This window comes from Prinia subflava (assembly GCF_021018805.1).
Source record: "Prinia subflava isolate CZ2003 ecotype Zambia chromosome W unlocalized genomic scaffold, Cam_Psub_1.2 scaffold_55_NEW, whole genome shotgun sequence".
Lineage (NCBI taxonomy): Eukaryota > Metazoa > Chordata > Aves > Passeriformes > Cisticolidae > Prinia > Prinia subflava.
The window spans coordinates 27,844-266,783 of record NW_026960620.1 but is presented as its reverse complement, the minus strand read 5'-3'; the positions used below and the strand labels follow the sequence as shown (position 1 = coordinate 266,783).

Genomic DNA, 238,940 nt, shown 5'->3' with positions numbered 1-238,940 from the left:
AAAACATCTTTAAGATCATGAAGCCCAACCATCAACCCAGCATCACCACCATGTTCACCAGTGAATCCTGTCCTCAAGTGCCACATCCACAGGGATGAAACAGGATGTTGAATGCAAACTTCATCTTTCAGCAGAGCTTACAGCTGAGTCTATGCTATAGTACAAAATATAAATGTGAAATGTTTCAATTGTTTAGACATTAAAATATTTTAAGTTTTCAAACAGGTCCACAGGTTCACACTGAGGGGGGCCAGTTCTAAAGTAGAATGAGAGATAAGTCATATCCCAAAATCTATTGAGACCTCAGTAAATAATCACCCAGCATGTCACAAGCCTCAATGCTCCTTTAGGAGCATTTAAAAGCAAAATCATGTGCATAATCAGTCCAACCACTAAGTCATAGCAATGCTAATGGTAAAAACAGCTCTTGTACTTTGACTTTTGCATGCAGCTGAGAAAACTGTCTATTTCAGGGGAGTCCCAGCTCTATGATGTATTGTGACTGTACAACTGTAACTTTGTCCCTCAGTGATATGCATACTCATGTTTATTGATTGCCTGGGGTGAATTTGTGTCTCATAAATCACACCAGCATGGCAGGAAGGCTGATTCTGCCAGGGATGTTTACAAATTCCACTTCAGGCAAGGTGCGAGGGTGCAGACATTTCACCAGGGAGGCTGGAAACGGTGATGCAGCAATTCTACCCCATTATTCAGATCCTGCCCCAGAGTCAGGAATTACATGTCTCTTGCAAAATATCTCTCTTGAGCACATAAAAATCTGAAATAGGCAGCAACATTAGTTGGATAACTTAAATCCTTTTCTGGCCAAACCCGTCTCTTCTGTCTGAGGCTGCCATTTCCCATCTCCCTGAAAGGAAAAAATTTGGTGAACCACAGGGGGCTGTCACAGCACCCAAACAAGGAGCAATGACTGATTTTATCTGGTTGAAAGCCCATGAAATCTACTCTAAGTAGACGTTGACCTCTTTTACAATAACTGGTATTTTTAAACATCCATATTTATCAAGACCTTTCTGAACTGATGAAATATTCATCCAACTCCCTCTGTATGGGGAAATGAACTCGATACCTGTGCTGAGACCCTTCTCCTGCCCTGGTTCATCAGCTTGCACAGCCCACGCTGAGGGGCAGGATCACAATTCTAAATTCTGTTTCCAGTTATGCACACTTTGGTTCATATCTCAGCTCATGTTAGGCTTGACACCCAGCATGAAAAATGTTACCAATATGTACAGAATTTGCTTTTATTAAACCTAGGTCAATATATTATGCTTGATTAATATAAATTTAGGAAAGGTTATTAGTTTAATAGGAGGCAGAACTCTGTTCCAGGCTTTGTCACCGACCTGGGAAAATCTTTCTGTTGGTCTCTAATCTCCAGTTCATGACCTTTCCTGTGCCTGAGTGCCAGCTCTTCTGGATAGATGCTGTCTGCAGGTACAGTGCCTGGGGAGGGCTGACCTGGGTGAGGCTCTCCTCAAAGACTAACACAACACATTGCTCAGTGCCACTCTGTGCTGCAGTCTCCTATGTTCTGGTACATGGTGAAGGGAGGAAAAACCCTACCCACAGTTTCTTTGCAACTGCTCAGGGAAGGAGTGACTTGGGATTTCTAAGATAGCCACTGCCCTGACTATCTTGGTAGCAGGGATTGTCCCCAGTGGTTGACATGCTTATATTCAAAGCAGAAAAATCTTTCTTGTCAACCACACTGCTAAACTATTCAGAAGTTCCTGTTTTCCCTGTAAAAAGCTGAGAGAAGATGCTAAATAAGGTACAAATTTCAAAGGTCCTTTCTCCTCAACACCCCATTTGGGTGCAGCAGTTGCTTTATGATCCCTCCATTCCCACAAGAGAATTCAGAAAGCAGAAACCTTGTCTAAATAAAGACAACCTTGGCAAAGCACATCATTACAGATAGAGATTTCTGTCAAGGCAACTCGCCGTCACCACAAGGCCATGAGGCAGGAAGGGGGAACGAAGGAACAAGAGAGATTTTTTTGTGGAAATAAACAAGAGAAAGATCCAATGGTGAGAGATGCATGTGAGTGCAGGGGGTGCCTCAGTACTGCCCAGGGGAACACTCCAAGAATGGTTATTTCTTGACAGGCTCTCTCCAGAGCAGGGTTTCCAGCCTTTACATCCTTCCTAAAACCCAACAGCCAATGTCAGCAGGAGAAAAGCAGCATAAGTTCTTGTAAAAATACTACACACATCACAGAGCTCAATATGTCACCTGTATGTGTTAACCCTAACCCTATCTATATGTTAATTTTCTTATAGGATCTGAATTTCCCTTGAAAAGATGGTGTTCCTTCAGGAACTCAAAAGAAGTGGGATTTCAGCTTTTTATCTTATCTTATATTTTTCATAAAACTTATTTACATTCTACATACACCAAAAAGATGAATTAATATACAATACTTATTACAATTCCCCCCTTTCTAATTTCATAAAATAATTCATGTTTCAATCCCAAATACCTTCCCGCCTGGAGGTATTAAGATTTCTTTCGGTTCATGCTTGAGCCTCGAACCTTGCCAAGGCTTGTTCAGCTCTGTTTTCCTGTTTCCTCTTTAAAGCCAATAATTTCAGGACCTGTACTCCATGTGCTATCCAACATAAAGAACTCACACACTTGAGTACCAGCTGCGGGACAGTTAGGACTCCCACTACAGATCCTAATATAAGGAGTCCAATTAGCCCCCCCTCTTTTCCCTTCTCAAGTATCCACCCCTACCACGGGTCGTTTGGGAGTCTATTTTCCTTTTGGATTGGTATTTGTTCCCTTTTACATTCACTTCTTTCCTTTCCCCCATTAGAATATTACTGACCGTGATTAGTTGTTTATTTACGAGATCCCTGATTTTTGGTCTACTTTTTTCTATTAATTTTTCCATAGTACAGTTTCCAATTATTTCTATGGCTATCAGCAGTCTTATGAGCTTATTATGTATGTATGTTAGGGATTCACACTTCCCTTTTTCCTCCCAGACTGCAGGATCATGGGATTGTAATAACTCTAATACATCATTTACCTTTTCTAAGAAATCCTTTTCACACACCCCTTCCTGGGAATTGTCCTTCCGTGGAGGTAGCAAATCTGACCGGCGGTCCTTAGGCATTGCCTGTTTGCTTGTTTGTCCTTTAGCTGATGTAAATCCCTGGCCCTGAGTGCTTTTAAAGGGACAGCTTGCTATTTCTCGAATAGAAAGAGCTTGGGTTTTGGGTTTGTCCACAGTGAGTGGCCTCAGGCTAAGCCAGGTCTCATTGAGCTGGCCCATTATCGTGCACACGGCTTTGCTCAGGACCACTAGATCAATCCAAAGATGCATCCCTCTGCCTCTGCCATCGCCCGTTGAGTTGCTGCCAACAGCGTGTTAGACCATCTTCTCGACAGCAAGGGTTCTCTTCCCGGATCCTTTGTGTGGTCCGAGCTGCATATCTCCTTTTAGAAGCACCCCACCTGGATAGTTTCACTGGCTCTGCTATACAAGGCACCTTATTGGTCCACCTGCACTTGGTAGCCAAAACCTGTGCCTTTGAATTCAGCTTTCCCCTTAACCCACTTTGGTACAGCGAATACCACTCAGAGGAATCTGATTCTGTCAACCCCAGGCAAGTGGTGTTTTCTAAGAATCGCATGGTCAGGACTTGCTCTTCCTCAAAGCACTTACGACACAATCCCGACAGCCTCCACCCCCCCCTTGCAATGAACCACCCAAATCCCCTGGCAATATTCACACTTGAAGTGGATATAAGGATTGCAGGGGCACCCCGATTCTGAGCAGCGAATCGAGGTTCCTTCCATCATCTGCTGCCTTGATGAAGCTTGATCTTCAAGTCTCCAGGGGAGGAAGTAACTCTCCACTCTGGCCTTCCTTCTGGTACTTCCACCTTTTTGACCCTGGAGGCGTGTGTCCACCACTTCTCGGAAGTCCTCACTGCTGTATCTGTGGTCAGCAGAACGAGAAAAGGACCCTCCCAATGAGGGGTTAAAGATACCTCCTTCCATGTTTTAACCAGTACTTTATCTCCAGGTTGTATCTTGTGAATGGTGAACCCCAAGGGGGTGTTCTGCATAATGATTCCTTTCTTCCTCAATTCCTGTAGATTTTGGTTAATTGCTATCAGGTAGGGCTGAATTTGGGTGTCTTCTAATCTAGAGTGCCCCACAGGCATCCCATGCTTGTATGGCATACCGTATAATAACTCAAAGGGGGATAGCCCACTTTCTGAATTGGGCATGGTCCTTATGTTTAACAAAGCTAGGGGCAGGCACTTAACCCAGGACATTTTAGTTTCTAACATTAATTTAGAAAATTGGGTTTTGAGGGTTTGATTCATCCTCTCAACCCTCCCTGAACTCTGAGGGTGCTACAGGGTATGGTAATCCCAGCAGATCCCTAGGGTGTCGGCTAATTGTTTTATGATTTTTAATGTAAAACGAGCCCCCCTGATCTGAGTCAATGTGATCTATAGTACCGTAGCGGGGGATAATTTCTTCTAATAAAATCCTTGCTACAGTTCGGGCTGTTGCCCAGGGACTCGGGAAAGCCTCGACCCAATGTGTTAGCTGGTCTACTATTACCAATAAGTACCTATATCTCCCCACCTTGGGGAGTTCGGTATAGTCTATCTGCACCCTCCGAAAGGGGCGATATGCCAGAGGTCACCTGTCACAGTGGACACGGAAAGAACCACACGAGGACACACTGGTGAGCAAAGCAGGAAAAAGGGACGAGTTTATTTACAAAACTCAGTTTTATACATTTCCTATGGGGCCTGTGGATTGGAGGATGGAATTCCACCTCTCAATCCACATTGGTCAAGCCAACTGTCAGTCACCTTTCTCCTCCCACCTAGAAATATGTAAACAATGAAAGACAGTTAGTAAAACATGGCCATTGTTTATAGTAGAAAGTGTGATAAGGTAAAATTTCTGACTCCAATATGAAGAACACTACAGAAGGCTTAGAAAAGGCTTCAAAACCAGGGTCACATCTCACCCTTTTTATCTTTAAAAAAAAGAAAAAACAGAAAAATAAAAATGAACAATTTTTACAATGGAAAAAAACTGTACAGAATTCAGTGATTATCATCAGAGCAATCATTCGCGTCATCTGCGTCTGAGTCATCGCCCGAAGATTCATCCATTTGATGACCTTCAGTCTGGTCACAGCCTCCACCTCGCCTGTCTGCCAGATTCTGACTCTGCTGTCCCAGGTCAGGGCGGACACACTTCGAAGGTACCCAGCGTGCCCCAGTATCTGTGGACACACATGCATACCCACGCCCCATAACAATCAGGTCATAGGGTCTTTCCCATTGTTTGGTAACTAAATTCCGGACTCGAACCTTCGCTTGAGGCTGATGCATGTCGTCTGAAGCCTGCAACGAGAGGAGGTGGTTTACAATCACAGGGTTACTTGAGTTCTGCGGAACCGTAAGGTAGTTGATGGTGTACAATGCCTTGGCCAAGCGACTGTGTGGTGTTTCACCTTGCATTCCCCATTTTTGCTTCTGGAGAACATGCTTGAGTGTACCATGAGCATGCTCTACAATTGCTTGTCCTGTTGGAGAATGAGGGATGCCAAAGGTGTGGTTCATACCCCACGACTGTAGGAACTGCCGTACCTGTTGAGAGGCATAAGCAGGACCATTGTCGGTTTTCAAAAAGGAAGGTATGCCTAGTACAGCAAAAGCCTGCCTCCAGTGGGCAATGACATCGCGGGCTTTCTCTCCAGTGTGAGCCAAAGCCCACACCGCAGAGGAGAATGTGTCCACCGTGACATGGACATACTTGAGCCGGCCAAACTCGGCGACCTGGGTGACATCGGTCTGCCAAAGCTCCAAGGCCTTAAGGCCCCTGGGGTTAACCCCTGCCGGCAACGGCGCACCAAGGGCATGACAGTTGTCACAAGAGTCAACAATGTCATGAGCCTCAGTGGCTGTCAGGTGGAACTGCTTCTGCAGCGTATGCGCATTTTGGTGGAAAAACCCATGCGATGCCTTGGCCTGCGCGAGTGTGTCAGGCTGAGGAGCAACCCATGCTGGGTTAGCCAACTTGTCGGCCCTCACCTTACCTTCCGCTACAAAGCCTGGCAAATTAGTGTGACTTCGAACGTGCAGAACGTAATAGGGATGAACCCTGGACTGAATTGCACACCACAAGGTGTTCAGCAAATGAAACAAGGCAGGGTTACTGACTTCCTTCAAAACTGAATACCCTAATCGCTGTGCAATGTCGGCAACATAAGCTGAGTCCGTGACCAGATTGAAGGGTGTCTGAGAAAATTTTTCGAATGCCATGACGGCAGCCCTTAGTTCAACCAGTTGGGCTGACCCATCCTCATGGCCTTCCAAAACCTGCCATTCGGACCCATCCTGCCAGATAACAACGGCTTTTCCTGTTTTGCCTGAACTGTCAGTGAAGACGGTGGGTCCTTGCACTGGCTCTTGGCTGTTTTTGGGTCATAATGAAAATTGAGTATTTTTTGCCACTTGCAATAGCTTGTGGCTGGGCAGATGATAAGTGATCTGCTATTAAAAACCCTCTAGAGCACTTTGCAGAGAAATGTTGTTCGCATAGCTCCAATCAAATTCCTCCCTCTGAACCGGGAGAACGATCTTTGAGAGATCTGCACCCATCAGTTGCAAGAAGGGTTGTCGGCACTTGATTATCAAGCGCGCAATCAATTCAAACAACGCAGTTGCCGTCTTATGCGGCTGATGAGGCAAGAAGACCCATTCCAAGACATGCAAAGGATATGTCCAATCATCATTCCATTGGCCAATGATACCTCTAGGATGTAAATCAGGAGTGGTGATGAACACAGTGACATCAGTGGAAGGTTCAATGCGGTATACCTGGTGAGCTGAAACAGCTTGCTGCACCTCCTCCAGCACTTTTTGTGCCTCAGGGGTCAATTGACGAAGTGACTTTAAATCAGTGTCCCCTTTCAACAATTCAAACAAGGGAGACAGTTGTGTGGTGGTTAGTCCTAAGTAAGGACATAACCAAGTGATGACACCTACCAGCTTCTGAGAATCATTCACTGTCTTCACCGGTTGCACAAATTGCACCTCCTGGTTACGGATAGTCCGTTCCAGAATTTTGACACCCAAATATTTCCAGGGAGGTTGCTGTTGTACCTTTTCTGGAGCCACCTGCAGTCCATGTGAATGCAGAGCATTCAACAACTGAGGCTGTATCCTCAGCAGCTCATCCTTGGTGGGCACAACCACCAACATGTCGTCCATATAATGATAGACGTGAGAGTCAGGAAACTGCTTGCGAACTCCAGACAAGGCACGGGCCACATACCATTGGCATAATACGGGGGAATTTCACATGCCTTGAGGCAAAAATTTCCATTGATATCTCTGCTGGTTCGGCATTGTTTATTATGGGTACTGTGAAGGCAAATTTTGGTCTGTCATCAGGATGCAGAGGGATCGTAAAAAAACAATCCTTCAGATCCACAATGAGGACCGGCCAGTCCGCGGGAAGCATGGTAGGCCATGGCATGCCCGCCTGTAATGTCCCCATGCCTTCCATCACGGCATTGAATTTTCGGAGGTCTTGTAGCAACCTCCATTTCCCAGACTTCTTCTTAATGCAAAACACAGGAGTGTTCCAGGGACTGGTAGATGGTTCCAGATGCCCCTGGTCCAACTGCTCCTGAACAAGTTCACGAAGGGCGACTAGCTTGTCATGAGAGAGGGGCCACTGATTCTCCCAGATGGGTTTGTCCACCAGCCACCGTAAAGGAGGCGTGGGACACTCTGCGCCCTTCATCACAGTGGCCCCCATTAAAAATCCGCGCTAATTCGCACCCCCCATGCGGCCAAAACATCCCTCCCCCAGAGGTTCTTAGCAGTCTCCGTAACATGAGGCCAAATCATGGTCGTCTGTCCCTCCAGGTTGGTGACGACCACAGGATTCTGGCTCACGTAGCATTGCTTCGTTCCTCCTAAGCCCGCGACAGGTGTCTGTACCAGGCTCAAAGGCCACTGCAGGAGCCAAGCCACCAAGGAGAGAATGGTAACATCTGCCCCGGTATCTGGGAGGCAGCAAAGTTGAATCTCTGGCGGCGTTGCACCAGCCATGGACACAGTACACACCATCTCAGGATGGTGTTTGGTCAGGAGAGCAGTCCAGTGGACTTGAGGAGACCCAGTAGAGCCAAAGCCGCCGTCACCTCCTGACTGGTCCTCCATCCTGGAAACAGAAGACTTAAAAGGAACAAGTTGAGCAATACGGGTGCCTTTTGGAATAGTCAAAGGGGGGGGGGGGGGTGGGTGTGGAGACCATCGCGTGAATCTGCCCTGAGAAATCGGCATCGATGAGTCCTGTGTGCACAATGATACCCTGGATGATAGCACTAGGCCTCCCCATGAGGAAAGCACTCATGCCATCACCCAAAGGACCAAACGCATCCAAGAGGACCCTGTGTATCTTGTCCGAATTTATGAGGATAGATTCTGCTCTGCAGACATCAACACCCGCTGAACCGCGGGTGCTGGCTGCAAGCCTGCTAAGCAGACCTCCATCGGTTTGGGCAGGGGCAGAGACACTTGTGTCTGAGCGCGTCTCTGCTTCATGCTGTGTTTCACGTTTCCCGACGCCAGAAGGGGATGGCCATTGGCATGCACCGTCGCCTTGCAATTATTTGCGTAGTGATTTGGTTTTCCGCATCGGGTGCACAGAAACAAGGGGGCCATGGTTTTCTGCACTTTTTTTCCCTGTTTTTTCCCGGTTTGGGCATTGCCCTGCTGTTGCAGCCTGCCCTAAGGGACTATCCAAGCAGGCTGCATCACAGTAGCTACAGCTGGTTGTACAGCTGTAGCCACAGGCGACTGCACAGCCGCCGCCAAGGCAACCGACTTTCAGCTAAGTGTGTTTATCTTTGCACAGGCTTCTGCCATCTGAGGGATGGACGGATCACCAGGAAGTGCATCGATGATCCTCCTGCAATCAGTATTGCACTTGCCTTGGGCCAGGTGCTTATGTAATAGCTTCCTAGACTCGGGATCACCGACCTGCTTTTCCACTGCAGCAGTCAGCCTTCCTGCAAAATGCAGGAAAGGCTCATCAGCTCCTTGGACAATAATCGCAAACTATTCCTCTGGAGCAGCCATTGCTATGGTCTGAACCAGAGTTGCCATGCCTATCTGCTGGCACTGCTCAAGCACCAAGGGCTCAAACCCAACTTGTCCATTGGCATCGGCATAATTTCCAATGCCCCGCAGCTTATTGGTATTAACCGTGCGCCTGACATCAGTTGGGCCTAATGTGGCATTTTGCTCCACTGTTCTGATTGATAGCTGATTTCATTTTGACTCAAAAATGTCATATTTGACAGGTGGAAACAGAGCACGAGCTAGACTCCGGATGTAGTAAGGCATTAAGAAATGACCGTTGAAAAACCGGAGCATCTGCATTACTTCACCAGACCCCAGGCCATATTTCCCCACCCTATCATGAAGCTCCATCAGGGCTTTCCAAGACAAAGGATGGTGGGTGTTATGGGTAGCACCTGTTAGAACAGGGAAAGCCTGGAGACGTCCTGGTAGGGTGGCAGGACCTGCCACATCCTGTCCCATGGGCTCCACAGGGACAGAGGCAGACACTTGGCTGGGGGCCAGCTGAACTCCAGACACCGGAGGTCCAGCAGCGTCAGCATCAACATCAGTAGAGCTAAAGAGCCTCTTTTCAGACTCCGGAGGAGGATGTGTACACATGCATTCCTCCACTTCCTCCATCTTGACTCTAACTTCCCCCCAAAATCGCTCCTGGTCCTTCGGCCGCACTGTGACATTACAGGGAGGGAATGTCCAGGTGGAGGATCCCAGAGCACTGGGTCTCTTGGCCCTGGGAAGGGCCGGCCGTTCCCCAGCTGCATCCCCACCCGAGCTGAAATTAAAAACTGTAGCGCCTGCTCCCATCGCAGGCGCAGCGCCGGTGGGAGGCTGCAGGAGCGGGCCACTGGCACTGCTGCAGCCATGGTGGTGCTTGCGCCGGCCGGCAGGCCAGTAGCAGTGGCCACCACAGCACGGGTATAGGGCTCTTCAGTAGGCGTACGTTCAGACAGAGGCCCCAAGCCCCATGCAGGCGGATTGCAATGTGCTGGGACAGGTGCTGCTGGTGGAGCTATCGCTCCGCTGTGCACTGTGGTCAAGGGTGCCTGTGCACTCAGCACGGGAGGGGAATGGGGGGCGGGCACTGGTGGTGCCCGAGGGCTGAGTCCCCGTGGTGCCCCGCTATCAACAGCGCAGGGGCAGTCCGTGCCGGGGGAGAGCGCAGAGCCGGCTGTGGCATGGCTCGAGGGACCGCATCCCCGTCTCGCGCCATGATCAACGGCGCAGGCGCGGTCCACGCTGGGGGAGAGCGAGGAGCCGGCACTGGCGGGGTTTGCAGGACTGCACCCTCGCCGCGTGCCGTGGTCAGCACCACAGGCACTGCCGGTGCAGTGGGAGGGGAACCCAGGAAGGGAGCGGGGATCGGCGCCGCTCCGCCCTTGCCCGAGCCAGCCGCCTCTCAGTCCAGGATCCCACCGAGTAAAGTTTCACTGAGGCCCCGCCGGCCAATAGCAGGCGGCAGCCCCCCTGAAAGGGAATGCACGGACTGCCCACCCAAAGGACAGGGGCTGGCGAAAAGCAGACACAGACCCCGCCTCCAGCGGCGTCCGCCCCCTGCACCCTCGGCACCCAAGTGGGGCGGCGCGGAGGGCGGCTCCACTCTTGACGTATCCAGAGGATACGTCATGGAAGTTCCGCAGTTCGGGCAGAACATGGTAATGGAATCATGCTCTACAAGGGGCAGGGGCCGCGCCACAGGTTGCTCCCCGCCCGTCAATGCTGGGAAGGCTTGAATGGAAGGCTCTCCCACCCCCACTCGCCAGCGCCATGGCACAGGAGTGGGTGGGGCCAGCCGTGATGACTGCGGGGCCCCGCCCCCTTGCTGTTCGAGAGGCCGGGGGGGGCTCAGGCTTCCCTTGTTCCCCAAAAATTCGAAATCCGAATTGGAGAGGGAGAAATCTTCCAGCGCAGCAGCCGGAGGGGGAGGAAAAGAATCCTCCTACCTTGGAGACGAGGCCCCCCCCCCTGCCACCGGGGAGGGGGGGTGGCTCAGAATCTGCCGAGATCTTGGAGCTGGAAGGATCCATTTCCCGGAAAAGGAGATCAACCTTTCGCCACACAACTAACAACCTGGCTGCCTCCAGCGTGAGGGCAGAGGAGAGAGAGTCCATGAGGCACTCCCCCAAACTGCACCACACCTCCCTGTTGGTGGAGGGTTAAAAAATATAATTTCTGTATAAATTAACCACAGGGTTAAGTTGAGGTATGTGTGGGGGGGGAAGGTAGGGAACATACAGCTAGAACTTGACGCAACTCAGCTTTGGAACGAGCGTCAGCTTCTGCAACCAGCTCCATGCTATTGTAATGACCGAATCAAGTGTGACTGCAACTCAGGGGATAATTGAGAAGCATTGTTTTAACCAAATCAAGTGTGGATCAGGGTAGAAGCGTAGGTATGATTTAAGATAGTAACTAAGGAATAGGATAATCAGTATCTAGGGGTGGGGGTTAGTTAACATGTGTATAATTTAAACTATAAAATCACAAATCGACTCTGTATTCCTCGGACACTAGATTTGGGCGTATCATCGCCCCTGTGTCCCCGCGCGCTTGAATAAAGAACCGCATATGATCGCCTTCGTGTGGTTATATGTTTTCCTACGCTAACATCCCCAGAAAATGCATCCGCCGGATCGCTAAAGAAGCCACGCCCCCAGGCCCATTCAAACAAACCCTGAAGTTCTGCCCAGGAAACAGGAACGTGCTTTCGTTCCATAATAGAATTCCAGACATCCAGAGTGTTATAAATGCTAATACAATATTCTAATTAAAATAATAATTTAGTTTATTAACAAAAGATCGAATTACAGAATTTCGGTAAACCCACCAACAGCGGAGATACTTGACAGTCTTTTTCCCGGGAAAATGCCAAGGGTGAACCTTGAGACACAGAACCTGGCCGTCTGCTGTCTCCCCCTAGGTTCACAAATTTGCCCGGTTCGGGGCTTGGTTTTTATGCAGTTTATTCTGCCCTTGGCAATATTTCCTCATTTTTCCCCTTTGTGTCCAAGCTAGCTATTCAAATTCATGGGTGTCTCTGGCTCAGCTGAAAAGAGTCCCCTCTCTCTGGTAAGGTGTTAATTTCTGGTTTCGGCAGATTTTCTGGCTGATTAATGGTCTGAGATATGGATGATGATGCTTGATGTTCGGTGAGGGTGTCGGCTGGTGGTGTTGATGGCCCTGCCGCCTTATCTTGATGGGTCTCCTCCCGGTGCTTAAGGAGACTGCCGGTTTTTCCGTAAACCTTTTGTCTATTTCTGAATGTGAGCTTCTGGGGTGGTGCCTGCCTTTTCATAATTTGGTTTAACAAAATGTTACAAGGTGTCCTGAAACTTATACTTTCATACAACATATATATATATATATATATACAGTTTTATAGGTTTCAATAATTTTCATTAACTATAAGAACATGAATTAACATTCTACATTTTTCACACAAAGCTATGGAGTCCTCTTTCAAGACCACAACGAAAGGCACTGTGCAGCAGAAAAAGGGGGTAAACCCGCCAAACGACAGAGCCACAGAGCCTAGGGAAGGAGTGAAAGGCACGACAGTGCTCACCCAGACAGTCCTACCACACATGTCGGGGTCACCAGATGTCACAGTGGACATGGAAAGAACCACACGAGGACATGCTGGTGAGCAAAGCAGGAAAAAGGGACGAGTTTATTTACAAAACTCAGTTTTATACATTTCCTATGGGGCCTGTGGATTGGAGGATGGAATTCCACCTCTCAATCCACATTGGTCAAGCCAACTGTCAATCACCTTTCTCCTCCCACCTAGAAATATGTAAACAATGAAAGACAGTTAGTAAAACATGGCCATTGTTTATAGTAGAAAGTGTGATAAGGTAAAATTTCTGACTCCAATATGAAGAACACTACAGAAGGCTTAGAAAAGGCTTCAAAACCAGTTGACAGTCGCCCTCCTAAGGGGTTTTGTCTTGATCTCGTTTTGTTTATCTTTTGGGATGTCATGCAGCCCAGCACCTCCTGCTTAGCCAATTCATAAATTCCCTTACACCCAAAGAACTTTAAGAAATGCTCAGCCAATGCCTGAGCTCCCCAGTGGGTTTGTAGGTGTAATCTCCTGAGGATCTTTCTGGTTTGTTCCTTAGATATTAATTCTCTGCCATCTGGCAATTTCCATTTCCCTTCCAGCTTTTTGTACTTCTCTCTTTCTTGAGGGGACAGTCAGGATGGGTACTCCTTGGGGTTTTCTTCCCTTATCTCCAGGCTATTTATGGTTAAGAGGGCTGCCTTTTTCGCTTCTTGGTCTGCAAGATTGTTTCCCCTCGGGTCCTCTCACAGCTTCCAAGATTTGTTTGATTAACTCCTGATGAACCAGTTCCTTTCCACGGGTACTGACCAGTCCCCTTTCTTCCCAGATTTTCCCAAAGGTATGGACTACCTCGAAGGCATATTTGAAGTCTGTGAAGACTGTCCCCTGCTTCCCTTTTAACCTTTTCAATGCTTGCAGAACAGCATAGAACTCACAAGCCTGTGTTGACCAGCTGGCGCTCAGTCGCCCTGATTCTATTACCTTCCTGGAAGTTCCATCTATGATAGCATATCCTGTTTTCCTTCTACCTTCTACTACCCTTGCAGACCCATCCACAAACCACTTCTCGCCCTCTCCCAGCTCCTCTTCCTCTAAATCCAGTCTAATTTTAGTTTGCAGCTCCACCACCTCAGAGCAGTTGTGGCTATACTCCTCTGATTTGTCTCCAAACAGGAACTGGGCTGGGTTTCGAGCTGCTGCAGTCCATAATCCCAGCTTGGGAGAATGTACTAGGATTGCCTCATATTTTAACAGCCTTGAGTCCATGAGCCATTTATCCGCTTCTTGCTGTAAAATACTTCTAACATTATGGGGGGTGTATATCACTAGCGGGGCCCCAAAAGTAACCTTTTTGGCTTCTTCAACCATTAAAGCCACCGCTACTATCGCCTGTAGGCAGGTTGGCCACCCTCGGCTCACGGGGTCTAAAAGCTTTGAGACATATCCCACAGGTTTTCTGATCTCTGCCCAGTCCTGCGTTAATATTCCATATGCTGTGTGATTGCTGACACTCACAAACAGCTGGAACTGCCGCTTTACATCTGGGAGACTCAAAACCGGGGCGGTTACCAGGGTCCCTTTCAGCTCTTCAAACCTCTTTTCATCTTGCTCACTTCATTTTACCCTATCTGTGGTGAGTTTCTCATAGAGAAACTTCACTTTCTCACTATAACCCTCAATCCACTGTCTGCAATACCCAAGAAGTCCTAATAGTTGCCTAACTTCCTGTTTGGAACGTGGGGGCGGTAGGTCCACAATTCCTGATATTTGATTGAGGTCTAACTTCTTTTTCCCTTTTGTCACCCAGTGTCCCAAATACTTCACCTCCTGCTCTGCAAACTGCAACTTGGATTTAGACACCTTTAGTCCCTTCTCCCCCAGGAAATTCAACAATTCTATAGTGCTATTCTTTACTTCATCCTCCCTGGGTCCAGCAATTAACAAGTTGTCCATGTATTGCAGAAGTTTTGTTCCCTCTGTTGGGACAAACTGACTTAACAATTGCCCTAAGGCCTGACCGAACAAATTTGGGGAATCCGTGAAGCCCTGGGGCAGAGATGTCCACCTAAATTGCTGTTTCCTATTAGTGTTGGGATCCTCCCACTGAAACGGGAAAAAATCCCGACTATCTTCTGCTAGGGGGCAAGTCCAGAAAGCGTCCTTTAAATCTATCACACTGTACCATACATCCTCTGGGGAGATCTGATTCAAAAGGGTGTAAGGGTTGGCTACTACAGGAAAGCTGGTTTTTGTCCTGAGATTTACAGCCCTTAGGTCCTGAACCAATCTGAAACTCCCGTCCGGCTTCTTTACTGCCAGGATCGGGGTATTGTGTCTGGACAGACATGGCTCTAGGATCCCCTGCTTTACCAAGTCCTCAATAATTGGTTTTAGTCCTTTCCTCCCTTCCAGGGAGATGGGGTACTGTTTTACTCTAATTGGTTCTTCGGGCCTCTGAATTTCAATGGAAATAGGACTCATCTCTATTCTATCCCCTTCCCCCAGGGTATGCCATACAGCTGGGTTAACCTTTTTCTCATCCTCTTCAGTCAATCGGTACAGATTCACTACAATGTCCAGTCCTTTGATAATTAGGTTTATCCCCAGAGCCACTATTAAGTCCCTTCTGAGCAGATTGTAATCAGCCTCTTCCACCAACAACACGTTCCCCACGCACACCTTATTCTCTGATTCGATAACCATGTTTTTAATAACTGGCACCCTGAAAGGCTCTCCTTTAGCCCCTATCATCATCATCGTATACCGACTTTTAAGGCAGCCTCTAGGCAATTTCTGGACAGTGGATCATTCTGCTCCCGTGTCCACCAGAAATGACACCTCTTCCTTGTGGGGTCCTCTTTTTAATTTTATCTTAGGCTCATTAGATGGATGAGACCCCAGAAAAAAGAGCCCAAGACATTCCTAGTCCTCCTTAAATATGTTTTCATCCTTAATTCGCTTATAACAATCCTTTTTCATATGTCCCTTATTCCCACAGTAATAGCATCTCAGCTGCTCCTTGGGTTTTCCTGAATCCTTTCTTTCGGGAGGAGACTGCCCTCTCCTGGCGCTACCCCGTCCAGCTTTCCCTTGTCTGGGAGATGGTTCCCTCCTTTGCATCTCTCTGACAGCAGCCACCAACACTCTTGCCTGTGCCTTATGTTGCGTCTCCTCCCGCCACATATACACCTTTTGCGCCTCTCTGAGCAATTCCTGCAGCCCCCTCCCCTGCCAATCATCTATCTTTTCCAATTTCCTTCTTATGTCCTCCCAGGATTTGGCTACAAATTGTGTCTTGAGCAATACCTCTCCTACTGGGGAATTTGGGTCCGTGCCTGAGTACATTTGTAGGTTCTTCCTCAGCCTATCCAACCATTCTGATGGGGTTTCATCTTTTCCTTGGCACATATTAAAAGCCTTACTAATATTCTGGCCCCTGGGTACCACTTCTCTGATACCTTGGATTACTATGTTTCTCAGATCTATCATGCTCTTTTGACTGTCCTCAGACTGTGGCTTCCATTCCGGGTTTTGGCTGGGCCACTTTACGTTTCCTGGCGACCCTTGGGGATTCCTACATTCCCACTCCCTCATCCCCACCTGCCTGATCAATTCTCTTTCCTCATGGTTGAATAGGGACCTCAGAATTGCCATTATATCATCATAGCTATAAATGCTAGTTCCCAGGAACTCATCAATTCTTTCTGCCACTCCAAGCAGATCATCAATTAATTTCCCCATTTCTCACTTGAAGGCCCTCACATCCGCGGTGTTAATGGGCACGTTCATGTACCCAATAACGCCGGGAGCCGTGGGCACTTCCCGTAAGGGGAACAAGTTGTGACCATCCTCCTCGGTCTCGCTCTCCCCCTCACTAGCCTTCCTCCCCTTCCATCTTGTTCTTCTGACTGGGGTCATGGGGGCTGGCTTAGATGCATCACCTCAGGTGCACTGACTGGGACCGGGGAGAGGAGCTGCATCCCTCTCTGGAGGTGGTGCTGCGGGGGATGGGAGAGTTTGGGGCAGTGGAGGGGGCATCAGTGGGGCTTGAGCCTCCGCTTGGGAAATCTGGCTCTCTAGCGGTGGCGCTGATGCCACCACCGTGGGAGCCTGGGCTGGTTGCGGAGACTGAGTCAGGTCTTGTGCCAACCCTGAGGGAGGAGCAGGGGCTTGTGCCGATGGGGGCACAAGTATCGAGTAGGAAGGTGGAGGTTATCTAGGAGTTCCCATTCTTCTCCCCTTGCTGTTTGCACCGGGTATAAACTAATGCTTGATTTCTCCCGCAGCTGTGCATACTCGTATTTATCGAATTCCCTCCTCTTCTTGTTCCTTATGTATGTGCACAGAGCCTGGCAAGTTTGAACATACCAAACACTAGCCAAACTACGTGCTTCCTGATCTCTTTTCCTCCCCAAACCTCCATACAGAAATAGATCATCCTCTCCTTAGACCGCCTTCTCACTGGACAATCCGGCCAGCATTCTAGCGGCCATCCCAAGGGGCTTCCCCATGGGATTTCAAGGACACACTCCCTGGAGATTCCTTCTGAAGGGTCTTCCTGAACCTTGCTAAAATACCGTCCCATCCTTAGCAAAGAAAAAAATTCCTGGACCTTATCCTGTTTGGTAATCTAATCCCCAAGCCCAGACTTGGTATCGTCAGACTACTAGCCAGCAGAGGACCGTCCTGTGGGGTTTCGTCTGGCAATGGGCTCCCTATTTCCTAAAAATTAAACAGACCTTCCCTGGTTGCGCGCTAGGTTTACCAGTCCCCAAACTCAAAAGGACATACCCTTCCCTTCTAGCCCCCTGTGACCAATTTCCCCCCAGTCCACTGAGGCTCAGGGTATCACACAAACAGCACTCGCTTCCCCTGTGGCTGACCACGTTCCTCACGGAACAATGGAACTGCGACCTTGGGGTCCCCACTCGCTCTGTGATAATATCACATCTCACTCATACACTCACACCCCGTCACTACCACTCAACCACGCAATACTTACAGTCTCCCGTTCTTGCATGGATTCTTCGTGCATGCCGAATTTTATGAGTGAAAAAAATTACCACGGTTCCGGAGACCCCTTCCCTGGGTCTCTGCGGAGTTCCTGAGAGCCCCTCCCAAGCTAGCTTTTATGCCTGCCCTTCAGATTGCGGCTTTAAAATTTTTGTTGGTTTGGTGGCCAGATTGGTTCCGCAAGATCCCTATTCCGCCAAGCCACTAAATTAGCGGGGTACCTCGGGGATGAAAAAGGGGGACTGCAGACACCCCAGAACTGGCCCCACATTGGGCGACAAAATTGTTATAAATGCCAAGCCAATTCCAATTAATAAAATAGAATTTTATTATTTAAAGAATTACAGGACAAAAATTTTGGGCAAACCAACAATCGGAAGCACAGTGCTGATGCCCAGGATTGACACTGGGTGAACCTCAGTTACGGCCTCTATCGCACTGTAACTCCCCTCGTTCACAAATTGGCCCTTTTCGGGGTCCCGTTTTTATACAGTTTATTTGGCCGGCGGCAGAGGATTTCCCCACAGTTCTTTGTCTTTGGGTTGGTTTTTTCATATTCATCTCTGGCGTCCGGTCTGCTGAATGGGGTTTCCCTGCGGAAAGATGGGTGTTAATTTCATTCCTCCGGTGTATGAATGGGAAGCAAAGTTCTGAATGAGAGGCGTTCTCCTGATTGTATCTTTCACGATGGCTGGGGGTTTCACAGTTCTGCTTCCCCTGGAGGACTGATTTCAATCTCCATTTGCCCTTTGTTCTGGTGTCAATAGTGGGCTCCCGATTCCCGGCAAGGTATTGTCCTTTCTGGAATAGCAGCCCCTGGGTGCTGCCCATCCTGAAATTAGTTGGTTTCATGCCCGACTTGCTTGTATTTTATTTCATAAAACTTATTTACATTCTACATACACCAAAACCACAAATTAATATACAATATTTATTACAATAAATTTAGTCTTAGATCAACTATAACTGCCATTCAATCAGCTGTGGAACTCATGATGGTATGAAAATGGGATTGGCAGATGTCTTGGTTTGATAGACAGGTATCTACTAGGAAGGGGCAGGACCTCCCTAGGGATGGAGAATTCAAATCCCCTCCCTCCAAATTACTATGATTTAGAAAATTAAAGGGGGCTTTCAGGCAGAGGTATGGGGATAGGAATAACAGTTCTTTACTAGTATATATGACGAAGCAAACAAACAACAACAACTACAGCATTAATAATAAACAGAACCAGGAACCTCAAGGTCTTTCTTTCACAAAGCCCGGGGCAGTTTGATCTTGGTGCCCCTGCGGGACTCCAAGGGACCAAGCTGGAACGGTGGAAAATCCCGGGCTGGTGGATGAGATCAGAAGCTCTGCACTGGTAGCTGGAACTGCAGGGATGTCCTAGCAGGGCAGGGCAGTGCAGCACTACAGCATAGCAGAAAGCCTCAAAAGCAGCGCCGAAGAAGCAGCAGCGGTGGGGCAGGACCAGACCAGCAGGGCAGGAGGAGGTGAGCTCAGAGTTCCTGGGCACCTGAGCAGATGATGGTAGATTTCCCAGGACGAGACAGAGTGATGACCGTGAACTCTTCCCGCTGCAAGCAGCAGCTCGACTGCCCTCTCCAATGCCAAAAGCAAGAGAGCCAAACTGCCCCCAGCTCTGTCCTTTACCTCCCCCAAACCTTGTGTTATTCCCCCCCCTCTGAGGGAAACTCCCAGAGACCCAAAAACAAGAGGTGTAGCCCGGTGCTGCTATTTCCTTTGGCCACTTCTTTGTTTTAATCAAGCACCCACAAGCACCCAGTCGTTAGTCTCCTAGCAACTTATGGGGGAAAAAAAACTATAAGTAAAAAGAAAAAAAACCCCCAAACAAATCTAACACCCAACAGCAGAGAAATGTTCTGAGATACCCTCAGCAGAAACTAGAAATAAAAGAGTGAAGAGTTGAGCACCTCTTTTCACTCTTTGACAGGAGCTGACGGGTGCCAGGAGTAAGCAGAAAAGTTTATCAGATACTTGGATGTTCATTCTTCTCCAGACACATGGTTTCTCCTACCTACATCAAGGAAAGAGAAGTGAGGTGGTCCCAACTGACCCCACCAGTCCCTGAAGGAGACAGAACCCTGTGAGAACTCCTATCCTGTCTTGCAGCTCCCTAAGTACCCAGAGGGCCTCCAGCCTGCTCCAGGCACTTGCTTCCCTCTCCAGCTATGCACAGGCTTCTGCAAATGCAGTTGTCCACCTGTGTTGCTATGGTTTTCGGATGGCACAGAAATAACAACATGACTCTCCATGATTGTAAAAATGAGAGCAAACTTTATTCTTCTAAATTCTACTTTTATAGAGTAGTTCGGTACAAAGAACATGATTGGTTATTCAGCGTCTACACCCTTTTGTAAACATTTCTTTCCAGTAAACATGTTAGGAAAACACCACCTGCGGATGGTTTCTCACTTCCCAAGGTTTGTTTGAATTCCTCCTTTAGATTTCTCAGGCTAACATGAGAAAGTTGCTCGCCTGCCTTTCACACAGACACTGGCAGAGCCTGAAGCCTAAATTCAGACCAATGTCAGGCCCACACACCTGCAAGAAACAAGAAAGTGCTAATATTGAGTTAAGTAATGTGAAATATTGGGGACTCAGAATTTTCTGCTCTCATAATGATAAACCATAAATTCCTAATCTTTAAGGGATATTCTGTATATCCTATTGAGATCAACAAATCATATTTGAGGAAAGACCTTACATTATCAAGTTTAACCCATGGTCCAGAAAGAAACCTAGTGAGAATGTAACAACAAGAATGAAAGATTGGTTCTTTGTTGGGGTGTCTGTTCCAGGGTTTAACCACCTTGCTGTTTAAAATGAGCCCATGTTTCCCATTTCAGACTCTCTGACTCTGGAGTGAATTCTAGCCAATGCCTTTTTTTGCCCCTGTCAAACCAGGCAGGGACGGGCCACATATGCTATACAAAAAATGTGATTATGGAATGTTTTTCTCCTTCCTCTGTTATCTTTTTGCTTAAGAAATTAAGTTAATGCAACTTTAAGGCTATGTTCCTTTGCAAAGATTGTATGTTGCAAAATCCTTATGACTTTGGAGCAGTTCTAAAACTCTCTGCTGTCCAGCAGTTTTGCTTATCTCAGAGCTGGTGACACACTCATGAATTCTTTTGGAAGCCACATGTGACAAACCAACAGTAGGAATGAGACCTTGGACAATACAGTGTGTATCAAACAGGCCTTCTACTCCCTCCACCAGTGCAGCACCATTACTTCTGTATCACACAGATGCTCTGAAGACAAAACTGTCAGGTTTTTGATCCTCAGATGCCTGACCCGGCACTGGAATTAAAATGCTGACCGAAAAAAGCAAGGTACCAAGGTCATGTACTCCATGCTCCCCTGTCAGGAGTCAGAACACAGTTCCCCAGGTCCTGTGAGGTACATGCAATTATAGAGGCAAACAAAAGCCCTTTCTGGTCAGACAGGGTTTGTGGCTATTGTCCTTAAATGAAAAATACTAGTGTGGTCAGGGAAATGACGTACATGGAATCCAGTTTCTAATTTTGTACTGGATTCCCACTTAAACTTCTGAAAGAAACAGCAGAAAATATCCATACCAAGGTCAGGAATGAAGACAAATAAATAAATTTGTAAATACAATAATTTGTCTGGGCTGTAGTCACTGCAAAATGGCCACTAAATTCAACAGGGTGAGTAAAACTTCAGTTTGGTTGATATTTTGGAACACTGACAACAAATATCATCTTGCAAAGACGAGTGATTCATCCAAGTGCTTAGAGGATGGGAACCCTGGACAGGTTCTGAGGCTGATGACCAACATAAAAAGGCTGTAAATTCAGTAGGTAATAGTGCAAGTCAAAGGAAAAGAGAGAGAGAAAGGAAAACATATGGCCAGAGTCAGAGAGGTAGATCAAAGTTTGAAAAGTGAAAACAAATCCAGAAATTCAGACAGGGAAATATATGCTCCTGCCTAAGCACATACAGCAAATCCTCTTGAGGAGATTGCGTGGGACATCGTTCACAGAGGCTCAAATGGAAACTGAACTCAGACACCTCTGAACTAATGGAATCTACAACCCCTCATCCATACTGAGGACCAAGGAGGCCCTTGACTTGAACTCTAAAGGAGTACAATTTGAAATTCTATGGCTCTGATCCTCTCTAACAAACACCTCCTCCAGGCTGTGCTGCAGCAGCTCCACTGTCTGGTGACGGCTGACACAGCTCAGTAATTACACGCAGATTTTAAAATGTGAACTGAAGGATTTTGTTCAAGAGCTTGACCAACACTGAGGCATAAAAGAGGTTGTGAGGCAATGTAGAGGCATGAGTGGTGTTCCCCTAGAGCTGACAGTGGCTGATACTGTGTACAGGTGGCTTGGTGGCTTCATCTCTGCCAGGTAGGCAGCAGGTTACAGAAACCATTTTATTGTTTGCATGTTACATGGTGAGCTGCGACTTCCCTGCAGAGGAGTTTCTACATCAATATAATTTATTTTTGGCCTTGACAACTCCTAACTTCTCTGGTGCGTGAGAGTACTTGTCAAAACCCACTCAGATGTAGGTGAAGAGATCTCTCTTAATGGCTGAACATATCCAGCACTGGTAACTTGTCACTATTGCATTAGGAACGGCTGAATGAGCGACACACAGGCTCTGATCTTCTTGGAAGGCTTATAGCAAAGTTTATTTAGAAATCGAGTCTTTTATAGACTGTCGCCCCAGTTTTGAAGACTTTTCTAAGCCTTCTGAATTGTCCTTCATATTGGAGTCAGAATTTTTACTTTATCACACTTTATACTATAAACAATAGCTGTGTTTTGCTAACTGTCCTTCATTGTTTACATATTTTAGGTAGGAGGAGAAAGTTGATTGACAGTTGGCTTGACCAATGTGGTTTGAGAGGTGGGATTCCATCCTCCAATCCAGGGGCACCATAGGAAATGTATAAAATTGAGTTTTGTAAATAAACTCGTCCCTTTTTTCTGCTTTGCTCACCAGCGTGTCCTTGTGCAGTTCTTTTTGTGTCGTCAGTGACAATAGACTGTACAGGCACAGCTAGATATAACTGGTCATTCACTCAACACCCCTCATCATCACTGGCTAATTAGGAATGACACCCCTTTTGCAAACATCTTGCAAAAAAACAAGTGCAAAACATCAGGTGCAGGATTGTTTTGGAATCTTACTGAGCTTTCTCACAGCTCCTCAGACCAATGTATGGGAAAGTTATTTGACTTTCTCAAAGGCCTTGTAGCTGTCTGATGCTTGAAAATCTCTCTCAGACCAGGCTGTCAGCATCCACAGTAACTAATCTCGGTTTTCTTTGAGATCTCATGACAAAAATAATTATGTGCAAAAGTGTGTTATTGCCACAGACCTCAAAAACACAGGGCAGGTTGTGCACAATGACACAGATTTCCCTGTGCAAAATGACACAGCATTATGAACTGTTTCTTCTCAGGGAAGAAGTTAGCGAAGAAATTGAAATGGACTGAGGTGGAGTATTGATCCTGCACAACAAGGACATATGCATCATCACACCTCCAGTTTGTGTCCCTTGCCTTTCAGGAGAGGGATATTAGAGACTCTCTCTCCAACCAGCCCATGCCCAGTTCTGAGCACTCATTGCAAACAAGGAGGGGCTGGGGCTGCTGTGACCAGAAGCAAGAGATGTGCTGCATTCCTTCACATACTGTCCCAGCTCTGGCTCCTCAGGCAGCACAGTGAAACCTCTCAGTGAGGCTGAAAAGAAGGAACCAGTCTGGATCTGCAAACCCAGTCTGGACTTGGAGGTAAAGGGTTGAATGCACCACAGGGATGTACAAAGAGCTAAACCCCAGGTAGGCAGAGGGGCAGTTGAGATAGGAATTTAAGACAGAACTGATGCTAGCAGAAGATGAGAAGGTGTCAGAGCAGTGAATTCAGCTTGGAGTAAGTTTTTCTTGGGAAGAACTATCTGTGTTTGCCAGCATAGTGCGTATTGACGGTCTGCAGCTGTGGACAACAGCTGAGTGTGGATCTACCTCCTGCTTGAGTGTCTTGGGTTGAAAAATGTAACCAAAAATGTGTATTCTATTTTCATCTGTTGAAACTAGTTGAGAGATATTGTTTTTCTAACTTCTTCCACCCTTTTTCCTCTGAAGGACATCACCTGTGAATGGGCCATTTAAGGCCTCTCACATGACTGAAAACATTACTTCATTCCATTGTGAGATGCTCCACTCAGAGGGAGGAGCCAAAGCCTTTCCACCAGCATAAAACCTGCAATCCCAAACACTAATGCAGCTGGTTTTTCTACTGAATTCTCGGAAGAAGACTAGACCCATCTCACCAGCATGGGACCCTTTGTTCTACAAGATCATCTCTACTCCACAGAACAACATCTGTTACTCCAGGAAGACTTATTTGGACTTGCAACACCCTGACAACAGGGTGTCAGGTCGTATCTCTGACTCTGTCAGGGTTTTCTAGGACTTTTGTTTGTTTGCTTGTTTGGTTTTTTGTACTACTGTATTTGTATTTTTTTTTAATATTCCTAGTAAAGAACTGTTATTCCTATTCCCATATTTTTGCCTGAAAGCTCCTAATTGCAAAATTGTAATAATTTAGAGGGAGGGAAGTTTTTTTTTTTTACATTCTCTATTCCAAGGGAAACTTCAGTTTTCCCTGACAGATACCTCTCTTTTCAAACCAAGACACTGAGCAGAAATCATGGGCTTGGAAAGTACTTGTTCTGGCAAGCAAGTATAGAGAGCTTACGTTAGAGATCTGGGTGACACAGGCACAAACACAACCCAGAATCCATAGTTAATTGTTGGTGAAGATTTACACTTTGTCCTTATTAGCTTGCCTATAAACAGATGTGATAAATGCTGTTCATTACTCAAATGTATTCTGAAGGAGTATAGACTTCCCCAGCTCACTCTTTAATCATGTTTGTATTTCCTTCCAAGATGCTGATAATAAATAAAGCTGTTGAAATGGTCACAGTGCGGTGGCAAGCCTGCAAGCCCATACATCTTGTTGTTGGGTTGTTGGTGTTTTTGAACTGCCTCTATATTTCTTCATTCAAAGACTTGAGAAGTTCAGTACTTGTTTTCTGCCTCAAGATGTCTGGTGAAATGTCTGCTGACATCTTGTCTCCAGTAATAGTGGCAATGGCAGGTGAATAAGTATCACCGTGGAGGCCCAACCAGGAAAAACAGACTGGGGACACAGATCTGGGTGCAACAACAGCAGCAGGGCAGAAGCCTGGTTACAAAAACCTACTTTTATACTTTTACTATGAGGCCTGTGGATTGGAGGAAGGAATTCCCACCTCCACATCACATTGGTGAAGGGGACTGTCACACAGTCTTGTTTGTCCCGGCAAGAAATGTAAAAACAATGGCTATGTTTATAGAACATAGCTGATGTTTACATTAAAAGAGCGTGAGAAGGTACGAACTTCTCCTTTAATATGAGCGCTCAGCAAAACCGGGAAAAACTCATGGCAACAAATAAGTGTCTTGGTTTAGGAAGACAGGTGTCTGCCTGGGAAAGCCGGAGCTTCCCTTGGAATGGAGAATGTAAATACCCCTCCCTCCGAATTATTATAATTTTGAAATTAAGGGGCTTTCAGGGAAAGACATGGGAATCAGAATAACAGTTCTTTACTAGGAATAGTAAAATAAAAATGCAGTAGTAAAAAACAAAATAAAACAAAAAAAACCCCCAAAAAAACCCAATCAAAAAAAACAAAGGAAACACTGACAGAGTCAGAATACAACCTGACACCCTGTTGGTTAGTGTGCTGGTAGCAGTCCAATTAAGTCCTCCTGGCATGACAGATGTGGTTCTATTGGAGCAGAGATGATCCTGTAGAAGGGTGAGTTTCCCTCTGAAGGTCCAGTGGTGGTGAGATGGGTCCAGTCTTCCTCTGGGAGTCCAGTGGAAACAGGCTGTCCTGGTATTCTGAATCTCAGGTTTTATCCAGGTTGGAATGCTTGGCTCTTCCCACTGGGTGGAGCATCTCACAATGGGATGATGTAATTTTATCAGTCATGCAGTGAGCCTTAATGGCCCATTAACAGAAGATATCTCCCTGGAGGGAGGATGGGTCATGGAAGAGATAAAGAACACTGCCCCACTTGGTTTTAATAGATGGCCCATTAACAGAAAACATCGCCCCTCCCCCAGAGTCATAGATGGGTCATAGATGAGAAAAACACCTCCCAAACCGCTTTCAACAGATGGGAATAGAATACATACTTTTGGTTACATCTTGCATTGCAACCCAGGACAATAAGAAAAACGAGAGCAGCTGCCTGGTGCCTGGGCCACAGCACAGCGATAAGGGAGAAGTGCTGCTCATTTGTCTCCTTCTTGTCTTCCAGGACTGGACATGAAGAGAAGGTGTGAGCTGGATTCTGAGTGCATTTATACCTAAGTAAAAGCTTTTTTACTCTAAGGATGACCAAGCACTGGAACAACTTGACATGAGAGGCTGTGGAGGCTCCATCCTTGGAGATATTATGGCCTTTATAATATAAACAGAATGAACAAGACTGAATATTCTCTCTGCTGCAAAGCAAGAAACAGTGCTGTGTTGGAGTCTAGAACATCCCTCTGGCCACCCTGGAGGGTTTGGAGACCGGACAGGGGGGTCTGGGATCTGTACAAGGGGGTCAACCAGCCTCACACAGAGCCCAGGAGGACACTGCCTCTGATCCCTGTCCATGGGAGTGAATGCCCACATTGTATGAAGAATCACAAGCTGAGAAAATTCAAAATAAGTAGTAGTTAGTTTATCATAGAATGTAAATGTAGAATCTAGGATTCTCAGTATATGGGGTTGAAGAGGCAAGATGGAGGAATTGGGGAGTGGTCCTGTCCTCCTTGCTCTTGTTCTCATTCCCCATTTTCTGCTGAGTTGGATCACAAAGACTGGTTTAGAGTAGAAATGACATGTTAACATAGGTAGTAAGTATTGGTATGATTCTGTAAATAAAAAGTACATTTTGGACTGTGGTTGGATCAGGGGAATGGTACAAAAGGCCCGGGACGCTCTGATCCACCAGTCCGCCACGTGTCCTGCTCTGCTGGGGGTGTCTCACAGAGCTGAGAAAGAACTAAGATAATGTACCCTGCCAGGGAGGCCTGGCAGAGCTGAAAAAGAAGAGATAATGAAGAATAAACAACCTTGGAAACATGCACTGGCGGACTCAGCTTGTCTTCTCTACCTTCAGTGTGAAACAAGGCAAAGAGAAGACGAAAAACCTTATTACCTCGGGGAACAGCAACCCCGAGGAGAATCTCAAGGAAGAGCAACCCTGAGAGTGCTGGAATCAAAACCATATCAATGTTGGAATGAGAGGAGCTGATGTCTCGGCAGCAACAGGAGATAACACCCATCTATCTCCAAGATTTTTGTCAGTTTGGAAAACTGGAGGCTGGAAAGATGGCCAGAATCACCTAGGATAATCTCAGGCAAAGTACAGAACAAATTAATTAATAACCTCCTTCTTGAACTGCTGCATTTTGTAAAAATGGTATGCTCTGTTTCACCCCTCAAAAATTTACTTTCTTTTCCAAGCTTGTAACCCTCCCCTGAAGAATCATGTATCTGTAATCCCATTGACCCAAGTCTTTTTCCATGCCCATTTTGAATCTCCCTGCTAAGCTGTGCAGGGAGATGAGAAGCTCTCTTGCTCTCTCTCTTGGTCCCTTGGTCCCTCTCTCCCCCTCCCTCCCCCTTCCCCTCCGCCCTTCCCTCAGAAACCTGGGACACAGGCAGGAGGAGGGTGCAGCTTGCTCTGGCAATTGTGAGGTGATTGAGAGGCTGATTGTAAGAGGCCTCTAGGGAGCGTGGCGACCCAGAGCATGGTGAATAGGAGCAGGCAAACAGGGGCGTGGCATTACTCTGAGGGCGTGGCAGTTCACGCAGGCAGGGCAAGCAGGCAGGGTTGCAGGTTTCCCTGATTGTAAGGTTTGCTGTTGGTTGATTCTGGTGTTTCTGTTAGTTGGGTAGTTTTGGGCTTTCTGTATGTAATGGTTTCTACACGGTCCAAAAGTGTAGTTAGTACAAGTGAATGTAACCAAACGGGACCCTTCAAAAAGGATGTGTCTGTACAGACCCATTCCTGTGCGGAGTGTTTCAGCTTATCAGTGTTTTGAAGTTACTTAGGAACAAAAAGAGGATGTATCATCTTTGGAAGGAAGGTCAGGTCTCTTGGGAAATATGTAAGGGGGCTACTAGAACATGTAGGAAAAGAATTAGGGAAGCCAAAGCTCAGTTTGAACTTAGAATGGCAACTTCTGTAAAAAATAATAAGAAATGTTTTTACAAATATATTAATGATAAAAGGAGGGGTAAGTCCAACCTTTGTCCTTTATTAGATGCAGGAGGGAACTTAGTAACTGCAGATAAGGAGAAGGCAGAGGTGCTTAACGCCTTCTTTGCCTCAGTTTTTAGTGAGAAGACTAGCCTTCAGGACAGTTGTCCTCTTGAGTTGGTAAATGGTGTCAGGGAGCTGAATGGTCCCCCTGTTATCCAGGAGGAGGCAGTCAGAGAACTGTTGAGATTTCTGGATATTCATAAATCTATGGGCCCAGATGGGATCCATCCCATGGTGATGAGGGAGCTGGCAGATGAGCTTGAAAAGCCACTCTCCATCATTTACCAACAGTCCTGGTTCACTGGTGAGGTTCCAGATGACTGGAAGCTGGCCAATGTGACACCCATCCACAAAGAGGGTAGGAAGGAGGATCCTGGTAATTATAGGCCAGTTAGCCTGACCTCAGTCCCTGGTAAGGTTATGGAGCAGTTTGTATTATCGTGCAGCACTTACAGGATGGCCAGGGTATCAGACCCAGCCAGCATGGGTTTAGGAGGGGTAGGTGGTGTTTGACCAACCTGATCTCCTTTTATGACCAAGTGACCTGCCTGGTGGATGCAGGAAATGCTGTGGATGTTGTCTATTTGGACTTCAGCAAGGCCTTTGACACTGTCTCCCACAGCATACTCCTAGATAAGCTGGCAGCCCACGGCTTGGACAGGAGCACTCTTTGCTGGGTTAGGAACTGGCTGGATGGCCGAGCCCAGAGAGTGGTGGTGAACGGTGCTGCATCCAGCTGGAGCCCAGTGACCAGTGGTGTCCCTCAGGGATCTGTGCTGGGGCCTGTTTTATTCAATATCTTCATTAATGACATGGATAAGGGGATTGAGTCTTTCATTAGTAAATTTGCAGATGACACTAAGCTGGGAGCGTGTGTCGATCTGTTGGAAGGTAGGAGGGCTCTGCAGAGAGACCTGGAACAGCTGGATGGATGGGTGGAGTCCAGTGGGATGAAGTTTAATAAGTCTAAGTGCTGAGTCCTGCATTTTGGCCACAAAAACCCCCTGCAGCGCTATAGGCTGGGGACAGTGTGGCTGGAAGGTGCCCAGGCAGAGAAGGACCTGGGGGTACTGGTCGACAGCCAGCTGAACATGAGCCAGCAGTGTGCGCTGGTGGCCAAGAAGGCCAATAGCCTCCTGGCCTGTATCAGGAACAGTGTGACCAGCAGGAGCAGGGAGGTCATTCTTCCCTTGTACACAGCACTGGTGAGGCTGCACCTTGAGTACTGTGTCCAGTTCTGGGCTCCTCAGTTTAAGAAGGACATTGAGGCACTTGAGCGCATCCAGAGGAGGGCAATGAGGCTGGTGAGGGGCTTGGAACACAAGCCTTATGAGGAACAGATGAGGGAGCTGGGGTTGTTTAGCCTGGAGAAAAGGAGACTCAGAGGTGACCTTATCGCTCTCTACAACTTCCTGAAAGGTGGTTGTAGTCAGGTGGGGGTTGGTCTCTTTCTCAGGGCAACAACTGACAGAACGAGAGGACACAGTCTCAAGCTGTGTCAGGGAAAATCTAAGTTGGATATTAGGAAGAAGTTTTTCACAGCAAGAGTAATTAAGTACTGGAATAGCCTGCCTGGGGAGGTGGTGGAGTTGCCATCCCTGGATGTGTTTAAAAAAAGACTGGATGTGGCACTCAGTGCTATAGTTTAGTTGAGGTGTTAGGGCATGGGTTGGACTCGATGATCTTGAAGGACTCTTCCAACCTACTAATTCTGTGATTCTGTGAAACCATGCTGCTCCCTGGAGTAGGACCCCCAATAAATCCTCATCTAACTAGCACCTTCAGAAGTCGTGTGGAGTCTCCTTGCCTGCCGTCTGCTACCTATGAACCTACAGCATAGGGGGCCCCCCGAGGACTCCCCCGGGGGAACCCGTAACGCACTGCAAAAAAAAGGCTCTCTCAATGTGGGGCTCAAGCACCAACAACCCTGAGCCAAATCTAGACCGCCACCCCCCGCCGGCACAGTGCAGAACCCTGGGGAAGACCGCTTAAGCGCCTTCTCCGGCACTGCGGAGTGGCAGCCCCGGGCCCCACCACCACCGCGCTGAGACCCCACGAGACACCGCGCCACTGTCCCACCACCACCACCCAGTGTATCACCGGCCTGGTGCCCTGGCCCGCCGTGGCGTGGCCCCAGCCCGGCGTGGCCCTGACCCTGCCGCTCCCCACGCACGCCCCGGAACCCATAGAGGCCGCGCGAAGCACACATGGCCTGTCGCCCGTGGCACTGTCACCGCCGGGCGGGGGGGCCAAGCCCACCTCCCTCCTGCCTGGCGGCGGCAGGGGGAAGCCGCACAGAACCAGCAGACCATGCAGATTGCCGAGTCCGAGCAGCCAATGCCCTGGACAGTGACGAAAGAAAGAATTGAATGTGGTGTGTTTCTGCAAGAGAGCCACCAGACAAGCAAAAAAGCAGTCTTCAACCTTGCCCAAGCTCCGCACCCCCCAAAACTGTTTTCGTAATTTCGGTGACCTCCTCCCTCAGTCTTACTCTCCCCCTCCCTCGCTTCTGCTTCTCCCTAACTTCATCCCTAACCTGCCTTCCCCTAAAAAAAAAACCCAGAAGTCCTCTTCATCCTGCTAGGCCTGGCACAGCAGACACATGGCTAAGCCTCAACATAGCTGCCGCCATGTGCGCTGTGGCCACATGGCCTAAAGATCCAACATGGCTGTGCTCCTTCCCAAAAAATCCCTTCCCACTTTTTCTCCCAGGTGCTCTGCCCCTTCTCTGTCTCTCATGAACCAGCCCCCCCCCCCCTTCAGCTCCTAGTTACCACTTTCAGTCTTCCAAGTTCCACAGGGTAAGAGCTAGAATTAAGGAAGAAGCTATAAGAAACCAAAACCCAAAGCTAAAGTAATTTTTTAATACCAGTTTTAACAGCCTTGTATATTTCACTGAATTGTGAATTCTACTTTATGATCTCCTTCCCCTGGTATTCCAAGAGCAGGATAATATCCTTCTCTGCAATCCATACGCCTTTTTTCCTTATGTTGGGTAGTTTACTGGGAGCAAACTGCCCAAGGGCGCAGGGTACCCCGAAAAGGCTTTTCTTTTGCAGAGTCCCTGGCTCCCCGTAACCTCCCCAGTTCCCAATCCCTATCCACTTATTCTAGCTGAAAGGAGCTCATCAGCTAGAGCTTTTATCCTAAAACCCTCCAACCTTTTTGTCATTTTTATCCAATACCTGTTTTCTTTCCATCTCCCTCCCATCCCCATGAAGTATTTACAATTATGCTTTTCTAGTTTAAGTGTGTGTTCATATTGCAGATTGTCCTGTTTTCAGTTTTAGAAAGCAGGGGCCTGTCAGGTCACAAGGGTAGATCCAACTAGAAGCAGTTTTTGATTGTTTCTTGAATAGTGAGGGTTCAGATAGTATTTGACTGCTGAATCAAAATCACTGTTGGGTTTATGCTGTCCTCAGTAGGTTCTGAGGGTGACTGATAACCTAAAATGGTGTCTGAGAAAGTATTTTGATGGTTTTTGTGGTGAATGCTCCCTGAGTATAGGTGGTAGCTGAAGCCAAATTTCTTTTTTTCTTTTTTGTTTTTCTTTAAACGACCTAAAACCAGGGGTCTTCTGGGTTAAACCAGTTGGAAGGTGAAAGCAGCAGTAAAGCTCAGATCCAAGGGTAAGAATCTGAGGATGCAGACCGGCCTGGAGTCCAGGGGGCTCCAGGTGATTCCCTGTCCCTGAGAGGGGGAGCAGAAGTCAGCGCCATAGCCTAGAACTGGGGGCTGTGGTGGTCTGAAAAAGCCAGTTGGAAAAGGTTAGACACCACTGGGCCAGTCACGCTGAAAAAGGCCAATCCCAAAATTCTCATATGAGCTTAGTGCTTATGGAATTGCATTCTATGGAAATGGTTTGCTCTGGCTCACCCCTGGAAAGTGTATGGTTTATCTCAAGTCTGTAACCTCCCTGCAGTATCGTGTATCTGTAACTCTATTGGCTAAAGAATCTTACCACGCCCACTTTGAACCTCTGTGTTAAGGGTGCAAACGGACAAGGGCTTGCTCTCTTTTGCCCTGGCGGTCTCCAGAGACTGCTCTCTCCCCTTCCCTCTCTCCCCTTCCCTCTCTTCCCTTCTCTCTCTCCCCTTCCCTTCCCCCTCTCCCTCAGTGACCATGCTGCCTTCCTGGGGTAAGACCCCGAATAAACCCTCATCTCATCAGCACCTCACCAGTGTCTAGGGTCTCCTTGCTTACCAGCATGCGAACACCCATGACCCTAGAGCCTGGGGGGCTCTTGGGGAACCTTCCCCGGGGACCCCCCCATAAATCTAAATCACAACAGTGCTGAAGCACTGGCCCATGCTTTAAATTCATCTAAAATCTGCAATATGAACTCACATAACCCATTTATTACAACTAAATGCTCTTTTTATAACCAGAAGTCAAATAGACTGTTCACAGTTATTCAATTTAAAACAATCCTCACTGTAATTATATTTATTTTTGTGATGCAAAACTGTGTAATTACTGCTTCATTTTTAAATTGTTAATTGTCATATTTCTCTTCATCTTTTCTTTCTAACAAAAAAAGGGTGAAGTGTTACATTTTGTAAAAATGGTATGCTCTGTGTCACCCCTCGAAAATTTATGGTTTATTCCAAGCCTGTAACCCTCCCCTGAAGTAACATGTATCTGTAATCCCATTGGCCCAAGTCTTTTTCCGTGCCCATTTTGAATCTCCCTGCTAAGCTGTGCAGGGAAATGAGAAGCTCTCTTGCTCTCTCTCTTGGTCCCTTGGTCCCTCTCTCCCCCTCCCTCTCCCTTCCCCCTCCCGCCCCCTCCCCTCTTCCCTCAGAAACCATGCTGCTCCCTGGAGTGGGACCCCCAATAAATCCTCATCTAACTTAGCACCCTCAGAAGTCGTGTGGAGTCTCGTTGCCTGCCTGCTGCTACCAATGAACCTACAGCATAGGGGGCCCCTGGGGACCTCTCCGGGGGACCCCCTGATGCACTGCAACACTGAACCTCTGGAATTATGGATCTGTGACTGATTAATTGTGGCGGTATGTTCTCCGGGACTGATCACGTCAACTGTACTGCTTTCCATGGTGGGAGTTCAATCATTGGCTTGGGAAAATGTTGGTAGAGAAGTTCTATGATGAAAGGGAATTTGAGCTTTTAAGATATTTGGATCATTAAGAAAGAGTTAAGTGTAGCATTGATTCATCAAATTGTGCTTTTAAGTTAACAAGCTCAAGTTACAAGAACACAAAGTAAATAAACCACTAATGGTGTCTGTACCAAATTAAAACCTCTCTAACCTTTGTACTTCTATCTTTATTTATTCTACTAATTTCATGGCTGGAACAAGTCTAAATATAAACAAAGCGTTCTCCACTATCCATCCACACAAGCCCAGAGTCATGGCTCCAGGGAAATGTTAAAGGAAACCCACAGTAGCAAAATCCAGCAGTTTTCAACCTTTCCTAAATGACCACTCAAATGTTGTGAACTGGGAAGAAATCAGGAATCTTCAGCCCATTAAATAACATAGAAAATGGAGCATGGTCATCATGAGGGACTCGATCTTGGGGCTGGAGACCGAGCAACCGAGGTTGAACCAATATGGTTATAACATACGTTCTCCTCTTTATTCACGAGATGGCTGGTTATATACAGTAAGAATAGTTTACAGTAGCAGGTGCGTTTCTTTTGGCAGGGAAGCGTGAGGAAATATGTAAACATTCACAGTTTAAGGCAGCTACCGTGTCCTTACAGTAATTGCCCTATTCTATTGATACTCATACCTTAACCCAAATTCTAACTGCGCCACAAGCTTATCTAGTTCTACGCAGGCTAAACGCTGAGGCCTAGCAGGCCCAAATCTGAGGCCCAGTTTGGGATAGCTCAACCTTTATTCTATAAGTCATCCTGCTCCTGCTACAATTGCCCGTTTTTTGGGTTTTTTTTTCTTTTGAGCTATGCAAACTGGGTCTGTGGCATGGCTGGCTACTTTTGCATACACTGTTACAAGCAAGCACCACTTGATTCGCCCAGAAAAACCCCAAGATCCCAGCCATTAAAAGCAAAAAGATAAAAGCACAGTGTTCAGTCCTTGCCATTCATTCATACACAGGTTCTGAATATAAAGTCCCGAAATCATCTGCAGTCTCTTCTTCTTCCTCACTGCCTGGTGATGTATCACGACTGCAGGCTTCTCTGTTGTTACTGGGATAGTTGATGTTGCTTTCTGTCAACACAGCTGCAATGATTTGTCCCTGTTGCTCCATGGCATCTTGCATAACTGCGGCAAATGCTGCTGTCTCGTTGTCTTGTTCAGCTCTGGCAGCTTTTACTAGCATCTCATCGACTCCATAGCTTTGAAGAAGGGAAGTTAGAACAATCTTGGTATGTGAGTTGGTATTTTCAAAGGCAAGGGAACGAAATAGAAGTTCTTGCATATCAATGAAAGTGAAATGTGATTATCAAATCATTTTGCCATCACCTCAGAGACTGCAAACTGCTGAAACACTTTCCTTCAGTGAAGATCCTGATATCTTTTCCCAGGCAAGGATACCAGGTTTCACCTCAAAGTTGATTCAGCTGTTATGTTAATAGAATCAAATTGCTAAATCAAAATAACTTGCATATTATTTTTTGGAGCAGAAACCTCTGGGCTTTGTTGGCAAACAACATCTGTCCAAGTTAAAATCAGAGTCTGGCCAGGACTCAAGCTTTAAGTTGGAGTGATACTGTCTAGGATATCTTTTAAATATAACTTCTAATAACAATAGACATAAAATGCTTAAAATACAGCAAACTGTTATATCTTTACATAAAAAAAGGTACTTAAAATGAAGCTTTAAAAGTTCTGACTTGCACTTAACAATACAGCTACATTTTTTAACAACAGCATTTACGAAATGCTTAAATGGCTAAAAAATAAATAGAAACATTCAAAATGACAAATGCTTGTTGAAAAACCCTATAAACAAATGACAAAGCATAAAAACTGCAATATCAACTTAAAAGTGCTATCAATTTATATGTATTTTCATACTATATAATCAATATATCAACACTTAACATGTCAACAAATTGTATTTCAAGACCCTCACACACTTATGAATTCAAAATGAAACACAGAAGACTAAAACAATTCACAACCAACAATAAAATCAAGGATTTAACAAATTGTATCTTCTCTTTAAATCTTATTTATCTGTCGGGGTGCTCACTCATAGCCGACGGCTCTATCACCGACCAGCCCGTTTGCCGTGACAGATGTCGTAGGGGGGTCAGACCGCGAGCAGCGCAAGCAGTACTGACTCCTGTGGGTTCTTGTCTTATCAGGGGCTCGTGTGAGGGATGGTAATTCGACAGGCAGTGGAACGAAAGGAGGAAACAAATTCCAGACGAACAGAGGGTTTATTAGAAACACCTCCTCAGCCCGGGACTGTTCGGGGGGAGGAGGGTACAGTGGGTTTTTGTCAGGGGCGAGTCAGGGGAGGGCAAAGGGAGTGGTCAGTCACTGCTGGCCAACCAGGGCAAGTTACTAGGGGACCCGGGGGTGGGAGAAAATAACTTGAACTAATCAGGAGAGGGTGGGAGGGATTTCACCAAGGCGGGAAAAAATAACAGACAGCTAACCATGTGCCGCAAAACAGGTGCAGGTGCAGACATGAGTCATGTGAGTTAAACAAAGGAACCATCGGGGGAAGGGTACAGAGAACTAAACGAGTACAAAAATATACAAAGCATAACCGATTAAATTAATACACTGCCACATTTATCAATGTTCTATCATCATCATTTCAAATGAAACTGTTTCCTTTCTAAAGAAAAATAACGAAACCTTACAAATTAACCAAACATACCTTTTATAAATTATAAATCACCTTTTAAATCAACTAACACTTAAATCCAACACAAACAAATCTTAATAAAAATCTACAACTTGCAGTAACCTTATAAAATCCATATATAGTAAATCAATAAAACATAAATTCATTACTAATTAAACTTCTTGAAACTTAAATATGAACTTAAACTTATTAGGACCTAACCTTAAAAATAAACTTTAAAATTATATGTTTAACAATATGTAACTCAAACTCAAACTAAACCACACAAAAATCAATTCTCAGCACATTAAAATGTGGAAACATAACTCAAACTTACACACAATGAATAACTCTGGCTAAAAACTCATTTCTATTTCATTTTCTATTTTATCTTCTTTATGATAGAATGTCCCTTTCTCACATTGCATTTCCCACATAATGATGGATTGCTTCACAACAGAGGGACGAATGACTGCATTTTCTTCTTCTGGTCTTTTCTTGCAATGTCCACCTGCTGTACGCTTTCACCATCTCTGCCTAACAATCCGGGAAGCTCCTCGGGCATTGGTATGACATAGGATTGAGTCACCATAACCTGATTGTCTTCAAAGACGATACTGACAGGTTCTGTGCTCATTGAAGGGACACTCATGCTGCCCACTGTGGTAGATAAGGACAGGCACCACAGAAGATTTCGGGATGTAACGGAAAGGCAGCCAGACCCTTTCCCCTCCTCATCCACAGAGATAAGCAAATAACCCCTCTGTGGTATGCGACCCCTCCTAACTCCAGTAGTTTTCCATTCCTTTACTAACTCTAACTAGACCCACCGTCCACCTTTATGACGTAGTGAAACCTCTTCGAGTATTTAACTCCAAGATGTAAGGTAATAAACGCCATTTTGACTCTTCCACCACATTGGTGTCAGCGTTTGTCTATGGCCCGAGGGGCTGGGGTGAGGCCGAGCCGCCTTGCTGTCCTTTGAAACCAGGTCGCCCGCCTTCTAGCAGAAGGCAACAGCCCACCCTCACCGCGGGGGGGTAGGGAGATCTCAGAGACCAATCCGACGGCCTGTACAGTTGATTTATAGTGGAAGTGCTCACGCCCGTATCGAGAAGTAGTGATAGGGTGACAAATTGCATTGATGCAGACTGCGAGAGCACAGGAGCTTTAATTCGAGCTGGGTCTGATTTCTCAGAAGCTGACATGGGCGCAGCCATGTTTGTTTTGATCACATGTGCTGATGACGTCAGCTCCTTTTCCGGCGAGGCGCAATCTAACACTGCCCCGCTCTCAGCACCGCCCTGAGGTCTGCCTCTTTGCTGCATCACTTGTTCCCGCTCTGCTCCGCCTTCGGCCCTGCCTGCCTCCTCGTCTTTCACCATGCCCCCTGAGTCTGGCGGCTGAGACACTTCCTGGTTACTTTCATTGTCTCTGGACAGTGGTGAAAGGAGTTCTTGCTTTTGATCCACATGGCTTGTCGCTGTATCCACTATTTTATGCAGAGGGGGCAAAGAGGAGCTGCATTCTCACTTACGGAATGCGTGAAATGCATGGAATTTATATCAAAGAACCTGGCTGTTTTAGATGGTTTTTTTTGTTCTTTTATCTCCGAGAGGGAGATTCCTGAGTCATAGGGACCTGGAGTTGTTTTTCCTAAGACTAAGATTGCTGCTCTGCATTTTGCAGCTACTGTTTGCAAGGTATTTATCACCTTTTTTCAAATCACGCCTAATTTTGAGCAAATCTTTGCTTCTTTCCCTTGCGAAATAACAGAGTCCCACAATAATTTACCTTTTTCCTTCCATTCTGCTTTGCTAAAGAGAAGCGATGGTTGATTTAACTTTCCTTTTTTCTGAGCCCATAGGGTTAACTGGTCTATATCAGTGTCCTTTATTTTTTCACCCCTCTTGGAAGCAATTGTAGCTAAAAGCTGCAGAGCAGCACGATAATCTTTTTCCATCCTTTTAGAGCCTTTTGTTTCAATCTGCGGTTGTTGCTTACCTTCCTCACAGTGTGTCGCTGTCGTCCTTCAAGTGAAACGAGGCAGCAAATGTTCTCCAGCCCTCAGCCCTGTAAGTTGAGGAATGTCCGTGTATTCAGTTCAAACCGAATCCAGATGAGACACTAATTCTGAAGCTTTGAGAAAAGCTAAGGTTACAGTTAACAATAGATGTTGCTGATTTAGCTGAAATGAATAGATAAGCTTTGCTGAAATCACTTAAAAGTTAGAGGGTGGTCACAAGAAACCGGATTTAAGATAAGCTACCCCGGATTTAAGAACTCATTGCTTGTCAAACAGAGAAACTAATCAATACAACACCAGACCTCCTGTTTCCAGAAACCCACTGAAATAGTCCTGGAAAACAGGAAACAGGGAGTTCTACCAGCCATTAATCACATCTGCATTGAAAAGGTTGAAAGTTTAGAACGAGGAAGACTCGTCTTACTTCCTCCTTTTGGTGACCACTCCTCACAAAAGGACCACCGACCCATTTCAGGGAACAAACTATGCATGCTTAATAGCCTTTTTGTCAATTAGCATACGAAGTGGAGAAGAGGAAGTGACAGGGGTATGAATATGCATTTGTATTTTGTGTATTTAACATTTTTGTAAATAAAAGGCTTTGTAATTATCTGTGATCTTTGCAGTGCGCATTAGGGAGCGATCCCACGCCCTGCCTGGCTTCGCAAAAAACATACACTTTCTAACTTTAACTGTTAGAGAGTCTTTTGTCAGCCACAGTCAGATATTGATATTAGATCGATATTCATATTTTAATAAATCACAGATACACAAAACAGTTTCCAAAACGGCAGGGGCTTACTCCGCGTTTAGGCGAAATCCGTGTTTAGACCAACAGTTTCAGCATTTAAGCTCCCCATTTAAGTGTCCAAGTATCTGCATCGAAGCAAAAAATAAGAAAGAAAAACAAGTCCCAGTTCACAGGCCAGATGAAAGCTGGAGCTCGATCTTGGGGCTGGAGACAGAGCAATGCAGGTCGAACCAATATGGTTATAACATACGTTCTCCTCTTTATTCACGAGATGGCTGGTTATATACAGTAACAATAGTTTACAGTAACAGGCGCACTTCTATTGGCAGTGAAGCGTGGACAAATATGTAAACAATCACAGTTTAAGGCAGCTACCGTGTCCTTACAGTAATTGCCCTATTCTATTGATACTCATACCTTAACCCAATTTCTAGCTGCGCCACAAGCTTAGCTACTTCTACACAGGCCACAAGCTGAGGCCTAGCAGGCCCAAATCTGAGGCCCAGTTTGGGATAGCTCAACCTTTATTCTGTAAGTCATCCCGCTCTTGCTATAGTTCCCCCTCCCCCAGGACTGTCTTCTTGCCTTTTCCAAAGCTCGTCATCTCTCCCCTCTGAGGGACACTCCCAGGGACTCAAAAACAATAGGTGTAGCCTTGTGCTGCCATGTCCCTCAAGTGCTCCCTTTTGTTCTGACTAAGTAGTCATCAAGGCCTCTTGGAAATTTATGGGAAAAAATTCTGTAAGTGAAAAAAAACCAAAAATCAAAAAACCGAAAAACCAAAAAAACCAAATCTAACCCCCAACAGAGGCACAAGGCACATTTCTGAAAAAAGGGGTTTCTTTCTTTCAGCCCTCGAGCTACTGAGTTTAAAGATAACTCAGTGTCCTGGGGTGACAGGACATTTTCATGCTTTGTATCCCAATCGTGTGTTTCTGTTCCCATGTTCTCAAATTGTTTTGTCTATAGCCGAGCCCCTCCCCCGGCTGCTTGCTTTTGGCTTGCTTGCTGCTAGCTTTAGGCTGCTTTGCTGGCTTTGCTCTCTTGCTTTCTGCTTTTTTTGCTTGCTTTTTGCCATTTTTCTGCTTTTGTTTTTTCCCCTTCTTTCCTTCCTCCCCTTCCCTGAAGACATCGGACCTGCTTCGGGCCCTGATTCGGGAACGTCAAGGGACCCCCCCCCGGAGTCTGCACCTGAGAGAAGCTTTGGCACCCTCCCCAGCAGAGACTGCTCACCCTCTCTTGGACTGGTGATAACATTTGTTGTCATCTCAGACTGTTTTTCTTGTGTTGGGGAGTGTTTTTTTTGTTGTTTCTTAATAAACAAGTTTTTTCCACTTTTCCTCTGAGGAAATTCCTCCCGAACCTGGTGGTGGGGGAGGGAGTTGTGGGTATTTTCCCCTAATTTTGTCCTAAACCAGGACAAACATTTCTTGGTGGCCCGTTTGGGGAGTCGACCATACAAAGTGGAAAAAACTTTATTCTAATAATATTTTGGTCTCAGTTGTTTTGTGGGTATATTGGTATGTCTCTTTTTGAAGGTATAATGTCATTTGGAGTGAAAGCCTGCCTCTATTTCTGGTCATTAGGGTTCTTTGAAGTTTTAATACCTTTGTGGTCCCTAGGTTTATTTTCTTACCCAGAAATAGCTCCTGTATTGTCCCTAATGCGTAGCTTTTGTAGCAGTGGGACACTAACCAGAATATTTATCAGGCTGGGCTTGGTTGTGATGATTTGCAAGAGGTTTATAAAAATGTTGTTATCGGTTCCAGGAATGTATAGCTCGTGGTTGTGGCTGTGTACTCAGTTTGTTAGGGGAGAAGCAGGGGAGGAGGCTTTTCAGCCTTTGCTTTCCTTCTTCTCCTCCAAATTGTTTACATCTCTATTAGAAAATGTTTGGTTCTCCCTGACTGCCAAGGACACCATCTTTCTGGCATTTAATTTAGTAAGCTTTCTTTGTACTGTCTGCAGTTTATATAAGATGAAGGCTGAGATTTCTAGAGGGGCTGGTGAGACTCCTGATTTAGGAGTAAAACCAAGGGTGAAGGATTCTGAGTGGTGTGGGAAATGGGAGGATATGGGCCAAATTTTAAAGGAGTTTTCTGATCCTGTAGTCTGGGACTTTCCATCTGAACAAATTCAGAACCCAGCTGAGGTGGTAAAGTATCTGAAAGAGAGGTGCCATGGTAACACTAAGGAGGAAAGGATCATTGCAGTGAGCTGGGCCCTGGCACATGCTTATCGCACCCTGCTAGACACTGTAGGGCAGCAGATAGAGGAAAGGGAACAGGGAGATAAATTAGTTACTATCCCAGTCACTCAGGCTGCAGCAAACATCCCAGGCTCCAGGCCAGTAGTTAAACCAGAGAGTAAGCCCCAACCAATGGCTGTTGCTGCAAATACAAAAGGTGGAAAGTGCAAAAGCAAGACCGACTGAAGGGTGGAGGATGATGATGATCCAAGAGAAGGACCATCACCAACATCAGAGACCACACCAAGTGGCACAGATTCCGGAGCCAATATTGATTCCTTCTCCCTGAAGGACCTTCGAGGCCTAAGGAAGGATTATAGGCGACAGCCCGATGAGTCTATAATTAGTTGGCTAGTCCGCCTTTGGGATGCGGCAGAGGAGGCTACCATTCTGGATGGCACTGAAGCGAGGCATTTAGGATCCCTGTCACATGATCCTGTCATCGACCAAGGCACGATGAGGAGGGCTAGCCCTCACAGCCTCTGGGAACGGGTCCTGGGCAGCATAGCACAAAGATACCTGTGTGCAGATGACCTCTGTATTCAGCAGACACGGTGGAAGACCATAGAACAGGGGATCCAACGCCTGAGGGAGATGGCAGTGGTAGAGATCATTTTTTCAGGTGACATAACAACTAGGAATCCGGACTTCGTACCGTGCACACCTGTAATGTGGAGGAAACTTGTGCGCCTTGGGCCATCTGAATACGCTTCTGCTCTAGCAATAATGAAGCGGGATGAGATATATGAGACTGTGCTCGATATGGCAAAGAAGCTTCGGGCATATGCGGATGCTGTACATGGCCCGACTCATGCCAGAATTGCAGCTGTGGAAACACGACTGCAGAAATTAGAAGACAAAATAGAGGAAAGTCGTAAGAAACTCAGGGAAGAGATTAAGGAGGACCTCCTCCAAATCTCAGCTGTACAAATTAGAGGCCCTGGTATCCAACGCAGACGTTCCCTTGTTGGGGAGAGAAGGTACACCCCACGAGCTGAGTTGTGGTTCTTCCTACGTGAGTCTGGAGAAAACATGAGGAGATGGGATGGGAAGCCTACTGCTGCTCTGGCACAACGGGTGTGTGAATTGAAGGAAGGTAAGAAAAGGGAAGCAGCTCCAGTTGCCCGTAGTCGAACTGTCAGGCATAATGATGACGACGACTTGTCCGATCCCCTTGAAGGAACCTCCAAGACATATGTCTCAGGAAAGAAGGATAACCAGGCTTAGAGGGGCCCTGCCTCTAGCCAGGTAGAGGTTAGGGAAAACCGAGTCTTTTGGACAGTATGGGTTCTATGGCCTGGCACATCAGAGCCACAGAAATATAGAGCTTTGGTTGATACTGGTTCGCAGTGTACCCTAATGCCATCGGAACATGTGGGAACAGAACCTATTTCCATTGCTGGTGTGACAGAGGGATCACAAGAATTGACCCTGTTGGAAGCCAAGGTGAGCCTGACCGGGAAGGAGTGGCAGGAACATCCGATTGTGACCGGCCCAGAGGCTCCGAGTATTCTGGGCATAGACTTTCTCAGGAACGGCTATTACAAAGACCCTAAGGGACTCAGGTGGGCTTTTGGAATAGCTGCCGTGGAGGCAGAGGGCATTAAGAAATTGAACACCTTGCCTGGACTGTCAGAGAACTTATCTGCAGTAGGACTCCTGAAGGTAGAAGAGCAAAAAATACCTGTTGCCACCTCGACAGTGCATCGCCGGCAGTATCGAATGAATCAAGATGCTGTGATCCCCATTCACAAGATGATTCAAGAGTTAGAGAGCCAAGGGGTGGTTAGTAAAACCCACTCACCCTTCAACAGTCCCATCTGGCCTGTGCGTAAATCTGACGGAGAATGGAGATTGACCGTGGATTACCGTGCTTTGAATGAAGTGACTCCACCACTGAGCGCCGCTGTGCCGGACATGCTGGAACTCCAGTATGAGCTGGAGTCCAAGGCAGCAAAGTGGTATGCCACAATCGACATCGCTAACGCATTTTTCTCCATTCCTCTGGCTGCAGAATGCAGGCCTCAGTTTGCTTTCACCTGGAGGGGCTTGCAGTACACCTGGAATCGACTGCCCCAGGGGTGGAAGCGCAGTCCTACCATCTGCCGTGGACTGATCCAGACTACGCTAGAAAAGGGTGAGGCTCCAGAACATTTACAATACATTGATGATATCATTGTGTGGGGAAACACAGCAGCAGAAGTGTTTGAGAAAGGAGAGAAAATCACCCAAATTCTCCTGGAAGCTGGCTTTGCCATTAAGAAAAGTAAAGTTAAGGGACCTGCTCGGGAGATCCAGTTCCTGGGAGTGAAGTGGCAAGATGGACGGCGCCAGATTCCTACTGATGTCATCAACAAAATCACCGCTATGTCCCCACCAACCAACAAGAAGGAAACACAAGCTTTCTTAGGTGCTATAGGTTTCTGGAGGATGCACATTCCTGAGTACAGCCAGATTGTGAGCCCTCTTTACTTGGTTACCCGTAAGAAGAATGATTTCTATTGGGGCCCTGAACAGCAGCAAGCCTTTGCCCAGATCAAGCAGGAGATTGCTCATGCAGTAGCCCTTGGCCCAGTCAGGACAGGACCAGAGGTGAAGAACGTGCTCTACTCTGCAGCCGGGAACCATGGCCTGACCTGGAGCCTTTGGCAGAAGGTGCCTGGTGAGACCCGAGGCCGACCACTGGGATTCTGGAGTCGGAGCTACAGAGGGTCTGAAGCCAACTACACCCCAACAGAGAAAGAAATCTTGGTCGCGTATGAAGAAGTCCAAGCTGCTTCAGAAGTGATTGGTACCGAGGTACAACTCTTCCTGGCACCTCGACTACCCGTGCTGGGGTGGATGTTTAGAGGAAAGGTTCCCTCCACTCACCATGCCACCAATGCTACATGGAGCAAGTGGATTGCCCTCATTTCACAGCGTGCCCAAATTGGGAAACTAAATCGTCCTGGGATTTTGGAGGTAATTACAAATTGGCCTGAGGGTGAAAGCTTCAGTCTCACTGGTGAAGAGGGAGAAGAGCAAGTGACCCGTGCTGAAGAAGCTCCACCATATAACCAACTGCCGGCAGAAGACACAAGCTACGCTCTTTTTACTGATGGTTCCTGTCGCCTTGTGGGGATGAACCGGAAGTGGAAAGCAGCCGTATGGAGCCCCACACGACAAGTTGCACAAGCTATCGAAGGAGAAGGTGGATCGAGTCAACTCGCGGAGCTCAAAGGCGTTCAGTTGGCACTGGACATTGCTGAAGCAGAGAAGTGGCCAAAACTTTACCTTTATACTGATTCCTGGATGGTAGCTTATGCTCTGTGGGGATGGCTGAAGAGATGGAAGGAGACGAACTGGCAGCGCAGAGGAAAACCAATTTGGGCTGCTGAAGAATGGAAAGACATCGCTACCGGGTTAGAGAAACTACCTGTGAAGGTTCGCCATGTAGATGCCCATGTCCCTAGAAGCAGAGCTAATGAGGAGCAGCAGAACAATCAGCAGGTAGATCAGGCTGCAAAGATAGGGGAGTTGGAGATAGATCTTGACTGGGAGCACAAAGGAGAGCTGTTCCTAGCACAATGGGCCCATGATGCCTCAGGCCACCAGGGTAGAGATGCCACCTATAAGTGGGCACGAGACCGAGGGGTGGATCTAACCATGGATAGCATTTCTCAGGTTATTCATGACTGTGAGACATGTGCTGCCATTAAACAGGCTAAGCGGGTGAAGCCCCTCTGGTATGGGGGGCGGTGGTCCAAGTACAAGTATGGGGAGGCCTGGCAGATTGATTACATCACACTGCCTCAAACCCGCCAAGGCAAGCACCATGTACTAACCGTGGTAGAAGCCACTACAGGATGGTTGGAAACCTACCCTGTGTCTCATGCTACAGCCCGCAACACCATCCTGGGCCTTGAAAAGCAGGTCCTTTGGAGGCATGGTACTCCTGAGAGGATTGAGTCAGACAATGGGACTCATTTTAAAAATAATCTTATTAACAACTGGGCTAGGGAACATGGCAACGAGTGGGTGTACCACATCCCCTACCATGCACCAGCTGCAGGTAAAGTGGAGAGGTACAATGGATTGTTAAAAACCACTTTGAAAGCACTGGGTGGGGGGTCTTTCAAGAACTGGGAGCAGCATTTAGCAAGAGCCACCTGGTTAGTTAACACTCGAGGTTCCACCAACCGAGCAGGTCCTGCCCAGTCTGAGCCCCTTAATATAGTAGATGGAGATAAAGTCCCAGTGGCCCATGTCAGAGGTTTGTTGGGGAAGACAGTATGGATTAATCCTGCCTTGAGTACAGGCAAACCCATTCGTGGGATTGTCTTTGCTCAAGGACCAGGTTATACCTGGTGGATAATGCAGAAAGATGGGACAACCCGTTGTGTACCTCAGGGAGATCTGATTTTGGGATGATATTGTTTGCTGAGTGTTACCACCATTGTCTGTACGTTAGATCATACAGATATGAGACAGAAGGAAACGTGAAAGTGTCAAAGGTCTGAGCAAGTAAGATGGAAGGAAATGTGTATGTGTGGAAGGTTTGAGCAAGTGAGAAGAAAGTTTTTTCATTGTGTTCAGTAACATGTTCATGATATGGGATAAGGGGTGGAATGTCCTGGGGTGACAGGACATTTTCATGCTTTGTATCCCAAATCGTGTGTTTCTGTTCCCATGTTCTCAGTTTGTTTTGTCTATAGCTGAGCCCCTCCCCCGGCTGCTTGCTTTTGGCTTGCTGCTAGCTTTAGGCTGCTTTGCTGGCTTTGCTCTCTTGCTTTCCGCTTTTTTTGATTGCTTTTTGCCATTTTTCTGCTTTTGTTTTTTCCCCTTCTTTCCTTCCTCCCCTTCCCTGAAGACATCGGACCTGCTTCGGGCCCTGATTCGGGAACGTCAAGGGAAAACCCCCCGGAGTCTGCACCTGAGAGAAGCTTTGGCACTCTCCCCAGCAGAGACTGCTCACCCTCTCTTGGACTGGTGAAAACACTTGTTGTCATCTCAGACTGTTTTTCTTGTGTTGGGGAGTGTTTTTTTTGTTGTTTCTTAATAAACAAGTTTTTTCCACTTTTCCTTTGAGGAAATTCCTCCCGAACCCAGTGGTGGGGGAGGGAGTTGTGGGGATTTTCCCCTAATTTTGTCCTAAACCAGGACACTATATTAATACAACAAAGTTTTCCAGCATAATACATATAGTATTCATTTTAATATTTGCAAAAAGCCACTAATGTAATATGTACTTATAACAATATCCACCGTCTTTCTTTTTATAAATCATTTGGCTTGAGCAATATTACTTGTTTTCTAGCCTCCGATATTCGCTCATGTTTTTCACAAATCAATCTTGCTTCCTCAAAGGGGTCTTCTATATTATTTTGTTTCTTTAACACCATGATCCTTTGCACTGTTCCAGATGTAGTAAACTTTTGGTCCATGGGCATTGTTACCACTTGCATGCCTTGAACTACACTAGTGATTAGCCGAATAAAACGGGATCAAACAAGGAAGAAATATCCGACCAGCTGTAGCACATAAAAGGAAGAAGCCTAGCTTTTTCTGCCATTCTATTCCTAATACGTTATCCCTCCATCTAGTTTTTAATATTGATTCCCATTTCTGAACTGGTACATGGGCTATTTTTCTGATATCATTGACTATATCCAGAACAGCATCCCCATTGTCATCTTTTTTCAAAAAACAATCTGATGTATTAAATTTCCCACAAACACCTCCTTCTTCAGCTAGTAAATAGTCTAAAGCTAACCTATTTTGATATACTGCAGCCCTTGTTTGGCGCTGTTGACTTGATATTAATTTCAGTGCCTGACTAGTTTTGTTTGTTATTATCTCTACAGTATCCTGGAGTCTTATAATGTGATTCAGAATATAAATTGGGGTCATATATCCCCAACTCCCATCTTGTGCCCAAGTGGCTGGCTGTTGGTGGTTAGATTTGCCTCTTTTTTCACTTACAGAATTTTTTTCCCATAAGTTTCCAAGAAACCTTAATGATACTTAGAAAAAAAGGGAATAGTTGAAGGACATGGCAACATAAGGCTAAACCTATTGTTCTTAAGTCTCTGGGAGTGTCCCTCAGAGGGGAGAGATAATGAGCTTTGGGAAAGGTAAAAAGACAGACCTGGGGGAGAGGGACTCACTCTTGCTCTCAGCGCCGAGGAGGACAGTCAAGCTGCCCCTCGCTGCAGGAAGAGTTCACGGCCATCACTCTGCCTCGTCCTGGGAAATCTACTGTCATCTGCTCGTGTACCCGGGAATCCTGAGCTCGCTTTCTCCAGCCCTCCCCCCCACTGCCGCTGCTTCTTCGGAGCTTTGAGGTTCCCCTGCTACTCTGTAGCCCTGCACTGCCCAGCCCTGCCGGGACACCCCCTGACGTTCCAGCTACCAGCGCAGAGCTCCTCATCTCATCCACCAGCCTGGAAGTTTCCACCCTTCCAGCTCAGCCTCTTGGAGTCCTGCAGGGGCACTGAGATCAAACTGCCCCGGGCTTTTTGTGAAAGAAAGCCCTCGAGGTTCTTGGTTCTGTTTATTACTGATGCTGTAGTTGTTGTTTGTTTGTTGTTTTGTCACATATACTAGTAAAGAACTGTTATTCCTATCCCCATACCTCTGTCTGAAATCCCCTTTAATTTTCTAAATTACAATAACTTGGAGGGAGGGGATTCGAATTCTCCATCTCTAGGGAGGTCCTTCCCCCTTCCTAGCAGATACCTGTCTTTCAAACCAAGACAGATTTTTTGGCGCCATTGGGGGGCTTTAGGGCATCGAGAGGAAAAGGAATAACAGTTCTTAAGTGACCTTGTGCACTGGATATAGAAACCTCCCTAAATAGCATCATGTGGTCTAGCTTACCTTGGTTTGGGTGGCATGTGGTTGTGGCAGTGATTCTGCCATTTGCAGGCCCTTATCTAAACATGGGCCCTATAACTAAGGCTACTGTGGCTGTTATCCAGTTTGCACTATGGGTTAATAAGGTGAGGAATTCATGGATTTTAACTTCCTCTGGAAGGCAGGCACATGGATACATGGCTGTCACACTCTAAGTGTTTGTTTGTGGGGTTACTTTAACAATGGTACCTACTGTGAGGAAATGACACCAGGGGAAATTTTTTCCCAACCCTTCACTCAGCTGTTTGGGTCTATTCCACCAGTTTTTGAAGGGTTTAAATCTCTGAATGCTAATTATATTATACAATGGCTAGTATTGCTCACAGGCCTATTCTATTTAGTATTCCAAGATAAGGGGAGATTGACCTGGATAACCACCCTGATACCTACCCCAGAGAATAAGGGTACTGCCCTAGAGACTAGGGATGCTGCCATGGAGCCTGACACTGCCCCACAGACTAAGGATGCTGCCCCACCACCTGACACTTCCATGAAGCCCACCTCAGAAATGAACCACCCAGATGGGGTGGGAGTTCTGGTGAAGGAGATGGGCCAGATGCTGAAGGAGCACACTTCCATAGTGGTGGCCTCATTTGCCTCATTAGCCCCAGCTGGTGGCAAACCCTCCCCCTGCCCTGAAGAGGCAGAGTCTGAAGGTGCAGCAGTGGAACCCACAGACGTTACAACCATCCAGGTTCCAGCTGAACCACAGGGGCAGTCACAGCCAGCAGCAGTGGCCCCTGTGGAAAGGAAGAAATATAAGATGAAATCAGAGCACCCAGGTGATAAGGATAAAAAAGGAAGGCACTCACAACCCACAGGGGAGCCAGGGGTTGAGATCATCACTGAGTCCCTGTCATATGAAAATCTCCGTAGTCTGCAAAAAGATGTTGCACGACGGGGACGTGAGCCTTATACAGCCTGGTTACTTAGGGTCTGGGACCTTATGGGTAGAGGTGTGCAACTGGATGGTGGTGAGGCAAGGAATTTGGGACCTTTGACCCAAGACTCAGGTGTGAATCAGGTATTTGTAAGGGAGCAAGGACCCCTCTCAGGGTTGTAGTTTTCCTGAGATTCTCCTTGGGGTTGGTGTTCCCCAAGGTAATAAAGGTCTCCCAAGGTTGCTGTTCCCTAGGAGTTTCCCCTGGGTTGCTGTTCCCAGAGGTAATAAGGTTTTCAGTCTTCTCTTTGCCCTAAGTGTTACACACCAGAGGTAGAGACGACAAACTGAGTCCGCCGGTGCACATTTCCAAGGTTGTTTATTCTTCATTATCTCAGTCCTTTTTCAACTCTGCCAGGCACTTCCCTGGCAGAGTACCTTATCTTAGTTCTTTCTCAGCTCTGCAAGGTGTCTCCGCAGAGCAGGACACGCGGCAGACTGGGCGGATCAGAGAGCCCCGTACCTTATGTACAGTCCCCTTGACCCAACCACTGTCCGAGACGTATTTTTTATTTACAAAATTTTACCAATACCTACTACCTATACTAACATGTCAGTTCTACTCTAAGCCAATCTCTAAAACCCAACTCAGCACAAGATGGGGGACGAGAACAAGAACAAGGAAGACAAGGGCCACTCCCCAATTCCTCCATCTTGTCTCTTCAGCCCCATATGCTAAGAATCCTAATTTCTATATTTATATTCTATAATAAACCATCCACTACTTATTTCAAATTCTTAGGATTTGTGATTCTTCCTGCATGTGAGTGTTCACTCCCATGGACAGGGATCAGAGGCAGTGTCCTCCTGGGACCTGTGTGGGTCTAACTGACCCCCCTGTACAGATCCCAGACCCCCCTGTACAGATCCCAGACCCCCCTGTCCGGTCTCCAAACCCTCCAGGGTGGCCAGAGGGATGTTCTAGACTCCGACAGACCCCTTCACCTTTGGGAGCAGCTTTTGATGAGTGTAAGGGAGAAGTTTGTCCACAGAGACAGAATGCAGGAGCACCACCATAGAATGCACTGGAAGACTTTTGAGGAAGGGATCCAACAGCTGAGAGAAGTGGCAATAGTGGAGGTACTTTTCAGGAGGGGTGGACAGCATGACAATGACCCAGACAAAGTCAGGTGCACAGGGCAAATGTTTGTGGAATCGAGCAAATAAAGGGCCATCTGAATACACCACATTGATGTCAACGATTAATACTGATACCTACCGAGAGACTGTAGGTTCTGTAGCCAGCAAGCTTAGAAATTTTGACAGTATGATCAGTGGCCCAATGCAGGCTCAGGTCTCTGCCGTGGTTAAAGAACTCCAAGAGGAGATACTAGAGGTAAGGGAGGAGATGAGGAGGAACAGTTCCAATGTGGCACCGGTGCGAGTCACAGGCCCCAGAGCCAGAGCCCAACATCCCTCAGCTAGAGAGAGAGGGTACACCTCACGAGCTGACCTGTGGTCCTTCCTGCGTGACCATGGGGAAGACATGGGAAGGTGGGATGGGAAACCCACCTCTGTTCTAGCAGCATGGGTGCGTGAGCTCAAAGAGAGAAACACTAACCGAGAGGGTTCCACTAGAATGAAGGTAGCCTCAGCCTCCCATGACCAGGCTGTCAGGTATTACAGAAATGAGGATGCTCTGTCAGATCCCCTTGAAAGAACCTCTACTATGTATGCACAGGAAGAGAGTAGTAACCGGTGCTAGAGGGGACCTGCCTCTAGCCAGGAAGAGGCACAGGAAAACCGAGTCTTTTGGACTGTGTGGGTTCTATGGCCTGGCACATCAGAGCCACAGAAATATAAAGTTTTGGTCGATACCGGTTCTCAGTGTACCCTAATGCCATCAGAACATGAGGGAGCAGAACCTATTTCCATTGCCAGGATGACGGGGGGATCACAAGAACTGACTCTGTTGGAAGCCAAGATGAGCCTAACTGGGAAGGAGTGGCAGAAACATCCAATTGTGACTGGCCCAGAGACTCTGTGTATCCTGGGCATAGACTATCTCAGGAATGGCTATTACAAAGACCCTAAGGGACTCAGATGGGCTTTTAGAATAGCTGCTGTGGAGGCAGAGGGCATTAAGAAATTGAACACCTTGCCTGGACTATCAGAGAACCCATCTGCAGTAGGACTCCTGAAGGTAGAAGAGCAATGAGTACCTGTTGCCACCTCGACGGTGCATCGCCGGCAGTATTGGAAGAATCGAGATGCTGTGATCCCCATCCACAAGATGATCCGAGAGCTGGAGAGCCAAGGGGTGGTCAGCAAAACCCACTCACCCTTCAGCAGCCCCATTTGGCCTGTGCGCAAGTCTGACGGAGAATGGAGACTGACTGCGGACTATTGTGCCTTGAATGAAGTGACTCCACCGCTGAGCACCGCTGTGCCAGACATGCTGGAACTCCAGTATGAGCTGGAGTCCAAGGCAGCAAAGTGGTATGCCACAATCGACATCGCTAATGCATTTTTCTCCATTCCTCTGGCTGCAGAATGCAGGCCTCAGTTTGCTTTCACCTGGAGGAGCGTGTAGTACACCTGGAACCGACTGCCCCAGGGGTGGAAGCACAGTCCCACCATCTGCCATGGACTGATCCAGGCTGCACTGGAAAAGGGTGAGGCTACGGAGCATCTACAGTACATTGATGATATCATTGTGTGGGGGAACACGTCAAGGGAAGTGTTTGAGAAAGAAGAGAAGATCATCCAGATTCTCCTGGAAGCTGGTTTTGCCATCAAAAAGAGCAAAGTCAAGGGACCTGCCAAGGACATCCAGTTCCTGGGAGTAAAGTGGCAAGATGGGTGGCGTCAGATTCCCACTGAGGTCATCAATAAAATCATTGCGATGTCTCCACCGACCCGCAAGAAGGAATCACAAGCTTTCCTAGGTGCCATAGGCTTTGAGAGAATGCACATTCCTGAGTACAGCCAGATTGTGAGCCCTCTCTACCGGGTTACCCGCAAGAAGAACGATTTCCACTCGGGCCATGAACAGCAGCAAGCCTTTGCCCAGATCAAGCAGGAGATTGCTCATGCGGTAGCCCTTGGCCCAGTCAGGACAGGACCAGAGGTGAAGAATGTGCTCTACTCTGCAGCTGGGAACCATGGCCTGACCTGGAGCCTTTGGCAGAAAGTGCCTGGTGAGACTCGGTGTTGACCACTGGGATTCTGGAGTCGGAGCTACAGAGGTTCCGAAGCCAACTACACTCCAACAGAGAAAGAAATCATGGCTGCCCATGAAGGAGTTCAAGCTGCCTAAGAAGTGATTGGCACAGAAGCACAACTCCTCCTGGCACCCTGACTACCGGTGTTGGGGTGGATGTTCAAAGGAAAGGTTCCCTCTACCCACCACACCACCAACGCCACATGGAGCAAATGGACTGTCCTCATCACTCAGCGCACCTGTATCAGAAACCCAAATTGCCCTGGGATTTTGGAGATAATCACAAACTGGCCAGAAGGTGAAAACTTTGGTCTCACGGACAAAGAGGAACAAGAGCAAGTGACACGTGCCGAAGAAGCTCCATCCTATAATCAGCTGCCAGCAGAAGAAACGCACTATGCTCTTTTCACTGACGGTTCCTGTCGCATCGTAGGGATGAACCGCAAGTGGAAAGCAGCCGTATGGAGGCCCACATGACAGGTTGCACAATCCACTGAAGGAGAAGGTGGATCAAGTTAACTTGCAGAACTCAAGGCTGTTCAATTGGCCCTTGACATTGCTGAGGGAGAGAAGTGGCCAAAGCTCTACCTCTACACCGATTCATGAATGGTAGCCAATGCTCTGTGGGGTTGGCTGGAAAGGTGGAAAAAGGCCAACTGGCAGTGTGGGGGAAAACCAATCTGGGCTGCTGATGAGTGGAAAGACATTGCCACTCGGGTAGAGAAGCTACCTGTAAAAGTCCGCCATGTAGGTGCCCACGTCCCCAAGAGTTGGGCTAATGAGGAGCACCGAAACAATGAGCAAGTAGATCAAGCTGCAAAGATAGAAGTGTCAAAGATAGACCTAGATTGGCAACATAAGGGAGAGTTGTTCCTAGCTCGATGGGCCCACGACGCCTCAGGTCATCAGGGCAGAGATGCCACCTATAAGTGGGCACGAGACCGAGGGGTGGATCTAACCATGGACAGCATTTCTCAGGTTATCCATGACTGTGAGACGTGTGCTGCAATCAAGCAGGCCAAGTGGGTGAAGCCCCTCTGGTATGCTGGGCAGTGGTCCAAATATAAGTATGGGGAGGCCTGGCAGATTGATTATATTATACTACCCCAGACACATCAAGGCAAGCGCTATGTGCTGACCATGGTGGAAGCCACAACAGGGTGGCTGGAGACCTACCCTGTACAGCGCGCTACTGCTCGGAACACCATCCTAGGCCTTGAGATGCAAGTCCTGTGGAGACATGGCACCCCTGAGAGAATCGAGTCAGACAATGGAACCCATTTCAAGAACAGCCTTATCAACACCTGGGCTAGGGAACATGGCGTTGAGTGGATGTACCATATTCCTTATCACGCACCAGCAGCCGGGTAAGTTGAACGGTGCAATGGCCTGCTTAAAACCACCTTGAAGGCACTGGGTGGGGGGACTTTCAAGAACTGGGAGATTAATTTAGCAAAGGCCACATGGTTAGTGAACACTCAAGGTTCTACCAACCGAGCAGGCCCTGCCCAATCTGAGCCCCTGAGAACAACAGATGGAGATAAGGTTCCAGTAGTACACATGAGAGGTATGCTGGGAAAAACTGTTTGGATTAATTCTGCCTCGAGCAAAGACAATCCCATCTGTGGGGTTGTCTTCGCTCAGGGACCAGGATGCACCTGGTGGGTGATGCAAAAGGATGGAGAGACCCGATGCATACCTCAAGGAGACCTTGTTTTAGGATGAACTACCCACATCACTGTGTCTGTACCCATATCTGTATGTATATATGTATATAATTTAAGTAGTGCATGTGTGTATATATTTTTAAAGGTTTAAATTCAATGTAATAGGTTGGTATGGAAAAAAAATCAGGGTGGATAATGTTGGGGGTTAGATTTGCCTCTTTTTCATATAAAGATTTTTTTCCCATAAGTTGTTAAGAAACGTTAATGACAGTACTTAGCCAGAACAAAGGGAGTAGTTGAAGGACATGGCAGCACAAAGCTACACCTGTTGTTTTTAAGTCTCTGGGAGTGTCCCTCAGAGGGGAGAGATAACTCGAGCTTTGGGAAAGGTAAAAAGAGCTGGGGGGGGGGGGGGGGGCTCACTCTTGCTCTCAGCGCCGAGGAGGACAGTCAAGCTGCCCCCTCGCTGCAGAAAGAGTTCACGGCCATCACTCTGTCTCGTCCTGGGAAATCTACTGTCATCTGCTCGTGTACCCGGGAATCCTGAGCTCTCTTTCCCCGGCCCTCCCCCCACTGCCACTGCTTCTTCGGAGCTTTGAGACTTTCCTGCTACTCTGTAGCCCTGCACTGCCCAGCCCTGCCGGGACACCCCCTGCCATTCCAGCTACCAGCGCAGACCTCCTCATCTCATCCACCAGCCTGGGACTTTCCACCCTTCCAGCTTGGCCTCTCGGAGTCCTGCAGGGGCACCGAGATCAAACTGCCTCTGGGCTTTTTGTGAAAGAAAGCCCTCGATGTTCTTGGTTCTGTTTATTATTAATGCTGTAGTTGTTGTTTGTTTGTTGTTTTGTCATACATACCAGTAAAGAACTGTTATTCCTATCCCCATACCTCTATCTGAAAGCCCCTTTAATTTTCTAAATTAGAATAATTTGGAGGGAGGGGATTCGAATTCTCCATCTCTAGGGAGGTCCTGCCCCCTTCCTAGCAGATACCTGTCTTTCAAACCAAGACAGTCTGTTATTGCATTTTCCTCACTTCTTCGCTTAAAGCAAGTTTCTACATCTGCAGTAAGGCAGGCTCCCAGAACTGAGCAGAGTATGGTTTTATTTTTGCTCAGTTTAAATTTTGTTTCATGTTGTGAAGAACATACTCTATCAACCACACTCCAGATTAAACCAGTTATTATTAGCCCAAAGTTCCACTTCTGGAGACGGTCTGGCGTTGTGTTTAGCTAGTAGGGCATAAAATGCAGTTTTATGTGTAAGATCATCAGTCATTTTGTGAAGGGGATCAAAAACCACTACAGGGAGGTAATGCTTGGTTGTACACACACACAACTACGCTCCGCCTCCCCTCTTTCCCTGCGGTGAGTGAAGGGACAAAATCCTGACTGCTGAGGCATTGTTTAGTTACTACAAGTTGTCCCTTCACTTCAACAAGACAGTTTACACACACAAAACAGTTTCTCTTTTTGCACTAGATCTTTTGTGAAATCTTGAAGACAGATACACCTCAATAGAGTATAGGGATGCTTTTTACCTAGGTGTCTACAGTGTGCGAGAATTCAGAAAGCCCCCCTTGCTTTCTAGCATCATTCACCGTGGTGACGAGCTAGGTGCGGCTGGAGCATCTCCTCCTCCTGTTACAGACTATAGACAACCTGCAAACCCCTCTGTCTATCAGGATCCTGTCACGGTGATGCCAATTCTAATGTCACTATCTGATGGACGGTTGTGATGGTTCGTGTTGATTTCAAAGTGCAAAAAGAGGCAAAGAGAACTTAGTTCAAGTAAAATCAATGTATCTTTTATTGATACCCACAATATGCGATAGAGGAAAATGGAAAGAAAAAGACAAAGAGAGAGAAAAGAGGAAAAAGGGGGTTATAGTTACCGACAGCAGATGGGAATCCTCGTGGCATGGAGCCAATAGATCACCTTCGCAGTCCTTGTGGCGTGCCAATAGATCCATCTTCTCTGTCGGGGAGGCCTCAGAGGCTCTCTTTTTGGGGTGCTTATTATAGTCCTTTCTCGAGGCGAGAGGCAACAGGCCAGGAAGTGGGGGAGATCTTGTGAGTGTTGCAGAATGAAGGAGCAGGGCAGGCTGGACTTGGTCCGTGCAGTCAGTCCGGGGCAAACACAGCCTTCGCAAACACGGCCCTGATACTGTGACAGTCCCCATTGTTTCTGCACGGGTCTCTGAGGGGGGGCGTCTTGGTCCAGTGAGTGTGTTAGCGTAGGAAAACATATAACCACACGAAGGCGATCATATGCGGTTCTTTATTCCAGCGCGCGGGACACAGGGGTGATAATACACCCAAATCTGATGTCCAAAGGATACAGAGTCGATTCGTGATTTTTATAGTTTAAATTATACACATGATAACTAACCCCCACCCCTAGATACTGATTATCCTATTCCTTAGTTACTATCTTAAATCATACCTACGCTTCTACCCTGATCCACACTTGATTTGGTTAAAACAATAGCATGGAGCTGTTTACAGAAGCTGACGCTTGTTCCAAGCTAGCTGCGTCAAGTTCCAGTTGTACGTTCTCTACTTTCCTCCCCCTACACATTACTCAATCCAGAAATTATATTTTTTAACCCTCCACCAACATTCTCCCCTTTGAAAGTATTTTTACTCTAATATACTAAGTGTAAATGCTTTCACTTAATACAGTCTATTAGGCTTCAGAGTTCATACTGGATGTTCATCTTCAAATCTTCTGTTGTCATAGGCTTTGTCCGGGATGTTGTTGCGGATTGAAGGTGCTGGGTTCCGTGCCAATGCCTTCATTATGGTCCTGTTCCAAGATGCCTTTTTCTGTATCTCTCTCTTCAGGATTCTGTAAACTAACCAAATTACTAAAAATATAATCAGTAAAATTATCAGATTTTCAAGGACAGACTTTATCCATGAACTCACATTCTATCTTAATTTTTCAAAGATTTTACTTAACTAGCTAGTAGCTAAATCTTTTTGTTCTTTTTGTGCCTCATGCTCTATTTGTTTTAACTGACTGATGTCATGTTCTACATCTGCAGTTACATTTGGGATGTGGATGCAGCAATGGTTGATTTGTCTCTTTAAATATCTACACACTCCGTGTTCTTTCAAAAGTAACATATCTAAAGCTAAACGATTTTGCAGGGTCATTTTGGTGGTGGCCTGTAATTGCACATTGAGTTCTTTAAATCTCTCTCGTGTGATTCTTGCTAATCTGTCTACCTGACCTGTGAGTCTATATAGCATTTCTCTATTTCGATAATTTGCAATGGGACTAAACAAGGATTCTAGGGCTCACCTAATCTTTACTCCACTAGAGGGTTCCTTCTAAGTGTCATCTGGGTTCTTGTCTTCTGAGACATCTCGCTTTGCTTTTATTTGCAAGGCTTCACTGCTCCTGTTAAATGGGGATTTCTTCTAAATTGGACATAAAGTGGGAAGGCCCAGGGTGATTTCTCTTACCTCCCCGTCCATAGGCAAGTGTGTTGTCCATGTGCCATCACTCATTGCCCATACAAATGGTCCTGGACTTCGAATTGTACTCTTGCTACATCTTACTATCATCTTAGAATCTATTTTGCCTTGTTTGTGTTTAATTTTCTTGCAGGCACAACTAATTCGTAAGGCTATTGCCAATGGTGACCACTGTTTCATTTTTAGATTGTCAGAGGTGCAATCATAAATTTTTTTACATACTCACCAACTTACCTTATTTGCCTCTTTCTGACTGCTAGTATCAGTATTCGTCACTGTGGGATCTGTCTCATTTTCAGAGCCTTTCTATTTAATGCACCAGGGTGTGCTTTCTATATATTGGAATTTCTGGAGGATGCTCACAGACCATGCACTGTCCCAAGGTTCTAGTCTTTTTCAATCTTTTTCTTCACATTTCTACACTACAACACTTTCTGTAGCGTTGTCCCTGATCTTTTGATAGTGTAGAAACTAACATTGCTATTTTGCAAGGTCTTGGTCTTTAACCTACTACTCTATGATTTGTCCTAATTTGCCATTACTAAGAATGCACTCTGACTTTCTCATGGGTTGCATATAAGAATCTTCTGTTATCTTCTAGTATTCTCTGACTACTACTCTTGACTCTGGTACTTGCTTACAGTTAATTGTTTTGTTCCTTCTTATTTCAGGTAATTTTGACGTTATTATTCTCCAGCTTACTGGGTCTCCTGCTGCTTTTGGTATTGGCAGACAGGCCGTTATTCTGCTGGTATTATGCATTTTGGCAAAGTCTCTGACTAATCCAATCATTACATTCTCAGCCCGAATTTCATTAGAAATTTCTATTACTTGTGTTTTTGCCTGTATCTCTCTCTTCATTCTAGAATGAAGAGTTGTTAGTTGACCCTTCTGTATCTCATATCTCAAAGTAACAGCAATCTCTACAGGTGACATTAGTATCCATGAAATTAACATTACCCACAGGAGGAGCATGAGCACAGTTACTAATACCATTTGAACAGTTACAGACGTTTTAGCTTCAGCTTTGTTGGTCTAAAAGTTTCTACAGCCTACGACTGGACTCTACGAGGGACCTTCTTCACACGCGTGTAGTGTATCTAGGGTTCTACTCCAGCTACTTTGACTGCTGTAAAGGTGGTTAGCAGTACCTGATGGGGACTAGTCCACTTCTCTTTTAGTGGTTCTTCGTTCTAGGTTTTGATGTATACCTCATCTCCTGGTTCGATATTGTGGACTGGATTCTCTAGGGCTAGTGGTCTGTTCCACACGAGAACACTTCGAAGCCGAGCTAGAGTTTTCCCGAGGGACAGAACATAATTATACACATTTTGTTTCCTTGTGACATGAACATTTGGATTGGGGTTAGGAGATTCATATGGTTTCTTATATAATATTTCATAAGGACTAACTGACATCTCACTCCTAGGCTTTATCCGAACTCTCAGCAATGCGATCGGCAAAGCCTGTGGCCACTGCAGTTTGGCTTCCTGGCATATTTTACTGATCTGCCTCTTCAGTGTCTGGTTTATTCTTTCTACTTGCCCACTTGACTGGGGTCTCCATGGTGTGTGGAGGTCTTAAGATAATCCCAATAACTTGCTTACCTCTTGTACCACCATGGCTATGAAGTGTGGGCCTCTGTCTGATGATATTTCTAGGGGCACCCCAAACCTGGGAATGATTTCCTGTAATAACCACTTAACTGTTTCCTTTGCTTGGTTTGTGCGACAGGGAAGGGCTTCTGGCCATCCAGAAAACGTGTCAACTCTTACTAACAGGTATTTGTATCCTCGAGTTTTTGGCAGTTCTGCAAAATCTACTTGCCAATAGTCTCCTGGTTCTATTCCTATCCGAATTCTGCCTAACTGTGCCTGTCGTCTAGCTACGGGATTGTTTTTCAGACAGATTTCACATTTAGACATTACTGACTTGGCTATTGTTTGCATCTGTACTGAGATTAGGTATTGTCTTAACCACTTTAATAACGCTTCTGTACCCCAGTGACACTCATTATGTTTTACCTGTAAAATTTCTCTCATTACCAAAGGAGGTACCACTATTTGCCCTTGTGCGGTTACATACTACCCTTCTGCGTTCTTCTGTGCCTTCAGCAGTTGTGCTAGTCTGTCATCTTCGATTGTATAGTTTGGCTTCGGAGGCAAATTAAATTGAGAGATATTAAGTCTTGATGGTATCAACGCTATTGTTTTCTGCACCTCTCGCGCTACCTGACGGGCTGTTCAATCTGTTTTTCGATTTCCTTCACAAATTTTGGAGTTGCCTGATTGATGTGCCTTGCAGTGCATGATTGCTACTTGTTCAGGTTTTTGTACTGCATCTATCAATTGTAGGACTGCATCTTGATGTTTAATATTTGTCCCTTGGGAGGACAGCAGTCTTCTTTCTTTCTATAAAGCTCCGTGTACATGCACTACTCCGAAGGCATATTTGGAGTTAGTCTAAATATTCACTGTCTTCCCTTCACTCAGCTCGAGTGCTCTGGTTAATGCGATTAGTTCTGCCCTTTGTGCAGACGTGTTAGGTGGTAGTGATTTTGCCTCTATTACTACATCAATTGTAGTTACCGCATATCCTGCAAATCTGGCTCTGTTCTTCATGAAGCTGCTTCTATCTGTAAAGAGTTCCTACTCTGGTTGCTCCAGGGGGACATCTTTCAGATCTGTTCTTGCTGAATAAGTGTGCTCGATGACTTCTAGACAGTCATGCTCTAATGGACCTTCCTCAGCTGTAACACCTAGAAATAGAGCTGGATTCAAGAGGTTAGTTGTTTTTAGTGCAACATCATCCTGCTCAGTCAGGGTTACCTGAAACTTCATCATCCGGCTTGGAGAGAGCTAATGGCCCCCCTTTTGTTCCAGGACTGTAGTTACCATGTGTGGCACATAGACATCTATGTGTCTTCTCATTGTGAGCTTCCTGGCTTGTATTAGCAGCACGGTAGCTGCCACTGCCCGCAGACATGAAGGCCATCCGGCACTTACGTTGTCGAGTTGTTTGGAAAAGTAACCCACCGGCTTTTTCCAGCTTCCCAGTCGTTGGGTCAGGACTCCCAGTGCCAGTCGCTGCCTTTCATGCACGTACAGCTGAAAGTCTTTAGACAGATCAGGTAACCCCAAAGCAGGAGCAGTTGTCAGTGCTTCCTTTAACTTCTGGAAGGCCTCTTTCTGTGGTTTGCTCCAGGTGAACGGCTGCGTCTTCTGAGCCTCGTACAAAGGTTTTGCAATCAGTCCATAGTCTATGATCTACAGGCGACACCACCCTGTCATTCCGAGGAAGATCTGCAGCTCGTGTAGATTCTGGGGCTCTGGAATAGCACAGATAGCTTGAATACGATTGGTACCTAGTTTTTTCTGCCCTTGTGAGATTTCACATCTCAGGTAAATCACAGTCTGTTGGGCAATTTGTGCTTTTTCTCTGGATACCTTATACTCTCCCATTCCTAATGAATTTAAGATCTCAATGGTTACCTTTATGCAGGTCATTTCTTCCTCTGTTGCAATCAAAATGTCATCTACATACTGGAGTAATAAATATTGGTCTCTTGGTACTTGCCCTTCTCTGGTCCAGATTTCCAGTTCTTTTGCCAGTTGACTTCTAAATAGAGTGGGGGACCCTTTGTACTCCATCGGTAATCGAGTCCAGGTGAGCTGAGTTTTTTTTCTACTTTCTGGATGTTCCTACTCAAAGGCAAATAGTTTCTTACTTTCTTGGTCAAGGGGTATATAGAAGAAAGCATCTTTTAAGTCAATTACAGTAAACTATTTATATATCTCTTTTACGGATGCTAACAATGTATAGGGATTGGCAACCACTGGATGAATGTCTTTTGTTATTTCATTTATACCTCTTAAATCTTGTACAAGTCTATACTCACCATTGGGTTTCTTCACTGGGAAAATTGGGGTGTTGTATTCCGATTTACATTCTTCTAGAATTCGATATTTTAAAAATTTATCAATGGTCTTTGCTATTCTCTGTCGTGCTTCTGGTTTTATAGGGTATTGTTTAATTTGTACAGCCTTTGCTCTTTCTTTTAACTCTACATGTACCGGTTGTGCCAATTTAGATTTTCCAGGTACATCTGTTTCTCAGACAGAGGGAATTACTGCATCTTCTACTTCTTTAGGAATATTAGAAATTGTTTTTTTTTTTTATCATCAAAATCTTTCTTGTCTTAGACTCCGGAATTTTCATTACGAGTTCACCATTCTCAAAAGTAATTACTGCCTCCAGTGCTGCCAGTAGATTGTGCTCTAAGAGCGGAGTTGGGCAGTCTGGCATGTATAAGAATTCATGGGTCAAGATCTTATCTTCAAAGCTCAATTCTAGGGGTTGCAAGAATGGCCGTACCTCCTCCTTCCCTGTGGCTCCAATGACTGCTGCTGACTTGTTCCCGATTTGCCCCTCAAGATAATTTAGTACAGAATGTGTGGCCCCCGTGTCAATGAGAAAATCTACGTCTTTTCCTTCTAAATGCAAAGTCACCATGGGCTCCCTTGATCCTGGCTCTCTCTCATGTAAAACCATGACCCTGGCTACACCATCTAGCTGATGCTCACTACTTTGATTAAACATACTGTCTAACTGAGGCTGACCATTCTGGCTAAACCGGTTTGGACACTCCCTTTTCCAGTGTCCCTCTATCCGACAATATGCACACTGATTCAGACTTAATCTACCATGACTAGAACCTCTGCCAAAGCCACCTCTATTAATGCTACGACCACCTCTACCACGTCCTCGCCCCTGTCTCTGTAAGACTGCCAAAAGGCTTTGCCCCTGTTTCTTGACAATTTCTCTGTCCCTGTTATTATAAACTTTCTAGGCAACCTCTAGGAGTTTATCTAAGTTTCTTAACTCTTCACTTTCCAGTTTCTGTAGCTTTTTCCTAATATCTTCTTGTGCCTGACCCAGAAAAATAAAGGCAAGCTGAGTTCTTCCTTGCTCACTGTCTACTTGAAGATCAGTATATCTTCTAGCTGCTTCCTTAAGTCTTTCTAGAAAGGCTGTGGGAGATTCTTTCTTTTCCTGTCGAATTTCATACAACTTAGACTAGTTCCTACTCTTAGGTACTGCCTGTTGAACACCAACTGAAATCTACTCCTGATATCTCTTTAGCCTTAACATATCCACTCCAGAGGGGTCATTAGCATCCCACTCTGGGTCTGCAGTGGGAAAATTATAATCCAGTGTCCTTGTCACTAAACCATTTCGTATGTCTTCTCTAGCTCTTTCTCTTGCTGCTCGAAGAACCATATCTCTCTCTGTCTCATCCATCAGAGTGTCTAATATGACATGAATATCTTCCCAATCAGGGTTCTGAGTTTTTATTATCATCTTAACTACACAAGCTACTTTATCTGGGTTTTCTCTATATGTTCCGGCTGATTGTTTCTATATAACTAAATCAGCAGGTGAAAAGGGTACCTTTACAAAGACAGGTCCATTAGTTCCCACCCCTTGCCTTAGTGGTGCAATAATCGTTCTCTTTTGTTTGCCTGATTTTAATATACTCTTTCTTGCCTGAGGTTACTCCAGGGCCAGTTTTCCTCGTGTTCGGTGAGCTACTGGGGCGTCTAGTTCATTTGCTTCACTGTCTCTACTTTCCATTCTATCTGTCTTCTTCACATTCCCCCTTTGCTTCTGCCTCACAATCACATCCTGGACAGGTGAATCTGGGAGGGGGGGATACAGGGGGGCAGACGGGACAGAAGCTGGTGAAGGAGGTGTAGGTGGGAGCGGAGGGTACCCTTGAGCTGGTGTTAGAGGGGGGATAAATCTTTCAGCGGGTGTGGGCGGGGGAGCAGGATAGCTTTGGGCAGGTGTATGTGGAGAAGGGGGGGTTCTCTGAGCAGGCGGAGGAGGGACAGGCACCTGGGCAGGCGGAGGAGGGGCAAGCGGAGGAGCGGCTGGCACAGGCAGAGGAGGATAATTACCTTCAGCAGACAAAGGTGGGGGTGAAACATATTGTGCTGGCGCGAGCGAGGGGGGTGTAAGAGAATCAGGTGGGGTCAGGGTGAGCGGGGTAGAACTTGGTGTTGAGGGGGCCGTGGTGGTTCCGGGAGCCATGGGAGATACCAATAATTCCGATTCCAGTTCATCTCTTTTTTCCCCTAAAATTTCACTTAAAACTGCATGTTCCATACAATGCTTATTTTGGACGCAAGCCAGACACTTATTATTCTCAAGCTTCATTGCTTTCATTTTGTCAAGCCACAAAACCGGTTTCTCAAGCAAGCACAGAAATAAGTCAATATATGGTAATTGTTCTACCCTTCCATCTTGTGTACAAAGCGATCTAAGTTGCATAATAACTTTCACATCAAAAGACCCGTTTTTCGGCCACCTCTGATTTTCAGGCAAAGCGTATTTTGGCCAGTGAACATTACAATATTCAATCAACTTATCTTTTCGTAATTCCTGACCGAAGTTCCCCTCTTTCCAATGTGCCAACAAACAACCCAACGGAGAAGAACTTGGTATAGAGGCATTATTGCTGCCCAAAACCTCTTTTAACCCTTTTAGTTTCTCCATATTACAGATACATAAAAACCACAGATGCCGAACCTGCAACGCTTTCGCGATGTCTGACGGACGGCTGCCTAGGCAATACCACCAGGAATTCCTTTTGCCCAACCAAGCGTAGCTTTCGCTGCGTCTTAATGGCAGGCCCCCAGACCAGAGAATAAAGAACCTTACCTCTCACCAGGGGTCGTTGTGAGCGGCGAGGGTCGCGGCTCCGATGGGCTCCCCGAGAAATCACCCGGTGCCGGCTGGAGCGTGATCGGGTCGCGGGGTCCTGGCTGCGCCCACAAGGTCCCATCTGGGTCGCCAAAAATGTTAGCGTAGGAAAACATATAACCACACGAAGGCGATCATATGCGGTTCTTTATTCCAGCGCGCGGGACACCGGGGTGATAATACACCCAAATCTGATGTCCAAAGGATACAGAGTCGATTCGTGATTTTTATAGTTTAAATTATACACATGTTAACTAACCCCCACCCCTAGATACTGATTATCCTATTCCTTAGTTACTATCTTAAATCATACCTACGCTTCTACCCTGATCCACACTTGATTTGGTTAAAACAATAGCATGGAGCTGTTTACAGAAGCTGACGCTTGTTCCAAGCTAGCTGCGTCAAGTTCCAGTTGTACGTTCTCTACTTTCCTCCCCCTACACATTACTCAGTCCAGAAATTATATTTTTTAACCCTCCACCAACAAGTGCACCTGCAGGGAGAAACCTGGGCCCCACCTCAGTCAGGCCAGAACTCCTGTGTTGTGGTTTAAGGTTCCTGGGGTCTCAGCCTCTGACAATTGTGAGACAGATGAGGGATCTTCGGACCAACTCTTACAATAGGGAAGGGCTTTGTACTTGACCTACAGGACGATGAGACTGTGGGATGTGTGGGCACACACAGGATGTTATGGTGATATGTGTGGTCATAGCTGATGCTGGAAGATGGTTACCACAGCTCACAGGTGAGCTACAGAACTCTGGTCCCACCACCCACTCCCAGTTTGGCCCTCAGCAAAGAGCAAAAGGATGTGTCACAGCAAGGCTGACAGTGAGGCACAGCTTGTCATGGTCCTTGATGGGGTTGTTACAGTGGTATGCAGTGCCCTGAATTACTGTCTGCCCACTTACTCATCAAAAACAGCAATCCAACTCTAAATTAACAATCTTTTTTCTGTATTCTTCATTGATTCACAAACCTGAAAATATTATCTTCCTCACCTTCAAATTAATTACATTAATAGTTCACAGTTTCTTGGGAGACAATTCCCAACTCGGTTCTGGCAATGGAGCAAGACTGAAATCTGGCCTAAGCTATTCTGCTAGGAAAGACCAAGGAGCTGTTCTGGAGAGAAGAAAATGTCCCCTCTCTTTTTTGGGGAAGGAGAGTATTCCAGAAGGACCTTTTTTAACCATTACTTGTCTTCAGTCAGTTCAAAGGGTCCTTGGATCTCTCCAGGATTTTCTTTACAGAGGGCTGAGGAGAATATATGAAGAGGTCAGGGCTCCAGCTTTCCCTCCTCAACTTCTAGAAGTACAGTGTACAATTGAAATGATGCCCCAAAATCTTTGCTGTGGACAAGGATCCAGTCCTTGCTCCAAGCACACAGCTCAAAATGTTTGTACATGGCTTTCAGAGACCAGAATTCTTTTGAGACATGAGTTTGAATCCATCATCCATGATGGATCTCCAATTGCGTCATAACCCCCTTTGCCTCTTGAGATGGATGACTGCTCCCAGGAGGACACCAGCAGCCAGGAGCAGCAGGACTCCTACAACAGCCAGAGAGATGACTGTGGCCTCTATCTGCTCTTGGGTCACCTTACATCCAAAAAACATCAGCTTCTGGAACTCATCCTCATCCTCAAGCAGCAACCCTGAGAGACAAACAGAAAGGTATTTTCAACAAGAGCCAGCAATACCAGAACTGAAAGGTTGCAAGAAATGCAACAAAGGAGCATTAAGAAAAAACTGATGTAAAGTAGTGGAATCACCATCTCTGGAAATGTTCAAAAGATGTGTAGATATGGAGCTTAGAGACATGTTTCAGTGCTAGACACGACAGTGCTGAGTTAATGGTTGGACTTAATGATCTTAGGTGTCTTTTCTAACCTTAATGATTCAATGATTCAAAGGAGGCCCCAGTGCCATCCATCTGTCAGCCCTTCATCCCTGAGCCCACACAGAGATTTGAGATGGATAGTTCCTTCCCTAACCTGCTCCAACCCAGAACTTGACAGTGTCTCATAGGTGTCCAGCTCAGTCAGCCACTGCTGTCCCCAGCCCAGAGATGAGAACATGTGTCCAGGCTGGGGCTGCTGCAAGTTCCCCCAGTCCATGCTCCCTGTGCCCATGACTGCTTTCCTACACACCACTGAGTGCACTCACTCAGCCATGCCCATGGAGAGTCACCAAGATCCTGAGCTTGCTTGTGCCTCCACACAGAGGCAGCAGCCACCTCCTGAGAAAAGAGGCTGTCTGCTCAGGCAACAACTGCTGGCCAAGGTTTCTGCCTGGTGAGCACACACAAGCCGATATCTGCACATGGTATAAAACCAAATTATTAAATATTGCCACTACTGCTCTCACATATTTCCTACTCCTCTTCTGGTTTGTCAATTTTGAGTGAGGAAAATGTTGGGGAGAAAATGACTGAAATACCAGTGGAGAAAGCCTGCTGAGTTGCAGGTAGGTAGCTGCATTTGTAACTGGCCTGAACTGGCTCTCAAATCAGCTCAATTTCCTCGCAGCAGCTGAAAAATGGAGTTGTGAAGAAATGTGGAATTGCATTTTATTGAAATGGTATGCTCTGGCTCACCCCTGGAAAGTGTGTGGTTTGTCCCAAGTCTGTAACCTCCCTGCAGTATCGTGTCTATGTAACCCCATTGGCTGAAGAATCTTACCGTGCCCACTTCGAAGCTCCCTGTTAAGGGTGCAAGCAGAGGGCTCGCTCGTTTTGCCTTGGAGGCCTCCAGAGGCTCTGCTCCTCTCCCCTTCCCTCTCCCCTTCCCTCTCCCCCTCCTTCCCCCTCTCCTTCAGTGACCATGCTGCCTTCCTGGAGTCGAACTCCAAATAAATCCTCATCTCATCAGCACCTCACCAGCCGTCTAGAGTCTCCTTGCCTGCCTGCATGCTAACACCCATGACCCTAGGACCCGGGGGGCTCCCGGGGAACCCTCCCCAGGGACACCCCCGAAATCTAAATTACAACAAAGAAAGATGAAAAATCAGGAAAATAAACCACCAGTGTACTCTACTCAGACTTCTACCACAGAAAATTTCAAAGGGATCATATCTACTACTCCCCTTCTCCCTGTGCTGCTCAACCAAATGTCTTCTCACATCTGTTCTTTACAATGCCCAAAAAACTCCAGGCACATGCTCCAGGCTCTTTTCTCGGGAGAACATCAGAGCAGAAGGCAGATGTGCTTGTTTGCATGCTGACTCCATCCCTTCAGCTTGTAGAGATGATTGTGAAACTTCCCTAAACCACAGGGTCATTGACAGTCTCCATTGACTCCTCCAAATCTCTGCCAGTACTTAAGCTCATACTCTGAATCTGAATCCATACATAGCAGGCACAACAGAGTGTGAAGTCACTAACCTTTTCCACCTAACACAGGCAAACAAGCCTAACCAGCCCAACTTCTTTATTTCTATCACCAGAGGACAGACTAGTGCTCTCCCTGTTATCTACTGAAGCAAGGCCTCGCACTGAGGCACTGCCAGGCTGGCAGAGTAGAGGCTGTGGGTGCTGTGTGTGTTCCTCCCTCCCCTTACACAGATCCAAACCTCTGTATTGCTCAGGGATCTGCCCTCTCCCCTTCCCACAGACAGGGTTTGGCAGTGCTGTACACACCATACCTGGGGTGGCAGTCAAGTCTTCCAGCTCTGACTCTGAAAGGAAACAAAAGGAGGGTGAGAAGGTGTTGGGCTAAGCAGGCAAAGCCCAGAACAAGGCAAGGATCAGATCCAGAGGCAACATGGTTTTCCAGGACTAGCAGGCTGTCCTTTGTCCTGTCCATGTTTTCTCTCTCTACGTGAGATGAGAATTTTTGTCACCTGCTTCAGAGGCAGCCCCAGTTCCAGTGCACAACCCTTTCCAGCCTTCTAAAGGAAAGTGCTGAGGGAGAAACAGAGATGGCCCTGACACTGGGCAGGCACTGGTCACTCACAGCTGAAACACTGGGGCATTCACTGTTTTGGTAATACATCTAAAACCAAATAATCGTGTGGGCTCCATTGCAGCCAAACCCAGTACTGAGAGTCACTCACCTCTGAGCACCTTCTGGTTCTCAGTAAAAACAATTACTGGCTGAGAGCTGAACATGTCAATTCAGACACGAGCTAAAATTCAAACTCAGAATAACAACATAAGTAATGTAAACTCCAGAAAGCAATTTGTTTTTAACTCCAGCTCCAGGTATTACCATATTTAAAAGGAACATCATCATTTAATAACAACTAGTTATCTGCTCCATTAACTGGCTTTTTGTATTATGTAAGAGTTGAGATACAAACACTCAGAATTTCACAGCAGTAGCAGGAAGTGCTGCTGGATGTTTTAGTGACAGCTCCCTACCTCCTCTAGGCAGGACAGTGAAGAGGATCTCCATCGCAGCATGGATATGGTCAGACACGTGACAGTGAAGCAGCCATGTCCCAGGGTTGCCAACCAGCATCTCCACCATTTCAAAGGTCCCAGGGAACAGATCCATAACATCTGCTCTGTAGCTTTTGCCATTCTGTCAGAAAAGGGAGGCCATTATCTGCAGTGCTCAATGCATCTTCTCAGGAACAGAATTCTGCCAGTGTTGCTGGGGACCACTTCAGCTTTTTAATGCTCAAAAAACCCCAAAGCTTTCAAAAAGCAGCTGCAGGGGCTGTAGCTTGGAAAACAAACAATTTGGTAATGCTTAACCCTAACAAGGATTAAGCCGGACATCTCAGCACAACACAGAGGCTCAGGCAATCAGATGGGGATATGTAAAACTACATCCTTTTCCTAGCTGGGTGAAGCTTCTTCAGTCATTAAAAAACATTCAAATACAGAGTCAAGTAAAAGTGCTGATATCAGTGGTCAGTATCTGCTTTACCATCAGCAGATATTCTTACCTTGTATATGAAGGTCTCAGCATGAAAATGGACTGTGTGGATATCAACCTCGTGACCCATTCCCAGCAGGTACCAGTTCACTCTCTCTCCCTGGTACATGGTGAGCCCAGGAAAGGTGGCATAGAGCCTGCCATTGATTGCTGTGCAGGGAATAACACAGAAGGGAAAAGGCTGTTAGTGAAATTGAATGGGTGCTGCACCTCCTCAGAGGAAGGTGGCAAATTAAAGGCTGCAAAGCTCATCCAGCATCCAGTGTATCAGCAGTTAGTGTCCCCCACAGGACAGTCCCCCCAACTCAGCTACTTATCCATTCTGCTCACAGCCAGGACAAGTGACTTGCACTCCAGGCCTCAAATAAATCTCAAAAACTACCTTTGCTGAAAACCTGCAGTAAGCCAGCAGAAGTGGTTGCTTCTAGAAGTCAAAATGCATAAAAATGGCATTTTCAGCCCAATGAAAAGTTCTATCATAAAGTTCTATCATAAAGTTCTATCTTGTTATGTAGAAAACTTCTATCTTAGCATATATGAAAAACTCTGTCTTCCCTACATAAAGTTCATACAAATTACAAACAGCACTCTACCCTATTTTTGTTATGTCTATACTCTATCACTAGGCCTGAAGCTGTCCCCTTCTATACTAACAACTAGGACTTAAGGCATGTAAAACTTAAGGCTGAGGGTTAGATTTCTACTTTATGCAGCTAAAGCTTTATATATTCTAATTTTTCTAAAGGTTTTAATTCTATCTCTGTACTTTTCACTCTCTGCGGAGGATCCATGGAAACATGGACTCCATCATCTCCCCCTCTTTGTTTCCACATGTAGACTTTCTCAATAGCTTTATTAATCATCTATATTAGTTTTAGGTTTGGCTAACTGGTAAATCTGTGCTACTAAAAGCAAGCAAAGCAAAAGGGAAAAAGGATAACATACAATTGTTCCCCACATCTACTAACAGAAATTCTACATTACTACAGATTCTCACATTAAAATCTCCAAAGTCCAAAGTCTTTTGTGACTGAAGCACACGATGGCAGGTGCAAATTGGAATCTCTGCGCAGTTTACGTCTGCGTGCTTGCTCATCTTTTCATGGAGTGGTCAACGTGTTTCTGTGCTCGATGTCTTCTTCACATTCTATGCTAGAATTCCCCTGGGCTCAAATCTGCAGAAACACAAGCAAGCCCTTTGCCCCAAGTTAATAGAGAAAGTGTACTTCAATTTGTCCTGTTTCTGGATTTCTAAACTAAAAAAAACCCTTTTCCTTGTGTGTTCCGGTGTAAAATTGCACTTAAAGAACATCCACTGACTGAGGGATATTTTGTACTTCTCCATTCTAATGAGTTAGCTCCTGTAAATACAGGAAATTGCACCAGCTGGTAGACTGGGCAATATTTATGATTGATGCAAATATTACATAAGTGCACAGGTACTCTAAACAAATGCATAACTCTGTTAAGAACTGACAGAAAACAGGAAAATTCAGGTACAACAATGAAGAACAGGCATAATTGATGACTTTTAACAATTACATATGTGAAATAAGATAATTATTAATTACTAAAACACCGTGCTTTCATCTCAGAGTCTGCAGACAGCTTTTGGAACCTTTTTTCAGTGAGGACTCAGACCACCTTTCCCAGGCAAGATGCTTGGTTCCACTCTAAAAATCGGTTCAGCTGTCATTTTACAGGGTCAAATTGCCAAGTCAAAATGACTTGAATTTGTTTTTTGAAGCAGAAACCATCTGAGCTTTTGGCAGAACATCTATCCAGATAGAGTCAGGGCTTGGCCAAGGCTCAGGCTCTAAACTGGAGTGAGGTCCCTTAATACATTTCTAAAACAAAGATCTTAACAATAGCAGTTATGAAATACTTAAACAAAAAATAAAGGAAAAATCTTGAAATGACACGTGTCCCTAGATAGTTAGAAGGATACTAAAGCACATTAGAAATCCACTGCAAATGAGGAAAATTAACAAATTCACATCAAATAATTAATATATCAACACTAATCATCTTAGAAAATTGAAATGACACCTTTCTAAACTATCATATACTTATAACTTACAAAAAGGGAAACTTCACTAAAACAGCTCACAACTAACAACAATCCTAACGTGGATTTTTGAAATGCAGCTAATGATAAAACCTTTCAAACCTTTCAAACCTTTCATCTTCTTCCATCTACTAATAAAGGTATGAATATGCATTTGTAACATATGGATAAAAAGCCTCTGGGTTGGAAGTGACGGTATCGATCGATCAATCCGATCTATCAATCCAACCTCTACCTTCTGCAACCTGAGGAACGAGCCCTGCCAGGGAGCCAAAATGGGATTCTAAAGGTACCATCTATTGTAGTCTTTGTCACTCGGGATCAGGGCCCTGGAGTCCCTTTCCCTTTCCCCCCTGTGGCGCTTGCCACTGTAGCTCTGGTCGGGGCTGCTGGAGACTCTGTGAGGGTTCGGGACCTCAGGACCCCTTCCTGCCATTGTGACTCTATGGCCGGGAACCCTGTTTGGGATTTGTGATCCTGGGACCCCTCCCTGCCACTGCGACCCTGTGGCCGGGAACCCTGTTTGGGATTCGTGCTTGATTTTATTTCCTTTTGAGTCACTCAGACACATGAGAGATTACCCTCTGGCCAGGATGTTGCTATTCCTCCTTACAGGGACAGCCACAATGATCAGCCTTCTCTGCAAGATCAAAGATTTGGACTGTAGGTGTGCTGTAATATTGAGAACAGACAGTTTAATTCTGTTTGTGCCACTGATAATGGAAAAGGATGAGGACATTCACCACAAGTAAGGTTCCCTACTGAGAGAGGTTGCAGAATCAACACCAACATTATCGTGCATTTTGTTGCTTTCCACAAATTTCTCATCCAGCAGGTTGATCTCCTTGTGGTTTCCCTTACTGAAATGTTCCACATCTCCTCCAAGTACCAGGACTGATTTTCATCAAAAACTAGGAAGAGCAGAGAAAACTTCCTCTTTACATCCTTCCTGGTCCCACTGGACTGCAGGGCCCCTCTCTGGCAGACCTTCAGGGGCCCAATCAGCCCACTGTACATATCCTAATGAGAAGGAAAAAGAGTTCTGAGGCAAGGACCTTCTCACCCTCTTCTATGCACAGTTCTTTGCCTTTCAGCAATCATTTTCTATTCCTGCATCACTCCACTTAAAACAACCAATGCTGTCATACAAGTATTCTTGTTGGAGAGCATCAGTCCCTGAAGCACAGGAACTGTATTTGCTCTTATAAATTGTCTTGGGTTGAAAATGTAACCAAAAATGTGTATTCTATTTTCATCTGTTGAAGTCGGTTGGGAGGTATTGTTCTTTATCTCTTGTAAATCTAGGGGTGGAACGAGGGCAGATGCTTTCTGTTAATGGGACACCTGATAACACCAGATAAGGCAGTGTTTTCTTATCTCTTCCTCCACCCATCCTCCTCCGAGGGACATCACCTGTGAATGGGCAATTTAAGGCCTCTCACATGACTGATAACATTACTTCATTCCATTGTGAGATGCTCTGTTGCCATGAGATTCTCCTAGCTAGCTGAGCGTTTCATATAAAGTAGAAGTTTGTACCTTCTCACGCTCTTTTCATGTAAACACCAGCTATGTTCTATAAACATAGCCATTGTTTTCATATTCCATGCTGGGACAAACAAGACTGTGTGACAGTCCCCTTGACCAATGTGGTGAGAGGTGGGAATGCTCACTCTCCAATCCATGGGCACCTTGCTAGAAGTATATAATAGGAAGTAATAAACAAGGGGCAGTGTTCTTCTGCCCTGCTGCTCTGATCAACCCAGAACTCCGGCTCCAGTGTGTCTTTCTGGCTAGGCTCGCGGTGATATCTGGTGCCCCCACGTGGTCAAGTTGCAATCTTGTGAGACAAGAAAAAAGAAGAAAAACCCTGTCTTCCACGGCTGCATAAGAAACCCACGATGTTCTCAGAAGACAGACTCCTAATGGAATTTATTTGATCATTTCTGATGTCCCGTGAAGCCAACACAACCATTGAACAAGTAAGAGAACTGTACACTTGGGGAAGGACACATGGAATTTTTTATAGTGCTCAGAAAGCACTCTCAATCTCCCCATGGAAAACCCTAGGGAAAAGCCTTTTTTCATCCGTCCTTGACGGAGATTCTAATGCAGGCATTCTCTTAGGGACTTGGGCAACAGTCTTTTTGCTTCTAAAAGAGACTGGGGAAGATTCCAAAACAGATTCTGGGCTTATGACAGAAAGCAGAGTGGGTTCTCCTGTCAGCTCCGTCGCTTTTGACGATGAATGCTTTGACACAGGGATCGAACCAATGCAGGAGATCCCAGCACCCACGTCGGGGGTTGGGCGTCGCCAGCAAGAGTTTTGGAAGGGCTGCGAGGCTTTTTTGGGTCTTTTTGCTGGGTCACTGTGCGCGGGGGGCGCCGGTGGGCCATGGGGGTAGGGCGCGCCACGTCGGCCCCCGCCGCACCAAATGGGGGGGGCTGGCGGCCGCTGTCGCCGCACCGCCGGTCCGCCCGATCCCGCCCCGTTCCGCCCCGGCCCGCCCCTCCGCAGCCCGGCCGTTCCCCGCGCAGCCCGCGGAGAACGGGCTGGGCGCCGCGCTATCGGCCCCCCTCCCTCCCACGCGGCGAATGCCCCCCCATGCCAAACGGGAGGGGCTGGCGGCCATTGCCTCCGTTCTGCCGCCGTTCCACCGCCGCCCCCCCCCCCCCCCCCCGCCGCGGTGGCCCCGCCCTGCCCTGCTCTGCGCGGGCTTCGGTGGAAGAGCCCAGCGGGGACAGCCCTTCCCTGCCCCCTCCCCGCACGGCCTGCGGAGGGTGGGCTGGCTGCCACGCCGCCGGTCTGCCTGGCCCCCGCCGTGGCCGCCCCGTCGCCGCCGCCGCATGCCATGGAGTGGCCGCTGCCGCCGCACGGCACCACCGCCCGCCTTGTCCCTGCGCCGCACTGGTTGCTGAGCGCGGGGTCGCCGCCGCCGCCAGCGGTCCGCCCGGCCCCCACCGTGGCCGACCCCCCCCGCTCCGCACGGCCCCTCCCCGAGCGGCCCGCGCCGCAGAGGAGAGCTGGGCTCACCGCACCGCCGGCTGGCCCGGTCCCCGCCGCGCCGCGGCCCCCTCAGTCCCCTGCCGACCGAGCAGGGGCCGAATGCTGTGGCCAATCTGCCAGGCCCCTCTGCCCAGCGCAACGTACACGCCCCTGCTTGGAGCGGAGGCTGAGTGAGGCGGGGTCTCTGGCACCCCCTCACTGCCCCAGCCGGCCCGAGCCGGCTGTGGGGGGGGAGGAAATGAGGCTGGAGCGCTGTTATCTGTGCACGTTCGCCCTGTCCTGGGATGTAAGTTCTGGTCCTGCATTGCAGCTGATTATGGCTGCTGAGCTCACGGAGCCGCTGTCTGAATATGCAGCAGTGCTCCAGCTGGTCCCAAGAGCTGTGGGCGTGGTTCCACAGCCTCACGGCCACGATGCCCTGCCCTGGGCAGTCCCGTTTCCCTTCCGAAGGGACGGGGCAAAAAGTGATGTAGGTTTTTCTGAAGTAATTCAATGGATCAGTGCTGAATTTGAGAATCTGATCCTTCCATATGAAATTAGACGCCTGGCCTTGGCGTTATTTGGACCTGTTCAGGTTTCTACTTTTGAAGACAATTGGGAACAACTGGCCGCAGAAGTGGCTGTCCAAAATAGTCAATTGTCTCAAGAAGATCCCTTGTTTGAGGTCAGAGCTGATTTGCTTACCGGGAGAAGCGAATATATGCTTATCCTGATGTGCAATTTGGCCTTCCTTGGACTGTCCTGAATCTGTGCAGATGCATAGGTATATCTGCACTGATAAAAACTATGTTATCCTCCTCTCTAAAGCAGGACTTCTTGGATATAGCCCAGAATACAGGTGAAGCCTTTGTTCAATTTCTAGGGTGTCTCGTGCATTCTTTAGAGAAGCAAGTTGAGGATAACACTTTGAAAATAATAGTGCTAGAACAATTTGCAAGGAACAACGCTAATTCTGCTTGCCAGAGGCTCCTGGGAACCATTCCTGGGACTTCTAATGTCCCGGATATGGTCCAGGCCTGTGCGGTTCTGGACACTTCTGATTTTAGTGTCTGCCCCGGCTGCTGCCCCACAGCCGTCTGATAAGGGGCTGAAAAGTGAACATAAGACACAGGCGAATGTTCAGGCCAGAGGAAAACAGGGAAAAGAGGCACAGAAAGTGACTCCCTTGTTTTTCTGCGCACAATGTGGCGGGCCAGACCATACTGCAGAGATATGTGAAGCAGTGGTTCATGATGGCGAGCCCTTGCCAAGCCGGAAAAGTCGGAAGCGGAGAAAGCGCCGAAGATGTCTGGGGAATGAAACAGTTTCCCAAGCTCTGGAGCAAGAGCAAAATTCTTTGGCTGGTTTGCAGCCAGAATCTGAAGTTCAGGAAGTGCTGATGTTGCCACAGTAGCAACAGTCAAATTTTTTTCTTTGGACTTTTGCAAAGTGCACACTTGTGCAGTTTTCCCACATCCACCTCCTATGTCGCATTCTTTAAAAAAAATTCAATTGCTCAATTTGTGTTTCCTAAGTTTTCTGTCCACAGGTTCGGGGATCTATGCCATGAAGGCGGCCGCTGCAAGTCTGCTGAGCTGCCTCAGGTGCACTGGACTGATCCTGTCTGATCCTGAAACCTTGTGTACTCTGTGCCACCCTGGTGCCACCCATCAGAGAAGCCTCTTCGAGATCTGATTGACATGGACACGGACTGGCCATCCTCTCCTTTCCTGTATGGCCTCCATAGTGGTTTTGGATCCTGTGGAACTGCCTGTTGCAGGACTGGGTGGAACAGTGCGATGCTGTGTGAGCCAGCAGGCTGTGTTAATCGTGGACTCAGAGGAACTGTTTGCGATGGTTCAGTTTTATGTACTGCAGCCATTGTGACCTTTGTGGGGAATGTGCATGTGGTTTGGGGTTGTGGTTTGGGACAGAACTTTGATTTGAGTGATTTTTTTTTTCTTGGAATGCTCCTGCCTTTGCATCATATTGCCTTTGCATCATATAGAAATTTGAAAAATGAGGGTTGTTTGGTCAAACCATTGTAGAATATGCTCGAGGTATTTTGAGCAGGTTACTGCAAGGGGATTCAGGGTAAAACCCTGCACAGCAAAGGCAGAATCAGGCCAACAAGCAATCCTCACACCATGACCAAAATGAAGGTCGGTGAACTCTGTACAGGTTTTTTTCTTTCTTTTTTCCGGTTGTACAATTGTTCATTTTTCTTTTTTTGTTTTCTTTTTGTAATAGTTAAAAGGGTGAGATGTTGCCATGAGATTCTCCTAGCTAGCTGAGCGTTTCATATAAAGCAGAAGTTTGTACCTTCTCATGCTCTTTTCATGTAAACACCAGCTATGTTCTATAAACATAGCCATTGTTTTCACATTCCATGCTGGGACAAACAAGACTGTGTGACAGTCCCCTTGACCAATGTGGTGAGAGGTGGGACTGTTAACACTCCAATCCATGGTCACCTTGTTGGAAGTATATAATAGGAAAATAAACAAGGGGCAGTGTTCTTCTGCCCTGCTGCTCTGATCAACTCAGAACTCTGCCTCCGAGTGTCCTTCTGGATAGGCTCGTGGTGATAATGCTCCACTCAGTGGGAGGAGCCAAAGCCTTTCCACCAGGATAAAACCAGAAATCTCAAACACCAACATAGCCTGTTTCCACTGGATTCCCAGAGGAAGACTGGACCCTTTTCTTGAGGATCATCTCTACTCCAACGGAGCCACAACTGTCACTTTGGGAGGACTTACTTCAGAGTGCTTCCAACACCCTGACCAACAGGGTGTCAGGTTTGCATTCTGACTGTCAGTGGTCCTTTGTACTATTGCATTTATCTTATTTTATTGTATTTTTACCTTTCTTGTTGTTTGTTCTTCTCTCTCTATTAAATTGTATTTCTGACTTGGAGTCTCACTGGTTTTGCTTTCAAACCAGTACATAAATGCAAATCCAAAAGTCATAAATATGGATGGTATCAAAGTATTTTTCACTCAGTGACTGTAAAAACATCTGCAACTTGAGATAAAAAAGCCATTATTTCTGGGTTGAATGTGATGGTTTATTGCAGAATCCTCCAGGTTGTTGCCCTGTGAAATCAGTGCTATGACACTTCTAGCAATGGTCAAATCTGCCTGCTTTATTCATGAGGTTTATTTCGGACAATTTCTGCCTTTTGTAGATTAGCCCTATGGCTCTCACCAGTAGAAACCATGACCAACTGCGAGATGTTCTAATAGCCTACAAATAACTGGAGGAAGGTTAGTAGCAAGGAGAGATGGTAGATTTTTTTTTTTATGAAGGTTTGTTAGGAAAAAAATAGGGACAGACATCAGGACAAATTTAGATTATTTCCTCTTCAAGGAGAAGACTGGACATGTTACCAGGTCATTCTTCCACCTCTTGGCTGGGCCAATCTCTAAATTGTACCCAACTCACATTGTTTTCTAAACAGGGTAAAAAATTGGTCTAATTAGGCTTTTCTGGTTATAACTTTTATTTTACCTTTACTGGGTCCACTGCAGAGTAGTAGATCCAAGGAATACAGGCTGAATCATTTGGCCCTGGACCAGATCTCTCAGGAACTTCCCATCAGTATGTCACAATGTCACCTGAGGGACAGAACAGCACCATACACCAGGTGACATACCCACTCACTAAGCAGCAGCAAAACCAAATGGAAAAAGAAGATGCTGTCTCCAAAGCCCAAATTGAATTCTGTATTTGCCAGATGTTGCATCTGCCTTCCCCAAACACAAAGCAGGGTGGAAGCTCCCCTCTCAGAGCAAGACAGCGCTCACAGGATGTAAACACTGCCTGGTACCAGCACATTGCAGGTTTATCTGCTGCTTTCAAAACTGGATCTGATCATGGAATGACCATGGAAGCTCATTCAAATGGAGCTTAAGATAATCTTTCTTCTCTTTGAAGTGAATTTCTGATGCTAATTCAAATTGATTAAAATCACCCTTTTCTCATATTAGCAGCCCATCTCACAAAGGATCTGTCTGACAGCCTGATTGTGGCTTGGACAGTCTGGGCAAGCTGGAGGGGACCAAAACTTAAATACATTGGCATCTGGATCATAAGACAAAGTGGCCATTTCAGTCAGATCCTAGCAAGCAATTGTGCATTTCTCCTATTTCATACTATTTTCATACTATTGTGCTCATTCATCCCAAAGAAGAGGCTCCCCCCATCCTAGGACTGACTGAGCTGTCACCTGCCATCACCTTCCCCTTCCCACAGAGAGACCACACTCAGTGTGGGAGGGGATAAGGCTGCACACAGAAGAATGTTCTACATATGTCCCAGATGGGCTGCCATCCCCACACAAATGGTATCACTAAAACTGTGCTGGACCTCAAAGACCAGTTACTGTCCAGTTAGAGCACTCTACTGTAACAAAACCAGGACATCTAAGGCTGCTTAAGGAAATCAGTCTGGCTCTGGGATAAAATCAGCTGTGTGAGCCCACACAGGAATGCAGCTAGAGACAGGGACCTACCAGGGTTTGCCACTTGGGGATGTCCAGTCTGCTGCTCCAGCACCCCATGTACATGGATAGAGTAGGGTCACGAGGTGTTGTTCTTGAACACGATGTTGAGAATATCACCCACTTACCCCCACAGAAAAGGGCCTTGAGACAGGAAGAGTGTACTCTGAGACCAGCAAAATCCATCAGCACATCTCCTGGGATATACTCACCCCTCTCTCAACATCTTCTCCCCAGAAATATTGCCTTATAATATTTATGGTGTTCTCCTTCCTCTTCTCTACCTCCCAAAAAGAGAATTGGATGTCAGTCCCAATCCAAGTCTTAGGAAACTGGGCTGATTTTCACAATGAGGACAATGAAGGTGGTTACACATCTTAACTAGGCCCAGCACAGCTAAGGCTTGATTTCTGAATACTGTTATGCTAAATGTCACATGTTGATCACCCCTTGCTATTGGTTTCAAAAAATGTGGTACTATTCTCTCAGGGTTGTTTTTCCCTGAGATTTTCCTCGGGGTTGCTGTTCCCAGAGGTAATAAGGTTTTTCGTCTTCTCTTTGCCCTAAGTATTTCACACTGGAGCCAGAGACGACAAGCTGAGTCCACCAGTGCATGTTTCCAAGGTTGTTTATTCTTCATTATCTTAGTTCTTTCTCAGCTCTGCCAGGCCTCCCTGGCAGGGTACATTATCTTAGTTCTTTCTCAGCTCTGTGAGGCATCCCCAGCAGAGCAGGACATGCGGCAGACTGGGCGGATCAGAGAGCCCCGCACCTTATGTACGGTACCCCTGACCCAACCACCGTCCAACACGTACTTTTTATTTACAAAATTTTACCAATGCCTACTACCTATGCTAACATGTCGTTTCTACTCTAAACCAGTCTCTAAAATCCAACTCAGCAAAAGATGGGAGACGAGAGCAAGAACAAGGAGCACAGGGGCCTCTCCCCAATTCCTCCATCTTGTCTCTTCAACCCCATATACTAAAAATCCTAGATTCTACATTTACATTCTATGAAAAACTAAATACTACTTATTTTGAATTCTCCCAGCTTGTGATTCTTCATACAATGTGGGCATTCACTCCCTTGGCCAGGGATCAAAAGCAGTGTCCTCCTGGGCTCTGTGTGAGGCTGGTTGATCCCCTTGTACAGATCCCAGACCCCCCCGTCTGGTCTCCAAACCCTCCAGGGTGGTCAGAGGGATGTTCTAGACTCCAACACTATTCAACTGAGCCTGGCAGTGTTACAAATCAGAGCTGCGGCCTATTTTGAGTGGCAGATGCTGCCTCAGCCTGGCTGCCCTGACACCACTTACAGCCTTAGGTTCATAACACAGAGTTCTGTCTCCACAGACCTCCACTAGTCAGTGCAAAATGCTCCTCCACTTCCCAAGGCTGCCTGCTTTTGCCCCAGAAGCATTTCTCACAGCTACAGATTTTCCCCTCTATTTCTCAGACCCTTCTGAAGTCAGTGGTTGTTTCTGTCCCATAGTCAGAGAAATGCAGCTGTGAAACATGCTTGGCCCAAGTCATGACAGAACACTGGTGCAAAGACCAGTGGAAAAGCCCAGGCTTTCCTACAAGCTGTGCACAGGACTCTTCTAACTGCTCTCTCCAAGGTGGCAGATGAGAGTAGGAGACAGTCCCAATTTCTCTGCACTTACTTACACAGCAGATGCCTAAATATCCAGTGAGCCTTCAGATTACAGCTGTGAGCCACTGCAGCTTTAGAGCCCCAGTCCCATTGCTGTGTGTGAGAGGAAGGTGAACCCTCTGCACACATCCTTACCCAGTATCCCTAGGTGTTCATCACCACTTATCCTGGCCTTGGGAGTTTGGAAAGTGCCATTGGTGTACTCCCTGTAAACTGCTTTCTTGTACCTGGAGCCGAGCAGTCCCTTCTCATTGTTCAGAAACACGTCAGAATAGCTGAGAAATGCAGAATGAGTACTGACATAACCAAAACCTCATGGGGAACAAACAACTAACTTGTGCCAGGGGGTTCATAAGCTGAAGGGGGTTCCCAGAGCCAGCTTGGGCTGCAAAGGAGAGCATAGTGATGTGGAGGGCTGAGCTCCCGTCAGCAGCACCATCAGCATATGCACCAGGTCACAGGGTGGTCAAGACACCCAACAGGCTCCACCAGGGTCTGCTGGGACACTGCCACAGGTTTCCCCAGAAGGTGGGCTCTACCTCTCTGCAGAGTGGTTGTGCCATTCCCTCTCCCAGGTGCAGTCAGGTGCGTAGTCCCACACCAGCTCCTCTGCCACGATGTAGAACGTCCGCACTCCCGTGTAGCGATGGGCAGAGGCAGTGCCTGTCCTTCCACACTTGGAAAGATTGTACTGTTGCCTCATCCCAGACTGGTAGTGATTGCTCGTCTCGCAGTAGATCTCAAAAGTCCCTGAGGGAGGCAGGTTGAACAAGGAAATCAGTTGCTTCCCCGACTGGTGTCAGTATGTGCTTGGTGTATCTCTGTGGTGCTTAGGGAACTTGGTTGCCACAGGCCAAGGTTAAAAGGAGTCATTGGAGAAATCAAGCAGGAATGGCACAACAAAGTCCTACACATAAATCATTTCAGGAAGTTTTCTTACACAATAAGCACCTGTAGTACAGCTCACCCTGTAAGAGTTCATACCACACTAGAGAATCTGCCACAGGAGCAAATACCACAATGGGAGACTTCTCCATCTGCCCAGTCAGCTGTGCAGGCACTCACCACTGTTATCAGGCTGCATGAAAGCAGTGGCAAATGTGTGGGGGAACAGATTGGCTGAATCTCTCTGCATCCCATTCATCTGCATGGTGTTTCCCTGAAACACAGCTCTGTGTACATCCGCTTTGCTGCCCAAGCCCAGGAGGTGCCAGGACACTTTGTCTCCTTCACACATGTCCAGCCCAGGCTAGTTACCAAACATAAGTCCATTGATGGCTGGAAAGGAGAAAGCAATTAACTCTCTGCAGGCAGGTGTCAGCCAGGAGATTTTGAGCATACACTTTGTAGGACAGGCCTGCCAGTCAGAAAAAGGGTAACTTGTTTGTAATTCACCCCTGAATACACTGAGAACACACTTCTCCAGAGAGCTGTGCTGCTTGTCCATGTCTCACCTGGTGCCTCCAGCCTGGCTTGATTCCAGGCCAACACCACACAGCCCTTCCAGCCCCCAGCTCAGCCTTTAGGTGAACATCAGCCTGTACTTTGCAGGTTCATCCCTGTTGTCATAGAGCAGCATCCAACCATACCATGCATCCTGTTGGATTCTTCAAAGCCATCATCCTTTTTCACAGATGTTTCTTCCATCCTCAAGTAGTACTTTATGTTGGCATTTAAATACCAGCGAGGTTCTTGTCAAACATGTTGAAGAGAAGATAAAATTCTTTGTCGATCCCTTTCTATAATTACAGTGATGGCTGTTAACTTTTAAAATACAACAATTAACTATCCTTAGTGTTAAAGCTGTTTTGCTTGGCTCTTATATTCCCCTTTATTTTAAAACATGGCTCATTGAGGGACAGGACTCTGACCCTTTACTCATGTTGAACATTCCTCTTTTATTTCACAAAAGGCACCACTATTTTCCATATTTCCCATGAATAAAATTAACAAAACTCAGCTAAGGCCATGAAGTCAGTGCCCCCTTCCTTCCCTACACCTAAGGTGTCTGTCCAAACCAGACCCACGACCAGAGCCCAGACACAAGGCAGGCTGATGACCACACCACATCCCTCCTGCCTCCTATCACAGGCCTGGATTGGGGATTTTTTAATTACCCTAAATCCTTTAGAGTGTTAATTCTTCCAAGAAATGCATGGTGTTTCCTCACTAAAAGAACACTGTGATGGTGTCCAGACTCTCCCACTGGTGTCAACTGTCCCCAGCAGCACACAGGCAGCCAGCCTGCTGAGAAGGTGAGCAATTCCCAGGCTGCAGCTCACGAGTACAGCAGTGGCCATGCACATTCCACAATTAAGCACTCATTAAAGGCTCGCTTGAGATTGTGGAGCCAGAGTTGCCACCCCAGGTGATTTTTCCGTGTCTTACATTTACAAAGGTCTGTCTCTTTTGTTTACACCCTTCCAATACCTGCCCATGTTTATCATTATCACAGCTCCTTCACCTCGAGGGCTGTATGTATTCCCAATCCTCTTTGCTCAGCAGATCCACATTTCCACCCTGGGTAGCATGTTGATTTCTTCTGCACTCCTGAGTCACATGGTGCCCCCACTGAATGTGAGCTCCCCCAGGAAGGCTCTGAGGGCAGCAGTCCCCAGATCTGTCACTGCTCCCTGAGCCACGCTGCAGGACAGCAGTGAGGGTTTGATTTGTCATCTGCTGTCTTTCACAACAAGGCTCTGCTCCTCTGTCTGGTACCTCCCCAGGGATATCAATTTACTGTCTTCCCTAGATTTACTGCCAAGAATAGACTACTCCTGAGTGAAATTCCAAGAGGAAGTTCTGGCTGCCCTTCAGGTTTCACCTCTCTATCAAAAGCGTAAGACTGTCATGGATTTCCATAAGCTTTTTTTGCAGCCAGCTCTGCTTGAAAACTAACTTCTCTGACAGAATAAATGAAGCTCACTCAAACTTCAAAGCATTGTATCACCCAAGCAGAACACCTGTAAGCAAAGATGTCTTTTCAGTGTTTCTGGGACTGCAAGGACTATTCCACATGCCTCTCTGAAAGCAGCCTGCTACACAAGCCTCAGGACAAGAGTTACCTATAAGGTAACTGTTCTAAGGTACAGTTGTTCAGCCAAGTTTGTCTGTAAATTAAAAGCAGAGCTCAGGAACTGTTTTGAGGGCAGCTCTTGAGATCCCAGAACAGTACTGGCCTTTCCCAGGCGAGACCTGGGCACCAGCTGTACCAGCAGTAACTTGGTAAAGAACAAGGCTTTGATTTGACTCTCCTGGACTTACAGTACTGCACATTTGTTTTTAATATGCTCCCTAATGTTTTGCTGATGCTTCCTTTCTCTACATGAAAGCAAAAACCTGGTAGGAATGGGGCAGGAAAACCCCTTTACCTGCTTGTTGTTGTTATCCAAAGTGCCCGACTTGCAGATGAGCAGAGGCCCCACTAAGCCTGAGCTGGAGTCTTTGACAGGATTAGCAGCTGAGCTGTACATCCAGGTGAGGCAGGGAGGGTCGCTGGACGTGGGCCCCCACATGCCTTGGAACAGTCCAGCGATACGTGAAGTTGTGCAGTGGCACCACAGAAACCCCACTCTGGGACAGGCCTTTAAAACAGGGATTACAGGGTTATTCCCAAGTCCCTGCACAAACTCGGATACACCTTCTCACCAGCTACTTTCAGAGCAGACTTTACTTAATTTGTGTCAACCAAATACCCAGCACCTCTGATGGGGGTGTACTCAAGAAAAGGGATCCACCAACCATCATGGTACCATATCCCTTCTGATGCCTTCCCATAGGACACTCCATGTGGCTGGATGCTGAGGGGCCAGGAGGCTTTGTTAAAAAATGTCACCAGGATGGTGTCTCCGACTTCAGCTTTGATCACTGGACCTAGAATATAGCAGAGAGAGCACATCAGCAACAGAGCATTTCCCCAGGCCATCAGGCAAACCAAAGCAGACAGGGCACCTTCCTCCAAGCTGCAGGGCCAAAGATGAGAGCCAGCAGATGGCCTTGCCTTGCTGCTGCTGAAGGGAGCTCAGTAGGAGCAGGGGCTGGCAAGGATTGTCTGAAAGTAGTTTGGGTCCACAGGAGAACTCAGAGAGGCATCACGCCTTCACACAAGGAAGTAACAGAACAGCCAGATGTGCTGGAATGCCCTCAGGATAGGCCCACACCTCTCCCCCACCTATGTAAGGTCCCCTCAGCCACCCAAAACATGTGCCTCAGAGGTGTGAGATGCTCCAAGCCCACCAGAGTCTGTAAGTCCATGACGCAGCTAGCCAGAGAGGAGCTATAAGCCTTTACCATGCCTGTCCCCAAGCACCCACTCAGGAGAGAAAGCTCTCTGTGAGAACATGGGGTTTGCAGCATGCCTTGAAGGGGCTCAGACAAAAACACATAACCAGGAGCTATTGCTGTGACCTGTTTAGCTCTAGTCACACATACTATACTGTGTCCCTCAGCCCTTACCTCTGGAATACCTTCGGAATGATCCCTGAAGTGATTCTGTCCATTCTACCACCCTGCACCTTGGCCTGTTCACTTTGCTCTCAGATGTGACTGTTGTGAAGCACCTCTTGTGCCCCACCCTGCCCTTCAAAATGAGCAGGCAGGTACAGCCACCTGGCACTCCTAGCATCAGCATCCTTCTCACAGACACTGACAGAGGATTTGTGTTCTTGGATGATTCTCACCAAGTATTCCAAGGTGTTTCTCTTCTTCTGATTGCTGCTTTTCCTCATGGAAGCTCTCATCAGTATATTCCACATACTTTGCCTTCCAATAGACACCCCCAATTCGGTAGAGGCTACACTTGAAATACTGCTCAGCAGGACTAAATGCAAATCAGCCCTGTTCCCCTGCTCCCACTGGGAAGGCCATCAGCATCTCCAAATCAAGCAATATTTCAGACAAGGACAGCACTTCTAGTTTGGAACAAGCACAGCTTTGACTCTACAAAGCTTTTTTGCCCTTACAGACTCATCCACCTGTGTGTTCAGGGAGCACCTGTAGCACACAGCCCTCTCCCAGGTGAACCTGCCAGGTGTGATCAGCATCACTACACAAGATGTGCGAAGGAATGAATAAAACTGCAGTGCAGTCAGTGGGAAGGCAGTGCTAGAACTCAAACCTCTTCAGAAGCTGGGGACAGCCCCAATCGTGACTAAAATAAACAGCTGTAAAAGTATTTATTTCCTCCACTACCACCCTCACCAAATATAAGTAACAAGCCTTGCAGGAGAGGCAGTGCAGTTACAAGGCCAGCTCACAGGTCTAAGGTCTACAAGGCTTGCTGCATGGCATTGGGTAAATAATTAACCACTCTACATTTCCTCTTCTCCATCTGAATAAGGTATATCCCCTCCAACAGATTACTAGGGAAGGGAAGTAATCTCTGTGAAAGGAGAAGAATCTCTCTTTCAGTTAGCCAAAGACTGAATGGGAAGTCTCTCAACTGCTACCCCAGTCACCTGACCATGGGATGGAGGGCTGCCATCCAAGTCCTTGCATCTGATTTCCTAGAAATTGCTTCCTACAGCAACACCAGCCTGAGGCCCATCTGCAGGCCAGCTCTGCCACCCTGTGCTGCATCAGGGGCTTTTTGAATCATTTCTCAAACAGATCAATCTGTTCCTAGGTTAGGCAAAAATGTTCTCAGATCAATCTGTTCCTAGGTTAGGCTTGCTAGGTTAGTGTGAAAAATGCATATTATATGGCTCTACACAGATATTTATTATATGTATTATGCTAGGTTGGAAAGTTATGCTGTATTAACATTTCAATAATATAGTAAATGTAGTAGTGTAATTAAAATCAAGCTTCAGTGGTTAAAATAGAAACTATGTGTGTGAGATATTTTTTTTAGCTCAAGAAAAGGAGAAGATAATCAAGAAATTCTTTGCACAGCGATAACAATTACAGAGACCCCTAAATTTTCCGGTGGAGAAGAATTTATGGCTCTCCTTATCAACAGAAACGAACTTTTCCAAGCCTGACTTAGACTCAAAGGTGCCTGGGGATTAACAGAAAGTTTTTGACAAGCACCAGGCGAATTTCTTGTTTTAAATAATATATGCATAATCATGAGGTGACTCCTCTTAAGGAGTAAATTCTCTTTTAATGGGGTCCTTTTCCTGGCTCACTTTGGTCCAGGAAGAGGTACCCATCCCGGGCTGTAATTTTTTTGCTGGTATTGTCTCATTAATTGTCCTAATTCTAAATTGTTTAACCTTTATTATTATTATATTTGTATTACTATTTTTTTATAACCATTTTATTTTTATTAAACTTTCATAAATTTCAAAAACAAGCGATTGGCATTTATTACAGTTAGCAAGCAGAAATGAAGCCCAGAGACAAATGTGGCAGCTCACGTTGTACATCTGCTGGGACTTTTGCTGCTTGTGGGTACAGCTGTGCCACACAGCATTCTCATGGGAAGGCTCCAAGGTACCTGTACTGCTCTTGGTGCAGTCCAGCTACAGCAGCCTCCCTTTCTAGATGGGGTGATCAGCCTTCCCAGGAAATGTACCCCATGTGAACAGCAGGTATATATTTTGAAAATAAAGAAATTCCACATTTTCCTGAGCAGCCTTCCTGATACAGGCCAGAGTCCCCAAACACTGCCCAAGCCCAGCAGCCTCTCACTTACTGTTAGGGGTTAGATTTGCCTCTTTTTCACTTACAGAATTTCTTCCCATAAGTTGCTAGGAATCTTTAACGGCAGTGCTTAACCAGAACAAAGGGAGTAGTCAAAAGAGATGGCAGCACAAGGCTACACTTATTGTTTCGAGTTTCCGGGAGTTTCCCTCAGAGGGGGGAGATAACTGTGAGCTTTGAGAAAGGTAAAAGACAGAGCTGGGGGGGAGCTGTTGCTCACTCTTGCTCTCAGCATCGAGGAGGACAGTCAAGCTGCCCCTCGCTGCAGAGTTCATAGCCATCATTCTACCTCGTCCTGGGAAATCTACTGTCATCTGCTCGTGTACCCGGGAATCCTGAGCTCGCTTTCTCCGGCCCTCCCCCCACCGCCGCTGCTTTTTCGGAGTTTTGAGGTTTTTCCTGCTACTCTGTAGCCCTGCACTGCCCAGCTCTGCCGGGACACCCCTGCTGCTCCAGCTACCAGCGCAGTGCATCTGATCTCATCCACCAGCCTGGGACTTTCCACCCTTCCAGCTTGGCCTCTCAGAGTCCTGCAAGGGCACCGAGATCAAACTGCTCTGGGCTTTTGTGAAAGAAAGCCCTCAAGGTTCCTGGTTCTGTTAATTATTAATGCTGTAGTTGTTGTTTGTTTGTTGTTTTGTCATATATACCTGTAAAGAACTGTTATTCCTATCCCCATACCTCTGCCTGAAAGCCCCTTTAATTTCTTAAATTAGAATAATCTGGAGGGAGGGGATTTGAATTCTCCATCTCTAGGGAGGTCCTGCCCCCTTCCTAGCAGATACCTGTCTTTCAAACCAAGAAACTTACCTGTCTGTCACTGAGCTGCTTCGTACTGATCCAGTCAAGCCCTGAGGGTCCGTAGTCCCACTGCACTTCCTTGGCAGCTATGTAGTATTTCCAAACTCTCCCATCCAGGCTGGGTGCCGCAGCTTGCTGAGAACAAGGCTGGACTTCATAGAGTGCCCCCATCCCATCTGTCCAAGACACAAAGGTGGACATTCACTTAGCCCCTCCAACCAACCTAATGGGCAGTCCCACCTTCCCTCTGCTGTCCCAAAAGGCACATGGATGGGGCAAGTGACTCCACAGCAAGGAGTTTTGTGTCAGTGAACAGAACTTCCATCCTTAGATACTGGATGCTATGGAAGTATGGACAAAGAGTGACTAGAGTCTTCTGCTGTCCTCAGATCTATCATGCAAGTGCCTCTTACAGGGATCAGAGCTCTTAAGGCACTGCCTCATCTCAGCTTTCAGCTGTACCAAACATCAAACATCACACCATGGTACAAGTCAGCCCCACCAAAGCTGCCCCGCACATTAGTAACCAGCCCACTCCAAGTTGCACAAGACAAGGCATCACCCACTCATCTGGGGACATTTTTCATGCCCAAGGCACTGTTCCCTACCACACTGTACATCAGAAACAGAGGACACAGAGTCCAGGACATATTCCACCCTCTGTCTTACCTTGTATGTGATCATTGACCTGGCAGCTGAGCAGCCATCTCTCAGGGTTCCTGGGGATCATATCTGCTGTAACAAAAGTGGATGGGAAGAGGCTGGCCACATCTGTCCCATGGCCCCAGATTTTGAGTGTGTCTCCATGGAAGTAGGCTGTGTGAACATCAATTTCATTGCCCATCCCAAAGAGGTACCATGAAACAGAATCCCCAGCACACATCTTCAGCTCAGGGAGGTTGCCAAACACATAACCATTAATAGCTGCAAAACCAAGCAAGCAAAAATTAGAGAGCAGAAAAGGGGCCTTCAGAGCTCCTGCCAGCAGCTGACAGCACAGACACGATTGGATGGACCTAACCAGAACTCCTCCTCCTATTCTGCTTTGGAGAGCCCAGCTCCACAGCTCATTCCTAAAACAAAGGGTATAAAAGCTCACTCAAGCCAAAGATAAAACCAAAACAATACTTCCATTTTATGGAGTCGTTGCCCTGTCCCTGAGATATTATTTCCTAAGCACATGATCTCAGAGCAGATCCTGGAGCACTGACACTCCTGAGTGTCTCAGCAGACACAGTGGCCTCACAGAGGTGACACTGACTATGCATTTTGTTTCTCTCCTGAAATTCCTCATCTTCTTTGTCTACAGAGCCAGGATCTGTGCAGAATGATGCAATGTTCTCATCCAGGTACCAGCTTAGGTTCTCATCCACCACACTGAACATCAGAAAGAAATCAACATCCATATGCCAGTGTCTTTAAGAGCTACCAGTCAGCATTCCTGAGATGAAAGGAGAGGAATAAATGCAGAAAAACACTCATGCAGAAAATCATACATCAGGCAAGAGATTAAAACAGCAGTAGCAGAGTAAGTCTTGTCACAGGAGTTGGAGACATGCTTTCCCACCATCCTCACAGCTCACTACAGAGCGGCGAACTCACCCTTTTCCAATATACCCCTACCCGTACAGTTCTCTCTCCCAAGCAGCTCTGCCACTGCAGGCCTCAACTACACCACCTTCAGTCTTCTCACTCCTGCTGAAACCAGTCACCATATTTTAAATACACAAACTCGATCTTGCACAAGATTCTTGCTTTTAACATGGATTCAAGCAACTCTCTCAGATCAAGAGGCCTGCAAGCTCACCTGCCCAACCACTAAGGGATAATGACAATGCAATGACCAGAATCCAGCTAGAACCCAGGTACTGTCCTCTCTAACCAAGTTGCATTTCCCCCTGAAGCTGGGAGCTGCACACCAGAGTACCTTCACATCCTATCCTTATTCATGTTACCACAAGATCTTTACATTATGGAACTGCAGGCCTCAGCTGCTTTCTCTTAGTGTTTTTACCTGTTTTACATGTAAGTAAAGGCCAAATTAATCCAGATGCAATGTCCCTTGGTGCATCAATATGAGAGTGGTAGATCCAGGTCAAGCAGTTTGGGTCATCAACAGTTGGACTGTGATCTTCAGGGACAGTCCAAGTATAGGTGTAATTCCTTTGTGGGAAAACAGCATCATCCTTCTTCTGATCCTGGGGGGACATCAGGATACAGGGATCCTAGAACAACTGAGCAATCACAACATCCATTCAAGAAGAGCCAAGATGCCCACATATGTAACCTTATACTGAACTGAGACTCACTATCCCAAGACTGAAATAGTGTCTAATCATCACTTCCTCAAAGAGGCACTGAGGCAAAGAGCCACTGTGAGGCAACTTGCCCAGTTAAACAGGTCAGCACAGAGTCAGCAGGATTATTTCCATTCTGCCTGGTGCTGCCTTGCCTTCAATTCTGCACCGTGCTCCCATAGTCAGTCTCTCTACAATCTCTAGAGTTGATCAGTGTTTTAGAGGTTCTAAAATCGAGAAACCTGGGCCCAGGTGAGGACTCCAGTCCCATGAGCCTGCTAACTCAACACCTGGTGTGTTCACCAAACACCTAAATGAAGTTGCTTTCCAGCTGGGGCTTTATGGACAGTTCTCCTCCATGCATACTCCTAAGTTCCCAGTGAGAAAAATCTGTCTCCATGATGGCAGTAGCTCATTTACCTTCAGAGTCCTTTTTGTAGAAAATACCATGAGGATGGATTGTATACGGTCAAGTAGCAAAATTTTTTAGGTGTACTTGAGTGGTATCCCCTACTTCTGCTTGGATGACAGGCCCGAGGAACCCTGGCCAGACAGGTTTGGGGATCTCAGTGGTGTATGTGGAGTCCGTGTATTGCTTATAGACAGATTTTTTGTACGTGCTTCCCACCCCGTCTTTCCCAGACTGCAGGAATGCTGAGGCCTGGCTGTTGAATTCACAGGGAAAGGCACTATGAGTCATCATTATACACAACAGCTGGTCAATACTGCAGCACAGTGATGGTGACACTCCACTTTCTGGGGTACAGCTGAAAGCTTTGGCATTAGAGGACCCTGGGATGCTCTAAGCCACCTGTGCATGGCCACAACCTCAACTCCAGCTTTCAGCAACAGACACAAAATGCACCCTGAACTGTGCCCTGCAAAAAAGAAATGGGAAGGACAATGCTTCCCAGACAATCCCATGTGGGTGTGTCCTGGTTTGAAAGACAGGTATCTGCTAGGAAGGGGGCAGGACCTCCCTAGAGATGGAGAATTCGAATCCCCTCCCTCCAAATTATTCTAATTTAAGAAATTAAAGGGGCTTTCAGATAGAGGTATGGGGATAGGAATAACAGTTCTTTACTGGTATGTATGACAAAACAACAAACAAACAACAACTACAGCATGAATAATAAACAGAACCAGGAACCTTGAGGGCTTTCTTTCACAAAAGCCCGGGGCAGTTTGATCTCGGTGCCCTTGCAGAACTCTGAGAGGCCAAGCTGGAAGGGTGGAAAGTCCCAGGCTGGTGGATGAGATCAGATGCACTGCGCTGGTAGCTGGAGCAGCAGGGGTGTCCCGGCAGAGCTGGGCAGTGCAGGGCTACAGAGTAGCAGGAAAAACCTCAAAACTCCGAAGAAGCAGCGGCGGTGGGGGGAGGGCCGGAGAAAGAGAGCTCAGGATTCCCGGGTACACAAGCAGATGACAGTAGATTTCCCAGGATGAGGCAGAGGCAGAGTGATGGCCATGAACTCTCCCTGCAGCAAGGGGCAGCTTGACTGTCTTCCTCAGTGCTGAGAGCAAGAGTGAGCCCCCCTCCCCCAGCTCTTTTTACCTTTCCCAAAGCTCACCCCTCTGAGGGACACTCCCAGAGACTTAAAAACAATAGGTGTAGCTTTGTGCTGCCATGTCCTTCAACTACTCTCTTTGTTCTGGCTAAGTACTGTCATCAAGGTTTCTCAGAAACTTATGGGAAAAAATTCTGTAAGTGAAAAAAAAAATAAAGGCAAATCTAACCCCCAACAGGGTGTCACAGGGAGAACTTTTCTTATGCCTCCTTCAGCCTTCACTGGGCTCTTCAAATCTCACTTCAATTCGTTTGTGGCATTTCCAGGTAAATCACAAGACAGGTAGAATGGAGTCCTGAGCTCTCTGACCAAAATTTGAAGTCTGAAAGATGATTTTCTACTTAACAATTTCCAAATTTCTTCCAGAGTGGCAGACAAGTCAGGCAGGTACATATCCAGCACATAACCAGCTCCTAGAGTTAAAACCTCATACAGGTCCTAAAGTTTAACTCACGAGCATATTTGCTCTTGATGGGTAATTCTTAATAGATAAGAGATGAATCACAGTCCAGGCATTAGTGGAACCAGCCTAAATGAGAGCCAAGGTCACTCCCCTCATTTCCCCCTTCGCATTGATCACCCACAGCAATAGAGCAGCCCTGGAAGGGAGGTAAACTGTAATGCATATCTCAGAGAATGAACAGTGGAGACCCATATATTAAGCATTGGGCTCATCATTCAAAAACAGGCAGGGCTTGGCCCTGGCTATACAATCCAGAGTTCAGCCCTTTGCCAAGTCATCCCTGCAGCCATTATCAGTAAAGAGTTTAAGATAATTCACACTTTGTTATACAAATGTGCCTCTTTTTCCCCACACAGTCCATTTCTTCCCAACAAAAAAAACCTCCTTGAAATAATTTGCTACCTCTATCAATCATATCAATATCTCATCCCTTTTTAATGGCCAACAGTTTCATTTCTGCAGTCATTGTACATATAGGTCCCATTAACTAATTGTGTGCAGTGACAACATGTAGTCGTGCATTTCTGTACCCGAGCAGGTGTTTCTCTATAAGGAAGTTAAACTAGAATTTTCTATAGCCTGCTCGTTGCAATTGGCTCAGTACCAGCACAGACACAGTGATAGGGCTTTGGAAGTGCATCTCAAGGCCTAGTGTCAATCTCATTGGGCAAAGAGCCAAATAAGCCCAGCTAGACCATAGAGTATTAAAGAGCCAGTACAAGAGGTGCACGGGGCTTTTTGGGAATGCCTTAGCCAGTGTAACTGTGCTTGGTACAGTGCTCGGCTTATCTCTTTTCATTTTGTAATGTTTGTTATTTTTGCTGTTATAAAAACCTTTATTTTACAAAGCATATCCTTAGAAGCCGTCTCGCTATTTTATTAAGCCATTTCTCCGCTGGCTGGACCCTCGGAGGTATTGAGAGAAAACTCAATACATGGTGCTCTGAACTGGGACCTGATATTAAGATCTCTAGTTGGAGTTTTGCTGACAGAGCCCTCACGTCAGCTAGGCCGTTTTGCTCTTGGTTTTCGTTTTTTTAAAAGCGAGCTCGTGGTGGTTTTTTTGGTCGTGAAAATAAAACCACATTTTTTGGGTCAAAAAGGCTTAGAGGGAGCCTTTTGACTGAACCCCTATACCGATGAGAAGGGGTCATTGCCGGGACACCAATTCTGGTACGAGGTGGATTACTCTTCAGAAGAGAGAAGCTGCAGTCTAGCAGAGCTGGAGACAGAACAGCTAATCACCGAGTGACTTCAGAGAGTTGGGGACAAACCAAGAGCGCTGGGTGATCACAAGAGCCATTCTGGTGAGTGAAATGGGGACCTGGCAACCAGTAGAACAGCGAGACACCTTTTGTTATTTTAATTATAAACTGATTATTCAAGACTATAAGTTTGAGAGGAAAGAGCTTAAAAAACTTGTGAAATGGGTCTATAAAAATTTTCCGGACACTACCACAGCTGAAACATTAACCGTAGAATTTTGGGACAAAATAGGATTAAAGTTGTATAATTCAAAGAAAAAATCTGCTTTAAAATTAAGACCCATCTTTGAAACTGTGTTAGACTTTGTAACAGAAGACGGTGAAAGGCTCGGCAGTGCAAAAACACCTGAAACTGCAGAGAGAAAAACCTGGCAAAACGCTTCTAAAAGCGACCATATAAAAGGAGCCCAGAAAGTAAAATGCAAAAAGGCTCCTGCTCACCTTAGATGTGAAGATAAAAATCCATGTTCTGATCCCCCAAGTCCCAGAAAAATTTGGTTTGATACATTCCCGAGAAGCAGGCACGGGAGGGTTCAAAGCCCCCCCTCCCCGCGCCCTCCTTAGTCCCCCGGAGTGGGACCCATGCCAGCACTGGCCATGCGGGGTAGGGTTCCATTCCAAACGCCCTCCCCACCCCCTCAGTCTCCTGGTACGAGACACGGGCGATCCTGGTCCGTTAATTTTGAGCGTGGGAGTTTTGAACAAAGCCCTGAAAGCGCGGGCTCAGAGAACAAAGAAACACATGGCACTCTCCATATCTCTGAGGCAGAGGCTGAAGCTGCACGTGGGCGGGCTCGGTACAGCCCAACCCGGCGGCACGCCCAGTCCGATGTGTCACTCAACTCCTCCCACTCCAGCACGGGAAGCTCCCCCTCCATGGGCAGTCCCAAGTCTCAGGCACCGCCCCGGGTTGCCACCCACAGCCTGGACAGACACGCCCTGGCTGTGAGGAGCGTGAGAACCGGATGTGACATCCCGGAACTAGCCCCCCCCAAGATGGCGGCGCCCATGCCGGAGGAATGTAAACAAACTCCGATGATAAATCAGAAGGTTTCCCACACGTCCTGCAGCTTCTCTGATGATTTGGAGGATTCATCAGTCAGCATAGATCCCTGGCACAGATTAAGGAAGGAAGCAGCACGAGATGGGGAGTGGGAAATCCTTTCAAAACTTAAAGTCTTTCCAGTCCGATATAATAGAGCAGGGTTAAATCCCCAGTGAGAACAAATAAGTTTCTCTGAAATAAAAGAACTTTGCAAAACTGCAAAGTTATATGGAAGAGACTACCTTTTTTAGAGGTCTATTGCAAGCCACCTTTGCTGCCAATGTACTAACACCTCATGATCTAAAACAAATAATCACATCTCTCCTGTCTCCTACTGAATATTCTTTATGGGAATTGGCATGGAAGCATGCTTTAAATCAGCTTTTAAGAGACTATGCCACAAATCCAGCCACTGCAGCCTTAACACTTGAGCAGCTTGTAGGAGAAGGAGTGAATGTAGATCCACAAAGACAAGTGCAAACCCTCACAAGGCCAGTTCTAAATGATATCAAAGAAATGGCCAAGACAGCATTGTTACAAGTACCTGATGGCAATAAGCCTGACTTAGATTTTTCTGAAGTAAAGCAAGGTCCTGATGAACCCTATATCAAGTTCCTAGATTGTTTTAAATTAGCTCTGGGCAAGCAAGTAGCTTTAGAGTGGGCACGAGAAGAACTATTAAAATGCTTAGCGATTTCTAATGCAAATGCAAGCTGCAAAAAAATACTACGTGCTCTTCCCCAAGACCCGGAGCCAACAATAGCCCAGCTAGTTGAAGCATGTAACCGCTTAAATACCCCTGAACATGCAGCAGCACTACAAGCTGAAGTTCTAGCCAATGCTATCACCACAGCACAAGAAAACACCCTAAAACAACAAGAAAAGGTTGCAGAGCTTCAAGCACAGACTCTTGCAGAAGCCTTTGCTGCATTTAAAGGAGTTGTAGATAATCAGCAGAGTCAAAAGGGGGTTTGCCACTTTTGTGGGAGAAAAAGACACTTCAGAAACAGTTGCCCACGGCTTCAGAGGAAGCCACCCTTAAAACACTGTAATTGTAAGAATCATTTGCAAAATGCTAACAGTTCTCGTCCAGCACAGGATTTCAAATGGCAGAGTTCGGGAAACGGGCAGAGGAGCGCGAGACAGTGGAGCGCTCAGACACAAGAAACCCTGTACAGCATGCCAGAAAACACCTCAGACCGCCAGGTCCACAGCTGCAGCAACTCATATCCGAGTTACCAGCCACAATGCCCCCAGGTACCCGATTGGAGCTGTGCACAGCCTACCCAGTAATGCTAACAAACTGTATTCACCATACAATTTCTACAGGACAGTTAGGACCTCTACCACAATCCCGTGAATTTTTAATAATGGGAGTAGGTAAAAATAATGCTGACGGTTTTTATGTATTACCAACCGTACTGTCTGTAACATCCTCACAGGAAATCACTGTTTTAGTTATCTGTCCTGACCCCCCATGTTTCTTACCCAAAGGACTAATCATAGCGCAAGCTTTTCTCCTACCAGAATCCCTCAACAACACATCCTTCATCGCTTGTAGGAGAGAGATCAGCCGCGGGTGGCCATATCTCAACTGCACCCTCAAGCACCTCGGGAAGACCATCACCCTTACAGGTCTGATTGACACGGGCGCAGATGTTTCGCTGATTTCATGAGACCTCTGGCCGCAAGACTGGATCATTGTACCTACGCTGGATCAGCTGGCAGGTATTGGAGGTTACTGTGACAGCTTTCGCAGCTTGCACCCAGTGACATTTGAGGGCCCCGAGGGTCGCATTGCAACCACAAAACCATTCATTGTAAGAGCAGATATAGTGCTGTGGGGAAGAGACATCCTGTCACAATGGGGTCTGAGGATAGAGACAAATTTCTAAAATGGGCTGTAGATGAAAAGGACACTTTAAAACTAACATGGACTTCTGACACACCTATCTGGGAAAACCAATGGCCTTTGCCAGCAAACTTACAGTTCTAGAACAGTTAGTACAAGAACAATTAGAAAAAGGACACCTAGTCCCAACTACTAGTCCATGGAACACCCCCGTTTTTGTAATCAGAAAGCCAAACAGTGAAAAATGGAGGTTGTTACACGATCTTCAAAAGACTAATGAAATTATTGTTGAAATGGGGTCGTTGCAACCAGGTTTACCATCACCTGTTATGATCCTTAAGGACTGGACTTTAACTGTTATTAATTTAAAAGGCTGGTTTTTTAGTATTCGTTTGCATCCTGATGACGCACAACAGTTTGCTTTCTCCGTTCCATCTATCAATCAACAAGCTCCGTTAAAGAGATATCATTGGGAGGTCTTGCCACAAGGAATGCGCAACTCTCCCAGCATACGTCAATGGTTTGTTGCAAAAATACTCTCTCCAGTTCATGGACATCCACATTCCCTCATACTGCACTACATGGATGACATTTTGATAGCAGCTGAAGAAGAAACATCAGATCATGTCATCTCGGCAGTGCAGAAAGCAGGATTTACTATAGTCCAAGAAAAAACACAACAACTCCCTCCATGGAGGTATTTAGGTTACAGAATTAGAGAACAGACCATTACACCACAAAGACTCCAGCTACTTTGCAATCCAAAAACTCTTAATGAGATGCAGCAACTCATAGGAACTATCAACTGGATCAGACCTCTGTTAGGTATCACAAATCGAGACTTAAACCCTTTATTTGATTTATTAAAAGGAGACACAGCATTAAACTCCGCACGAGAACTCACCAAAGAAGCTCAGAATGCTTTAGAAAAAGTGTTTGAGGCCATTCAGTCGCGTCAAGCACACCGTTATAATCCTAACCTCTCTTTTTTATTTGCAGTTTTAGGAGAAAGCCCCCAACTTCATGGATTAATGTTCCAATGGGATTTGGCAAGGAAAGACCACCTGGTAATACTAGAATGGGTCTTTTTGTCCCGACAGATGAGTAAAACCATAACAACATGCCCTGAAATTATGTCTCAACTCATAATGAAAGCCCAATCTCGAATGTTTTCTCTTTCAGGCAAAGATTTTTCAGAAATATTTTTGCCAGTCAAATCCATATACTTGGAATGGTTGATTTAAAACTCAGAAGTCTTGCAAATTGCGCTTGCAGACTTTGCAGGAAAAATTTCAAGTCACTACCCAAAGCACAAACTGTTACATCCCCCTGGGGAAATGGTTTCTTCTCCCTCAGGGACCCCTGGAACTCCTGTCATGTAGTCTGACCCTTCCTTCCCCTTCTGACCCCATTGGCTGTGTGCCAGCTTGCCCCTCCCTCAGAAATCCTGAGAAAAGACCCCTGTCCCCCGGGATCTCTCTCTCTCCTGGGACACCAACCTGGAATAAAGCAGCAGAAAGGGTGAGAGCCTCTTTTGAATCCTTATCCTGTCTTTCTTGATATAATCCTCCTAGGCCTGAGAAGGGCTGAGCTAGCTGAGACCCTTGAGGGGAATAAGGAGAGGAAATATCAATTGGCGCCCAAGTGGGTTTAAATATAGAAACCCATGCGGAGCTGGAGACCTTTCAGGGTCTTATAAGCTTTTTGGGAAGTTCAATTACCCTAGCCACTTTGGCCACATGTTGTTGCTATAGGTGGGTAGGGATAAGCTCGTAGCTTGTGGTTGCCCAGCCACGAGTGAGCTAAAGACAGGGCCTTCAGTTGCTTCTGACTCAGCATATGATACCACGGACCAGGTAAAGACCTCCGTTTGATCGGTACCGCAAACTGGGAGGGCGTAATTTTACCTTTGCTAGTAGCAGCGGGTGGATTTTAGGACCCTGCGGCTGGGATTTTTTTTCTTTTTTTTTTCTTTCGTTTCTGATTGCCGCAGCCCGCGGGCCCGTGGAGTGGCTCCGCATATGAAGCCCTGCTTTTCGGGGAAACCCCGGCCCGGGCACGTATCCCATCGGCCAAGCAAGGCTGCGGGGACCCCCCGGTGCCACCGGGGCTGGAGAAACGGCGCGAATACGCGACCGCAGCCCCCGAGTTTTCCCCGCCTGTTCTCTCTGGTTATAGGAGACACAGGAGTTACATACAGCTGACTGTAGCAGCTGAAGGCTGGATTTTGAGCTAATAGCTTTCAATAATATCGAATCATGGGCATATAGCTATCGGCTCCTCAAAAGAGTGTATTAAAACAACTCCAGGACCTTTTAATTAACGTTAAAATTTCCAAAAGGCTGCAAAAACGATTTGTTCGTTGGTTAGAACATGAATTTACTGAAGCTGAATTGGTACAGATAGATACTGTTCCCTTTTGGGATCACGTGGGTACTGTGATCACAGATAAAGTCCAAAATAATGATCACGCCGCTTCTGTATTTATCCCAATATTTTTGCAAGCTCGTAAACATCTTTTAGAGTCAAGCAAACCCAGCCAGGAGCAAAAACTTACCCCATGTAATCCCCCCTCTGATCCACCTTTATACCTGGGTTTACCTTTGTCCCGGGATCCTTTTAACAAAGCCAGTTTCTCTCCCCATGATCTCGGCGGGGGGGCAGGGGCGGCCCGGGACTTCTGCCAGGCGGCAGAGCCCCTGGGAGTCACATTCCACGTGGCAGATAATAATGGCGGCTGCCATGTGCCCCGACCTTCCCCCCACGACCCCTTCCCCCCCCAACCCCCTCCCCCTGCCCCCGCCCCCACCCCATACCCCTGGGCCAACCCCTGCTGGCCTCTGGCAGCCCCACCCCACCCCTCCTCCCCCTGCCTCCTTCCCGGCTGTTGCGGCGGCTCAGAGGGGGCCGGCCCCTCCTCCCCCTGCCTCCTTCCCGGCTCCCCCGGCAGCAGGGAGAGGGCCGCCCCCCCCACCCTGCACGGCCACGGCGGGGGGTATGATTGCCACACGGCGGGGGGAGGGGGACAGCCTGGGTTGCCCAGCCAGCACGGAGAGAGCATGCCTTCCCTCCCCAGCACACAAGGGACTGCAAACGCAGTAACTTCAGCGTCCCCGGGCACAGGGATAGCAGCAACAGTTTCCAGACCCTTGGCACATGCAGATGAACACATTTTCTCTGTTGCTCCTGTTACATATGTAGGTAGAAGGCAAGGTTCTAGGCAATACCAGCCACTCTCTTACCAAGACAAGAAAGAACTATGCAAAGTACAACGTGAGTTTGGCAGGGACACCCCCATCTTTAAAGGGATGTTTAGAGCCACATTTGATTCTAATGAAATGGTTCCTAGTGATATTAAGGACTTATTCAGATGTCTGTTATCTCCCTCAGAGTATGATCTGTGGGACAATATGTGGAAAAGAGCTTTAAGAACACTTTTACAGGAGATTCAGCAAAACCCTAATATGGCTAAGGACACTGAAAATAATGATATTACATTTGAACATCTGTGTGGTGAAGGTGCCTGGGCTTGCCCCGAAAAACAAACCCGAGTATTATCCAAACAAATTTTACTTAGGATTAGCAATGTTGCAGAGAAAATGTTTTATCAGCTACCATCAAGGGAAGGGAAAGGAAGTTATGTCAATGTTAAACAATTTGCTACGGAGAATTTCTTACAGTTTGTTGATCGTCTGAGGACACAGGTGGAACACCAAATACCAGATCCCGTGGTGCAGGCAGAGCTGATCAAAGAGATGGCTCAAAGAAATGCTAATGAGACCTGTCGTAGAATTATCCTCACTCTACCCTTGGACCCTCCACCTACTCTGTCCCAGATGATAGAAGCTTGTTCCAGACGGGCAGAAATGTTCTGCACATCTGAAAGACATCCTGGAACAACACACCCACAGCATACAGCCCCTGCTGGACCACACCCCAGCAGGCAACAGATGCCACCAGACCAGCTGCAGCGCATCATCTGCCTCCGCTGCAAGAAACCAGGACACTTCGCCAGATCCTGCCCTCAGACCCAGAAGCAGAAGAAATTCAACAAACAAAAAAACTGAATTTACAGCGCGTGCCCGCGGTTGATACTACAACGCGCAAAGATATAAATATAGCGGGACTCACATTGGCAAAAGCTTCTCTCTTAAAGAAAAAGGGGGGGGAGGGCAGGTCACGGGGTGTGGAGGTGCAGAAAAATGTAAATGTTAAATGCTCAACTAACAAGGTTTGGCAGCCACTTGGCCGTTTTAGACTTGTAACTACCAAAGGTTTCCATTTCAGATCTACTGAGTGGATGGTTATAACAGTTGACCTGTCTAACATCTCACAGGACCTGACGGTTTACCACATGGGATTGGACAGTGAGTATTTTGTTATTGGGGACACGGCACACACACCCTTGGAAATTGAGATAGCTCCCATGACCATAAAGGGAAAAATAATAGGCCTCATGTTGTTGGCTCGTTGTATGCACCCACCCTTCTATCTGGTAGCGGGGCAAATTCTTGCCCAAGCCATACCGGTTCCAGCAGAGATCACAGCAGACGGTAAATCACCAGAGGTCTACTGGACAGAGGTGGTGGGGGAACCTAAACCCTCTATGATGTGCAACATTATTTGTGGACAAGAGCGCCTCCTAGTGGCGGGGCTGCTCGACACGGGAGCAGACATTACTCTTCTGCCACAAAGCATGTGGCCTTCGAACTGGGAATTAGAGCCGGTGGCAGGCAAACTTCAGGGCATAGGAGGAATCTCAATGGCAAGGATTTCGAAAAACGTGGTGCAAATTGAGGGACCTGAGGGAAAGGTGGCGAATGTCCGTCCTTTCGTAGCAGATTATAAGGCCCCACTGTGGGAGAGGGACACCATGTCTCAGTGGGGAGTCCAATTGGTCATTCCTAAAACACCCCAGGATTTTTGCAAGTAGCCACTGTGGAGCGCCCTACCCAGAAGTTAAAGTGGTTGGAAAACACCCCCAGATGGGTAGCACAGTGGCCTTTGAGCAAAGAAAAGCTCAAGGCGCTGGAAAAACTCGTGGAAGAGCAATTGGCTCAGGGACATATTGTGGAGACAACAAGCCCCTGGAATTTCCCGATCTTCGTGATAAAGAAACCGGGAAAGGACAAGTGGAGGTTGCTCCATGATCTACGAGAAATTAATAAAATAGTAGAAGACATGGGACCCCTCCAACCAGGGATGCCCACTCCAACAATGCTCCCCCGAGATTGGAAATTGGCTGTCTTAGACATCAAGGACTGTTTTTTCCAAATTCCATTGCACCCTGAAGATGCCCCTAGGTTTGCCTTCTCAGTTCCCACTGTCAATAGACAGGCCCCAATGAAGCGTTATCACTGGAGGGTCCTTCCCCAGGGTCTCAAATCGAGTCCTTTCATATGCCAACAATATGTAGCCTCATTACTGTCTCCAATACGCACACAGAGAAAAGAAGCCATCATCCTTCACTACATGGATGATGTGCTAGTGTGTGGCCCCAATGACTCTATACTCCAACACACGCTTGACCTAGTGGTTAAAGTTTTAACCTCTGCTGGATTTCAATTACAGGAGGACAAGGTTCAAAGGATGCCACCTTGGAAATACCTGGGCTTGCAAATCAGTGCAAGGACTGTTGTTCCACAGAGCTTAGAAATTGGTTGCAATCCAAAAACTCTAGCAGATCTCCACTCCCTGTGTGGGTCTTTGAATTGGGTAAGACCCTGGCTAGGCCTCACAAATCAAGATCTAGAACCCCTCTTCAATTTATTGAAGGGGGAGAAGGAGCTGACGTCTCCCAGGGAGCTGACCCCAGAGGCAAAGACAGCAATCGAAAAGGTACAAAAAGCCTTGTCAGAGAGACAGGCTCACCGGTGTGAGCCAAAGGTGCCTTTCCAGTTCATTGTTCTAGGAAAACTGCCACACCTGCATGGTTTGATCTTTCAATGGATCGAGGAAGAGAAAGATTCACTGTTGATAATAGAGTGGGTTTTCCTCTCCCACCAAAGATCCAAGACCATCACAGAGCCACAGGAGCTGATAGCACAGCTGATTCGGAAGGCCAGGGTAAGATTGTGTGAATTGGCAGGTTCTGACTTTGCATGCATTCACCTCCCGGTCAGACTTTCAGAGGAGGGAAAGAACTCTCCTGAGAGATTGACCAAAGAGATGTTTGAGCATTTGCTGCAGAGTAATGCCAGTCTCCAATTATCTCTGGACAGCTACAGGGGACAAATATCAGTCCATGCCCCGTCCCACAAGTTGTTCAATGAGGAATTCCACCTCATTCCTCATGAGAAAAGGAGTCGGAGACCACTCAAAGCTCTCACAGTCTTCACAGACGCATCGGGGGCTTCAAACAAGTCCGTGGTGACTTGGAGGAACCCACGGACTCAGCATTGGGAAGCTGATGTTGAGTTTGTGGAGGGATCCCCCCAAGTGGCTGAACTGGCCGCAGTGGTAAGAGCTTTTGAGAAGTTCTCAGAACCAATCAATTTGGTAACTGACTCTGCCTATGTGGCGGGAGTAGTGTCCAGAGCGGAGCAGGCTGTGCTCAAAGAAATAGAGAATGAACATCTCTTCAGGTTGCTTTCAAAGCTAATCTATTTGGTTTCTCATCGACAGCACCCGTTTTACATGATGCATGTGAGGTCACACACTGATTTGCCAGGTGAGATCGCAGAGGGGAATCGCCAGGCAGACTCCCTTGCTGCCCCAGTTGAAAAGGCACATCTCCCTGATGTCTTCCAGCAGGCAAAACTGAGTCACCAACATTACCATCAAAATGTGCCAGCCCTGATCCGACAATTCCAGCTAACACGGAGCCAGGCTCGAGCCATTGTAGGTACCTGTCCGAACTGCCAGCTCCAGGTCATGCCATCGATGGGCATGGGGGTTAACCCCAGAGGCCTGGGCAGCTGTGAGGTATGGCAAACAGACATCACACACATTCCTAGTTTTGGTCGCCTCAAATATGTTCATGTGAGCATTGACACATATTCAGGTGCAGTGTATGCCTCTGCCCACGCAGGAGAAAAATCCATACATGCCAAGCAGCACCTAGTGCAAGCCTTTGCAGTGTTGGGAATTCCAAAAACAATCAAAACTGATAACGGCCCAGGGTATGTGTCCAAGGAGTTCCTAGAATTTGTCCAGCAGTGGGGAGTGGAGCATAAAACTGGCATCCCTCACTCCCCCACAGGTCAAGCTGTGATCGAGCGTGCACACCAGACGCTCAAACAGGTTCTGGCTAGGCAGAACTCCTCGGTTTCGTGGATGACACCACAGCAGAAGCTCTGCAAAGCCATGTTCACCATCAATTTTCTGAACTGTTCATTTGAAAACATGAGTCCACCTGTGGTACGTCATTTTAATAGTGGTGATCAGTTTAAATTGTCTCAGCGTCCACCGGTTTTGATTAGGGATCCTGAAACTTGGGAAACCAGAGGTCCCTATGAGCTGGTGACCTGGGGTCGTGGCTATGCATGTGTGGCTACTCCCTCAGGCCCTCGGTGGATTCCCCAGAAGTGGGTGAAACCTTTTGTCTCCAAAAATCCAGCTCCAGCAGAAGGGGACGAGAAGCAAGTGACTGATGCTTCGAAGAGAAGACGCCGCCGGATGGAAGAGAAAGAACCTCCTTAGAGGTGGATTCCTTCTGGCAGAAACAGGAACCTTTTTAACATGTTTTAAAAAATGTTTATTTTTCCCTTCCAGAGAAAACCTACCTCCCACTCAACCCTATGATGAACCCCATCCAAGTTGTCATCTTACTAATGCTGAACAGTCTGGCAGCTGCATGGATCATCCCTCAACCACGTCAGAACGTCTGGGTAACCCTGGCACAGACACTTCAGCAAGAAAACATATGTTTGTCCACTGCAGCAGCTAAGAATCCTATGTCTACCTGTCTGGTAGGAATTCCTTTGCAGGCTGGAGAATTTCCAGCAGGCTTGGACAAATACAAGTCCAACGAAATTCCAGAGGCACACACCCCACAACCAGACAAAGATCATCAAAAGCAAGGTGTGTTCGCCATGAACCCCTTAGCAGAATGGGTGCAGGGTTTGCCCAGGGTAGCTCATGAACCCCAGGAGTTAGAACTATTGGGTTCCTCCCCTGCCACATACTGCATCCAGTTCTCTATCATCCCAATACCCCGTAACACTGACGAGTACCACCTTATAAAGCAGTTCCGGGGAGAATTTACTGCAAAGAGGTGGTGTCATAATATAAGCCACATTGCACCAGACAACCCATCTCACTCCAAACCCAGAAGCCTCCCTAGAGGATTGTTCTTGGTTTGTGGGGATCGGGCATGGGCAGGAATTCCATCCCGGCTTTTCGGAGGGCCATGTACCATAGGGCGATTGTCCGTGTTGACACCCAACCAAACTTTAATTCATGAATGGACACACAAAAACAAATCGGCTGACAAAATTCAAAAAAGGAGTGCTGACAATTTGGACCCAAATTGTAATTCAGACATTTTTCATTGGGCAAAGTCAAAAAGAGTTGCTGTATCCCTGTTTCTTCCGTGGGTAGCAGCAGCCAAAGCTCTAGGTGAATTGGGCCACCTAGAGTGCTGGGTGGTCAAGCAAGCTAATTTAACATCCATTGCCATCAGCTCCCTCCTAGAAGACGAGGAGATTACCAGACAGGCTACCATCCAGAACCGTGCTGCGATCGATTATCTTTTGCTATTGCATGGACATGAATGCCAGGAATTTGAAGGACTCTGTTGCATGAATTTGTCCTCTAAGGCTCCAAACATCCATGCTGCCCTCCGAAGCATGAACAACATGATCGGACAAGTGAAGCAAGAATCAGAAGATTGGATCAAGGAACTGTTCAAGGGCTGGGGATTCACTGGGTGGTGGACTTCTGTAGTCAAAACAATTTTGTTACTTTTTGTTATCCTTTTCCTTGTAACCATAGCATTCGGGATCCTACGCTGTTTGATTTTCAAGGCTATTAATGGCCTCATATCTTCTACCTCAGAAGTCAACCATATAGAGTTGGCAAACCTAAAGCGATCTGGTCTCCCTACCAACCATAAGTGGTGGGAAAACCCACACTCTGTGTCAAACAGAATTTGAGAATTTCTCTCTGTATCTTTTTAAACAAAAAAAGGAGGAGATGTTACATCCCCCTGGGGAAATGGTTTCTTCTCCCTCAGGGACCCCTGGAACTCCTGTCATGTAGTCTGACCCTTCCTTCCCCTTCTGACCCCATTGGCTGTGTGCCAGCTTGCCCCTCCCTCAGAAATCCTGAGAAAAGACCCCTGTCCCCCGGGATCTCTCTCTCTCCTGGGACACCAACCTGGAATAAAGCAGCAGAAAGGGTGAGAGCCTCTTTTGAATCCTTATCCTGTCTTTCTTGATATAATCCTCCTAGGCCTGAGAAGGGCTGAGCTAGCTGAGACCCTTGAGGGGAATAAGGAGAGGAAATATCAACAAACTATTGAATTCACCTTTAAAATTAATCAAAAAACCTCTAAGGAGTTACACACCCTTAGAGGCAATCACCTTTTTTACAGATGGCTCAGGGAAATCTCAAAAATCTGTAATTACCAGGCAAGATCCTAACACCAAAGAATGGGAATCGGACATTGAGAAAATAGAAGGCTCCACCCAGATAGTGGAGCTAGCAGCTGTTGTGCGTGTGTTTTCTAAGTTTATGTTTCCATTTAACTTAGTAACTGACTCTTTCTATGTTGCAGGTGTGGTAGAAAGAGCAGAGGGATCTCTGCTCAAAGAAGTTCCAAATGATCAGTTATACTGTTTACTTAAGAAACTAATCTTTCTTCTTTCATCCCGACAGCAGCCGTATTTTATCACACATATTAGATCACACACTATCCTCCCAGGTTTTATGGCAGAAGGTAATGCAGTCGCAGACCATCTAGCAATGACAATACAGAACACATTGCCTAATGTTATTGAACAAGCCCGAATAAGCCACATGTTCTTTCATCAGAACGCATCCGCACTGACAAAGATGTTTGGTATCTCACAAAACCAAGCAAAAGCAATGGTTCAGACATGTTCAGACTGTCAAAAATTAGACATCCCAGCCATAGCAACAGGAGTAAATCCCAGAGGCTTGAATAGCCTCCAACTATGGCAAACTGATGTAACACAGTATCAGTCTTTTGGCAAATTCAAACATATACATTTATCCATAGACACCTTTTCTGGAGCAATTTATGCTTCAGCACATAATGGTGAAAAGACCAGAGATACAATCAAACACTTTCTTCAAGCATTTGCTACACTAGGCATCCCACAAGAAATTAAGACAGATAATGGACCAGCATATATATCCCAGAAACTACACCAGTTTCTCAACATTTGGGGAGTCAAACATACTAGAGGAATACCTCACTCATCAACAGGTCAGTCTATAGTAGAAAGAGCAAACAGGTCACTGAAAACACTTTTAGAAAAACAAAGGGGAGGAGTAGAAGTGCTCTCTACTGTAGAAAGGCTAAATAAAGCTGTATATGTATTGAATTTTTAAAATAACTCATTTATGGAACAGATGCCCCCAATTTTCAGACACTTTAGTAACACTACACAAGCAAAATTTAAGGAGTGGCCACCGGTGTTCATCAAAGACCCTGAAACAGGAAACGTTTCAGGACCTCATCCCCTCATAACTTGGGGGAGAGGCTTTGCGTGTGTTTCCACAGATGCTGGCCCCAAATGGATCCCTGCAAAGAATGTGAAGCCGCAATTGCAGCAGATAAAAGAGCAGCAGAGCACACCTGAAGAAGAACACACCAAAGACGCTAGAGGACCGCGGATGGTAGCTTCAAGAGGACTTCTGCATTTTGACACAGCCCAGCACTATAGACACTGAAATACGTTTGAAGCAGAGACTTAAGTTTTATAAAAGTTGCACTGTTAAAATTTTTGAAGTTATTAATGTCATGTCAAAATTGTTTGTTGTTGTATGTTAAAAGTTATTACCAAATCCTTATGCAGAAGAAAAAGAAAATATAGTTCACTTGAAAAAATGTCCCCAAACAAAAAAGTAAAATAAGATTCATATGTAATTTGAGACTAAATATTAATTTTAAAATACTAATAATTGAAATATTGGCTAACAAAAAAGAAAGTACCAAATTTAAAATTTTGTAATCCATAAAACTACAGCTTAACTATAAACCAAATTGTTAAATAACAATAAGTTATTGACACAATCACAATTATCCACGAAAGTGAGAATTTTTTCAAAGTAACTCTCGGGGTTGATGTTCCCCGAGATTCCCCTCGGGGCGGCCGTTCCCCGGGGTGGTGAAATCTTCCCCCAGGGTTGCTGTTCCCTGGGTATTTTCCTGGGGTTGCTGTTCCCCAAGATAATAAGGTTTTCTGTCTTCTCGTTGCCCTGAGCGTTTCACACCAAAGGCAGAGACGACACTGTGAGTCCAGCAGCTCAAGTTATCAAGGTTGTTTATTTCATATTATCTAACAGTTCTTGTTCGGCTTTGCAAGGCGTCCCCAGCAAAGCAAGACACGCCGTTGGACTGGCGCTGGGCTGCCGCTGGACTGGGCTGCCGCTGGACTGGGGCGGATCAGAGAGCCCCGTACCTTATGTACCGTATCCCCGACCCAACCACAGTCCAAGACGTATTTATTGTTTACAGAACATTACCAATACTAACTTGCTACGCTAACATGTCAGTTCTATTCTAAACCAATCTCTAAAGTCCAAATCAGCAAAAGATGGGGGATGAGAACAAGAACAAGGAAACTAGGGGCCACTCCCCAATTCCTCCATCTTGTCCTCTCAGCCCCGTATACTATGAATCCTAATCTCTATATTTATACTCTATGACAAACTACTATCTACTTCTAAATTCTTAGGATCTGTGGTTCTTCCTTCATGTGAGCATTCACTTCCATGGATAGAAGCCAGAATCAGAGTCCTTCTGGGCTCTGTGGGAGGCTGGCTGACCCCCTTGTACAGATCCCAGACCCCCCTGTACAGCCCCCTTGCTCTCCAGGGCTGTCAGAGGGATCCCCTGGACTCCAACAAGTAACTATTTCTCTTTTTTTTCTTTTTTTAAATATGATTTTACAGGGTGAGATGTAGTCGTGCATTTCTGTACCCGAGCAGGTGTTTCTATATAAGGAAGTTAAACTAGAATTTTCTATAGCCTGCTCGTTGCAATTGGCTCAGTACCAGCACAGACACAGTGATAGGGCTTTGGAAGTGCATCTCAAGGCCTAGTGTCAATCTCATTGGGCAAAGAGCCAAATAAGCCCACCTAGACCATAGAGTATTAAAGAGCCAGTACAAGAGGTGCACGGGGCTTTTTGGGAATGCCTTAGCCAGTGTAACTGTGCTTGGTACACTGTGCTCGGCTTATCTCTTTTCATTTTGTAATGTTTGTTATTTTTGCTGTTATTAAAACCTTTATTTTACAAAGCATATCCTGAGAAGCCGTCTCGCTATTTTATTAAGCCATTTCTCCGCTGGCTGGACCCTCGGAGGTATTGAGAGAAAACTCAATAACAACAGTTTTTAAATTGCTTTTAAGTTCAATGGCCCTGAATTTCACTTCCTTCTCTTCATGTATTATGAGAGAAACCAAACAAAATCCACTGCATTATCACTTTAGGAGTCAGTGGTAACATCTTTATTAATCTTGAATTTTGGGGTGATTCCTGTGAACTTATTTACATCTACACAGCATCTCCAGAGAACAGAGACTTTTCTATGCTAAACTGACAGACCTTAATGTTTCTGCACACCCTTCCTATTCCCGCTATGCTGTTTCCGAAGGAGGTGTCTGAACCTGAGTGTTAGTTATTATGGAGGGGTAAAGGACTGAGAGAAGGTCAAAAAATACCAGCTATTTGCCACAGAAAATGAGGGCAAGGAAAAAAAGAACAAATGCCTTTTGTCCTGGGTTGCAATGCAAGATGTAACCAAAAGTATGTATTCTATTACCATCTGTTAAAAACAGGTGGGGCAGTGTTCTTTATCTCTTCCACGACCCATCCTCTGCCCAGGGAGATATCTTCTGTTAATGGGCCATTGAGTCTCACTGTATGACTGATAAAATTGCATCATCCCATTGTGAGATGCTCCACTCAGTGGGAGGAGCCAAGCATTCATACCTGGATAAAATCTGAGAGTCAGAACACCAAGGCAGGCTGTTTCCACTGGATTCCCAGAGGAAGAACAGACTCATCTCACCACCACTGGACCTTCAGAGTAAAATTACACCCTTCTACAGGATCATCTCTGCTTCAACAGAACCATATCTGTCATGACAGGAAGACTTAATTGGACTGCTACCAACACCCTGACCAATAGGGTGTCAGGTTGTATTCTGACTCTGTCAGTGTTTTCTTTTTTGTTTGTTTGTGCTTTTTTTTTGTACTACTACATTTTTATTTTAATTTTACTAGTAAAGAACTGGTATTCCTATTCCCATATCTGCCTGAGAGCCTCTTAATTTCAAAATTATAATAATTCGGATGGAGAGGGTTTACATTCTCCATTTCAAGGGAGGCTCCTGCCTTCCTTAGCAGACAACTGTCTTTCCAAACCAGAACACTTTTAAAATGCTATGGAAACCTTTTTAAAAAGCAAAAACAAACCACACACACACACAAAAAACCTACCAAAAAAAAAAGGCTTGATATTTTGAAAGCTAAACCCAAACCACTGTTTGTGTAGTAACTCAAACCAATTATTGCAGTTTCCAGGTTTACTTTTGCAGAAAAAACAAAAATGTTTTTCAAACAGCCACTAAAATCCCATGCAGGAAATGCCATTAAGTCTAAGGCTTGAAATTCCACTGAAATGAAAACAAGCCGGCTCTGTGAAGTCATTTATATAAAGATGAAAAGTCATCATGCTTCAGGATAAACAAGCTGATCACCAGCTGGAACTAAGCAAAATAAAACTCCAGGGTAGAGCATTGCAAAATCTGGGTGATTTTAGAACAATCTGTTCTGTATCTCCTCTATTTTCTCTTCCATGTTTGTTTTCCATACACTTCTCTCTAGTCTGTGGGCTCTGAACTCTCCAGACTAACCATTCCTTTTCCCACTGACACAGCTTTTACCACAGGAGCATAAAACAAGTTAAACACTAAGCTCATAAAGATCAGAATCTATGGGAGTGTCTCTTGCTTGCTGAGATGCCCCAAAATACTTGCATTAAATTACACATCAAATGACAGCTTACAGTCAGCCCCAGACTAAATTCTGTTAGAAGCGACCATACCGGTTATGTGCAATACTCTGGTTAGCAAGCACATTCCTCTCCGTTGGAGCATAGTTCCAGTCCACCTCATGGATCCCCAGGTAATAGACTCGGATGACACCACCAGCAAATGTGGGTGACAGCATGGGGATGCAGAGCAGCAACCACCAGATTGATTCCATCGCAGCTTGAAGGGAAGGTGTTTTTTGAAGCTACACCTATTTAGGAAACACAAAAAGAATGAAACAGAATATGACAATTTAGTTAGAAGGTCCTGGACATTTTGAGAGGGTATGAAGAAATCAGGTATAAATACTATTGGGATCATTACTCAAATATTGAAGAAGGAAATCACTCTGTAACAAAATTGACACATAAGGTGGGTGGAGATCATGCCTTGGTAATGAGTCTCGAATACCAAATATGCTGCTCTCATAATAGTTTAATTAACCCTTTTTTTACTACTCACATTCCAAATCATCTTACAGGTCCACATACAAAGCTCAAGGAAATAGCCCTGAGAAAGTATCTGTATATTTTAAACTATCACCAAGATTTCTCTATTCTAAATCACCTGAAGAAGTACAGTTTAGTCACTATGAAGTAATTTTAAATTTTAACTTCTTTAAAGATAGCTCTTAGGGAGCAGCTATCTGTAATCCAGGAGTACATCTCAAACAGGCTGCACAAGGTTTTTCCTTTCTGTTCCATTATTTTCCCCATGATTTTGATCAATAAATAGCTTACTCATAAGACTTCCAATTGACACCAAGCTTGTTGGCAATAAGCATCAGAAATACTCTAAAGAGAGTCAGGAAAAAGTTGAGGAAACTGTCTGAAATCAAAATACAGTTGTGTGAATACAGGCTCAAAGAGCTGCCTGTACGAAGGAGAAGCTAATGCAATATGGGGCAGTAGAATTACACCAAAAGACAAGGAAGGATTAAACTGCATTTAAAAATCACATGAAAATGACCACAAAAGCTCTCACACCATATCACCGTGGAGGCCTAGCCAGAAAACAGACTGGGGACACAGATCTGGGTGCAACAGAGCAGCAGGGCAGAAGACCCTGCCCCTTAGTTTATTTGCCATTATATACCTGTGGCAAGGTGACCATGGATTGGAGAAGGGTATCGCCACCTCTCCTGCCACATTGGCCCAGGAGGCTGTCATTCAACCTCCCCTTCTCTTGGAGAAGGAATTCATAACATTGCCGATATTTACAAAACATGGTCCTGTGTTTACAATTCACCAGCGTGAGAAACTGCACATTTCTCCTTTAATATGAACGCTCAGCAAACCAGGAAAAATCATGGCAACAACACAATGATACTCTTAACAAAGCTAGATGCAGCCAACAAACCGCGCCTAAATGAGATGCTGAGATACAGCTCTTGAGACATGTAACAGCAACTCAGAATAGCAGAGAGAAACAGAAAGCAAGAGGATGAGAAGCATGACCTAGCAAGAAAACTCAGAAGAATCAGTTTTCCTTTTCATACAGAAAGGGATGGAGACACAGCACCATGGCAAAGGTTTTTCATAAAGAGACTATCATTATGTATTCTTACTGTCTTTGTAACAGCAAGATGAATGTATAAGGTCTGTCTGCAGCAAAGCTGGATATTCTTTAAGCTTTCAGTCAGCACAGCGTCACACAGAGCTGCTTTGAAACCTCTTCTAACATGATATCCAACACCCATGATTCAGTCCCAGCACACGGCAATTGACTAAACACCTTCCAAAGCTTCACTTCTTGATTTCCAAATATGCTGTGCTATTCTCAGAAGCTAATGATAATCAAGTATTGCTGTTTCCAAATAGTCATTAAACTGGACAAAGTTTGGAGACACCTTCTTTCCCTCCTTTCTCAGAAGGGAGCTGTAGGGATCTTTGAGTTTTGGATCCATCAACACAGTATAGCTCTGCTCCAGTGGCTCCATCAGCCAGTCCTCTTCAGAAGCTCCTGGTCATACACCTCACCTGACAAAACTCGGATACAGAACAGCCCCTTCAAAGCAGCTTCAGCAGAGTGGGAACAACAGCAGCACTCTGGCTCATGCCCAGCCCTACACTCCACTCAGCCACTGACTTACTCCCTGCTGCTGTTCACAGGGAGGTAAAATACCTTTTTTAACTCACTCTATGCCAACATGGACTCAAAAGAAGGAGTTTGGAAAGCCATACCTGTGCTGTTTCACACAGCAGATCAGCAAAAGGCAGTGGTGACAGTAACGTGGAAAGAAACAGCAGCACCAGTCGTCAGCCTGAAACCTGCCACCCTGCCAACACACCCCAAGGGAAGGGCAGCGGTGTTAGCGCAGGAAAACATATAACCACACAGAGGCGATCATATGCGGTTCTTTATTCCAGCGCGCGGGACACCGGGGTGATAATACACCCAAATCTGATGTCCAAAGGATACAGAGTCGATTCGTGATTTTTATAGTTTAAATTATACACATGTTAACTAACCCCCACCCCTAGATACTGATTATCCTATTCCTTAGTTACTATCTTACATCATACCTACGCTTCTACCCTGATCCACACTTGATTTGGTTAAAACAATAGCATGGAGCTGTTTACAGAAGCTGACGCTTGTTCCCAGCTAGCTGCGTCAAGTTCCAGTTGTACGTTCTCTACTTTCCTCCCCCTACACATTACTCAATCCAGAAACTACATTTTTTAACCCTCCACCAACATTCCCCCCTTTGAAAGTATTTTCACTCTAATATACTAAGTGTAAATGCTTTCACTTAATACAGTCCATTAGGCTTCAGAGTTCATACTGGATGTTCATCTTCAAATCCTCTGTTGTCATAGGCTTTGTCCGGGATGTTGTTGCGGATTGAAGGTGCTGGGTTCCGTGCCAATGCCTTCATTATGGTCCTGTTCCAAGATGCCTTTTTCTGTATTTCTCTCTTCAGGATTCTGTAAACTAACCAAATTACTAAAAATATAATCAGTAAAATTATCAGATTTTCAAGGATAGACTTTATCCATGAACTCACATTCCATCCTAATCCTTCAAAGATTTTACCCAACCAGCTAGTAGCTAAATCCTTTTGTTCCTTTTGTGCCTCATGCTCTATTTGTTTTAACTGACTGATGTCATGCTCTACATCTGCAGTTACATTTGGGATGTGGATGCAGCAATGGTCGATTTGTCCCTTTTTGCCATTACTAAGAATGCACTCTGACTTTCTCATGGGTTGCATATAGGAATCCTCTGTTATCTTCCAGTATTCTCTGACCACCACCCTTGACTCTGGTACTTGTTTACAGTTAATTGTTTTGTTCCCTCCTATTTCAGGTAATTTTGATGTTATTATTCCCCAGCTTACTGGGTCCCCTGCTGCCTTTGGTATTGGCAGGCAGGCCGTTATTCTGCTGGTATTATGCATTTTGGCAAAGTCTCTGACCAATCCAATCATTACATTCTCAGCCCGAATTTCATTAGAAATTTCTATTACTTGTGTTTTTGCCTGTATCTCTCTCTTCATTCTAGAATGAAGAGTTGTTAGTTGACCCTTCTGTATCCCATATCCCAAAGTAACAGCAATCCCTACTGGTGACATTAGTATCCATGAAATTAACATTACCCACAGGAAGAGCATGAGCACAGTTACCAATACCATTTGAACAGTTACAGACGTTTCAGCCTCAGCTTTGTTGGTCCAAAAGTTTCTACAGCCCACGACTGGACTCCACGAGGGACCTTCTTCACACGCGTGTAGTGTATCCAGGGTTCCACTCCAGCCACTTTGACTGCTGTAAAGGTGGTTAGCAGTACCTGATGGGGACCAGTCCACTTCTCTTTTAGTGGTTCTTCGTTCCAGGTTTTGATGTATACCTCATCTCCTGGTTCGATATTGTGGACTGGATTCTCCAGGGCCAGTGGTCTGTTCCACACGAGAACACTTCGGAGCCGAGCTAGAGTTTTCCCGAGGGACAGAACATAATTATACACATCTTGTTTCCCTGTGACATGAACATTTGGATTGGGGTTAGGAGATTCATATGGTTTCCCATACAATATTTCATAAGGACTAACTGACATCCCACTCCTAGGCTTTATCCGAACCCTCAGCAATGCGATCGGCAAAGCCTGTGGCCACTGCAGTTTGGCTTCCTGGCATATTTTACTGATCTGCCTCTTCAGTGTCTGGTTCATTCTTTCTACTTGCCCACTTGACTGGGGTCTCCATGGTGTGTGGAGGTCCCAAGATAATCCCAATAACTTGCTTACCTCTTGTACCACCGTGGCTATGAAGTATGGGCCTCTGTCTGATGATATCCCTAGGGGAACCCCAAACCTGGGAATGATCTCCTGTAATAACCACTTAACTGCTTCCTTTGCTTGGTTTGTGCGACAGGGAAGGGCTTCTGGCCATCCAGAAAACGTGTCAACCCCTACTAACAGGTATTTGTATCCCCGAGTTTTTGGCAGTTCTGCAAAATCCACTTGCCAATAGTCTCCTGGTTCTATTCCTATCCGAATTCTGCCTAACTGTGCCTGTCGTCTAGCTACGGGATTGTTTTTCAGACAGATTTCACATTTAGACATTACTGACTTGGCCATTGTTTGCATCCGTACTGAGATTAGGTATTGTCTTAACCACTTTACCAACGCCTCTGCACCCCAGTGACACTCATTATGTTTTACCTGTAAAATTTCTCTCATTACCAAAGGAGGTACCACTATTTGCCCTTGTGCGGTTACATACCACCCTTCTGCGTTCTTCTGTGCCTTCAGCAGTTGTGCTAGTCTGTCATCTTCGATTGTATAGTTTGGCTTCGGAGGCAAATTAAATTGAGAGATATTAAGTCTTGATGGTATCAACGCCATTGTTTTCTGCACCTCTCGCGCTACCTGACGGGCTGCCCAAACTGCTTTTCGATTTCCTTCACAAATTTTGGAGTTGCCTGATTGATGTGCCTTGCAGTGCATGATTGCTACTTGTTCAGGTTTTTGTACTGCATCTATCAATTGTAGGACTGCATCTTGATGTTTAATATTTGTCCCTTGGGAGGACAGCAGTCTTCTTTCTTTCCATAAAGCTCCGTGTACATGCACTACTCCAAAGGCAAATTTGGAGTCAGTCCAAATATTCACTGTCTTCCCTTCACTCAGCTCGAGTGCTCTGGTTAATGCGATTAGTTCTGCCCTTTGTGCAGACGTGTTAGGTGGTAGTGATTTTGCCTCTATTACTACATCAATTGTAGTTACCGCATATCCCGCGTATCTGGCTCCGTTCTCCATGAAGCTGCTTCCATCTGTAAAGAGTTCCCACTCTGGTTGCTCCAGGGGGACATCCTTCAGATCTGTTCTTGCTGAATAAGTGTGCTCGATGACTTCTAGACAGTCATGCTCTAATGGACCTTCCTCAGCTGTGGCACCTAGAAATAGAGCTGGATTCAAGAGGTTAGTTGTTTTTAGTGCAACATCATCCTGCTCAGTCAGGGTTACCTGAAACTTCATCATCCGGCTTGGAGAGAGCCAATGGCCCCCCTTTTGTTCCAGGACTGTAGTTACCATGTGTGGCACATAGACATCTATGTGTCTTCCCATTGTGAGCTTCCTGGCTTCTTGTATCAGCAGCACGGTAGCTGCCACTGCCCGCAGACATGAAGGCCATCCGGCACTTACGTTGTCGAGTTGTTTGGAAAAGTAACCCACCGGCCTTTTCCAGCTTCCCAGTCGTTGGGTCAGGACTCCCAGTGCCAGTCGCTGCCTTTCATGCACGTACAGCTGAAAGTCTTTAGACAGATCAGGTAACCCCAAAGCAGGAGCAGTTGTCAGTGCTTCCTTTAACTTCTGGAAGGCCTCTTTCTGTGGTTTGCCCCAGGTGAACGGCTGCGTCTTCTGAGCCTCGTACAAGGGTTTTGCAATCAGTCCATAGTCCATGATCCACAGGCGACACCACCCTGTCATTCCGAGGAAGATCTGCAGCTCGTGTAGATTCTGGGGCTCTGGAATAGCACAGATAGCTTGATTACGATTAGTACCCAGTTTTCTCTGCCCTTGTGAGATTTCACATCCCAGGTAAATCACAGTCTGTTGGGCAATTTGTGCTTTTTCTCTGGATACCTTATACCCTCCCTTTCCTAATGAATTTAAGATCTCAGTGGTTACCTTTATGCAGGTCATTTCTTCCTCTGTTGCAATCAAAATGTCATCTACATACTGGAGTAATAAATATTGGTCTCTTGGTACTTGCCCTTCTCTGGTCCAGATTTCCAGTTCTTTTGCCAGTTGACTTCCAAAGAGAGTGGGGGACCCCTTGTACCCCATCGGTAATCGAGTCCAGGTGAGCTGAGTTTTTCTTCCACTTTCTGGATGTTCTCACTCAAAGGCAAATAGTTTCCTACTTTCTTGGTCAAGGGGTATACAGAAGAAAGCATCTTTTAAGTCAATTACAGTAAACCATTTATATATCTCCTTTACGGATGCTAACAATGTATAGGGATTGGCAACCACTGTATGAATGTCTTTTGTTATTTCATTTATACCTCTTAAATCCTGTACAAGTCTATACTCACCATTGGGTTTCTTCACTGGGAAAATTGGGGTGTTGTATTCCGATTTACATTCCTCTAGAATTCGATATTTTAAAAATTTATCAATGGTCTTTGCTATTCTCTGTCGTGCTTCTGGTTTTATAGGGTATTGTTTGATTCGTACAGCCTTTGCTCCTTCTTTTAACTCTACATGTACCGGTTGTGCCAATTTAGATTTTCCAGGTACATCTGTTTCCCAGACAGAGGGAATTACTGCATCTTCTACTTCTTTAGGAATATTAAAAATTGGTTTTTCTTTTATCATCAAAATCTTTCCTGTCTTAGACTCCGGAATTTTCATTACGAGTTCACCATTCTCAAAAGTAATTACTGCCTCCAGTGCTGCCAGTAGATCACGCCCTAAGAGCGGAGTTGGGCAGTCTGGCATGTATAAGAATTCATGGGTCAAGATCTTATCTTCAAAGCTCAATTCTAGGGGTTGCAAGAATGGCCGTACCTCCTCCTTCCCTGTGGCTCCAATGACTGCTGCTGACTTGTTCCCGATTTGCCCCTCAAGATAATTTAGTACAGAATGTGTGGCCCCCGTGTCAATGAGAAAATCTACGTCTTTTCCTTCTAAATGCAAAGTCACCATGGGCTCCCTTGATCCTGGCTCTCTCTCATGTAAAACCATGACCCTGGCTACACCATCCAGCTGATGCTCACTACTTTGATTAAACATACTGTCTAACTGAGGCTGACCATTCTGGCTAAACCGGTTTGGACACTCCCTTTTCCAGTGTCCCTCCATCCGACAATATGCACACTGATTCAGACCTAATCTACCATGACCAGAACCTCTGCCAAAGCCACCTCTATTAACGCCACGACCACCTCTACCACGTCCCCGCCCCTGTCTCTGTAAGACTGCCAAAAGGCTTTGCCCCTGTTTCTTGATAATTTCTCTGTCCCTGTTATTATAAACTTTCCAGGCAACCTCTAGGAGTTTATCCAAGTTTCTTAACTCTTCACCTTCCAGTTTCTGTAGCTTTTTCCTAATATCTTCCTGTGCCTGACCCAGAAAAATAAAGGCAAGCTGAGTCCTTCCTTGCTCACTGTCTACTTGAAGATCAGTATATCTTCTAGCTGCTTCCTTAAGTCTTTCTAGAAAGGCAGTGGGAGATTCTTTCTTTTCCTGTCGAATTTCATACAACTTAGACCAGTTCATACTCTTAGGTATTGCCTGTTGAACACCAACTGAAATCCACTCCTGATATCTCTTTAGCCTTAACATATCCACTCCAGAGGGGTCATTAGCATCCCACTCTGGGTCTGCAGTGGGAAAATTATAATCCAGTGTCCCTGTCACCAAACCATTTCGTATGTCTTCTCTAGCTCTTTCTCTTGCTGCTCGAAGAACCATATCTCTCTCTGTCTCATCCATCAGAGTGTCTAATATGACATGAATATCTTCCCAATCAGGGTTCTGAGTTTTCATTATCATCTTAACCACACGAGCTACCTTATCTGGGTTTTCTCTGCCCTTGAGCCGGTGTTGGAGGGGGGGGATAAATCTTTCAGCGGGTGTGGGCGGGGGAGCAGGATAGCTTTGAGCAGGTGTATGTGGAGAAGGGGGGGTTCTCTGAGCAGGCGGAGGAGGGACAGGCACCTGGGCAGGCGGAGGAGGGGCAAGCGGAGGAGCGGCTGGCACAGGCAGAGGAGGATAATTACCTTCAGCAGACAAAGGTGGGGGTGAAACATATTGTGCTGGCGCGAGCGAGGGGGGTGTAAGAGAATCAGGTGGGGTCAGGGTGAGCGGGGTAGAACTTGGTGTTGAGGGGGCCGTGGTGGTTCCGGGAGCCATGGGAGATACCAATAATTCCGATTCCAGTTCATCTCTTTTTTCCCCTAAAATTTCACTTAAAACTGCATGTTCCATACAATGCTTATTTTGGACGCAAGCCAGACACTTATTATTCTCAAGCTTCATTGCTTTCATTTTGTCAAGCCACAAAACCGGTTTCTCAAGCAAGCACAGAAATAAGTCAATATATGGTAATTGTTCTACCCTTCCATCTTGTGTACAAAGCGATCTAAGTTGCATAACAACCTTCACATCAAAAGACCCGTTTTTCGGCCACCTCTGATTTTCAGGCAAAGCGTATTTTGGCCAGTGAACATTACAATATTCAATCAACTTATCTTTTCGTAATTCCTGACCGAAGTTCCCCTCTTTCCAATGTGCCAACAAACAACCCAACGGAGAAGAACTTGGTATAGAGGCATTATTGCTGCCCAAAACCTCTTTTAACCCTTTTAGTTTCTCCATATTACAGATACATAAAAACCACAGATGCCGAACCTGCAACGCTTTCGCGATGTCTGACGGACGGCTGCCTAGGCAATACCACCAGGAATTCCTTTTGCCCAACCAAGCGTAGCTTTCGCTGCGTCTTAATGGCAGGCCCCCAGACCAGAGAATAAAGAACCTTACCTCTCACCAGGGGTCGTTGTGAGCGGCGAGGGTCGCGGCTCCGATGGGCTCCCCGAGAAATCACCCGGTGCCGGCTGGAGCGTGATCGGGTCGTGGGGTCCTGGCTGCGCCCACAAGGTCCCATCTGGGTCGCCAAAAATGTTAGCGTAGGAAAACATATAACCACACAGAGGCGATCATATGCGGTTCTTTATTCCAGCGCGCGGGACACCGGGGTGATAATACACCCAAATCTGATGTCCAAAGGATACAGAGTCGATTCGTGATTTTTATAGTTTAAATTATACACATGTTAACTAACCCCCACCCCTAGATACTGATTATCCTATTCCTTAGTTACTATCTTAAATCATACCTACGCTTCTACCCTGATCCACACTTGATTTGGTTAAAACAATAGCATGGAGCTGTTTACAGAAGCTGACGCTTGTTCCCAGCTAGCTGCGTCAAGTTCCAGTTGTACGTTCTCTACTTTCCTCCCCCTACACATTACTCAATCCAGAAATTACATTTTTTAACCCTCCACCAACAGCGGGATGCTCCTGAGTCAGCCCAAACTATGGCCCTCGCGTCAACTGAGAGCAAAGTTCGCGGGAGCTTCCTGCACATAGGGTGGCCTCCTCAAGCCTCGGGAGCCACTGAGCCCAGGCAGCCGGGGCAGGCTGGTCTTTGTGTACTCTCATCCCGATGGCTTGTGCAGGCAGTACTACACTACGGGAGAACAGCGGCTCTCAAAGCTGGGTGTGAAAACTGCCTATCGTGACAAACCCGCCATGCCAGAGCCCCTGCTCACCACACCGAACCTCCGCACGGTGCCCATCAGGATGTTATGAACAAGTTTCCCGGTAAAAAAATAAAAAAAGAAAAAAAGGCTGGGCTGTCCCTGTCCTAGGGGTTTTTTCCTGTTTAACCCTCCCCACACTCCAGCCAGTCTGAGAAGGGAGAGCTGCCCTGAAGGAAAGTGTCCTGGCAACTTTTCCCTACCTAATTGAAATGTGAAAAGAAGCTGCCCACACCTAGATAGCCCTATTGTCCTTTGTAACTACCTCATCAGCAGGAGTAACCTCAGCTAGGACCAGGACAAATGCATATGCATGTGTATATGCGAATAAAACAACCCTGGTGGATCCTGGGAGGATTTTTTGGGGAAACTGCACCCCAAGACAAGAAGCTAGATGTGTCAGAGGAGAATTAGATAGTGCCCTGGCCGAGCACGAAGTGGATGCACCCCCTGACCTGGTTTGAAGATTCACCATGACCTATGAGGAGTTTGGATGGAATGGGAACCAGCCAGCTGAAATGATTTGGCCAGAAATGGGAAACTCTTGAAACTTTTCCCTGAGGGCAAAGAGTTGACTGCCACTGCTCTGTCTTCTGATGGTTGACTAGAGAGAACTGCCAGGTGTTTCTATGGGAACAAGGACTCAGCATCGGCTGGGACAGCACCTGCTCCTTCAGATGGCTGCAGCAGCGTGGAAAAGTCTGAATGGACTCTGCAATCCTGCTGATGACTTTAATAATGAGCTGATCACTTTAATAGAGAGCTGACTATTAATAAAGGCATATGCCCTGTTCATTTCAAGGCGAGTCACACACAGCCATGAGTCATGGCATTCTAAGTGCTCTGTACTGTGCTCTGCCATTGAAGAGTCAAGGACAAGTATTAAGGACACCCTTCTCAAGGCTTTACAATAGTCCCACCTGGATTCTCCTTGGAGTTTGACCACAACATCGCACACACCTCTGGGGTAATTCTAGGGAACAGCAAAAAACATCCCTGAATGGAGATGTAGCAGATGACAAAGTCTGTGCTCACATACCCTTCACAGGAGCTAATCACCATTTAGTTGCTGGACTAGTGCAAGGTGAAAGTAGTTAAATTAGTTTCAAAAGGTTTTGGTTTTAATTCTTTATTGATATTAATATTTGCCTTGATTAACAAAAAAAAAAAAAAAAAAAAAAGAAAACCAAAATTAACCCAAGTTTTATATTACATCCATCCCTGAAGCTTGTACTTTACAGCAGAATCCTCCCCCAGGACTGCCCTTTACCGGGTCCCCGACAGAATAGGAATCGCGAACGAACGGAAATCAGATTTCAGGCGGGTTGGTGGGATCCAACTCTCATCTGGACGGCGGACGATGTAGGGACATTCCCCGACACTCGACTACAGGGAAACCACAGCCCGAGAGCGAGGGGAAAGCACAGAAGGCAGAAAGACGGACGGCTCATCCCTTACTGCCTCCGCGGGCTGACCGAGCCCGAGCCGGGCCCGGCCCCGCTCCCGCCCACAGGGCGGGCAGAGCTGCTCCGCCCCGCACCTGCGGAAGCGCCTCGGCCCGGCCACCCCTCAGCCGAGCCACGCCCCGGCCGCGCACGCGGAGCCTGATCCACGGTGTGCACCTGCCCGCTCCACTCAGGGCTCGGCCCCCGGTGCGGGGAGCCCCGGGAAGGTGGGCGGAGGCGCAGACAGAGCTGCCGTACGCGGCCAGCAGCACCCACCTGCTGGGCAGGACTGACGGCGGGACCGGACGAATACTCCATGGGAGCTACCGGGGCAAGGGCTGCGGCCCCTTTAAATGCGTGCGGTGACGTCACGTGGCCGCGCACTCCCCCGGGAGCACAAGAGTCACGCTCGCGGCCGCTGGGGGGAGGGGTGGGGTTTGGTGGCTCTCGCCAATCAGCGGGTGCTCCGCGAGGCGGCCTCGTCCCCCGCTGCGTTGCGCGGCCTCGTCCCCGCTCGCGTGGCCCGTCGCGTTCCGAAGATGCGAGAAGTGCCCGCGCTGCCCCGCGGCCCCGCTGTCCCCGTGCCCGTGCCCGTGCCCGGCTTCCTCGCCAAGCTCTGGGCCTTGCTGGAGGATCCGGACAGCGACGACGTCATCTGTTGGAGCAGGGTGAGGTGGCCGCTCGGGCCCGGCTCGGGGAGGCCCGCGCGAAGGACTCGAGGGTGGTGGGGACGCCGAACCGGGGTTGCGGAGGGTCCCCGGCTGCCCGCAGTGTGCCGAGCCCGCTTTCCCGCCCCGCTTGCGATGGTGCTGGCGTACTGGCGTGCGCGGGGCTGCGCCTGCCCCCCCTCCCCCCCCTACCCCCCCGCGTGCGGCCCGGGGTGGCAGTGCTGGCGCAGCAGGACATTCCCGGGGGACAGTTCCGAATTCCCGGTCAGCAGCTCCGAGTGGTGAAAGGACGCTGTCAGGAGCCATTAACTGTCCATTTTCTTTCCGGAGCGGAGACGTGCCCCGCGGGCATAGGGCACGGACGCACTGTGTTTTTTTTGTTCCCTGTAATTTTTAAATCCGTAGGATTTTTCTCCACTTTTTTTCCAGCCATTTGCCCTTTACAAAGGCAAAGATTAAAAGAAACACAATATTTTTGTTCTCTTCATGAACAACATAAAAGTGATGCAAAAAGCTCTTCCTGTTTCCAGGAAGTTTGTTCTTCAGCATATGATAAATCTGGCGCTGCTGGTATCACACTTACCCCTGGTCACCGCCGGATTGTGTTGTCTGAACTTTCGGTAACTCAGCAACATTATGGGGTTATTTTTAGTGATGACATAGCACGTACAATGGAAGAATCTTGTCAGGAGCTGGGCAGACTGATGAAGGGAGATGAAATCTCTAGTGGCATGAATTCTATTTGGCTTGTACAATGCTTATGTTTCCTGGGGACAATAGGGGCAGGTTTTTAGAACAATTTTGCTTTGGATTAAGATCTGTGTGTCAGGGCTTTAAGAAAATTCTCTGTTCAGTAGAAGTGTTCCATGTAATTGTGTCTTTGAATTCAAACTTTTTAGTCCAATCCCAAGTACTCAGAAGTGTTCCCACAGACCATTCACTTGGTGAAGTCTTTTGCCCTTCTCTGCTGTCAGAACAGTCTCTGCTGATTTATGATCTTCACTTAAGAGCAACATCTTAGAAAAGCTGTGCTTATTCGCTAACTGTTACTTCTGCTTTATTTCCTAGAATGGTGAGAACTTTTGCATTCTGGATGAGCAGAGGTTTGCCAAGGAGCTGCTCCCCAAGTACTTCAAACACAACAATATCTCCAGCTTCATACGGCAGCTCAACATGTGTAAGCATCAGCAGTTCCTACATACTCTGCCAAATTCATAGCTACTTGGCTTTGGTTTGGATTTCTTTAAACAAGCAAACAGACTTGGCAACTTTCATTCCTGAAAACCTGAGCCCTGGCCTTAAGTTTGCTTTGCAAAAGAAAAGACTGATGGTAGAGCTTGGTTTAGTGTTTGGTTTTTGTGTTTTAGCTCCAAGTCCTTTTGAGTAACAGCTGTAAGAATATATGTGCTGATGCCTAAAGGTAGACTGAGGTTCCCTGAACTCCAGCGTTACTCTTGCAGCAAACGCGTATGCCCAGGGGAGCAGAGGCTGTGTGTACAACCATACACCTAGAATGTGAAAAAAAATTGCCTGGATTTTGGGGCTACCACTGCTCTTGCCTGCTTTGCTGTGTTGGAACCAGATCAGTCTCGCTGATGGGCCAAGCTGGACTACATTTCTCATTATGTTTTTTCTGCTCAACTTGTGTGAGCATCATTTGGCAGCGTTGCATAGCACATGTACAACGTAGTCAGGCAGAGGGGTGCGGTGAGGGTGGCTCAGGGGCACAGTGCAGCATGCAGGGCTGCAGCAACCAACAGGAATAACTACAGAAGCTTCTGGGACCAGTGGAGGGACAAGCAGCACAGGAGGTGCTGCCTTAGAATTTCAGACTGATGGGGAGGAGCTCTCTGTCCTTGCTCAGTAGGTTTGCCTGATCTCTCTAGATCATTCCTGTATAGATTTTGTAACCTATAGCACAGATAGCACATCTGTTTAGTCTCTGGACAGATACTTCTGTTCGTGTCGTGTGCTTGTGTTTGTAAGATCCATCACTTGAGTGACAGGATAATCCAAAGAAACAATTATCTCTTCCCTCGTAGCCAGGATAAATGAAAAAAGAGCAAATATTCCTGTGTAGATATACAATGTAGTGGCAGTCTCCTTTTCCTGCTGGATCTATCCTGGCTTTCTAATAGTAGTTGGACTGCATTAATTGTGTTAAAACCTTGAGTGAGGAGAGATGTGGATTGGCCTGTCAGCTGAATCATGCATCTACCCTGTGGTGTTTGAGCAGTGATGGAAATAGAACTGTGAATGTCTTACTTTGTGCAGGCAGTCTAGTATGAAGAAGGTGCTCTGCTGCAGGTGTTTGCATAGGCAGGCAAGGAACTAACTTCTCTGCCTTGCTTTATTCTGTAGACCATGGTGGTACATGACAGCATTTGATGTGTAGTTGTCAGGGATAAAAGGGAAAGTGTACCATTACTCTGCATCCACTGGGACATAATTCTATTCAAGATGTCATAATAAATCTCATTTCTGACTAACTGTTGTGAAGGTTTGTATGTGGTTGTGATGGTTTGGCTATGGCTGTCTTGCCCACGGACACACACTGGTCTCTGCTGTGCAGCTGCGTGTGCAGCCTGCCCAGGGCCGGCAGTGGTACTATGGATATATTCTCTAGCTGTGAAGATCAGAGCAATGAAATCATGGAGCACCAAGAAAGGCTACCTTGGCTGTTTTTCGTAGTTTCTACTCCCAGTAACTGAAGTGCAGTGGGTATTTCGGTAGCATTGGACTTTTCTTAAGCTGTATGTATTCGAGTCAGCTTTCAACTGGAAGAAATGCCTTTGTTGATTTCCTCTCCACAGATGGTTTCAGGAAGGTGATTGCTCCGGAGAATGGTATCATTACAGCAGAGAAAAGTTCAGTCATTGAGTTCCAGCACCCTTTCTTCAAGCAAGGGAAGGCACATTTACTGGAAAACATCAAGCGCAAGGTATAGTCTAAGCACATATTTACTTCACTTAGTTACAAAAAGTGGCTTATCAGGAGCACGTATGGGTGTTTCAAACACAGCCAGCAAATACCATGGGAACTAAGGTAACTCCCTCACAATGCCAGGCTGGTGCTTGACTGGGCCTCCTTGTGCCAGTGCTTAGACAAAACCTGCTCTGCTCTTGGTCATGAACTGGAGTAGGACCATATTCTGCATCATCATCAAACCACAGTCCTTCTCCACAGAGTTCATATCCCTGAATGCAGCTTAGCATGGTCTGCAGTTCTGTCAGCATCTCCAACTCTGAGAAAGGCACAAAGTGAAAGAAGCAAAAGAAAATACATTCCCATTTGGCACTCATTAAAAATTAGCAAGGTCACCCGTAACCAGTTCATTTGGATGAGTTTGCGTAAATTATATTGCTCCTCCAAAACTGTGTTGCCTCTAAACTACATGCTTATGAGCATTTTCTGCTTTTCTTTTGTACATTCAGGCCTTGTCAGACCTGTTTCTGCACAGATATTTATCCTCTACTGGCACATTACAGCCCATAATATCCTAAGGAAGAGAGTATCATGATCCATCACACTGACATTTGAACAGCAGAATCTTTTCTTTAGACTGTCGTCAGGTGTGGCTGCATGGCCCAGGGTAATAAAAGCCCAGGGTAGGCTGGAGAGTCACAATTATGTTTGGATTGATTCTTCACTGAGCTGCCCCTGCTTGGAGCCAGAATCGAGTGGCTCTGGCTTGGGCCTGTGCTCCCTCCATTGCTGTGACCAGTGTGTCCCAGCATGCATGCCTGGCAGGGCAGGTGCACGGTGATATCAGGTGTAGCACCGTGTGTCCCAGTGGTGGTGCACTGGGTGGAGTGTTCTAGATGGAAAGACAAAAGCTCTGCTCAGTGCCAAGGACATTTATATGAAGTGTTGAATAGGTTGGTGAAAGATACTCTTTGTTGCACAGGAAATGTTAGTGATTTTTTTGCAAAACAGTCATTAATTTTCTTGCTCTTTTACTGCCTGGAATGGGGTTATATTCCAGTATTGGCTGTAAACTGTATTTCAAGCCTCTGTCAGGACTGCAGGTTTGAATGCAGGACTTGCCTTACTTACCCCCTTTCACTTTTAGCTCTGCTGGTGTGCAAATACCCTGTGTGTCTTCACAGAATACCAGAATGGTTTGAGTTGGAAGGCACCTTAGAGCTCATCTCATTCCACCCACTGCCATGGGCAGGGACACCTCCCACTAGACCAGGTTGCTTCAAGCCCCATCCAACCAGGGATGGGACAGCCAAGTTTCCCTGGGCAGCCTGTGCCAGTGCCTCAGCACTCAAGGACTGGACACCCGGATTAGCCAATTGGGGACTCTGAAGAGCAGTTCCTTGTACTTGGGCAGAATTTATATTCTCCCTTGATTTTTTAGAGGCTAGCTAGCTGCATTTGGAATTTCCACCCACTTCCTGCAACTTTTGGTTGTCTTCCCACAGGGAGGTGGTGTGCTGAAAAGAAATCAGACAGCCTTGAATTCCATTTGGGATGCACCCTGTGTACATTAGCATGAGTTATTAACTGCAGCAAACAGCAAAGCATCTAGACTACAGACAGAGAGGAGAACTGTCAGACCCTTCAATCCATCCTTTGCATCATGGGATTGTGTCAAGAAAGTAGTTAGTCATGTCTGAGAAGTGATTGCACAACAGCTATGGTCTGTTCCAGCACAAAGGGATGGGAATGTTTGTTTATGACACCATAGGTTAATTTCTGACCATTCCACTCCCCTTTGGAAGACAAGATGTGTGAACCAACCTGCACAGAAATTATCTCACACCTCAGCAGGCCAATCCCACATTGGTGCTTTCACCTCCCCCTGGGAATCCACATGAGGTGCTTTCACACCCTCCTTGGAATTTAGCAGAGTAACAAGAAAACTCTCAGCAGGCTGTAGGTTGGGAGAGAAACTGGTATGACTCCATGTGGTTCAATTACAGTCAGTATTTGGCAAAATGATGTTCAAATTATGCCCACAAACCCTGGATGTGTCATTCAGATGTGCATGTGATGTCTTTTTCAAAATCCTGAATTGTGTTGCAGCCAACAATACTTGTGCTGCAGAGAGAGTTGCTGAAGGAACTAGAAAATGTTTAATATAGAAGTGCAAGAAGGAGATGGTGAACCTTTTGCTCTCTGATGGCTCTTCCACCATCGTTTGAAGTAGCAGCATTCACGACTTGTGCTGTGAGCAGAAGAGCAGTTTGGACTCTTCTTTCTGCAGACAAGTCTCCATAACTTTGGATTGTCACTGAGCAGAGAGGTGGTAGAGGAAACACCAATAGGAGAATCTGCAATTCAACTACTGTGGGATAAATTTTCAGATTGAGTAGGATGCGTCTAACTAGATGCTTTAATCTCCCAGTAACTTGCTGGCAGATTTACCCACACCTAGAAGGAATATGATCATCTTGTTCTTCCACTATCAGCTGTGGGGTTTTTATGGCTGGTGTTAGCTCTGTGACACTAGAGGGCAAGCTGTCACCAGGCCTGGCAGAGAAATCTCCAGGGAAAACCCTTTGCAATCAGTGGTTTTTATTATGAATTGCAGGCATGAATCTACTGTCTCCAGGTACAAAGTGCTTATCTCATGCTTTCATTGGTATCTTGTTTTTTTCATACAGTGCAGCCTGTCCTAAGGATTATCACCTGTAGCAGTTGTGGTGTTTTGTGCCATGTAAGAATTGCAATCTTACCTGGTCTTTTAATGGGACTTGGTCCTGCCCTGCAGGCTGACTGCACTCTCCCTGCAGCAAGGAGTATGTACTGGTTGTAGTAAAGTGTGTGTACCTATTCTAGGTGTCTGCAGTGAGAACTGAGGATCTCAAGGTCTGCACAGAGGATTTGCACAAAGTCCTGTCTGAGGTGCAGGAGATGAGAGAGCAGCAGAACAACATGGATGTCAGGCTGGCTAACATGAAGAGGTAGACTCGGCTGTTTTGGGGTGCTTATGCATTGAATGTTTCTTGTATCTGATGGAGATTGGCTAAATATAGGTTTTATTTGAACTGGAAACAGGTGAAGCTATTTTTTTTCCTAAGAATGCCCATTCCACCCCACAAAGCATGCTGAATCTTGTTTGGTTTTGTAATTCAGCTACAGACTGGGGATTTAGACTGGGAGTTTGTTGGCTGGCTTGAGATTTCACTCTGGTTGCCAGCACCTGTAGTAGTTTTTTAGGTCAATAAGAACATTTAATTTTTTGAATGCAAACAGGGTTAGATGCAGTGAGGGACAATTGGTATTTTGTTTTCTTTGTAACTGGAAGTGGACTTCGCACATCCCCATCTCTGTTCTCTCAGATCCTCTTCATATAGGCACTGGTAATGCATTCAGGTCATTGGTATGCCAGCAGATATCAACCAGAGTTCAAAAGACACCTTACTCTCTCTGTTCCTTAAAAAAACCCCAACCAAGTCCCTTGAACACCACCTTTAGATCTGTCCCAAGGCTGTCAGTGTTTGGAAACAGGCTGAGTGTAACACAAAGTCATTATTCAACAGCTTTGAGGCTTTGAAGGAATACCTCAGATCAAGATTATTGGTGGAGCAGCAGAGGATGACGGTGTCCTTATTGAGTGTTTGTTGCTGCTGATGGAAAATGGAGTTAACCTAGAGTTTATGCTAGTGGATTGAATTAACTGAGGGTTAGTTATCCACAGAGGAAATGTTGCCATTGGTTCTGCAAGGTACTCTAAAAGTTTGAAAGCTGTAAAACTAGAGCATATAAAGTAAACTCTGTTCATCCTGTCTTCTGATTTATTCTGCATTGCAGAGAAAATAAGGCTCTGTGGAAAGAAGTGGCAGTTCTAAGGCAGAAGCACAGTCAACAACAGAAGCTGCTGTCTAAGGTACCATTGCAGCATCTTCAGTGCTACCATCCTTATTCCTGCCTCTGTGATACTTCATGGCATTCTTTGCTTATGTAGAATGACAAATGACACAGAGCTGAACAGGCTGTATTAATACAGCATAAAGAAAACGTTCACAGTTCCTGAGTATCCCAGAAGTAGCACAGTAAAGAATCACAAGCAAAGCACTAAGGAAAAGTCATAGTAGGATGTCAGTGTGTGGAGACAGTGCATGGTAACAGGTGCCCAGAACTTGAGAGATTGCAGGCATATGGAACAGAGTCTGGTCACTTAGACCACTTGAGAAGTGAACTTCGAACGCAGAAACTGTAGGAGCTTGCACACTGGAAAAAATTTTCTCTGGTTTATTCCTCAGCTGTTTCTGGTCTGGAATCCTCTAGTGACTTGTGCTGTTACATTGCATTTCAAAAAAAAAGCCAACTGTGCAAGTGAGCTTAATTTTTCTCTGCAGTCTGTAACTCTTGCTTTGTTCTTTAAGATACAATTGCAAATGGATTTTTAAAATACCTGGTAATTTCTGTCATGTAACTATATAATTTTATAGTAAAATCTGAATTAAGAATTTAATGTTAGGATTGCTATGCTGACCACTTGGTTTTGGTTTTCTTTTGTTTTTCCTTTTTAGATTCTTCAATTTATACTAAGTCTGATGCAAGGAAATTATATTGTTGGGGTCAAAAGAAAAAGGTAATTACTTGATAGGTCCCAGATCAGTGTCAGATGTGAATTGTAGGGATAAATCAGTTTCTATTGTGTGACAGGTATTTTTATCACTTGTATATTCAGACTTGAGAAAGCTGATGGAAGTTCAGTCAAGCACAAAAATAAGTATTTCCTCATCACTAAAACAGGTGGGAAGAGAATATTCTATACGTTTTCAATTCCAAAGGGCACAGTTATCAGAAATGGTAAATCTCAAAATGTGTACACGTGACTGACTTCTTCCAAACCACAGTATGTGTGTAGTACAGGCTGCCTGCAGTACCCTTCCTGACACGCGTTCCCAAAAGCCAGGCTTCTTGGGAGGGCAAGAATGATTGCCATTACTGCCTGTCTTTGGCACTGCTGCAGCTCTTCCCTCTGGCAGTCAGGATGTACTAAAGCTGTGCTTTGTCTCAGGTCTCTCACAGATGCTGCGGGTGCTTCACCCTCCAAGTATAGTCATCAGTATGTCCGCATCCCTGTGGAGAGTGGCCAAACTGTAAGTCTCCCTAGGGACAGTGGGTTGGACAGGATGATACACAGTGATACCAGTCTTCCTTATAGCTACAAATACCCTAACCTGGTAATCAAATGATCTCCCTTTTGTAATGGGCAGCTTTAGAGCAAGACTCTGGCTGTAAAATCATACAAATCAGTGCAACTGGTCACAGATAAAATGTGAACAGGAAAGAGAAGCTGCAAGGACAATGGGGCTTCAGTATGAAAAAGAAAAGGTCAGAGTCTGTGGTTTACTCATTCTGTGCTGTATCTGCAGATGGCTTTTTCTGAACATAGTGCAGATGAAGAGGATGGAAATGGTACAGGTCTGATAATCCGAGATATCACTGACACCCTGGAAAATGCCACCAATGGCCTCCTTGCTGTGGCACACACGAGTGGCAGAGCTAGGTATGTCCAAAGTATATGAAGTATTTATGCCTAGGTTGTCAGATGAGTAGTTATGTTAATGTTGGCAATCCATCTGGATTCTGGGAAACAGAATGTCTCTGAATGTCCATTTGTGCATGACAGGGCTGTTGTAGGCTCCTTCTACAGCATATAGCATTGGTCATTGTCAGAGCTCATGTCTCTTCAGGAGTCCCTGGAGGCCTGTCAGGCTGATGGGCATTGCAGGTTTAATTTGCTAAGGCTTTTCTGTCTGTTCAACAAATGAACACATACTTGACTTTTTACTGAACAGGGACATGAATGCATATATGGGTTTCTAATAATCCAAAATGTATATAGATTGCTAACAAGTCAAGATGTATAGTTTTATCTCCAGTTGCAATACTGCTCTCACTAAGGATATCCTAGGGAAGGCATTCTCTGTGTGATTTTACTGAAAACCCATTTAGTTGTTAATACCCAGAGGGAAATATGGACTGATTTGGAATCTTTTCTTTCCAGAGTCTGTCTGTTAGGAGTTTCCCTCCTGCCTAATTCCTATATACTATATTGCTGCTTTTTGCCTGGGAAAAAGAGGTGTTTTGCTCTATTACATGGTCTCTGTATAAGCTGTAGTAAGAGATTCTTCATCTGCCACTTTGCTGCTTTTTCTAAAGACCAGTTTGTTGCTTGAATCCTTGACTGGCCTAATCTTATTAAGATTTGGGATACTAAACCTGAAGTGAATAGTAATGCAGTTGATAAATTCTCCTGTGTGTTGTTTCTGTTTGGGTCACATTTTAGAGAGCCACAGGCAGCTCTGGATCCTGGCTTACCTCTTTGTCAAGTATCACAGCCAAGTGAGTTAAATTGTGCAGAACCTGTCCCATCAGTTCCTATAAATGATGTCAGCAAATCCGGCAAAATAGGCACGGCTGCTGTGGAGCTCCACACTGCACAGCCAAATGCTCCAGAGGACCCCGTGTCAGTAATTGACTCCATCTTAAACGAGAGCAGCTCTGGAAACCAAAATGATCCTTTGCTGGACAGGTATTAACTTGTTTCTGAAAAGTGTTATGCTGTTGTCACCTTGTGGGAACCTGTCAGAGTTTTGGAGGATGCATTGTTTGGCAGAACATAGGGAATTAGCTTTTGAATTGTCATTGACAAAGTGAATTCTCTGCACCTTTGTTACCAGGGCTTGAAAAAGCCAAGTGTTGGCATCACACATTGAAAAAGGGCAAATGTCCCTCCCACCTTTATGGTAACGCATGTGCCTGACTGCTGGTGCATCCATCAGTGTGTCCCATCAGCCCACTGCTGTTACTGCCAGGTGCTGCCAAGCAGCAGGTGCAGGGCACTGATCTTGGACAGGCACTGTGGGCCCTTTGTTCCTGGGACCTGGATGTGAATTGTCCTGGTGGTCATCTCACTGTTTTTTCCTTCTCTGCCCCTCTTTTGTACAAAGCTGTTTCCCGTGTGCCCTGTCAGATCACACAGCCCTGCATCAGGGGGGTTCCCACCCCACTGGCTGCAGGAGAGCTGTATCGAGGACAAAGCTTTAACCCTTGCTCCTGCAGCTCTTTTGCTGTGGTCAGCAGCAAGTAGGAGGGTCTGGGATGGTGTCCCAGCACTCATATGGTCTGAAGGCCCTGCTGTATCTTCCTTCCTGGGAACTGCAGGATGTAGGGCAGTGCCTTGGAACTACCCGTTCCTCAGTGCTGGGAATTCAGTACAGGAGCACCTCATGGCATAGCAAGACATGCAATGTGGGCATTGTGCCTGCAGCTGCCTTCTCAGGTTCTTCACTGTCCCTCATGTCTTACCCACTGTCCCTGGAAACATGTCTAGTTTGGCAACAAGCCGATGTTTCAAAGTAGGTAGTTGTCCTGGTTTAGGGCAAATCTGGGAGAAAACCTCCAAATGGGGTCCCTTCAGAATAGCAAATTCAAGTGGCCCCTCCCCCAACTGGTTCAGGAAAAGATTTCCTTGGAGAAAAGTGGAAAAAACTATTTAACACTCAAAGTATCCACAAGCACAAAAAAAAAAAAAAGAATAATATGAAACAATAAAACCTCTCACTGTCCAAAGAGATGGCAAACCCAGAAAGTCCCTGTTGTAGAGTGTAGCTTAGCTCGCTCAGTCTCTTATCAGTCCCTTCGGTGCTGGAAAATGCTGTCCTGGGCCCTGGTGGGCCACCTGTGTGACCTCCTGGTGCTCTTCTGGGTTTTCAGTCCAGAGTAGGTTTAAACAGTCCTGAGAAAAAGGAAAAAAAAGAACAATCCAGGGAACTTCTCTGCCTCAGCTAGCTAAAAACTAACTAAAAGCAAAGGAGATCTCTGTCCTGCTGTCTGTCCGTACTGCAGACAACACAGTACAGGAGCAGAATGTGGAGGAGTGCGTGCAGTTTCTGAAAACAAACTCAGCGCTTCTCTTTCTCCCCCTTTGCTCTTGGAACCAGTCTTAAAGGTACAGAAAACAATATTCAACATAAACAGAACAGACGATGGGGGATACAAGCATCATTAAGTCGCCCTAGGACAAGTTCCTTCAGGCCCAGATTATTTCCAGCCCTTTGCTTATCATTTATTGTCCCAAGGCAAAACCATCAGACCTTTGTTTAAACAGATATTGATGTACAGGCTGAGATATGAGAACATTCACCAGATACTAAAATGAGGGACGAAGTAGTTATGGAAGGAGGAACTGCTTTTTGACCTCATAGCTGTAGTTGTGCTTGCTGTTCAGGTAGTCTTGCTTGTTCCTGTACCTCAAAGAGCTGGAGTGAAAGGTGATAGAGGAATGTGGATTCATCCATTTGGCTATTCTGGATTGTAGGCAGCCTACCCTGTGGGGCAAGAGAAGGCCCTGCCTGCCACCTGTGCCTTACAGTGCTATGTAATTTTGTCTTTTTAGAGAGGAAATTCAGGATTTTCTGAACTGCATCGATGTCAGCCTTGAAGAGCTCCAAGCAATGCTGTCAGGGAAACAGTACAACTTCGGTGCCGAAGCATTCAGCGACGTGAGTGTCTTCTCACTATTTCTCATTTCTGAGAAATACTCAGAATTTGTCCTCAGGTTGTGTCATGAAATGCTGCTAGTTTATTCCATGTTGTAATGGGTAAGAGTTGGGAACATCTCGAAAAGCAAATAGTTCCAAATTGATTTGTAGGTATTCACAGTGTACAGGGTAATACTGGGAGCCTTTCCCACATCATACAGGATTCCTGTTCTACAGAACTGAAGAGGGGGAAAAAAAAGGAAACAATTTGCCCCACTTCTCAAGCGTAATCACATACCATTACATCCTGACTGTGTATTTGATTCAACTGGATGATATGGAGTGAAACTTAGCTATATTCCTGGAATCACTGGGAAATAGGGTAACCTTTTCTCCTTCTGTGACCTCAGTTTACTGCCACAACTTGAAGCTCCCAGCTGAAGGCCCATGGAGGGGCCACTGTCCCCATGCTTCAGTGGAAGGAGCAGCACACTGGGTCCTGCAGTCCTTTTAGGAGCTCTCTGCAGTTTTATTTCAAGAACTTTATTAGTTGACATATGGTCTGGTTTTATCTTCAGACATTTAATCCGGAGCTGTCAGCCCTGGATATGAGCTTGATGGAAACTCCCCCTGGTATTGAAAATGTAAGAGTAAGATTTACTTCTGTGGTGGGGAGGGCAAATGTGATGCTGGGAGCTGAATCTTGCTTAATGCAACTCACCGGTGGGAACAGGGTTGATGGCACAGGGTGACACTACTTGTTCATCTCATCTAGCTGACTTCAGGGTTTGAATTATCAGTGTTGGCATGTCAGAATTTAAGAGGGATCTCAAGATAATTTCCAGTCTCACATTCCTAGTGCAGTCATACACTTGAAATGACTGTCTGAAGACTGAAGGAAAAGTACTAAATGAAAATTGTAATGCAATACACTGTAGTTGTTCTGAACATAGCTCTATGGGATTTCCTCAGAAGATACACAGAAGTTCAGCACAAACTTACTTCTCTTGGTCCAGTTCCTAAAACTGATTCATACTATTAAAAAAAATACCCTTGCAAGTGTTATTTTTGTTGTAGTCCTGAAATAATATTTAAACTAGGATTTCCCAGTAAGAAGAGCTTTGACTATAATTGATGTAAAATGCAGCTATATTTAAGCAGTGCCTGCAAAATTCAATTACATGATGAAATCATGTTTAACTGTTACCCCAACAAGACCAATTATAATAAAGCTTCTGGTTTGGAAGGTAAAACAAATATTTGCTAGTCAGAAGCTTGTTTTGTTTAGTAAGTTAAGTGTGTCTATTTCACTGTGCCTCCTTCTGAGAGCTCCTGTGTGCAGGCCTTCGTATGCAACGGCAGGCTCATTGCTCAGTTGCTCCATTTCTTCCCTCCTCCTTTCACATCTAATTCTGTTAACCAGTCAGTAAAGACTTCCATTTTGTTGTTGTTAAAAATTCTGTCTTAACTCTCTGTCTGCTTTGTTTCAGATGGCAAACTTGGCAGAGAGCACTGAATGTCTGGGAGCAAGTGAGAGGGAAATAGCAGGAAGCAAAGGTGGGCAGGAAGGAACACTGAACGCTGTGGTAGCTCCACACTTTGAAAACTGTATATTGAAATGGAATTGTTGTAGCCTATAATATCTTCTTTGGTCTGGTCTTAAGCTTTTTGTGAAGACTGTGATGTTTCACTGATCTTGAAGCTGTGTCTCAGTCTTAAAAGGCCTATCCTGTGCCCTGTGGTTTTTCACACAGAAAACATGGGTCCCATCCTATGTCCCTTTTCACATGGAAATGTGACACAAGTGCCACAGTGGGGAGCAGAACTACAAATGACCTTGTGGCAGTATCTCCTACACAGGCTGTGATCCCCCCAAAGGCAGAGGTGCTCAGGTTACCACTGCCATTGCATGCTGTGAGAGTCAGGGGCTTGGAGTGTCTCAGGGTTGCTTTTCCCTGAGATTCTCCTCGGGGTTGCTGTTCCCCAAGGTATATAGGGCTTTCGAGCTTTTCTTGCCCGAAAGGTCCTGTGCCAGAGCCAGAGAAGACTGAGTCTGCCAGTGCGAGTTTCCAAGGTTGTTTATTCTTTCATTATCTCTTAGTTCTTTCTCAGCTCTGCAAGGCGTCCCCAGCACAGCAGGACACGAGGCAGACTGACTGGATCAGAGGGTCCCGGACCTTTTGTACCGTTTTCCTGGTCCAACCACCGTCCACAACATACTTTTATTTACAAAATTTTCCCAATACTTACTACCTATGTTAACATGTCATTTCTACTCTAAACCAATCCTTGTGATCCAACTCAGCAGAAAATGGGGGATGAGAACAAGAACAAGGAGGCCAGGACCACTCCCCAATTCCTCCATCTTGCCTCTTCAAACCTAAATCCTAGATTCTACATTTACACTCTGTGATAAACTAGCTACTACTTATTTTGAATTCCCTTGGCTTGTGATTCTTCATACAATGTGGGCATTCACTCCCATGGACAGGGATCAGAAGCAGTGTCCTCCTGGGCTCTGTGTGAGGCTGGTTGACCCCCTTGTACAGATCCCAGATCCCCCTGTCTGGTCTCCAAACCCTCCAGGGCGGCCAGAGGGATGTCTTGGACTCTGACATCTTCCCCTCCTGTTTGCACCAAAAACACTTCTCTGACAACTCTGTTCATGGCCCGCCATATGCATTGAAGCAAACACGGCACAAACATCAGAAGAATCACAAGCCTCAACAAAAATTACACAAATACTTTCAAAAGTTCCCGCTGCTATGATGAAAGGTTAAGCAAATTGAACACTCCATCCATCCAAGGCCAAATTTTCATTTCGAGTTGGTGTTACGAGCCAAAGGATGGTCGTGATGGTTCGTTTTGATTTCAGAGTGCAAAAAGAGGCAGTGATAACTTAATTCAAGTGAAATCAATTGTATCTTTATTGATACACACAGTTATGTGATAGAAGAGAAGGGGTAAGAAGAAAGAGAGAGAGAAAAAGGGGGGGTAAAGAAAGGGTGATAGCTACCGACTGACAGACGGGAGTCCTCGTGACGCTGATACCAACAGACCACCTTTGCAGTCTTCGTGGCGTGCAGGTCAATGGAGCTGTCGTCCGAAGGGGAGGCCTCGAAAGCCTGCTCTTCTGGTGGGGTTGTTATAGTTCTTTTCGAAGCGAGAGGCAAGATGCCAGGAAGGGGGGTCGGTTTCGTGGGCATCGCAGGTGTTCTTTCACAATAGGGGGAGCGGTGCAGCTCAGGTCTTACCAAGTACGGTCAGTACAGGAACATCTCTTTGCAAACATGGCCAGAAACCGTAACAGTCCCCCATTGTTTCATGCATGGGTCCCTGAGGAGGGCGTCTTGGTCCAGTGACAGCAGCTGCAGGGAAAACTTGGCCTCAGGGTCCATGGGTTAGGGTCTCGGCCTCTGACAGTCGTGAGGCAGAAAGGAGGGATTTTCGGACCGACTCTTACAGTTGGTTCACACCCTTTTTCCAATTGCCTTACGTTCTCATTATATCTCTTCAAACTCATCCACTCATGTCCATGCGCCAGCAATGAATAATCAGTTGCTGTTCTTTTTTCATCTCACACTGTCAACATCCGTTAACAAATCATTCAGTGCAAGAGAAGTGGCATGGGCATACTTGTTCTGCCAACAGCCCCTTTGACCCAACTATGTCAAGATCATCCCTGATGCTATCCGCATTGCCATCACAACTTGGATCATATTGTTCAACAGATCTTTTCTCTCTTGCTCTTTTATCAATGTCATGCTGGATGTTAACAAAGAAAGTCTCCCATTGCTGCATGGACCACCCTTGACATCTGCAGGGATCACAGACTAAATTCTGTCTCCAGAAATGAAAAAGATCCCTTATGGCAATTGCATTGGAACCTGGCTCAATAGTTTGTCCAACATCTCAGTGTAGTTACACCGAGATGATGCACTTTTATATATCATTTGATTTGGAGTGACATCTATGATGTGATCTTTTTTGTGTAACTCCAGGAAAGACCAAATTTTTTGCAAAAAATCTCTTTTGCTGAACCAAAAATTTCTCATTCCCGAGGTTCACAAAGAACCACAGAAAAGAATTTCATTCGACCATCCCATTTGTCCACTAGGTTGAAAATGAACTGTGAAATTGCTGGAGGGATGTCCTCTGGGATCGACTACTTGCTCGATCACCTGCCTGCTAACAAACTCATAAAACATGATGAAAAGAATTTCCCTGATCTTGAGTATATCAAACAAAAGATGTTCAACTCTGATGCACTGGCCAGAGTTTCCCAACCATTCTCCCTTGATTGAATCGTGGGCGAAACCACCCCACTGCCCAAGGCAATTGGTGAGAACACAAGGCACAAGTATGACACTTGCTTGAACTGCATGTTCAAAGGCCTCACTCTCTGTGGGAATCTCTGAAATGCAACACCACTCAAGTCCCAAAAGAAATACCAAAATCTTTTGCACGCCAAACGAAGAGATGTCCGCAGTCTCGACACCAGCTCACGTCTGCGTGCTCGCTTCTCCGTTTCTGGGACCAGCGTCTGATGCCATTGACTTGGGCAGAGGTTCTTGTGCCTTGCTGACACTCGTTTTCAGCTCCTGTGAAAGCACAAGCACAACCCCTGCCCCAAGCCTTCAATTTGAATGATTTCTCAAGCCATCCTGTCTCTGGGTTTCTGCTCAAGACTAAAGGATTCTCTTCAAATTTCTCTTCAAGTTCCACCTGATGCTTGCTGAAGAACTTTTCAAAAGTTTAAAACATACTAAATTTTCCTCAACATTCAGAATTCTGCTTAAATTTCCACTCAACATTCCTCTGCTCTCCTTTTGAAACATGAAGGTTATTTCAATTTTTTGGTTATACAAAACATGTCATGAGTACTATAAAACATGACAAAAGACTTCATTGAAAAGAATGCTCAACACAAAGAAAAAATTCGGCATACCAATGAAAATGAAGCATAATTATCAAAACATTTTTGCCACCCCCTCAGAGACTGCAAACTGCTGAAACACTTTCTTTCAGTGAAGATCCTGATACCCTTTCCCTGGGCAAGATCATCAGGTTTCACCTAAAAGTTGATTCAGCTGTTATATTAATAGGATCAAATTGCCAAGTCAAGATAACTTGCATATTATTTTTTGGTGCGGAAACCTCTGGGCTTTGTTGGCAAACAACATCCGTCCCAGTTAAAATCAGGGTCTGGCCAGGACCCAAACCTCAAGTTGGAGTGATTCTTTTTAATATATCTTTTAAATAAAACCTCTAACAACAATGAACATAAAATGCCCAAAATACAACAAACTGTCATAACATTTTTACACAAAAGAAACACTTAAGATGAAAAATTGATCAGATCACTCAGGAACTCCTCTTTTCTGGAACTTTTCCTGAAGACAGTTGAATGCCAATTGGAACAATCACAGGATCAAAGCTGATGGAAAAATCATCAATGATGCTTCAGGTATCTCTCTCCAAGACCTTCTGAAAAATACTTAAAAAATTAACAAACTGAAATGCAGTGCCTCTACTCACACAAGAGGTACCAAAACAAGCCCAAAATCTCATTCAAAAAGAAATGCTTAACACAGTTGAAAAATCAAATGAAACTTCAAAACGACATGCAGTCTGGAAAACATTGTATAAAACATAGAAAATTAATTACGAAAGAAACAAACCATATACTCAAAATGAAGCTTAAGAAAAAATTCTTACTTGCACTTAATACAACTATGTTTTTCAACAGCATTTATGAAATGCTTAAATAGCTAAACAAATCGAAAAATTCAGAAATGACAAATGCCTTTTGAAAAACCATACAAACAAATGACAAAGCATAAAAACCTGACTGTAATATCAACTTATAAGTACTATTTATTTTTATATATTTTCACACTATATAATCAATATATCAACACTTGACATTTCAACAAATTATATTTCAAGACTCTCATACACTTATGAATTCAAAATGAAACATAAGACTGAAACAATTCACAACCAACAATAAAATCAACCTTATTTGTCAATGTTCCATCATCATCATTTCAATTGAAACTTTTTCTGAAAAGAAATAACTAAACTTTGCAAATTAAACAAACATACCTTTTATAAACTAAATAACCTTTTAAATCAAACAACACTTAAATTCAACATAAACAAATCTTGATAAAAAACCTACAACTTGCAGTAACCTTATAAAATCTATATATAGCAAATCAATAAAATATAAATTCATTACTAATTAAACTTCATGAAACTTAAATATAAACTTAAACTCATCAGGGCCCAAACTTGAAATAAACTTTAAAATGATATAATTAACAATATGTAACTCTTACCAAACCACACAAAAATTGATCTCAACAACAGTAAAATGTGGAAACATTACTCAAACTTACAATGAATAACTCTGGCTAAAAACTCATTTCTATTTCATTTTCTATTTTTTTTATGATAGGATGTCCTTTTCCTACATTGTGTTTCCCACACAATGATGGATTGGTCTACAACAAAGGGATGAATGATTGTATTTTCTTCTTCTGGTCTTTTCTTACGATGTCCATGTGCTGTTCTTTTGAAGCACTTTTTCAAGTGCGGTGAGAATTCCTTCATCCCGGGCTCAGGGGATCCTTTCAAGCCGCTTTCTTCAGATGCCCGCCCGCACTGAGGCGATGTGCTGAGGTGTGTCCACTTCGCTGCATGCCTTTACCATTTCTGCCTTCACCATCTCTGCCTTCACCATCTCTGCCAGAGATGGTTGACCAGGCATTGCATTGATGATGTGTCTACATTCTGCGTTGGCATTCACAAATGCAAGGAATTGAAGCAGGTGTAGCTTTGCTATTTTATTGTTCACTTGCCTGTCCATGGCCTTTTTGAGACAACCAAAAAATGACATGAAAGACTCTGAAGGTCCTTTCTTGATTATTGTATAAATGTTTTCAGGTGTTTCAGTCGATGGAATTTGCAAAATTGTTTTTTGTGCTGTATTTCTGATGTCTGTCAGCACCTGTCATGCCAAGTCCCTGGCTTGAATTTCAGGTCTGTCATGTGGCATGTCAACCCTGCCATCTGCAACATGGTGAGAGTTGCATTCACTCCTCCTTGGTATCTGTTCCTCAGTTCCTCGAGGGTTTTCCTTCATTTAGCATTCCTTTAAAAACTGTTTGAAGTACAGAGATTTCAAACCATTTTCTCACATCACTTTTCTCCAGTCTTTGAGCACATCGTGATCCGATTGCTCCTATCTGGGATTTGCATCCTGTAAATCATAAGTCACTAGTAACACAATACTTTCCATGCTTCACTATCAAAGCTCTTTTCTTTCAATGCTTTCTTTTTGATTTCTTTCCAGTCTGTTGTGATTCTTCCATCCTATGAATCTGCAGGAATGTGATTCAATTGCTGTTGCCATGATGCTGTTTCTTCCATTTTGGAGCTTGCTGACATTTCTGGCTTTTTTTCCTCTCCTGGATGAGGAGTGAAGATTGTAAATCATTTTTGTCTCTCCTGTATTCGGACCGGGGAATTGCTTTCTCTGTGCTGCACGCAATACTTGTGTGGCACAGTGAAGGGAAATCACGGCTGAAGTCGCCACTGACCCAGCAGGTAGCCTTGGTACAAATGTGTAGGGATTATTTGCAGAGGATTCAGAAAGGGTGTGGCTACCTTTTGATGGAAGAGGTAATTGAGGGAAATGCATTGCTAAATTCAGATAAAATTCCAGAGCAGTCTTTCAACTGAAGGAATAATTGCTTTTAAAATCTTCTGAAAATTAAAATGATTCTGATTGAGTGGAAAAAGAAGCTTGTGCTGCAGTCCAAAAATCATGTGGAGTTTGAACTGACTTGCTGTCATCAACGATGAACATTTGCTGCTGTTTCTGAGCTAGAATATCTTGAACTTTGTTGTCTTCAGGAGTTGATGAAAGCTTTCTTCGTTGTTGTTTTTGTTGTTGAAGCTGTGAAAATGGTCTGCCTGTAGATCCGTTGCAGTGTTGCTATTCTGCCACTGTGTGGTGCTGTCGCTGCACCGGCTGGGTTCAGCATTTGCTCGCCTGGCTAGCCAGGCTGTTCTGATTGAACTGAGGGATTCGGGGTTGATAAACACATTGAAGGGGTCCCTGGCACAGCTGACTCCACGCTAATGTTGTGATACAATGGACATGTTTGTGAAAAATTCTTTGCCCTGATCACTGCGGCTTTTGGGTGTTGCTGCATGTTTCTTATAAATCTTGAACACTGTCCATTGCCGTGACGCAACATCTTCTTCCCCCTCTACTGGATGAGGATCTGAGAGCTGCAGTCCTTGTGCAGCACGCTTAGAAAAAGCTGAAATTTTGCAATTTTGCCATTGGGTGGCACTCGTGTAGCGTTGGCTGGGTGCAGCGAGCTTGTTTGCTGTTTTGCTTGAATTGTTGTAGCGTGTTGACATTGCTGCATAATTGCTTTTAATTTTGGTCATGCGCCGAGGTTGCTGCGGGAGGATCCTGCTGTCTGATCACTGCTGTGATGAGAGGGAATGGGCAGAACGCTGCTTGCGTTTGCTGCAGGGGGCGCGGTGCCCAGAAGAAAATCCCACCCTGGCCCCGTCTCGCCCCTGTCTGCACTGGCATGGGGGCGTGGAAAGAAATGCCTCCAGCGTGGCCACGCCCCTCCTCCGCCTGCCCTGGTGTGGCAGAGCCCGAGGAGACGCCCTCTCCCTGCTCCCTCCCAGGGTCCGTCCCGCCCTGATCTGCGCTGGCGCTCGGTATGAATACCGCCGGTGCCCGCGCATCCTGGTTCCTCACCGCCTGTGCTGGACTGGTGCCTCCTGTCCCCACCTCACTTTCCACGGTTTGCGTCATCACCGTGTGTCCTGCCCACGCCGCAGACGAGCGCGGTGTCCGCGGCTGTCCCTCTTCTCTCCCCACCGCTGTCCCGTGATCCGCGAAACCACGCTGTGTTTCAGCAAACAGTTCCTCCCCACTGTCCACGTCCCCCCAGCGCAGGGCGTCCCCCAGCTGCCCCCGCACGTGCTGTGCGTGGCTGCATGTCTTGGTTTGGTGCGGCTGACGTGCACCGCACTCCCGCCCGCAGTGGCCGCAGGTGGGACAATTGCTGCCTGCAATCCCTCCACTGCCTCCCCCTTCATCTCTCTCCTGTCCCACTGGGGGGGGAAAGGGGGTGCGCACAGCACTTTTCCGTGGCATTTGTCCCTCTGTATTCGATGTTTGGGGTGGGGGCTGAAGGGACATGGAAGCAGGGCTATGTCGGGCTCCCCGCATCTCCTTCCCAGGGCACGCGCATCGTGGCGGGGGGACAAGCCTGAAAAAAAAGACAAGATCCATGTCCTCCTGCTCGGTAGGGTGGATCAGTGGTTTCAGCCTTCTTGGGATCAGTGATAAGGTGTGTGGGGACTCTGGGGAACCTAGGGAAAGCTGCGCCTGTTGAGATTTCCCTCCCACATCTCCTGTAGGAGTCAAGTGTGCTGGCTGACGCCCGGAGTTTGCCCCTGACTTTCCCAAAATTAAGTAAAAAACACTTTTTTTCACGCATTCACCCATCGCAACCGCCCCTCCTGACCTGCTTTCTTTTTGCTCGTGTGCAGTGACATGGCCCTACGCCATTCCCGTCTCTCTACACGTGCTTGCGCAGTGCGGCCCCGCTTCCTCCTCCCTGCTCGTGGAGGCAGCAGCCCCCGCCACCGGCTGCATGGCGAGTGCAGCAGGCTCCGCAAACGTTCATGTGGCACGACCCAATCCAGCCTCCCCCAGCCTCGCGGTGCATGGCGCAGATCCCTCCCGCTTGCAACCTGTCCCGTCTTCCCCCAGCACAGCGGCAGCGCCCACTGCCGCTTTCACATCCGCTTTGAGCTGAGCAGGCAGGCATGGCCACTGAGCCTGCCCTGTGTTTCTTGGTGTAATTTGTGTTTCACGAAAATCACACAGAAGTGATTCGTTCTCCTCATTTGGCTGCTCTGACCGCTCCGAAGGTGGCTTTGAAAGCTCGCCTTCTCCCCATTCTATTTTTTCACTCTGTTTCAAACCCCTCTTCTTCCCCACTAATGTTTTCTTAACCATATAGGGTGTCTGCCGACTGCCCTTCCCCGCGCTGTGTATGCTCGCGCGGGCCACAGTGGCGCAGCTGGTGTTCCTTCTCCTGCCCTTCCCCCTCCCTCCCTCGTTGTTTTGCAATGGGGGATGGGGAAGGCAGTGCAAAACGGCCGCGGGCCATCTGCTTCACTGTCCTTGCCAGGGTGCGGAATAAGGTGCGGAGTGGGCGATGGAGTTTGAGCTCTGGGGCACTCAAATGTCTCTGCCTAGGTTTACACATGAACGCAGAGGACTCGATTTCATAAAATATCATATCAACTTTTTCCTGCGAAGCAGGATGAATGAGAAACTGTAATCTTCCCGGAATTGGTGAGGAGGTTTGTGGCAGGCTTATAGATTGTGGGGATGTTGGGGAGAGTATTAGCTACTGATTTTGAGCGTCCCCTCCCATTTCTGGGGTTGCAGTCGGGATATGGGCTGGCTGTTGCTCAGAGGGCTGGGAATTTGATTACTTTTCGCCTCTCTTCTGCCACGGGAATTTTAATTCTTCTGCGGTATGCTGTGATATTGTTTCCAGCAATGCTCTTGCTGGTGCCAACAATTTGAGAGCTGCTTTATCTCTTGTTGTGGCTTTTTGATATAGCTTTCTGTTCACCTCTTTCCAAAATTCTGTTCAGAACAGTAGTTCTGTTTTACAGTGTGGAATTTCAAGGCGAACCCATTGCAGAATAGCTGGTGGCTCCTTGTTAAAGAGAGCTGCAGGCTGTGCAGCTATCAGGCTCTGCAGAGCTGATATGTAATTGCTCCTTAGAAAGAGCTGCAGGCTATGCAGCGATCAGGCTCTGCAGAGATGATAGTGTGCAATTGCTCTTGGAATATTTTCCCCCCCATGCTCTGGATTTTCGACCGGTCTCACCTAGGTGCAAGCTCTGCCCTTCTGTTGAACTCAGTCCGGTATTGTCCCTTGCCGTCCAGCAGCTGTGGGATGACAGAGTCCTGGCACCTTGGAGATCGTCTCAGGCCGAATTCAAGGGCAGCATCTGCAGAGATTTTCCTATAATTTTTTCAGGAGTTCAGCTTCTGGCTCATCACCGTCAGAGGGCTGGCTGTGTACCCACTGGGACAGGCCTGCTGGGCCATGCCCACCCAAAGGATCTTATCCCTGAGATTCAGTGGTGAAGTGTCCTTTGCCCTCTGAAACACCTCGCACCAGAAGCAAAAGAGTCAGGAGTTGCCATCTCAGGTTTTCCAAGGTTGGCGATTTGCTGAGTGTCTTCTTTTTGTCTTCTAGTGCTGAAGTTCTGGCATCTGGCTTTCTGAGGGTCCGTGGCTGTTGAGGTGATTTGGCGCCACTCTCTCAGGGTTGCTTTTCCCTGAGATTCTCCTCAGGGTTGCTGTTCCCTGAGGTATATAGGGCTTTCAAGCTTTTCTTGCCTGAAAAGTCCAGTGCCAGAGCCAGAGAAGACTGAGTCTGCCAGTGCGAGTTTCCAAGGTTGTTTATTTTTCATTATCTCTTAGTTCTTTCTCAGCTCTGCAAGGCGTCCCCAGCACAGCAGGACATGCAGCGAACTGGCCAGATCAGAGGGTCCCGGACCCTTTGTACCATTCCTCTGGTCCAACCACCGTCCAAAACGTACTTTTTTATTTACAAAATCTTACCAATACTTACTACCTATGTTAACATGTCATTTCTACTCTAAACCAATCTTTGTGATCCAACTCAGCAGAAAATGGGGGATGAGAACAAGAGCAAGGAGGCCAGGACCACTCCCCAATTCCTCCATCTTGCCTCTTCAACCGCATATACTGAGAATCCTAGATTCTACATTTACATTCTATGATAAACTAAATACTACTTATTTTGAATTCCCTTGGCTTGTGATTCTTCATACAATGTGGGCATTCACTCCCATGGCCAGGGATCAGAGGCAGTGTCCTCCTGGGCTCTGTGTGAGGCTGGTTGACCCCCTTGTACAGATCCCAGACCCCCCTGTCCAGTCTTCCAAACCCTCCAGGGCGGCCATAGGGATGTCCTGGACTCCGACAGGAGTGGGCTTTAGGCACTGATGTTTCCAGGCACAGGGGCATTGGCTTCACTCTGACAGTCATGGATGTAGGGTTTGTCCCAGTCCAGCTTGGGCTTTCCTGTAGTGCCCCAAGTTTGAAGCAACATCTCCAGGTTTCCTTGCCTTCAATAAGACCCTTCAGTTGGTGAAACAGTTTGAACTGTTTGTTTTTCCCTCAGATATGCAGCTGATCCAGTACAGGGCCAACCCTCTGCTTTCCTTATTTGAAGAGCTGCCTTCAGGTGAAGCTGCAGGGAAGGTGGACGATCCAAAAGACTGTCTGCTGCCTCCCCTGGAGGAGAAACCTGCTCTCCAGCCTCCATCAGCCAGTGGAACCGTTGTGCCACTTGCAGCTCCAGTAAGCCAGGCTGAGCCTCTGGACACTCTGGGAATGGGTGATCCGCCTCTCCTCCCAGAAGACGGGAATGGAGAGTGTAAACTGTTTCCACTTCTGCTTCTCAGTCCTTTTGCTAACTTCATAGATGAGGCCTCTGAGATAGAAATTTCCTGAACTCAGAACATCTGTAACCAGCTTAATGCTATGGAATAACCACCAAAGGAGTGGAGCAGGAAAAAGTGTGAGCTTGGTCCTCTCCTGCTTCGTGGGGACCCTGCTCTGCACAGACTAATGGAAGTTCTCTTGCTGCAAGCATGGAGCACATCTGGTGAAACTGATCACAAGCTCAACAACAAGAGCTGGTGGAGTGAAGGCACCAGACAGAGGGGAAGAACAACCCTGTAAACATACCACAGTGTATTCCATAACTTTTTATCAAATATCCTTATTGCAAAAGGAAATATGTTTTTATCCTGTTTCTAAAGTTTGGCTGGGTTTTTTTTTGTTGGGGGGTGGTGTTTGTTTTTATTAGCTGAATAGTAATGTGGTATGTAATGTTTTAAACCTTGGTTTTACTGTTTGGAGAGCCTGTTTCAATAGGTGGCTTGCCTACTTGTCGTAGTTGCGGGGGGAGGTGAATTTTTCCAGGGGGATGTGGGCGGGCTAATCAGTAATCAGCTTTTCTGCTGGCACTTAGATTAGTCACTCAGAGGTTTGGACACGCCTCTGAAGACACAAGGAGTTAAAAGCAGGACTCCAGGGGGGTTCGGCCTCTTTTTGGATCTCGGCTTCAGCGGGGCAACACCTCCCCTGCCTGGCTTTCAAGGCTGGGTGGGGGAGGGGAACCACGTAGCTGAGCTAGAAGAGAACTATGCAACTGAGCTGAGGTGAACTGGAGCTCCAAGGGGAAGAGAGTGAACAAGCTTTGAGCTGAGCTGGCCCCATCCAGGATGGAGGAGTAGAAAACTGTAGAAGTGCTTTCCATGTGTGCTCACCCTTCCCCCCCCCCCCGGGAGAAAGTGCCCAGCCACGTGGGAGTTGCCCAGCCTGGGAGTGCCTGAGCCTGCAGCCCTGCCGAGAGCTAGAAACTCTTAACCTTTTTCTTGGCAGAAAGAAACTTTTCTTAGACATTAATTCTCATGACTAGTAGTTTCAGAAGAGAGAGAGAGAGAAACAGCCTGGGACCGAGATGATAAAAGAAGATGAAAAAACCCAGATGGGCAGAGATTGAAGAGGAGTAGCTTTTGAGCTGGACTTTTCTTGTATAATGTTAGCCATGGACTGAACTTAAGTCTCTTTTAAACATAAACTGCATTTAGGTAGGTGCAGCTGCCTTTGCTTTTGCTACAGTGACTGGCACTTTAAGAGTAGAGCGAGCAGAGAAGAGAGGGGGAGGGTGTAGTGGCGCCCTCTGCCCTCAGGGGAGACCTGCTCTTGAAACCCTCGGCCCCAAGGGGAAAAATGGGGAGAGCTTGGCATGCAAGCATCCTTAAAAGAGCCCTATATACAGCTTCAGCCTATAGACAGCAGTGAGAGCGCTAGACATAAGAGAGTGTCACCCTAGCAGACTTCTCCGGGCGGTGCCACGGGTGACATAGAAACACATAAGGGGTGGACCTGTGTTTTCTGAAGAACAGTCTGTGGTGCAGGAGAGACTCCTCTCTCCCTTGCTGAATTGAAGATTGGTTTTTTTTGAGTAGTGATTGTTTAATTTAAAACCCAAAGGTTTGGTCTGTGAAGAGTAATGTGTGGAGAGTTGAAACTGAGAGAAGAAATGTTCTGAGAAGTTTTTATTTCTGTCTCTGTGTGTGTTTAAGAGTTTTCTGTCTCTTCTTATGTAATGTAATAAAGTTTTGGGTGTTTTTGTTTCAAGATTTAAGCCTGCTCTGCTCTGTTCCTGATCACATCCCACAGTAGTTGTTAGAGAAAAAACATATATTCATGAGTGCATTAACATCTGGCCAGTGTTAACCCATGACACTACTGTTTGGAATTGTTTTTAAATTTTGTTTTTAATTTGAGATTTCTTTTTTGATAGTTACTGGCTGCAATTGTTTGCATTTGCTTAGATTACTTTCCTACTCCTAGATTTGTTCCTAGGTATAGGGAACATTTTTCCTATGGAAAATGACATTTAACTGTGGAGTATTATTTTTTAACATGCTGTCATACATCCATTGCCCTGGATTGTAGGAGTTGTGGTAGGAAGTGCTTGCCTCCCTGTGTAGCGCTGATTTCTCATGCACTTTGCATGGCAGTTCTGGGGTAACCTGCCCTTAGTTCACAGGTTGTGTGTCCTTGGAGATGGTCAGTAGGACTGATTCATGTTAAGCAAATGCCAGCAGCTGTCCCTAAAATGAGAAGGGGAGCCCTGGGGTGCCTTGCACTGACACAGGGTGTCACATTAAGGTATCTCTGTGCTGGTAGCAGCTATTGTTCCCTGCCCCTGAATGGACATCAGGTTTCATGCTGCAGTTTCTTCCCATGGATTCTTAAAGCCAAATTAATCCTGATGCATCTGAGTCTTTTGACAATGAATTACATAAACTAGCGTCTACTTCACCAAAGAGTCTTTCCCCAAAGTTTCTTTTGGCACTGTTTCCCAAGTTCTCTGAGCAGCTGCACTGTGGAGACCAGCCCCAGTGTCAGTGGAGTAGCAAGTTGTGTGCTAGTACCAAGCATGTCACAGCTTCACCAGCCCACACAAACCTGCTGTGTGCTGAAGTGACAGCAAACTTCTGGGGCTACAAGAGGCCTGGATGCAGGTAGAAACCCCCTTGGATAATATCACCTGATATTTTCTACCAGCACAGTTACTTTAATTTTTTTCCAGTTTTAGGAATTCAGGCTACCTGCAGGCTTTGTTCTCTCTAATGTTCCTGAACTATGTTCCTGAACTAATAAGTGCTGAGCTCTTTTATATTTGAGAATCCAAGGTAGATATTCTGAAGCCTGCTAGATAATGCATGTTACCTATGCTGGCCCAACTTGATTGGATTTGTGCTTCACTGTCAAATCTCTGAGTTGCAGAGGAAGGTCCTGTTCCTGAGTGTGTAACACCTTCAGTGTCATTTTATTTCTGTGCTTCTGTACCTGTTCTTACCTTGTGACCCTTCTCGTTTCCATCTTTTGAGTTGACTTTTGTCAAGTTTGTCTTATTCAAGCCTTCACAGTCTTACTGACTTGTTGAGGCCAAGGGCTGAATAGTCTCAAGTTTTCATGAGCTGAAGGGAGAGGGGGAGGTAAGCATGTTGCATCTGTCCCAGGTCAGGTTTGGTTTGTTAATTCCTTCCCAAAGGCCACAGTTTTGCCAAGAGTGAATCAGTGAAAACCAGGATTTTCTGGTGTGCTTTTTGACAGCATCATGCAGACAACAGAATTCTTTGGGAGGTTGATCTGTGCCTCTGACTCCCTGTGCTGGTTGAACTGTAATTTCTGTTATGGATTAGTGTCATATTCCTCTGTCTCAGAGTCCTCTCCCCTCAGCGCAGCTCACTGTCAGATATTGGGTCTGAGTGCATCATGAGTTTTTAATACACTTTCTCTCTTAAGAAGTTAAGAAACCAAGGCTTAAGAAAATTGAAAAAAAAAAAAAAAGTTTGTGCATCTGTGTGTCTGGTTTATGTACAGGTCCAGGAAAAGTATTTGTGCACCTTTCCTAAGAAAGATAGCAATGGAAAGGGGAAGACTGAGTAACAAAAACAGCCCACATGCTGAAGTAATAAACTCAAGAATTGCAAAAAGATTACTGTGTTTCTTGTACATTCTTTGTGTGTGTTCCTGTCTGTGCCAATGTTTCCCAAACCTGTTTACTGATTTTTCCAGAATTAAGAGCTTTCATGCTCCTGAGGTGTGGTCTCATGATGCAGCTGCTGCTGGTTCAGGAATAACTAGGGTGATGAAGAAAGCCTAGTGTCTGTTTCCAGAGCCTGGGAGAACAGCACCTTGGACTGATTTTTCAAAAGGGTTGATGTGAAAGTTCAAAATACCATGTGTGCTGAAAAATACACCAGATGTGGTGCACATGTGCACATGTTCTCCATAGACTCCAGTAGGAAAGGCCCTCAGCTCCATAAGGTATGGATGAAAATATTCACTGGAGATAATAGAAAGAAATGGAGCAGCCCAGATCATCTGTAGCATCAGGCAGACCCCAGATATGGCACCCCTGTGCAGACTGCCCAGGGTAACTGGCAGCATGGGCATTACAGTTTTTGTGGGATTTTCCTAGAAGTAAGGAACTGTTCATCATTTCCACTGCCAAGAAAAAGGATCTTTATACAGAACATGGTGTTCTTCAGAATAAGGACAAGGCAGTGGAGTTGGCACGTGGAGCTATGGACAGACTCCTCTGCTGTGACAAGCTGGCTGAATCTGCAGCCCAGTGCACCTCCAGCGCAGTGCAGCTGCTGCCCAGCCTGTGCCTGAGGCCAGTGGCCAGGCAGTGAGTCACCAGCCCCCATGTGCCAGTCTGGGTGGGGACACTGCCCCACTGCAGCCTGAAGCATCATGAGTTTGTTACCCATGACTGCAGGGGCCTCACTGCAGCAGCAGCTTCCTTCCTTCTCCAGCATCAGTGCACATGGCTGCTGCCTGGCTCCTTGGCTTTATCACTCTGTGTCTGGGTGAAATGCACAGGGCTTATGCCTTTATTAATATTCAGCTCTTTATTAAAGTGATCAGCTGGGTGGTAGAGTCCGACAGGAGTTTTTCACACTGCTGTAGCAATCCGGAGGAACAGGTACTGTCCCAGTTCATCACTCAGCTGCAAACAGTAGGTGCCAAGTCCTTGTTCCCATGGGAACAGCTAGAAGCTCTCTCTGGTCAACCATCCAACAGCAGAGTTGTGGAGATCTGTCACTGAAGTGCAAAGCAGCAGATGTCAGCTCTTTACCCTCATGAAAAACCCTTGAGAGTACCTCGCTCTCTGTCTCTGACCCCTCGAGCTGGCCTGGTTCCCATGCCCGTCAGACTCTTAATAGATCATGGCGAGTTCTCAAACCAGGTCAGGGGGTGCGTCCACTCCTTCCTCGGCTAGAGCATCGCCTGGATCTTTCACCGTGTCCAGTCTTCCATTTTGGGGTGCCTTTCATCCCCAAAGAACTCTCTCCCAGCATGCTGTGTGTTCGTCTTATTTGCATATGCCCTCCTCAAGTAGGCAGCCTGGGGGGGGGGGAGAACTAGGTTAGCTCCGATTACAGTAGACACAACCAAGACAATCAACTCGTTTTTAACATGCTAATTCAGAAATGCAGGACTGGCAGGATGGCTGCCCAGCCCCACCAGGGACGGGGGTCTCCTGTCTCTGAGGCGCTGGGGCACCGGCACCTCCCATTGCCCCTCCAGAGCCCCACAGAACCATGCTCGGCACTCTCCCCCAGCTCCCACCGCTTCCCGGGGGGCGGGGGCCAAGACACCAGCAGCTGCAGTGGTTCCAGGCAGCTGCCAAAGCATCTCCCCAGGGCAGGACCCTGCCTATGGTGGCAGGGGTCTGGCAGCAGATCTGTCAGGGCTGGGGGTTGCGGCAGCCATCTCAGGAGTTCTGGAGACATAACACCGCCACATCTCGGGCCATGGCAGCTACACAGGGGCAGCCTTTGGAGCATCCACACTCACTGAGAATTCATTCATAACAAGGGGAGGAAAGATTGCCCTCCCTTATCATTCACGTGCTGGCTGTAATAAATGACATGAAATAATTTGTGTTTATTGTGTATATAAAATGTAATTTAAGAAATATTTTGTAAAATAAAATGACACAGCCAGTCAGGCTTGAGACAAACAGTTTTTAGGATGAACAACTGCCTCTGCCAGGAATTCAGGATGAACAATACCCTTGCCGGGAACCCGGGAAATACAAAATTAACAACAGAAAAGAAGGTGGACCCAGAGACAGATGGGCCCTCTTGGGCGGTGGAACTGTGAACAATCCAGCTATCAGGAACGATATGGATCTCACCACACTATCTGGGAATATGCCTCTCCATTCACGATTCCACCTCCCCATTCATGATTCTGAGAAACTGAATTAATATTAATTTTCCCTCGGAAGACCCATTCAACAGACCGGATGGCAGAACAAACTCCTATGAATATGAAGAAAAAGACGGAGGACAAAGAACTGTGGAGAAATACTCTCTGCCCCTGGCAAAATAAACTGTATATAAGGAGACCCCTAAAAGACTGGATTTGTGAACGGGGGGAGTTACGGTGCACTTAGAGGCCGTAGCTAAGGTTCACCCAGTGCCGATCCCGGGACTCGACACTGAACTTCTGATTGCTGGCTTGTCCTAAATTTTGTTTTGTTAATTCTTTATAATTAATAAAGGTATTTATTAATTTGGAATTGGCTGAACGTTTATAACACTGGGAATCCACAGAACACTCCCAGGCATGACGAGTGCAGACTGAGAAAGTGCCAAGTGCCCCTTGCATGTTCCTTTCAGATCTACTTTTGCACTGTTCCAACCCAGCCCTCCCCACACCAACCATGGGAGCCTTGCCATCAGTTCATATCTCCTGTGTGTTTGCTAACAGAGCTTTTGCAGAATACATGAAAAACTGATTTTGCTCTGTCTCTCCCAGGCTGTGTGATGCCACCTCATCCATCCCTGCTCAGAATGTTTTGCTGTCTCCTAAAACAAGATTCTTGTTTTGAAAAGCAGCATCACGGTATCACAGATGCCCAAAGCAGAAACAAGGGGTTGCTGCCACAGTCACCTTAAGTACAGGTGCCTGGTGCTGCATTGTATAAAAGACAAGACTTTTCCTGCCACTGTTCCCCCAACCAACAGGGTAAATGTAAATATGTGAATAAATACCTACATATCTTTTTTAGTCACAGAGTTTGAGTTTCAGCTTCCTGGTTGGTCCAGATCCTGCTAGTGATGCATTCCTGTTATGTTTTCACCCCAGCCAGCAATCAAGCCCCATGCAGCCACTCGCTCACTCTCCCACAAGTGGGATTGTGGAGAGAATTGGAAAGGTAAAAGCTGGAAAACTCTTAGGTTGAGACAAAGACAGATTAATAGTGGAAGCAAAAGCTGGCACACAAGCATGGAAAAACAGAGGATTCATTCACTGCTTCCCAGGGGCAGACAGGTCTTCAGCCACCTCCAGGAGAGGAGAGCCCCATCAAATGTAATAGTGACTTGGGAAGACAAACACCATCACTTCATATGTCCCCCCTCCTTCTTCCCCCCACCTTAATATACTGAGCATGATGTCATGTGGTTTGCTCAGTTGGGGTCACCTGTCCTGGCTGTGTCCCTTCCCCATCTCCCATGTAGCCCTAGCCCCTTCACCAGCATGGCCATACAAAAAGCAGAAAAGGCCTTGGCTCTAGGTAAACACTGATCAGCAATAACTGTCTTGGGTTGAAAAATGTAACCAAAAATGTGTATTCTATTTTCATCTGTTGAAACCCATTGGGAGATATTGTTCTTTATCTTTTGTAACTCTAGGGGGGGAAGAGGGGGGATGCCTTCTGTTAATGGGATAATTGATATCACCAGATAAGGCAGCGCCTTCTTATCTCTTTCTCCACCCATCCTCCTCTGAGGGACATCACCTGTGAATGGGCCATTTAAGGCCTCTCACATGACTGACAACATTACTTCATTCCATTGGGAGATGCTCCACTCAGTGGGAGGAGCCAAAGCCTTTCCACCACCATAAAACCTGCAATCCCAAACACTAACTCAGCTGGTTTTGTACTGAATTCTCAGAGGAAGACTGGACCCATCTTGCCAACACTGGATCCTTTTTTTTTTTTTTTTTTTCTACAGGATCACCTCTACTTCACAGAACAACATCTGTTACTCCAGGAAGACTTATTTGGACTTCCAACACCCTGACAACAGTGTCAGGTCGTATCTCTGACTCTGTCAGGGTTTTCTAGGACTTTTGTTTGTTTGCTTGTTTTTTGTTTTTTTTTTTTTTTTTTTTTTGTACTAGCTCATTTGTATTTTTTTTAATATTCCTAGTAAACAAATGTTATTCTTATTCCTATATTTTTGCCTGAAAGCTCCTAATTGCAAAACTGTAATAATTTGGAGGGAAGGTTTTTTTTTTACATTCTCCATTCCAAGGGAAACTCCAGTTTTCCCTGACAGATACCTGTCTTTCCAAACCAAGACAATAACCAAAACATTTCTGTATTGTTAACCTTGTGTTCAGCACAAATGCAAAACATAACCCCATATTAGCCACTGTGAAAACAATTAATTCTACCCCAGCCAAACCATTGTCTTTGACTTAGTTCATGACAATGTAGGCTTCTACCCTACTCCAGCAAGCTCTGTTCCCTGCAAAGGAGTTCCAATGATTTGAGCTTAATGTGGTCTTTTCCTTCCTTCAACCAAGAAGTACATGAACACTGCAGCCCACAGCAGCTTTTCCTGCTTCTCCCTATCCCAGTGGCTGTAGGCTGGAGTGGCATCTCATGGGAAATTTCTGATGAAGGAATACATGGCCACAAGGGAGGATCCCACTGTGCCACTACAGACCCAAACCATGTCTCACTATCACTACAGCAAGGCTGTGTCCAGAACAGACTGGGATTTGGTTGGCTGCATTGAATTAGTCTGATTATTTGTATTCGAGGACGGGATATTGAATTTGGGTGTAACAACAGCAAAGGCTCATTTCAGTTCAGCTGAATGCAATGAAGAAGAGATTCTTTTACTGGAGCAGAAGAAAAATTGAGAGCTGTAGAAAACAGCAAAAGGCAGTAAAATCCCTTGAAAGGGATATTTCAGTAGAAAACACTTCTCTGAGACAGGGATAGTGCTCAATTACTGAATTATAGAGATTAAGTATAACATTTAATGAATGGTAATATATCATTATCGTTAAGAAACCATGATTTCATGGTCTCAAAGATTTTCTACTTTCACAAGTTCCTCTTTTTCTCCATGTTCACCTGTTTCCCAAGTAGTCTGAAGGCACTGGAGGGATGTATGGCCCCAGTCAGGGCCTGTAATTGAAAACAATCAATTAAACCAAGCAGCTAAATTGCTCTGTGCAAAGTGAGGATCCTTCTGTGAGATGAAGTGGGATTGGTGGTCTATATGTCTGCAGCTCTTGGGAAATTTTTTGCTTTAGATTTGTATACTTGAATTCTTCCTCTCTTAAATGTGGTAGAGTGATATAGACTATTTCAGTTGGAAGAGGCGTACAACAGTCATCTTTCTTGCACTGGTAATGTAAAGATTTAAGGGGTTTCATGAACCTTAACTTAAAGTATAGTGGTGAGTGTCACAAGCTGGTGAGCAAGTGAATTGTGAGGACCTAGATGGTTCATCTCCTTATGAGTTCTCTCTCAGACCTGTGTGTGTAATTGCATGTTAAAGCTTATTTGTCAGCAAGCAACACAAGGAGGAAAAGAGGAAGAAATGGTTGCCTAGGAATCAAAAGAAATAAAGGAAAAAAAATAAAATTAGAAGGGGGAAAAACATACTCAGCAGAAAATATGAAATAGTGTAAAAGTAATTTTTAAACTTTCCTCTTTTGTAGTAATGGGGTTTTGTTTGGTTTTGTTGTGTTTCCCAAAATGGTTCATTCCTGTTTCCCCCTCTTTCCTCCCACTGGTGTGGCTGGTCCCATCCCAAGGATCTCCTCCCCGTCCCTGTGTTCACGTATCCTGACCCTATCCAGGTTTTGTAATCCCCGAATCACCTGTCCATCTCTCCCTTGACCCTGCCCTGTGTTAACCTGAGGCCAATCACTTACCTACCCCACCCCCTCTGCCCCCCGGTTTGAAAGTCAGGCGCAGGACCCTGCCCGCCCTCTCTCGCTTACCATCTTTGAAGAATAAACATCTGAGAGAGCCTATTCTAATCCCTCGTTTCAAGCCTCGTCACTATAAAGACCACTGTCACAGAGACAGACTGTTCTGCACCATCTCTCAGACTGCTGGCATGCTGAGAGTGGTACTCCTGGCACTAGGGCTGGAGTTTTGAGCTAGCTGGGTCTCACCGGCCCTTCGGTGACACTCTTTGCACCCTTCCTTAGGATTTCCACTCTGCCCACGCTTCTGACAGTGATCACTGAGACACTTGTTTTCTGGTAAAGAGGAAGGAAAAACCACCAGCTGTTGTCCTGGACGCTCAGTGACAGAGTGAGCCCAGGCAGGGAAGTGTTCCTGATTTACCCCAGCTTGGGGGATGTGGGTCAGTCTGGCTGGAGAGGGATCAGCCGTGCCCCCAGGAAGGAGGGGAATGGTGCTGTGAGCAGCTGTGCTCATGAGTTCCCTTCTCCACTGCAGCAGTGAGTCTGGGCTGGGCATGGGCCCCTGCCCTGCGGTGTCTGCATGTGCTTGGCAGGGGCGGCTCTGTTTTGGGAAAGCTTAGATTCGGTCCTCCGAATGAGAGAAATGTACTGGGACAAAGGCAATGGTCCTCATTTTACAGGAAAGAGTTTTAGGTTTCTTTACCCAGTGGTTTGAATTTCTCATGTTTGGCTTAGGCTAAAAGAGTAGTATGTTTCAGAAAAACAAATAGGCAGTGGAGGAGGGAAGTCTTTGCTGTTCCTCAGAAGCCCCAAGGGTGATGTCTGGAACAGACACTGGCTGAGACCAGGGAGCTGCAACTTGGACTTTAGACCAACTCCTTCCCTCAGGCCTAAGTTATCCAGTAACTCTGACCCTGTGCTCTACTCAGTGCTGGTGGTGGCAGGAAAGCACCAGGCAGAGCAGGAGAGCCAGGCTGCACACATGGCAGGAGTTGGTGCCCCAGCCATCAGCCACCTCCTACCTGTCTGCCTCATGCCACACTGATTTTTGGTTAACCCACCCCTGAGAAGCCCAACCCTCACACTCCCCACTGACTGCTTGTGTTTCTCATCTGGTGGGTTCTCTTTGCCAACACTCTGGTCATGGCTTCACCACCTGGATGCTGTCTTCACCCTGGCTGCTCTGTGGCTTAATTTTCATCCTCCTTTCTTCCTGCAGCTTTTCTGGACCTGAGTGGCCCCAGTGAGATTAAAGGTGTCTGGAAGGAGTCTATCACTCTGCCTTGTGCCTTTGTGCCTGTGGAGGACCTTGTACAGCAAACCCTCACCTGGACTATGGTACATGACAAGGGTTCAGGCATCATCTTTCAGAGAGATGGCTCTGGTGACCACGTTCTCCTGTCTGAGCACAGGGACAGAGTCAGCATTCCAAAGGATGCCCCAGGAAATGTGTCTCTCCTCATCCTGAACCTGGACATTTCTGACAGAGGAACCTACACCTGCCAGGTCACCTGGAGAGACAGCAACAACAGCCTGATAGCAAAGGAGATCACCACCAAATTAGAGGTTGTTAAAGGTAAATCCAAGAAGGAGACTGTTCAGGAGGGAAAGGCTTGGCTCAGGAAGGCTTTTGGGAATTAGAGCAGGTAGGTAGTGACTGTGTTTCCATGCAGAAGCATTTTGCTGATCAGTGTCAGCCTCCAGCAAGAAGCAGCAAATAAATCAGAGAGAAATTCTGCACAGGACACAGCACCCTGTGGCTCGGGGAGGACCTGTGGCTCCTCAAGTACCAGTTCATCCCTGGCTCTATCTGTAGCCAATGGCTCAATGTTTCCCCGGGGCATGCGGAAATGGGGAAGTACCAGGGATAGTGCATGGCTGCTCTTTGACTAAATTTCTCCATCATGTGCTTGCCCTCCCTCTGCCTAGTGTGGGGGGTTTATAGAGGCACAGAGACTGCAGGACACCATGTGCGGCACAGCTGAACTCATCCTGTGCAGGGAGGTGATGTGACAGCTGAGCTGCTTCCTCCTGGGAAGACACCGACAGCAAGAGCGAGAACTGCTGTGGCAGGGGGACTGTCCCCACCACAGCCAGGGCTCTGTGACGTGGGCCCCTCTGCTTTGTCTTCCAGTGGCAGCCACCAAGCCCATCATCAGAGGTGGAGAGCTGGGGCTGATGGTCCCGGCCAGAGCCAGCACCAGCCTGACCTGTGAAGCCAGTGGGCCCCTCCCATCAGCTACCGCTGGTTCAGGAGCGCCCCGGTGGGCAGAGCTGTGCTTCTGAGTACTGGAGCTGAGCTGGCGTGGCCCAGCCTGCGGCCCTCGGGCAGCGGGGCATACTTCTGCGAGGCGGAGAACAGGGCCGGGGCCGTGCAGCGCAGCGATGCTGTGCAGCTGACCATGACAGGTGAGTGCCCACAGCCACAGCTCAGAGGAGAACATCCATCTGCAGGGCAAACGAGCAGCATCCTACTTCCCTGCCCGGAAAGAAGGAAATGCTGAATGCCTTCAGTGCTCTGACACATCCCTCCCTGCTGGCTCAAGTCTGTGCCCTTCTTTATTTCCTGTATTCAGTTTCCTCCTTGTAACTGAATTTCTTAGAAATCGTGGACACAATGTGCTGTGGAATGAGATTTGAGCTATCTTAAACTGGGCTTCAGATTTGAGCCTGCTAGGCCTCAGATTTGGGCCTATGTAGAAGTAGATAAGCTTTGTGGCGCAGTTAGAAATTAAGGTGTGGGCATAGACTGTATAGGACAGTTAGAGTGAAGATACGGTAGCTGCCTTAAACTGAAATAGTTTACATACTTGTTCACTCTGAATGCCAATAAGAATGCACCTGCAACTGTAAATTATTTTGCACTGTATAAAACCAGCCATTTCACGAATAAAGAGGAGAACGTATGTTTTAACCACACTGGTTGTATCTGCGTTGCTCTGTTCCAGCCCCATATAGAGACCCTGGTTTCACCTCCTCTTTGAGGAACTGCTCTTTTCTGATGCAAAAGAAGATTTCTACTTCAAACATTTATTTATTCTTCTGTGGGTGTTTTGAAGTTCTCCCTGGCTCTGTAATGCTGCCCACTGCAGTTCAGGAAGTGTAGACAAGGAGTCTGGGCTTTATTTTGAGAACAAGGAACAAGTGAGTGGTAATTATGTGGCAGAACAAACCAAACTGGCCTTTCCTCCCCACCACCAGCTGCATCTCAGGGAGACACATTGCACTTCACATGCACCAGGCTCTGACACCTCCAGGCTCTGCAGGACAGTGTGGGACATGTTTGACTCAGTGGCCTCAGAGGCCTTTTTCAATCTAAACGATTCCATGAGGGATGCCTGGTGGAAAACTTGCATCTCTCCTTGGCTGGTTACTCAATCAGCAGAGCTGTGAAGCCCCTGATGGCAGAGCCAAGCACAGGTACCACACAGTGGCCTGTGAAAGAAGCAGAACCTGCTGAGCTCCCAGGTGTGAAGCTTTGGCTGAAGCCCTGTGGTGCTTTTCCCAGCAGTCATACATTGGAGAGAACAGCACGGGAACAGGGCTCAGTGCTGCAGGTGCTGGCTAACGCTGCTGGTACAGCATCCCCCTCCTGTCAGCTGGGAGGGGGCAACTTCCTTCCTGCTCCTATCCCACCTGTGGGGAATTCTGTATCACAGCAGCATCACCATTGCGCTCAAACCAGTGGCCTTGTGGAGGAATGTGGAAACCACGGGGGGGGGGGGACACACACACCACTCAACCACTGGTTGGGGAGAGAGTGGTGACATGGAGCACACAGTGACATGTGAGTGCCTAGGCCAGGGTGATTCATCTCCGTGGCAGAAGACCAAGGCAGGGAGTTGGCTCTTCCATAGCCAGATCAGTCACTTATTGCTGAATATGAATTGTATCTTGATTGTTACCCAGAGAGGCAGGCACCCTCCCTGCTTGAGAATGTGCCTGATGATGGGAGGGGACAAGAAAATGTCTTCTGTGTCCCTCTGGGACCAGAACTGTTGAGGCTGCAGAGCTTCAGAGGGAGGTCACCTGGGGCAAGAGACCTGGCACAGGCCTCCACACCTCAGGCAGTTTATGGTGCAGCTGATGGCAAAGCCGCCCAGGCCATCCTGGGAGTCACCATAGGAGAGAGGGAGTGAAGGTGTCCTCTGGAAATTGAGGGAAGTGCCAGCAGGACAAAGCTAAAGCATTCCTAGGCCATGCTGTAGCCAGGCATGATGCATCATATCAGCCAGGGCTGCCAGGAACCTGTGGGGCGATGGTCAGGGAGGGGACATGAGTGCCAACTGCTGCCCCAGGCCTGCTGGCAAGACACACACAGGATAATAGGTGAGTCTAGGCTATCAGAGAAGACCCCATTTTCCTGATGCCCAGGGCAGCTCCCAGTGGGGCTGCAATGCATCCCCCATTCTCCACTGACAGATCCAGTCCCAACAACATGGGTCTCCAGGATGGATACTGCTCCTGTGGGACCTTTCAGAGACACAGGTGAGTGGAGTCTCATGCTGGACACCACCAGATTTGCACTGGCAAGGGCAGGGTGGCAAACAGCATCCCAGACCAGCTCCACATCTGGCTGCTGTGCTTGTGGCAGATATGGCTGCAGAGAACAAACCCTGGCATGCCAAATACGAGGAATTATCCAGGCAGGAGCTGCGCTCCTGACTCCCACCCACATGCCTGTTGGTGGGGGTGTTTGCAGCATGAAGTTTGCTGTTTGTTTCCACGAAGGGATGCCCCATCCCTGGAAGTGTTCAAGGCCAGCTTGGATGGGGCTTGGAGCAACCTGGTTGGTGGAAGGTGTCCCTGCCCATGGCAGGGCATGGAACGAGATGGCCTCGGTTGGGATTTAAAGGCCGTCCAAAGCAGCGAGGGACTGCCGGCTCCCGACTGTGCGGCGGGGCCTGCCCCCGTGTCCCCCGGCCGCAGTCACAGCGCTGTCCCCCCGCAGGTTCCCCGCGGGTTGCACCGTCCCCGCTGCTCTACCGGGTGGCGGCCGCGCTGGGCGCGCTGCTGGCGGTGAGGCTGGGCTGGTGGCGGCGTCGGAGGAGGAAGGAGGGTGAACAGCGACAAACCCAGCCGGGGGCGGGCGGTGGTGGCAGCCCCGGGAGAAGGTGACGGGGCGGGCGTGCGGGCGGTGGAGCACCCCGTCCGAGGTGACGGGCGGGCGGGACAGTCCCATCCCCATCACTCCCATCCCCAGTTGATCCCTTCCAGGGAGAGGCCTGTGGGAGGGTTATTCCCTAAACGTGGGAACACCTGGAAGCTGGGTTTTGTTCTGTGACACATAAAAAAAGTCGATGCGTATTTTAGATTTTTTTTTTTTTTAAGAACCTCTCTATGCAGTTGCTTTGTGAGTGCAATTTTCTACTTGAGACATTAAGACTGAGGGCACTGTTCTGGTATCTGCTCCTAAAAAGCCTCCTTGCTCAGTGAAAAGCAAAGGTTTTTTTGCCTTACGGGGGGAGGATTTGAACACCTTAGCACTTTAGTTAGCAGCATGAGGACTTAAGATGTGGTCACAGGAGATAGCCAGACTGTTCTTTAATATGGTAGAAAATCAGAAAGATACTCTGGGTGCTTTGCTCTGCCTGTCACATGCCATGGGAAACCTGTTCTCTGTGGGAAATTCTCACCATTATTTAGCAAAGCAAAGGACAGAAATTCTCAGCTTTTCCTTTAAGTTCTCTCTACACTTGCCTTTCTTTATAAGAAACGTCTTAGTGCTTGGCCAAGTATTACTTTGCAAAGTTCCTAATAGCATATGATTATACAAACACATCTTCTGCCCTGTCCTCATCTCAATCTTCAACACCTTCATACTGCTTTCCTACTCAGAGACACACCATAGCCATCTGTAGCAATTTTTCCCAATTATTCCTGGTATTTACTTTCCAAAGGCTAGACTGTCTGCTGGTAACTTTAGAGTATAACATGATAATGCCATGAGAGTTTATAGTACCAGTATTAACCAGTGCTTCTCTTTGTGTAATTCTTTTAATGTCACTTTCTAGTGTCTTTCAGAGCCCCCCAGGCCCTCACTAGAATAATATGAATTTTGCTGTTCCACAGATTATGTGGTAGATCTTATCTCCGACTAAGATGTAAGTGAAGTGCCATCTGCTTTAGTTGTTCCTCTCACTCATGTGTCTCTTGTCCCAGCCACAGCACTGCAGATGTTGCCCTGCTGCACACTGAGGTGGAAGTCCCTGTTAAGTTCCTATACAAGGAAACGTGCTCTAACACTGAAAAGACCACCGTGAAAGACAGGAAAAGTCCTGAGTATGAGAACCTTGTGACTACAATGGAATCACAATATGAAATGGAAGGAATTTAGTAGAGTACCAGCTTTTCCACATAAGCAGCCATGCAGGGCTGCAGGTACTGAATAGGGAACTTAGATGGAAACTCTTCCTCCTGTTGTCCCTCTGATCTGTTCTCACTGCTTGCTTTAAACCAGAGGAGCTGCATAACCTTTTGGTCTTTGGCAGACCAGTCCCTGCCTGGAGGAGCAGAAACCCCCAGCCAACAGTTTGTCTACCCACTTCTATAGAACAAGTTCTTTCTGAGTAACCTGAAGGACTGAGGACAGGAAGAGAGATCTGAGGGAGTGAAAACATAAAATTCTTTAGCCTGTAAATCCAGAAGTAGTTGGTGCAATGCTGCCAGTAACACTAGAAAGGGTTACTCTCCAATGTGTGTTCCTGTTAAAACATCCCAGGCTGCAAGGAACCAGGATTGTGCTGGAAATGGAGATCCTCTGGCTTTTGCAGCTCAGCAAATACTGATTGTACATCCTGCCTGTTCTTGAGTCTTTCTTTTTTTGTTACAACATGGTAAAGGGACCACAGAGGGGAGGTTGATATCCCAGGAATATATTTTTTGCTATTAAACTGGAGCTCAGTGCTCAGAGAAAGAGGGAATGAGTCTCTGAACTGTCACCCACTGGTTTTCCCCTGAAAAACCAGAAATTATGTTGAAGGAAATGCTGGTATTTTTTACAGTATGGGAGCCAAAGGCATGATAAAATAGAGAGAAATTTGAGGCATTTGGATAATGATTAAGAGACCTCTCTGAATACAACAGGCTGACACCAATTTATTCTGTGGGACGTAAGTCAATCTGTGTGATTACTAATGCTGACCTGTTGTGCAGCATGGATGCAGTTCCTGCCTTCAGATGCAGTGCATTCCCTACAGTACACTGTCACTCAGCAGCCTGATTTGCCTCATCATTGTTAATTGTTTGCATCTTGCCTGTACTGCAGTGCTGCTGTCAGCTCTGTCCTCCCTATCTGTGCCTCCAGCCAGCATCCCTTTGTCCTCCTGGCTTTAGCAAATCAAATTTGTAAGAGTTACTGGCTGTTTTTAAAACAGTGGGTACAGCAAAGAAAGCGTGGGGAAGCAGTTCAAGTCACACACACCCTCCTGCTTGGCCCTGACTTCACCCACAAGGCTCATCTCTGCTGCCATGGATCATCCCTTCTCAGGTCAGCAGCAGGATTACATTGCTGTTTGTGGCCTGGGCGCTGTGTAGAGCCGCACTTTTACCTTTACAGCTCTGAATTGCAATGATGCTTCTTTCTCAGGGTTGCTGTTCCCTGAGATTCTCCTGGGAGTTGCTGTTCCCTGAGGTAATAAGGTTTTTCGTCTTCTCTAGCCCTAAGGGTTTCACGCCAGAGCCAGAGACGACAAGCTGAGTACGCCAGTGCATGTTTCCAAGGTTGTTTATTCTTCATTATCTCTCAGTTCTTTCTCAGCTCTGCCAGGCCTCCCTGGCAGGGTACATTATCTTAGTTCTTTCTCAGCTCTGCAAGGCATCTCCAGCAGAGCAGGACATGCAGCAGACTGGGGCGGATCAGAGTGTCCCGGACCTTTTGTACATTTCTCTGACCCAACCACCGTCCACAACGAACTTTTTATTTACAGAATTTTACCAATACTTACTACCTATGTTAACATGTCATTTCTACTCTAAACCAATCCTTGTAATACAACTCAGCAGAAAATGGGGGGAAAGAACAAGAACAAGGAGGACAGGACCACTCCCCAATTCCTCCATCTTGCCTCTTCAGACCCATATACTAAAAATCCTAGATTCTACATGTACACTTTGTGAAAAACTAACTACTACTTATTTTGAATTCTCTCTGCTTGTGATTCTTCATACAATGTGGGCATTCACTCCCATGGCCAGGGATCAGAGGCAGTGTCCTCCTGGGCTCTGTGTGAGGCTGGTTGACCCCCTTGTACAGATCCCAGACCCCCCTGTCCAGTCTCCAAACCCTCCAAGGTGGCCAGAGGGATGTTCTAGACTCTGACACTTCTTCTGCAGGACACGAGGTGGGCAAGATCAGAGAAAAAAATCTCCTGCCCATATTGTGAGGGCTTCACAAACACGATGACAGCCATGCAGGGAGGGCTGTGCTGGGTGTCAGGCTGCACTCCAGGGAGGCAGACAGGATCAAGTCTGTCCCTGTGGGACCCATGGCAGCTAGCCCTGAAGATCCCATGCTGCAGAAGTTGCTGGCATCAGCAGTTCCAGGGGTGGTGCAGAACAAAGCAGTTGAGGGGAATGGGGAGCTGCAGCCACGTTCACACAGGGCAGTAGCATATGGTGCAAGGTCGATACTGGGTGGGAAGGGAACTGAAAATTTCTCAGCTTCCCCATCCTTACCTCAGCAGATCTAGGCCTAAAACACAACATGGCACTCTCCTTTCCCCCCCAATATAATCTTCATTAATTTTCAATTAGCTTGGTGTTTTGTGGAAGTTTTCCTGCTGTTATAAGCTCTGAGCTTCAGATTCACTCATTGACTATGTAACACCATGTTTTTTCTATCTTGTGATTCCTCCCAGCACTGCTCTTCTCTGACAACGTCTGGACACCTTCCTTAGAAGACATGAAGCCTGGGAGAAGCTACAGAGGAAGAAGGCAACAGGAGTTAAGGAGGGGGAAGCAGATGCCCCAGATGGACCAGCCCCCATGTACCCCATGTTATCACTGCCTCTAGTTAGGGCAGCAAGAGGACTTTGGTCACAAGTAGCAAAACAGTGGAAACTTAAGAAGCCTATCTCCAGTGCTGAGGTGTTTTTCCCTGGGCAACAAGTTTGTGATTATTTCTTTATTTTACTTTTGGCACGTTTTCCATATTTCTAGTAAAACCTGTTGGCAACAGAACATTTTTCTTCTGAAAGCCACAGATGGTTCTGCTGTGTTGCATCACCATCAAACCAGAAAACTTCTCCTTTCCTTGCACTGGTCACTCACCCAGTGCTCATCTGCTGAGCTCTGCTCCAGAATGGAAGGAAAAGCTCAGCTTCTGTCCTGAAAGGACACTGCCTCCCAAAAACACAGTCTCCAGTAGCCAGCACGGTGTCATGAAACTCGCAGTTCCCCTTGCAGTGCCTGTCCTATGGAGGGGACCTGTTGGCTTTTACATCTGCTGAGTTTGTACCATACTTCAGAGCAGGGAGGTGGGAGATGAAGTCCCAGAGATATCTGTCCCACTGTAATTTGGTGCTTGTTCCTGTAAGAGAGGAAGGGGTTTACTTTCTTCCCCTTCACCCCAGTCATCTGGGAGCTAAAGGGGAGAGTTATCTAAAAAGCAGAGGGCAAACTACTGAAAACAAAAATTAGAAATGCATGCAAAAACAAGAATGAAGGGCATAAACAAACACTTAGCCAGCTGTGGTGCAAAGGAGGTTGGTTCTGTTAAAACCATGAGGTTTGAGTGACAGCAGGGCTTGGGGCTGACATGGCTATGTGCTTCATGGAGGATCCACTGGGGACAAAGCAAAGCCTGAAATCATAGACCTTGCTCTCTTTTGAAGCTAACCTCAGTGATAAAGATCAGGGTGATGTCTGAGTCATGAGGAGGTGCTTGAGAGACCATGGGAGTGTAAGTCATAAGGAGTAGGGCCATTTCTGGACCACTTGTGGACCATGTTTGTCCAGAAGTGCACAAGCTATTCAAAAAGCAGAATACAATTTGCTTAGGCAATGATATATGTTCATGGGTCCCAGCTTTGTACAAACTCCAACTTCTTCAAAATATTTACTAAGAAATAGTTGTAACAAAAAGCCCAAAAGCTTAGTATTCAAGTTTATTAATGCTCTCAAATACTGCAAAATTTGCTGGTGGTACTGTCCTAAAACGAGTCAGTAGGGTCTTGGGATGTTTTTATTTTTGAGTTTTCCATGTCAAATACTTTCAGAGAGTTTGATTTGTCAAACTGGGCTGGATGCTGCCCATCATTCCCCTACCCTGACATATCTGAAATGCTACAAGTTAGTTACTGAAAACACTTATCAATCATTACATCTTCAAGTGGCATGATTAAGACGAGATTACTTTAATTATATAGCAGAATATGCAACCTTGCTGCAAGTGCTGACTAGGAATAACCATCCAAAGACAAGAAGTCTTCTCCAAACAGCAAGGCTCCCAGGAGGGGCGATGGATTCCATGGCCTAATATAAAACAGATTGAACAAACATGCATTTTTCACAGGCTAATGGGCCAGAGGGAAGTTAATGAGCAGCCTCATTAGTTTGTGCTCCATATAAAAAAATTACTACATGTGTGAAGGAAAGATTCTTTATTATGGATAATGCTGCCTTTACACATGATGTTGTGATTATAGTTGCCAGGATCCTTGTTAAATGAGCTCGATTTGCAGCTGGCTAGTTAATGCTGTGTAAGAGAACAGCATTGTATTTGGTTGCAAAGAACAAGGACCCAGGGCACAATTCCCTGTCTTCAAAGTGCAGAGAAGTTGCAGCAGCACCACTTCTGCTCTCATTTACTGTTGGGAGGGATACCCTGACAGACACTTCCAAAACCGGGGTGGAAGGGAAACTTGGCACCACAGGATCAGTCAGGTGTTCTGGAACAATGGGATGGGCTGTTGAGTACCTCAGTGGGTTTCTGGAGAGGTGCTGAGCCTGGAGAGGGAGACTCCTGCCAGAGCAGGAGGAAAGGGCTGGACCCTCGGTGTGGCGTTGCTCAGCAGTGCCTCACTTGGGGTATTTGACAAACTGACACTGCACACTGAGTGTCGGACTCAGCTTGTCAAATACACGCAGTGCCACACTGCAGCTCCCGGGGTCACCGTGTCCTCCCTGGATGCCAACCTGGGCGCACAGAGGGAAAAGAAGCACAGCAGCTGTTGTTAACTTCAGAGGCTTTTTCCAGTTAGCAAAAAGCCTCATTAATCCTCCCACATTTCCCCCCTCCTGCACTCTTTTTGGGTGAGAGAGAACCACACCAGCAGACACTGCCTTCTGCTGAGGAAAATATCCACTATATTAATTCAAAAGTCAGAAAAAGAAGTACAGCTCTGCCCCTGGGTACGCACATAGGGGCTCATCACTGACTGTTGGAGGCTCTTCCATTTGGCAGAATACTGTAAAGATTATGATACTGAAAGAAAACCAAGATCCACACAGGGAAACAATTAACTTCTTCAGAAGCAGTGAAACTTTCTCTTCCACTGACAAACTAACCCCCTTCTGCTTCATTTCTAGCAAACAGAAAAAGCCTTTCCTGCAATAAGTGGAGTTTTCCACCTCCAAACACTGGCATAATCCACCCTTTAAGGGTGAACATCATATTCACACACACACACTTCTTGCACAAATACAAAAGATACTGTTATTCCCTTGTTCTTTTAACAGGAGTGTGCAGGAAATGTAGAAATGCACCTAAAGAAAACTAAATAACAAAACATACACAAGAGAAGATGTTGCACAGTATCACTCTGTTCTGTGTCTTCTCGGATGTTGACCGTTTAGAAATTCAGTCTAAAAACAGATTTGAAATTCTGATACTGTACAACTCTCCCAGAAAAATCCATGCTGGCTCCTAAGTCACACATCCATTCTGCACAACACTGTTTATGTCATTCATACTCTTTGTGGACATGTCCTGATACAGCTGAGGTTTTAGCATGGTGTTTTAGCTTCCTCACCAGTCCATGGATTTTAATTTCACATGACCAGCATCACCAGTTCGTGAGAAAGTAGTCATGCTATTTTTAGTATCAAAATAAAAATTGAAATGTTTTTAATTATATTTTTAAGGTAGACCATTAAAGACACTAAAGTAGAATTAGATTAAGTATATTAACAGTATCATACAGTGGGCAATTCATCAACCATTTCTACCTCTAACTTCTGTGACTCTATTTTACACAGATGATCATAGGATTCCATCTAATATCACATACAGAAACATACCTGGAAAGGAAAAGGTCTTTTCAGGTGAAAGCATAGCAAATACATGTTCTCTGAACCCAGAAGAGAGTGGAGTAAGACTTAAGAGCAAGATAACAGCTACAGCTTTAAAGGTAAAATCTGTTTCTAGATTGAGTCACTGCTCAGGCTTTGCAATTCTGACATTCCCCTGTCCTCACCTTTGCCTTGGGTGCAATGTAGATAGGGACCAGTTCTATGTTCTGGCTCCTCATTCCAAATGCACTTCAGCCATGGCAGATAAAACTATGTGGCAATGGATAAAAGCAGCATGTGCATTTCATGAAGAAAACAGTGTTAATAAGCTGGTTTAAGATCAGCCCACTGGAGTACATGTGAACCTGTGATCCCCCAAAGGACTCTAAGCCATACCAAAATGTGGGGAAGCCACTAGAGAAAGACTAATCAAGCTCTTCCACAGGTGTCAGTGACCAGATTGCCTTCAGCTTCAGCGTTGATGTCTAATGGGCAGATCTAGCCTTGGAGGGGGAAGAAGAAAACAAGGCAGCACTGCTTCTGCAATTGAAGCTTAAAATAATCCCCCATTGTGGCTTTCTGAGGAGAAAAACAGCCATTTAAAATGTTGCTGTCAGGGACAGATAAGGGGTAGGGACACAATGGAGATAATTCTATCAGCAGATGGGAATGGAACTTGCTACTCTACCCGTAGAGATCATACCTGATGTGAATGGATTTGTCATTGTCAGAGCTTCTGGTTTCAAGCTAAAGTGGATATTTCCAAGTAAAAGCTCAGTGTTATAAAACTGGGCAATCTACTGCATACTCTGAAGGCAAAACAGAAAGATTTTTTTCTTCCTGCATTCTTGAGTCAGTCCCTTACCAAATTCACAAAAAGCCCCCTCCAGGCTGCACATCATCGCTCAGGTATTTTTACAGGGCTGTCAGACTGTTCTGCAACTTGAAATGAAAATAAATGAAAAGTAAGATTATTGGATAGATTCAACTCTAAACCTAATAACAGTGTGCATGGAAGTGTGGCTGTGTGGTTTTCACATACTGAGTAGCAGAGCCCTAGGATGCAGGCTGTAGCCATTTCAAGGCATGCATTTATTATGCAGGATTTGAACTGGAATCAAGGCCATCTCTGTTGTCCACTTGGTGAAACACAAATCACAGCCTGAATTGAAAGCAAGAGTCCCCACAGATCTGTGGCAACAGGGTCTGCTGAACCCCATGTCAGCTGAAACCTTGGGTTGTGCTTCTCCTAGGAGCTGGAAGCCTTTGACATAACAGAGACAAACAAGGCTTTGCTCATGGCAGGTTTCCACTGGATGCTGTCCTGCTCCATATACGACCTTCCTATGCCCACAGCCCTGCAGTGGACACTACAAGGAGCTTTGCCAGATATATGCTGGCTCACTTCAAAACCCCCAGGAAGGGCCTGATAATCCCCCCATTACCTTCAGGTCACCAGCCTCACATACTCCCACAGCCCCTGCATTCCCTTGAGTCCTGCATCCCCTGTCCCTGCACACTGGACTCCATCCCCATGGCTGCTCATGCTCCAGACACCCAAAGAGGGGAAGAGGGTAAGTGTGGTAAACTTGCATCTACTCTTCTGAAACCATGGGGACAATGAGAAATGGAGCTGAAGAGCACATTTGCATGGCTGGGACAGGGTCTCTCCCTGGTTACACCTTCCTCCATCCCACACCCTCCTCCCCTGTTCATTGTGAGCTGCCTCATCTATGACTAATTAAGATCAAAATCTCCCACTGCCAGCAGCTCACAGGCAGCATGTGTGTCTGTGAGCTGAGGGAGCACACACACATGTACCATGCTGCTGAGTAGGGCTACATATCACTGCTAATCATTATTCATCTTCATCAAGGAGCCCTGGTCCAAAGCGCAGGGCTCCCTGGTTGAGACTAGTGACATTCCATCCCTGAGTCTTCCCTCCCAAGCACACCCCGCCAAATGCTACCTCATCCCTGAAAGGAGGCACCAAAAAGCCCCTCTGGCTTAGGTAGACAGCCCCAGCACCAAAGGGAGGCAGCCCAAACCCAAGCAGGATTAAGACCCTCCAAAGCTTGAGGTGTAACACGGAGTGGGAGGACAGCTTTCTTCATTGCCAGGAACATGGACACCCTGCATCTTTCGGTGTCCCAACACCCACAGGCCTTTGGGACCTCCTAAGGGAGAAACAGGAGATGAACCCCAAAGGACACATCCTCCCCTGTCCCCAGCCACCTCTTCTACAGGCAGGACAGGGACCTGGCACCTACCATAGCTGGGCCATCTTGACCCGTGGCAGGCAGGGCCAGCAGCGCAGGGCCGCAGGAGCGGGGCTCGTGCAGGAGCTCGGCGGGGGGCACAGCCCGGGCACACAGCTTGGTTTTGAAGGGGCTGCTCCTCCTTCAAGAGGAAGCTGAGAATGGGGAAGATAAGGCTGAGGTTAGATAACAGGAAATGTCTGGGTGCGAGTGACAACACATCCAGGTTGTGAAAGCAGTTCTCCCCATCCTGCCGCAGGGCATGAGGCTAAAGAGCAGGGTAAAGGCAAATACCTGCAGCCTTTGCCCAGTGCAGCCACAATGCCTCCGTGGGCCGGGCACACAAGGCCTGCGGCCGACTCAGCCACTGGCAGCACAGGGAAGGACACCAGGGGAGCTGTCAGAAGCCACTCCAACTGCCCCAAGTCTGGCCACGTCAGGCCATCCATCTCACAGTGGTCAGGCTCTGCTGCCCTGGCTGCTGAGGAGCCATGCAGAGGGCTGTGAAGGCACAAACAGCCAGAAGGGCTCTGCTTTGGGAGACAGGCTCATGCCCAGGCTATGCACAGATGGGTGGAACTCTTACCCTGAGAGGACTCTGAGTGAGGTGCAGGAAAGCAGAGTTCTGTTCTCAGGTGTGGGCTGACGCTTCAGCCATCGCAGGAGGTTTTGTTCCAAAAGCTGCCCTGCAAGGCTGTTATAAATATTAGCCAATTCCCAATTAATAAAACAGTTTTTATTAATTAAAGAATCAATATACAGAAATTTCGGACAAGCCAGCAATTGGAAGTTCAGTGTCGAGTCCCAGGATCGGCACTGGGTGAACCTTAACTACGGCCTCTATCACGCCGTAGTCCCCCCTGTTCACAAATTCAGCCCTTTTTGGGATCTCCTTATATACAATTTATTTTGCCTGTGGCCCCCATAGTCTTTTGTCTTCTTTCTTTTCCTTATGGGTTTCTTTCTGCCATCCCAACTGCTGAATAGGGCTTTCCGAGGGAAGATTCAGCCTCTCAAAAAAGTCTGAGTAGGGAGATGAGATGATGAATAGAGGAGTGTCTTCCTGATATTGCTGCTAGATCTATATCGCTCCTGATGGCTGGGCACTTTACAGTCCCCATCTGTTGCAGTTTGGATTTGGGGGGGGTCCCCAGAGAAGGTTCCCCGAGAGCCCCCCAGGCCCTAGGTTCATTGGTATTTGCATGCAGGCAGGCAAAGAGACTTCAGACAGCTGGTGAGGTGCTGATGAGATGAGGATTTATTTGGAGTTCAACCCCAGGAAGGCAGCATAGTCTCTGAGGGAGAGGGGAGAGGAGGGGGAGAGAGGGAAGGGGAGAGGAGCAGAGCCTCCAGAGGCCTCCAGGGCAAAGAGAGTGAGCCCTCTCCATTTGCACCCTTAACAGGGAGCTTCGAAATAGGCGTGGGTTGATTCTCAGCCTATGGGGTTACAGAGACACAATACTGCAGGGGAAGTTACAGACTTGGGATAAACCATACACTTTCCAAGGGTGAGCCAGAGCATACCATTTCAATAAAATGCAATTCCACACCCATCGCCCAGGAGGGTCAGTCCACCCCTCTTTCTGTTGTTAATGTTGGTGATTCTCACGTTTCCAGCTCCACCTTGGATTTCTGGCAGCAGCTTTTGTTTGTCCTAAAGTGCATTCGCTACAAGCCCGGACTTGCTTGTTTTATTTATTCCCATAGACATATCTTAATATATACATATATATATTATAACACGAATTATCCCATGTTATTTATCACAAAGGGTCACCTTGCTTTTGAATTCATGGCCATGCCTCGGTTTTTCTGTTTGCTCGCATTCACATGAGCAGAGAGGTTTTGCTTTCCCAGTTGCAGCACTCAACAGATGAAGGAGCTGGCCCTGCTTCTGTGCTCCTGCTGTTCCCTCCATACACCCTCTGGTGTCCACTGAGGTCCCCATCCCTGTCTTTGGAGCATCCGCAATACCTGCACAGAAAAGTAAACACCAGTGTTTAGTTTCGAGTTGTAACCAAAGCAAGTCCCACAGTTTCTCATCTCCTGTCCCCTCCCTGTACCACCCTCAGTATGTGGCAGTCTCAGCTGGCACCCAGCATCAGTGCTGTTTTCATCCAGCCTGGCCAGAATCCCAACTGGCCAGCATAGCTGTGGGAACAGAGACCAGCAAGCTGCATTTGCCCAGGCCAGCAGCACAGCTGGCCATGCAAGACCAAAATTAATTCAAGCAAACACAGGAAATTTAGAGATTCCTCATCTTTCTAGGCCAGTATAGTACACCGTATATTTTGTAAGGCCAGGATTCATTAAAAATTTATTGTTCTGTGTCTGCACTATCCCAAGCATGTTTGCCATCAGCTAGTCCTGACGGTGTGATGGACACTTGAGGGACATCCCTCTTGTAGGATTGGTTTTCCCATTCCCAGCATTCAGCTGCAGCCCTTCCTTTCCAGTTTTGCCTCCCTACTGCTGTCTGGCTCTTCAACCAAACCCCACAGACACCCTCCAGTGCTGGTGGCTGGGGCCTGCCCTAGTCCAGTGTCACCATGAGATTTTACTAGTTGCTGAGCGTTCATATTAAAGTAGAAGGTTTGCACCTTCTCACGCTCCTTTCATGTAAACACCAGCTATGTTCTATAAACATAGCCATTGTTTTCACATTCCTTGCTGGGACAAACAAGACTGTGTGACAGTCCCCTTGACCAATGTGGTGAGAGGTGGGAATGCCCACTCTCCAATCCATGGTCACCCTGCTAGAAGTATAAAATAGGAAGTAATAAACAAGGCGGGGATTTTCTCCCCTGCTGCTCTGAGATACCCAAACTCCGGCTCCAGTGTGTCTTTCTGGCAAGGCTCACAGCAACAGTCCAGCAGCTTTCAGTTACGTTATCAGCATGCCAGGACTGCAACCACAGATGTTATGTTTCTGCAGCTCTGACTAAACCCCTAATCTGGAAAGCACTTATGCCTCCAAGTAACTGAGCCCCCTGGGAGCACCCACAAAGTACTCCTGAGGCTGTATGCAGACATAGGAAGACCAGCCATACTGCTAACAGTCAAACCCATTCCCTGTGCCCAAGCAAGAGTTAGATAATGAGGAATACAGTTACTGTCCAGTTCCTCTTTAATTTGCCTGTGTTTTAAAATATACAGTAAAAGAGGAATGGACAGGTCTGGGTGGTTTTGTTCTATGTTTACTTTGGTTTTAACTGGGGGAAAGAAGTATGTCTGTTCATGTAGTCTATGTAGTTTTTTATGCAAGCCATCATGAGCTTCAGTCCATGAAGGCTTTCTAGCCAACATGACACCAGAAACCTGCAACTCATCAGCTGGGGCACTGGGAGATCAAGCATCCTCCCCCAGCCAGGACACACTGCTTTGCCTGCACCTGACCCCAGCACAGTCCTTTGGGCCCACAATAATGTCTGTTATAAATGCCAATTTTATTCCAATTAATAAAATAAAATTTTATTAATTGAAGAATTACAAGGCAGAAATTTAGGCAAAACCAACAATCGGAAGTACAGCGCCGATACCCGGGATCTTCGCTGGGTGAACCAGTTACAGCTCCTAGTGCGCTGTAACCCCCTCGTTCATGAATTGGCCTGTTTCAGGGTCCTGATTTCATACAGTTTATTTGGCCCGCAACAGAGGATTTCCCCACAGTTCTTTGTGTTTGAGGTGGTTTTTCAAATTCATCTCCTCTGTCCTGCCGGCTGAATGGGGCTTCCCCGCGAAAGGATGGGTGTTAATTTCTTCCCTCCATTGTATGAATGGGAGACATATTTCTGAATGGAGAGGCGTCCCCCTGATAATATCTCTGGTGATAGCTGAGCAGTTTGCAGTTCTGCTGCCCCTGGAGGACTAATTTCTATCCTGATTTGCCTTTCATTCTGATGTCAATAGCGGAGTCCCGATTCCCGGCAAGGCATTGTTCTTCTCTGAATAGTAGTTCCTGGGTGTCGCCCGACTTGAGATTACCTGGTTTCGTGCCTGGCCTGCTTGCATTTTTATTTTACAGAATATATTTACAGTTTACATGCACCAAAACACAAATTAATATACCATATTTATTACAATGTCCAAGGTGAAAGGCTCTCAGAGAAGCTGGTTTCCTCTATACATTGCAGATGTCACCACACTGCCCTACTCTGTGCAACAGCCTTGAAATCACACTCAGAATTTCCCAATGAAGGGAGTGTTTTCAGTGCACTTGCAGCGCACGCAGCTCTGTAGCTTGCTCTGGGAAGAGGAAGAAAAGAGGTAGAGAAGCTGTGGGCATCACAGACTGCCATCAAATGATGTTTCAGAGGCTTATGCATACTGCTCCCCAAATTTTCTTGGAAAATCACTTGAAAAAAGGTGCATCAATTTGATTAGCGTGCAGCAAATTCTCTCACACTGCAGTCTCAAATTCTTGTACTTTTTACCTGCCATAAAGTAGGACATGAAGGATTAGCAGGCTTGTACTGGACATGGAAAAACTGGGATTCATTTAATTCTGATGCTGCTCTGTGCAGATCAATCCATGTAGACATGAAACAAAAAAGGACATGGAACTCTTGGAGCAAGTCCAGAGCAGATCCACAAAGTTGATAAGAGGACTGGAGCACCTCCCCAACAAAGACAGGGAAAAGAGTTGAGGCTGTTCAGCCTGGAGAAGAGAAGGGTGTGTGGAGACATAGCAACTTCAGTATTTGAAGGGCCTACAGATACTGGAAGCTGAAGAGGGACTCTTCATCAGGAGCTATAGTGACAAGGAAAGGAGTAATGGGTGCAAATTGAAAGGAGAAATTTAGGCTGGATATTAGGAAGAAAATATTTACTGTAAAGGTGGTGAGATACTGGAACAAATTGCCCAGGGAAGTTGTGAAAGCCCCAACCCTGTTAGAGTTCAAGGCCGGGTTGGATACGGCCTTGAGCGAGCTGGTCTAGTGGAAGGTTTCCCTGCTCATGGCAGGGGGAGTTGGAACTAGATGATCTTTAAGGTTCTTTCCAACCCTTAACTTTCTATGTTTCTATGATCCAAACTGACTTAGCCAAGGCCAGGTGATTGCAGAATCTGGCCATTGGTCAGCATGCCTTCACAGCACGCCAGATTTTACATTGGGACAGCTCCTTGCACAAATATCTTCAAAGCCAATATACTCCTTTTGATGAAGGAATTAAAACTGTGTGTTACTAAGTCAGGCCCAACTCCAGTCATCAATGACTGTCTTCCATTTCAGTTTGCTCAGTCAATCCAGTTCTGCCATCCAGCAGCATCCAGAATTAAGTCCATCAGTTTTGAAGCCACCATATAAAGGGATGGAAAGACAAATTATTCATACATCAAATTCAAAAATACCAAACCAGTCTTATGAAGTTTCTCCTCCCAGGTGAAGAATACTGTTATTTACTCCCGCATTGGCTAACTGTTCAAACTGTCTTCCTTCATCCTTAGTTCTTGGAGAGCTTTCAGACTAAATTTCAGAGAGCCAGTTGTTACCAGACTTTCTCCTGAGCTATCTGTGAGAACAGCAGTCACTGCCTTGCCCTGCAGCCAAGTGTTAATGACACAGGCTCAAACAAAGCCAGCAGTGACCCTTCCACCAGTCAGCTATAACACCATCCTTTTCAGTTTGTCCAGATGTGAGTGAGCTTTGACACTTCTCAGCATTACAGGTGCTGCTTGGGAGAAGCTGTGAGGCCCAGTGAAAGCCCAGCATGAATGCACACGGGAAAGAGTGAAAAGAAGGGTGTTTATGTGAGCAACCACAGTGACCATTTGAGCGAGGAGAGGAGGAAAGGGGAGACCAGGAGTAGCCCTGATCTGCCACTGCAGCACTTCCCTGTGCCTCTGGAAGCACTCATGGTGCTGGATTTTCCAGGGAGCAAGATGGGGTGAGTGTTTTCACAGTTCCTTCCCTCCAGATGATGGCTGATTATAACAGCTTAGCTCCAGTCACTAAAACAACCTGCAATGGTGCAGGAAAATATCACAACTATTCCTTGAAGGCCAGGCTGTGCATGATGAAGGAACTCACATGGGAGGACTTTAATCCCTGCATCTGGGCAGGGATCTCTTTAGCCAGCAAGGTTACAGACATTTCATCCTCACCACCAGCCTGCCTCTAGGAACATGACTTCTCAACTGCCATGTCTTGTCAGAAAAACTGACTTAGCTGAAGCCTGCCTCACTGGCCAGCCTGAGCTTTGAGTTGTGTGAACATCTTGTTCCCATTTCCATTCTTCACCTTGTTCAGAAAAACAAATCAACACACCACATAGACCTTCAAGTTTTGCTGTCAGTGCCATCCTCCCTTCCTGCCCTCTTTTCTGGCAGGTGCATAGCAACAAGAATCAGAGGCTGGGCTCCAGCAAACAGAGGATATTTCTGTTCATGGCTGATTATGTGATTATGTTTGGCACATTTATTACAGACCTCTGGTTAAGGGGGGGGGAATGAGAAAGACAGACAGAGAGAGAGGAAAAAAAAGGCAGACACCAACCAGGAGGTTCAAAGTTGTTTTTCAGATGGACAGTGAGAGATAACCCCACTGTCACAGCTACTGAATGACCCAGAAGACATCCAGTACACTAGTGTCTTCAGATGAGGAGTGTTTTTTCTGGCGTTTTGGAGTGGCATTTTGCAGGGGTGTGGGGTGCTGGAGAGAGGGTTGCAAGACCTGGCTACGGGAAACTCAGCTGGGACAGGGTTGAGGGGTGTGTAAAAGCGATATGCTACCATGGGGTATCTCAGAAGTGCCGTGAGGGTTTTGCGGCTGCAGGGTCTGGGGATAAAGGAGCGGCAGGGGGATGGGATTGCATGGGGCCACATTCGCTACAGAGGGAACAGGGGGGGTGGGGTGGGGGGAGCAGATTGGATAGAAGCAGGCACGGTTACATTCGAAGGTACCGCGGGGGGAGGGTGATGGCCACACATGAGATAAGCAGGTTCTGCAGGCTTTGCAGGCACGCAGGAGGGGTTTGGGAGCAACGCGAGGGAGGGGGAAGGGGGCAGCGCGGAGTGGGGAGGTGAGGACAGCACGGAGTTCGTGTTCTCCATCCCCCGGGGGGGCGGCTGAAGGTGGAGCGACCGTAGGAAGGGGGGCCGAGGGGTGGGGGCGGGGGGCTTGGGAAGAGGGTGTGGGGGTGCCGGGGCCCACGGTGGTCCTGGGAGTGCAGGGCGGGAGCGGAGCAGGAGTGGCGGGCACGGCACATTCGAGCCCTACCCCCCTGTGGCCGGCATTTGGAGAGAGAGGGGGAAGATCAGCATTTAAAAGGATGGTGTCTGGTGGGAGAGGTAAAGTTGGAATGCTCTCCAAAGGGGGACTTTGAGATTTCTTAATATTTGTTTGTTCTACTACTTTGGTAATATTATGAAAAATAGGTAGAAATCGTGTAACAGAGAAGTCTCCATTAATTTGGGAAGTTTATATTTTTATCCCCACTGAGTCCCAGAAAGAATCTAAAGTGATAGAGTGTGTATTAGTATCAGGAAACTGGGAAATAATCTATTTTATAAACTTTTTCAAGTTAGTTTTTAAGAATTTACTTTTAGAGAAAGAAGGGTTGTTAAGGGATAGAATTTCTAAGATTTCTAAATATAAGTCTCTCTCATTCTGGGATCATTTTAATTTACTATGTTTTGATCCCATTGTAATGTGGTTCCCATTCCCCTCCCAGCAGAAAAAAGAGGAAAAAAAAAAAAAAAGAAAAAGAAAAAGAAAAAAGACCCAAGTAAAGTAGCAGGCAAAAAAGGCTATAATATACTTACTCTTCAGCCGAATGTGGGTCAAAAACTGCTGGTAGGGTGGTCTGCCAATGTCTGACTCCTCAGGGCTGGATTGAGAGGGTCGTCAGACACCTTCTGCAGAGAAATTCTTCTATAACGGGAGAAGTTATCTTCAGAAGGACTCTAGCGAACCAAGGCAGTTACTCTTCACTATGAAGGCTGCTCTGCTGGGCTTTTCTACCCAGTTGGTGCGCCAGGTTTTGTTTTCTCCCGGTAGCTTCAGTCGGTCTTGGCTGCCTTGGTTGTTCCTCGATGGGGGGTACACTTACGTACCTCCTGCCCAAGCAACTCCGGCAAAGCTCCCAGGCACAGGCAACACTTAGCAAGCTTAGTTATAGTGATATACAGCTCTTAGCAGTGATCAGTTCTTTTGCAGTGATTCTCAGCTCATAAGCTTGCTAAGTGCCTTGGCAGACGCAGGGAGAGAGAGGAGAAGCGCCATATGAAGTTCCACAGATGAACCTTTATTGGCATCCTCCGTGAAGGGTTTCAGGGACAGCTCTTCCACTGAGCTGGGCAAAAAGTGGGGTTTTTATAGGGTACCGAGGTTTTGAGAAGTGGTCCAGTGGTATGAGTCAGGGTAGAAAGTGACCTATTGTCTTACAGGGAGATAAGAGAGGGTCCGAGAACGGAAGAGGGGTTATTTGGCCTAGTCACCATGACTAGGCATTTTTGTGCCTTTAGGCGACTGACCGCCAGAGAGGCCTACTAGGCCTCATGGCTGCAACACTGTACCTCTTAGTGCTGTTAAGAATAGCATTCAGGGAACAGTAGCAGTGTTGATATTTAATCCTAAAGAAGTAGCAAAATAGCACCAACCAGAGGTCAAGCAAATTCAGGTAGCTTTGATTTATTCTTATTTAATTTAATGAGTACACTTGGATTTTTATATGAGTGGAGGAAAACTGTTGTTGTTTAAATTTATGGGGGGCTCCCGGGGGTGGTCCCCAGGGAGACCCCCAGGTCCTTGGGGTCGTGGGTGTTCCCGTGCTGGCAGGCAAAGAGACTTCAGACGCCGGTGGGGTGCTGATGAGGTGAGGGTTTATTCACTGAGGGAGAGGGGAAGGGAAGGGGAGAAGGGGGAAAGGGGAAAGGGGAAGAGGGAAGGGGAGCATCCGGACGCCTCCAGAGGAAGGGGGGCAAAGAGGGCAAGACCCCTTGCCTTAGTATTCTTATCACAGAGGTTCAAAGGAGTGCGGTAACATTCTCCAGCCAATGAGGTTACAGATAACTTGATACTGCAGGGAGGATACAGACTTGGGATAAACCATACATTTTCCAGGGGTGAGCTAGAGCAAACCATTTCCATAAAATGCAATCCCACAAGTCACCCTTTTTTTCTTTAAAATGTGAGAAATATGATATATGACAATTAACAATTTAAAAATGAAACAGTAATTACACAGTTTTGCAGCATGAAACAAAATACAATTGCAGTAAGGATTATGTTATACTGTGAACTTTTATCTGACCTTGTAATTGCAGTAGACGGGTTATGTGGGTTTATATTGCAAGATTTGAAACAAATTTACAAATTTGTTTGAGCCTTTTCAGTGTGACTGGCCTAATAGTGTCTAGCCTTTTCCAACTGGCTTTTCAGACCACCACAGCCCCCAGATTAGGCTGAGGCGCTGACCTCTGCTCCCACTCTAGGGACAGGAAAACACGTGGAGTTCCCCGGGCTCCACACACGGCCTCAGATTCTCACCCAAGGATCTGAGCCAAATCACTCCTTTCACTTTCCAACTGGTTCAACCGAAAGGACCTACACTCTGCATGCAATTGTTTACATTCGTCCATATGTACCCACTGGGGATTTTTTTCGTCTATACTTGCACCAGAAGTGTCAGAGACCTAACAAATGACCCCCAGTTTTAGGTCATCAAAAGAAAAACAAAAGAAAAAAACTAGAAAAACCGTCAAATACTTTCTCAGACACTCTATCAGGTTATCAATCACCCTCAGAACTAACTGAGGACAGTATAAACCCAAAAAGCATTATTGATTCAGTAGTCTACTACTGAATCGCGCTTTACAAGAAGACAATCCAAAAACTGCTTCCCTTGGATCCACACTTGTGACCTGAAAAGGCCTCTGCTTTCTAAAACAGAAAACAGGGGAATCTGCAATATTCACACACACAAAACTAGAAAGGCATAATTGTAAAACTACTTCATGGGGATGGGAAGGAAATGGAGGGGTTTGGGACACCCTGCTGTTTGGCCAGAACAGCAAGGGACAGGGGCAGAAAAACAGGGAAAGGGAATCAAAGTAGCATTAACAATTATACAAGGCTGTAAAACTGGTATTACAAATTCACTTTAGCTTTGGGGTTTGGTTTCTTAGCGTTTACCTTGTGGGACTTGGAAAGCGGAATGTGGGACTGAGGGCACGTGGCCATGGTGGCCATGCGGTCACAGCACCCATGGCACTAGCCATGCTGTGCCGGGTTTAGCAGGAAGGGGTTAACTCTCGGGGATTTGTTAAGGGAAATAGGGTTAGGGAGAAGGAGCAGCGAGGGGAGAAGGGGGTAAGGGTAAGGAAGGAGGTTACACAATTTACAAAACTGAGTTTTGGAAGGTGTGGGGCTTGGGCACAACTGAAGACTGCTTTTTCCTTCTATGATGGCTGTCTCGCTGAGTTCTTTTCACTGCTGTCCAGGGCGTTGGCTGCTCGGGCTCGATCGACGGTGTGCGGGGCTCTTTTCGCCGCTGTTGCCGGGCGGGGGGAGGGCCGCTTGTTCTCCGCGCGGCTTCTCCAGCTGCCGGGGCCCCCGCGCCCGCTGCGGCCAGGCCGGGACCACGTGTCGGCTCGCGCCGGGACCACGTGTCGGCTCGCGCCGGGACTGCCCCGCGCCGCTGAGGGGTCCCGCTGGGCTGGGGCCGCTCTGCCGCCGGGGCCGCGCCCGGCCGGGGCCACTCCGCCGCCAGGGCCGCTCTGCCGCCGGAACCCCGCCACGCCGGCACCCGGGCCCGCGCCGGTCGCGCCGGGCCGGCCCCGCGCCGGCCCCGTGCCGCGGGCACGAGCCGCAGCAGCGGTCCTGCGACGCCGGGGCTCACGCCGGAGCCTCGCCGAGGCAGATCCGTGCCGCCCACGCTGCTCCACCCGGGGGGGCTACGCAGCCCGCGCGGCGCCGAGGTGGGCCGGGGCCCCAAGGGGCCGGGACCCAGGCCCACGCCGGGCTGGTCGGCGGTGGTGGAATGGCGGCGTGGTGGCTCACGAGGTCTCTGCGCGGTGGGGGAGGGGCCGCCCCAGGCCGCTCCACCGGAGACGGCACCGAAACGGTCTTACCATGGTCCATCTTGTCTCAGGGTCGTTGGTGCTGTTGTCTCACGTTGGGCACCATCTATCGTTGTTTAAATTTATGGGGGGCTCCCAGGGGTGGTCCCCCAGGAGACCCCCAGGTCCTTGGGGTCGTGGGTGTTCCCGTGCTGGCAGGCAAAGAGACTTCAGACGCTGGTGGGGTGCTGATGAGGTGAGGGTTTATTCACTGAGGGAGAGGGGAAGGGAAGGGGAGAAGGGGGAAAGGGGAAGAGGGAAAGGGAGCATCCGGACGCCTCCAGGGGAAGGGGGGCAAAGAGGGCGAGACCCCTTGCCTTAGTATTCTTATCACAGAGGTTCAAAGGGGCGCGGTAACATTCTCCAGCCAATGAGGTTACAGACAACTTGATACTGCAGGGAGGATACAGACTTGGGATAAACCATACATTTTCCAGGGGTGAGCTAGAGCAAACCATTTCCATAAAATGCAATCCCACAGAAAACCAGACTTCCTTTTTTTTCCCCAGGTCTGACATACCTGTTCAGTTGAGACCATTTCTCTGTTCATAGGTGCTAAGTAACCTTGTTTAGAAATTTTGCTTCAAAATAAAGTTGTATTGAAGCCACCTATATCCTTAATTCCAGTGCATCACTGAAAAATAAAGCTATATTTTCCCATATTTGCTCATTCAAAGGACTATCTTTTTTCTTGCAGTAATCTTATTACATGGCCAGACAAAGAGTACAATCTTACTCTAGGTGTGAAAGATTGATAGACTTCCTCTCTTAAAGAAATCATGAGCTATGGAGCTGCTTTATTCACTGCTGTTATCAATACAGTTACCTCTGAGAAGAGAATCCAACCCTGGAATTCTAAAAAGACAACCATGGATTTTTTTTTTAATAAAAAAAATTTAACAAGTATTTAAGTTGTCGAAGACAGGATTGTGCCAATTCTTTTTCATAGACAATGAAGGCAGAGAGCAACTGTGCTTCTGACACTCATCACCGTCTTTTACTGAACATGCAGTAACTAAATTTTTTTTCCTCTGCATATTACTTTCAGAAACCACACATTAGCCAAGTTTCTCTGCTGCCACTTTCTGGAGATCCTACCAAATGAGTGTCCTGAGTGCAAAGCACTGGTGATGGCTACAAGGCATAGCAGGCAAAGGCCTGTGGTGAACCTGCACAATCCAGCTCTGTGACTACATTGTCTGTGCCATGCCAGGCTCTCTCCCACATGGGAATACAGGAGGAAAAGCAGCTTTCCAGTGGTGGTCTCACACTGTCCTCCCATTGCTCAAGGGGCCAGTGCTGGCAAAAGCAATTGGCAGTCAGGAAAGAAACCCACATCAGGCCTTCCATGTTTAGAGATACCACTTCTAAAGTGTGGGAACTGACAGTGGTCAAATAAGAGATTTTCATGCTTCAGGCACTAGCTTGAGCCTGTGGGAAAGTCAAGTACATGGTTTTCCCACTCTGGTCTGGGAAATCATAAGGAGGAATCCAAACAATCCTTGGAAGGTGAAAAACCATTAGCAAGTGGTGTTTTTCTAACTTGTTTACTGGCAAAGATGTTTACAAAAAGGTGTAGGCTCTAAATGACCAATCATATTCATTGTACTGAAGTGCTGTATAAAAAGAGTGTGTTTTTAATAAACGTTTGCTATATGCCCTCCAATGAAGGCTCAGAGACTCGTATCGTTATTTTGCCGTCCTGAATCATAATGATACTAAGGGCTCCTAAGTCATAGATAACTGGAAACCAGGACTGTAGCTAGAGAGACCAGTTGCCCAGTTCTTCCATTCTTCCTTTAGCATCTGCTGCTGGTGAACCCCAAGTGATAGGGTTCTGGGTAAGCCAGCCCCTAGTCTGATCCCGGGCAGATGTTCTGCTCTTTGGTTAAGCCTCAGAAATGACTGCAGGAACAGCATGGGACCAACATACCAGGAACACCTAAACACCAAGTTGATGTGTTTATCAGTCCTGCACTCCACAGGCAACTGCTGCAGTGTCACAGAGATGTCTCTCAATGTTGGGGGTTAGATTTGTTTTTTTTTTTTTTTTTTCTCTTCTCACAGAATTTTTTCCCATAAGTTTCCAAAAGCCTTGATGACTACTTAGTCAGAACAAAAAGAGTGCTTGAGGGATATAGCAGTACAAGGCTACACCTATTGTTTCTGAGTCCCTGGGAGTGTCCCTCAGAGGGGAGAGATGATGAGCTTTGGGAAAGGCAAAAAAGACAGATCTGGGGGAGGGGGAGGCACTCTTGCTCTCAGCGCCGAGGAGGACCGTCAGGCTGCCCTCTGCCTCTGCCTCGTCCTGGGAAATCTATCGTCATCTGCTGTGTACCCGGGAATCCTGAACTCGCTTTCTCCAGCCTCTCCCCCCACCGCCGCTGCTTCTTCGGACCTTTGAGGCTCTCCTGCTACTCTGTAGCCCTGCACTGCCCAGCCCTGCCGGGACACCCCTGCTGCTCCAGCTGCCAGCGCAGAGCTCCTCATCTCATCCACCAGCCCGGGACTTTTCCTTCCTTCCAGTTCGGCCTCTCGGAGTCCTGCAGGGGCACCCAGATCAAACTGCTCTGGGCTTTTTGTAAAAGAAAGCCCTCAAGGTTCTTGATTCTGTTTATTATTGATGCTGTAGTTGTTGTTTGTTTGTCGTTTTGACATATATACTAGTAAAGAACTGTTATTCCTACCCCCATACCTCTGCCTGAAAGCTCCTTTAATTTTCCTTTTAATTGGAATAATTTGGAGGGAGGGGATTTGAATTCTCCATCTCTAGGGAGGTCCTGCCCCTTCCTAGCAGATATCTGTCTTTCAAACCAAGACACTCAAGCATTGATCACTCTCAGACCTTGCACTCTGGGCTTCCAGGAGAAAGCAGATGTGCAGTTATCCCTCACCCCCCTTTTAGAACACAGAGGGCATTTCAGCACCACTGCCTCTGCTTGCAGTCATTGTCAAAGGGAAGTACGTGACCGTGGGGCTCTGGCTCGCAGCTTGCCTGCTGTGTTGCTCAACAGTGACAGTTGGGTTTACATCAGCCACCCTCCTCTGTGGCAATGAAGTGCTTCCCCAAGACCATCATAACAGAACAAAATGGGGTTTCTGTACAACACACCTCTGTCTCTCAGTACGTGAGGTATCATGCTGCTAGGCCACCTCATAATCATTACATCAAACCTCCCTGTTTGGGACACAGAAGACGTTCAGAAACATTGTGAAAAAACATCTGAAACAGCAGGATCATCTGCTTCATCAGACCTCTTCAGAGTGGCACAAAAAAAGCCAAAACAATTGTGAAGGTTGGTACAACTGCCAACAAGTTTGCAAAAGTGGGAGCCCTGGTTTTCATAAGCATTGCCTTGGCTGCTGCAAGGCTTCTCATCCTTCCCAAGAGGAAAACTGTACTTTGAGAGAAAGACCACAGCCCCCATAACTTGGGCATCCTTTTCTCTTCTTTTGGACTCTTAAGAGATTATTCATTGTCATATGCCTTCACACTATAGCTGAACTGGGATAGATACACCAAACAGACCAGAATCTCTCTAACACCCGTTATCTATTTCCATCACATTTTCCCTCTTGTATTGGAGCTTTTGAGACATTCCAGGGTGTTTTCCAGTCCAGTGAAATTCTAGCAGCACATCTCTTCCCTCTGCAGTGCCTCATGTGACAGCCTAGAGAAGCGATGCAGGCTGAAAGGCCAGCCTGTAGCAATTGGGGATTTCTGCCCCTTCCCAAAGCAGCTGAGTTGTTTCACATCCTTTACTCAGTCAGGTATGAATCAGAGATCCTTTCAGGCAAGAGCATGGAAATACATGGAAGAGGTTTTATTGACCCTGATGGCTTTATCTTATCCCAGGATGTGAATGAGCTTTAAAAATGCTCAGACTGAAAAGTTCAAATGTAGACACAAATGTCTCTTTCCAAAGCAGCTTATGGAACATTGCACAAATCAAACAAGGCACATCAAGTCTATTTTAAATAGCACCCCAGCCTTATCCAGACAGTGAACTTACATTTGGCACCAAGAAAGACAAGAAAATGCCCATCAGAGCACATGGCCCAAGTAAGGTATTAGTGTCAGAGCACTGATTATCAGCTGAAATGCCCACAGGCAAGGAGTCAAGCCATCCATGAAGGGCTGGCAGGGACACAGCCGTTCTTGTGGCTTTCTGTCAGAGGCTGAGCAAATGTGAATGTTTGTCACCATGAGATTTCCTAGTTTTCTGAGCATTCATATTAAAGAAGTTCTCACTTTTCTCACGCTCTGCTTATGTAAACATGAGATTGTTTTTGTAAATACTGCCATTGTTTTTGCATTCTTCTCCAGTAGAGGAGACGGTTGTTTGACAGTCCTGTTGGCCAATGTGGTTGAGAGGTGGGAATTCCACCCTCCAATCCATGGTCACCTTTCTAAAAGTATATAATAGGATGAAATAAACAAATCAAGGCTTTTCCGCCCATGCTCTTTCTCTCAACTTTCTGAGTGTCTGTGTGGTCATTTCAGCATGGCAAACAGCGAGAAATGTTGAATCTTAAACCTGGAGCAGACAGGGTAACTCGAGGCAGGGTCACTTCTCTGAGCAGGTGTTATAGATATGTATTATAGTATTGGCTTTTTGCAAATATTAAAATGAATGTTATATGTATAATGTTAAAATAATTCTGCTGTAAGGATATAGGCTTTATGTTTTTGCTTAGACATGGTATATAGTTGTGCTTGCAATTGGACTGTCTGTTTAGTTGGGATAACATCCAATGAGCATGTGAAGAGGACCCTGCTACTGATATGCCAAATTTTCTGCACCTGCCATCTGAAGAAAGCATAGACCACAGCCCAAACTAGAAGTGATAATAAAACCACAACCAAGAAACTCGCATGCTCTAAAAAGGCAGACACAAGGAGTGGCCATGTTAAACTGTTCTTGGAAAAAGATGAATACGCATAATAATGCATGCATATGCAACAAGCTGATGTAATAAAAAAGAGTATTTAAAGAATCTCTCCAAGATAGGAAGGTGTGCTCTTGGCTGAATGCCAAGACACCCAGTTGGCCAAAGTACCAGGTCAACCGTATTAACTCTTTGCTTTCTGTCTCCTAATTGTTGTGTTGTTTTTTTTTTTAATTAAACCTATTTCTTAAAATTTACCAAGAAAGTGAACCTTGTTTTTCACAGCAGGTAAATATCCAGCCCGATGGGCGGGCTGTTCCAATAGTGTCTTGTCGGGATAGCTTCAGCCTGGAATTCGACAGGCCACAAAGACAAGCATCATTTAAAAACTGTTCTGCTGTGTATTCTGCAGTATGTGTTATATTAAGGATTTCAAACTTTTTAGTAGATACAAAGTCAAATTTAGCATGACTGGTGCAAAGGGGGGAGAGACACAGAGGGGGAGACGCTGTGCTCCCGAAGTATCCGGCAGACCGGGGAGAGCGGCGCAGTCTCCGGAGGTTGCAGGGGAGAATGAGCTGCCCCGGCCTCGCAGAGCCGCCTCTCGGGACCGGACCGGACCGGGCTCCCCCCAGCACAGAGCGGCTCTTGCTCAGGGCGAGGCCCGGAGCTGCGGAGGGGCCCTGCCAGGCCAGCGCTGGGGCGGAGCGGGCCCCGCTGCCTCCCGCGGCCGTCAGGTGTCGCTGCTGCACCGCTCCTCGCCCGGCCCCGCTCCAGCTCCGGACCCTCCTCGGCTCCAGCCACGGGCCCGGCCCGGTCCGGCCGGCCCCGCGATGCGGCCGCCGGGAGAGCCCCGAGGAACCCGCGCCCCGGCGGGGCCGGCGGCCTGCAGAGCCCCGCGTTCTGCGACGGGTAGTGCCGTGGAAGCTCCGTGGGAACATTCTTGGAGGTCCTGGGCTCGCGGACTCTCCAGGGAGAGGACTGCTGGTCAGAGAGGGACAAGGACGACTTTCAGGCGGGGGGACGGGTTTTATTTTTAAAATCCGTGTAAAAATACTGCAAATAAAGCCCGACCCCCCCCCCCTAAAGACGGGCCCGGAGGCTCATTCGCAGTCAGAACCAGGCAGTCCCGCTCAGTAACTGCAGAAAGCTGCAGCACCAAAGAATTCCTTCTCCTGGGAATTGCCTTCCTGACAGCCCTGCTTTGGCCCTCGATATCGCTGTGTCAGCCACAGCTTTCTGCTGGGACCCGGTTGAAAAAGAAAACTGCAAGGCCTGCCATAGTCAGTAATGGCAACAACCTGGTTATTGTCAGCCCCAAACCGTAATCAGACTCAGACTGCTCAGCTGGCCATCTCCATCCCTGTCCCAGCACTGCTGCCAAGCACAGTGTGTGCCCAGGGGCTGTCCTTAAGCATTTCTGGGCACTTTGTGCACACAGATGATGGCAAACACCTGCTATGGACCTGATTCCTGGGCACAGGGCACCTCATGCATCTGCACAGGATCACAATGACCATCTCTCCCGCACTGGTCTAACTTTACATCCTTCAGCCTGACCCAGGCAAAGTTCCTCCTTGCTATCTGACAGTTACAGTCCCTCAGGTTTTGCAGGTGTTCAGTTGGGATGAGAACTATTATGAGTTTCATGCTACTAATGCCTTGAGACAAGGGAAAGCTGAGGAACAAAAGGGATGGGTGAGTGACAGACTGGTTACACAGCCAGCACTGGGTGTGCGGATGTGGCATTGGTCAGGGTGCAAGTGAGTACTCACCACTGGAATGTCCTGCAGGAAAGGAGCCTGTGCCAGGCTTGAGAGGATGCAAAATGAGATGAACTGAGCTGACCCACAGGCAGCTCACATCCTGAGGAAGGGGAACCAGCCTCAGAAAGAGCAGGGACAGCGGGTTTGGCTGGGCTGGGAAGAGTGATGGCAGTTGCAAACCACAGTGGACCAGGGGCAAAAAAGGAGACATTATTGCCCTTCAAGGACATGAGTTGAATCACCAGGTGTACCTGCACTTTACAATAGGAATTGGAGTTCCTATGAGCATGTGGTGGGGAGAGCCAAGGCCGATGCAGACAAAATGGCAGTGCCTGCTCTCTAGATGTGTTGCCATGCCAGTGTGCCTCACTCCTGCAGCAGACCCAGAGCTCCCTGTGTGTCTCTGCAGGGCTCTGGCTCCTACCCCTGGGATCCCACAAGCTTTCCTGCTCACAGCTACACAGAGGTTGTTCATCCCCTTTGAGCAGCTCCCAAGTCACACTATTACTGGTGCAATTTGTTGATGAAAATGTGGTTTGCAGTGTCATGTTCTTAGGGAAGGAAACATTTTGTTTTTCGACTCAGGGACACATTTTTTCACTTTAATCAATCTTTGGGAGATAAATAAAAGTATATATGCATACTGAGTGTGGCATGGTCGTTCTCACATTTCCTTTAATTTATTTGATGAAGTGAGAGGGCTCTCCAGTTTCTTTACATATGTAACATTTTTCACTTGCAAAAACATGGGAAGAATAAAATACATGCATATTTCAGATACTTTTTTCTTTCAGCCCTTGGTTCTTAGCCTTTTGCATCATGTGCCCAGGGGAAAGAGGAAAGATAAAAAGTATTTCTTACTTCATGTGACCTGAGAATGTGGGGTTCTTTGTCTCAAACCTTTTCTCAGTTTACACACACGCACACACTTCCCTGCATGTACAGTGTGACAATAGCTTGAAAGCAAGTTTGTCTTCCCCAGTTTTTTTTAGCTCACATAAAAAAAGATAGGGAGCATTTCACTTCTCACAAAGTCCTGGCTTTAGCCTCTCTTGAGCTTGCCACACGCTGACAGCATTTGGCCGGTTAGACCGTGCCTGTCCCAGACCTTGCCAGCAGTGGCACCAGGCAAGCTGCCTGTCTAGTGAGAAGAGAGGTCCTGGTGGGTCCACTGCCATGAAAACTCTTTCTCTCAGGAAGAACTTGAAAGACACAAACCCCTAAAACCTTCTGCATTTCAGCTGTACACCAAATTTAAATGCATTTGCAGCAAAGTTTGGCAAGGTCCAGTAAAGGCTAAACTGGCACAGTGGGACTGCTTCCCATTTTCTTTCATTCCTGTCTTTAAAGGAGGGTTTTTCTTCCAACAGAAAGGCTTCTTCCCTCATAACCTGCAGCACACAGCATGGCACAGCCATGCCCTGAGGAGCATGGATCTCAGAGTCAGCCAGACAGCCTGGTGCCCTCCCCTGGCCATGGTACAGCCAGTGCCACCCAGTACAAACAGGCAAACAGGTGGCAGGTGATGTGGGGAGGTGTCCTCGTCCTGCCCAGCAGCTGGAGAAGAGGAGGGGAAGGCAGCAACTCTCACCCAGGCTCCAGCCCGTCAACAACACTGCACTGCTTACACAGTCAAACACTGCCCTTCCCCATCCAGTGGCTCTCACTGAGATGAAACCCAGGTCCTGTGGGGAGCACCCAGCTCTGCCCACACCTCTGAACAGAGCAGGCCATTCCCGAGCCCCAGGATCAAACAGCATGAGTGTGGTTGTGTCCACATTACAAAGCCCTTGAATCCACATGTGGAGCCTTTGTGTTCCTAAAGCATAAGCCTTTATTTTTCATGTGGTTTTTTTTTTAGTTCAAAGTGCATGAAACAAAACACATCCTGTGCTGTAGTTCATCTGATCAGTGTTTGCATAGCATGAAACTGTACACTTGCCCATGCTGCCTATTGGCAATTGTTCCTGATTTATCATATTTTCCAGTGTTCAGGCATCATTTAGGAGAGTATTATTAGCAAAGGCTAAAATAGTGCCAGGATGTGAGCTAATAATTAAGTAGCATAGACAATCACTGATCCACTGCTGAAGCTCTTAAGCTGAGAATGTTTTGTTAACAGCATAGCCACAGCCTGGGAAACAATGGAAGATGGAGGGATGTGATTTGGGAGGTATGTAGTTTATACACTGCTCTGCCAACTGAGATATCCCATAGCATCAGGAAACCTTGGTCCTTCCAACACTGCCCTGTTTCTTCTTTTTCAGTGACCATCAGCTGCCATACCATAATTCAAGCACTGTAATATTTATATTCTTATATAATCACAAAATAAGTTCGACTATGAAGGTTGTTGTTGCAGCCATGAGGCCTGAGAAGCCTCTCTGGCAGTCAGTTGCCTAAGATAAAGACATGCCTAGTCATGGTGACTGGACCAAATAACTCCTCTCCTGCCCTCGTGATGGTGGAGGGTTAAAAATAATTTCTGTGTAAGTTAACCACGGGGGTTAAGTTGAGGGAGGGGGGAAGGTAGAAGACTCACAACCTGAACTTTACAGATGGCTTTGGAACAAACGTCAGCTTCTGCATCTAGCTGCATACTATTGTTTAAGTATGACTCCAGCCCAGGAGATAATTGAGAAGCATTGTTTTAACCAAATCAAGTAGAACCCAGGGTAAAGCGTAGGTATGATTTAAGATAGTAACTAAGAAATAGGATAACCAGTATCTAGGGGTGGAAGTTAGTTAACATATGTATAATTTGAAACTATAAAAATCACAAATCAACTCTGTATTCTTGGGCACAAGATTTGGGCATTGCATGCCCCTGTGCCCCCGCGCGCTCAAATAAAGAACCGCATATGATCGCCTTCGTGTGGTTATATGTTTTCCTACGCTAACACTCGGACCCTCTCTTATCCTCCTGTAAGACAATAGGTCACTTTTACCCTGACTCATACCGTTGGACCATTTCTCAAAACCTTGATACCCTATATAAACCCCGCTTTTGCCCAGCTCAGTAGAAGAGCTGTCCCTGAAACCCTTCACAGAGGATGCCAATAAAGACTCATCTGTGGAACTTCATACAGCGCTTCTCCTCTCTCTCCCTGCATCTGCCGAAGGCACTCAGCAAGCTCACAAGCTGAAAATCACTATAGAGCTGAACCTGCAAAGAGCTGAAATCACTTATAGCTGAGCTGCTAAGTATTGCCTGTGTCTGGGAGCTTTGCCTGAGGTACTTGGACAGGAGGTACTTAGCGGTACCCTCTATCCAGGAATACCTACGGCAGCAGGGATCGGACTGAAGCTCCAGGAAGAATAAAGGTTGTTTTGGTTCAAAAGAGGAACATGAATGAATTGTTGCACACTGTGTAGGAGTTCAGGCAGGAATAGGATGCAATGGATGTGCTGGGTCTGTAGAAAGCAGAGGATTGCCACCTGGAGAGCAGGAGGAGGCTTTTCTCCAAGGAGAGTGGCAGCATCGCAGATAGCATTGTGGTACCATTCTTAGAGATTGTGGATACTAAAGCAACTGGGATCAGGGCTGCATGCACTGATAATATGGTTTTGAAGGGCTGCCTTGGTTGTTCTTCAAATGCCCAGCAAGCTTCTTTGTTCCTGCTATTTGTACGGAATACAAATACTGTGGGAGCAGTATTGGGATCAGGAGGGAATCACTGTGGATTATTCCTAAATTCAGGGCTGTCCACATTTCCATGGAAGAGTAGTCAAAAACATCTCAAAGTCATTAAGTTGAAAGAAAAGCATTTGAGAATAGACTTTTAATGTGTTTTGAAAGACATTAGAATCTCTTAAACAGCTCATTTTCTTCTCTTGAGCACAGCAGAAATTGCTCATAGTCAGTACCAATACACTTCATCCTCTGCAAGTTTTCTGTTCTGACACTCCTCCACACTATTTTCTTTATTTACTCTCTGTTTAAAATTATTTGTGTGTCCAGTCTGAGATCACATCCTCTGCCACAGGCAGCTCCCAGCTCAGGTGCACTAATGAGCACCTGACCTTCCTAGTGAATACACCTGACTTGGCTAGGAGGAGACTGTTCCAATGAGATGGCCACTGCCAAGGGAATGCCTTTTCTTCTGCCCTTCCCTAAATTATTATTTGTTCTCAGCAAGCTTTACATTATTTCATGATTTCTTAAATGTTTCTACCTGTCAGTTATTCCAGGGACTTTTGATGAAAAGTGTGGGCAGAAGAAAATCAAACTGGAAGACTACAGAGAGCTGCCTGTACTCCATGGCACCTCTTCCAAGCCTCACATCTGGAGTGGGAATATTCGTATGCATGGAAAGGTACTGTGGCCTAGTAGAAGCTGGTTCCCTGAAGCACATTCCTGAGCTGCAGACTGAGCCCAGACTAACATGATTTAAGTGGCAGGGCTTCCAGCACCTCACGCTGAGAAATGCTGCCAAGGTTTTATGAATCTTGCTGTTAGGGCATTTTTCTTACTAGGTTTCAATCTTAAGTATACTTTTGCACAGTTGCATCCCACTAGTTTCAGATACAAAGTAAAATGAAGAAGAATGACATGAAATGAAGCCAAAAGAAATGCATTAAGTGATGTTTGCAGAGTACATTGACAGAAGGGAACAAAATGTCCTTGGGAGAACAAAGAAATTGAATGTTAATAACACATTTCATGATGCAGACACCAAAGAAGTTTTATAACTGCTGTGAAGTCCCCGTGTGTTAACCTCATAGTGCAGACCTGCAAAGTAATCAGGGTACCTCAGGGTGGGGGATTTCAGGGTGTGCATTTGGATCTCATGAGTTATCAAGCAGCCCTGTGCCTGCCAGCACACAGGAAACTTCTGGACCTGCTGGCTTTGGGTATGTACAGGCAAGTGGGTAGCTTCTAGGAGCAAGGCTCAAACTCAAGAAAAGTGAATTAATCTGACTCTAAGTACCTGACAAACTTTGTTTGATTGTATGAGAGCTAAACATCACAGAGGGAATTTTAGTGATGCCTGCACTGAAAATGGATTCCTAGCTCAAACCCTGAGCAGAAGATACAAGACCAGCAACCTCTGACAGTATCTGTGATTGGACCACATACATTTGGCAAACAAAAGAGAGTTTTAAACTGATTTAAGCCTTACAGCTTTTTCTAATTATCAAGTCAAGATGAGAGCCATGGTGTGGACAGAAGTAAGGTAAGCAGACCCCCAGTATCTATCAGGTGAGAGAATGAAGAAGATGGATAAAGAAGAGAGATTTGACGAGGGTGAAGGGAAAGAGTCCAAAAAAAAATTAATACCAAAACTCAATAACGACTAATTGAACAAAGTGAGGATTTCTCAGTGAGTGGAGCAACACCAAAACAAAGTCTGAACATGCTGGGACATTGGACCGGTCCTGAAACCTAAACCATCCAAATCACTGCCAGAAGTTCTTTTGACAGCTTCAGCAACCTGGGGAAAAGAACTGGGAAGCAATTGCAGAGGATGAGATCCAGAGAACCTCACAAGCGGGTACAGCACAGATGGCTGTGAGCTCTGTATCTTTTAGGTGATGTATTGGAGTTCTAATGGCAGCAACATGTATAACAAATGAGGTCACCAGACTAATATTATTACAAGTTCCACATGAATTAATCATGTTTGAGCCATCATAACAGAGGGTTGGTTAGTGAATTATCTCTGAGGCTTCCATCTCTCTGGCACTTGCTCTTAAGCTGGTTGCCTTGGGATGGGGCATGGACTGGGTTTTTTTTTTCAAAAGAAAGCAAGCATTTCTTTCAAAAACAGACTCATTTAGACTGAGTTTTATTCTTAGGTAGGTCAAGCTTTGGTAGTGGAATGTAATAAACTCATTTAGTCTGAGTTTTATTCTTGGGTAGGTCAAGCTTTGGTAGTGGAAGCAATTCCAAAACTGCAGTATGATATTTTTTGTAAGGTTTTATGTTGGGTTTTCCCCCTCTTTTCTGTTCAAGATACTGTAAGGACACTGGGGAAAATTCCCCCACCAGCCTTCTGGTTTTGAGATAAATGTAATCTCTTTATAAAAGCACTCACATAGTTTACAACAGCCTTGTGCTGGATGTGGTGTTCACCATAAATCATACCACCTCACTGCCAAACCAAGTCTAAAACAAAAGGAATCTTCTTAGTGAATGTCCAGCTTTATTTCTGTCCTCAACAACAGGAAACTCATGTGAAAGGTTTTTACTAGTCCTTGCACCAAAGAAAAGGTTTGAGAGATCTCCAGATAAAGGTTTTCCTGAATTAATATATACATAGGTTAGCATACATCAATAAACAGAAACTCTTATGACCATGAGAGGGAAAACCCATGCAGGTGTGGAGCTGCTTGGGTGCCTGTGTGTGACATTGATAGGTCTGGTCACAGCACTGGCTTCCAGTGTGACCATCCTCCCTGATGCTGGGTGGCTGCCAGGCTGTTCCCAAAGGAATGAGAAAATAAAGAGAATGAGAACTTTGACCAAACACTTGGCAATCAGAGCAGTTGTTAGTTGACTTGCACATCACAACAAAAGTTGAAGTCAGGTTAATGGCAGTAGGTTATCCATGGGCTATTTTTCTCAGTGTCTTGGTTTGGAAAAGATAGGTCTCTGCCAGGGAAAAGCCAGAGCCTCCCTTAGAATGGAGAATGTAAACCCCCTCCCTCCAAATTATTATAATTTTGAAATTAAGGGGCTTTCAGGCAAAGTTATGGGGACAGGAATAACAGTTCTTTACTAGTATGTCTAACAAGGCAAACAAACAACAACTACTACAGCATTAATAATAAACAGAACCAGGAACCCAGTAACAACTTCCCTGACCACCGGCACTTTCCCCTTTGGTGCAGTTACAGTCACAGCCGGCAGGGGCGCTGGCAGGCTCCCGATGGGCAGGCTCCCCACAGCCCTGGGGTAACACTGCTACCCCAGGAGTGCATCCTGGCTCCTTTTGCTCCCACTCCTCAGCATTTCAGCTCCCTGGGCCTTGGCCATCCTGCTGTTTTCATTTCAGAAAAGCATATAACCTAGTTCATCCCTTCTCGGACATAAAACATTGCAGGTTTTGACTGAAAGATAAATAAGAATTTTTGCACCCTTGCTATGAACAAGTTTATAAGTTAATCAATTGTTGCCATGTTATGTTAATTGTTAAATGTTACCATGTCAAATGTTGATCCCCAAGATGAATGTATAGACTCTGTTAATCACCCATATTGTTAATTACCTTAACAAACAGTCCCTTACTTGTACCCTTTTTCCGTGGGGTATAGCCTCTGCTGCTCCCCGAAATGGCGCACAATATGCAAATAAAGGGACACTAGAGACACTGGGTACTACTCAGAGACAAAAAACCCTTGAGACAATGAGCCAATGCAAAATCTGAGACTAGAAATAGTAACCCCAGACTGGTGTAGCAGCAGAGAAGATAAGACCACCAATCAAAGCAACTCCACCATGTCGCCGTGACCTAAACAGTTCTTCATCTGCAAGACCCCCCCACACACACAACAAGCTCAACAGGACTTCCCAGGTACGCCCGTGACGATGTAAGCCCCAGCTCTGCTGTGTAGCAAAGCTGCCTACCTCCTCCTCCACGTCGCCAAAGGGAGCGCGGTGGTGTGCACGACCTCGCGGGCCCCCACCCAGAGCTAATTTCTTAATAAAGGCATTCAAAAGAAGCAGGTCTCCTTGCCCTTTTATTTCACCCTGTAGATCATGGATCTTATTGTCCTCTAAAAAAAAAAATTTATAACTTCTCAATCTCACACAAGACCTTGTGCTGACAAATGGATACCTTTTTCTACTTCCTGCACCTTAGCTGAAACTTAATCAACATATACACTACAATCTCACCTCGATCATACATGGTTTGCAGTATTTTTCCAAAATAGAATGAGAAAAGGCATGTCCATGAACTGAATGAACTCTAACTCTTCTACTCCTGACTCTTTTATTGACCCTTCTACTCCTATCCTTGCATGAGATTATGAGGGACCACCTCATGATTTGTGCTAATGTAAAATATAACACTGAGGTATTATATCAATCCAGTCAATAATAAACTGTTTAATAATAAAGGTGATGCCAAAACCAGGTGGGATCATCTGACAATTGGTTTTGCTAACAAAGGCACAAAGGACCAAGTCCAAAGCCCAGTGGAAGGCACCTGTGCACTTAGATGCAGTCCAGTGAACATGAGTGTAGCCAACAAATCCATTACCTGTGCTGTGACAGTGGCCAAGGTGCACGGTACCAGATCTCATGCACAGGTGATGAGAACAACGCCCTCTACCAAGATGAATGCAAGAAAAATGCCTTGCCAGGATCTCCTCTGCCTTTTTTTCTGGTGCAACTTGCTCTGTTACCGCAGTGGTTACCAATGAGAAGTTCCTTAGCTACACAGTGCCTTGGTAAAGGCATCTCAGCTCTGTTTATAACAAATTTAGAGCCTAGAGGTAAAAGAGTGTCCTGGTTTAGGGCAAATTTGGGAGAAAACCTCCAAAGGAGCCCTCTCTCCCCACCCCAGAAAGCAAATCCATGTGGCCCCTCCCCCAACCGGTTCGGGAAAGACTTCCTCTGAGAAAAGTGGAAAAAAACCCTGTTTATTTGATATAGGCAAATCACTCCCCAGCACAATAAATTGAACAATACCAGATGAAAAATTCAGAAAAAGGCTCTCCTGTAGGTGGTCGCTCTGTTAGGAATGAAAGAAAAAAAAAAAAAACCCAAAAAAAACCAACAACAAAACAACAAAACAACCACCCCACAACTGACCCTCTCCTGGCTAGAGTAACACCCCCACACCCCAGACAATCTGAGTAGGGAGAGCTGCCCTGAAGGAAAGTTGCCTGGCAACTTTTCCCTACCTAATTGAAATGTGAAAAGAAGCTGCCCACACCTAGATAGCCCTATTGTCCTTTGTAACTACCTCATTTAGCAAGAGTAACTTCGGCTATGACCAGGACAAATGCATATGCATTTGGATGTGCAGATAGGGCAGGGCCGCCCCCGTGGATCCTGGGAGGTTTTTTTTGGGGAAACTGCACCCCAGGACAGGAAGCTGGATTCGTCAGAAGAGAATTGGATAGTGCCCTGGCTGAGCGGGGAGTGGATGCACCTCCTGGCCTGGTTTGAAGATTGGCCATGACCTGTGAGGAGCCTGAATGGAATGGGAACTGGCCAGCTGAGCTGACTGATGCAGAGAATGGGAAACTCTTGAAACTTTTCCCTGAGGGCAAAGAGCTGACTGCCAGTGCTCTGCCTTCTGATGGTTGACCAGAGAGAACTGCCAGCTGTTTCTATGGGAACAAGGACTCAGCATCCACTGGGACAGCACCTGCTCCTTCAGATGGCTGCAGTAGTGTGGAAAACTCCGATCGGACTTTGCAATCCTGCTGATGATTTTAATAATGAGCTGATCACTTTAATAAAGAGCTGAATATTAATAAAGGCATATGCCCTGTTCTTTTCAATTGGGCACTCGTCCGGGATAGCCACGCCCACAAAGGACCACCCCCGAAGAAGACGATCATCTGCTTCGAGGGATCCTTGGGAATCGCTGGCTACCCCCGGACCTTGGCATCAGCGTGGGACCAAGCAGCACAGAAGAACGCAGGATCGGCCCTGGGATCAGCGCTGGATCGGCCCTGGGATCATCGTGAGACCAAGCAAAGCAGAAGAACGCCAGATGGGTGAGATAAATCCGTGGCGGAAATGGGAGGCGAGTGAATGAGTGCTTGAGTGAGATGGGGGCTGGCAGCTCGGACCCCCAGAGCGAAAGTGGACCCCCTAGTATTGCGTTTCCGGTCTCCCGAGAGGGTGCCGGCTGAGAACGGGCGGGAAGCGAATGGCATAGAAGAGTGACTGAGGCGCCTCCTTGGGGGAGGGCCCCATCGAGCGTGCAAAGGCTCTTGAGGTGTGAGGTAAGATCCTCGGCAGGGCAGGTGAGAGGTCCCTGGCAGGGCTGCCCCAGAAGGCAGATGAGAGGAGATCCCCAACAGGGAAGGTAATGTCCCTGGCAGGGCTGCCCCAGAAGGCAGATGAGAGATCCCCAACAGGGAAGGTAATGTCCCTGGCAGGGCTGCCCCAGAAGGCAGGTGAGAGGAGACCCCAGCAGGGCAGGTGAGAGGTCTCTGGCAGGGCTGCTCCAGAAGGCAAGTGAAAGAAGATCCCTGGCACTGCAGGATGCCCCATCAGGCAGGTGAGGGATGATCCCCGGCAGAGCAGGTGCAAGGTAATGTCCCTGGCATAACAAGACAAGATGCTCCAGTAGGCAGGCGAGAGAAGATCCCCAGCAGGGCAAGTGAGAGGCCCCTGGCAGGGTTACTCCAGAAGGCAGATGAGAGAAGATCCTCAGCAGGGCAGGTGAGAGGTCCCTGGCAGGGCTGCTCCAGAAGGGAATTGAAAGAGGATCCCTGGCACGGCAAGATGCCCCATCAGGCAGACGAGGAAAGATCCCCGGCAGAGCAGGTGCAAGGTAATGTCCCCGGCATGGAAAACAAGATGCCCCAGTAGGCAGGTGAGAAAAAGTCCCTGGCAGGGCAGGTAGAAAGTCTCGGGCAGGGCAGGATGCCCTGACAGGCAGGCAAGGAAGATCCCTAATAGGGCAAGTGGGAAGTCCCTGGCAGGATAGGGCATGATGTCCCAGGAGGCAGGTGGGCTGTCCCCAAGAGAGTTTAAGCATATCCGGGCAAGCAAGTAAGATATCATTAGCAAGCAGGAAAGCAGGCATAAAGGTGAGGAAACAGACAAGAAAGCAGACAGGCAAGCAAGAAGGAAAGCAAGATTTATGAGCAAAAAAAGGCAAACAAAAAGAGCAGCCAGATAAACAAAAAGGGAGGCGAAGGGGACTCGGCCGGAGTTCGGGTGTGAGGCTCGGCAGGACGTTCGACCTCACCCCGGCAGGGAGTTCGAGTCTCCTAAGCCTAGGGGGCAAGGGGGGCTTGGCCGGAGTTCAGGTGTGAGGCTCGGCAGGACGTTCGACCTCAGCCTGGCAGGGAGTTCAAGCCTCCTAAGCCTTGTAGGAAAGGGAGGCGAAGGGGACTCGGCCGGAGTTCGGGTGTGAGGCTCGGCAGGACGTTCGACCTCACCCCGGCAGGGAGTTCGAGTCTCCTAAGCCTAAGGGGCAAGGGGGGCTTGGCCGGAGTTCAGGTGTGAGGCTCGGCAGGACGTTCGACCTCAGCCTGGCAGGGAGTTCGAGTCTCCTAAGCCTAAGGGGCAAGGGGGGCTTGGCCGGAGTTCAGGTGTGAGGCTCGGCAGGACGTTCAACCTCAGCCTGGCAGGGAGTTCAAGCCTCCTAAGCCTTGTAGGAAAGGGAGGCGAAGGGGACTCGGCCGGAGTTCGGGTGTGAGGCTCGGCAGGACGTTCGACCTCACCGTGGCAGAGAGTTCGAGTCTCCTAAGCCTAGGGGGCAAGGGGGGCTTGGCCGGAGTTCAGGTGTGAGGCTCGGCAGGACGTTCGACCTCAGCCTGGCAGGGAGTTCAAGCCTCCTAAGCCTTGTAGGAAAGGGAGGCGAAGGGGACTCGGCCGGAGTTCGGGTGTGAGGCTCGGCAGGACGTTCGACCTCACCCCGGCAGGGAGTTCGAGTCTCCTAAGCCTAGGGGGCAAGGGGGGCTTGGCCGGAGTTCAGGTGTGAGGCTCGGCAGGACGTTCGACCTCAGCCTGGCAGGGAGTTCAAGCCTCCTAAGCCTTGTGAAGTTAGAGAGTTCAAACAAGACTCAGCAGGGGTCCAAGCCTAGAAAGCCTAGAAAGAAGTTCAGACTTAAGTCGAAAAGTTAAGAGAGATACCCTTAGCAGAAAACAATGGGTGTGATTCATAGTAGTAAGTGTCATAGCCAAGAGAGAGTTTTAAAAAGAGACAGACGAAAAAGTGTCAAAAGTGGGTTGCCAAGAAATTATATTCTGACCCTTTAAAGTTCAGCAAAGAGATTCAGAATGTTTAGTTGTGAGAGATCAGACAACCTTTAGTTATCTTAAAGTTTAGATTGCCAATCAGAATATTCCAGTTTAGATTGAAGCACTGTTAAAGTACTTCGTTTTTCCTTTTTTTTTAAGGCCTAAAAACTGAGATGATGTTATAGTAAACAAGCAGACCCTTCCAAAAGGACAGTAAAGAAGATTCTCCCTAACATCCCCCTAGAACAATTGTCAGACCAATAATATCCTTAAAAGACCACAAAGAGTCCAGATAAAGTTAAGATGACATATTATAGTAAAAGAATATAGCTGAGATTAAAATTACAAAGAGAGTAGTCATAGTGTAAGACCTGAATTCAGTAAATGTGTAACCACTTAAACCAACATCTCTAAGCCCAAGAAGACCCTGATGTAAAACCACTATCTTATGCAGCCTGCTGGCTAGAAAACTATAAGTAATGAAAATGTGAAAATATGCAAACTCTCCCTCCTACCCCAGCTGTACCTCCAGTCTCTTCCTTAACCTCTCCAACAGTTCCCCTTCACCAATTGTGATACCCTCACTTCCCCACTTGGGAGTGGGAACCACCCCTGCCCAGTGTTTCTCTTGGCCTGTCTCCACTACTGCTCCCTCTACCTGGTGTTTTAGAGGAAGAGACAGATTACAACACCCAATCCAAAGCACCAAGAACAGAGGAGGTCTTTCCCCTTAGAAAAGTTCCTATAGATTAATTAAAAAGATTAAAATTTATAAATGCACCTTTGACAGCCCCTGAAGCCCAAGACTCTAAGAAAGAGAGAGGGTTTAGTAGAAGACCCCATTGGAATGTCTAACCAGCTAGACCAGCTTCTGAGGCCAAATAGTTATTTCGAGAGAGAGTTAAACTCTATTCTAATAGTTCTGTTCACTCCAGGAGAAGCCCGGATAGTCCAGATAGCAAAAATAAAAATAAAAAAAATAGACTGTGACACCCAAGAGACCATAAGATGCCCTTAATAGACACCAGCTAAAATTCAGACCAAGAAAAAAAAAAAAAAAAAAGCAAAGCATGAGAGACTATAGATCCCTGATAGTGAGAATCAAAGTCTACGGTCTACCTCTCAAAACTACTAGACCCAGTAGTTAAGAGATAACCAACTTGCCTGCAAACAGTTGCAGTAACAGCTACCCTAATAAAAGAAGTCTAAAAGGTTGATCCTGCAAAAGAAAAATTGCTAAGCCAGAAGACAACACTAGTTGACTGACTCTAAAATAATGAACACAAGTGACTTAGAATTAATCACCCTATGCAGTTTCTCGCTAGAGAACCCCTAGCCAATCTAGAACATGATTCAAAGTAAGAAGAAATTTAGTAATTGCAGACAAAGAGAAAGCAGAAGTGCTTTATGCTTTGTTTTGCTGCTGTCTTTAGTGAGAAGACAGCTTGTCTTCAAGACAGTGGTCATACTGAGTCAGTAGATATTTTTAAAGAACAGAATAGTCCTCCTGTTATCAAAAACAAAGTAGTCAGAGAAGTAGTAATTTGCTTGAATGCCCACTCACATGAAATCCATCCCAAAGAGATAAGAGAGCTAACAGATAAGTTTGCAAAGCCACTCTATCATCTACCAACAGTCTCAACTCACTAGTGAAGTTCTAGATGACTGAGAGCTAGCCAATGTAATTCCCATTCATAAAGAGTAGAGAAGAGCCTAGTAATTATATGCCAGTTAGCCTTACCAAAGTACCGAGTAAGATGATAAAGCAGTTTATACTGAGAGCTATTGTGCAGCACTGATGAGATAAACAGAGTATCAGACCCAGCCAGCATGAGCTTAAGAGAAGTAAGTAGTGTTCGACCCCACTAGCCTCCTTCTCTGACCAGGTGACCCACCTGGTGGATACATGAAAAGTTGTATATGTTGTCTGTTTAGGCTTCAGCAAAGTCTTTGACACTGTTTCCCACAACTTATACAAGAACACTCTTTGCTAAGTTAAGAACTGGCTAGATACCCAAGCCCAGAGAGTAGTAACGAATAGTGCTGCATCCAGCAGGCAACCAGCCACCAGTGGTGTCCCTCAGAAGTCTGTGCTGAAGCCAGTTCTATTTATTATATTTATTAATAACACAGATGAAAGTATTGAGTCCTTCATTAGTAAATTTACAGACGACACTAAGCTGAGAGCATGTGTCCATCTGTTAGAGAGTAAGAGGACTGTAGAGAAACCTAAAATGATTAGATAGATAAGCAAAATCCAAGAAGATAACGTTTAATAAGTCCAAATCCCAGGTGTTGCATTTTAGCCACAATAACCCCCTGCAACCTTACAAGTTGAAGGTAGTGTAGCTAGACAGTACCCAAGCAGAAAAAGACCTGAAAGTGCTAGTTGATAACCAACTAAATATGAGCCAGCAGTATGCCCTGATGGCCAAAGCTAACAATATCGTAGGCTGTATTGAGAATAATGTGGCCAGCAGGAGCAGAAAGGTCATCCTTTCCTTACACATAGCATTGGTGAGGCCACTCCTTGAGTACTGTGCCCAGTTCTGAGCCCCTCAGTTTAAAAAAAGACATTAAGATGCTTGAGCGTGTCAAAAGAAAGCAACAAAGCTAGTGAGAAGCTTAGAACACTAGCCCTATAAATACTAGCTGGAAGAGCTGAAGTTGTTTAGCCTAGAGAAAAAGAGATTCAGAAGTAACATTGTTGCCCGGAACGCAATAATCAACCACACAGAGGCAGAGGTCTTCAGTGAAAGCTGTTCCCCACCGAGAAAAAGAGGGCCAGCCTGTTTATTTCTTTCCTTTTATAATTTTGTGGGTCTGAAAGCACATTGGATCTTGGGGTTACTACCCCTTCACCCCACTGGCTATGCCAGCTGTCAACCAACATTGTTTTCAGGCTGGAAATATGTAAGCAAAGGACAGTGAACAAAAACAAGAAAGGTTGTTTATGTTCCAAAGCGTGAGAAAGTGAAAGACTGAACCTTAATATCGCAACAGTAGCTACAGAACTGACTCCATCTTACAAATAAGTAGAATGCTTTAAAAAATCTCAGAAAAACCAGGGCAACACATTATCACTACAACTCCCTGAAAGGTAGTTATAGTAAAGTGAGAGTTAGTCTTGTTCTTCAAGCAGCAACTGATAGAACAAGAAGACACAGTCTTCAGCGGTGCCAAAAAAAAAAAAAAAAAAAAAAAAAAAAAAAAAAAATCTGCCTTGAGAAGTAGTAAAGTCACCATTCCTAGATGTGTGTAAGAAGAGAGTAGATGTAGCACTTAGTGACATCGTGTAATTAGAGTTAGACTTAATCCTAGAAGTCTCTTCCAGCCTAGCGATTCTGCAATTCTGTAACTAAGAAGAGGAAAATTATGAAAGTCTCTTCCAGGTGCTGCTCACCACACATACCGCAGTGCGAACTCCAGAGAGAAGTCAGACCCACGTTACCGGAGTCACAGGACCAGTACCGCCCCTGATGCCGAACCAGACCCAACAGGACCACCTGCCACCTCTTCTACGTAGACAACAATTGAGAGACCAAGAGACCTATCCCTAGTTAAATTGTTATCGAGTGTGTCTTAATTCCTGATAAAAAAAAAAAAAAAAACAAGTTTAAAGGCACCCCTCCCACATCTGCTCAGTCTCCCGCTGGGCAATTCCCCTAGAGAACTCCTAAATTTCTTTGAGCAGTGTCTACTGAGAGGATACACAGTAGGAAGCTGCAAGTTGATGCGGGCTACAGCCCGATCAAAGAAATAGAGGAGGGATTTGTTAGGAACGAAAGAAAAAAAAAACCAAAAAAAAAAACCCAACAACAAAACAACAAAACAACCACCCCACAACTGACCCTCTCCTGGCTAGAGTAACACCCCCACACCCCAGACAATCTGAGTAGGGAGAGCTGCCCTGAAGGAAAGTTGCCTGGCAACTTTTCCCTACCTAATTGAAATGTGAAAAGAAGCTGCCCACACCTAGATAGCCCTATTGTCCTTTGTAACTACCTCATTTAGCAAGAGTAACTTCGGCTATGACCAGGACAAATGCATATGCATTTGGATATGCAGATAGGGCAGGGCCGCCCCCGTGGATCCTGGGAGGTTTTTTTGGGGAAACTGCACCCCAGGACAGGAAGCTGGATTCGTCAGAAGAGAATTGGATAGTGCCCTGGCTGAGCGGGGAGTGGATGCACCTCCTGGCCTGGTTTGAAGATTGGCCATGACCTGTGAGGAGCCTGAATGGAATGGGAACTGGCCAGCTGAGCTGACTGATGCAGAGAATGGGAAACTCTTGAAACTTTTCCCTGAGGGCAAAGAGCTGACTGCCAGTGCTCTGCCTTCTGATGGTTGACCAGAGAGAACTGCCAGCTGTTTCTATGGGAACAAGGACTCAGCATCCACTGGGACAGCACCTGCTCCTTCAGATGGCTGCAGTAGTGTGGAAAACTCCGATCGGACTTTGCAATCCTGCTGATGATTTTAATAATGAGCTGATCACTTTAATAAAGAGCTGAATATTAATAAAGGCATATGCCCTGTTCTTTTCAGCTCTGTTCTCAGTCCCTTCGGTGCTGGGAAAAAAAAGCTGCTGCCCAGGGTAGGCCCCAGTGGGTCCCAGATGCAAGCCCCCGGTGCTCCCCCAGGTCTCCAGTCCAGAGCAGGTTCAAACAGTGCCAGGAAAAGCAAAGAAAAACAGTCCAGCGAAGCTTTTCTGCCTCAGCTAGCTAAACTAACTAACGAAAAAGAAAAAAAATCTCTCCATGTCCGCCGCCGCTGTATGTGTTGCAGATAACACTCCAGGCCAGAATGTGAAGGAGGGAGTACAGTCTCTGAAAACAAACCGCGTGCTTCTCCCCCTCGCCTCTGCTCCCAGACCCAATCTTAAAGGCACAGAATGCAATATCCAGCACAAACCCAACAGAGGATTAGGGATACAAACATCATAACGTCACCCTAGGACAAAGAGCCACAAGACACAAGAATGTGTAATCTGGCCTTAGAAACTGGGAAACAAAGAGCTTATTAATATGCAGGGTCCTCCCTGTATTCCTTTGACCACATAGCAAGAAGACAGAAAAGCTTAAACATACAGAGAGGAATGTCTGCCCTCCTCCCTTTCCATGTGCTTCAGACAGGATGTTTGTGCAAGAAGAAAGCCAGTTGAACAATAAAACCCATATGTCAGATGCAGAAGGGAAGCCTGAAATCCAACATACCAAAAGAAAAGATTGACATGAATTTATCCTCATAATAAGTTAAGGATGCACATCACAGCATCTTTAATAGGGGACCAAACTGATAATTGCAGCAGTGTGGTACTTGACACTTTGAACTTTTCACCCAAGAATTGTGAAGCACTTTACACTGTGAAGCACTAAATATATCTTTATATGAGATGGGAGGGGCTGTAAAGAGATAGCTTTGCTTATTTTGAGCATGAAAAACACATAATTCCATTACAACACAAACCAGAAGGCTCTAATTCACCTGGACATGGTGTTTTTAATGAATTTTAATGGAATTATGCCCAGTCAGACTACAAAGCCAGACGACTTGCATGTCTTCATGCTTAGAAAGTGTTCTTGTGACTTTTCGTAGTTACATTTTTAGTAGAAGAAATGATATAAAACAATGGGACATGTAATAAATATGGTATATTAATTTGTGTTTTGGTGCATGTAAACTGTAAATATGTTCTGTAAAATGAAACACTGGCTGAGGTCAGGCACAAAACTGACTAATTTCAAGACAGGCAACACCCAGGAACTGCCATTCAAAGGAAGACAATGCAGTGCCAGGAATTGGGGACTTTGACATTGGCATCAGAATAGAAGACACATCAAGATAAGGAATCAGTCCTCCTCCCAAAATAGTGGAACTGTGAAGGCCTGGCCATCACACAGATATCATCTGAGGAGGACGCCCCTTCATTCAGAATTTCGTTTTCCATTCACACACAGGAGGAAAGAAATTAACACTTCTCCCTCCAAGAGGAAGCTCCATTCAGCAGACCAATGACAGAGATGCATTTGAATAACCACCCCAAGAAAACAAAGAACTGTGAGGAAATCCTTTGCCATGGGCAAAATAAGCTGTATGAAACTTGGACCCCAGAAGGGGCCAATTTGTGAACTCTGGGGGATTGCAGTGCAATAGAGGCTGCTTTCTGTTCACCATTTGACGATCCCAGGCATCATCACAGTATCTCTGCCTGTTGGTTGTACCGAAATTCTGTAATTTTATTTTAGTAAACAAAATTATATTTAATTGGCAAAGTCGATTGGCATTTATAACAGAACACAAGAGTCCTCACTTTAATAAGCCTTATTAACACCTCAAAACATGGAGTGGGAAAGAAAGTATTGTGAACCAAGTCTGGCAAGCCATAAGACGAAGTGAGGTTTAGGCATTGGGAGGTTTTACATCTGAGTACTTCCAAATTTTCACCACATTTTCATCAGTTTCATTAGTTTTGGTTGGAAAAATGTTGGCCTTTCATCTGCCTGTGTGGCAGAAGTCCTTGGTAACAGGGTTTCCTTTTACATATAACACAAAGTAATTAAGCGCCTAATTAGTTAAACTTTGAACAAAGTTCTGGCAATGACTTCCTTGGTGTAGTAAATATAGTATGCTAATTCGTGGTTTTTATGGAATGTAGTAAATATAGTATGTTATAAATGCCAATACAATATTCCGATTAAAATAATAATTTGGTTTATTAACAAAAGATCGAATTACAGAATTTTGATAAACCCACCAACAGCGGAGATACTTGCCGATTATACCCGGGAATCGTCAAGGGTGAACTGGGACACAGAGCCTGGCCGCCTGCTGTCCCCCCTTAGGTTCACAAATTTGCCGTTTCGGGGCTTGGTTTATATACACTTTATTGTGCCCTTGGCAATATTTCCCCATATTTTCCTTTGTGTTCATGCTAGCTATTCAAGTCCATGGGTGTCTCCAGCTAGGCTGAAAAGTTCTCTCTCTCAGTTCAGATGTTAATGTCCAGTTTCTATAGGTCTTCATGGCTGATGAATGGTCGAGATATTGTCAATGGTTCTTGCTACTGTCAATGATGCTTGAGGAGGGAGGTGTCTGGCTGTGTTGATGGCCCTGCTAATTTCTTATCTCTATCGAGTTTCCTCCCAGCGCTCTCCATTCATCCTTTCTCTATTTCTGAACAAAAGGACCCGGGGTGGTACCTGCTTTTTGTCTTAACATGTTACAAGACATGCTGGGACTCATGTCTTCATGTATCACATATACAGTTACTTATAGTTTTTAATATGTCATTAACTATAAGAACATGAATTAACATTTCACATTTTTCACAAGTATGTTAATTCATGTTTTGTTGCGTGCAAACTGTAAATATGTTCTGTGAAATGTAACACTAGTTCAAGTCAGACACTGAACTGACAAATTCCAAGGCAGGTAACACCCAGAAACCGCCATTCAGGGGAGGACAATGCAAAGCCAGGAACTGGAGACTTTGCCATTGGCATCAGAAGACACATCAAGATAAGCCATCAGTCCTCCTTCCAGAAGCAGGGGAGCCATGAATGCCCGGCCATCACACTTATCATAGGAGGGGAACGCCTGCCCATTTAGAATTTCGTATTTCATTCACCCACCAGTATCACCGCGAGCCTAGCTAGATAAGGACACTCAGGATACAGAGGTCTGGGTTCAAACAGAGCAGCAGGCAGGAGAGCGAGAGCCCAAGTTTATTTACAAAACTCAGTTTTATACATTTCCTATGGGGCCTGTGGATTGGAGGATAGAATTCCACCTCTCAATCCACATTGGTCAAGCCAACTGTCAATCACCTTTCTCCTCCCACCTTGAAATATGTAAACAATGAAAGACAGTTAGCAAAACATGGCCAGTGTTTATAGTAAGGAGCGTGAGAAGCTGCACACTTCTGCTTCAGTATGAACGCTCGGCAAACTAGGGAAATTCATGGCAACACACCAGAGGAGAGAAATTGACACTTCTCCCTCCCAGAGGAGACCCAATTCAGCAGACCAATGACAGCGGTGCATTCGAATAACCACCCCAAGAAAACAAAGAACTATGGGGAAATTCTATGCCAGGAGGGAAATAAACCGTATAAAACCTGGACCCCAGAAGGGGCCAATTTGTGAACTCTGGGGGATCGCAGTGCGATAGAGGCTGCTTTCCGTTCACCCTTTGACAATCCCGAGCATCGTCATCGTAAATGTGCTTGTTGGCTTTACTGAAATTCTGCAATTTAATTTTTTTAATAAACCAAATTATATTTAATTGGCAAAGTGAATTGGCATTTATAACACTGGCAAGGAGAGTCAATAGTTCTTACTGGACTGGGGTTGTCAGACATTTCCAGAAAGCACCACTGAGAACCTCTCAAAGCCTACGACTACTCCTGCTGAGACACTAATTTTGAAGCTTTGAGAAAAGCTAAGGTTACAGTTAACAATAGATGTTGCTGATTTAGCTGAAATGAATAGATAAGCTTTGCTGAAATCACTTAAAAGTTAGAGGGTGGTTAGAAGAAACCGGATTTAAGATAAGCTACCCCGGATTTAAGAACTCATTGCTTGTCAAACAGAGAAACTAATCAATACAACACCAGACCTCCTGTTTCCAGAAACCCACTGAAATAGTCCTGGAAAACAGGAAACAGGGAGTTCTACCAGCCATCAATCACATCTGCATTGAAAAGGTTGAAAGTTTAGAACGAGGAAGACTCATTTTACTTCCTCCTTTTGGTGACCACTCCTCACAAAAGGACCACTGACCCATTTCAGGGAACAAACTACGCATGCTTAATAGCCTTTTTGTCAATTAGCATACGAAGCGGAGAAGGGGAAGTGACAGGGGTATGAACATGTATTTGTATTTTGTGTATTCACCATTTCTGTAAATAAAAGGCTTTGTAATTATCTGTGATCTTGGCAGTGCGCATTAGGGAGCTATCCCACGAGCTGCCCGGCTTCGCAATAAACATACACTTTCTAACTTTAACTGTTAGAGAGTCTTTTGTCTGTCACAGTTGAATACTGATATTAGATCGATATTCATATTTTAATAAATCACTGCTCTAGGCAGCTGACAGAGATGTTAATGTCCCAGAAGTGATCCCAATGCAAGGTTTCTCTTATAAAATCATCTCCAGGCAGCAATCAGGTTGGCCACATGCCCATGGTCCTCACCACTCTTGGACAACCAAGGTGTATCAAAGGTTAGGGCTGGTGGATTCAATGCCCTTTGCTCCTGCCACTGTCCCCAGTTCAGGAAGGGCTGTAACAATATCCCTTGCCAAATGTCTCCAGCCAAATGAGGAAAGGAAGAGGTTAGAGATACAGACGTGGAGTCTCCAGGTTCTGTGGGTTGCCTGCTGTATTTATTTGCTTCTGCATGTCTATGGCAAGCTTGAGTGAGTGACTGCTGCCCTGGCTAAAGAGTCAGCAGCTGGGGCTGTTACATTCCCAGCCCTGGCACTGACCACAAGGGTTTGGCTTCTGTCTGTTCTTTTGCCTCTATTTTACTTTCAGATTCTCTTTAAACTGGCATAAGATGGTTTCACCAGCAGCAGCAGCAGCGCCGACACAGGGTTTGCACGGTGCTTGCAGATCTTACCCCAACTTCATCCCAGCAAAACAGCACATATATTTCACCCAGCCAGTTCCCACTGATTACCAGGGCATCATTTCTCCTTTCTATGCCAGAGTCAGATGACTTTGGGATCAGGCTGTGCTTTACTAACAGCTCCTGGCATACTGCAGCACTGATTTCACTGGGTCCTTGGCCCTGTGATATATGGAATGAAATAATTCGTGTTTAATAAAATGTATGGTATAAAGTCATTTATGCTTAAGAATCAAAGGTGCTCAGGAATTGTGACACCCCTGCCAGTAACAGGGGAAGGGACCCATTTGCAATAGAAAGAAGGGTGGCACTGAAAATAGATGGGCCTTCTCCGGAGATGGACCTGACAACGACCCAGCAATTAACACCCGATATGGATCTGATCTCCATCATCCAGGGCGTGCATCCCAATACCCTGTTCGAAGAAATCAAGAAATCGAATGGACTACTCACCCCTTTTTGGAAAACTATTCAACAGACTGGCAGCAAGGAAAAGAGGCTACATGAATATGTTAAACAAACAAGAGAAACAAAAGAAGTATGGAGCAACCCACTTTCCAGCCAAAAAACTGTATACAAACAGACCCTGCAAAGACTGAATTTGTGAACTCAGGAAGTTGTTGTGCCATAGAGGCCGAAGCTAAGGTTCACCCAGTGCTGACCCTGGGCTCGGCACTGATTTTTGCTTGTGGCTTTCTCAGACTTCTATATTGCCATTTTTCAATAAAATTCTTTGTTGATAAAATTGGCTAATCATTTATTACAGCCCTGTGCAGCATCACTGATCCTTCACAAGCAAGGTGCACTCTACTAGCAAAATACACCAGCAATAAAGATAAAGCAAGGAGCAGGTGTCTTGTAACACATTACTCTGGGCTCTGTATAGAGCTCGCAGTGCAGTGGCAGGGTCTGGGAATTCTAGAGATGAGAAGGAGTAAGAGAAAACTTAGATTTGCTGTGAAAGGGCTGACAAGCTCTGTATTAAATAGTGGACTCCAGTTCGTGTTTGGCCTCTCATGAGTGGACAGTGGTGGAGAGCCAAAAGTGTTCCTAGCTTATGACTGGCACAGGAGCTCCTTATGGGGAATTCCTGAGGAAAGAGCTCAGAGACACTGCTGGAAATCTCCTCAAGTCCAGTGTGGTCCTGTAGGCTGCAGCTTATTGCAATAAAGAAACACTGTGCCTCCAAATTTGCTTTTCTAATGGAGAAATGGTTTATATGGGCAGGGTCCTGCTTATGATCTTATTTCCGGTGGATTTTTTTTTGTCCCCTACTTCTACTAAGAATTACCTTTTAGGGTCAGTTCCTTGGCATGCACAAGCTGGTGTTATTTCTCTGACTGCACTGAAGCTGTTCTGCCTGTGAATTGTGTAATACAAACTGGTGGTCTCAGATGGTCATCACTGGTCCTCTCCAGCCCTTTTGCCATCACCCTCAACAAGGAGATCAAGTGCTTTACCACCCATAAAGACATTGCCATGTCATTCTCATCCCCATCTTGCTCATGCATTTTTGCAGACCAGGTGGATGTCCCAGGAAAGCGTCTGCTGGAGAACTTGTTAAAGCTGCCTGTGCCAGGTTTGTTCTTGCAGAGAAGAGCACAGAGGTGCTTTGCAAACATTCTCACAGACTTTGAGCAGCACAGGGCATCTCAACACCACGTATTCCAAGCATGAGTTAGCCTCTTCCTCTGGGCAGGAAGTAGTAGTCTACAAATAGAAGCAGTTTGGGGTGAAGACAGCTCTCCTGTCTTGTCTATGTGGCTGCTCTGAGCAGGACTACTTCCACTCTAAATGTGTTATTGCAGAGAATAGACAGGAGCTGGGTGGGGCTGCAGGGGCTACATGGACAATGAAAGGAAATGCCTCTGCTCTGCATATGGTCTGGAAAGGGAGGGTGCTAGTGCCAGGCAGAAGGGGATGTTATGCAAGACAGGGTCCAGAGGGGAGGCAGCTGCATGAAAACCAGAGAAGAAAGTATTTGAGAGAGTGGATGCGTGGGTGGATGGATGGTGTCAAGGGAATGCAAACGAGACAAGAGTCTGTGTAGGCTGTGTGTGAGAGGATTGAAAAGACGAGATGAGAGACAGAATGTCTGTGGGTGGCATGGAGAAGGATGCAGTGCCTGCTCTGTGCTGCCAAACAGAACACTCGATACCAGATGTTTTGGCCATCTTTTCAACCCCATCAACTACACCCTTATTTTACCCTGTTAAACCTCTATATCAGTTGAGGGTTAGATTTGCCTCTTTTTCACTTACAGAATTTTTTCCCATAAGTTGCTAGAAAACCTCAATGACAGTGCTTAACCAGAACAAAGGGAGTAGCTGAAAGAGATGGCAGCACAAGGCTACACCTATTGTTTTGGGTCTCCGGGAGCTTCCCTCAAAGGGGAGATAATGCGAGCTTTGGGTAAGGTAAAAGACAGAGCTATGGGGGCAGTTGCTCTCTCTCTCTCAGCATCAAGGAGGACCATCAAGCTGCCGCTCGCTGCAAGGAGAGTTCATGGCCATCACTCCATCTTGTCCTGGGAAATCTACTGTCATCTGCTCATGTACCCAGGAATCCTGAGCTCTCTTTCTCCAGCCCTTCCCCAACGTCGCTGCTTCTTCGGAGCTTTGAGGCTTTCCTGCTACTCTGTAGCCCTGCACTGCCCAGCTCTGCTGGGACATCCCTGCCGTTCCAGCTACCAGCGCATCGCATCTGATCTCATCCACCAGCCAAGGAAGTTTCCACCCTTCCAGCTTGGCCTCTCGGAGTCCTGCAGGGGCACTGAGATCAAACTGCCCTGGGCTTTTTGAAAGAAAGCCCTTGAGGTTCCTGGTTCTGTTTTATTATTAATGCTGTAGTTGTTGTTTGTTTGTTTGTTTTTTCATATATACTAGTAGAGAACTATTATTCCTATCCCCATACCTGTGCCTGAAAGCCCCTTTAATTTTCTAAATTAGAATAATTTGGAGGAAAGAGATTTGAATTCTCCATCTCTAGAGAGGTCCTGCCCCCTTCCTAGCAGATACCTGTCTTTCAAACCAAGACAATATCCAATGTCCTTTTCTGAAGAAGAAAAATTGTGGTATAAGAGTCTGGGTAGGGTGCCAAGGTTCAGCAAGGCCTGTCCATCCCTTCAAGCAAACAAACAGCATATTTTCAAAGGTCCCTTGAGTACACAGAGAGGCTTCAGAGTTGCTGTAGTGTTGGGGCTGAGGGTCATTAGAGAACAACCTCTCTAAAAATGTTTCTCCTGATTTTTGAGTCACTGAGCCATCTTCTTCTGACCAAAAGTATTCACGCACATATCAGTGTTTCCACAGGGAAAACAAAAGCTTCATCCTTCATTTCAGTAGCCTTCCAACTACACTCCTCCCTACAACTTCAACATTTTGCAGTTCAAGTTTTTAATTATTCTGCTTAAAAAAAAAAAAAATACTTTGTTTGGACACTGCCTGACCCACCTGGCTTAGACTAATATGCAGCTGACCCCCAACACACTGGGGTGCTAGCAAGTGACCTTTGAAATCAGACCCCTCTCTAAGCCAGCTTCCTGAAAAGCAGTTGGCATGGGCCAAGGAGGTTGATAAATAAAATTAACAGGTTTGAAGACAAAGTAGAGCTTGTTCATAAATATCCTTCAGAAAGTGAAAACGTAGAAATAGTGACCTAGTGGGAGGCTCTGCTCAAAATTCCAGACGATCATGGTAATCTGATATGTACACTGACTTCATGAGTTTGGAGTCCTTCTGAAGAATCAGACCACAGCAACACACCCTTTGTCTTAGCCCTGGCATGCCATCTCCACACTGTGCTGCTGCAGCTCAGGTTTGTAAAGGGTTTCAGTTTGTTCCTTTGGTAGATTGTAATTGCCCTAGATCAACTTCAAATAGGAGAAAAAAATGTTTAAAAAAAAGACAAAAGGAGCCTTCAGAGGTCCTGAGCACTGTGCCTAGGTGGTGATCTCATGGCAGTAATGACCTCAGTGGTGTGTTTGGGTTGGTTCAGATTCACAAAACTGCCTCTTGCCAAGGATATTTTAAGTGGGCCAAAAACATCTGTAAACACACCCATCCAAAAATACATGCTGCGGCCATGCAGTTACAAACACACATCATGTGTCTCACGTTAACTCATATGTGCTCCTCTTGGGAGATATGGGGTCTGCAGCCACGGTCAACCTGTTGGTGCTCTTTATCTCACAGCTCAGATGCCCCAATGCACAGCTCACAGGAAGTGAACTCAGCCCATCAGTTGTAACCCGTGCCATGCAGTACAGATGTCTCCTGTGGAGTTCCCGATGCTGGATCCCAGACTGGGGGACTATTCCTAAGTCTTATTTCTCTTATTTCAGGTTAAAATAATTTTTGGGTAAGTCACCTGAACTTTGCTCTGTTCCTCATAACTAATCCATTTGAAACAGGAAGGTGCTCCTGGGGGTCCAGTTTTCCAGGATGAACATTGTGCTCACAGCCGTGGGTGTTTGATGGTTGTTGCTCAGAACTGCTCTCAGCAATGACTGCAAAGAGCTGTGGGTTGCCTCTGCAGAGCCCTCAGTGCTCTACTGTGGAGTCCCTTGTGCCCTTAAAATAATTCCCAACTGCCTTGCCTTGGAAAAGTGAAAATTAAAGATACCCCTTCCACATGTTACAAAGGTTTTCCCCCATGGTTCTTTGAAAACATTTCACAGTCTGCTCCCTGGGTTTCCCAACGTCCATCACCTTCCCATGGTGTCCCCCTGCTTCCCCATTGGCTGTGGGGCCTGGGGTCCAGTTTCTGTCTTCTCTATGGTCACTTGCCCCCTTGCCCTGACCCTTGTACCACCCATGAACCTGAGACACTATATAACCCAAAAATCACATGGTTCCACCTCTTTTTGGCCCACGGACCTTCCTTTGGCACATAGAATAAGCTTCCATGGAACTAATCTGTGGCTGAGAGCCTTCTGCCTCTCCTTGCTTGAGCTAGCCGGTAACGTGTGTGGATGTGTGGCTTGATTGCTTTGCCCGAATCTTCTCAAGCAGTTTCTCCACTGGAGAGGCTGACTGGGAGATAATTAGGCTGCAGCCACACACCTAAAAGACACGTTGCACTCTACCTCCTGACATTCTTGTTGCTCAACACATGCACTAGATAATTTTCACAAGCTGCTGTGCATTCCTCTCCAAACACATGTGGGATGCACTGATTACCTCCTTTTCCAAAGGCTAAATCATGTACTAAACCTTCCTTTCCTTAGACTAGGAAAGGCTTCTACTCAATGTGTTTGTTGGTCTACTATTAGTAGCAGAAATTTATACCTCCCTATTTTGGGTAATTCAGTGAAATCTACTTGAATCCTTCCAAACAGACGATATGCAAAGGCCAACCCCCTAACTGAGTCTGAAGAGACCTGGTCCGATTTATTCTTTGGCATATCATACACCCCTGCACCTCTTGTTTGGCTAAATCATAAATTCCCTTACACCAAAAAATTTAAAAAACTGTTCTGCAAGTGCTTGTGCTCCCCAGTGGGTCTGCTGGTGGAGCCTGTTTAGGATCTTTCTGGTATAATCCCTAGGTAAAAGTTTTCTCCCATCAGGCAATCTCAATTTTCCTTCTTCCCACTTGCCTCCTATTCTCTTATATCCCTCAGTTTCCTCTGGGGAAGGACAGGAGGGATATTCCTGGGTGTTATCCTCCCTGACTTCGGGGGTATTTATCACTAGTGGTGCTGCCTTCTTAGCTTCTCTATCTGCCAAATTATTTCCCCGAGTTCAAAACTGCATTCCTGCTTGATGCCCCTTCACATGTACAGTGGAAATGACCTCAGGTCCCATTATTGCTTCCAGAATTTGTCTTATTAATTCTTCATGGATCAATCCTCTCCTTTGAGTGTTAACTAATCCTCGCTCTTCCCAAATTTTTCCACATGTGTGTACTACCCTGAAGGCATATTTGGAATCGGTAAAAATTGTGCCTCTCTTCCCTTTTAATCTCCTGAGTGCCTGTAAAACTGCGTACAATTCACAAGCTTGTGCTGACCAACTGGCACTTAGAGGTCCTGACTCTATCACCTCTCCTGACTTTCCATCCACTATTGCATATCCTGACTTTCTTTTCCCTTCTATAACCCTTGCTGATCCATCCACGAACCATTTCTCTCTTCCCTCCAATTCCTCTTCTTCCAAATCCAGTCTTTGTCTGCAGTTCTACCACCTCTGTACAATCATGACTACACTCCCCTGATGCTTCACCAAACAGAAACTGTGCAGGATTTTGAGCAGCGGCTGTCTGTAACTCCAAATCAGGTGAATGAATCAATATAGCCTCCTATTTCAGAAGTCTAGCATCAGTGAGGCATTTTTCCACTTTCTGTTGCAGAATACTCCTTACATTATGTGGCGTATACACCACCAAGGGTGCCCTGAAAGTGACCTTCTAAGCCTCTTCTACTAATAGTGCCACTGCAACTATTGCCTGTAAGCAGGTGGGCCAGCCTTGGCTCACGGGGTCTAGGAGTTTCGATACATACCCCACCGGTTTCCTGGTTCTGGCCCAATCCTGTGTTAGTACCCCATGTGCTGTATGATTACTAACATCTACAAACAACTAGAACTGTTTCTTTATATCAGGGAGGCTCAACACTGGAGAAGTTATGAGTGTTTCTTTTAATTCTCTATACCTTGCTTCATCTTGTTCTATCCACTTTATTCTGTCTGTAGTTAATTTCTCATATAAAAATTTCACCTTCTTGCTGTACCCCTCGATTCACTGTTTTCAGTACCCCAAAAGTCCCAGCAGCTGTCTAACTTCCCTTTTTCACCGTGGAGGAGGGATGTCGGAGTCCATGTTTCCATGGATCCTCCACAGAGAGTGAAAAGTACAGAGATAGAATTAAAACCTTTGGAAAAATTAGAATATATAAAAGCTTTAGATACATAAAAGTAGAAATCTAACCCTGAGCCTTAAGCTTTACATGCCCTAAGTCCTAGTTCAGTGTAGAAGGACACAGCTTCAGGCTTAGTGATAGAGTATAGACATAAAAATAGAGTAGGGTACTGTTTATAATTTTTAGTATGAGTTTTATGTACAACAAGGTAGAACCTTATGCTAGTAAGATAGTTTTACGTTAATAGATATGCTATGTGCGTAGGTTTTGACTCTGATTTTCGTAGTTTTACGAACTTTAGAATTGTACCTAGATTGGTTAGTGTGTAGATAAAAAATATGAATATGCATTTTGCAATTTGGGATAAAAAGCCTCTGTGTCAGTCGGTCGGAGGGATTGGAGGGATTGATTGATTGATCAGTCCGATCTACCGATCCAACCTCCACCTCCTGCAGCCTGAGGAATGATCCTTGACAGGGAGCCGAGACAGGATTTTAAGGTATTATACATCGTGGTCCCCGCTCCAAGGGACCTGGGCCCCGGGGTTCCCCCTTTTCCCCTGCAGCACTTGCCACCGGAGCGCTGGTCAGGACAGCCGGGGACTCTGCGTGGGGAGGGACCCCGGGGCCCCCACTGCCCTCGTGATCCCCCGGACGGGAACCCTGCACGGCTCGGGCCCTCCAACTGCCCTTGCGATCCCCCGGACGGGAACCCTGCGTGGCTCGGGCCCTCCAACTGCCCTCGCGATCCCCCGGACGGGGGCTCTGTGCAGTTCGGGATTTCCCATTGTACCCGAGTCCCTGCGGTCGAGAGCTCTGAGTGGGTTCGGAATTTCAGGGTCCCTTTTGTTGCCATGATCCCTGCGACTGAGATCCCTGTCTGAAAATTGTGATCGATTCCTCTCTGCTAGTGTGATCCCAGCGGTTGAAAACGTTGACATTAATAAGAGGTTGCTTTACCCTGAGGCTGTAAATGATATGCTTTGCTTATAGTCTTACTAGTTTTGCTTGTTAGGAATTCTATGCTTTGTTTGCTGTTTCATTAGAGTTGTGTGTGTTAAGATTTCTATGTTTTGGTTATTGTCTTGTTTAGACTTTGTTTGCCTAGGTTTATAATTGATTGTAGAATAAGGCCGCTCTCAGAACTCTTATGCCTTCAGATATGTGCTTTTGTATAAATAAATTACTCTATTTAGATACTAAGATGTTGTAAGACCTTTTAGAGACTTTATACCCGTACAACGACCTAGGCAGAGGTAAGGCAATGATTCCTGCTACTCTATCAGGGTCCAATTTCTTTTTCCCTTTCGTGATCCAATGCCCTAGGTACTTGACCTCCTGTTCGGTGAACTGCAATTTTGATTTTGATACCTTTAATCCTTTCTTCCCTAAGAAATTTAATTACGCTTTTGTGCTTGTCCTCACGTCTTCCTCCCTGGGACCAGCTATTAATAGGTTGTCAAGATACTGCAAAAGTTTGGTTCCTTCTGTTGGTACAAACTGACTTAATAACTGCCCTAGTGCTTGCCCAAAAAAGTTGGGGCAATCGGTAAACCCCTGGGGCAAGGATGTCCACCTGAACTGTTGCTTCCTATTTGTTTCGGGGTCCTCCCACTTAAAGGCAAAATAATGCCGGCTGTCTTCAGCTAAAGGACAAGTCCAAAAAGCATCTTTTAGATCTGTCATGCTATACCAGGTGTCTTCAGGGAAAATTTGGTTCAAGAGGGTGTATGGATTGGCAACTACAGGGAAACTTGTTTTTGTTCTTTGGTTCACAGCCCTCAGATCCTGGACTAATCTAAAACTCCCATCAGTTTTTTGTACTGCTAGAATCGGTGTATTATGCCTGGATAGGCATGTTTCTAGAATTCCCCTTTTTACTAACTCATCAATCACAGGTTTTAATCCCTTTCTTCCTTCCGTAGAAATGGGGTATTGCTTAATTCTAATTGGATCCTCTGGTCTCTGTATTTCTATGGAAATAGGCTCCATTTCCAACCTCCCACCCTCTCCCTGGTATGCCAGACACTGGGATCTATTTTATTTTCATCTTCCATTAATCTGTACAGGCTCACTATTAAGTCTGGTCCCTGCACTCTCAAATTTATTCCCAGAGCTGTAATCAGGTATCTTCCTAAGCAATTATAATCTGTCTCTTCTACTAACAACATATTCCCTAAACAAATTTTGGTCTCCAACTCTATTTCTACATTTTTAATTGCTGGAACCTTAAAGGGCTCCCCTTTAGCCCCTATCACCATCATGGTGTCTTTACTTTTTGTGCACCCTTTTGGCAATCTCTGGGCCATGGAGCTCTCGGCCCCTGAGTCAACCAGGAAGGATATTTCCTCCCTTTGGGGTCCTATTTTTAATTTTATCAAGGGTTTCTTAGATGTTCTAGACCCCAGAATAAAGAGCCCCAGATTTCCTTAGTCTTCTTGGAATATTTTAAGATCTTTTATCCCTTTCTTACAATCCCATTTGATATGCCCCCTTTTCTTACAGTAAAAACACTCGGGGGTCTCTCTCTGGTTACCAGAGTCCCTTCTCAGCAGGGGTAACTGCCTCCTCTGGGTGCTATCCATCCCTGACTTTCCAGAATCATGGGATCGTTCTTGCTTCTGCACCTCCCTGACAGCAGCGACTAGCACCTTTGCTTGTATGTTTTGCCTCTCTTCATCCCTTCTCATATAGACCTTCTGAGCTTCTCTAAGTAGTTCCTGCAACCCTTTTTCCTGCCAATTCTCCATCTTTTCAAGTTTCTTCTCTATGTCTTCCCACGATTTTACTACGAATTGAGTCTTTAACAATACCTTCCCTATGGGAGAATTAGGATCTGTCCCTGAGTATATCTGCAGACTTTTCCTTAATCTATCCAATCATTCTGAAGGCGTTTCATCCTTCCCTTGGCGTTCCCTGAATACCTTACTGTTTTGTCCCCTCAGCACTGCCTCCCTTATACTTTGAATCACTATGTTTCTTAAATCTGTCATATTTCACTGGCCTTCCTCTGTCTTGGCATCCCACTCTGGTCTCTGGTTTGGCCACTTCAGTTCTCCTGTCGTACCTTGAGGATTCCAGCATTCACATTCTCGCTTTCCAGCTTGCCTAATCATTTCTCTCTCCTCAGTATTAAATAATGATCTTAATATTGCCGTAATATCATCATATGAATAAATACTTGTGCCTAGGACTCATCAAGTCTATCTGAGACCCCCAAAGGATCATCCATTAGTTTTCCCATCTCCCTCTTAAAGGCTCTTACATCTCCAGTATTAATCGGCACATTTACGTATCCGATAATTCCTGGGGCGGTCAGCACTTCCCTTAATGGAAGAAGATTGTGCCTGTCTTCCTCATCTTCACTATCTTCCTCACTTATTTTCTTTAACTTTCGCTGCGTCCTCCTAGCTGGTAGGGTAGAGGCCGCTTTTGGTAAGCTTGTGTGTGTGGAGGGACTGGGGCTGGGAAGGGATGCCAGATCCAGCTCAGGAGGTGGGTGTTCTAGGGGCGGGAGGTCTTGGGGCTGGGAAGGGGGCATGGGCTGTGGCTGAAATCCTGCCAGTGGGAGTTGGTGCTCAGGCAGAGGTGCCAAGGCTCCCGGCAGAGGAGCTCGAGCTGCCTGCAAGGGTTGAGGTGGGGGTCCCAGGGGTGCTGGGGGAGGGACCGAGGCTTGCGCAGGCTGGTGTAAAGGCATTAAATATGGTGGTGGGAGATTGTCTAGGGGTTCCCATGTGTCACCTCGGGTCTCAACACGGTTTTTAGCTTTTATCAGGAAGAGCCTGATATCCGCTCTTTCCCATACCTTGGCATATTTGTACTCCTCCTTATCCTGTGTCTGTTTGCCGGCTACATAAATGCACAAGGCTCTACACGTCCACTGGCTTGAATGTACCAAATACAGTCCAAATTACCTGACTCCTTATTTCCTCCTCTCCCCAGATTTCTACACAGTAATGAATCATCTTCTCCTTGGACTTTTTCCTCCTTATGGGACATTTTTCCCAATGTTCTAACAACCATCCCAACGGGCTACCCCATGACATTTCAGGAATGCCATCTTTCATTTTCTCGGCAGATTTCTCTGCAGTTTTTCCCTGAACCTTACTTTTTCTCTGTCCCATGTCGTCTGAGCTACTGTGATTTTGCCTACTGTTGTTCTATTCCCCTGATCTTACGTGAAGTTCTAACTCCTTACTTAAAAAGCCTAAATTTGAACCGGTACTGTATTTTCCTAATTTCTTATTTGGTATTACCAAACTACTAACCCTGCAGGGGACCGACCTGTGGGACTTTCGCCTGGTAATGAGCTCTCTATTCTCCTACCCTTTTCCCAGACCTACCAGGTCCTAGACTAAACGTTTTACCAGTTCCTGAACTCCTAAGGATGTACCTCCCTTTTAGCCTTCCTGTGACCGATGTCTGAACCTCCGAGGTTTGGATTTAATACGAAAATAAGTCAACCGCTTCCCCTTTGACCGACCGTCTTCCTTGCAGGATAACGGAATGCGATCGCAGGGTCCGCACTCACCTCATCATAATAGCACATCTCACTAACGCTCGGTCACCCTCCACTCAGCCATGCAGTACTTAAGGATCCTTTTTCCCGCATGGATTCTTCGTGCACATAGATTTTATGAGTATAGTTATGCCGTGGCTCTGAGGACCCCTTTTCCTGAGTCTTCCCTGAGTTCTCTGAGAGCCCTTGAGCTAGCTTTTATCCTGTCCCCTTTTGATTGTGGCTTTTCTCCAATTGGTTCAAATGTCCAGTTGGTTCCACAAGGTCTTCCCATTCCGCCAGGTCGCTGAATCAGCGGGGCACCTCCCGGATGGAAAGGGGGGACTGTAGACCCCAAAACTGGATCCTGGACGAGTCCCCAAGTTTGTTATAAATGTGTAGCAAATTAAAATAATAAAGAATTTTATTAATAATTTACAATATAGAATTTTGAAAAAGCCACAAGCAAAAAATCAGTGTTGAGCCCAGGATCAGCACTGGGTGAACTTTAGCTTCGGCCTCTATCGCACCGGAGCTCCCCTGTTCACGAATTCAGTCTCTGTGGAGCCAGTTTATATACAGTTTTTTGGCTGGACAGGGTATTGCCTCATACTTTTTTTGTTCCTCCAGTTTCTTTTTCATTTTCATGTAGCCATTTTCCTTGCTGCTGGTCGGTTGAATAGGTTTCCGAGGAGAGATGAATACTTGATTCAATTTCTGGGAACCATGTATTGGGATGCACACTCCGGATGATGGAGGCTAGATCCATATCGAGTGTTAATCGCTGGGTCATTGTCAGATCCATCTCCGGAGAGGGCCCATCTCTTTTCAGCCACCCTTCTTTCTACTGCAAATTTTAGTCCTTTCCCGAGTTCCTGGCAGGGGCATTCACAATTCCTGAACACTTTTTAATTCCAAGCCTCAGTGACTTTTCACCATATCTTTTTATAAAACACTAATTATTTTGTACCATAGGTTACAAACAAGAATTATTTCACACCATATATCACAGTGGCTTCAGGGAATCCCTCTCAAACATCATACCACACTTTGGATGGTTGCACAGTCTGATTTTGGATAGACATGGATATATAATGATAGTGTGTGTCTCCCTTGCAGTCTCTGGGTGCTCAGCAAAGGTCTTTGCAACAACAGCACTGGACAGTTCCTTTCTTTTTACCTGTCTTTAAGTGCTGTTGTACTTTAGGTTTTGGCCGAACCCACATGTAGATCACTTGACATGGCTCTGGTCTAGGTGATTTCTTATGCTCTTTGGTTCTTCACCTTCCCTAATTATAATTCAACTGGGCTGGCCCCAGACTTGGGAAGTAGCCTCATCTTTGCAGAGGAGCTAGCTCCAGGGGCTGGAACTCTTTTAGGTTGTAACCAGGGGATGTGATTCAGTCACCTGTGTAGTCAGACTGGTTTTACTTCGCAGGTGTGGGAGATGATGAGGAATGTACCATGAATATGGTTTCTCCTAATTACCCTGAAGATGTAGCGGATGCTTGTTCTTCATGACCAGCGATGAGGGATCTCAGATCCTCTCCTGCTTGCAATGCCTAAGATTCTGATTTGCAGCTCCAATGCAGAGATCCCTGTGGATCCTCTCCTAGTCTGTTGTGGACAGCATTACATCAGCACACCATACTCCATCTTCCTGCCTGCCCCAGGCTTACCACCCCTCTGTCACTCCAGCACCCTCCAAAACACTCCCAGATTCCTGTATTTATTCTGTTTGCCTTCATCCATATACTACTCACTTCTCCACTCTTGCCAGTGACACCATTCAGCTCTTGCTAGAGCAAGAGCTCCCAGCAGATCTGAATACAAACACCTCTGAGAATGCCACCAGCAGCACTCGGCCACTCAGGCTATTGCTCACCTGTGTCCTGCATCACCTGTGCGCAGTCACACCTGTGTCACACTGCACCTGTCTCAAATGAACACCCTCAGCAGCCTCTGGAGCATGGGCAGCACATCGGCTGCTTGGCAGCACTGCTCAGGGGACACCCCATGGTGTCAGACTGGGAGCTGGCATGCAGAGGTCACCCAGGGGCTGTGCTGAAGTGTGGTGCTGTGGTGCACACTGAGCTACACGAATGGTTTCTCAGCTAAGTCAGGAAATCTGCCCTGGCTCCTCCCCACCCCTCTGTGTGCTGCTGGTGAGGGACTGGCATCTCCTCAAGGCAGTGTCAGCACTGATGGGTGCTGACATCTAACAGAACAAACAGACAGTCTCCTTAACAGCACCATCTCCACTTCATCCAGTGGCTGGAAGCGTGACAGTCACCGTGGTTTAAAACAAAGCTAAAACCCAATAAACCCCACTTCTATCTTCCACTTCTCTGCATTTCTTCCTGAGGTGTCTTAGAGCTGTGGGAAGAGGAACTGGCACAGGGATGGGTGCTCAGTGCCCATGTACTAGGGATCAGCCCTTCTTTCTTTGTGCACAGTACTGCCCTCCTCATGTTCATACAGAGCAAATGGCAGGACAGATAAGATCATGAGGGTTTCCAAAACCAGGCACGCATAGTTAGCTCCTTGGAAAACAGCTAGGGTGGAACCCAGTTTGTGGCATGTGAGAGAGAAACTGAAGCAAAACAGGATGTTTTTGTGATTTAAAACTTATTTTTCATAATTCCTATTTAAAGGCTTGGTTTGGTTTTGAAGTTGTCTGTAACATTTATTGGGAAATTTATAACCCGAAAAGCTTTGTGCATGTATTATGTGTGTATGCAGATGTATATGTGCACATGTCCTTGTGTAGGGATTGCTCATGAAGAGGCTACGACTCAACCTGAGAAAAGTTTTCCTCCTGAAAATTAGTAAAACTAGTAGGTACTAACAGCTAAGTAATGGCAAATATAAATTCTATGTAGCTCTTCTGTAAATTTTGCTGGATAATTGTTTTTTGCTCTGAACACCTCAATATCAGAAAGATTGTATCAAATTATAAAGTGTTTACTGTGGTATCCCCTGAAAAATGGTTTATTCCCCCAAACCCCATCCATGGTTCAGCCCCCATGTCTGTCAAACCCAACTGTTATCTCATCCCACGCCCACCCCATGTCCATCATCCCAGACCCACCTCCCAGTTCTGGAATGTTCTCCCCAACTCTGTTCCCCATTTGGCAATATGTTCAGATCACACCTTCGTGTTTTCCCTGATTGGTTCTCCCCCTATGGGGTGATCCCATACCCCACCCCTGAAAGTTACTGATTGATTCCTGATTTTTGTACCACCCCTCTTTAAAAAGGCTCGCATTTCTTTGTTCTCTGTCTTGTGGTGCTGGCCCGCTTCGGACAATAAAGGTGCACCGGAACTGCCAACCCTTAAAACCCCGCGTGGTCCTTTATCAGCCCTCTGTCGCCACCCCACTTCTTTTGGACCTTATCACAATCCACTCCACCGAGCTTGCTGGGGTTTAGGAGTCCGAGATTGTGATATTTACCAAAGATCCATTAAAATACTCATGACTGAAGGTATTAGTTTATGCATAAACATGTTAAGCCCAAGTAATGGGAAATGGGGCATAACAGGCAGAATAGGAAGCCTTTGGGGTTATCTGTACCCCACAGTATGTCCTGTATTTAGCCTAGTTTCAGCTGATACAGTTTTCATGCTGTATATGTTAAGGCAAAAGTGAAAAATAAATACTGTGAGAAATTAAAGCAGGGAATACTATATGAATAGAGTCTCAGGGTTGGTTACTCCCTGAGGTTTTCCCCCAGGGTTGCTGTTCCCTGGGAGTTTCCTCGGGGTTGCTGTTCCCCAAGGTAATAAGGTTTTCAGTCTTCTCTTCGCCCTAGGTGTTTCACACCGAAGCCAGAGATGACAAGTTGAGTCCAGCAGTCTGTGTTATCAAGGCTGTTTATTCTTAATTATCTATCAGTTCTTGTCCAGCTTTGCAAGGCGTCCCCAGCAAAGCAAGACACGCGGCTGGACTGGGCAGATCAGAGAGCCCCACACCTTATGTACGGTACCCTTGACCCAACCACTGTCCAAGACGTACTTTTTATTTACAAAATTTTACCAATACCTACTACTTATGCTAACATGTCAATTCTACTCTAAACCAATCTCTAAAATCCAACTCAGGAAAAGATGGGGGATGAGAGCAAGAACAAGGAGCACAGGGGCCACTCCCCAATTCCTCCATATTGTCTCTTCAGCCCCATATACTAAGAATCCTAATTTCTATATTTATATTCTATAATAAACCAGCTACTACTTATTTTAAATTCTTCGGGTTTGTGATTCTTCCTGCATGTGAGTATTCACTCCCATGGACAGGAATCAGAGTCAGTGTCCTCCTGGGCTCTGTTTGAGTCTGACTGACCCCCCTGTACAGATCCCAGACCTCCCTGTCCAGTCTCCAAACCCTCCAGGGTGGCCAGAGGGATATCCTGGACTCCAACATAGAGGAATTGTCTTTAAATGGAATGTTTCTTGGAGTTTTCCATTGCCTGCCCCTTCAGGTTCTCCTGGAAATGGAGGCACAGAGAACATCTCCAAAAAGCCCCATGGCCACTCTCCAGGTGCTCCTGGGGGCAGGTGAACCTCCATGCCTCTGTGCCTCTGTGCTGCCCCTCTGTCACACAGATCCAACCCTCACAACCCCAGCCTGTGCCCTTGCATGGGGCATGAGGGGTCATTACTCTGCTTTAGCCTTAGTCTGGTTGCCAGGGGATGATATACCCACTCTCACCACCCCCATCCCCTGCAGAACACTGGCATTTTATTACTGCCTTCAAGGGAACAAGATTTTCTGCCTTTGTTGTTTCTTTTCCTTGGCTCATGTCTGAGTTTCTGCAGTGGCTGGCAGCAGTTGCTCCTGTGGAATAATTATAACAGCCTTGTGTAAGGAACTTTATGTGCATAGTAGTGATTCCACTGTTTGTATTTTTCCACCTCTCATGCCATCAAAGAATGGGACGTGTTCTTTAAGGCCACATAGCCTGACTTGCATTGGTTCATAGCATTCTTTTTAGTAGAAGAATGTGCACATTTCTTTGCCAACCTTGGCAAACTCTCCCATGGCCTCCAGGTTATTTGAACTTCAAGCTCCTCATCAGCTCTGATCAGCTTCTCTCCTTCCCTTTCTCAGCCCACTGTCAGCTCTTCAGGCTGGGTTTTCAAACCTCTCCTTTGCACCTTCTGTTTCACATGGCCTCAGCTCACATAACGATACACCCTCCTGCTTTCCCTTTCTTGACCTTTTCTCAGCTTCTGAGTAATGTCTCTCTCTTGGCTTCTATCACTGCTCCACCCTTAATGCCTTCCTGCAACTCCAAAAACTGGCAAAAAAGTGCAATTGTTTAGGCCAAAATCTACTTTTATTTGCCCAGCTCATGTAATTTTAAACTCACAGCTCCACCAAAATTCATGATGTTTGGATCCTCATTTGAGGCTAGGATGTCTATTTTTCATTTCAATCAACTGCAGAATTCTGTGGAATTAAATCCTGCAATTCAGCACAAACCTATCCTGGGGTTTGAGAAGTAGTTTGACAGTAAATGTTACTATGAGTGTGCCCACACTGATGCTGACAGGCAGATGTGCAAGCACCAGAAGGAGGAAAATGCCTTTCATGGTGTGTGTGCTAGCAGAGATGCTGTTGATTAACCCATTTTTCAGCCAGCCAGCTCTGCAAATGCCATTTAACAACTGCCGAGTCTGTATAATGCTAACGGGATGCTTATAAGGCATAAAGGGATTAATGTTCAGCTCTAATGAAATCCAGATGCACGGAGCTGCCTCTTCTCAAAGTCCTTTCTCTGGCCGAGCTGCAAATAAAATGATTTAATCATTGTAAATAGATGAGAAGCTGTCATGGGTTAGCACTGGCCAGATGTTAGTGCACCCATGAATATATGTTTTTTCTCTAACAACTCCTGTGGGATGTGATCAGGAACAGAGCAGAGCAGGCTTAAATCTTGAAAACAAAAAAACCCACCAAAACTTTATTAATTACATAAGAACAGGGACAGAAATACTCTTAAACACACACAGAGACAGAAATAAAAACTTCTTAGAACATTTCTTCTCCCAGTTTCTACCTCCCCACCCATCACTCTTCACAGACCAACCCCTGGGTTTTAGATCAAACAATCACCACTCAAAAACAAACTAATCTTCAATTCAGCAAGGGAGAGAGGAGTCTCTCTCGCACCACAGACTGTTCCTCAGAAAACACGGGTCCACCCCTTATATGTTTCCATGTCACCTATAGCACCGCCCGGAGAAGTCTGCTAAGGTGACACTCTCTTTTTCCTATGTCCAGCGCTCTCACCGCTGTCTCATAGGCCAAAACTACATACAGGGCTTTTTAAGGATGCTGCATGCCGAGCTCTCCCCTTTTCACCCAGGGGCCGGGGTTCCAGGAGCAGGTCTGCCCTGAGGGCAGAGGGCACCACCTCACCCTCCCCCTCTTTTCTCTGCTCGCTCCAATTCTTCAAGTGCCAGTCACTGTAGCAAAAGCAAGGGGCAGCTGCATCCACCCAAAAATGCAGTTTATGTTCAAAAGAGACTCAAGTTCAGTCCATGGCTGACATTATGCAAGAAAAGTCCAGCTCCAAGGCTACTCCTCTCATTCTTCCATCGAGTTCCTTCCAATCATGCTTTATCATCTCGGTCCCAGGCCGCTTCCCTCTCTCCGAAAACCACCAGTCATGAGAATCAATGTCTAAGAAAAGTTTCTTTCTGCCAAGCAAGGGTTAACAGTTTCTTCTCGGCAGGGTGCTGCAGGCGAGGCACTCCCAGGCTCGGCAACCCCCCACATGGCTGAGCACCTTCTCCCGGAGTTTGGGGGGGGAGGAGGGGGGTGAGCACACACAGAAGGCACTTCCACAGTTTTCCACCCCTCCATCCTGGACGGGGCAGCTCAGTTCCAGTTCTGTCCCTTCTCTTCTCCCCACCCCCGGGGGGGCTCCGGCTTACCTGAGCCGACCACGTGTTTCCCCTCCCCCACCCAGCCTCGTGGCCAGGCGGGGAAGGAGACCTGAGACATCTCTCTGCTGACACCCGGATCCGAAAAGAGGCCGAGCCCCTCAGACTCCTGCTTTTAACTCTTTGTGTCCTCAGAGGCGTGTCCAAACTTCCGAGTGACCAACCCAGGTGCCAGCAGAAAAGCTGATCACTGATTGGACTGCCCACATCCCCCTGGAGGAATTCACCTCCCCCCCCCAACCACGACAGAAGCACCATCACTCAACATGAAGCAACATTCACTCGGTACTTAAGCTCACAGGCACCAAAGGCTGCTGGCAGTGGCCTGGTGGAGGGGCTAGGGTCACCCACTGACCCTCTGCCTGCAGCAGCATCAATCATGTGGGGGGAACTTGGGACCTTCCTTGGGGAGCACAATTCCTGAAAGTTTGCATTAGGGCTAGGGGAAGCTTGGAAACCAGCCTCCTTCTATCGCTGAACAAAGTCCAAGGCAGTTCCTGAGGGTGGTGAGTTTCTGGTCACTCTCCCAGGGGTGTTGTGGGCCACTGGCACCTTGGCCTTGCCCTGGATGTGTGTCTGGGACAGGTGAAGATTTGAACCAGTGTCATGTGGAGCTGCACTGTCTGCTCAGGAGACCTGGAGCTTTTCTGCCTCGTAAACTGTTTGTGGTTTGCGCTTCCTCTTCCTTGTGCAGTTTAAATTTTCCTTTGTCACACACCAGACCGGGGTAGTCTGCATTTCAAGCACTGTGAGTTAATCTGGGCCCTAGCAGGGTCTGGACCACCATACTCATGCTCAGAAGCTCTGCATAGAAAGGCTGAAGTAATTCTGCAGCTGAGCAGACCCAGCTGTCTATGAGTTATTAATTTTTAATATGGCAGGAGGATGGGGTTTTGAACCAAGAGGCAGGGGGAAAAAAGGAGTTAAGACACTAAGGAATGTGTTACATTTTTCTGTTCCTCAGGTTTGGCTGCTCTGCAAGTTTTTCATTTTGCCAGAGCTCAATTCAGTGCACTGCTTATTTGCATTTTTAAAGAAAGAACATGATTCTTAATTTACTTTGGCCTCATTGATGAATTTTTATACTGTGAAACCCAGCAAGTTCCCTTCCAATGTTAAGTATATACAACTTCACAACAGAAACTTCTACCCCACAGTACCAACCTAAATTAAATGGTCCAAAGGGTTTTATAAAAGTGTGCCCCCTCTGATTTCCCATCTGAGTAGTATCTGTAGTCACCTTTTAATCACTGATATCATGCTCATCATCAGAACACACCTCAGCTTAAGGCCAGAGACCATATATGTGTGTAGAGCTGTGCAGAGGTTTTCTTCAAAGCTACAGAGGCAAGAATTCCTTGTGAGATGTTCCTGAGGTGGCTTTCAGCATTGGTTCAAAGGAAGCAAATGAATGAGGAAAGAGTCCTGATATAAAATGGTATCAAAACATGTAGGGGAAATCTGTTGTGGTGGGTTTTCACCATAGGAAGGAGCACTTCAGGAAAATCCCAACAGGTGCCAGCTGTTTGGTCAGCACATATTTTAAATTTACTTGGCCCTGGACATCTGAATTGTGACAAAACTGTCTGGACCTCCAAGAAAAGGTGAAGAAATTTTGCAAAACAAAGTTTTACATTTCTTACTGCCTTCAATCTCCTGTGCCAGTACTAGAAGGGGGAAGTGCCTCCTGTAGCAGCTGTTCATGTCTTGCCAGGCCAAATGCTTAAAATTCAGAAGTATTTCTGAATCAACATCAATATTTATTGATGTTGGGGGTTAGATTTGGTTTTTTTTTTCTTCTCACAGATTTTTTTCCCATAAGTTTCCAAGAAGCCTTGATGACTACTTAGAACAAAAGGAGTACTTGAGGGATATGGCAGCACAAGGCTACACCTATTGTTTTTGAGTCCCTGGGAGTGTCCCTCAGAGGGGAGAGATGATGAGCTTTGGGAAAGGCAAAAAAGACAGATCTGGGGGAGGGGGAGGCACTCTTGCTCTCAGCGCTGAGGAGGACGGTCAGCAGGCTGCCCTCCGCCTCTGCCTCGTCCTGGGAAATCTATCGTCATCTGCTCCTGTTCCTGGGAATCCTGAGCTCGTTTTCTCCAGCCTCCCCCCACCGCCGCTGCTTCTTCGGAGCTTGGAGGTTCCCCTGCTACTCTGTAGCCCTGCACTGCCCAGCCCTGCCGGGACACCCCTGCTGCTCCAGCTACCAGCGCAGAGCTCCTCATCTCATCTACCAGTCCGGGACTTTCCTCCTTTCCAGCTTGGCCTCTCGGAGTCCTGCAGGGGTGCCGAGATCAAACTGCTCTGGGCTTTTGTAAAAGAAAGCCCTCAAGGTTCTTGGTTCTGTTTATTATTGATGCTGTAGTTGTTTGTTTGTCGTTTTGTCATATATACTAGTAAAGAACTGTTATTCCTACCCCCATACCTCTGCCTGAAAGCTCCTTTAATTTTTTTTTAATTGGAATAATTTTGGAGGGAGGGGATTCGAATTCTCCATCTCTAGGGAGGTCCTGCCCCTTCCTAGCAGATATCTGTCTTTCAAACCAAGACAATTGTTCTCTTCAGTTTCCATCAGTGATTTGCTGTGCTGTGCTAGTGACAGAGAAGAGAGTTGCATTTGTGTTGTTCAAAGTTTTTCAAATTGATATTGATGCAAAAAATACTTTGAGTGTATCCTTTGGATGTTGAGGGCCTATTCCTGCTGCAGGTGATGACTAAGAATCATCCTCACCAGCAGTAACCATTTTTTGTGCAGTGCTTTTTTTTTTGTTATCTCAGAATACATAAACACCCCTGTCTTGCTGAACCTTAAGATTTGCAGAGAAAAGACCACCTGTGGATTTTCTCAGCAGAGGCTGCCCATAATTTTCAGAGATTCTGTCCACCAACACTATATCAGGGTTGAGGCTTTGAAACAGCAGTATATTTTTTTATTCTTGTATTCATCAGTTTTCACCTCTCTGTCCAGTTCTGGGACGTCAGTGAGGGAGCACAGAGCTGCAGGTGGGCACCATGTTTTTTACAGAGGCACAGCTGATGGATGAGACCTGTGTTTGCCTTCCTCCTTAAAGCCTTTGGGCCCCTTTTCAGCTCCCTGTCTTTGAGTGACAGTTGAGAGTTTTGCTCTGCTTTGGGACCCTGAGCAGTGCCGTGTCTTGGGACCAAACATCTGTTCTGTTCTCCAGGCATGAGCATTGCTGGTGTGAAACGGTGCCTGATTTTTTGGAACGCTTCTGCCAGGCGGCAACTGGGCTGCAGCAGCCCCCTGGTGAGCTCTGCTGGTCCCAGTTATAGACGGGTCAACGCAGAGACAGACAACAGCGAGACAGGACTTGGGTGCAAGCTGAGATGTTTATTCAGCAGATGTTGAAGCCCCAAGACCCCAGGCAGAGGCTTTGGGGGAGATTTTATGCTTTCACAGAAAGGGGAGGGGGAAAAGGGTCACAAACAAATGAGTTACAAGTAAGGGAGTGGAATAGGGTGGAATGACATGGATATGGGGCCAATAAGATGGATGGGGGGGGAGGGGGAGGGGGGGGAAAGGGTCATGTGGGCCTATGGGGCATCGAGGATTAGAGGATTTCCAAGGCAGGGATTAGGTAGAGGCTGGCTCATGGAGGGATACTGATAGGGAAAACTCTGGAAAGTAGGATAGGATTAGGGAGGATTGACAACTGGGAGGTGGAATCCCAGAGCCTAACAAACTACTGGGTGAAACTATAACTGGGGATGGAGACAGGGGTGTGCCTGGATTATACCAAATATAACAAGCACAATACAGGAATAAATCATAACCTAAAAATGCACCGCAACACTGGTGGAGGACAAGGCAAGGCTGTGCTCAGTAGCCAGAAACATAGCCCCAAGCAAGTTCCAAGTTATGGGAATACACAAGACAGAGAATCAAACAGACTTGATTAGCATAGCTGGTTTGATAACCAAGATGCCATGGCAGGAACAAACAGAACTGTGAAAATTACAGGAGATGGGATTACACCTGCTTACGGGAAGAGAGAAGATTCAATCAACTTCTGCAAGCAAAGAATTGTTGTAAAATGCATGAGTTTTCTGTGTGATTTTTAATCTGATTATTGTAGTAGAAATTATTAACCTGTTTGAAACAGTATATAAGCTTTTGGGAAACCTGAGTAAAATCAAATTCTGATCACCGAATCAGTCTTCCCGTCTCTCAGTCATCGCCAATACCAAGTGTCCTTATTTGGGTTCCAGCCCAGTGCCATTTAAGAATATCCCCATTACATCAGCTGCTCAGAAAGACCTGCTTCAGTCAGGAAGACTAGTGCTCTGCATGGTGACAGTCCCCTCCATGCTTTGCAGGACATCCTCCCTCATTGCCATCTACTGTTGGGGTTGTTCCAGACCCCAAGGAAGGCACAAGGAATCCATGGGAGCAGGGAAAAAATATGGCATGGAGCAGATTAGTGTCAATTTAGCTGATCCCCAGCCTCCTCCCTTTCCACCTCCAAGTGGAAAACTCACCTGGCCTTTGGCAGACAAGAATTGCTTCTCCCAGTCTTGCTTATATAGGACACTTTAAAATAAACCAGCAGGGTTCCATTTCTTGGAAGGAAAAGGAAATATTTCAAAGTGTGTCCTTGCAAACTGATTTACTGCCACCAGGCTCTACATATTTTAAAAAATGTTTTAGTTTGTTTGGAGCTGTGTATTAGTGGTAAGGGAAAGGGAAGCAGTTAGTGAAACATGACAGGAAGATTAAGTTGTGTAAAATGGCTCAGATAAATATTTACATCCAAGTTTCTTAGCTCTGAGTTCACATCAAACCATGTTTCATACAGAGCATGCTTTTTGCTGGGCCTGCTCTATTTTGGAGCCTTCTCCCTTCTCCCATCAGGTCATGCTGGCCTGCCTGGCTGGCAGTGAGCTGGAAGGAAGCTGGTTAGCAATGCCTAGTCATGGCCACTATCATGGGAGTGTATCTCTGCTATATATGGCATCTTCACAGAATCACAGAATGGGTAAGGCTGGAAGGGAGCACATTGGGTCTTCTGGTCCATCCTCCCTGCTCAAGCAGGGTCATCCCAGAGCACAGTGCACAGGATTGTGTGTACACAGTTCTGGAATATCTCCAGAGAGGGAGATTCCACACCCTTTCTGGGCAATGTGTTCCAGTGTGCACAGAATCTGCACAGTAAAGTTCTTCCTCATGTTAAGATGGAACTTCCCTGTCTTCCAATTTCTGCCCATTGCCTCTTGTCCTTCTGCTCAGCACCACCGAGCAGAGCCTGGCTTCAGCCTCTGACACTCTCCCTTCAGATACTGATAGACATCAATGAGGTCACCTCTTAGCTGTCTCTTCTCAAGGCTGAACAGGCCCAGCTCCCTCAGCCAGTCCTTGTAAATGAGATGATCCAGTCTTCTTCCCCTGGCTGAGAACTGTGCAAAGAGAGGGATACCAGTGTAGAAAACCAATCATAGACCAGGCCATTGTTTTGGTCCTAGAACTCCAAACATTCACTTTTAAGAGACAGTTGGAGAAGAAGTGGAGAGTTTTTAATCTTATTCTGAGCTGGGCAGGAAACCACGGCTGAGAAGAAAACATCTCTTCCAAGGAGCTTAATGCATGATGTCGGAAGGAGTGTAGCTTTTCAAGGCAGTATCAGCCAAGACCAGGCTGGCAGACTGGTACAGCATCCTGATGAGATGCAGGGCAGACAGCTGGCCTGCCTCCCAGTGGGTGCCCTGTGATAGATTTCCCATTTGAAGCAAGGGGGAATGGCTGCAAGACAACAGCTGCTGGAGCCCCTGCTAAAACTGTTCCATCTTGAGGGGTTGTGTTCAAACTGTACAGTTTGCTGAGTGGCAGATGAAGTCTAGGAGCAGGGGTGAAGGAGACAGCAGCTGTGTGAGTGCACTTTTCCCTAAACTCATTTTAAGTGTAAATCCACATACAATGGCAAGCCCATTTTTTTTTTAGTTCGTGTAACCTAATGCCTGCTTCCCTTTTATGCACTGAACAATTTCCCCTTCTGTTTAGTTATCTTTCTCTAATGGATTTTTTTAACTAGAAATGCAACAGCAGTCTGACATGGGTACATGGTAGGAACATCCAGCTCTCACATGAACAGAGTAGGAGGCAGCAGTGTCCCACATTATCTCATTAAGAGCCTTTCATTGGCATGCCTCTGCTAATGTAAACTCATTATCAGATAGAACAGCAGCAGTTGTTTTCACATGGATGGATTCAAGTCCAAGTGATAAATTGTTTCTCTACTCTTAACTGGGTTCTTAAGTATTTTTTAATGTTGCCTGAGAACTAAGTGGCCATGTGCTACATTTATACAGAAACTTTTGCCCTGTTCCAGTAGACCACTGACAACTGTGCTCTGCTGATCAATAGCAGTGATCTGCTATCTGGTCTGACACCTCAGGCTGATACTGTGAGGAGAATATTTGTAGGAAAATAGCGTTTCACAACATGCATGCAAGAATAAGAAAAATGTTGATGTTGCAGGCTCTGAGCAATCTGTGATGCTCCAAATAATCAAAGACATTGCGGCCCATGTTTTACTCTCTCTGACCGTGTCTTTAGCAACATAAACCTCCCTGACAGATATGAATGTCAGCATGAAATGGACTCTTGAATCCACAATTATAAAAATTGGGATTTTTTTTGAAGAGTATATTGTCACAGTGGACACGGAAAGAACCACACGAGGACACGCTGGCGAGCGAAGCAGGAAAAAGGGGCGAGTTTATTTACAAAACTCAGTTTTATACATTTCTTATGGTGCTCATGGATTGGAGGATGGAGTTCTACCTCTCAATCCACATTGGTCAAGCTAACTGTCAATCAGTTTTCTCCTCCCACCTAGAAATATGTAAACAATGAAAGACAGCAAAACATGGCCAGTGTTTATAGTAGAAAGTGTGATAAGGTGAAATTTCTGACTCCAATATGAAGAATATAACAGAAGGCTTAGAAAAGTCTTCATAACCAGGGGGACATCATATGATACCCTTTCATCATCTTTGCAGCTTGGAAGTGGACTGTTTGTCGAAGGAGGGGAGAATGACACTGACAACTTAATGCTCCACATAAAAGATCTAACAGAACCTGGCAGCTAAGAGTATTGGGAGCAGCAAATTTCCCTTGGAAGTGTGAGTTGGGTGCTTCAATCCCATCCTGAAACGCTGGCATTGAAGAAAGCACAGGATGATTTCAAAGAAACAGCGTATCAATGTTTCTGAAACAAATATTTCAATTTATGTTTTGCAGAAAAATAGCCCTGTTAAACACTTTTTTTTTTTTCATTTCTGAATGGCAACTAAACCAAATAGCATCTTTCCAGTGCCACAGGCATTGCAAACTTTGACCAACTATTGTCAGAAGGAAAATCCACCCTTTGCTGAGCAGATGTCATTATTTTTCAGCTCCATCCCACCTTAACTATCTGGAGAATAACATTCAAGTGCAGAGGTCAGTGGGGGAAAAAACCCACTGCTGCTGTCCAGCTGAGCCAATAGCATAGACCATACATTGATTTGGAATGAAGGGCATCATACTCACAACCTCCCCAGTGCCAAGAAATAAACAGCTAAAATTGGCAGCTCAGAGATGAGTAATGCACAAACATGGTCCAGAATGTTAGAAGTGTTCAAGCACTTCCAGAGTATGTTGGGTAAATAAGTATCTGTTTCCATGGCACCAAAACAGCACAGAGATCATGCCATGTTCTCTGATTCCATGCCCAGTGAACGAGAGCAGAGCTGACCTCCAGGAAAAGCACTCCCTGGCTCCAACGTGGAGGAGCACAATGAGGTCCCCTCTTCATCTACAAGCAATGCTCGTGGGCAAGGACTGCCCAATGGCACTGGCAGCCAGGTGAGCCTGGCTGGGAGGCACCAGCCATCCAGTTGGAGCCCAGCCAGCTCTGCTCGAGCCCAGCCTTTGGGTAGGGAGGATGAGGGGGCTCCAACATCAGACAGAGGATTTTTAATGCTGCTTCTGTGTAGTGAGATGGGAGGAGTTTTTTTGCAGGGAAACCATAAAACTTTAGAGCTTAGAAACATGCTGGATTGAGAGTGTATTTACATGGCACTGTGAGAACACTCAAGGTATTAGGAGACTGTCCTGGTCCAGCAGTCTCATAAGAAAATATCACTTACATGGGCTGGCCCATACACATTCAAATTGTTTAAAATGAGGTACACAGCTAGATTCTCCCATGCAGAGACGGAGCACACAAGCAACTGTTTTACTTTGTATGCCTACTGAAACCAAAGGCAGAACAATTTATTATTCTATTAAATATGCAAATTAAGTATGTTAACCCTGAAATTGTGCCAATTAGCTGTGCCAAATTCCCTCAGTCAGATGATCGTTTTAGAGTGGCCAAAGTTACCTACAGTAAGGGGATTCCATAATCTCAGAGATGTTCTGCCAAAGCAATGTGACTGGCTAGGATCAGAGACTTTGGCTGAGGTCTTGGAAAGCAGTTTTTTTGTTTGCCTAGAGTCTGTTTGGGATCAGGCAGCTGGACCTCTGGACAGCTGATGATCTCAGCATTTTTTTCAGAGAGATCAAGTATGGGGAGTACCTTGCGTCCTGTAGTCACAGCATTTCACTGGAAACTCACAGGGCTGTCTTTGTTAGACTTCCAGGGGTAGCCCAGTGCCTGCTGGAGGTGGTGCTGTAGGACAGGTGCTCAAACAAGGCTGCTTGGAAGGCATTGCTGCCACCATTTAGAAACAGTCTGAAAGCCTTCCCAGTGGTCAGAAGAAGAAATCCACCCGTACCAACTCCCTGAAATTTATTCCGAGATAAATGTCCTCCTACACTAAAATTCCATCATGTATGTCTTTAGTACCACTTTTATACCAGAAGAGAGTGGTTTTGGAGTGGCCAAAATGATTGCCTTACCTACAGCGAGGTATTGTGTGCTGTGGGATTCTTTGGCACAGAAGATACTCTCACAAGCAAGGGTTTATTACAATGCCATTGAAGACATTGCTGCAATCTGCAATGCCCCTGGCACAGAGGTGCATCAGCTCACCCTGTCTTCATCAGTGACCTCTGCAGCTGGCAGCTGCTGGCATTTTCCCCCAGGCATTCACACCCTTCCTTGCTTCCCACCTTAAGATAGTGCATGACTGATGCTTTGCTGCATTATGTTTGTAGGAACATTTTATCCTATTAAGGCACTTCCAGAAGCCAGATGTTCTGTTTTAGTAGGGACTTCCTTTTTTTAAAACAAGCATTTCTGAGCTGATGTTATTTTTATGCACTTCTCCTTGTGAAACTTCCAAAGACAGATTTTTGCTTGGCAATGTCATAGCAGGGTATGAGGGAGAAATTGCCATCCATCTGCCTCTGTCTACATATGTTCATGTACCCAGTGTTAGAAATGAGACGCTTGACAAGGCCAATATATCAAGCAGCAATTCAATTTAATAATTGATTAATTAGGATGGTAAAGTATGAGCAAAGGCAGTGCGCTGGGTACAGTGGTAGGGTTTTCCCTTTTGACTGCACACTGATTGCTGGATGTCCTGGTTTGAGGGGAAATGAGTTTTTTCAGGAAGCTGAGGTCAAACCAATCAGTGGTCAGGTTTGAATGTTGGCACCTCCGGTGGCCACTGAGGGGTTGGACACGCCTCTGAGGACACAAGGGGTTAAAAGCAAGGACTCCCAGACGGACTTCCTCTTTTCTGGCTCTGCTTTCAGCAGAGGAGCATCCTCCTCCTCCCCTGCCTAGGCTGGGTGGGGGAGGGGGGCCAGGTGGCCAGGCTGAGGTAGGCCCCAGGCCCCAGGGGGGAGGAAAGAGAGAAAACGGGACTGGACCTGAGCCAGCCCCATCCAGGATGGAGGGGTGGAGAACTTTGGAGGTGCCTTCCGTTCCCCGTCCCGTCCCTCCCTCCCCCCCCCACCCGTCTCATCTCCCCACCCCCCCACCCGCCCCCCAGGGAGAAGGTGCCGAGCTGCTGCTGCGTGTGGGAGCTGCCGGAGCCTGCCAGTGCCTGAGCCTGTGGCCTTGCCGGGAGACACAAGCTTTTAACTCTTTCTAAGGCAGAGGAGAACTGTTCCCAGACACTGATTCTCATGGCTGGTGGTTTCAGAAGAGAGAGGACAGCCTGGGACCAAGATGATAAAGGACGATGAAAAGAACCCCCCTCGATTGCTAGAGATGAAGGGGAGTGGTCTTTTGGGCTGGACTTCTCTTGTTAACCATAGACAGACCCTGAACTCTCCTGAACATAAATAGGACTGTATTTGGGTGGATGCATTTTGGCTCAAAACCAAAGACTTTGTGGCCTGTTCTTGGAACCCTCGGCCCCAGGGGTAAATGTGGGAGGGACTGCTTGTCCCAATATGAGAAGATGGCTGGTTTTTGGTACTTGTCCAAACATCCTTAAAAGAGCCCTTTGTGCAGTTTTGGTCCATGGACAGTGGTGAGAGCACTGGACATGGAAAGGAGGGTGTCACCCTGGTAGAATTCTCCAGGTGGTGCCATGGGTGACATGGGAACATGGGAGGGAGGACCTGTGTTTCCTGTGGGGGGTCTGGGGTGCGAGAGAGACTCCTCTGTCCCTGGATGGATTGAAGATTGTTTTTTTAAGGGATAATGACTTTGATGGGGAACCCAGGGTTGTGGAAGGTTTAAGCAAGTAGATGAGGATAATGTGCTAGTGTTAACTGTTAGAGCATGCAAGGGATGGAAATTGGGGGGGAGGAGAAGAAGTGTTCTGGGAGGTTTGCTTTTCTGCTTTTGGGTGTTTGGGTTTTCTTTTCTTGTCTATTGTTTGTTGTTATGTAGGTTAATAAAATTTTCTTTCTATTTCAAGTTTTAGGCCTGCTCTGCTCTGTCCCTGACCACAACTCTCAGTAGTTCATTAGGAAAAAATATACACTCATGGGTGCACTGGCATTTGGCCAGCGCCAACCCATGACACTGGACTTGCTGGTATTTTATTGGCTATATTCATACATATTCATAAGCTTTTCTCAGCAGTTTCTATTTCCAATTTTTAATGTCACTATTCAATACCTAAAAATCATAAATCTATGATGGTGATGTTTGGTTCCTGTTCAATTTCTATACTCTACTGTGATCCATTTTAGATTTCAATATTCCAAGATGTACATCCAGGATATGTATCCCAGGTGGTGGGGTCCAGCTTCCAGATGTGGGGTCCAGCTTCTATTTTCCAGGTCTATCAATCTTTCAATAGTGATGTCCAGTTTCCCTTTTTCAAGGCCCATAAATCAGCGAGCTGAA

General features: G+C 46.4%; 2 protein-coding genes, 2 long non-coding RNA genes and 1 pseudogene across 5 annotated transcripts; 2 read left to right on the top strand and 3 right to left on the bottom strand.

Moving 5' to 3' along the window:
- Nucleotides 1-64,810: 64,810 nt before the first annotated feature.
- Nucleotides 64,811-110,313, bottom strand: LOC134565291 (hephaestin-like; annotated as a pseudogene).
- Nucleotides 110,314-113,539: 3,226 nt separating this feature from the next.
- On the bottom strand, nt 113,540-119,665 carry LOC134565293 (uncharacterized). Its single transcript, XR_010083858.1, has 2 exons — nt 119,133-119,665; nt 113,540-114,070 (listed from the first exon to the last, which is right to left on the bottom strand). It is a non-coding gene; the product is annotated as an uncharacterized LOC134565293 (long non-coding RNA).
- Nucleotides 119,666-121,093: 1,428 nt separating this feature from the next.
- On the top strand, nt 121,094-147,793 carry LOC134565287 (heat shock factor protein 3-like). Of its 2 annotated transcripts, none has more exons than XM_063424809.1 (13): nt 121,094-122,026; nt 123,095-123,203; nt 124,840-124,967; nt 127,817-127,941; nt 128,792-128,867; nt 129,514-129,575; nt 130,008-130,089; nt 130,366-130,499; nt 131,283-131,528; nt 133,395-133,500; nt 134,058-134,123; nt 134,970-135,036; nt 135,581-135,901. In XM_063424809.1, the coding sequence occupies exons 1-13, from the start codon at nt 121,712-121,714 to the stop codon at nt 135,739-135,741; spliced, it is 1,677 nt and encodes a 558-aa protein (XP_063280879.1). In that variant the 5' UTR covers nt 121,094-121,711; the 3' UTR covers nt 135,742-135,901. The 2 variants fall into 2 exon arrangements, with proteins under 2 accessions (XP_063280879.1, XP_063280878.1); XM_063424808.1 differs by lacking the exon at nt 135,581-135,901 and adding an exon at nt 145,764-147,793 and having other exon boundaries at nt 121,098-122,026.
- On the bottom strand, nt 146,417-170,279 carry LOC134565288 (uncharacterized). Its single transcript, XR_010083857.1, has 2 exons — nt 170,155-170,279; nt 146,417-151,084 (listed from the first exon to the last, which is right to left on the bottom strand). It is a non-coding gene; the product is annotated as an uncharacterized LOC134565288 (long non-coding RNA).
- Nucleotides 153,230-158,560, top strand: LOC134565286 (V-set and immunoglobulin domain-containing protein 4-like). The gene is given in 4 exon segments (XM_063424807.1): nt 153,230-153,266; nt 156,873-157,229; nt 157,788-157,877; nt 157,880-158,560. Coding segments are annotated over 4 exon segments (762 nt in total). The 3' UTR covers nt 158,158-158,560.
- Nucleotides 170,280-238,940: the final 68,661 nt, after the last annotated feature.

Bases quoted from the DNA above. Each gene is read 5' to 3' on its own strand.
- LOC134565287 (XM_063424808.1), top strand. From the start codon at position 121,712: ATGCGTGCGGTGACGTCACGTGGCCGCGCACTCCCCCGGGAGCACAAG. The intron at 124,968-127,816 runs GTATAGTCTAAG...TACCTATTCTAG, and splicing joins TGGAAAACATCAAGCGCAAG to GTGTCTGCAGTGAGAACTGA. The intron at 127,942-128,791 runs GTAGACTCGGCT...TCTGCATTGCAG, and splicing joins AGGCTGGCTAACATGAAGAG to AGAAAATAAGGCTCTGTGGA.